Source organism: Sus scrofa, chromosome 17, assembly GCF_000003025.6.
Source record: "Sus scrofa isolate TJ Tabasco breed Duroc chromosome 17, Sscrofa11.1, whole genome shotgun sequence".
Classification (NCBI taxonomy): domain Eukaryota; kingdom Metazoa; phylum Chordata; class Mammalia; order Artiodactyla; family Suidae; genus Sus; species Sus scrofa.
The window spans coordinates 29,635,056-29,923,413 of record NC_010459.5 but is presented as its reverse complement, the minus strand read 5'-3'; the positions used below and the strand labels follow the sequence as shown (position 1 = coordinate 29,923,413).

Below are 288,358 nucleotides of genomic sequence, written 5' to 3'. Positions count from 1 at the left end.
AGGGATTTATCGCATTGATCCTGACCAAGTAGCCGCTGCCACCATGATGTCATAAGGGTGCCAGCGTGGCCCCTGGCTGGGCGCCTGTGCTGCAGGGCCCAGAGTGACCCGGCTCCTGGGAATTGGCCGTGGCACCATCCCCACTGGACAGGTGTACCAGCTCAAGCGACCTTGCCTGGTCCTGCTTGAGTCCAGGTCCCTCTAGTGGTATTATTCGTTTAAATGCATTTCTTCCTTGGGCTACATCAGACAGACTTTCTTTTTCCTGTTCAAATATTTATAGGTGTGTATTTTTGCACGCTGCTTCAACTGTTCCCCGTCACACCGGCAGCCATAAAGCACAGATTATCAGCGCCAGGTGATAAAGGCTCTTTGAGTCAACATCAGAAATGAACAGAAAATGAAATAAAGTTATAAAAGGAGGACAGCATAAATGTCTACAAAGCGTATATCAGTTTGCAGATATTCAAGCAATTAGCTACAATAGGAAAGACATTTTATCCAAACTAACAGTACCGCTGAAATGATTACCACTGTTTGAGATTTAAATATAGCGCTCTGCCGGATTCCCCGTTAAAGGAAAAAAAAAAAAAAAAAAAAAACAAACAAAACCTGTGAGATCTTTCTACTTGAATGCGGTTCCGAGTTGGTGAATGCCAGCTCAAACACAGCTGCTGCTCCGGGTGTGGGGTGTGGAGTGTGGGGTGGGGTGTGGGGTGGAGTGCAGGGTGGGGGTCTGGGGTGGGGTGGGGGTGGGGTGGAGGGTGCGTTGGAGTGGGTTGTGGGGTGCTACTTTCCACAGAAGGATCCTGAGCAGCCTCCAGTCCCCAAGGGGACGGTCCAGGCTACGGCATCTGTTGGTGGTGTTTTCAGGGCCGGGGTGGGGAGGGGGGGCTTTCTTCCTCACATGGCCCCATTGTTCCTACACTTTGATTTTTTTCAGATGGAGACGATGTGATAACAGGTCCCCACTCAGGACAAGCACCCAGTGTGGATTTCAATGTCAGCAAACAATTTTAGGGAATGATTAATTTTTTTTCAGCTGATAAATAATTGGTTTTTCCTTGCACACAGCTGATATCATTGTGGCCTGAATTACCAAGGACACAGGAACCACAGTCCTTTACAAAAACCCTTCGGGAGCCAAACCAGAAATGAATGATTATGAGGAGTTCATTGTGAAAGTGGCAGATAGAAACATCTCATGGGGGCTACATGAAAAATTGGCTGTTGGTCTATCAATTCCCAAAGGCTTTTCCTCTCTTTATTTATTTATTTATTTATTTATTTATTTTTTTATTTTTTTAAGGGACGCACCCATGGCATATGGTGGTTCCCAGGCTAGGGGTCCAATAAGAGCTGAAGCCGCTGGCCTACACCACAACCACAGCAGCGTTGGATCCCAGCTGTGTCTGTGACCTACACCACAGCTTACAGCAACGCGGGATCCTTAACCCACCGAGCAAAGCCAGGGATTGAACCCACATCCTCGAGGATGCTAGTTGGATTTGTTAACCACTGAGCCATGATGGGAACTCCTCCTCTCTTTATTTAATGATCTAAAAAATATAATTGCATTCCTTAAATTCTTTACACAAAGTTACAGATAAAGTATTCTATAGCACCCACAGATCAAGTGCAAATAATAGTTCCGTGTGTACGGAAGTTTTCAAGGTAAGTATTTTTTGCAAAATTCAATATGTAAATATGGCATATTTCAAAATGCTAAAAAGAAGCAACATGCATAAGTACAGTGATAAAAAGATGATAATACCTTTAGAAGATGCTAACTCCATGCCTAACACCGTTCTAAGCCTTTGCCATGTGTTTGTTCTCCTGATCCTTAAAATAAACCCTAAGACAGGTGCTGTCATTATCCCCAATTTACAGAGAGGTTAAGTAACTTGCCCAAGGTCACACAGCCAGTTGCAGAATGGAGACCCCAAATGCAGGTAATCTAACTGCTAAAAAAAAATAAAAGTTAATCTTCCTATCACTTCTGTGCCCCAACCCTGAGCATTCACTGGGATATTCTAGTTAATAACACACACACTTCTAATGGTGAGCAATTGTGTCTTTAAAATACCTGCAAATTTAAGATTTAAATCTGGGGATTTTCTGAGTGATTGGTGAGAACACGTCTCAGAATCATCCTTCCAAGTGTGAGAAGCAGGCTGTTGATCCACCAGATCCCTGCTGTTTGCCGGGTGGCAACTTGTGTGGTGTTTGCTCTTGCAGGCTTCCAGCCCACCCAGCTGCACCTGAAGGTAGAGAGAGAGTGAAGCCTTGTGCAAGTTTACATCCTTGGCAGGTGACCCCTGGGGTGGGCCAAGGGCACAGGGAGAGGAACTGACAGGGTGTGCTACAAATTCCTAGGCCATTTTAAACATCAGTGGAAGAAGAGTGTAGCCTTTCAAAGTGACCATTCTGAAGGAGTCTATGCACACTTAAAAAGATGTATTCCAGTTAGTATTTGTTTTCTTGTTTTTTTAAAATAAAAGATTCTCTTTTATTGTCATGCCCTATAGTCCAACAACTTCAAGCGTTTGGGACCCGAGGCTGAGGAGTAAGATGTGTATCAAGGGCAGATGTCTTTGCTCCCAGGGCCGGTTCCTGACAAGCAGGGCAGGTGGGACACTCAGGGACAGTGTGTTTCTCAAGGTAAAGATTCAGATTAATAAGAGTTCCCATCGTGGCTCAGCAGAAATAAATCTGACTAGCATCCATGAGGCTGCAGGTTCAATCGCTGGCCTCGCTCAGTGGGTTAAGGACCCAGCATTGCCGGGAGCTGTGGTGTAGGTCACAGATGCGGCTTGGATCCTGCGTTGCTGTGGCTGTGGCTGAGGTGGGCAATGTGACCCCTAGGTGGGGAACCTCTGTATGCATGGGTGCAGCCCTAAAAGACAAAAAAAAAAAAAAAAGTTCAAATTAAATCAAGTGTCTTCACATACGAGGACTTGATTGAAGCTGGCACATGATAAGTCTGGTTAGGTGAATGAGTAAGTGAACTTATGAATGAATGTAGGAAGAGTGTAGCCTTTCAAAGTGGTGAACAAATAAGCATTGATGGTCAGTATGTTCCAGGGAAGGGACACAAACCCAAGACCTGGTAGGATGACAGCTACATACTGGAGGTTTTGCCATTCTTGAGGGAGGACCATGTTTAGAAGGCCAATCTCAGGAGCATGTAATAGAAACGGCACTTTCTCTCTTGCTGCACTAATTTTATTCAAATTCATAAGTAATTATAAAATTAATTACAAAAATCATGGACATAATTTATTCTTGCAGTTAAAATGGACTCTTGATCTGCATATTCAGAGAAACCAGGCTATCAGGCAGATATGAAATCTCAGGTCACAGGTTGAAACCCACCTGAACATAATCCTTTATTTTCCTTAAAAGTTTGGCAAAAATAAAAAATTGTCAGTGTTTGCATTATAAAAGGAGAAAGATCTCAAATCAGTAACCTAAAGACTAGCAGACTAAGCCTAAAACAATCAGAAGGAAGAAAATAACTGGGATTAGAGTGAAGATAAATGCAACAGAGAATAGAGAAATCATAGAGAAAAGAAACAAAATTTAAAGTTAGTTCTATGTAAAGATCAACAAAGTTGACAAGCCTTCAGCTAGATGGACCAAGAAAAAGAGAGATACTGAGCAACACTATCAATCCATAGGCTCTCCTTGACATTTATAAATAATAGCAGAATGCACATTATTTTCAATTGCTCAGGAGACAGGTACGAATTTTGACAATATTCTATGTCATAAAACAAATCTCAAAAATTGTGAAAGAACTGATATCATACAGAGTATGGATACAGTGGAATAAAAGTAGAAATCAGTAACAGAAAGATAACAGGAAAATCTTCAAACTCTTGGAAACTAAATAGCACACTCCTAAATAATGCATAGGTCAAAGAGGGATTCTCAAGTCAGAAAAAAAAACCAACGTGAATAAAAATGAAAACACAATATATCAATATTTGTTGTACACAGCTAAAGCAGTCCTGAGAGGGAAATTGATAGCATTAAATGTACACATTCAAAAAAAGTTAGCCTCCAGTCAATAATAAGTTTTACATCAAGCATCTAGAGAAAGATGAAAAATAAGTCCAAAAGAAATTAATAAATATATTTATTATAAGTATAAGAAATAATAAATAAGAAATCAATGAAAAAATAATAAAAATATAAAATAAAAACAATAAAAATAATAAATATAAAAATAATAAAATAATTAAAACAATAAATATTATAAATATAATAAATATAAGAAATCAATGAAATTAAAAACTGGAAATAGAGAAAAAAAATCAATGAAAAAAAAAGAGTGTTTTCTCTGAAAAGATCAATTAAATTAATAAAGATAAATAAAGCTGCTAAACTCCAGCAATACTGATAAAGGTAGAAAAGAGAAGGCATGAATTACTAAAATCAGGAACAAAACAGGCAATATGACTACAAATCATGTAGCAACACCGAATGAGGAGATGCTACAAGTAACACACATAAATTTGACAAATTAAATAAAATGAACAAATTCTTGAAAAACAGAAGCTACCATAATTCACCCTCCTGATTGTTTTAGGAAGTTAATTTAATAACTTCCCCTAAAAAGAAATCTCTAGTCCCAAATGGTTTTGCTGGAGAATGCTAGCAAATATGTAAAGAAAAATTAATAGCAATTCTAGTTAATCTCTTCCAGAAAATAGAAGAGTAGAAATGCTTCCTAATTCATTTTATGAAGCTAATATTACCCTGACACCCAAACCAGGAAAAGACATTTCAGAAAGAAGACTACAGACCAATATCCTTCAAAATAGAGAAGGATATTGACAAAAAATTCTTGACAAAACATTAGCAAATGGGATTCAGTGATATATAAAAAGAACTGTAGGGAGTTCCCATCATGGCTCAGCAGAAATGAATGTGACTAGCATCCACGAGGATGCAGCTTTGATCCCTGGCCTTGCTCAGTGAGTTAAGGATCCAGCATTGCCATGAGCTGTGGTGTAGGTCGCAGATGTGGCTCAGATCTTGTGTTGCTGTGTCTGTGGTGTAGGTCGGCAGCTACAGCTCTGATTTGCCCCCTAGCCTGGGAACTTCCATATGCTGTGGGTGTGGCCCTACAAAGACAAAACATTTAAAAAGAATTTTTAAAATAAAAATAAAAAGAACTGTAGACCATGACCAAATGGGATTTATTTCAGAAATGCAAGTCTGGTTCAAGATTTGAAAATCACTTTAGCAGGCTAATGAAGAAAAATCACATAATCATAAAAAACTACACAGAAGACATATGCGACAAAATTCAACACCCATCTGTGGTAAAAACACTCAGAAAAATAGGCATAGACAAGCACATCCTCAACTTGATGGAGACAATTTCCATAAATGTACCTCTGACATTACACTTAATGGGAAATGTCTAAAAGCTTTCCCCTAAGATTGGGAATAAGATAAATATGTCCACTTTCCCTGCTCTTACTCAATCTAGTACTGGAACTTCTAGCATGTGTAATAAGTCAAGAAAAGTAAATAAAAGGCGTACAAATCAGAAAGGAACAAACAAAACTGTCTCTATTTGCAGATGACATGATTATCTATGTAGAAAATCTCAAGGAATCTACAAAAATTCTCCCAGAACTAACAAGTGAACTCAGTAAGTTTGCAGGGTAAAAGATAAACACACAAAATGAATTGGATTTTACATATTAGCAATGAATACCTGGATGCCAAAATTAAAATACAATACCATTTACCATGGCACTAAAAAACCAGAAATGCTTAGGTATAAATCAAACAAAACATATCAGGACTTCTATGCTGGCTACTGCATAATGCTGAGTAAAGAAACCAATAATATCTAAATAAATGGAGAATACATATTGCATTCATGGATTGGAAGACCCAAAATGGTAAAGATGTCCATTCTCCCCAAATCGACTTAGAGGTTTAATGAAATTCCTACCAAAATTCCAGCAAGATTTTTTGTAGATATCAGCCAGATAATTCTAAAATGTATATGGAAAGGCAAAGAAATTTAAAAACTCGAACAATCTTGCAAAAGAAGAATTAAGTGGAAGATATCATTTTGTCAGATTTTAAGACGTATTTGTAGCTAGAGTAATCCTGAAACTGTGGAACTGGCAAAAGGGTCAACACCTACATTGATAGGGCAGAATAAAGAACCTCACATAAACCCACCCCCAAAAGTTCTGACAAAGCTGCCAAGTCGTTCAACAGAGGGAAGAGCCATTTCAGCAAATGGTACTAAGGGAATTGGACATCCATAGGCAAAATATGAACCTTGACCTGAGTCCCAAACCTTAGACAAAAATTAACTCGAAATGGATTATGGGCTTAAATATACCCGTAAAACTATAAAACTTTTAGAAAAAAAGGTAAGATATAATCTTAGGGATTTAGGATGAGGCAATGACTTCTTAGACTTGATACCCATGAAAGGAAAAATTTATAAACTGGACTTGGTCAAAATTAAAACTTATGCTTTGGAAAGATCCTATCAAGTGGATGAAATTGAAGGCTGCAGACTGGGAGAAAATACTTGCAAACCACTTATCCAAAGAGGACTGGATACAGAATATGTAAAGGACTCTCAAAACTCAATAGTAGGAAAACCAAACAATCTTATTAGAAAAATGGGCATGAATAGACATTCATAGAAGAGGATATACGGATTGCAAATAAGCAGGTGAAAATTAATGAGGGATTAGGGAAATCATTAGCCATGAGAGAAATGCAAATTAAACCCACAATGTGAAATAGTGATGGTACAAAATACAGGTTAGGATGTGGAGAAAGTGAATCACTCTTAGATGTCTGGTGGGAAGGTCATATGACAGAGTTTCTCTAAAAGCTAAACATGCTACGGTCATGTTATGATTCAGCAATTGTACTCCTGGATGTTTATCTCAGAATAAAGAAGACTTATGTTCACACAAAAATCTGTGCACGGACTGACGGCAGTTTTGGGTACAACAGCCTAAACCCCAAATAATCCAGTTGTCTTGTAACAAGTGAATTGTTAAACAAAATGTGATACATCGGTAGCATGGAATACTACTCAGCAATAAAAAGGAGCAAAATATTGATACGTGCAATACCCTGCATGAATTCCAGGGAATTATGCTGAAGGGAAAAGAAATTCAGTTTCCGAAGATTGCATACTGTATGATCCCATGTGTTTAACGTTCTTAAAATGATAAAATTCTAGAAATGGGAGAACAGATTAGTGGTTGCCAGGGGTGAAGGGGAAAATGGGGTGGGAAAGATATGGGTTTGGCTATAAAAGTCCTTGTGGTGATGAAAATATTTTATATCTTGACTTTATCAATGTCAATATCCTGTTGCAGTATTTTATTTTTGATTTTTAAATTATTATTATTATTATTATTTTTTTTTTTTTTTTGCTTTTTAGGGCCGCACCATGGCATATGGAGGTCCCCAGGCTAAGGGTCGAATTGGAGCTACGTCTGTTGCAGTGTTTTATAATTTTGCAAGATATCACCTTTGGCTAAAATGTACATGGAATCTCTTTGTATTATTTCTTATAACTGCATATGAATTTACAATTATCTTAAAATTAAAGGTGGGGGAGTTCCCCTTGTGACACAATGGAAACGAAATCTGCCTAGTAACCATGACAATTTGGGTTTGATCCCTGGCCTCACTCAGTGGGTTAAAGTCCAGCATTGCCACGAGCTGTGGAGTAAGTTGCAGGTGCAGCTCGGATCTGGCATTGCTGTGGCTGTGGTGTAGGCCGGCAGTTGTAGCTCTGATGCAACCACTAGCCTGGGAAGCTCCATATGTTGCATGGGCGGCCCTAAAAAGCAGAAAAAAAAGAAAAAATATATTAAAGTTTGGAAAAAAAAATGTTTTTGCCCAGTTTTTGAAGAGGATGACTGAAGTGTTTAAGCCAGAATATATTTTCAGAAGAATGTGAAGAAATAATTTCAGCTGGTGATCCTAATGTCACCCACTGCCTGTCCTGGACTCACAGGCACAGCCCCCAAAACTGTCCTTCCGCATCAGTTCCCAGGAAGGACAAACAAATAAGGTCCTCTCCAAAACCAAATCAGCAAATGAGAAAACAAATTTAATGTCACAACAGTGTGTTTGCAAAACCGTTAGATCAGTTACTCACAGCATATAACTAACCGAGAATTGACCCCTTTAAACCAGGTTTCATAAAAAAATTACTCAAGATGCATAATCATGACTTTAAAATATAATTTAACTCACCAGTTGTACATATTCAGAAATCACATTATTTCTGAATGGTTACCAACAAAATAAAAGATTAGAGGAAGAGTTGGTGGTGAATGCCTATTTACCATTTATTTATAATTTATACCCCACCAATTCTAGATTGGAGCTAGGGCAACCTCAGATAGCAGTTTTATTTATGAACCATAGCGACTTTTTTTCCTTTTTAGGGCCACACCTTGCTGCATATGAAAGTTTTCAGGCCAGGGGTCGAATTGGAGCTGCAGCTGCTGGCCTACGCCACGGCCTCAGCAAGTTTGGGATCCAAGCTGCACCTGCAACCATCAGCTTGCAGCAACTCAGGATCCTTAACCCAATGAGCGAGGGCAGGGATGGAACCCTCATCCTCACGGATGCTAGTTGGGTTCTTAAACCACTGAGCCAAGAAGGGAAATCCCATATGACTCTTTAATATGCCTTTTGTGACTTGCAAATCAAGCCAAGGTTGTTGGTTTTTCTCTAGCCCTGACTTCCCATCACTGGCAAAAGAAGGATTAAAAAAAAAAGCAAAACTTCAAGAAATGGAAGGTTTACCTGTGTCCTGTTTCCAAGGGCATGAGTAATGTAGATGCTGGGAGAAGAGAGCAGCCTTTGGGCAGGGCTGATGCCCAGAGCCCTTAGGCAGCCCGCCATGGTCCCACATCTTACTGGGGAGTGACCCTCCTGTCCCCTGATGGGCTCCCCTGGACAGAGCTTCTGCTGATCAGACTCCAACCCTGAGGGTTGGACCCACTGCTCATCAGCAGAGTGGCCCCCACCTTCCTGCACCCCTCGGTGCCTCGTAGACACAGCAGCACTTGGGGTCTTTGGAGCCCCACTAAGGCGTGAGTTCCCCGGGGGGGAGTCTGCCCCCTTTGTGAAAGTGTAAGGAGGGAAGTGATATAGTGTTAATCAATACGCCCAGAGATCATTGTTTATCTTGAGCAGAAAGCAAATAAAGGCAGGTTAGCCAGGCCTTTATTGCCCATAGTGTGGTCAGATCCTCTGTCAGCAGCTGGAAACTTTTCCAGCTCAGGTGGCTTAAAAGTTTAAAAGCCCCCCCCCCCCGCTTTTTTTTTTTTTTTTTTTTTGGTGGAGTGATGAGGACAGGTAGGAAAAGATTTTGCAAATCTAGGGTATCTACTATTTATTTGCTCTAATATGTTCATGAATGTGACTTTATTTTTCCAAAGGCATAGCACCAGTACTGGAAAACCCGTTTGTGTAAAGGCAAGTCTCCACTCATTTGCCCATGTGGGGTGGGGTGGGGGGCAGTTAAGACCAGTGTGAGCTTCCCCAAAAAAGAAAAGTACCCCTGACAACCACCACCCACCTGCCCCTGCCCCTGCCCCTGCCCCTGTAGGTAAGTCGCAATATGTGGGGCTCTTGGGAAGAGAAGATACGGCCTTGGGTTAGGATGCCCTCTGATAAAGAATTTTTTTAATTTAAAAAAAATAAAATGATCCTGCTAAAGGGACCTGGTGCTGCTAGATTGGTTTTTCATGTGCCAAAATCTCTTCATTCAACATTATAATTAGAGTTGAGCTCAGATTTTAATTCACCCTTGAATAAGCAAGCCAAGAGCTAGAAGAATTTCCCTCTGACTTAAAGAAGAAATACAAATAGTCCTTACTGAAATTACCCATATTGACATCTTTAGAAATTACCCTAAATGCTTGTGGTGGGGCTCTTATTCCCTGACATCCATCTGTCCACTGTCACATACCCCAGTTTCTAGTAGGGCCCCTGGCCATTCTTGTAAAAGACTACTTTTCCCAGCCTCCCATGGGGCTAGGTGTTGCCTAGTGACCAGCTCAGGCCAATAAGATACAGCAGACATTGTGTGGCTGCTTCCTCCACTTCCCACCTGAAACCCTATGTGCTGTTGCCATCTTGGGCCATGAGAGCCAAGGCTAATGCTTAGACTCAGTAGATTAGTGACGCAAGGGGTTGCAAGGAATTTATAGGGCAGAATCTCATGTCCAAGAGAACTAATTTTATGTCTTTCTTGTTTCAGTCCCTGTTACTTGCACTGAAACCTCATCCTAAGTAACACAAAAACATAAATGCTTGACAGTTTTGAACATAGTCTTTGTGTTTGTTTATTTGGGGGCATGAGAATGGCTTCTCCTCAATATAACTAGGACACACCCACACACCCACACACCCACATGCACACACACATGATTGCAAGAGTCTGGTGATTTCTATTCACCACTTGGAAGAACCATTTCTTCTTTCAGACTTTTTGATGTCTATAGCAATTTTTTTTTGCTATGTCTAGAACAAAATTTGGAAACAGCAATCTATTATCATTTGTGTGTTAATTTCATCTAAATAAATGACACTTGGAACAAAGTACATCCCTTCAGTGTGTGGAAAACATATGGGTTTAGCCTATAAGGGGTTATTAACTTTGTACTTTCCATCTGGAGCCCATAAAGGATCTGTTCTGAGAGATAAAGAGTCAAGGTCACACTAAAACATCACATTTGCAGTGAATAAGAAAGCCTTCTGATCTTTGAAATTAAGAGCTACCACTCCTGGGATGACTCTGAAAAGACATAACACTGTCTCCTAGTCTCTCATCCACACAGAGGCACCCGTGTGATTACAACCTGTGCGTGTGTGGAAATTCTATGATGGGTTATGATGCCCAAAAGCCATTTGAAAAACCAAAGCGATCCAGAAAGTTGCATTGAATCTTCATCATCTTATCAGTGACATGTTAATTAGCTTTCTGTTATTAGCAAGTGTCAGAAGGAAACAAGAGCAAATTGCCGACACGCATCAGGGCTATCTATCCTACCCGTCCACTCTGCAGGCAAGCACACTTGGAGTTTTAAGATTTGTGTGACACCAGTCTTGGTGGACAGGGAGTGTTTTAGCAGAAGAAAAATTCTGGGGAAAAAAAAAAACCAACAAACATACATCTTACATTTAAGAAACTGTAAGAATGTGAAAGCAGATGCAACAGAGGAGAGGTTTAGTAACCCAGGTTTGGAACTTGCTAGATGGGTCCACCTTCCACTTTATCACTTAGGGGTACAGTGGGTACTGGTTTCTGGGGAACCTGATCTAACACAGTGGTCTGTGATGCTAGGCCTCTTAGTTCTCTTTCTGTCTTGTCCTTGCAAACTGTAGATGGTAACTGTTGCATTAGTGCAGCTGCTGTGGGGATTTACACAAGATCACCTGTGTAGCGTCTAGCTAGCATCTAGCCTGCACTTGGATTGAAGTCAGTGTTACCTCAAAGGGGTGCTGGCGGGGGCAGGTGGGCCATCGTTTTGCCCATCTCTGTTTCAGCCCCTTTTCCCTTCCCTTTAAGGCACGTACTGTCACGAGTGAAGTTGCTTTCACTGCACTTTGTTCATGGCCCTCGAGAGGCTGTAAGTCCTTTGATCAAGTGTCCCAGCCTCAGTGGCTGGAGCCCTACATCTCGGGACACCCCAGCTTGATTTCTGGACACCAAATCAGGATGGTTGTCACCCTTGCCTCTCTTTTAGGATCGGGTCTCACCATCTCAGTCCACTGACCGGCAGAGAGTAGCCGCCCCCTGATGCTCGCTGAGTGCGAACTGACCAAGCTCTGATGCCCACACTCTGCATCTTGGTCTGTTCCCTGGAGGATGGTGCTCATGGGACAGTGGTGTAATCACAAGAGTCCTGAAAAGTGGAAGAGGCGGCAGACAAGCAGTGTTCCGAGGTGGGAGTGACAGAGGAGCCCAGCACAGAGGAAGGACTCAATCCCTGCTCCTCCCTGTGGCTCTGAGCGAGGGTGGATGGAGACACCAGCAGCCAAGGGGGACAAGCAAGGAGAGCGAATCCCTGAGGAAACACCCCCAGAGCCTCAGACGAGAACAACTCCGTCCGCATCTGGGTGTCAGCCCTCTGGGACCAAGAGCGGTTGGACCCTCACTCAGAGAAACGTCCGCGGAGAAATCGTGTGTGCTAAGCGGCTAAGTTTGTGGGCAGGAGTTACAGCAGCCTTGGGAAATGATCATGTGTTAATAAAATATTCCCGGAGATGCTGAGGAATCAGGGAAGTGGGGCAGGAAGCGAGGCTGCCCAGCCTGGCTGTCACCTTGAAGATGTGCAGAAGGTACCTTCAGCTGGAAGTCCCCCCAACTCTCGAGCCTCTTGTGTGCCTCAGAATTCCCCACACTAAATAAATTTTAAAAAAAATTAAAAGAAAAAAGAATTCCTCACTCCAAGCAAGGTGGCTGTGCTTTAACACTGCTGGGTATTGCTGAGGCCACACCCACACCCCCACCCCCACCCCCACCCCCAGGGAGACTTCCAGGCCTTCGCTGTCTGAAGGGTGGGGACATGCTTCTGGCAGAACCCCAAAGGAGAGCCTTGGTGCTGCCACTCCACCCTGGAATGAGAATGCTGACCCTCTTCAATTCCATGCAACATGCGAGGACAATGTCCTGGGGCCTGCGTGAGTGCAAAGTGATAGCACCTGAGGATTAAAGTGTCTGCAGACCTCCAAGCCTCTGCTCCCCTAACTTGATTACAACACAATACAGTAAAATAAAAAGTAGGATGATGTGGTCACCTCGGCCAATCCTTCTCTTCATTATAGTGCAGAATCCTAGACTCGAAATAGTCATGCACCCCCCTCCCCAGCCCCTTGCAAACAGAAACACTGGACAATGTAGGCTGCTTCATTAGACTGCTTTGTTTCCAAGAATCCTGAGGCCAGGTGTGGATTCAGAGGGCAAGATGCGTGTGAACGTTCACTTGAATGTTGCCAAGGGAGTAGATCTGAAAAGTTCTTCCCACCAAGATATGGTCACCATGTGACAGGATGGAGGCGGTAGCTAGTATTATGGTGGGAATCATTTTGCAATTCATAAAGGAATCAATCAACACTTTGTACACTTATAATTTATACAATGTCATGTGTCAGTGAGAGCTCATGGATGCTGGGGATAAAAAAGGATATGATTGATGAGCAGTGTCTGCCAGGTGTGGATTCTGAAGGCAAGATGGATGTGATCGATTAGTGATGTCTGCCAGGTGTGGCTTCTGAAGGCAAGATGGATGTGATCGATTAGTGATGTCTGCCAGGTGTGGATTCTGAAGACAAGATGGATGTGATTGATTAGCGATGTCTGCCAGGTGTGGACTCTGAAGGCAAAATGGATGTGATTGATTAGCAAGGTCTGCCAGGTATGACTTCAGGGGGCAAGATGGGTGCACTTGGTTAGCAAGGTCTTCAAGGAGCCTGGGCATGGGGACGGTGGGACCCTTTGACCTGCTGGGTCCCATTTCCGCTCCCCTCCATGGTCAAAGCTCCTCAGGGCTAATTTACCTTTCAGTCCACATCTTTTTCTCAACTTGTTGGTCAAGAAGTCCTTTTCTTTCTTTCTTTTTTTCCAAGTCCCTCTCTCTTCCTCTTTCTCTCCCCCTCCCCTTTTTATCTCACTTGGGCGCTTATAGGTTTTTATTCTATAAACACTTTGCAGTCTTTGTGACATGGACTCATTCAGGACATGTTTACAGTACTTAATGACATCTCCTGGAGAGATAATGAGAATGCCTTTAAAGGTTGGCTTCCTCCCTGGCTGCGGAGGCCGGCTCGCCAGGCCTGCGAGATGAGCGCTGGGGGTCTGGTGGGGAGGCGGAGGTGGGGGGATTGACTTAATTTCTTTTCACCACATGAAATGGAGTGTCTGGGTGATCTGACCTAAATGCATGGCCTAAAAACCAATTAATTCTGAATTGTGAATTTGTGAGCGCATTAAGCTGTGTGCCGAATTCCCGATGAGGCAGACGTCAAAAGCGTACCTGGTTTATTTGCAGAATGTGAAGCTTTCTCCACATAAACACACCTGCCGGTCCATTATTCAAGTGCGATCCCAGGCACAAAGCCCCTGGGCTCTAGGACCTGCCCACTGGGGCTCTAACCCTGGCCTGCTCTGTCGCCTGCAGCCCCCACCCCCACCCCACCTCAGGCCCTAGGAGGCTGCCCAATAGTCCCCAGACCCACACAGACTTCCCACCGGGGCAGGGCTGCAGTTGGAGTGCAGTTGCATCCCTCGGGTGACGAGGCTTTGCCATCGTGGAACCATTGCCCAGCTCACCATCCCCGGAGCCATGGGGTCCCCCCACCGCTGCCCAGCCATGCATCTCTTCACGGTTTCTCCACCTGGTAGCTTAAGACCAGTTTTATTGTATTGAGTTGAATTCACCTAATGTTCAAGGCCGCTGTGCACGTGACATTGACTTGTTTGGGGAAGAGAGCAAACTTAACCAGGCGTGGAAACTCCTTGAGGCCCAAATAAGACAAAGTTGGAAGGGAATTAAGGCAGAGTCATGTGGGGTGACCAAAGACAGAGCTCTGGGGACCAGAGGGAGCTGGTGAGGGGGGGTGTGCGCCACACATGGTATGTGTTCGTGAGTCATGGCGTGTGTATGGTGTGTGTGTGTGGTATGGATGTGGTGTGTGCATTGTATATGTGTGTGGTACGTCCCAGAGGGTGTGTAATGGGTGTGTAGGTGGGGTAGGTGTCTTGAATGTATGTGTGATGTAGGAGGTGTGAGTGTATGTAGTGGGTGTGAAGTGAGTGTATTGCATGTGTGCTGTGTGTATGTGAGGGTATGTAAGGGGTGTGTGTGTGTATATGGTACATACATGAGGGTGTGTCATGGGTGTGTGGGGGGATATATGATTGTATGTATGTGTGAGGTAGGGGCTGTGAGATGTGTGTGGTGTGTGTATTGTGTGTGTAGTGCGTACATGAGGGTGTGTCATGGGTGTGTGGGCGTGTGTGAGGTAGGGGCTGTGAGGTGTGAGCGTGAGGTGTGCATCTGTGGGGTGGACCGGGTCGCAGAGCCTTCATGGGAGGCGGGGAGATGAAAAGCGGCAGGATTCTTGGAGCAGGAGGTGGAGGGGTGGTGGCGAGGGGCCCACAGGAGGGGCTGGGAGGGGCTCTGATGGGAAGGGGACTGGCTGACAGGCAAGAGCTGGGGGACCCCCGGGCAAGGATGGTGTGGGGGCATAGGGGGGACTAGAGGGGTGGGGAGCGGGCCCCGGCCACCCCAGAAGAGCAAACTTGAGTGGGGGCTACGGGGGTGGGGGGACACCCAGAACCTCCTCAGTCCCCAAGGCTCTATGGCTTTGTGTCCCCTGCACCTGGACCCTGGGCAGGACAGCCCCCAGCAGTGGAGCTGGGGGGCAGCTCTGAGGCACTGATCCCAGGCTTTTCCCAGGGGTCCTGGTGGCCCCCAGCAGCTGCCACCCAGTGTCACTTTATTACACTTCTCCTTCTCCGTCTGACTGTCCTCGCCCGATGCCTGGCTTCCTGAGGCACCTTCAAATAACTAAAGGTGCCCAGTCTTCAGCTCAGGCTCAGCTTGGGATGCTTCCGGTCACCCTGGAACGCATGGCTGGGAAAAGGGAGGTGATAGTCACACCGGGTGGGGAGCAGCCACGATCACCCCCCAGCCCCTGGCGCTTTCAGCCCAGCACCAGAGGGGCCCCGGGTCTGTGCCTCCAGGGCCACTGCGGATGACTCAAACTCAGGTTTTCTGACTGCAGGTTGCTCAGGACGCAGGTGAATTCGAGCCAGTGTTCTGAGCGAGCCTGGAATATACCCACTCAGTCCTTCTTTTATTCCACTGATTTAACACTCGTACAAACTTCGGTGGTTTTCTCCCGGGAGTCCATTCAGCTTTGAGGCACCATTATCCCAATTCAGCTCTTCCCACAACTGTCTCTCCAATGATAACGTTTTCAATACAATGTTCTAAATGCTTCTATATTTTTCTATGACCCTTTCCATGTAACTGAAAAAAAAGTCTTTTTTATTTTTTTGCCTTTTCTAGGGCCACGCCCATGGCATATGGAGGTTCCCAGGCTAGGGGTCCAATCGCAGCTGTAGCCGCCGGCCTACACCACAGACACAGCAACACCAGAGCCACATCTGCGACCTACACCACAGCTTGTGGCAATGCAGGCTCCTTAAACCACTGAGCAAGGCCAGGGATCGAACCTGTATCCTCGCAGATACCATGTTGGATTCTTAACCTGCTGAGACACAACAGGAACTCCTGTGGGTGTTTTTTTGTTACAGGCACATTTCCTCATTTGTCCTGGACTTCCATGGCTTTAGCACCAAAAGTTTCATCTCCTTTTGTCTGGGGAACCTTTCTCAGTCTCAGACAAACGAGGATGGCTGGTCACCCCATGTCCGTCCAATACCCCATCCACTATCACACATAAACTACATCTCAACATACACCTGCCATTGTCTGGAAGGGCTTGGGGTGTGGTGCACCCACTGACCTACCATCCTGCGCTCATGGGCTGAAGGGTTGAACTGGGTCCCCACCAGATTCACACGATGAAGTCCTAACACCCTGGACCTCAGAGTGTGATCTTATTTATGGAAATAGGGTCACTGCAGATGTATTTGGTTAAAATGAGGTCACACTGGAGCAGGGTGGGCCCCTGATCCGGCAGGAGAGAGACCACCAGGTGACCAGGAAGTGGAGATGGGGGAGGCATAGACAAGCCAAGGAGCCCAAAGGAGGGGCAGCAACCACCAGCTCTGGAACAGTTTCCTGTCCGAGCCTCAGGAGCAACCAGCCCTGCCCACACCGTGGTCTTGGACGTCTGGCCACCCGAACCATGAGACCTTACATTTCCATTGTTTAAGCTGCCTGGTCTGTGCTACTGGTTAGGAATGTGACTAGTATCCATGAGGATGCAGGTTCAATTTCTGGCCTCACTCAGTGGCCCAACAACGCTCCACCAGCCCCTTGGTCAACATCACACAGAGAGTTATTCTTTGAAAATTCCCAGGGATAAAAAATACAAATTCAGAGAGTCCCAAGCGTTGAGATTAAGACCTTTTCATGTATTACAATTTTATCCAATGAAATTCCATTCCAATTCCACCCTTCCTGTTAAAACAATCAAGCAAAACCATCACGGGTCCAGCTGCTTTCTACAGAGCTCCATTCCCTGTGAAAGCTTTTCCTGGAGCTGGAAACGCAGATGAAGGGACCGGGCTGGGAGGCATGGAAGGAGGGGAGAAAGAAAGGCACTCAGAAGCCTCAGCTTCTGCTCCTGACACATTCTCTGCATCTCCACTGACTCATAAAGCTCTTCCTGCCTCATCCTCCACAGCCCAGGGATGGGAGGGGAGCTGGCTGGAGCCCGAGTCTTGGGCTGGCCATAGGGGCTCTGCCGGCTGTGATGTAGCCTTGACCAAGTCATGGCAGAGAGGGGAAGAGGAAGAACGACCAGTGCAAGTGGGCAGAACACAGCACCGAGGCTTAACTCTGGTCTTGTGGGTTTGTTTTCCTTGTTATTGCTGCTGAAATTCCAAGAAAGAACCTTCCTTTCCAACTGGTCAGCTCCTTTATCCTGGCCTGACCTGAGGCCCTTGTCCTGGGCCCCAGAGTTCAGTGGGCTGAGGGTCAGCTGGACTCTCGCCTGCTCTCTTGTGCCAGGAAAACACTTTTTTTGGAGGGGGGAAAGGACTGGCTTGAGCCTCCCTGACCCTTCTCTGCCTCCTCCCCCTCTCCTTCTTTTCAGAGGAAAACCCATTTCAGAGCGTCACTGAATTTACCCAAGAAGACCCAGCCAATAAATTCCTAACTCAAAAGATTAAAGACATTTATGTGCAACACACAAAAGAAAAGTCTTTTTTTCCATCAGAGTCCTGATGTTTGTATAGCTTAACCAAACAGAGAGTAATGGTTGAAAGACAAGGACGGACACAGACATTTCTTGTTTTCTAAAACTGGGCTCAATTACTCAAAAAACGTCGCCGGCTTTGTTGTTTTTAAATGCTTTTATCTCTTTCTGATTTATGGCAGCTCCCTGTATAGAATACATCTCTCCTTAACCACCTTCGGCAGGTGTATCCATCTGCACACAATCCCCAGGAGCTGGATTCATAGTCACCTGCACTCAGTGGGAGCCCAAATGTCCCCCTTCGTTTTGCTCTCTGACCAAGTCAGCCAGGGGTCTCTTTCATCGTAAATATTGTATTCTACGTGACAACCAAGGATGGAAGAAAGACAAAAAATTTGGTGGAAGATGATCAGGATCGGAATTCAGAGAAAAGAGGAACTTGATATGTATTGAATATCTATCTGGGGACCAGCTCCGGGAACACATTTTCATGTGTATAGAAGCTTATATATGCATATATATACACATAGGTATATATACATATGTATACATATGAATTTCTAAAGGCAAGTCCTGCCAGGGTTTCATTTCATCATTAGTTCCTGCAGAGTAGGGCTGAGGACAGTGACTTGCATTGCGTCTGCTCCTTGGGGCGGCCCTTGTCGGAATGTGGTGTCAGAGACATCCTGAGTGAGGGGATGGGCCTCCCAGGAAGCAGGCCCTTGGGGCTTGGCCTGTGCTTGCCCTTCCCTGATGCAATCACCTAATCAGAGGAATCCCTTCCTTAAAAGAAGGGGCTGCTTAGAAGGGCTTCTAAGACGAAGCCTTTGCCCCATTGTGTGGACTTGGCTGAGGCCATGGAAGAGCTTTCAGCCAAGGGACTAAGCTTGGAACTTGACTGACAGGCTGGTATGGAAACCCTCCCAGGACTCCTCAAAAGTTCCAGCAAGATCTTCACTTTTCTGTGATTGGAACTGACACAGAGATCTTGGTAGAGCAAAGAAGGTTCCAACTCTTATTATCGTGATAAGTTGAGTGAGATATCAACTGTTCTCAAAATTTTTGATCTCGGAGCCTCTTTACATTCTTAAAAATTCCTGGGGACTCCAAAGAGCTTTTATCTATGTGGGCTGCATCTGTTTTTGTTTTTGTTTTTGTTTTCTTTTTTACGACTAAACATACCCGCAGTATGTGGAAGTTCCCAGGCTAGGGGCCAAATCAGAGCTGCAGCTGCTGACCTATGTCACAGCCACAGCAACACAGGATCTAAGCTGAATCTGTGACCTACACTGCAGCTTGTGGCAACACGGGATCCTTAACCCACTGTGCCAGGCCAGGGATCGAACCCACATCCTCATGGATACTAGTTAGGTTCTTAACCTGCTGAGCCACAGTGGGAACTCCTGGGCTGCATCTACTGATGATTACATCTAGCATATTAGAGTTTGAAAGAGAAACTGTAAAACTATGTATTAATCCATCTTGAAATAATAATAAACCCATTAAATGTTAACACAAATGATATCATTTTATGCAAAAACGACTGTATTTTCCTAACCAAAAACATGTAAGGGCAAAAGTGGCATTTTACATTTTTGCAAATCTCCTTAACTTCTGGTTTAAGAAAGACACATGGATTCTCATATTTGCTTCTGTATTCAGTTTGTTGTGTTGTGTTATGATATCTGGGTCACAGTGTGTGAAGAAAAGCTCTTATACAGACCGTCGTTGGGGAAGGAAGGGGTGTTTCTATAGCCTTTTCAGAGCATTGTGGATATTCTTTTTGATGCCATGCCAAAGCCCAGTAAAATGTAGTTTCTTAGGGGTTAGTTGCCATGTGACTTCTAGGAAGCTTGGCATACTTTTATGTTTATGACATTTCCCTACTAAATAAAGGGGGGGGGTCATTCCATTGTGATTATGTTTAAGGCGTGATGTTAATGGGTCTGGTGTTATATATCACGAAGATTTTCTCTATATCTTCTTCACTCTATCGCTCCTGTTGCTCACCAGACGTGCATTACATGAAGTGCTTTATTGACCAAAATGAGACACGGGGCCAGTTGGGAAAGCACTCAGGCTTGGTCCACTGCTCACCTCAATAGGTTAATAACTCAATAGGTTATTAACTATCAGGGCAGAGTCTTTGGAGGTTCTTCCCACTAACTGTGCTGGTTTCTCTTAATCTGAAAGCGTTTACCGAGGCTCAGTAGGGACAGAATGAAGACCCAACACGTCCTTAACTCAAATCAAATGTTCTCTGGGCAATGATGGGCATGTGAGTAACGCCCAGAGGACAAAGTATATACAACTGTACAATAAACACAGCGGGCTCCACATGAGCTCTTTCTGTCTGTGAGGCACCTGCTCTCAAGCACCTGCCCAGGATTCTCATTTACTGCCAGCCCCAGCCCTTGGCGGGACCCCGCTCCACACAATGGGAACGGTGACTGTGTTCCATTCCCTTCCTTTCTGTTCCCTCCTCTCCTGACCCTGGACTATTGTTTTCCAGCCTTTGTGACTGTGCAGACATGAGCTACAGGGCTGTAAGCTCAATGACCAATCCACCTTTGAGATTTGTCTGAAGCAGCATCACGAAGCCCAAGGAAAAGAGATTCACCAGTGGCTGTCCATCCTGCTTAGGATCCTGGGGTCACATTTTGTGCATCCTCCTGCTGCAGGGGACAGGCCAGCCTGGGCACTGGCCTCACCTCTTCATCTACCTGGGAAGCTGCAGAGTCACGGTGCACTGAAAAGATTTGCAAATGGCTGTCCAGCAGTCCTTCCAGCCCACCTAGTGTCAGAACCTCCTCCCGCATTTAGCAGAGCCCTTTTTCCAATGGTCTGGAGCAATATGGGGATCAGAGCTCCTTTTTTTCATCAAAGATCTCAAAATTCTACCTCAAATTTTCATGGCAGAATATTTTTTCTTGTTATGGTTTGTTTCCGGGAAAGAGATCTCTCGGTTCACGTGGTTTTAACTCCTGGGTAAATGGACCTCCTGGTAGACGTGCCTTCCAGAAATGACTAATGCATCCCTGAATGGCTTATCAGCTTTTTGCTACCACTGAACTAGTGCAGATTTGCAAGAGAGGCATTTTCCCTAAAATGCAATGGACACAAGTCCGTTTACTTTGGATTCAGGCCAAGAAATAAATCTGACTTATTTGCAGGTGAAATAACTTCAAGTTCAGACAATGAAGATCTATCTTAAGCACTTTTGTCTTTGAATGGTAGAGATGTGACTTAGTGCTCTTTGCTTGGATACTCTAAACTTGAGGAGGCCACCTTGCCAGCAGAAGTCCCCAAGGGGAAGGAAAACATTTCCTTGTGGATGGGGCCAGACACGAGGTCGGGGCATCTTAAAGGCTGGCGCTTACTGTCCAGTGTGTGCTTGATTCGCGTGTCCCTGTTGTTTGGGGAATGATCCCTGTTGGTAATTAACATCCCTGCCCAAAATGTATTTCCAGGAAGAACCGCTAATGTTGAGCAATGGAGGTGGCCTACATTTGAAACCTTGTTTTTGCTCTGTTTTCTGAGAAGAGCCAAATCATCGATAGTACTGCCCTTGGAGAGCCCCAATCAATGCGTCCTCCACAGGGGAGGTCCCATCAGGAGATGAGGCAGCGGGGGTGGCGGTGGAGAGGGGCCCTCAGGATGGTCCCGGGTTTCATGGTTTGGCTGGTTATCTAAAGATGCAGCTTTTAAATGGGCCACTTTGAGCATCTTCTATGAGCTTAAAGACACTATTATTTTTGGCTGTGCCTGTGGCATGTGGAAGTTCCTGGACCAGGGATCGAACCAGCACCATAGCAGTGGCAACACCAGATCCTTAACCCCCTGTGCCACCAGGGAACTCCCAAGAGAGACCATTGAAAAGACTCCTGTCCCAAACCTGCATTTTGTGGAAAGAGGTGGGGGCCCAGGAGGTCAGGAGAAGACTGTGGGAAGACAGTACCTCTAAGTTGAACCCTAAGAATGAATGTTGGTTAGTACTTTGCCTGGGCCTGGGGTTGGTTTCCCTAAAGGCAGACACTGAAACATTGAAACAAGGTCGTGAGGACCAGACCTTTGGGAGGTGCTCAAGGAGGGAGGAGGAGGGAGGTGTTTGTCTCCATCGGTTATGACAATGATGATGCTGCTGACGACAACGACAGCAACGACAGTGTGTGGCTGGGCTCCTTCCTGCCAGGGGGTCTGGGGGAGAGTGTGGAACACGCCGCAGAGCCAGCCCACCTGGGGAGATAGGGTGGATGTGTGTCCACCACCGGCCATCAGCTGCCCACGGAGCCCTTCTCTGGGGCGCTGACCTCTGGGATGCAGACCTGTCCTGTGGGTTGGCCTGAGGCCTGAGAGCCTGAGCCTTGCAGAGTGTTGGCACTGGAGGACGTCACAGGATCACAGGCAGAGTAGCCACTTACTGGGCTGGCCCAGGGCCTGGGGCATCTCCTGGAGGGACTTGGGGACCACAAGCCATCTCTGGTCAGGGAGCAGCTCTGGCCCTGCAGGGTCCTGTCCTCAGCTCTCTGAGATCCTGGGGAAACTCTGGGACTGGTCTCAGCCCAAGATTCCTCTAGCACCCACCCCTCCCACCCCCCCATCAGTGCATCTGCCTCTGCCCCAGGATTTATCTGTGTCTATCAGTCCATGGAAGAGTTGATGGGGTTTTAGGAGCACCAGGGGCTTGGGTGTTTGGTCTAGGGCAGAAGCCCACCCTGGCTCCAGGTGAAGGGTTGGCATCCTGGCTGCCAGCTGCTCCCTCGTCCTGGCTTTCCTTGGATATAACCCATATGCAGTCTGGTGCACTGGCCTGCCTGCCCCTCAAATGCACCACGTGGAGGTCCGCCACAGGGCCTTTGCACCTGCTGTTCCCTCCTCTGGAACCTCCTGCCCTGGGTCATTCTTCCAAGTCTCAGCCACAGACCTGCTGCTTGGAAAGTCTCCTCTGACCTGAAGGCGACTTCAGCCCCTTGCTGGGTTCTGCGTCCTCGTCAGCATCTCTCCTTTTCTGAGCATGTATCCATGTGTTCAGCTGCTGGGCTTCTGTCTCCTTCACACAACAGGAGCTTGGCCTTGGCCACGGTGCAGAGCAGACGGCTGGATGATGGGGCATGAACGAGGGAATGAAGTGTTCAGCATGGCACCTGCTGTCCGAAGCTCCCTGGGGTGTTGTGGGGGGAGAATTTCCTTACATTGGATTAAAAGGAGAGCCATGCCAAGTGCAGTGCAGAACCTCAGCCTGGTTGTGGGTTTAACCTTCCTGTTAGGGAGTTTCTGTTGTAGCTTAGCAGAAATGACCCCTACCAGCATCCATGAGGATGTGGGCACCTGCTTAGTGGGTTAAGGATCCGGCATTGCCATGAGTTGTGGTGTAGGTCACAGACGTGGCTCGGATCTGGCATTGCTGTGGCTGTGGCGTAGGCCGGCGGCTGCAGCTCCCATTCAACCTCTAGCCTGGGAACCTCCATATGCACGGGTGTGGCCCTGAAAAGCAAGAAAAAAAAAGAAAGAAAGAAAGAAACCAAAAAACTTCTTGTTGCAAACTGTTGCCTTCACTTCGTTTCCTCCCCACGTGGCTGGGGGAAGCTTTCCCTTCCTTTCACTCTGGGCCTTTTTTCGCGAGCGCCTAGAGCTCCCTCTGTGCAGCAAACTATCAAGACAAAAAAACGCAGGGTAGTTGATGGATGCCAAGTGAGTGGCTCGCAGTGATGTCTGCGCCGGTGTTTAGTTAGTGGGCTTAGGTTTCATTTAATCCTAAGGGAAGGTCCTGGACATGGGCTGGAGCCCCCACCCTGACAAGGGCCAGGAGGCGCAGCTTGCTCTGGAGAAGGCCTGAGACCCTGGATCGTTACTGATGTGGCCAGGCCCACCCACTGGGCCACCGCTTTCTCTTCCAGCAGATAAATCTCCAGCGTCTACAGCCTCTCTCTGCTGAAGGCTTCCTGCCCCAGTAAACCCTCCAGGCCCCTGTCAGGGCTGGGTCGCAGGGTGACATGGTCCCCATCCTAAGGAGATGGATGACCAGATGGGCACCCAACACCTTTATGACATGAACTTGGACATGGTCGGAGGCCTGGCCCCTAGGGCTTGGATCCCTGGGCCGTGTAGACAGAACTCACAGGCGTTTTCGAGGCAGGCAGACGTGTCGGCTGTGTACGCAAAATATCTTGGTGCTCTGTGCCAACGACCAGTTCAGTTTTTAACAATCACGCACAGGCTGAAAGCCAAGGCCACACAAGTTGTCAGCCCATGCCCTGGAAAGCCTGTGGGTGACCTTTCAGTGGGGGTCTCGTTTTCAATACAACTTCGTGTTTCCTTCTCTTTTGATCCAGAAACGTTCTTGTAGAAAACTGTTCTTAGAGAAAATACAGCTGGACAAAATAGGATTTGAGCTACCCCTGCACCCCCTTCTGGGGGAAAATCACTGGGAGCACTCTAGGGTCCAAGGCTGCGGTCTCACACTGAACCGTCAAGATGCGCTCGTGGCTGTGAACCCCCGCTGGACGCCAGCAGGAAGCCCTGGCGAGGCACAGAAACGTGGTCCTGTGCTGCCTTTGCAAAATCAGCTTCAGGAAGGGTGGATGGCAGAGCGGAAGGGGCACAGAGGAGGCTGGCTTCGGAAGGACAAGGGCAGGAGAGGAAGCCCCATTGGAGAAGGGGCTGGGAAGGCAACGGGTGCACCTGGGCAGAGGTGAGCTGAGGTCACCCTGTCCTGTCTGCTTGTGTGCATTCTGTCCCCATGGGCTGCACTGGACTTTCTCTGGCCATAGAGGTGCAGGAATGGGTGTCTGCAGAGCCAAGGCCCCTTGTGTAATAGCACAAAATTGCCCAACTCCAGCCCGGGGCCAGCAGGTCTTCCACAGGCACTTTTCAACTAGCAACTTCAAATTATTTTTATTTGTTTTTAATGTTATTATTTTCTTTTATTTTTTGGTCTCTTTAGGGCCACACTTGCTGCATATGGAGGTTCCCAAGCTAGGGGTCGAATTGAAACTGCAGCGGCTGGACTACACCACAGCTACATCAACGCTGGATCCCAGCTGCATTTGCAGCCTACACCACAGCTCACAGCAACACTAGATCCTTAACCCAGTGAGCAAGGCCAGGGATCAAACCTGCATCCTCATGAATACTCGTCGGGTTCGTTAAGCACTGAGCCATGATGGGAACACCTCAGATTATTTTTAAAATGTCGCTGCCTTTCCACTGCTGGTGCCTTAGTACACACAGAGTTCCCACACTGGCTAACTCCGCTTGGGGGAGTGTTTTTGAGTAAAGAGCTTTCAAAGCAGGTACGGGATGATCTGCCTCTACACCCATGTGATAGAGAAAATGACCACTTAGTCTATAGCCACCGCCTGGAGAATTCCTTGGACGAAATGCAAATGCTACCAATTCTGTTCTGCCCACTATGAGGGTGGGTGCAAATTCTGGCTGGAAAATACTGAATTTCTTTGTACAATAGATGAGGAGGATACGGACATCCAGGCCAAACTACAAGAGACAGAGTAACTAGTAAGATGACAGAGAGGGGGCCACCACGAGGGGGAAAGGACCCTGAGAATCAGTGACGCTGGCTGAGGAATGACTGAGTCTCATTGCCCTCCCCGACACCAGGAGCCCCAACCGTCCCTGAACTTGACTTCTGTCAGGTGCATTGCATCACTGGGTTTGAAAAAGAGGACACACACCAAGTGGACGTGACATCATGTCCGATGAGACTTGGAGAGATGCGATAGGAACTGGCACTGGCACAAGAGTCACCCTTGGGGACCTAAACCTTCAGGAATGTGGGGAAATATCCAGAGGACTTGGGCCTCCCGGAGCGTGGGCTGGAGCCTGGGTTTGACCTGTGTTCTGAGGTCTGGGGACTCTGCCTGACCCTCAGATGGGGGGTTGCTGCAGCTCAGGGCCTGCTCCTTTAGAGTGAGGGCATGGATTAAAATCCAACTGTCAGCTGTGGCTGTGGCTCTGGCATAGCTTGGCAGCTGCAGCTCCACTTCAACCCCTAGCCTGGGAACTTCCATATGCTGCCAGCAACAACAAAAAGTCAAACTGTGCAGCTTCTCAACCTCGAAGCCAACTCATGCCTCCCCCTGACCAGTGTTACCTGTGCAGGTAAAACAGGGGTGAGGGGGGACCCCAGGGCACGGAGTCGAGCGAAAGTAGCTCCGATCACAGCAAGCTGATGATTAAAGACTAGCTTTGTACTCTGCAGAGTAGCAGCACAGTTTGCCTCTTTCCAGATTTGAGAACCACTGAGTTTGTGCATGAGGAAGCGACAGAAATCTGTATGCAAGGAGGTCAAATGGTTTTTGGCCAGGTGTCCCTTAAGTTGTAAGAGGAATATGAACTTCAACCTGTGCAAAATACGGTGTACGTATACATGCATATTATTATATTATGAATATTATAAAACATTTAAAAATGTGATTTTTTTAAATGATGAGGTTAACGTATTTAAGAATCGATGTTTGGACATTTTCTTCCCACCCGGCCCCCCACCAGTGTCTCTGCTTGTGTGTCACCTGGGTGTGAGCACCGCCTGGACCTTCCAAGGTCCACAGGGTCCGTCTTCGAACAACCACATAGATTGTCCCAGGGGTGTTAGAGCCAGGCCAGGAGGATGCAGGCAGGGTTAAAGGGGTGGATGAGGGCCTGGGGGGTGCAGCCTCCTCTCTGGTGCTGTCCACACGTTGTCATTAAGTGTCCCAGTAGAGCATCCTGAGGCTCACGTGTCTGCCTGCTGAGAACACGAAGTGAGAATTTCCTCTGCAGAAGTAGGTCTTCCAGCTGAGAGCCCACTGCTCTGCCTGACTAGTTAGAGATGGGTGGATCTTTCTCTGGTGGGTGGGACCCAGTTTTACCAGTTTTCCAGCTCCTGGGTACCATGACTTGGTCCCCACTGAGCCCTGCCAAGCTGTTGAGAAAAGAAGCCCCCGCCCTTACCCCCAGCATGGGCTATACCGATTTTTATTTTGCTTCTAAGAAGATAAGAGGTGGCATTCCTGTCATGGCTCAGTGGAAACAAATCTGATGAGGATGCAGGTTCAATGCCTGGCCTTGCTCAGTGGGTTAATGATCTGGCGTTGCTGTGAGCTGTGGTGTAGGTTGAAGATGTGGCTCAGATCCTGTGTTGCTGTAGCTGTGGCGTAGGCCGGTGCCTACAGCTCTGATTCAACCCCTAGCCTGGGAACCTCCATATGCCTTGGGTGTAGCCCTAAAATAAGACCAAAAAAGGGAAGATAAGAGGTAACAATGGTTGTTACAGGGTTGCGCTTGGTAAAATAAATGTGTGTCTATTAAAAAAAAAAAAGAGGTTAATATTGGTGACTGTTAATCCTTGTTGCCTTAGGCCATCTTTCTGGGTGGGCTCATGGGGGCTAAGAACAGCATGCCACTCCTTCTCTTCAGCCAAAGGTTTGGGGGAAATGACAACCCATGTGGTGTGTCATCATCATATGTCCAAGATTTTCTTTCTTTTTTTTTTTTTTTTTTTTAAGGGCCACACCTGTGGCATATGGAGGTTCCCAGGCTAGGGGTTGAATCGCTCACCACAGCTCATGGCAACTCTGGATCCTTAACCCACTGAGCGAGACCAAGGGTCGAACCCATGTCCTCATGGATACTAGTCAGGTTTGTTAACTGCTGAGCCACGATGGGAACTCCCGGATGTATGTTTATTGCCTTTTTCACTTTATTTTATTTATTTATTTATTTTGCCATTTCTTGGGCCGCTCTCCCGGCATTTGGAGATTCCCAGGCTAGGGGTTGAGTCGGAGCTGTAGCTGCCAGCCTACACCAGAGCCACAGCAACGCAGGATCCGAGCCGTGTCTGCAACCTACACCACAGCTCACGGCAACGCCGGATCCTTAACCCACTGAGCAAGGGCAGGAATCGAACCCGCAACCTCATGGTTCCTAGTCGGATTCGTTAACCACTGCGCCACGACGGGAGCTCCCAAGATTTTCTGATGCTCTTAAGCACTGCCGGGTACCAAGGGATGTATAAGAAAAATGGGAATAAACACGGCCCGTGGTTCAAAGAGCCCATAGACAGGAGCAAGGCACACCCATGTGCCCAGATGCATTCAGAACCCTGGGGGTACTGCAGGTAAGTGGTTTATCCTGTCACCAGGCCACCGTCATTCCCAAGAAGGGGAAGGGAAGCACCTTGGGCACGAAGTGCTTATTTCATCTTCAGAACCGCACTGAGAGGGAGGCACGCTCAGGCTCAGGTCACAGCTGGGATGACTCAGGCTCAGGTCACAGTGGATGACTCTGCTGGGAGCCAGCTCACATGTGGTGGGGCTGAGGTACACTGCAGCAGAGTGTGTCATGGGGACACTGCAAGAGGAATATACCAGGAAGGGCTTTGCTTCCCAAGTGTGCTGGGGTCTCTAGGAGTTGAACTCGCCTTCGCAGAGTGGGTCCATGTAACGTGATGGTGAGAAGGTGGACAGAGTGTGTGCAGGGGACAGGGTGGCACCAGGAAAGCCACGGAAGAAGTAGAACTGATAGGACTGGAGAATCTATGCAGATAGAAGCAGAGGAACCCGGATGCCTCACTGGAATGACAGATACCACATCCACACCCACACCTGCATTTCTGTATTTTCACACTTCCAGGAAAGCATCTATGGAGGCTAAGCGTAACACGCAGGAATAAAGAAGTTAAATGCACGCTTAAAAACCATGCAGAATAAAGAAGTCATGAATACTCTTTATCCAAAAAACTAGGCAAGAATTCCCTGTAGTTCTCAGCCTCCTGGTGGCCAATTCGAAAAGGGAAACTGCGCAGTGGATTACGTCATTCTCATGCCATAAAGGAGAATCAGGACAGTTTTTCAAGAGTTTGACAGATACATCTGATTCAGTTCTTTAAAAATCTACTGTGCACAGCTTTATACAGAGGACAGGAAAGCATGATAATGACGGAGCCTTGGCAGAAATTCCTTTCCAGAGTGCTGCTCTCTGTGATGGAGAGGAGAGGAGGAAGGGTGTCTGTGAAGCAGACCTGGAGCCCCACTGCTCAGATTCCCTTTCCGGGAAGGGCTCCCTGCCCAGCCCCAGAAGCCCAGGTTGGCCGGCAGCCTGCAGACACTTCCTGACCTTTGAACCCTTGCAGGGCAGCCCATAGCCAGTGTGAGACCAAGCCCTGGTCCAGGAGTCTGCAGCTCCTGTTCCCCCGATTCTCCGAACGGGCCCAGGCGTCACCCACGGGCGTGGTGGTCTGACCACCCTGCTGGCTCTGCACACTTTTCTTTTTACACAATTGTCCCCAGACATGCTCTTACGCTCTCTCTCCCCTCAGCAGCTGCTTCCTGGGGAGCCTGCCCGCAAGAGCGACACTAATTCCAATGTCCTTAGAGGTGGTCCTTCCCTGGACCCTAAATGGGTTTTAGAGACTCGCCGATTTATAAACTCTATAAGCGCGGTGGTGTCTCTGGGCAGAGGGACCGTTTCTAAGTTCGGGCCTCCCTAATAGATGCCATAAAGCTCCCAGGAAAACGGCCGGGCCTTGGACCCAGTTCCTTCCCCGGACTGAGCCCTTCCTTTCAAACTTCCATCCACGGGAGAGGCATTTCGTGGCCTGTTCTCTCCCGAATGCAAGCTCTTGTGTTTGTCCCTGGACCTAGCGCTCAGTCCTCCACAGTCACTGCAGTAGCTCTCTGACTGATGCTGAGGCCTGATGAGGTAGGAAATCAGCGAGACCTGCCAGGGGACAGTCCCCAAGCCCAGGCCCGGTCCCAGTCATAGGAAGGCGGGGCTTTGAACCTATTCTTTCAACCCCAAATCCTCATCCAGGGGGGTATAGTGGATTCCGCTCTGGACTCTGTGGATTCCAGTCCAGGCTGCTGGTTACTGCATGTGGGCCCTGGTCAGAGGGCAGGGCTCGCCCTCCCAGATGCACGTGGGCCCCCGAGGGAGGCGGTTCTCATGATGGAGAAGGCATCAAGGACCACTGCTACTCCATCCTCATCCTGGAGCGTGTGCTGGACACCCCCCAGGCTGCCCCCCACCCCCTGACCCGGTTCTCCTGGGCCCCCGCTCCTCCCTGGTGGCCCTGCTCCACTCACTGCAGGGGCGCACCCTCAGCAGAACAGCTGTCCTGACCAGCTTCTGTGTCAATAAAGTACAGAAGTCAAGCCAGGCCAGCTTTGAACCGAAACGCCACAGAGACACACACGCTGACGCACAAAACCCGGACCAAAGTGCACTGGGATCCTGGCCAGACGTGTCCACTCAGGGGCAGGCTGAAACTCATGTGGCCTTCTAACTGGCACAGCTAGAGGCTGCCCTCAAAGGCAGGGGTGCTTCTGAAGCCACCAGGCCACCAGGAGGGTGCTGCTGTAGTGAAGCTGATGGCGCGGTCATCACAAGCCTCGCCTGAGCTGCTTGCCTGCGGGCTGGAGGCGAACCCCTCCTCTAGGACTTTAGGAGTCAGACAGGCACCCTCTGATCCCCGAGCTCCCCCCATCCCAAGCCAAAGGAGCAGGGAAGGGGGTCCAGTCCTGCAGGCACCAAGACTGGGTGTAAGATGGCTGGAATCAAGTGATTCTCTTTTTCCCCCAGATGACAACTCCAAACCCCTTCACTGTGCCTTCACCTAAAAAAAAAAAAAAAACAAAAACCAACAATAAAAAAAAAACACAGTATGGCTTTTAGGAGTTTTGGGCAAGTTACAGCAAACACACATCCACAAGCACATTCATGCCGCTACAGAGGCTCCATTAATTCTTTTTTTTTTTTTTTTTTGTCTTTTCTAGGGCTGCAACCAAAACATCTGGAGGTTCCCAGGCTAGGGGTCTAACGAGACCTATAGTCGCTGGCCTACGCCAGAGCCACAGCAATGCAGGATCTGAGCTGCATCTGCGACCCACACCACAGCTCACAGCAATGCCGGATCCTTAAACCATTGAGCGAGGCCAGGGATCGAACCCGCAACCTCATGGTTCCTAGTCAGATTCTTCAACCATTGAGGCTCCATTAATTCTGCATATCCCTTTCTTTCTTAACCTCTTATCAACCCCCAAGTCAGAGCCCTGCGTTAGCCGTATTACTAGAAATACTCTCCTACAAACACGTCTTGGGCCGTGTGTTTTTCTCCAAGTACCTGATTTGGCTTTAACTCAGGATTTGCAGGGCTGCACAATTTGTGGGAATAATTGCCCCGAAGCTCCAAATATTTATTACCAGGGCCAGCGGTGAGCGACAGCGGCTGACGTGGCCGGTGGCCGTCTGGCCCCATTCTTCTTGACAATGGGTGGATGGAGAGAGGCATGTTGAACTGTTTACTGCTTCACGACATTTAAAAAGTAATGAATGTACAAACAGCGCGGGGGAGAAAAAAAAAAAAAAAAAAAAGGCCCTCTGTAAGGTGGCTTAGAGTCAGGAGAGAAAATTCAAACAATTTTAGCCTCAAAAAGTCAACATCAGACAGCCTTCTACTAAGGACCTACAAATAAACAGAGTTACTCTGTACACACATTAAGAGACGCAGCGCCTGCGGCCGTGACTGTGACCTCGCAGGCTGGGCTCCCACACGTGCCAGCTCAGGACTCCACAGGTCTTGGGAACCCAGGGCCTTGCCTCCCCAGAGCTGGCAGATGCAGGACTTTCACACCTGGCTTGTCCAGGGCCTGCGAGGGCCAGAGAAACACTCCAACTCAGGCTGGGCCGGGATGTCCTGGAGCCTGAGACCAAGTCTTACTGAGCCAGTGGGCCGTTTGTCCCCCATCTTCTCACAGTTCAGCAGACAGCACTGCAGACAGATGCCTCTGTGCCCAGCCATCCCACCTAATTAAAAGGCAGAGGGTTACCCTTTAAAAAAGCAAATAATTAATAACAGGAGAGAAACCTACCGTCTCCACCTCCTATTCACACAGGCCTAGAAAAGTCAGTTATTGGCTTTCTTTTCAAGCATCAAACAATACAATCGAGGACATAAATTTTCCTGTTTTCTTTTTTTCTGTTCTGTGAGAGCTCTCGTGCGCTGCTGTTGAAAGATTGCCCTATTTTAGTCAGCCAAGTCTCTGCAGATTATAAATGAGGCTGCTGGGTTACCTGGACATCTAACTAGAAACAAGAGATTGATTTCAGCGGATACTCCGTTTGTTTTTTCTTTTTTAAGTTTTATTGAAGTAGAGTCGATTTACAAGGTTGGGATCATTTCTGCTGTGCACAAAGTTCTTTTACCTGCAATTATGCAAAGCGGGAGAATTCAGCGTGGCCATCGATAGGGCCTTGTCCTGTTATAAGACCCGGTCTTAGTGCCCATTGATTTTTTAGCTCGCTGCACAAACTTAGTTATGCACCTGACGATTTGATGCCCCCAAGAAGAGAAGGTGACATCTTTCCCGCAGGGAGCAGGGAGACAGATCAGTTATACATATACACACATTCATTCTCTTTCAGAATATTTTCCCATCTAGATGATCCCAGAATATTGGGTCGAGTTCCCTGTGCTGTACAGCAGGTCCCTATTGACCAGTCATTCCATCTCTCTCAGTGGGCTTATGCCCATCCCAAAGCCCCGTCCATCCCTCCCCCGACCTGTCCCCTTTGGTAACCATACGTTATTCTCAAAGTCTGTGAGTCTGTTTCTGTTCTGCAAATAAGTTCGTCTGTATCCTTTTTTCATTAAGATTCCACGTATAAGTGATAATATCATCTGATGTTTGCCTTTCTCTGACTGGCTTACTTCCCTTCGTACAATCATCTCTATGTCCATCCACGTTGCTGCAAATGGCATCGTTTCGTGATTTTTTTTTTTTTTAGCATATTCTGTTTTCACCCCAAAGTTAGACGGAGTCTTCCCACCAGAATGTCTGGTTTTTCTGAGCCTGCTAATTCCTCCCAATAGGTCTGGACAAGGGCTCCACTAGAAAAATGACTAAAAAGACAGACGCACCTGCAAAAAGGTGTCTCCCCCCCCCACATTCACGTGCTCCTCTCACACACCTTACAGGATCTCAAATAGTGTTAACTCTGGATTTGCACACTTTAAAGTCACTCTTTTCCAGGAGTTCCCGTCGTGGCGCAGTGGTTAACGAATCCGACTAGGAACTATGAGGTTGCAGGTTTGATCCCTGGCCTTGCTCAGTGGGTTAAGGATCTGGCATTGCTGTGAGCCCTGGTGTAGGCTGCAGACGCAGCTTGGATTCCGCGTTGCTGTGGCTGTGGTGTAGGCCAGCGGCTACAGCTCCGATTGGACCCCTAGCCTGGGAACCTCCATATGCCACAGGTGCGGCCCTAGAAAAGGCAAAAAGACAAAATAAAATAAATAAATAAATAAAGTCACTCTTTTCCAGAACACACCAAGAGGAAGTAAAACAAGAATTAGGATGGGTAGTCTCCAAGCTATCTTTTCCAAAGTCAATTGGCCACGGGGCTCCTTTCAGCCCATTCTTTTACCTGCAATTATGCAAAGCGGAAGAATTTAACGGGGTGATCGATAGGGCCTTGTCCTGTTATAAGACCCGGTCTTAGTGCCCATTGATTTTTTTAGCTCGCTGCACAAACTTAGTTATGCACCTGACGATTGATGCCCCCAAGAAGAGAAGGTGACATCCTTCCTGCAGGGAGCAAGGAGGCAGATCACTGGGAGCTCACAAGGTGGGAGGTTGTTCCCAGCCTTTAGAAATCACACAGGAGGAAGGCATCCAATGTCTTCAGAGCGTTTTAACAGATTCAAAACCAGAGACAATCTGGCAGTTCCCATTTTGGCTCAGCAGGTTAAGAAACCAATTAGTATCCATGAGGATGCAGGTTCGCTCCCTGGCCTCACTCAATAGTTGGAAGGATCCGGCGTTGTCATGCGCTGTGGTGTAGGTCGCAGAAGCGGCTTAGATCTGGCATTGCTATGGCTGTGGTGGAGGCTGGCAGCTGCAGCTCCGGTTCAACCCCCAGCCTGGGAACATCCATATGCTGCAGGTGCAGCCATATAAAGCAAAACAAACAAATAAACAAATAGAACAAAACAAAGAAACAAAACTGAAAAACCAGACATTTTATAAAACAGGGAGAGGAAGATGAGGCATCTTAGTTTTTGTGGTGACAACCTGGCAGGATCAACAGGGCCCAAAGGATGGTTTCAAAGGTATTTTTTACACATTTCCCTGGAAAATTATTTCTTGGGAAAGAAATGACTCAAAAAAAAAAAAAAAAAAAGCCTCTTAATTGTGGTTGGCTTAAGGCTTCTAAGGAGCAGGTCAATAGCTGGCCCAGAGCAGGTGGCCTCCGGCCGCTCCCTTCCCAGTGTCTGATAAAGCCAGCCTCCTTCCTGGATCAAGGTATTAAGGTTTGGGTTATTTGTATTGATTTTATGTGCTGCCACGCTGAGCCAGTCATGCTCACAAATTCCCCTTTAAAATGTCACCGCTGCTTCATTTTCTCCACCGTCCATCAATACAGCGGCAGCCAGGGGGCTGGTTGTGAACCCCGAAGGCTAATGTCTGGTCCAATGGACCCCGAGCACAGCACACCCCCAAGTTTTCACAGATGTCAACAATGGGGAGAGAGCGGGTCAGGGGAGCCGTTCGTAAGATGCTACACCCCCAAACCAGAAAGAAAAAAAAAAAAAAAAGCTTTCAAAGCTTTTGCTCTGATTTTCAGAAAGATTTTTCCTCCTTGTCCAGAAAACCCTGGCAAATGGGTAGGCCCCCTAGTGGTTCACGGGCTGCTGGGAAATAAGGGGCCATCTCAGCCGACATCCACTGACATGGTTTGAAAGCCCAGCCCTGTCCGCACACAGGTATATGCGAGGGAATTTCGATATCTGACCCAACACAGCTGTTACGGGCTACACCCACCCCTGCAATTCTGCCAGAGATAAATCTTCGAGAACCTTTGTCTTATTGGCTGAGGATTTGGGGGCAAGAAAGATGTTCCCTGGAAGTTCTGCAGTACGTCTTTCTCGGCAAAAGAGGTAAATGAAGCCCCTGGACCATTTTAAACAGATGCGCTCCTTTCTCGGAGTGGAATAAAACTGGCTTCTACTGGAAGGCAGGTAGAAATCTACACACAGGCAGTCACGTCTGTATTTATCAGCCCACGGTGATCCTTTAACAAACATGCAGTGGGGTAAAAATAAAACACATGTTTTCCCTTATTTCTCTGCAAGCGCTTACTTAAGGTTTTATTATATTTGGCCATGGGACATTCAGTAAACTTACTGATGATATCAAAGAATGATTTTACAAACAGTAAAAGTTACACTATTGACACCTCCAAATTCTAGAGTATTTACATTGTGTTAGGTGCACACTTGCTCGGGGAGATTAACAAACATTACCAGCCAGGCTGTGGCCAAATCCAGCCTGGTTGTTTATAAAACCTTTACAACTCATCAGCTTCCACTAACACACTGGCACTGTTCAATTACCATCCGTTTTAGAGAGCCTTAGCAAAACACCCAGTGCCCATGTAAATAGACAAATCTGAAAACTAGCTGGTCTGTTGGCTTACATACTGTAGGTAATGTTTTCTTTTGCTCAAATTTGTTCTGGAAACTAATCACGCTCTGATAAAGCCATCTGCAAATATGAGAAAGACTGACACCCACATGTCAAAGTTTACACAGCCTGACCAAGTGTACATATAGTAGAGATGAGGTAAGGTCTCTGCCGTGCGGAGCTTCTCGGGGCCATGTTGGAATGGGGCGCCTCGGGAGGGAGGGAGGCACCACGGTCCACGTTACAGTGATGCTTGCCCATCTCCTGGGCTGAGCTAAAACTCCTGCCAAAGGGCTGGGCACTTTCCTCGAGGCTCATCATGGGATTTGTCCCACAGTGTATCAGTCCAGCAATAGAGGGTGATTCTCCCTCAGCTAATTCCAAACACGATTACTGGTCTACCAGTCATGAAAGTGTTGCCTTTATCCCCCAAAAGATAGTAACTTATTGCCCATTGACTGGGAAGCATCACAGGAAATGATGCTTTTAAGGCACTGGTACAAAATGGCATTTGGCTAACAATTCACAGGTGAGCAATGCTTGGCTCTGCTCTCTCGAACTGGCAGGAAGGACCTGATACAGAGATGTATCATACTTAGAGAAAATCCAGAATGAAAACCCACGGCCCAAGCCAATGGAGCTCCCGCATGTGGTGATGAAACAAGACAAGGAATGCACCTTCATTTACATCAGCAGGGCACCCCTCTGATCTGAAGGTAACTGACATGATGCTGTGGTCCTGACCTCCCTCTTTATTTATGATTTATTTTTATTTTTATTTATTTATTTATTTTGCTTTTTAGCGTTGCACGGCATATGGAAGTCCTTCAGCATAAAGAAGTTCCCAGGCTAGGGGTCCAATTGGAGATACAGCTGCCAGCCTACACCAAAGCCATAGCCACAGCAACGCAGGATCTGAACTGCGTCTGTGACCTACACCACAGCTCACGGCGACGCCGGATCGAACCCTCATCCTCATGGATTCTAGTCGGATTCATTTCCATTGAGCCACAGTGGGAACTCCCTGACCTCCTTCTTTAGAAAACACAGCGAGAAAGGAAATCAACAGCCATGTAGAGGGACTTGTCTGTAGTGACCTTACTTTGGCTCTGATGCTCATGATTAAGAGCTCAGAAATTATGTTTAAATGTTCATTCTAGAATTTTGCTGTGGATCAACCACAAGTTCCCTCGTTTATCCTTCCCAGAAAGCAGGTTAATAAGTCTTCGAAAAATACAGCAACATTTGCTTCTCTCCAGCCTTCTGGCAATTCTCATGATTTTTTTATTACCAGGATATAGCTCTGTAATTTCATCTGCCAGTTCTTTCGCTCCCATTCTCAAGTCCGGATTATTTCTTGGCACTTCACCAATTCCGGATTTTGATTCTCTCGTTCACATTTCCAGTTGTAGGATCATTCTTCTGGATAGAGCATTAAATCTGCACTCTGTACTGAGCTCCTCACGGCCTCGTCTTTCTTCATCTAAACATAGCAAAATAAAGCCTTCTGGAGGCCTTGAGAACTTTTGTTTTTGAAAGCCTCATTAATACTTAGTTTTCTGGTTTCCTTGAAACTCGTTGATGGTAACATGGTCTGTGTTTGTCTCTGTGCATCTCTTGCATATTTTAAAGATAAAAGCTCAACAGAAATCTCTTTGTTCAGCCGCATTCACTTGTTGAGATGCCTTTATTGACAAACCTGCGTAGGCCAGCATTGTTCAGACTAAGTCTTATAATCAACAAGTCTTAACTAATTGCAAAATTTCCTGAACAATAGCTACAGCTAATGAACTGCCCTTGTTCATTCAAATACTTATCCTATTTACTAAAGATGGACTTAACCAAGGCGCCAAGATGTTTTTCGGGGACACATCGCATACTCATGAAGATGGACCCCCTTCCCCTTTTGCCCAGCCCTGTGTCTGGTCATATAACGTGGCTTCTAGAACACCGTGACCTCTTTGGTGCTTTACTATGTGCACGGACATAAAATGTGTAACGATTTTACGATGATTCTTGTTAAACAGAAGCCTTTTCTACGTTAGCTCATAAAAGTTAATTCCCAATTTCCTCCTCCCCAAGAATAAATGATCTTTGCCCTCCTGTGGATAATTGGATCATGCAGGTAGGTGACAGCTTAGCAGTTACCAAGTGAGCCTGCCTTCGAGGAGGTGCTTAAGGGCAGAGTGGTGACTCCTGTTTCTGAGGGGAAGTGGCAACAAGGTGTGGCAAGAACTTGCACTTGCTGAACCGAGGCTCGGCCAGAACCGGTTCAGATGCTTCACGTCCTCTTAGGGCTTCCAACCTCTTCTTGCCCCTAATTTATCCTCATGCCACCCATTCCCTTGCTTAACACCCTTTAATGGTTTCCAAAAGCTTTTTGCACAAAGACCAAACTCCTTATCACCAGTTTTGAAGCCTGGCATGATTCGTCTCCAGCCAACCCTGTCAGCTTCATTTTTTGCTTCTTCTCTTCCGTTTCTTTTCATCCCTTTTCTTTTCTGTTTCTTTTTACAGCCACACCCATGGCATGTGGAAGTTCCCAGGCTAGGGGTCTACACCACAGCCATAGCAACACCAGATCTGAGCTCATCTGTGACCTATGCCTCAGCTTGCAGCAATGCCAGATCCTTAACCCACTGAGTGAGGCCAGGGGTCGAACCTGCATCCTCATGAAGACAATGCCGGGTCCTTAGCCTGCTGAGCCACAGTGGGAACTCCCTTCTCTTTGTTTCCACTGCTTCATTGTTCCTGCCCATCCTTCCGTTGGCCACGATGGTTTGGTTCACCTGCACATCCCCAAGCTTCGCCCAGTTCTGGCACAGAACAGATGCTCAATAAATATTTCTTGGACAGCGGAACAAACAAGGGAAGGCCTTTAATCCTCTCAGCAATCCCAAGAGGAGGAAACAGAGGGTCAGATGGATTCAGTCACATGCCCGAGCTTCAGCAAATAACACGAAGCCGCCAACACCCGTCTCCGCCGCGCTCGCTGGGTTTCTCCGCGATCCCGTGTAAGAGCCATGTTAAAACCCCTTCGTGGAGGGAGAAGCTCCCTCCACACTTCTGAACAGTGCGGTCCAGTGTGATAGAGAGAAGTGGAAACAGGCCCGCCAGCTGCATCCTGAAGCAATTTTCTTTCCCCTCAGATGTCGTTTGTACCATGGTGTTCCTTTAGAGGTTTTATTTATCTGTGGATTTTCTTTGAAGGAAGGCAGCCAGAGGATGTCTTTGAGAAGCCAAGGTGAGAATTAGTAAGATGCTTTGACACGGCACCTTCTCTAACATTGAAAAATGGTCATTAGACTCCCAGGAGGAGGAGAGATTTGCATTTGGCCGGCGTTGTGCAAACAGGGCTTTTGTTGATTCATCAACAGGACTTCACTTGGGGTTTTGGAATGGATTCCAGAGGTTGGCACCTACGCTCTACAAAATCTAAACAGAAGGAGAAAATAAATCACCAACTGGCACTTTAAAGGCAAAGATTTATACCAAATGTAATGAACTTCCTGTCTTGCTGATGAGGAAAATGTCATGTTTACCCCATGCTCCCTGCTCCTGGCAGCCGGTGTGCCACGCTGGAGGGATGCAGAAGTGGGCTGGGTGCACCCAACTGCAACTCAGAAGACTCAGCTGCGAGAAAAGCACCAGGAGAGGGCTCTGGGCCCCCAGGCCTTGCCACCGGCCCTGCTCAGAGCTAATCCCAGGAGAAATGCAGGTCAGTCATGTTATCTGAGTTGGGCTCATCTAGAAGCAGGCTCACATCAAGGATTCAGGTGCAGGAAGTTTGCTGAGGGGGCGGCCCCAGGAAATAGTGGTCATGAGTGGGGGAAATGGGACAGGAAGGCAGGTGGCAAAGGGTCTGTCGTCCTGCCAATCCCCACTGTGGACCACAGAGGCTTCAACCTGTTGGTGTAGAAAACCCGCCTAGGAGTCATCCCAACAAGGTTCGGGGCCGTGGCATTGACCCACTAGCTGTCTCGGTGGCTGTCAGGGGCTTGGCCAGAGCAGTTAGGGCCCTGGAACTCCCAGCACCTTCAGGAAGAGTGGGCTCAGCAAGCCAAGTTCTCCATCATGGATGCAGGGATGGGCGACAGGGAGTCGAGGGGCATTGGCTGGACTGGGAAGGGTGCAGTTGTGGTGGCACCACTGTGCCTTCAACCTGGTCCAATCAAGTGCTGGTATATTCCTGCTTCTCCTGTGACTTCTCTCTTCAGTTCTTACATGCTTCGCAAAGCTGCCTGGAGGTACCGGCCTTTCTTTCTACTTCTCATTACACACAGCCAGCGAACTGTCTGAATGGATCATCATGTTTATCCCCAAATTGTTTTGATCCCTCCCCTGTTTCCCTCCATGGAAGCAGTTCTAAAACGATGACTAAAGTTGGGGACGGCAAGGAGTATGCGTTCCCGGACCCTCCCCAAGTCAACAAGTGAGAAGCACCAAGATTCCCATCTATAGAAATGACTACCTGCTGTTGATGTCTGGAGTCTAAAACGTACCTGGTATACATTCCAGTGGGGAATAAAGCCTTTTGCCAAAATAAATAAATAGGCGGATGCTGAAGAAAGAATGCATGGTTACATCTCCCAGTTCTTTGAAGAAATCATGGGAGGGTCTACCAGGCTGGTGGCCTTGTGGAGACTCAGGTGCCCCTCAGGACACCCACTGCCTCGTGGTACACGCTTGGCTTGCTCAGGGACCCTCCTCCTCCCCCTTCATTTCCTCTTGGCTGAATCCCATGAGCCTGAGAGTCACTCATTCCCCTCCTTGCCCTCAAGGCTGGTTGGTCAGGTTCACTGCTAGGTCTCTTTCTTTCTTTCCTTCTTTCTTTCTTTCTTTCGAGCCATACCTAAAAAGAAAGAAAGAAAACAGATTGTGTCTGTATATTGATGATCAATTGAGTGATGGTTCTTACATTTTAGAAAGCAAAATGAGTCAAATTACAACCTTTTTCTTGAGTCTGCAATGCTTGCTAAAGACTAGATCCCATTCATATCAGTAAAGTGTGCTTCCCAGGATGTGCCAGGCATTAGAGAAAAAAATACATGCTGGTCACTGAAATTCTGGGCTAAAAAAATGCTACAGCCTGTAACTCTAAATATCAGAAGAAAGCCAAACAGCAGTTTATTTTAGGAGCTGGAAAGTCCTACAGGAAACAAATGTGCGATCCCGATAATTCTGGTAAAACTAATCTTAGAATAAAACATGGGGAAATGTGGCTGTATATTCCTTGCATACCCATGGGGCGTAGAAGGCAGAATGTAAGTTCAAGAAGCAATACAACACCTTCAAACATTCCCGGGCAGAAAAGAAATCCATTCTAGCAAGGTTTAGGCATCTGGTAGACCCCATCTCTGGAACGCTATGACCCTCTGAGTGAAGTGTTCTGCCCCTAAGGATTGTAACACCCAGTTGACAGTGTACTCAGAGTACATATCAGAGTGAAACAGAGTATCATGCAATTAACGATTCTTGAGTCCAAAGAAGGAAAGAATATTCATTAGTGATAGATACGGCAACAAACGCCTCCAGCTCAGAAGTAAGAGGGAGGAGGAAATTACAGGGCAAGTTAACTGGTGCCCAAGATGTCCATGTCCCTCTGCACCATGACACAAATCACCACGGAACTGGTCACAATGCTGGGGTTTTAATCCCGGGTTGGTATTTCCTTATCTTGCTATTGAAACACCCAAAAGTTGAAGAACACAGGTCAATATTTAGACACGTTGTGAAATCACTTCAGTTCTTCTTGATTGGAAGTTTGTTTGGATTTGCTGAATTAATAATTTCTAAAGCTGGTCTTCAACATTGTGTGAGCACAACTTTTGAAAATATCTCTCAGCAATCTGTCATGAATAATCACTAGGGAGACATGACAGCCCATCTGAGTTGCATTCACCCACTTATTGGAGTAAAAGAAAATTATGCTGCTCTCCAGATAGACGTTTTGGATAAGAAATGTAAAAAAAAAAAAAAAAAAAAAGAAAAAAGAAAAAAGAAAGAAAGAAATCTGTCATTAAAAATATTATTTTAGGAATGCTAATGAAAGCATGGAAATGAATGTAAACTTGCATTCGGTTCAGCAGGTTGTTGCATACCTGCGCCCTGGAACATCCCCAGGCCACGTTCTTTAGACATGTTGGAATTATGATGTTATTGACAAATGACCGAGACTCACCTGTACCTTCTAACCAACACCAAGGACCGGCTGTCTATGGGACCCTCTGGCATGCACCTACTTCCAGATTCATCCACCCAAGCCCCTCCAAAACAGTTCTTTGCAAATCTGTCCTTGTTTTTCCATCCTTTTTTTAGGCACAGAAATAAGGCCACTCACCTCCCTGCTCACCCTCCCAGTCTCCACTTCACCCTCAGCAAATCACCGTTCTTTTTCAGTCTCTCAAGGAATGAGTAGGAATATCACGGCAAGTCAATAAAGTCTATTACCAGCAAATTATCTGGTGGTTGTAACGTTCTCGTTGTGACTGTCGCCGAAGTCATTTGTTATTTCAACTCATCTTCTGTGGGACAGGGGTCACATTCTGGCTGTCGTGGGGACCTGGGCCCCAAACTTGAGAAAGTTTCGATGAGAGAAAGACTCTGTCCTCCATTGCGTTTAACTCATGGGCTATATCTTTTCCGCAGCTTCACTCAGGTCTCAAATCTGGGCATCCTCATGGGCACCTTCTTCTCCTCCTTCCCCTCCTCATCCCACCTACGGGTCCACTCGGCCTTCTTGTCCTTTCCTGGAAACCTCTCTTCTCCATCTTCCCTTCCACCTTGGGATTGAGTCTCACCTCTGAGTCCCTTGGATGTTGCAGGAGCCCCTCCACTCACTACCAAGCCCACCCTAGGGCCACCCTGCTCCATGGCATCCTTTAGAGATTCTGGGCTGATTATTTCCTACCCACCTGCATCTTCGGAGGTTCCCAGGGGCCAGTGTCCCATCAAACCCCCTCCAAGGATCTCGGCCTCCTCTCCCTGCCCACCTGGCTCTCGGCCTCCTCTCCCTGCCCACCTGGCCCTTATTTCAGTCAATGGAACCACCAACCCACCAGAGGCTCCCCCTGAGAGCTATGCCAGTACCTCCTTTCCTCTCTGATTGGTCTTGTCCTGAGGCTCCACACCCCCAACAAGACCTGTGCCCTCCGCTCCTCCTCAGCTCCCCTCGGGATTCACTGCTTCCCTTCTTCTTCCGCTGCAGCGCCATCTCCAGACAAGCCAGGATAAACTTCAACAATCAGACCACAGGCTCCTGCCCCAAAGCCCTCTGGACTCTCAGCATGTGGAATGGAATCCAGCCTCGTCAAAGTGGTGTCTCCACCCTGACCTGAGCTTGCTCTGTCCTGCTTCTGGGACCTCCCTTCCCTGACACTGACAAATGCACTGTAAATTCCCACGTGGCTTAAAGAGGCACAGACGCCACCATCCACGATGCGCTGGACACACTGCCCTCTTACTCCTCCAAAGTGGCAAACTTGGACCTTTGCTCAGTTCTTTCCTCTAGAAAGCTCTGCCCACCTCACCCCAATACCCACCCACCTCCAGACATTCACGTGACGGTCTTTCCCTCCTCTGAGGCCTTCCTGGTATAGTTCATTTACCACCACCACCACCCCCATCTGCTAAATGATGCTGTTTGTTTGTAGAGATGTCATTATCTAAAATTACCTTGTTCCTGGAGTTCCTGTCATGGCTCAGGGGTTAATGAATCCGACTAGGAACGAGATTCGATCCCTTGGCCTTGCTCAGGGGGTTAAGGATCTGGCGTTGCCGGGAGCTGTGGTGTAGGTCACAGACATGGCTCGGATCTGGCATTGCTGTGGCTCTGGTGTAGGCTGGCAGCTGTAGTAACTCCGATTCGACCCCTAGCTGGGGAACCTCCATATGCCACGGGAGCGGCCCTAGAAAAGACAAAATAAATAAATAAAATAAAATAAACTTGTTCCTGTATTTGCTCATCTGTTTGTTAACTATTGCCTGATTTGTAAGACAAGTTTCTCAAGGACAAGACATCTATTTTTTTTTCCCCAAAATGCCAACAATTAGGGAGTTCCCGTCGTGGTGCACTGGTTAACGAATTCGACTAGGAACCATGAGGTTGCAGGTTTGATCCCTGGCCTCGCTCAGTGGGTTAAGGATCCGGTGTTGCCATAAGCTGCGGTGTAGGTCACAGATGAGGCTCAGATCCCGTGTTGCTGTGGCTCTGGCGTAGGCCAGTGGCTACAGCTCTGATTCGACCCCTAGCTTGGGAACCTCCATATGCCGCAGGAGCGGCCCTAGAAAAGGCAGGACAAAAAAAAAAAAAAAAAAAAAACCAACAATTAGGCCTGGCATTGGTTTGGAAGCAAAAATATTGCTGACTAAATAAACAAATGATTTTGTTTTCTTTTCTTTTCTTTCTTTTTTTTCTTTCTTTCTTTTTTTTTTTTTTTTTTTTTTTTTTAGGGATATACCCAAGGCTAGGAGTTGAATTGGAGTTGAATTGGAGCTGCATCTGCCGGCCTACACCACAGCCACAGCAATGTGGGATCTGAGTTTCAACTACGTCCTGCACGGCAGCTCACAGCAACACCGGATCCTTAACCCACTGAGCGAAGCCAGGGATCAGACCTGAATCTTCGTGGATACTACTCGGGTTCATTTCCACTGAGCCACAGTGGGAATTCTGAATGATTATTTTTAAACTGTTAAAATGTATCAATGTGATAAGGTAAAAGTAGTATCCTAATTTCTAATTTTTTCTCTGATTATTACTGCAATTAAGCCCTTTTCATACTTGCATTGATAATCATTTTTCCTTTTCTGTGAATATCCTGTTCATATCCTTTGCTTATTTTTCTATTAGTTGTTTATTTTTCTGTTTAGTTGCTGGTCATAACTTGAATTTCTTTCTTTCTTTGTAATTATGTTTTAATTAGTTTTTTCTATATTTTGAAAATATTTCCTTCCAGTGTGTCTTCTGTCTTGATTTTATTTAGGTACGTGTCATTACATAGTTTCAAATGTTGATGTGTTAAGACACATCTTAAAATTTGAGAATTTTCACTCTCAAAAATGCATAAGAAAAAAAGCAACAAACTCCTCCCACAATTCCAAACATCAAGTCTCACTTGAACGATCTAGTCAATATTAGAAAGTTTCACTATGTGGATACTATCTGAGTTCTGGCATGAAATAATATGAGTGCATAATGCAATATGTCATATATTCTTTTGTTTTGTTTTGTTTTTGTTTTTTAGGGCTGTACTCGCAGCACATGGAAGTCCCCAGGCTAGGGGTAGAATCAGAGCTGCCGACCTCCACCAGAGGCACAGCAACGCCAGATCTGAGCCATGTCTGTGACCTCCACCACAGCTCATGGTAATGCCGGATCCTTTAACCCACTGAGCAAGGCCAGGGATTGAACCCGCATCCCCATGGATACTCATTGGGTTCTTAACCTCTGAGCCATGGCAGGATTACCTATGTATTCTCGCAAAAAAAAAAAAAAAAAAAAAAAAAAAAAAGAAGTATCACACATTTGTTGGGGTCTTTTGCAGTCAATCTCTAGTCTGTGGACTGTGTAGAAGTGGGGTTGCAGGTTGCAGGGCACCAGAAGGGCAGACCCGGGACATCTAGAACTTGGCACTCAGCAGGCCTGGCAACTTCAACAAGGCAAGCGCTTGGGAGCAAAGGGAAAAGAGACAAGAAACGTCATAAATACATGCCATTAATAGGCTTTTAAAAATCCCTATCCCAACAAACTGTAAGGTGGTTCAGTGGGATAATTAAGGACACTTGAAAACAATCTAGATATTAGGTGTCATCAAGGAAATATTTTTATTGTATTATTATTTTTTTTTTTTTTTGTCTTTTTGCCTTTTTCTAGGGCTGCTCCCGTGGCACATGGAGGTTCCCAGGCTAGGGGTCCAATTGGAGCTGCAGCCGCCGGCCTACACCATAGCTCACGGCCACGCTGGATCCCTAATCCACTGAGCAAGGCCAGCGATAGAACCCGCAACCTCATGGTTCCTAGTCGGATTCGTTAACCACTGAGCCATGACGGGAACTCCTTATTGTGTTATTTTTAAAAATAATTTCTTTAAAAAATTTTATTAAGGGCACAGTAATTATGTCAGAACACTTCCCTTCTTTGAGATGCATATTAAGTCTCTGGGAGAGAAAACTGCCTGGGATTGTCTTTGAAATAATCCTTCTCCCCAAGTAGAAGAACAAGTGCCCTAGGGCTGGGAGCATATAAATTAAGAGCAGCAGAGAGCTGGTGGCCTTCGCTTAGGAGGGACTAGGAGGGATGGCTGGAAAGGAGAGAGGAGGGGCCGCTCTCAGGTCCCCAGGAGGAGAATTCTGTGAGGAGGCAGGTGACGCGAGTAGGGATGGGAACACCTTGACCTCACATCCTCCAGCCTGGCCTTCTCTCCAAAGCTAGGGGCCCTCAGGAGCAGATCCATCCAGAAGCCAGAGGGCGCAGGCTGGTGCCTGAAGGTCCACCTCAGAGAGTAGAGTTGCTTTGCCCGAAGGAATATCTGGGGGCGAGGAGGTGGGGTACCCAGTGGGCTGACATGTGGCTATTTTGTATATGTTTGGAGACTTTTATAATTAATCTTTTGATTAAGAAAAAATGTGCATTTCTGCTTTGGGGCAAGAAAGACTAATATATAGTTTTTAGAGCAAATGTATTTACTGCATTATTCAAATCTCCTTTATTTGTACTTATTTCTGCACACGTGGTAGGCTGAATTCCAAGAAAAATGTGTGAAAATCCCTCACATATATTTTTAGATTTATAAGTTCCTTTCTATTCTTTATAGTTGCAGTTTAATATTATTTGTGAGTTTTTGTGAATGCTTTTGGAGTTTTGTACATGCTCTTGGAGTTCCCGGCTCAGTGGAAACGAATCTGACCAGCATCCATGAGGACGCAGGTTCGATCCTTGGCCTAGCTCAGTGGGTTAAGGATCCAGTGTTGCCATGAGCAGTGATGTAAGTTGCAGACGTGGCTCGGATCTGGTGTTGCTGTGGCTGTGGTGTAGGCCAGCAGCTACAGCTCTGGATTTGACCCCCAGCCTGTGAACCTCCATATGCTGTGGATGTGGCCCTAAAAAGGCCAAAAAAAAAAAAAAAAAAAAAGCAAATGTTAGAAATTCCTCTCTAATCTTTGTGACCCCCATTTTCACTCGAAGTGTAGGTGTTTCTCCATTTTCAGGCTCATGAAACTCTGAGACATGGTCTTTTGTGTGTGTGAGGGTATGTGTCTTTTTTAAGCTCTGGAAAACCTGCACTATTTCTCTGTCCTTCCCCTGTCTTCCACAATATCCGCTCTTCAATTTGAATCTCCTCCTTAAAGGGATTTGCATCTTGGGATCAAGGTTTCACGTTTACACTTTCATTTATGTCTTCTATTGGCCCGTGTCTTCCTCCTTATTGTTGCGTGTAACTCATTGATTTGGGAGGTTCTCATTTCCAGCCCACCCACTGTATGGAAGAACTAGGTTCTCATGTCAAAGGTCCAGCTGTCCTTCTCCCTAAGAGCACATGCTTGGGTCCCAGACCTGACCTCTTGTCCTGTGAAGGTTTTCATTTTACTTCTTATAAATGAGCCAGCTTTTCATTACAGAGTCTTTCTGCTGAGCCGAGTGTCTCTCCTGTGAGACATGAGACCGAAACCACTATGATTCTCAAAACGGATGCACTTTGCACGTCATGTACCACGACATGACACAGACCCTCCTGCTGTGTGACTGGCCATTCAGGTGCACCGGATGCGCCGTTCAGGTGCACCCCCTCCTGATGAGACTCAGATGGTCTTTTCTCTCACAGAAGCTCTCGGACTCAGGTGTCATGGAAAACACCACTTACTCTTTGCAACTCACCTGCTCTGCAGTATGAACATTCTCTGCCTCGACCACCCCGTGGTTGATGCCCCTCTGAAAGTCCGCATAAGTTTCTTTCCCTGACTCCACCCTTTTAGACAGTACTGAGAAGGTTTAAAAAATTGTCCCCAGGTTTGTAGACTCAACATATCTCCCTGGAAGTCTTTTTATGGGGACTTCATATTTACTCGCAATGTTGGCTGAATCTTGGTTGTATATTTTCCTCACATTTGAAATTCCCGAAGAATGCATGTTTTAATGGCCCCTTGCTCCATCCTCGTTCACTGCTGGGAAGGGATATGGGGGCCCTTCTGGTGGCCAGATTATGGGCAGGGGCTGCCCTCAGGCTGAGGGCATTGGATTCCCGGAGCATCAGTAGCCCCTTAGGTGTCATCTGCATCCTGGAGGGGGAGGAGGGTGAGGTTCTGAGGGGGTTTGGTGCTGCCGTGCGATCCCCTCTGCCAGCTGCCTCAGAGCTTGGAACCCTAAAAATAGCTTGGTCTCTCTTTACACACACCCCTTCTTCCCTCGTTTGGGGTTTATCCCCTCCTTCACCCAGTTTTATCCTCTTCCACGTTACCAGGATTCCTCAAAATTTCAGGTCCCCTGAAATTTACCCCTTGCTTTTCAACACTGTTATGCATTTTCCCACACACTCCTTGTCCTGTCCTAGCCCTGGGGCTGGCGTTGGATGCTGGGGTGGGTGGATTCAGCCACCACCGCCCCTGCAGTTCCTATGCACTTGCTCTTCTGCTCATGCTGTTTCCTCAGCCTGAAACACCCTTCCCTCCTTCTTGACTTTGCCAGCCCATCTCAGGAAAAACTGTCTGGAAAACCTTTCTCAATTTCTCTAGCTGGATTCAAACCCTTGACTCTGCTGTCTTCACGGAACATACATATTCCATCACTTTGATTTCTTCTAGTTCATCTCATCCTACTTGCACACATTCATTTGCACATCTGTCAGATGTGTCTTCACTCTCAGACTGTGTGTTTCTTGAGTAAAATAGAATGTTCTAAGCATCTTTGTTTTCTTTTTGCTTTTTGCTTTTTAGGGCTGCACCCGTGGCATACGGAGGTTCCCAGGCTAGGGGCTGAATCAGAGCTGCAGCAGCCAGTCCACACCACAGCCACAGCAACTCAGGATCCGAACCGCATCTGCAACCTACAGTACAGCTCACGGCAATGCCGGATCATTAACCTACCTCGAGGCCAGGGATCGAACCCTCGTCCTCATGGATACTAGTCGGGTTCATGACTGCTGAGCCACGACAGGAGCTCTGCATTTTTGTTTCTTTTATGCTGGCACAGGGCAAGCTCCGAGGGGATAATCAATACAAATTTATTGGATATAAACCTGGAGAATGTGACACCCTCTCCTTCCCCATCCCCTGCTCTGTAATAGGGGGCAGCAAACATTTGCCTGGTGGCGTGAGTGGCGCATCCTGGAGTCCGCCAAATAGTCTGACATCCCGGGACTTCATCACTTGATTCTGAATGTACGATCCAGGCTTCTGCCCTCTCCCCATCACTCCATCCCATTGCTATTGCTTGAAATGAAGGGCAGGGATGTGTCCCTCCCTTTTATGAAAAGAAACCACCTTGTTCTCCTTATCTAATAGTCAGCTTCCTTTTAGGGATAAAAATATCTGCTGAAAGTTTAAATAACATCTCCCCTCACCTTTGCCTCTCCTCTCTGCTTCCCTCCTAATCATGGGGATATTAAGAAATAAGAAGGCACCTAAAGAGAAAGCTTTCTGAGTAGTATCCTGATTTGTCCTTATCTGCAATATATATGCAAGCTAGACAGAGTTGATAAACACAGACTGCCCACATGACTTCAGAAAACAAACAAATAAATATACAGGCAGACGTTGATTTCCCTGTGGAAATTTTACAGGGGAGTTAAGTTATGGAGTGTACACAGACCTGAAATTGCCATGCAAACCGGGTTGGCAGGGATTTCAGTGTCTATACGTGGACTGAGTAAACCAGCTGAAATAAGGAGACCCTGGGACTTTGGCTGGATATTTGAAAGGAAATACCTGGAAGTGAGAGCTGCGACGGTGCCCCATCACTGTTTCTGTATGCATCCACCGTTTCTGGTGGCTTTTGCTTTAAACGAGAGAAATTCACCAGCTGCTATGAAAGGGATGGCTAAGGGTGTCTGAATCTGGTTGAGGAGAGAATGTCCTGAATGAGAATTCCAGGCAAGCGGTGCATTTGGGAGGTGGTTCCAGGCAGCCCTGAGCTGAGCGGGAGAGAAGGGCGGCCAGGGCAGGCAGGGTTAGCCAGCAAATCAGTGCCCTCTGCCCCCGGAGCCTCATTTCCTTGGGGACCCCACGGATGGCACAGACGTGGCCTCTGAGTTATGCATCTCTCTGGAGTGAGGGAGCTGGGATGTTTATCTGCCTACCCCTGTCCCTCATTGGCTGAGGGCTGATCCAGGAGGTGTCAGGTCCCGGGAAATCCGGTGCGAGGTGCATTCTGGGAGAGCAACCTCATGCGATGGGGAGTCAGGCCAGCCTAAACACCCAGGACTGCGGGAATGGCAGTAACATGCACTTTCCCCTTTAGACCAACTTTTGCCATTTGGAGAATGCCAGGGGAAAAACAACCTCCCAATAACCCATCTCTTATGAAATCCGCAAGTGATGAGATTGTTATGCCCCGACAGAGTCGCCTGTGTCAACTCTTCAATTTAAATCCACTCATTCAATAAACTCTGTGACTGTCGAGAAAAGTCTCCCCAAAATACCCTTCTCCAGAAGAGGGAAGATGAAGCTGTGTGATTATGGAGACACGTGGGAGGTAGGGAAGGGTCAGCAAGAGGGCCAGGGAGCAGGTGGGGGTCGAGTGCATCCCCCACAGCCTTGGCCTCCTCACCTGAAGGCTACACTGCCTGCGTGGATGCTCTCCTGCTCCTTCCAGCTCTGATCTGTAAATTCCACACCGAGATGGTGCATTAGGAAGAGGCCGAGTGCAGAAGGCTCCCCTCTGGACAGGGGTCCAAGCCGAGCCTCTGAGTAACCCTCCTGTTTTCAAAGCCACCCCAATGCTGATACTGGGTGGGGGGTCACCCTTGTTCTTCCATGTCTACTGCTCCATTCACAAACATCTCACCAACACCCCAGCAGTGGGCTGTGTCCTCAGGGTCTAGCAGATAGCAGATACTAAGTAAATGCTTAGGTTTTAAAAAATATTTTAGAAACATGTTTAGAAAGTATTTTAGGAGTTCCTGTTGTGGCTCAGCACTAACAAACCTGACTAGTATCCATGAAAATGTGGGTTCGATCCCTGGCCTTGCTCAGTGGGTTAAGGATCCGGCATTGCCATGAGGTGCGGTGTAGGTCGAAGATGTGGCTCTGATCTGGCGTTGCTGTGGCTGTTGCAGGCCGGTGGCTACAGGTCCGATTGGACCCCTAGCCTGGGAACCTCCACATGCCACGAGTATGGACATAAAATAGCAGCAAAAAAACCAACCAACCAAACAAAAAAATCCTCTTTTTAAAATTTTGCAACTTTGCAGATTTAGAAAGGGGTTTTCCCTCTTGAATGAAAAAATTGAAACGAAACTCACCTTTATTGAGTGTTTACTCTGTCCCATGCAGTCTTGCAAATGTCATCACATTTTGCACACGGGAGAAGAACATTCTGTCCTAATTTCCTCAGTGACAGTGTTAGTACTCTTCACAGGCTGCCGTGTCCCTGGCATCCTGTGACATCGTGACCAAACAAGACATCCTATGCATGGGACACCATTCACTTCACCAAAATCTTGTCTATTTTTATCATAATATCATTGACTCCCAGGAATGATATATTCAGTATGAGAATTTTCCAGCAGATGGCAATAAGATGTCATGGTTTCATAAAATTAGAATATGACAACAATTTTGACAATGGAAGTAAAATAACCCTTCATTTTTTTTTGGCTGTGTCCGTGGCATGTGGAAGTTCCTGGGCAAGGAACTGAATCCACACCATTTTCGACCGATAGCACAGCAGCAGCAATGCCGAATCCATAACCGATGCGCCACATGGGAACTTCCAAGTTTTAACCTAAGGAATTAGAATAATCAAACAATAGTTTCAATATAGCACCTAAAATAATTTGTACTTCTAAATAAGAATTGAATGAGTAAAAAATTTTACCCTCACATGTAAAATTAAAAAAAAACACTATCATTAATGGCCTCATGCCAACATTTAATATTCTTATTGACATTCATATTATCTGCTTTCTTTCTTTTTTTTTGCTTTTTAGGGCCACACCCAAGGCACATGGAGGTTCCCAGACTAGGGGTCAAATCAGAGCTGTAGCCGCCAGTCTATGCCACAGCCACAGCAATGTGGGATCCGAGCTGCATCTACGACCTACACCACAGCTCACGGCAACGCCGGATCCTTAACCCACTGAGCGAGGCCTGGGATCAAACCTGCAACCTCATGGTTCCTAGTCAGATTCGTTTCCACTGCGCCACAGCGGGAACTCCCTCATCTGATGTTTTTTAAAGCACCGAGATGAAATTGCTGGGTCTCCAGTTTAAATTGAATTATTTTCTTTGCAACATGAATCATATAATAACTAAAATCTGTTTATTATTAATAATCCATAAAATATTACATGAATGTATGATAAAAACTTTATATGCCACTATGGAAAATTTGTTCAATAGAAAAATTATTGGTATTGACATTTAGTGAAATGCAAACTTAGAAGTTACTTCAAAATGTTAAAAATTCCAACATAAAAAGTTAAGCTGTTATAACATTTAGCCCAAGATGTGAAAAAAAAATTTAAAAATGCTTAGAGCCAGAAAAAAAATGAAAGCCACTAGAGGGAGGAAATAAAAGAAAGCAACTCAATTATTGAATCAAGTTTTGAAAAACAGAGGTCAGAAAGGAAGGGAAAGGCATCAGAGTTACTGTTTGGGCCAATTCTAGCCCAAGTTCTTTACCTGTAGAGCAAAGTGTGCATTTTCCTTCTATGTCCATACCAGGAAAGCTGATGCATTTATAGAAAAATCAGAAGGGAAAGACCCAAGAAACTGATTAAGCAAAGGCCCTTTTTACCAAATGAAGCCGTGGCTGTGGGATCCAGACACTCAGCAAAGGGGCGCCCACTCTTGTTGGTTGGATCCTACACGGGTCGGGGAGGGGGAGTCACCGGCTTTCCAAAACACAGGACCAGGAGGAGGATGTCCCCAGAAGCTTACAGCGAACTCCAGGAGGCAGGATAATGCCATCACAACTCACTTTCATCATCATCCCCGAGGGACTGAAACTTTGAAATATTTTGTCTATTTTGCAAATTGTGAAGGAAGGAAAAATAACCAAAGATTACGAAGGGGGAAAAACTGATGACACCAGGTTCAGCCCTGGAGATGGGAGGAGCTTTTCAAGGTCACCCTGAATGTCAGAGACGGTCCAGCGTGGGATCCTCACAGCCCTCGGCCACGGGATGTGGGCAGAGCCTGACCGAGGCCACTGTGGCCACCAGTGGAGTCCCAGCTTCCAGAACCACAGGTCTCACCTGCTCCCCTGTAAGCTGGTCCAGCAGCAAAGCCGATCTGATGGAGCCTGGACCAGAGCCTGAGTGGGAGCTAAGAGACAGGATTTTTACCAAGAGCCTGAGTTTTCCTTTGAGGGAACAGGGACCAGAGAGGAAAGGAAAAATGAAGACAGGGAGGGGAGTTGGCAAGCCATGAAAATCTCTGTATTTAGCCCGTTGCTTAAGTTTTCCATCAGAAACAGGAATTAAAATTTGCATTTCCATTTGGCAACACAGTTTTGTGTCTTTTTTTCTTTTTAGGGAAAAGGCAATCAACTAAGATTGGGCTATTTGATTTTAAACGTGGGAATTTCTGTCGTAGCTCAGTGGTTAACGAATCCAACTAGGAACTATAAGGTTCCGGGTTCAATCCCTGGCCTTGCTCAGTGGGTTAAGGATCTGGCGTTGCCATAAGCTGCAGTGTAGGTCACAGATGAGGCTTGGATCCCAAGGTGGTGTGGCTCTGGCACAGGCTGGCAGCTGCAGCTCGAATTAGACCCCTAGCCTGGGAACCTCCATGTGCCACGGGTGCAGCTCTAGAAAAGGCAAAAAAAAAATAATAATAATAATAAAAATAAATAATAAGATAAAATAAAATAAAAGTAAAAATAAAATAAACATTTGGATGATAGCAATAACACATCAATCGACATAAGTTGCATTTGAATGAATACGCAGCCTGGTACTCCATGAATGGGAAGCCCTGGGATGCTCAAGTGCCTTGTACAAACGCTATGTTATTTGCATATAATCATCTCTAGATTACTTACCATACTGAATACAATGTAAATAGTTGTAAATACAGTGCAAACACTACATGGTTGCTGGTGAGAGGCAAATTCAAGTTTTGTTTTTTGGAACTTCGTGGACTTTTTTTTTTGGTGGGAGAGGGGATATTTCTGATGAATCCACAGGTGTAGGCCCCTCTGCTGCGAGAGGGGAAGCCAACCACTGGCCTCGAGGATGTGGGCAGAGTGGGGGGGCGGTGCCCTGGGCAGCCTGCAATTGCACCCCCACTCTGTCCTGGCTCCCCCTTGAAACAGTCACACAGATCCTGGTGCCCTGGGAAGACTACCTTGTGGCAGTGTGACTTCATTTCACAACATCAAGTGTGTCACACCAGGATGAGGAGACAAGTGGCCACAGGGACTTTGGTTTGGCCAGGATGCCTGGACTCCCCAGGTGGAGGTTGCCAGGCGACTGAAGCCAGTTCACTCCTGCTAAGGCCTGCGGCTCCTGAGACCGTTCAGGGCAGTCAGCTGCCCAGTTACATCTGTGTGTGGTTGGAGGACACATCAGGTCAGGCTACGTGGCACTGGCCTATCCTCCCTGCACTTCTGTTCTTGCATCTACAAGGGGCTCTGATGGTCACTTTCTGCGTTGATCATTAGGAGGGTGAAGTGAGGTAGGAAGGTTGGAAGTGCCCAGAGCATAGCAGGTTGGAGGTGAGGTTGCAGATTGAAGCGTCATTGTTCTCTGGAGCCCCTGCTACCTCACCTGGGCTGACTTTCACAGCCCCACCACCGAATGTAGGATGACCTTCACCCATGCAGTTTTCCTGCTCATAACCAGGCTGCACCTGCAGGATGTTCGGGCTGGGAGTAGTTCTGCTTTGGCAGGTGTGGGACCCAGCTGCCCCAGGAACACTGGGGGGGGGGGTCAATTGCACCTTTGATTTCCGCTTTCTCGTCCTCTTGGGAACCCTGCCCTGCAGCCCTCCCTTAGACCCGGATCATTTTCTCCTTAAACACCTTCGAGCCGCGTTTCACCGGGTAGAGAGGTGGCATGAACATAGATAGCATTGGGTCCAGGGTGTGAAGCAACCTCAGAGCAGTGTTGGGTGAGGCCAGTTCTTTGCAGTGATCTAGCCCAGCACCCCTCCACCAGAAGGCACGCCTGGCCTCCGGGCCTCCAAAGCCAAGGGGAGTGGATGACACGGACAGAGTCTGGGGCCCAGACAGACCTTCTTCTGCTATCTTTCTAGAAATGACATGGGTTTCTGCCATCTCCCGCACATAATTCTGCTACTTCATAACAAAGTGCAAAACCTGGCTTCTGGGCGAGGGTCTGGAATATTCATTTCCCAGATACAAATTGCAGGGGTGACTGCTTGTCCTGACTGTCCCTCCCCTTGCTGGTGAGGCCGCTAAGCCTGTCCTGTCTCCTTTGTTTGGTATTCAAAGCACAAGAACAGTGGCTCTGAATATCCGCTAAGAGGAGGGAAGGGGCTCTCGGTGGTATAGCTTAACCCTGGTTTGTGGCCCTCTCCAGGGTGGTCATACTGCTTGTTGACTGGGCTGGGCTGGGGATGGGGGACTGGGGGCTAAAACAGCTTGGATTAGAGGGGGTAAAAATATTCCCCGGTTGGTACAAGTACACATCTCCTTGTCTGTTTGGTCAAGTGAGGTTAGAAGCAGGATATATGGAAAGATGGCTTTTCTGCGGAGATTTGGACCTACCTGCAGCCACCTGGCTGCGTGAAAGTGCACCCTGCCCCCATTCCTGCCTCTGGTAGGGCAGCTCCCTTAGCCCTCCTTCCCCTCTGGGCTTTAGTTTATTCACAAAGACAGATAGACAAAGCTAAAAATAGATAGAGATACGGAGTTCCAGGGGTGGCGCAGCAGAAACGAATCTGACTAGTATCCATGAGGACACAGGTTCGATCCCTGGCCTCGATCAGTGGGTTAAGTGTTGCCATGAGCTGTGGTGTAGGTCACTGATGCAGCTCCCATCTGGCGTTGCTCTGGCTGTGGTGCAGGCTGGCAGCTGTAGCTCCAATTCAACCCCTAGCCTGGGAACCTCCATGTGCCACAGGTGCGGCCCTAAAAAGACAACAACAACAAAAAGATATCTAGATAGATGGATAGATGAAATAAAGGTAGGTAAATAGATGATGGTTGGATAGATAGAGACAAATAAGTGAGATAGAAAAATTTTAGAAGTTTTAAGAAAATATGTCTTTATGAGAATAAGACCTCTGCTATTTCTGCAAAGTTCAGAATGGACAGAGGGTATTTCCCTCTGGGAAAACAGAGCTGGGGAACTCGTGTGCAGTAAAAAAAAACTGTTGGTAGCGACACTTACAGCTCATTTTCTAAAGCTTAGGAAGCTGACGAGGAAATTAATAAGGAAGCGTCTGGAGCGAATTTAACATTTGGAGAGTCTAGACACCAGGCAGACACTGGGCTCCAAAGAAAGTGAGTGAGCCTTGTAAACTCCCTCCTGCCAGCCTGTGCCTGGACCAAGCCAAGTGCCAACTTCTGCCACCAGAAGTGGCCAAGGTGGCAGCACAGCTCTCGTCAAAGGGCCCGTCTGGAGCTTGGAGAGAACTAAATGCACCCGAGGTGGAAAAGTGACCCTGGAGTCAGACGACTTCCACGGTATCCAGACCTCCAGGCTGGTGGGCAGCGTCCGCTTTCCCGACAGCAGTTCAACAGGGGTCAGCTTCTCGCTGTGAGAACAAAGTCCCCTAGAGCCCAGGGTCCCAGCTGCAAGGTGCTGCTGTGTAAACACAGCGCAGACAAGTAGGACGGCCAAACGGTAGGGTCCCCTCGTAAGCCTTTGTTAGGATGGAGACGTGGCCACAGACCGCTTTCAGCTGCTCCCCACACTCTCCTGTGCCAGCCTCAACAAATCCGTCTCAGGGAAAACCTTTGGTTCTTCTGCCTTTTCTGTTGTCCAAGCAGGGGTTCCCATCGCACCCCAAACAAGCCAGGTGTCTTCCATGGGCCTGGCCCTTGAGGTTACAAGACTGATATTTCCTGGTTCATCCCCACGCCTAAAACTCGCCTGATGTCAGGAGACAGGGGGGAGACTGGGGACCAGGCTGACCGCCGCACCCCCCCAATTCTTCCACCGCCAAGCCCATCTTTGACTCCTGAGGTCTCTCTACTCTGAGAGGCCTGGTTAATAGAAACTCAGAATGCAGGTGCACACCCGCTCTTAGGTGTTCAAGGGTGCTCTCGGGGATGCAGTGCCATCAATCACTGTTCGCAGCTCCTCGAGAAGTGGCCTCGATGGCCTGGCCGGCAGAGCCCTCCGCCGCCTGCCCGCCCGCTGGCCCGCCTGCTGCAATTCAATTAGTCCTAGTCAGAGGGAGGCATTAGTATTCATACATCAGCGATTGTTCCCAAAGTAAACAGACCCCATGAGGTCTCTGATCCCCGGTGCCTTTAGCCCGGGACACAAAAGGAAAGAAGCTCCGAGACACCAGGGTGGGACGTTTGGTCTGAATTCTGATCTCCATAGCAAGGTCCCCCATCAGCGCTTGCTAATTTCCTTCTTTCCTTCTTTTTTCCCTCCAAGATCTTACAGATAAGTGTCCTGGGTGGGCACCCAAACCCAGCAGCACTCTTTCAGTCCTTTAGGGCCACCGGTGCCAGGAAGCTGCTTTCCACCCTGGCCACCCCCGACCCCACCCACTTTACAATGGTTAATGCCTCGCCAAAAAAAAAAAAAAAAAAAAAGGAGAGAGGATCTTTTAAATGGTGTGACGAGAACAGACAGATCACTTCCCAGTTAGCAGTGAATAAGCCCAGCAGGAATAAAGGATGACATTTGTATTTTGTAAAGTGCTAACCAAATTAACCATGGCCTGGCCAGCCCCTGACTGTTTATCAGTTTTGCTGGGTGCAAGTGAGCCCAAGATAAATGCCAGTTTTCCTTGGATAAATTTTACAGCCTCGCCGAAACCGCCAAAACACACAGGAGAAGTCAAAGCGGGGCTGTGTTCTCCACGACAGAAAAGTCCACTTTGCAGGATGGCTTCGGCTGGAGCTCTAACTCCTCCCCCCACCGCTCCAGCTCCAGCTCCGCATATTTATAACAGGGCTGTTTTCCTGGCTGGGGAGGCAGCCAATTCCGTGAGCGGGAGAGCCTGCTGTGGCAGTGATGGCAGGGATGAGGCCGGCTGGAGCGGCCGGAGAGAGCGCCAGCTCTGCGAGGGAGCCTGGGACCCCCTCCCAGCCGTCTGCTTCTCCCGAGTGGGAGGGATATGCACCCTGGCTGGGACAATTGGCTGATGAACTGAGGGGATAGGATAGCCGAGGTGCTGATTTTCACTTTGCTGCGTGGGAATGTTCCCGCACGGACCCTGATCCTTATGCTCAGCAGGGGTTCAGATCCTGGTACCTCCACTGACCTTGAGAAGGCCTCGGAGCCAGCAGCCAGTGCCCTGGAAACCCAGCTGTGAATAAGAATCACCAGGAAGCCTTGTAGAAACAAGGACTCCCAGATTTCCACCCCCCGCCCCCGGCCCCCAGCCAGACTTACTGGATCTGAATCTGGGGGAGGGTGCTTGCCAATTGGGGTTCACCACAAACCACGGGGATTTGTTGCCAGCTCCCCCATCCAGGAGGGACTTCCAGCTCCTGGGAGTGTCATGGGCCAACAGGCTTTGCCTTAGCCCTTCCAGGGATGGGTCAGCTGCCCAGAGCCACCAAGAGCCCAGCTCACATCCCTTTCAGGCACAACATCCAGTGACCACTGATGCTTGTCTACAAAGTCCAGGCCCCTGGGCCACCCTCATGGCCAGTCTGAAAAGGCCTTCACAGCAGAAGTCCCCGTAGGGTCCACCAGGACTCCGTTCCTCAAGTCCTGGGCCCGGAGCCTCTCTTTAATAAACACCTTGCTCTCTGATCTCTGTCTCAGGGAGGGGACATGTCTACGAGGCTTAGGGCTGACAGTCCAGAGACCACTCTTCCCCAACCTTCAATCCACCCACTCACTGTCTACAACCAACGTGGTCCCCAAGTGGGTGTCCAGTCCCAGAGCAGCTGCTGGTGGGAACCCCTCAGCCCTGGACCCAGTCTCTCAGAACAGCCCAGGGATGGAACTTTGCATCACTGAGTTCTCTGCTTTCCACAGAAAACTGGTTCTACTGCTGGCTGTGCTGCTAAAGAGGGCTGGATGCCTCCAAGGACAGACGCACCTCCTTTTATTGTGCTTTGCTTTATTGCACTTTGCAGATACTGAGCTTTTCACAAATTGAATGTTTGTGGTAACACAGCATGGTCAGATCCCTGTGTTTTTTAGCAACAGCTTATTTTATTTTATTTTATTTTGCTTTTTAGGGCCACACCCATGGCTTATGGAAGTTTCCAGGCTAGGGGTCAAATCAGTGCTGCAGCTGCCAGCCTACACCACAGCCACAGCAGTGCAGGATCAGAGCCACATCTGTGACCTACACCACAGCTCACAGCAATGCCGGATCCTTAACTCACTGGGCAAGGTCAGGGATCGAACCCGAGTCCTCAGGGATACTAGTCAGGTTCATTAACCATGGAGCCACAACAGGAACTCATTAATAATTTTAAACAATGCCCATTTCAAAGGTGGTTGCGATATTTAATTTCATAATAGCTGTGAAACAGATTGCTTAGCACCATGAGGGAAATAAATCCTCCTTAAGTGTGTAAGCACAGAGGGAATGCTTTAGTCTCTTCCACATGCAGGTGGATGTGTGCACAGAAGCATATCTGGACATAAGGATGCATGTGTGCATGAGTGCACACATGTATGCACACATGTGCCTATGCGTACTTATGCACATGTGTACTTGTGGCTGCATGCAGGCGTGTGTACAAGCCTAGACAGAAGCATGGGACCTGAGGAAACCTCAGTCTGCCGGGAATTACTATTATTTTTTTTTGGCCGAGTCGGAGTTCCTGTCATGGCACAGTGGTTAACGAATCCAACTAGTAGCCATGAGGTTGCGGGTTCAATCCCTGGCCTTTCTCACTGGGTTAGGGATCCATCATTGCCATGAGCTGAGGTGTAGGTAGCAGATGCGGCTCGGATCTGGTGTGGCTCTGGCGTAGGCCGGTGGCTACAGCTCCGATTAGACTCCTAGTCTGGGAACATCCATGTGCCACAGGTGCGGCCCTAGAAAAGACCAAAAAAAAAAAAAAAAAAAAAAAAAAAAGTGACTCTTTTCTTCCCTTTCTGTATGGTTTTCTTTGGGAGGCAGTCTCTGCATGCAGCTCAGAGATAGGGAGTTGGGGCTAGGATCCACCTCCCTGAGGGCAGAGAATCTGCATGGAACTTAGGGATTTTTCAGAGTGGGAGGCTTGCCTATTCTACTCCATTTATTGACATTTACATAGATATTTTAATTTAATTTATGTATTTTGTTTATTTTTATTGAGCATAGTTGCTTTATAATATTACTTGTTTCAAGTGTATAGCGTAGTGATTCAGTATTTTTATAGATTATACTCCATTAAAAGTTACTACAAACTTGGCCTTAGCACCATCCTCTGAGGGACCTCCTTGCCATGAGAGTGAAGTAGAGGAAGAAGCGAATGCACAGGCTCAAGAGCAGAAGAAGAAAGATGAGGCAGAGGTCCAGGTAAACATGTACACCCGTGGAAGCCACAGGAGTGGAAACAAGGAAAGCCCAGCAGCCAGGGATGCTGGGAAAATTTGTTGAATTGCATGCCTTCTGTCTAGAACTTGTCTCGATGGATCTAGAACAACTTTCACCATTCTGATCGCCTCCATCACTTTGAGACCCACCTTGCTCCTATCAAAATGGTCCCTTTGGGTTTTTTGCCCTGGACCTGTGACATTCTGGACTAGTTCTGTTCTCAGTTGTGGCTGAATGTAGCACATGTACAATTAATTATCTACTGTCTTAGCTGAAGGAAAAAAAGTTATTACAAGATGATGGCTATAATTCCCTGTGCTACCCCACGTGTCCTTGTTCCTGATCTCTTTTATACACAATAGTTTGTACCTCTTAATTGTACCTCTTAATCCCATCTCCCTAAGTTCCCCCTCTCTCTCCCCTCTCCCCATTGGTAACCATTGGTTTGTTTTCTATATCTATGAGCCTGTTTCTGTTTTGCTATATACATTGGTTTCTCTTTTGTGATTCCATATAAATCTGAGGATTATGGGATCTAATTCTGAAAAATCTGTTAAAGATATTTTGTAGAAATTGCATTAAATCTGTAGGTTGCTTTGGGTAGTCTGGCCATTTTAACAATATTAATTCTTCCAAGTCCAGGACATGGGTTAGCTTTCCATGTCTTTGTTTTATCTTTATCTTTATTTTATTTTATCTTTAATTTCATCAGTTCTTTTATAGTTTTCAGAATGTAGGTCTTTAACCTCCTTGGTTAAGTTTATTATAGCTACTTTATTTGTGTGATCCAATTTCAAACAAAAGTGTTTTTTTGTTGTTGTTTTTACTTTCTCTTTCTGATAGTTCATTATCAGTGTATAGAAACACAACACATTTCTGCACACTAATCTTATATCCTTCAACCTTGCTGAATTAATTTATTCTAATAGTTTTAGGGTGGAGATTTTAAGTGTTTCTGTAAGAAGTATCATGTCACCTGCAAATAGTGACAGTTTTACTTCTTCCCTTCCAATTTGGATGTTTTTTATTTATTAAATTAATTTTGGTATCTGATTGCTGTGGCTAGGACTTCCAGGACCATGATAAATATATCTATATTAATATAGTCCCATGGAAATTTATTTTATACTTTGGGTTATGGTCCAACACTATTTCATCAAATGTTTTCACCTTTGGTAGTTTGTCCCCTTGATGCCCTTCCATCATTGCATCCCTTCTTGGAAGTGCCTCCTTTCTTACAGGCTCTTCCTGAATTTTCTGCCTCAGCTTGAGAATCAGCCATTTCTCCCAGGACACCTGTCCCATTTTTTCGACAATGGGCACTAGGTATGCTTGTTGCTCCTGGTGGATTGCTGCTTTAGAGACATTTCTTCTTTACATCTGTGTACTACGCTTGTGACCCTTTTTTACCTGTGCATCTGCTTATATTTTCCCCCAGCCATCACTTGGGAAGTCGAGGAAAGAGTGACCCAGACACTTGGTCTCTGATCATGAAGGTCTCTGCATAGGATGGGAACTGTTGAGCCAGAGGAATCTTCTGGGTCCTCCGACTCCCCAAATTTAAAAATAGCCTCTGTTGGAGTTCCCAACGTGGCTCAGTGGTTAATGAATCTGACTAGGAACCATGAGGTTCCGGGTTCAATCCCTGGCCTTGCTCAGTGGGTTAAGGATCCGGCATTGCCGTGAGCTGTGGTGTAGGTTGCAGACGCGGCTCAGATCAGGCGTTGCTGTGGCTCTGGCGTAGGCCGGTGGCTACAGCTCCGATTCGACCCCTAGCCTGGGAACCTCCATATGCCATGGGAGGGGCCCAAGAAATGGCAAAAAAAAAAAAAAAAAAAAAGAAAGAAAGAAAAGAAAATAGCCTCCGTACATTAGATGTGGAAAAACAGAAGAGTTAGCACATTTTCAGTGCTAATTCTGCGATCTGAGCAAGGCACATTAGAAGTCCAGGAGACAAGCCCATCTCTCGGTGATGGATGACTAGTCAGGACATGGTGATGTATGAGTCCGCAAACCCTACACATCAATGCCTGACGGGCATGAGGACGACGACGCAGTTACCTTCACTGAGGTTAAACTCTCTTCTGTCTGCGGAAGGTGGAACCTGGCTCCATAGTTACAGTTTGATCCCAAGACAAAGAGAGAAAGGTCAATGATTGAAGGTAATTCTTTACCATCAAATTCAGATGTGACAAATGTGTCCACTTTTCCTTGACAATATTTTGCTTCTTCTGCAAAACCAAGATTAAAGGGAAAGAAAAAAAAAGACAAAGAAAGACTAGGCTTTTAAAGATTTCCTGTTTCAATTCTCTGGTTGTTTCTGTTTGTTCACTGAGATATTCTCCAGAGTTGTTTGGAAGCTAATAAGATACTGTGTCATGAAAAACTGAAGAAAAAAAAAAGTCACAAAATTATTTTACAAAGAGAGCTAAGTCTGACCCTAGTGAAGATGTGGGTTTCAGCTATAGGAAGTGAGGCTTGAGGAGACATTATTGAAAAAAATGGATGCAATTGAGATTCCTTCCGATATTAAATTCTACTATTTCGTTTCTATCAACGTATATCTTCACTCTGGGTGTTTGAGGGTCTACTGTTCCAGAGGTTTTGAAAGCAAAGACACCCCTGGTAGTTCCCTACACACGCCGTTGTGTAACCTGGTTCTTGAGCCTGGTACTTGGCCCAGGACTCAGCTGTGATTCCAAGACACAGAGCTGGACCCTGGCACTGATGCTGGGAGCTTGTGCTCTGTGAGTTGGTTGATTAGCTGACCTGGTATGAAAATCTGGGGAAAGAGTAGTACTCCATAGTGGATTATAACTAATCCATCAATTCCCTCCTTCAGGAGAGAAGTTTCCCCTCCCCAAGTGGCTGTGGAATCACCAGAGTTTCTATAATAACCTGCCCTGTGGTTTTGTCTCCACCAGGCCTGGTTTTGTGGGGCCCAGGGCAGTATCTTGTGCTAATTTCCTGGGGAGCCCTTACCATAAACATGCTTCTCTGTGGCTACCTGAGCATGTCTTGGCTCATGCAACTGAAAAGAGTCTAACAGAATAGTGACACCTTTAAAAGACCCACGAGTGTATATTGTGGGGCTTCTTGAGGACAGGTATCAAGTCTTATCTTTATGTCTTAGGTGGGTATCCTCAGTCAACAATCCCTGTATGAAGAGTGAAAAGGTAAATGGATGAAGGCATGAAGGTCACAACAAGACCCAAAGACATTAAGAAGGTTGGTGAGGACAGATACCAAGTGGGAGTTCCCATCATGGCTCAGTGGTAATGAACCTAACTAGTATCCATGAGGACATGGGTTTGATCCCTGGCCTTGCTCAGTGGGTTAAGGATCCCATGTTGGTGTGGCTGTGGTGTAAGTCAGCAGCTACAGCTCTGATTTATCCTCTAGCCTGGAAACTTCCATATGCCCCCGGTGCAGCCCCAAAGAAACAACAACAAAAAAACCAAACAACAACAACAAAAAAAACCAGACACGAAGGTAATTTCTTGACCCTGTATGAAACAGCATTAAAACAAGTCATTCTTTTCTGCTGTCTCTATGTCAAATAACACCAACTCCAAGCCAGCATAGCTCAGGTGCTTGTTCCAGGAACACTTGTTTCTGGAAGATAAGACCATAAACCAACCAATTTGCTTATCAAGACTAAGCTTCCTTGACACAACTCTCTTCAGGATCTCGCCTTGGTATGCCCACTACTCCGAAACTGTAACATCATAAACTCTGTCCAGAGCAAGCCAGTTCTCCAGCCAGCAAGAACCGCCTGGAAATCTGCCCAGTCTGGACCCTAAAGGCTCTATTGAAAACGTACCCTACCTTTCACTAAAGTCACTGAAATCCACCAGAGTGATGGTCTCCCTTACTAAGATGCAGCAACAATGAGGATTCTTCACAGACACCATTTGGCTTCCTTTGCAAAACCAAGAGCTGTCTTTGCAAGGGGGTCTTTTTTTTTTTTTTGGTCTTTCTAGGGCTGCTCCCATGGCAAACAGAGGTTCCCAGGCTAGGGGTCCAACTGGAGCTGTAGCCACTGGCATATGCCAGAGCCACAGCAACACGGGATCCTACACCACAGCTCATGGCAACGCTGGATCCTTAACCCACTGAGCAAGACCAGGGATTGAACCTACAACTTCATGGTTCCTAGTCAGATTCGTTAACTACTGTGCCACGATGGGAGCTCCAAGGTAAACGGATTTTTTGCTTTTCTTTGGAGGAGCTGACAGTTGGTACAACGCAACCAGCTTTAGGTTCTTTTCCTTTCTTCTTTTTTAAAAAACATAATTCCAAGAGTTCTGTCATGGTGATTAGGTTAAGGACATGGTGTCGCTGCAGCAGCCTGGGTTGCTGCTGGGTCATGAGTTCAATTCTGGCCCCAGAAGTTCCACCTGCCATGGGCACAGCCAAATAATAGTAATAATCCCTCTTTCATTGAATGCACAAAAATCTACTAAGCACAGAGACGTATAGCAGCCATTGCTTTCCCTGGAGAACCTGGAGCATGCAGCCAAGAAGCCATGTCTTTGTCATTTTCCCCTTGGAATAAAATAATTGGACGAGAAGTTATTTTAAAATTCTTTCCAAATCTAGGATTTCCTTTCAGTGAGTCTATGAATGTGCTCACTAGATTATATTTTTCAGAAATGTTCTAATCATTGGCTACTGTGTGAACGCACAAGAAATCTAACACTGTCTTGATTCTGGAACACAAAGTAGCTTATGGTTCATGGCCAAATGTGTTAGAGTCTCGTGGCCCATTACACAGGGAGTTTAATTTGTCAAATACACACAGAAATGTGCAGCTCCGGACTTGCAGTAAAGTATCTGTCATGAGACTCGTTTTACCCCAAATGACTCTAAAAAATGGCTGTCAGTTCCAGACGTTTCCAACTGGAGGGGACAACAGGCACACATGTCACACAATACGCCACACACAGTGTAAACAGACCATTCACGTCCACAACTAAGATATTTATGGCATTTTCCGCGGTTGCCATGTCAACCCATGGAACCGCCAGGCCATTAAATCATGCTGTCAGCAGGCCAAGACAGTAACACTGCAAAAAAATTCCAGTTGCTGACATGAAAATTACATTTATCATTTTGAGACTTGTTTTTTTTTTTTTTTTTCCAGCTGCCGCTTGTTTTCTGCTCCTCACCGCTTTTAGGTGGCCTTTCAGGGCACAAGGAGAATGTGAACAGGCTGTTTAAGGTGCAAGAAAAATCCCAGCCCATCCTTGATTGCTTTTATTTTCATAGCACTTCTTTTCTTGAGGTGACAGTCTTAGGTCATATGCCAAGAGGAGACGAAATGTGTTGAGAACTGATGTATCATTGAGGTAATTGCTCAACTTTCTAACCTGGATTTACTAACTCATTTCTCCCCTCAGCAAATCTCTGGGATTATGAGGGAATTCACTCTGATTTCTTCTAAACCCTGTTTGAGAGCCATTCATTGAAATTCTTTTTCCGGGATCATGGGAAAGTCTAATAGAAACAGGATGGGCTCTACCATCAGTAACAACGTGCCCAAGAGTACATTTTTTTCTGGGAAATTCTGGTTCAAATGATTATATTAGTTTCAGAAAAGGTGGCTCATTAGATGTATGACTGCATATAAATTGTCTACTAGTAGGAGTTCCCTTTGTGGCTTAGCGGTTAACAGACCCGACTAGGATCCATGAGGTTGAGGGTTGGATCCCTGGCCTTGCTCAGTGGGTTAAGGATCTGGCATTGCTGTGGGCTGTGGTGTAGGTCACAGATGAGGCTCAGATCCTGCGTTGCTGTGGCTCTGGCATAGGCTGGTGGCTGTAGCTCCGATTCGACCCCTAGCCTGGAAACTTCCATGTGCCACAGGTGCAGCCCTAAGGAGCCAAAAAAAAAAAAAAAATTTCTACTAGTAGAAGACTCTTCACATAAACTCACAAGTCAGGAAAAGCTTTTTTTTTTTTTTTCTGGTCACACTACATGCTAGGAGTGTTAGATACAAATAAATAAATACATAAGCTAACTGTTATTTCAGTATAAATGGTGAAAAAATTGTTAGACCGACAATGATTGTGTAGCTGTGAAACAAGATGATTCAACGTTCTCTCTGCTTTTCCCTTATTTCCTTCTCTTTTATACAGAGCCTGCCTCACTTGCCGGTGGCCACCTGCAAGCCCATTAAACCTGCAGGATTTTGGCGTTCCCATTGTGGCGCAGCAAAAACGTGAGGATGCAGGTTTGATCCCTGGCCTGTCTCAGTGGGTCGGGGATCCAGCATTGCTGTGAGCTATGGTGTAGGTCACAGAGGCAGCTCAGATCCTGCATTGTTTTGGCTTGTGGCGTAGGCCAGCAACGGTAGCTCCAATTCAACCCCTGGCCTGGGAACTTCCTTCCATAGGCTGCAGGCATGGCCCTAAAAAGCAAAACAAACAAACAAAAACTTTCAGGATTTTGTCGGGACTCGGGGCTTCTTAGCTGCTCATGCGACACTGTTCTCTTTTCATTCTTTCGGGAGAACTATCCCGAGAAAACTCAGCCAGTGAGAGTGTTCGGAAGACAAGGCTGGATACGAATCTTCTCTAGTGGTCACCAGAATCGTGCCACCTTGTTAGATCCAAAGCTTTGAAAGATCTATGGTCCTGCAGGTTCTGTTCTGGAAAAGAGAGATGGAGGTAACCGGGAAAGTAGAAGGGAGCCAGGAGGACAGAGGTAGGACGTTCTGGCTGTTGCCAGTGAGTAGACACCTGAACAAGGTGAGAGCCTGGGGGAGGGTCAAAAAGCTCAGCCACACAGATGCTCCCATGCAGCAGAGATGGATCCTTACAGACAAGTCTGCGATATGGGCTAGACTGAAGGTGGGGCTGGTGATGAGATAAGCCTGGCCTTCAAGGATGCGTTGGCAGTTTCAGACAAGTGTGTAGGGAGAGAAAAGACTTCCAGGCTGAAGAAATCCTTGGGCAAGAGCCCAGAGGCAGGAAAATGCGGATGGCATTCCGGAAAGAAAAAGTAGGTCATCTGCTTTTAAAGAAAGGGCTGTTGCCAAGGGGGACAAGGCGGGGGCGGTGGGGGGGGAGAAGGAGTGGGATGGACGGGGAGTTTGGGGTTAGTACGTGTGAGTTATTCCATTTAGAATGGATAAGCAATGCGGTCCTGCTGTACAGCACAGGGAACTATATCCCATCTCCAGGGATAGACCGTGAAGGAAAATAATGTAAGAAAAAATGTATATGTTTATATGTCTGGGTCACTCTGCTATACAGCAGAAATTGGCACAACATTGTAAATCAACTATACTTTAAGAAAAAACGAATTTTAAAAAGTCTTACAATTAGACTAAAACAAACAAACAAAAAGAAAAGGAATAAAAAGAGCCAAGCTAGAGGGCTATAAAACCGAGCAGGGCCCTGTGGGGGTCCTGGGCACAAAACCCAGGATCCCATTTCTCGTGCTTAGGAAATGGGCCTCCTCAGCCTCAGTGACCTTCCCTGAGTCCCAAGGGACAGCTTCAGGCAGTTGCTGAGCAGGGAAGGAAGGAGATGCAAAGACGAGGGAGGAACAGTCAAGCAACAAATAGTACGGCCTCGAGGTGGGATATGCTTCTTTTAGAAATGAAGACTTTATTGATTGATTTATTGATTGCTTTTTGGGGCCACATCCGAGGCATATGGACGTTCCCAGGCTAGGGGTCGAATCAGAGCTACAGCTGCCAGCCTACACCACAGCCACAGCAATGCTAGATTGGAGCGGAGTCTTTGACCTACACCACAGCTCACGGCAACCCCGGATCCTTAACCCACTGATCGAGGCCAGGGATCCAACCCGCAACCTCATGGTTCCTAGTCGGATTCATTTCCTCTGTGCCACGACGGGCAGAAACGAATACTTTAAAAGTGAACAGCTTAGAGTCCTTCCTTGCCCTTCTCCCTGGCTTAATTGCACCCTGAATATAATCACTCATAAACTAAAGATTAAGCACCCTGAGCACAATTGCCTGTGGGTTAAAGATTATTAGAGCAAAGATGTTTTTCAGGAATTTTCCTAGTTTGTTCTCATCTCTGATCCATATGCCCTTTCGCAAGTACTATTATTCGAAGCAATAACCCCGAGGACCATCACGATCAGGCCGAGGTCTCCTGACTCCAGCTTTGATGACTAAGCTGCCCCCAAAGAAAGAAGAATGCATATCTGTCCCAATCCTGATTCCTCTCTGAAAACCTGTTTTTCTCCTTTTTATTGTAAAACGCGTTGCAATTCTTTCCAATGGGGGGGGCCACGGTTTTTAAGACATTATCTTGCTGCCCCCCCTCCCCCGCTTTTGCCTGGCAAAGCAATAAAGTTATTTTCTCCTCTACCCAAAACTCTGTCTCTGTGTTTAATTTGGCACTGGCAGACAGAGGCTGAATTTTGGCAACAGCTCTGGTGCCCAGGTGGGGAGGTGGCAGCGTGAAAGAAAGGCATTGAGTCGGGGGAGATGTCCTGAGATCTGTTGCTCCTGGGGGACGTTTGCAGCCTGAATCTGAGGGGAAGGAGGACGAAGCCACAAACTCATGAGCAGTTTATTGGAATAACTGGATTTGGGAAAAGGAAAGATAATGAAAAGAGAATTCAAAAGACCATGATGGGAAGTCTGAATGTTAGGGTTTGGTGAAAAGGCCTCCCCCAGATATTTCAAAGGTGAAAAATGGTGCCTTTAGAAAGAATGAAGGAGTTCCCATCGTGGTGCAGTAGAAACGAATCTGACTCGGAACCATGAGGTTGCAGGTTCGATCCCTGGCCTCACTCAGTGGGTTAAGGATCTGGTATTGCCATGAGCTGTGGTGTAGGTTGAAGAAACAGCTTGGATAATGCGTTGCTATTGCTGTGGGATAGGCCAGCAGCTGTAGCTCCGATTTGACCCCCAGCCTGGCAACCTCTATATCCTGCAGATTCAGGCTTAAAAAGCAAAAAAGAAAGAAAGAAAGCATGAGTAGTGCTGTATCCACACAGAGGAAGAGCACGCAGTGTGAGAAAGTAAGCAGAGGTGAGCACAAAGCCGTGGCTGGATCTTGGAAGGTTGAGGAAAAGAAGCCAAGCCCAAGAGCAGAAATTAGCACAACATTGTAAATCAACTATTCTTCAGCAAAACTTGAAAAAATATTTTCTAATCTGCCTTTTAGATACTGACTTTGTATCCTGTGTCCTTGCTAATTTCACTTATTCATTTTAATAGTTTCCAGTAGATTCCTTTAAAATCAGATTATCTCTGCATACAATTATATCATCTGTGAACAAAAGTTTTACTTCTCCTTTCCAAAAAAAAAAAAAGGAAGCTAGGTGCAAAAGAGCAATCTGAATGTGAGGCCCTAGATTTGGAGTAAAGGCTAATCTGCGCTGCCATGTAGAGCAGGGGCCCTTGGGGAGAGGGAGTCAGGGGAAACGCACAACTGGTCCCTGAGGGGCTGGTGTTCCTTGATCTGGGTGCTGGTTACAGGATGTGCTTGGTTTGTGCAAATTCACTGGCTAGGGCATTTATAACATGTTCACGTTTCGCTGTCTCTCCCTCTCTCTGTCTTTGCTTTTTAGGGCCGTGCCTTCAGCATATGGAGGTTCCCAGGCTAGCAGTCGAATCAGAGCTACAGCTGCCGGCTTACACCACAGCCACAGCAACGCCAGATCCGAGCCACATCTGGGACCTACACCACAGCTCATGGCAACGCCAGATACTTGAACTCACTGAGTAAGGCCACGTTTGAACCCACATCCTCATAGAGAACAGTCAGGTTCATAACCTGCTGAGCCACGATGGGAACTCCCATATTCACCTTTCCTTCTGTTAAATTTGATACAAGTTTTCTCAAAATTGGCACACCTTGTTCGGGAGATCTTAATTGAAGGGGGAAATTTGTCTAACATTCCTTGAATTGGAATAAAAGGGGGGCAAACAAGGTCAGGTTTCCCGGATTCCAGGAAAACGAGGAACTCTGATTCCGCAAATTCAGTCACTGTGTCAGGTAGTGAAACCTGACATCTCCCCCCCTCCCCTCCCACCCTGCTGTGGCCAAAGGCTCAGAAGGTCAGAGCAAAACCCAGAGGCCTGGAAACAGTCACCACTGGTAACCCCAAGAAGCAAACAACCCCGTCATTGTCTCATCCATTTAAAGGAAGCAGACGAATAAAAATTGATAAGGGCCCAGCCAGAGGACAGCGCGGGGGTGGAGATGTCTCTCAGCAGCTTCGGAATAAAACCTGCTTGGTTCCTGGCAAGTCCCGGGTAGAAATCCATCACCCCTTGCCCACCCTGGTGCTCAGCCCTACTGCAGGCTGATTAGCCCCAAAACCTGTAATGATTAACCGGCCTCGTACATACAATGGTGACCCGCGGACACAGACTGCTTATCCTCCAGGAGCTCAGCGTTTTAATCCTCAGTCGCACCCCACGTTCAGACAGGGAAATTCCCAGCTATTCATGTGCTTAAAATCTGGAGTCAGTGCTCATTCCTGGCATCCAGGATCACCCTTCTCGATTTCTCCCCATCCGGAGAAAAAGGAAGTTTTGAATCGAAAACCACCACCACAAAAAAGCCCCTAGTTATGCCCAGATGGATTCCTAAGCAGCATTTCTTAATGAAGAGGTTTTTTTTGTTTGTTTGTTGTTTGTTCGAATGCACTGAATAGATTGTTTGCAGATTATTAGCTCCTTGAAAAGGGAGCAGGGACAAAGAAGGATGGCAGTGTCGGGCTGACAGGACCAAATACAGATTTCCAGAAACAATGCGATTCCGAGTCCAAAAACCTCTTGCTATTAGATGGCGTCAATAACACAGAGAGGGGTCCTATAGAAATCGCGGACGGCAATCAGGATTTTTCACTTCTCATCCGACCTGGTGAAGCACACCGTGTCTTTGATGAAGGAGGTGTGGCATTTACACAGGACTCCCTGTTATTGGAAGCTGCTCCTCCTTGGATGTGGACATGCCAGGGTTCTGTCCCGCATGCCCCTGCTTTCCAGTTTAGCTGCCCCCCTCCTTTTGCAAAGTGGAGTTCCTTGGGGTCAGGTCCTAATGCCGCTGTTGGCGACACAGATGGCTGCGGGTCTGCCCCAAGCTGAATAGAACCCAGCTCTTGTGGCCATGGCCTGGGGCAGAACCTCACTCTTGACTTCATCCCCCATTGTCCCACCTCCCATCAGCCAGCCCCCAACCCTGCCAGGACCCTGACTATCGGGATGACTAGGTGACCCTTCCAGACCATATTTCATCATTTTACACCCTAACGATCTCCTTGTTGGCTTCCACCCCAGGGAGTGAGAAACCAAAACAATACAGACATGCAAATTGTCTCCCCTCCAAACAAAACAAAGAAAAGCAACCCCTTTGATCAAATAAAGGGACTATTCCTACGAAAAGCATGGGAGTCCTAACCTAACTGCAGATTTCCTCCCCAGGTCCTTCCTAGGACCTCTGTGCTTCTACGTCAAAATGGTATCTCTATCTTGCTTTGACTTAAGGTATTTCTTTCACCTGGAATGCCCTGCCCTCCGCTTCTGTCTATAAAGTTGTACCCACTCTTCAAACCTCACATTCAGATGTTAGCTTCTCCACAATGCCTGTAGGTGATGGGGCCTCTCCCTGATTTCATTCAATCCACATTCAGTGACATCACCTTGGTAGCTTGAAATCAGCATGACTAGAGGGTTGACACCAATCAGAGCTTGAGTTATCATTTTACTGACCAGATTTAGCAAGCGGCAGAGAAAATGTTAAGAGAGCAGATTAAAAAGTGTACTGTGTTTTTGGAGTTCCCATTGTGGCGCGCAGTGGGTTAAGAACCTGAAGTGTATCCACGCAGATGCTGGTTTGATCCCTGGCCCCGATCAGTGGGTTAAGGATTCGGCATTGCCATGAGCGATGGTATAGGTTGATAATGAGACTCAGATCCTGCATTGCTGTAGCTGTCGTGTAGGCTGGCAGTTGTAGCTCTGATTCGACCCCTAGCCCAGGAATATCCATATGCCCTAAAAAGCAAAATAATACAATCAAATTTAAAAAGTGTACTGTGTTTAGAGTTTTTACTGTGAAAGCACATAGATTCGAGGGCGCATTCTTCCAGCATTTGAAAATGATTCTCTCATTTGGCAAAGAAACCTCTCATTTGAGGAGCAAATGATGTCTCAACACCTGTCTTCACTGTAGCTCTCAGGTGGGCAGGTGACATCTGCGAAAATATCACCTGACAGCTCATTGATGTGTATTCATCAATGAGATGAGCAACATCTTTGCACCATCTGAGAACAAGAATTGATTCTTGGTCGCATTTTCCAAAATCATGCTTGAATCACAAGCACGGGTTGGCTATGAAGACAGAAGTTCAGTAAAAATCAACAAAAGCCTTCTGTTAGAATCAACTGGCTGTATGGCATTTAAAATAAAGAATATTTGGTATTTTAATATTGTTGGCAAATTTTACTCATTATATCAATACAATTTGTAATAAGCAAATACACACACACCCTCTTGCCCAGTGAGCCCACTGTAAGCTATGTATGCACACATCACCACCTGTGGGGAAGAGGAGGAGAGAGGGTCCAACTAGCTTACCTGCTCACCTGCTCACCTGCCTACACAGTGGTTTCTTCTAAAGAGTGAGTGGGTAACTCATGTGCCCTGCCCTGGCACACAGCAGTAGTAAGAGCAGGAAGCCTCACAACCATCAATACGGCAAATGTCCATGGCATGTTTCCGACATTCCAGGCATGTTCTCAACTCCATGTTTCCTCTTCATGGCAACCCATTTCAGCGGGCTCTCAGCTCCTCCTGTGTTACAGATGAAGACATCGAGGTATCACACAGATTAGAAACCTGTCTGCAAATACTGTATATCACTTACATGTGTGGCATCGAACAAAATACAACAAACTAGTTACTATAACACAAAAGAAGCAGACTCAAAGCTTTAGAGAACAAACTAGTGGTAACTGGAAGGGAGCGGGGCTGGGGAGGGGGAGGGGAGGAAGAGGTACAGACTCAGGTATAAAGTAAGTAAGTTACAGGGATACATGGGACGACATGGGGACTACGGCCAATATTTTATAACTATAAAGGGGATGTCATTTTTAAAAGTTGTGTCACTAGTGTACACTTGTAACTTACATCATGTATCTACACTTCAATTAAAAGAAAGGACACCTGCTGGGGCCCCACTGCTCTTGGGACTTTCAAAGGTGATCCTCTTAAAATGAGGCATATGGGAATTCCTGGGCCAGGGACTGGATCTGGTCAATGCCATATCCTTTAACCCACTGCAGAGCTGAACCCTTGCCTCCGCAGGGACCGGAGCCACTGCAGTCGGATTCTTAATCCACTGCGCCCTGGCAGGAACACCCTCACACACGATCCTTTTGCTTCTTCCTCTGTTCTTGCGTCTCCAGACTCTCTTACCTTCTCTTTGCTCTCATCAGCTTCAGCCACCACAAAGAAGAGGGAGAAGGAACTTCAAGCAAGATCCTTCTTTTGCCTCTCTCTTTGCCACTCTTTTTGAGGTTCGATTGGCTTTTTAAAGCAGTCTTTGGATTTAACCTTAAACCCACAGAAGTGTTGCTATAAGAGGACAAAGAACCAGGAAGGCCCTTTCTGCCCAATCCCCTGCGTCCATTCCACCCTGTGTGTGTTACCTCCTTCCTCTTCTCCCACCTAACTGCACGGGACATCAAGATGGACCACCACAGACACATCGGTTCCTGGGTTCCTCCCTACTGTCTGGTATGTGGGCAGTACAACATCTCCTTTTACGAATTCAACTTTTCTGTTTTGTTCCTTCCCAGCCCAGCACCAATAATGCCCCATTTTGATGGCTGCATGAGGGTCAACCTGCTTCCCACAGTATTGCATGAAGCGCACACCTCGGACACGTGTGCACGCCTCTGGCAAGTACGCACAGTGCTGCCCCAAACCCTCGGGTCCAAATATGTTTCAATACCTGCAAATACCAGATTTTTCAAAGGCAAGAAGGGGAATGTTGCCCTATTTAATAGCCACCCAGGGAGGTCTTGAGGAGCAATCCCAGAACCAAATACAAACATTTCTGCAGCAAATGCTCACAGAGGGGGCAAGGACGTGACACCGTCTCAGGAGAGGTCTCGGGAGTTTTAGTCACCAACTGAGTTTTGGGGTTAAAATATCAGTATTCAGAGCATCTTGCTTTTTGGAATTGCTCATAAGGTTTTTTTTTTTTTTTTTTTTTTTTTTTTTTTTTTTATATGGTAAGGGACAAGCTGAGTACCTGACAGATACTTTAATTAACTGTATAACATCTATGTGGCATGAAATTTTAGTAGCTAAATCAGTTTTGTTTTAATAAACAGTATGAAAAATTCTAACAATGCCAATAGTACTTAAAATAGCGGGATATTGAAAACATCCTGTTCAGTATCTCCCGCCTTCCCACTGCCGGCACCACACACACCAGAGAAGAACTTCAGTCTTAAAGATGAAGCAAAGACTAATGACTGCCTTTCTCAACAAGAAGGGCTCCCCCGAAGTCACAGAGATTCAGGCATTCAGTTTATAACGAAAGTAGTCACCCTCTAAAATAGCAGGATGCCTGACAGCCATCTGGACCCCAGATAGTAATAAAACATTGGGTTAAAGGTTAGACAGATTCTGGGAGTTCCCGTGTGGCTCAGTGGGTTCAAGATCTGGCGTTGTCACTGCTGTGGCTCTGGTTACAGCTGTGATGCGTGTTCCACCCCTTACCTGGGAACGTCCATACGCCATGGGCGTGGCAAAAAATAAAAAAAAAAAAAAAAAGGCAGGTCTGTGTACTAGACCACAGCCCTTACAACAAAATTAATTCACATAGCAGGAAATAATGTAATCTATTTTATGATAGCAGGCTGATTATCACTTCAAATTACCAGGTTTCAAAATGCATTATACGTTTCTTTTTTTCTTTTTCTTCCTCTCCTTTTTTTTTTTTTTTTTTTTTTTGTCTTTTTGCCATTTCTTGGGCCGCTCCCGCTGCATATGGAGGTTCCCAGGCTAGGGGTCGAGTCGGAGCTGTACCTGCCAGCCTACACCACAGCCACAGCAACGTGGAATCCGAGCCGCGTCTGCAACCTACACCAGAGCCACAGCAACGCGGGATCCTTAACCCACTGAGCAAGGGCAGGGATCGAACCCACAACCTCATGGTTCCTAGTCGGATTCGTTAACCACTGCGCCACAGCGGGAACTCCATTATATGTTTCTTATATTTACTAACTGGATAGGATGAATAGTCCCATTTTGCAGCCTCTACCAAGACTTCTTTCCTCTGAAACTTTACTTTTGTCGTATTATCTACCAGACTCCATCCCACGTGAAAGTGGACACCATGTTGAATCCTTCTCAAATGACCTCATGTACATTTGATACACCTGCAAGAATTTTCGTTTCTTAAGGTGGAATTGGCACCAAACAAGTATTTGAGGCCAATTGTGGCTGATTTGAAGGAAAAATTGCAAAGCCTAGTTGAGGTGGACCTTAATATTTATCCCAGGTATGGAAAAGTTTTCATGTTCAGTTTCTTGTTACATGTTATTCACATTCTTTTTTTTTTTTTTTTTTGACATCTGCACCTGCAGCATTTGGAAGTTCCTGGGCTATGGGTCGCATTGAAGCTGCAGCTGCGGGCTTATACCATAGCCATAACCATAGTAAGAGCAATAGCCACACAGGATCCAAGCCACGTCTGCAACACCGGATCCTTAACGCATTGAACAAGGCCAGAACCTGCATCTTCACAGAGACTCTGTTGGATTCTTAACCTGCTGAGCCACCATGCGAACTCCTGGTACCTGTAATTTATTCTCTGTATTCATCTATTAGGGTTGATGAACACATGGTGTCCATTTTAAGGACTGAGAAAGTGAGATTTGGAATGAGAGTTTGAAGGAATTGCCACAGTCCTGAGTCACATCACGGCTATGTCCGCCAGAGATGCTACATGGTACAGGCTCCAACTTGGGCCTCGGAGCGTACGGTCCACAGCAGGGAGTGTTTGGCATCGGACTCACTGGGCAGAGAGACCGGGCATCACAGATTTTCCAAAGTGTCATTCTTCTCCCCAAGAAGACACCAACCCTATTCTTCTGGGAAAGATGCTCCAGGTTGATGCTATTCTTAGAACAGGAGGGCGAAGCACGTCTTAGAATGGCGAGCACCCAGCAGCCCACTGCTGGCACCTGTGCAGTGAGGGAGGCGACCCGGCTGCTGCCTAATTTTCTTTTAAGGATGTGCTCCTCCCTCAGAGCACAGTGGCGCTATCCACAGCTGTCACCAGACAGCCCATCTGATGTGAATTATTCACAGAAAGTACTGTGACCTCCACGAACAATAGGAGAGGCTCCCAGATTTGCAGGCGACACCCCGGTGGGCCAGCACCCAAACCAGGTTCTGTAGAGGAGAAGAGAGAGGTGGCAAAGCTAGGTGGCCTCGGTGACCCAGGCCAAAGGGCTCAGGCCAACCAGAGCACCCCCCCCACCCCCGCCCCGGGCTCGCTCCAAGGACGAACCCAGGAGAGGCTTGGCTCAGTGCTGGCACGATGCAGCTGCAAACTAGAACCATTCCATTTGTAAGCCCGGCTTCCCAGCTCGGACATAAAATTATATTTAAATTTCCTGCTTCTGTGCAACCGAAAGGAGGCAGCTGAAAGAAACGTGCACTTCAAGGCTGTAAATCTGAAACTTCCTAATCCCCGAAAGTCCACACTAGACTTCTTGCCTCCATGGAAACAACAAAGCATTCAGCCAACTGATTGGCCTCCAATGAATTTTAGATAAGACAGCTTGGGAGGGAATGGATGTGATTTTAATGCAGAAGAAAGCTCTGGAAGGGAGGTCCACTTGGTTCATATTTGAATAAAGCAAACAAGGCAGACGAAAGGCTGACAGCTGTAAATGACATTGTCAGTACAAAAATTATCAGCCAGTTTACAATCTGTTTGCTTATGTTGAACAAACAGACTGTGTGTGGCATCCTTCGGCCCGTGAATGGCAGAAATACTTGCCGGCTTCAGAAAAGCTATCTGCTCTCCTGCAGCCCGGCCACAATTAGATCGCCATTTGACAGCCACCCTGAAAAGGAAACTGGGTCCCCCCACCGCCCCCACCCTCCCCTCACCCCTCTGCTTTCTCTCTTCCTTTCTTCCCTTTTCTTCGTCGCCTTCTTTGCCCCCTGAAGTTGGGCAGAGACACTCATCTCGGTGCATCGAGGGCCCGAATCGTGTCACTTCTGGGGCTGGATCAAGCCGTTGAACTGATGTCTCTGACATTCCAAGTGAGGGATCCTCAGTAACCTAGCAAGGCCCGGGGCTAGCAATCTTCACTTTTTATTCCTCAGGAAGCAGAATCCAGGAGCCCCCGAAAGAATGTCCCTTTTTTCTTCTTTGTGCAGCGCATCTCGGAGACCCCGTGCTTTGAACTTGCTGGCATCGCATCTGGTGCCGAAACAAAACAGGACACAGCCAGGGCTTTGCAGAGGGGCAGGCGTGGAGCCCCATCCCTCTCGGATCGAGGCCCAGGCCGGCAGGGTTTCAGGAAGGAGTGAGGACCCAGTGGGCTCGGTCTCCTCTGGGGGGCTGGGCGGTGTCTTCAAGCAGCCCCCAGCCCCCCGCGCCGTGAGTGTGTGGTCCCACTGCTTAATCCCCTCTGTGTTCTGCAAACTCATAACACAGAAATAGCTCCCTTTGTTCAGAAAGAATGGAGAGCAAACACAGGTACTAATTTTATCCCTCACGTCCTCAGAGGCTCACCCCGGTTTAACTGTGGGGAGAGATGGAAGCCTTGGGTAGCAGCATTTCATGGGTCTGGAGGCTCTGGGGCACCCTGCTTCTTACCTGTGTGATTCTGCTCACCTTGGAGGAGGGAGGAACACAGCCCCCTGCCTGGAGCAGGAGGATGGGCTTCTCCCTTCACCAGCTGCCCGCTAGAAAAAGAATCTTCCCCTAGGAAGACAACACTGGCTCACAGACCCAGGCATTTGATTTTTATGGGCCACTTTGCATATCGTATTGTGGGGGGGGGGAGTGGTTTGTTGCGTGTTTTGTTTTTTTTTGGTGTTTTGTTTTTTTTGGCCAGGGTTAGGCAGGAAGCATTCAGTTCTCAGAGAGGACCAAATCTTCTCTTACATCCTCTTTCCCTTTTTCCTTTTTTTAATATAAAGACTCTGTTTAAAGATACTTGGTTTCTTTGACCCCAGGAAAAGAAAGGAGTGGTGATAGGTGAGTGGGGTGTGTTTGGGGCAGATAACGGGGGCAGAGCAGGCCATGCGAAGCCGGAATCCGTGGTAATTACAGTTAAGCAGCGAAGCATCAAAACACCTCTTGTATGGCAAGTTCATCCAATTACCAATAACCTAGAGAGGAGGTTCTGTTGCGGTTGTGCCTTTCATTTTAATCTAAATTGCTGTTGCTTTTTCTCTGATATGGCCATCGGTCATAAAGAGTTGACCATCATTAAAACTGTTTGATTTGGAACCCTGTCGTGTTTGGCTAAGAGGGTAAATGCAAATTTGATGAAAGAATAAGGATAAATTTACATATCAGCCTCAGCTCACATGGAGAGAGTAAACATTCTGTTTATCTCAAGTGTCACTTTATGATTTCAGTAGAATATAAAACTGACCTTGGCCCAGTCATTGCAAAAGGCCCAAATGAAATTTGGGGTTGTCTAAACACGATTCGCTCAAGTAGAACTTGTGGGCAAACCCTGCCGAACTCAGCAAACAGGGCCAGAAAAGACAGAACTGAAGCATTTTGTTCTGATAAACTCCTAATGGAATTCTGGAACGAGGGGTCGGTGAATAAAAGAAGATAAAAAAAAAAAAATCCTACTCCATGAATCTTTGTCAACGACCATGAATGAAAACCTCTTATTTAGCTGGTAGGTTTAATCTGCAGTCATCTAAAAATGGAAAAGCATAAAATCTTAAAAACCAGCATTAACACTTTAATGCACAGTGAGTTTTTACCAAACCTTTGTGTTATCACTTGGGGATAAGGGTAAGATCAGCATTTGTTTGGTTTCTAGAAAATGTAATTGATTCGAGGAACTTCGACACTCTATAGGTAGTTGACTTTGTAGGGGGATAATTCCTTTTGAAAGCTGTTTGAATCAACCACGTTTGCATTTTCCACATTTTTAATTAGGTTTTTTTTTTTTTTTCCCCAGCTAAGTCAACATTCATCAGTGTGTGAGGGCACATCAGACTTTTGTTCAAAATGAAAGCTTCTGAGTGTGCAGAAAAATACTCAGGGACGATTGCAGGCAACTGTATTGATATGTCACCTCCACTTTCTCACACCCAAAAGTTTATTGTGGAAAACGAAGGAAAGAAAGCAAAGTGAGATTGGGTTCTCTTGTGGAGGGAGAGTGGTTGGCATAATAGTAAATAGTAAGGTGATGGGAGATTATCTATTTCTCTATCTATCATCTCTCTATTGATATTTTTAATTTGAGCTCCTCTGGAAATGTTGTCCCCTGTAGAGCAGAAAAAATCCTAAACAAAAGAAAAGTGAAAAGTATATTCAGAAACAAGCAGTTTTAATTAGAAAATCAGAGACTATTCTTGCAGGACATATTTATGCCCTTATTTTATAGCCACCAAATAATTAGATTTCCAAATAAACAATATATCAGAATAACACAAAGCTTTAGCAGAAGACCTCACAAGAACGTCATCTTTGAGTAGTTTGCATCTTAATGACAAATAACCAGGTATCTTTAGCAATTTCTTCAGTCAGAGCTCAGGTTGTTGAGGCTTAAAGTGGGTAGGAATTTAAGGAACTAATGTTAAGTCAGGAGAAGGTACCTCCTTACTAACAAAATTGCAGCAGGTTTTCCAAAAGGTGTTTGAAGGGAGACGGATGGGTTGTGCTAGAAAGGGTGTGCGTGGGGAGGGGGCTTGCAGGTGTTTGAGGAAATGAGAGCGTTGATGCCTGTGCAAATACCTTGCACATCTAGAGTGTTGCCTACGGCACCGACTCTAAGTGGTTGTAAAACGCCACCAAATAGGGGCCCCCAGCTGAGCATGGGGCTCCATCCTATCCCAGCCCCAAGATGTTTAAGTCTGAGCTGCAGAGCTTCCAGAAAGCGGAGCTGGCTGGCCACATGCAGAGTTCCAAGATGCGGTGATTCTAAGAAAATACCTGAGAAAGGAAGGAATATTCGCCAAAAGGCAGGGGTCTGAGCCCCCAGGTGAGCTGGGCACGGCGACAGTGCCAGGCAGCAGGCCCTCCTGGCAACCTCAGGCCATCTCTGCTCCAGATGCACCTGGAAGTATCATTTCCTTAAGCACAGAAGCCACCTGTTTCCTGGGGGCCTCATTAAGCTAGATCCACGCGGCCCTGAAGGTGACCCCTGGAAGAAGAGGAGGTTGCCCAGATGCTCACCGCAGAGGCCTGGATGAACAAACTGGCAAGTGCCTACAATTCTTTGGGGATCTTACTGGTAAGTCCATATGATTCTTAGGGATTCTTACTGGGCAGGGAAAAAAAAAAAATACTGAAACTGACACGAGATACATCAGAGGCCACGTGATGGATGGCTCCATTTCTATGCAATGTTCCGAACAGGTTCAGGGCCTTGGATGGGAGGTAGGAGTGAGAATGACCTCGAATGAGTGTGGGGTTTCTTTTCTGGGTGATTAAACTGTCCTAAAATTAGGTTTCAGTAATTCACTAGTCTGTCAAGAAACTAGAACCTCTGAACTGTGCATTTGCAATGGGTGAATGTGAAGGTATGTGAATTATATAAAAAGTTGTCTCAAGAAAGTGGTCTTTTAAAAATAAAGCAGCAATTCCCTCTTCTATTTATTTAAAAAAATAAAAATAAAGAAACCAAAGACTGACAGCCAGAGCCAAGAGCTTCCAGAGAGAACCATGTGGGCCTCAAAGCCATTTTTGCCCCCTCACTGTTTCCACCCCATGGAAGGAGTGAGCCTCAGAGGTGAAGCCGAATCAGAAGGTACATGTAGAATCATGGTGTGTCATCTGTGATGAGCCATCGGGCTGGGCCTTCAGGGGAGGACCGAGACCTCTGAGCTCACAGCCCAGGAGAGAGGCAAATACGCACAACAGGCAGGCGTCTAATGAGATCCTGGATTCCATGAATAACAGCAAGTCCTGAACGCAGATCGGGTGAGTTTACCGCCCTGAGAACATGGAGGGCGTCCAAAGGGCAGATTTCAAGTCCAGACACTTCGGTGCAGAAAGAGCTCAGCTGAAGAATGTGGTCAGGACGTGGGAGGGGCTGCCCATCACGTCAGACCCAGAGAGGTTGAAGGAGACACGGAAAGTCCACGAGGGCAGTGCAACTCGCCACTTGCTCCGGGTACCACTGCATGTCATCCTTGGAAGCCCAAAGTGTGAGTGATGTCATCGCCATGAGGATGGGGAAACCAGGGGATGGAAAAATTAGAGAATTTGCCTGAAGTCAATTAGTCGATAGCAAACCCACTCTGACCTCGTTCTGTCAATGATCCAGAGTAAGTCCTTAACCACTGTCCTAGTCTACTTCCTCATTCAGGATGGTCCCAAACTAGGTCCAGCTTACCCAGAAACAGAAGCTTCTAGAGGCGGCAAGTTCATTTTCTGTGCTCAATAAAGAACAGAGACGTGCAGGAACGGTGAGTTCTTGAGGTGTGTGGGGGGGTGTTCACTTTTAGGGGACTGTGGATGGAAACCAGACTGAGGGGTCTGGACCCAAGGCTGGTGAGAAGGTAGAGGGTGGCTTTGTAGAGGAAACATGTCGAGCCATAGTTGACAGGGAAGGTTGTGGGTTTTTTGAGGTGGGAATTAGGAAGACATATGGACACACCCAGTGATTAACCCTTTGTAGACCGGAACCGCACCTCACCAACCCCTGTGATATCTAACGCCAGGCTGGTGCAGAACAGTGCCTGTATAACCATGCCCATGACTCATTGGTACGGGCACTTAACAAAACAAGTTTTCTCTTTGGGGGGAACAAATCTCTATGTCTGGTCTTCACTGGCTTGGAAGGATGATCCTACTCTTGCAGTATTGAAAACCCACACTTCAGAATGTCTTTATAAGAAAAAGGGGGAGATGATCACACTGAATGAAATAAGTCAGAGAAAGACAAACATCTGATGTCACTGATGTGTGGAATCTATGAAAAGGATACAAGAGAACTTATTTGCGAACAGAAACAGACTCACAGACTTTGAAACACTTACGCTTACCAAAGCGGGGTTGGACTGGGGGGTTTGGGATTGGCATATGCACACTGAGGTATGGGGAATGACTGGTCAACAGGGACCTGCTGCCTAGCACAGGGAACTCTACCCAGTGTTCTGTGATAACCTATGTAGGAAAAGCATCTGAAAGAGAATGAATGTGTGTACAGAGATAACTGCATCACTTTGCTGTACAGTGGATATTGTCACAAACTTCAACCATCAACTCTACTTCGATACAACTTCAAAAAATGAAAGAAAAAAAAAGAAAGAAAAAAGGGGAGTTCCCACTGGGTGCAGCTGGTTAAGGATCTGGCCTTACTACAGCTGTGGTGTAGCTCAGTCCCTGGCCAGGGAACTTCCACGTAATACAGCCAGAAGAAAAAAAGAAAAAGAAGAAAGAAAAGAAAAGAAAATGAAAACAGGGGAAAGAGGTTTACAAGCAACTCGCAGCTGTGGGGTCAGCTGGTCTTTCATGGTGTAGCTTTCCTCTCAGAAAATCCCATTTTTACACACCCCCCTCCAATGCTCCCTGATGCAGAGACTCATGGGAAAGTCTGGGGGTGGAGGGTCCAGGAGGCTTGCAAACCGGGAGGCCAGGGCAAGCCTTCCTGCAGTCTCTGCAGACCCCAGGAAGCAAGGGTTGGAACTTCTGGTCATGCATCAAAGCTCTTAAATGATCAGGGCGATTAGGTTAAAAAAATCACCTCAAACTATTTTATCGTCTTCTTGCCTTGCTCTGAAGTTCTTCAGAGAAGAAGTTCCGCAAAATAAAAAGCCTGACATGTTATAACTTAGGGGGACAAAGCATGACATTAAAGCACACGCCCAATGAAAAGGCAACAGCATGTGAGAGCAGGACGACTTACCACTTCGTTATTCCTCTGATTTCCAAAGTTCCACGTGTTTATGGAAGTGAACAATGGGGGGATTATGACTGATATTCATTATCTTCTTTACAACACTCAGCCCTCAAAAGGAACCACTGCTATTAGCCTTATGTCTTTTCTTTACGGAGTCACATTTGTGATTGTTACCTATGTCTTTAAATCCATCACTCCAGATGTTGGATAAAGAAATGAAGCCATATCCTCCTTGGTAATTTTCCTCTTAAAAATCCATTGCAAATGATTTCCATGGTTAAATGTGTTTGTCTCCTACATGATTTTTATTATCTTTAGGTTATTCCCATCCTGTGCACAAATACCAAGATTTGGTTAGATTTTCTTTACTGTTAGATATTTAGATTGTGTCCTTTTTGTTATTCCATTGTAGCCAAAGCTATGGTGAACTTCTTTTTGCTAGTCTCTTATTATAATCCTTAGGATAGCCTGATGTGTGTGAGTGTGTGTGTGTGTGTGTGTGTGTGTGTGTCTGTGTTTGGTCTTTTTAGGGCCGCACCCACGTCCTCTGGAAATTCCCAGGAGAGGGGCTGAATCGGAGTTGTAGCCGCCGGTCTACGTCACAGCAATGCCAGATCTGAGCCACATCTGCAATTTACACCGCAGCCCACAGCAAGCTGGATCTTTTAATCCACTGAGCGTGGCCAGGGATCAAACCTGCATCCTCATGGAGACAACCTTGGGTCCTTAACCCAATCCTGATTTTTATGTTAATTCTATTACATGACAAGCTTTATCTTTTAGGAAATCAAATTCATCGAACATGTGTGGGTGTAAATATGATATTATACGGGGCTCTAATTGTGATATTTTCCCCAGAGGTTTAACCAGTTCTCTCATTCACTTTTTTTTTTTTCTTTTTTCTTTTTCTTTTTCTTTTTTTTTTTTTTTGCAGCCGCAATGGAGACACATGGAAGTTCCCAGGAGAGGGGTCGAATTTAAGCTGCAGCTGCAGATCTACACCATAGCCACAGCAATGCCAGATCCGAGCCGCATCTGTGACCTACACCACAGCTTGCAGCAACACTAGATCCTTAACCCACTGAGTGAGGCCACGGATCAAACCTGCATCCGCATGGGTACTAGTCAGTTTATTACCACTGAGCCACAAGGGAGGGCTCCATCATTCACTTTCACTCATTCCCCTTATTATTTTGAAAGCTATCATATCTTGAATTTTATACATGCTGGACTCTCTGGGTTTCTGCTCTGTTCCATTAAGCTATCTATTCTTTTCTTTTCTTTGTCTTTTTAGGGCCGCACCTGTGTCATATAGAGGTTCCCAGGCTAGGGGTCAAATCGGAGCTACAGCTGCTGGCCTACGACACCGCCACAGCCACAGCAACGCAGGATCCAAGCCTTGTCTGCAACCTACACCACAGCTTACAGCAAGCAACTCTGGATCCTTAACCCACTGAACAAGGCCAGGGATCAAACCTGCGTCCTCATGGATGCTAGTCAGATTTGTTTCCTCTGAGCCACGATGAGAACTCCAAGCTATCCATTCCTATATTGGGATTTTACTGGTATTAATAATACATCAGCTTCACACAGCAGAGAAGGCTCCAGAGGGCGGGGGACGTGGAGCTCTGGACAGGGCATCAGGGGCCTAGGGGTCTGACCGCACTTTACCATGAACTGCCCCTGTGTCTTAGTTTCAGCATCCCCCTTTGTTTTTTTTTGTTTGTTTGTTTTTTTGTTTTTTGGTTTTTTTTTTTTGTCTTTTTGCTATTTCTTGGGCCGCTCCCGCGGCATATGGAGGTTCCCAGGCTAGGGGTCGAATCGGAGCTGTAGCCACTGGCCTACGCCAGAGCCACAGCAACGTGGGATCCGAGCCGCGTCTGCAACCTACACCACAGCTCACGGCAACGCCGGATCGTTAACCCACTGAGCAAGGCCAGGGACCGAACCCACAACCTCATGGTTCCTAGTCGGATTCACTAACCACTGCGCCACAACGGGAACTCCAGCATCCCCCTTTGAAAACAAGCATGTTGGGGCCAGATTATCTCTTAGTTCCTTGTAATCCTAGCTTCCTACTACTTGGGAACAGTGCTACGTGGGAACAGTGCTCACTGCTCCTGCTGCCCCCCAGTTTGGGAATCACAGCACAAGACAAGAAAAGTGGGTGGAGTAGGAGTGGGCACCATTTATTAAGCTGTAGGAGGTGAGTGATGGCTCGACGAGGCCAGCTGGCTGTCTTTTGCCCAGGATCTAGCGCTGTTCACAAAGCACCCAGTGAAGGTGGATTGAAAGAAGGAATCTGGGCTTGAACAGGTGGGACGCACACAGGTGGTCTCCCAACGGGGGAGGAGCCTGAAAGGTGTTTATCCTTCCAAGAGGCATGAGAATCTTATTCCTTGCTCCCATAGTTTCCAGTCTTGCATCCCACCCAGGCAGAAAGGGAGCCAACTCCTCCTACATACAGACCTCCAGCTGGACCCTATCTGTCCACCTACACAAGGCTCTCCTTGTTTATTCTGCCAGCAGGGGATGCACCCAGCAGGCATCACTTCAAGGCCAACATCCCTCAGAACTGGCCTGCAGCCCCCACCCCCACCCACAACACCAGCGAGCCCTATCCCTCAACCTGGATTGGGTTCCCCACCTCAGAAACTGGAGGCCGTCTCATCTCTCTGCCTCCACCTGGTGGGATTGTCCCACTTAGACAGGTGGCCAAGCTTCCTCCCCACGGACAAAAGTCTCCTTGGCTTGGCTCCACCCTCCCTGAGGCTGAGGTCTGGCCGGGACAGGGTGGTGGGGGGTGGGATGCAGAGGGAGAGGGCCCCATTTGTTAGGGCTGTGTTTGGAAGGAATAGAACTGTTCTGCCTTTATTTGTTAGAAATGGAAGTGGGAAGACTAGGGGTAGGTGCACTGATCAAACATCCCCAAGGCCAGCCCTTGACCACCAGCCTTGGGCCCAGGAGCCCCGCCACCAGGAAAATCCAAAGCTGGCAAGATGCCTGGTAGAGTGACCACCTGTCTGGCTTCTGGCCACACTCCCAGGGCTGCCCTGACCGCCCTGTGTTCAAGAGACCCATGCTCCCACTCTCCTTCAGGTCAGCCTTGCTGGACCTACAGGGGGCCTAGGAGATGCCAGGCTCATCACAGCCTGCAACATGGTGAATTCTGCAAAGTTTAACAGCCGTAATTGGCAGATATATTGGAGCCTGCAAAGGAAGGGGCCACTTCATATAAGATATGGTTGTTCCCTTCACATCAGGACTCTGCACGGGTAGAAGTTTGGGGGGAAGACAGTATAGTTATTTCCATCCCAAACTTGGAATCATTTATCCTGGGCCCTTTACCTCTGCATGTCCTGGGATGGTGACATACCCTCAGACTTGAAAATCCCACCACAGCCAACAACGTCTCCCAAATCTTTTTTTTTTTTTTTTTGTCTGTCTTTTTTTGTCTGTATTTTTAGAGCCACACTCACGGCATATGGAGGTTCCCAGGCTAGGGGTCCAATCGGAGTTGTTGCTGCTGGCCTATGCCACAGCTCAAGGCAACGCCAGATCCTTAACCCGCTGAGCGAGGCCAGGGAGCGAACCCATAACGTCATGGTTCCTAGTTGGATTCATTTCTGCTGCACCACAATGGGAACTCCGTCTCCAAAATCTTTATAGTCCGATACCATGTAACTCAGAAGGTACCGTGGGTCCTGCCCATTCACTAATAATCCTATAATCAGAGATCCTGCCTCCTTATCTAGTCTCAGGACCAAAGTTCCTCTTCCAGGGAATTTGGGACATGTGCCCAGAAGGTTACATTAAGGCGTGGCAGCAGCAGCAGGGGTGGGGGTGGGTTGTTAGGGGCAGGGCTGGTTTGATTCAGTAGTTTAGAGGATTGCTTCTGCACCCCATCCTCCAAATTTATCCCGTTCAAGTTCGTCCCTCTGCACAATGGACCACAAATGCACGGCCACTTGTAATGGTCATGTTTGCAGATACCAGGCAAGCATGTGCTTCCATACATGGTGGGCTTCCTGCAGTGGCGGTCCCACTTCTCTTGGGGTGGAGGGAGGGTCAGGAGACCATTTTGCTGGTGGGAAGTAAAGGCACACACAAGACGCCTAGATGTGTGTGTCTGTAGGAGCTCTTGTGATGCGATCAGCGCAGGAAACACATCGCAAAGCCCGAGAGAGTTAAAGCAGGGAGGGGAATCTCATGAACCTTTTCTGCCATAAATACATTCTTATGCAAACATATTTCAAAACGTGAGCACGAGTGTACACCCATTCGAATGAGGTTTTATTCACCAAGGGGAAGGTCGCATTTTCAAACAGGGGACTCAGTGGCAGGGAAGATGAAACCGTCTTCCATAGAAATGGGGTCACGCAGGTTATGGCTCCCAGAAGACTTATTAAAAAGAAATAATTCCTACTTCTCATTCATAGGAAAACAGAGATACGCTCAAGAAAAATTTCAACTTTTCAGTAGTGCAGTATGCTTCGTTTTGTGGGTAGACAGCATTTGGGACTTTATAAATGGACACGCATTTGCACTAACAAAGCTAGTACCTTGATGTTTTTCATTGGTGAACCAGGCAGTTTCTTATTCATAAATCTTCTGAAATTTCACCTCTGCATGAATCTTGAGGAAGGACCATATTTTTAAAATATCCCAAAATGTCTAACATTTGTTTTATTCCTGTATTTTTATGCAGGTGGTCTTATCTTACATCTGGATGTGTTGAAACAAATCATTATTTCTTTTGTTAAACACAGGCTGCATTTCAATATACTTTAGTAAATCAAATATTCATAATTGGACATTGTTATTCTATGAGCCATTAAGGTCCTTTAATATAAGGAGATCTTCAGAAATTTCCAAGTCATATTTCTTTTCTTTTCTTTTCTTTCCCTCTCCCTTCCTTCCTTCTTTCCTTTCTTTTTCTTTCTTTCTTTCTTTCTTTTTCTTTCTTTCTTTCTTTCTTTCCTTCTTTCCTTCTTTCCTTCTTTCCTTCTTTCTTTCTTTCTTTCTTTCTTTCTTTCTTTCTTTCTTTCTTTCTTTCTTTCTTTCTTTCTTTTCTTTTCTTTCTTTCTCTGTACCTCTCTTTCTTTCTCTCTTTCTTTCTCTCCATTTTCATGGCTGCACCCATAGCATATGGATATTCGCAGACCAGAGATTGAATCCAAGCCTTAAGTACAGCAATCCCAGACCCTTTAACCCATGGGGCCAGGCCAGGGATTGAACCCACTCCTCCACGGTGACCTGAGCCACTGCAGTCAGACTCTTAACCAGTGTGCCACAGCAGGAACTCCCATGATTTCCTTTTTATAGCTCCTCAAAATCAAGGACCATGATTTTTCTTGATTCTTTTCTGACTATACAAGTAATATGTGATAATTTGCAAACATAGCTGAGATGTCTCACTGTTAGCATTTTGATATATAAATATGTATACATAGACATTTTTACAGATCTAAGGTCATATTGTATGTAGACTTTTTATTTCCTCCTTTGTTCTCTTAATGATACATTGCAAGCATTTTTCCACAGCATTAAGCAGTTTTTGAAAACACATCCATTAGCAATGCAAATTGTCTAGATTGCTATATATGTGATACCTTAACATGTTACAGGATGCAACCATGTCTATTCAATTTGTTGAAAAAAGGTAGATTTCATGCAATCAATTTCCCGGGGAAAATAACATATATTTAGAATGGCATTGAGTTAACAACTCTGTAATTTGATCAGAAGTTTGGCTTCTCAACCGCTATTGTCCTATGCGCTTGAAGTACAGCTGGGGGCCATCAGGAACCCTCTCTTCCGGAACCAGTGGACCCCACATGTCATTTTAAGAAAGAGTCAGAGAGCTGAGGTTTAGAGTGGGAACGATACCCTTCAGAGCTCTCTGACACCTGGATTTTCCTTGAGTTTCATGCAGGAGAAACAATTTTAGGATTTGAGAAAACGGAGACCCAAGATGAAAAGCAGATAGCTCCAACATAAGACAGGTGGATAAAGACATATTTCTGAAAAAAGCTGCTGTTTTATAATTTCTATCTAGCTAGTTTTATTTTCCTAAGTACTGTAGTTCCAACTTAGTTGTCCTGTATCAACAGCTCTGTCAACAATCAGAGCTCTAGTTGGGTTCTCCATGCCTTTTCTCCTTTGAGTTGACCAACTGCTTACTCCCACCTTTCAGATATCTTCCACCAAAATGATTCTTGACACTTCAGGATGCAAAAATGTGGAAGGTCAAATAAGGTGTAAGCATTGCTTAGTAAGGCAAATGCTAATGGGAGACCTAGCATCCTTGCTGCTTCTTACGCTAATCCTTTGCAAGGCCTTGGAGCTTTAATACGAAGCTTCATAGAAAATTATCTTCGATATTTAAGAGGAGAGTGAAGAGGACTTGGAAAACAGATTCTGAGTTTGTATTTAAACTTCAATCGCAAAATTGTATCCTTGCCAATCTCCCAAGTTATTTCCTCTTCGATATTGAACATTTTCCTTGAGTTTCACTGAAACTAGCCCATGATCACTCTTTGTCACCCACTGCCCTTTGGCTTTCTTTTGAGGACGAGTGTTACAAAGTTGCCCCCCTTTAGAAGATGCAGCCTTGCCCTTACTGTCCACTCAGAAGGCCAGTGGCGCCCATACATGGGAAAAAAAATGGAGTTGGTTTCATACGGTAACAAGAAGAAACATAAAGAGTGGGAGACCGTCCATGGAAAATGAGTGACGTGGTGGCTCTGGTGACCCTTCCTGACCTGAGAACAGACTAGCCCTTGGAGGCAGCTCTGGTGAAAGTACACCCTTGCTGAGTCAAGCCCCGCATTTCCCCTTTGCCTTCTTTCGGTCTCGGATTGGGCGGCTCAGGTGTGTGCCAGGTATCTGCTCCAGCCCAGCCCTCCTCTGTCTTCTCAGAGAAGCTTATTGTTATCCAACAGCAGCTCATGATTCAGCAGGTACTTGACGTGTGGTCTCCTAGGAAACGGCTGCCGGGCATCCGAGCCACTCACTCCCAACTGACCGCATATCCAGCCGCCAAATGCTTCCCGTAACTGAGCAGCCACCTTCCTCCCAGAGCAGTGGGGTCAGCATGCACCCCAGGGCTAATGATGGAGTAAAACCTCAACTGGGTTGACCCCACCCCCACCCCAAGAAGTCTTAAGCATTCATTCTGGAACGCAGGTTGGTTTCTGGGCATTCTCTTCAAACTAGGTTACTGTGGACCCAGGCCAAAAGTGTCAGTGGCAACCACAATGCAAACTCTCTGGCTTTTTGCCATTGATGATTTCTTCATAACCACTCAAGTGCAAAAGACCAACCAGAGAGTAAGACATTGCCAGAACCCAAGCTTGCCCCCATCCATCCAATGTTCGCCAACATTGACTTATATCCTCTAGTCTTATACCTAAGGCTTGTGTCTGGCACTTAGAACACAAAGATGAATAAGATCTGGTCCTGCCTCGACCTGGCAGGAAGGACAGCTTTCTCAGCTAAGGGTCCTACAGTAGTCAATTTCATGCAGCAGTGTGAACAAAAAGCTGTAGAGAAAGATTCAATATGAGGGAAGAATTGAATAATCTTTCCTAGAAGGAGTGGGACATGGGGAGTTGGGTCTTAAAGGATGAATAGGAGTTTGTCTAGCAAGGAAAAGGACGGAGTCCATTTTTGGCTTAGAGAACTACATGCTTTTTTTTTAATTCTTTTTTTAAATTACTCAATGAATTTATTACATTTATAGTTGTACAATGATCATCACAATCCAATTTTATAGAATTGCCTTTCCACAACCCCAGCTCATCCCCCCACCCCCCAAAACTGTCTCCTTTGGAAACCATAAGGTTTTCAGAGACTGTGAGTCAGTATCCAGAGAACGACATGCTTTTTGTCACTGCCTTTTGGGACCACCTCCACTGAGAAGTTGGGCACAATTCATTTTTTATCCTCAGGCAACTTCAGTACACAGGTAAATTCAGTTAAAAACATTGATTTGTTACGAAATCACATTGTTACCATTTTCAACAGCAGTTCTACTTTTTCATGTTGATGTTTTCAGGTGAAAACTCCCCTTCCTGCAGACACTGAAACTCTGAAACGTCAATAGGTTTCCTAGTTTCTGCTCCCACTTGCTTCATTGACTAACAGGAATTTATCCCAACTCTCCTTTAGTGATACATTTTTCTTATCTCCCCTGACTTTTATAACTGACCTGGAGCCTCACAGTGTGTTTTTCACAAATGGAAGGTTTGTGGCAATCCTGCATCAAGCAAATCTATTGACGCCATTTTCCCAAGAGCATCTGCTCACTTCCTGTCTCTGGGAGATTTTCTGGTCATTCTCACAATACTTGAAACTTTTTCATTATTATTGTATTTGTTACAGTGGTCTGTGATCCATGAACCTCGATGTCACTCTTGCAAAAAGATTGCAACTCACTGAAAGCTCACATAACAGTGAGCATTTTTTAGCAATAGAGGGTTTTTGTTGAAGTCTAGTTGATTTACAAGGTTGTGATAATTTCTGGTGTATAACAAAGTGATTCAATTGTACATGCATTTACATTCATTCTCTTTCAGATTCTTTTCCCACATAGATTATCACAGAATATTGGGTAGAGTTCCCTGTGTTAGACAACAGGTCTCTGTTGGCCAGTCATCCCATGTATCTCAGTGTACATGTATCAATCCCAAACCCCCCCTCGGACCTGCCCCCTTTGGTAACTCCAAGTTTTTCAAAGTCTTTGAATCTGTTTCTTCTCTGCAAATAAGTCCATCTGTATCCTTTTTTTTAAGATTCCACATATAAGTGATATCATATGATGCTTGTCTTTCACTGTCTAACATCACTAGGTCCATCCATGTTGCTGCAAAAGGCATTATTTCATTCTTTTTTATGGCTGAGTAATATTCCATTATAGCTGTGACAGGCCTGATCCCAACCCCAAGTCTGAGTCTCTTCTGGGAAGCACAAGGCTGTCATGTAACACACGTGGCACTCAGCAGCACCAGGGAGGCTGGGGACCAGCATGCAAGTGTCACTCCTGAGTGTGAACAGTTCACACGGGAGCCTGGAGCACTTTACTGTGAGCATGCATAGCACATAGAGCAGAGAAAGCTGAGCGATGATTAAAACCTATGATGCTACTATTTTATTTTAATTCTCAGAGTCCAGCTTTAACCTTGTTCTCCCAGAAAGTTAAAGAGAAACTTCTAAGTCATGCCGATCCTCATGATTTTAAAGGAAGGCACTTCCGTTCAGACAATAGAAAGCCAGCACTGGTTTAGGATTTTATTTGGGGTGGTTCATGTAGAAGCAGAGTGTGAAACTATACAGGTATTATACAATAGACTAGAAACCCCACTCAAACCAGATATTTTATGACCAGATATTTTTTATGACCCAAAGATGGGATGCAGGATGCATGCACAGTTTGCTACCAGGCCAGATAAAAAATTGGAATAATTGGACTGGGGGCTGCCCAGGAACATGAGGTGATTGGCCCTGGGTACCTGTCAGGTGTCCTTCCCAGACACCTGTCCTGGTCTTGGAGGGCTGGGAGCCTTAGAAGGCAAAGTCTCCACCCTGGCATTAATTCCGTGATCAAGTTTCTCCTGAAAAAGCGGGGCTAGGGAATGAAGTGATTATTTAGGTAATTCCCAAAAGAATGCACTTTGGATGAAGTCCTCAGGGACTGTCTCAGAAGTTAGCTTCGCCTGATTGGGGGAGATTTGACAAGAGACAAAAAAGAAGAAAAGTGATTGAAAGAACAATATAACACATGCATCTCTAGGAAAGCAAATCTCCAGATTCAAAGGATTACATTCCCCTCAGTTGTCTCTTGAAATATCTTTCACATTTTGCGTGTTGTTTCAAGGCCAACTGATACCTTGCGGAGATGACCCCAAACCTAGATAAAGTCCTAAATCCTTTTTGGTTACACGGAGAAAATAAAAATTCTTGGACTAGACTTGAGGTAGATCATTAGGAAGAAGATAGACCCTCTAAAAGCGAAATGTGATGTTTATTTTAAAATGTCCTAAGGTGAAGACCTGACCAGCAAGTTTTTATTACTGAGCTACAACCCAGTGTGAGAAATGGGGTTTTTTTTTTAATGGAAATGCTGGTGCACAGCCTTAATTATCAGATCGCCGCCGGGAGCCAGCATAATGAAGGAATTTTCTTATTTTTGCACAATGAATACTAATTGAAGGGGGAGAGAGGAGCGGCCATGTGGCTGCAGGGCAGTCACAGAGCGCCATCTACAGGAGGACAGCAAAGCTGCACGAGTGGCCTTGGCTCAGGAGACAAGCAGGACAGTCTCCTTTAGTCTCTGCACAGCTGGATTTCTGCACTTGGAGTTTTAACTCAAAAATCGGAATGAACTTGTATTATTAACACAGAAGGTTATTCGGTGGCCCTAGGGGTGTGCCAGATGCTACCAGACACCATTTTTGCAATTACTGTCATTATATCTGGTCACTAACATGAGCCCCAGATGAGAATGATGTCAGCCGGAGTTTCCACTGTGGGGCAGCCGGTTAAGGATCCGGCAATGCTGTAGTTGTAGTGTCAGTTGAAGCTGTGGCGTAGATCGCAGCTGCGGTTTGGAGTTGATCCCTGGCCCAGGAACTTCCATGTGCGGCAGGTGTGACTAAAGAAGAAAAAAGAAAAAGAAAAAGAAAGAAAGAATGATGTCAGCCGCCCTAGTGACTCTCCCCTCTGTGTCTGTATTTTAGGACAGTTGCAGTTCCACACTTTCCACAGCTTTTGACACACTCCTGACACACACTCAGATCTTCTCCTGTCCTTTTTAAAAACTATTTTTTCTTCTTCCTCCCAGTTTTATTGAGACAGAATTGACATACAGCATTGTATTAGTGTCAGGGGCACCATAGATAAATTTGATATTTGTATATAGTGCAAACGTTCACCACAATAAGCCTGGTTAATATCCACCACTGCATATACTTACACTTTTTTTTTTTTTTTTCTTGTGATGAGAACTGCTAAGATCTACTCTCTTGGCAACTTTCAAACATGCACAAATATGCACTATGGTGCTGTTAACTCTTGTCACCGAGCTGTACACTCCATTGCCCAGAGCCTCCTCCCTGTGATGGACAGACAGACAGATGGCAGAGACTGCAGAGACGAGGTCCCGACTCTGGCGCCAGCAGAGGGAGAAGCGGGGGCAGGGAGGGGATGGAGAGAGAAGAAAGGAAAGGGGGAGGGGCGTGTGAAGCTATTTTGTGCCAGATATTCTGCTTTCGGGTGTGCAATACAAAATGTCCTGTGCCGTCTCCACAACAGGTCATTTGTATGTATCAGGAGAATGAAACTGAGAGGTCAAATAAATTACCCCCAAGTGGTACAGCCGACAAGCGACAGAGCCAGTCTCTGTGCTTCCGGGGCTGCGGTGTCTCCACAGGCATGCACTCCGGGTAGGATTGCGTGAGCACCAGCCTTTCCCAGAAGGAGCCGTGCTTACCCGGTTTGAGTGTCTGTTCTCATAGGTAAGATCAGAACCCACTGAAGACTTCATAGCATCTTTCTCCTTCCCAATTAAACTACCTATGGAACAGCCTTGGAGAAACAAAACACCTCCCCCCCACACACACCCACACCCACACACACGAGTTCCAGACACAATTTTCACTTCACCCACTTTCCTGCCTCGAAAATGTGGTTTCCAACTGCATCAAAAATTCACGAGATGACAGCAGGGCTGAGAAACCTCTTGGGTTTTTTCACTTGAACTTGGACAAACTGTCTCAGTAGAATGAGTCTCATGAGCCAGAGAAAACGTGGACCCTGTTGCCCTGGTTCATGGAAATCTATGGAAACAAATGCCACCTGGTGACCAAGGGGATATGGCCCACACCCTGGAGGATGGGGAACAGCTCTGAATGGATGTGGGTGTCAGGCTAAATCCAGTGCCCGGGTCCCCAGGGGGGCACAGACACAGTGCAGTCCTGGAGTGGTAGGCATACTGTATGATTGGCACGAGGGCCACGATTAATTTCAGTCCCTTAACCATCAAATCGCCACACAGCAGACGCCCAGGTGGCAGGGTCCTCCTTCTTCCCAAAGATGGTCTGAAAGGCAGACTCACTTGTTCCCCAGCTGGCTTCCTGCTGTCTGGATGTGGCCAGCCCGGGTCTCACCACCAGCAGCTCCAGTGGTGACAGGTGATGGTTACGGGGCCCCATGTGCTTACACAGAGGTCAGGGCAATGGGCCCGGCTGAAATGTCTCCTGCTAGTTTAGGAAAAGGAGGTAAAGCAGGAAGATTTCCCTTCTCACAGGTCTGGGATGGAAGCGATTCAAGGCAAAAGCAAGGTGACCTCTTCTGAAAATGAATATTAGCCTGACAGACAGTGTGTGAAAATTTTCCTCCAAGGAGAAAAAGCTGTTAAGCATCTTTCCCTTTCTTTTTAAAAAAAGTTTCATTGAAATATAGTTGATTTACAATGTTCTGTTAGTTTCAGGTGTACAGCAAAGTGACTCGGTTACACACACTCATGCGCATATACTTTTAAAGATTCTTTTCCATTATGGTTTATTATAAGATACTGAGTATAGTTGCTATACAGTAGGTGCTTGTTGGTTATCTATTTTATATACAGTGGTGTGTGTCTGTTAATCCCAAACTCCTAATTTATCCTCCCCCCAGTCCCCTCTGATACATAAATTTGTTTTGTCTGAGTCTATTTCTTCTTTGTAAATAAGTTCATTTGTATCCTTTTTTAGATCCCATGTATAAGCATTATCCTTTATTTGTCTTTCTCTTTTGACTTACTTCACTTAGTATGATAACCTCTAGGTCCACCTATGCTGCTGCAAATGGCATTATTTCGTTCTTTTCATGGCTAAGTAATATTCCACTGTGTATATGTACCACATTTTTATCCACTCCTCTGTCCGTGGACTCTTAGGTTGCTTCCACCCCTTGGCTATTGTGAATAGTGCTGCTGTGAACACGGGGTGCATGTGTCTTTAAATTGCAGGCAACGAGAGTGAGAATTTCATTTCTTCCCCTGATTTTGTCAGGGGCAGATTAGTCTTTAAAGTTTGCCTCAATGGGAGTTCCCGTGGTGGCATAGAGGTAAAGAATCTGACTAGGAACCATGAGGGATGCTGGTTCAATCCCTGGCCCTGCTCAGTGAGTTAAGGATCTGGCGTTCCCGTGAGCTGTGGTGTAGATCGCAGGATGCGGCTCAGATCTGGTGTTGCTGTGGCTGTGATGTACGCCGGCAGCTACAGCTCCGATTGGACCCCTAGCCTGGAGACCTCCATGTGCCGCAGGAGCGGCCCTAAAAAGACAAAAAACAAAAAACCCAGTTTACCTCAACACTTACCACTCACGTATGATCGACTTCACTGTGCAAAGTGAATCAGGGAGGAAGCCAGGGAAGGAGTGTTGACGGATTTCGGGACTCACGTTTTATCGCGAGAGTCCGGGACCCGCTTTTTATCGCGAGAAAGCCCAGCGTCCTTGGAGTTCGCGGGCTGGTGTGAGGTCAGGAGGCGCTGTTCATCTCTTTCCAGATGCTGACGTGCTTTTGGCCAGAACTTTTCAGAACACTTAAGTGTGCTTCGAAAGAAGCGGGTAGTGCTAGGTGATTTGGGGAGATGTTGGTTTACGCAAAGCTAAACAGGTTACTTTACTGCAGGACTTTGAGCAGGCTTTCAGGAGATGAATGCCCGTGACGTTCCAGGCGGGGCTGCGGGGAGGGGCTGCCTCCGGGCTTGGCAGGCGCACTGCAGCATCTGGGCCCCAGAAGGCACTGGTGTGGCCGGACGGGGGCCTGTGGGGCTGCTGATGGGGCTCTGTTTCCCTCAATCATTAAACAACAAAATGCTTTCTGTGGAAATACTGATAGCGCAGCGGAAAGCATGGGACACGGCGACACAAATGAAGGACGAAAAGCATCTCTTCTCCCAGGTGAGAGGGAGGCCAGCGGCCACCATGCCCTGGGGGGAGGAGGACCAATGTTTACAGCTTTTTTAAGCATCACGGTCGTTCCTTCACAACTATTACAAGGTTTCAACAGTAGGGACGGTAAGACATGAAGTTGTCAACACTTGGCTTTATGGAGAAGACAGAGATCCAGGAATGGCGGGTGGCCTGGGCTTCCCTAGGGAATAGCCTGTGAAGGAGTCCTGACAGGGGCCCAGAACCCACCTGTGCTCCAAGCATCAGCCACAGCTTAGTAACTAACATGCCTCACACTGCTGTGCACCACTGGGCTGCGAACATCTATAAACGCTGCTGAGATTGCAAGATACAGTTGATGCAAACATTTTGCTGAATTTGTAAACATGGGGAACCTGGAGTTCCTGTTGTGGCTCAGTCGGTAAAGAACCGAACTAGTCTCCGTGAGGATGTAGGTTCAATCCCTGACCTCACTCAGTGGTTAATTGAGTGGTTGGGGATCCAGCATTGCCATGAGCTGTGGTGTAGGTCCCAGACCTGGCTGAAATCCTTCATTGCTGTGGCTGTGGCATAGGCCCGCAGCTGCAGCTCCAGTTTGACCACTAGCCTGGAAACTTCCCTATGCCATGGGTGCCCTAAAAAGAAAAAGAAAAAAAAAAAAAGAATTCACAGGAACACTGTCTACTTAGGTATTTTCTCCCTTGGATAAGACAAGCTAGCATTATGTGTAGATCCTCAAACTTGTAATATTTTTGAGTAAGAAAATCACATGGTTTAAAACCCAGAAAATGTCAAAAGATAGAGAATAAAAATATCACCTCGTCATCCCTGTTCTCTGGTTACCATGACCCCACACCTGAGACTGGATGGTCTTGTTCTTAGTTTCTTACATAAACTTCCAGGTTTTTCCCAGCACACACAGAAGTGCATTAAAATGTAGAGGTTTACTTTCCCTTGCTTACAAAATAGGTAGCATATTTTACATGCTGTCGTCATTTTTTTTTAAGTCCAGAGCAATTGCACTGCTATACTTCTCTCTGTTGAAAGAGACTTCTCTACCCTCACACAGACCCTGAAGAAAACCCCCCTGAACTTCACACTGTTAATAGAGTCGTGGTTTTATGTCCCAGCCCACTCGTTTCCCCTCCCCCCTCCTTCAGTGTCCACACAGCACCTCTGATGATGCACAGGACCAAGGTGCCATCATTTATTTCCTTTTTCTTTTTTGCATTTTATTTGATTTATTTTTAAAATTTTTTCTTATCATCCCGGGGAATGCCAATATATCTTATCATCTGGAATCGCAGAACCTACAGAGGCGTCCACCTCTTTAATTTTTAACTCTGCTAGGGTGAGGGGGTCACCAGTGAGGTCAGAGTTAATTCTCTAAACTGGTGCAGAGGGGTTTGACTAAAAGATGATGCTGAGAACACCTGATGAGACTCGGTCTTCACGTCTGATGCTCTGGGCATGTTGTGGCTCCTGGAAATACCATACACACAGTTCAGTATGTGCCAGGTATCCTTTAACGTATTCTAAAATACATGAATGCATTCAATTCTTATTCAACAACAACCTGCTCCCTGGTGACCTAGGTATTCTTATGATGCTTGTTTTTCAGATAAGAAAACCAATGCACAGTGCGTTCAGGTGACATGTAAGGTCACACGGCTGGAAAACGACAGAGCTGGAATTGGCACCTGGTTTCAACGTTCATCCTCCTATGTCCTGTGCTGTAGTGACCCAGGGACACCAAAGGAGCAAGATAACGATTGAGCAAGCCTGCAAAAGTGAGCGTGAGTGAGATGCTCCTGCAATGCCTTGAAGTCCTAGGGGAATCATTTTTCCTTTACCCCCACTCTTTGTTTACCATGGAAGTGTCTGCAGTGTGTGCGTATCACATCAGCAGGATGCACAACGTCGGAATTTAAACAACATGTCTGGCTCGTCTGGATGATTTAAATCTTAGAGATGGTGTTCATATACTATTACTTGCTTTATCCCCCTAAAATCTAAAAGCCTCATAACCTATCAAGCTAACAGATTTTGAGACGTCTAACCAGAATAGAGAAGAAATTAGGCAAATCTAGTGGAAACCGGAGTGAAGGAAGGACGTAAAAATGAAAGCACAAAGTTCACTATCCTCAGCAAGTCAGCCACAAATGTACCTCCAACCCTCCAGCATATGGATTATATATATATTTCCCACCTTTCATGATTTGGAATGATGTAGAAGAAGTCGCCCACACTCCATTGTGAAGTCTAGTCTCCTCAAAATCTGTCTGACCTCAGAGAAGCAAACGGTGAGTAATTCAAAATATTTTTGAATGAAAGTGTCAGTTTAAGATCCTCAGCATAAAACATACCTACAAAGCCTATTTGCAAAGTAAATTTACTCTGGATTCTTGATACCTATGAAAGTTTTTTCTATTATATTTATTTAAAATTACAACAGTTTACATTAGAAACAAGCTCAAACAATTAAGGTAAAAGATAAATAACTGCATACAGTTTAATTTTACAAAATGCAAACATACATCTTTCATTGTTCCATTATCTGAGTATTAAGCGCCACATAATTGCACGAGGCATTTTCAAATGTCTTAAAGGCTCTAAAATTACAGAATTGACTCTGGCGAAAGAGTCTTTATTTTCCTCCACTATTAATACAAATAATTGACCACACAGATTAAATTGAAATCAGAATTGGATATTCCCCTGCAGAGTTCATGTCTCTCTGACAGCTGAAGGTGGAGGCTTGTGGTGGATTGTGGAGTTTGCTCTGGTTTTTGTGGGATGCAGAATAGGGCTCAATTTTCCGTAATCTAGGATTTTTCAGCTAGGAGAGATCTATGGTCCCCTGGGAACATGGTGATACCACAGTTAGGTTCACACAAGACAATCTGGCTTCTAGCTAACCCAAGGTAATTCTAACACTTTTCATGCTTAGTAATGACTCAGTTCCGGAGATGGGCCAAAAGGGGTAGCTTCCCTCTGCCCCAGACTCTGGCAGCAGGGACCTGGCCTCTGTTCCTGGGAATTCGGAACCCTCTCCCTCACCGCCACCTCCCCTGTAGGGGCAGAAGGTGGGGCTTGGAAGGGGAGGGTCCTTGGTGACCTCACCGTAGAATGAAACTTACTCATCCCCACCATTACTCAGCAAGCCCTAGAGAAGGACTGAAGGGAGCATTTTTATATAAGCTCTTCCTCAATTAAAAGGCCACATGGGGCATTCCCATTGTGGCTCAACCGAAACGAATCTGACTGGCATCCATGAGGGTGCAGGTTCAATCCCTGGCCTCGCTCAGTGGGTTGAGGATCTGGCGTTGCCATGAGCTGTGGCGTAGGTTACAGATGCGGCTCTGATCCTGTACTGTTGTGGCCGTGGTGTAGGCCAGCAGCTACAGCTCCAATTGGACCCCGAGCCTGGGAACTGCCCTATGCTGCGGGTACAACCCCAAAAAGACAAAAAGGGTGGATGGAGAGGACAGAAAAGAATTCAAATGAAATCCTCTCCCCTAGAAACAGTTAACGGTCGCCGGCTGTGGGGTCAAACAGGAGTTGCAGGAAGTGATCCTGATTCCCGGTGGTGGAGGAATATTTTCAGGGTTTTCAACTTTTGGAAACCTGATCCAGTGACTCAGAATTCGTTCTGAAACTCTATCCCCGCAGCTCAGTTTCTTCTCATCATAACTCTGAGGCCTTTCCCTGTTCCGGTGATGGGGGAGGGGGAGGAAGGGAAGAGGAATGGATTTGCATGGTTCACCTGATGGAAGTGAAGAGGGTGGCTCTGGGTTTCCTCGGGGGGTCAGGACTGCCTGGTGACCACGGCCAGGCCGGCTGTCAGACTCCACACGGGGACGACGGGGGCCCTAGGAATGGACAGCCCAGCCCAGTTTATGAAGCCTGATCTGGGCTGCGGAGCAAGTCTCTGATTTCACAATTGTTCCCCCAGAACCTAACACGATGCCAGGCTTGTAACAGGCACTCAGTACATTTTTACTCAATGATTTAGCAAGGCTGATTTCTCATAATTTTTGTTGTGATGATGGCTGAGCTCCTCTGGTACATGTTAAACGCTAGGCCAGAGTGTTTCACGGTTGTCAGATAATTATTCTTTTCCTTCGCAAATGTGCGTGCATGTCTTAACTCCCCTGCCAGGTGTTGGGGAGACGGGGTGAATAGGAAAAGGCTGCTTCTCTTGGGGCTCCCAGAGTCACGTACAGCACCGGGCACTGAGCGGCAGCCTGGTCAACCTGACCAAGTTCAGGAGACAGACTCGAGTTCAAATCTCAGCCCTGCACTCATGAGTTCTGTGACCTTGTGCGAGTTATTATTTTCATTATTATTGTCATTAATGTGCCTTCAGCCGAGCTAGCAACAGGGTTAAGTCACAGACTGTTTGAGGATGTGGGTTCGATTCCTGGCCTCACTCAGTGGGTTAAAGGTCCGGTGTTGCAGTGAGCTATGGTGAAGACCGCAGATGTGGCTCGGGTCCAGCATTGCTGTGACTGTGTGTTAATTAATGTAACATACCTGGAAGGCTGCCTGGCACATGGCGCCCTTCAGCAAACGGGGCTGCTCCCAGTATGGTGCAGCCATGTGCACTTGGGGAGGTGAAACGCACTGTTTACCGAACTCAGAAATGGGTACAATAAAACAAGGATGCTCAGTGGCTTTTTACATTGCAAGTGATTTTTATTGTTTACATGAACCTACAAGGTATGGGTCCCCATCCTAGCCTCTCTTTAAAGACTTTAAGCTGGGCGTCCACTCAGTTGGAATCCAAGACTTGCCCTGGGGCAGAAGCCTGGGTGTGGGCGCAGAGCTCCTGGGCTGGCATCTATAGTGAACAGACCATCCTGGCACCTGGGCAGAGCCCCTTGGGTCCTTTTCACCAGCACTGGAATGTCCTTGAAGATACAGAGAGGTGACCCCCACCCCCACCCCAAATCTCTGAAATGTAATGTACAAGGCGAAGCTCCCGGGGGTCTGGGCTGGGGCTGGGTTTGACCAGAAGGCACACCTTCCTCAGCTCCCCTTCCTTCCCTGCCCCCCCCCCAACCCCACGCCAGCTTCTGCTGGGAGCACGTCCTTGATAAATCAGTCCCACCAGGATGCTTGGCCTAGGGTCTGCTGCTCAGAGAACCTGAACTAAGATACCCCTGAATAGGGGTTGGTCAAGGAAAAGACCCCAACCCAATTCCCGGTGCTTGGTTGTTCAGCAATAACTTCAAGATGCCAGATGTCTTTCCTGAGAAGTGGGGCTGACCCTTAAGGCTAGTGGATTTTACTTCTCATCCCAAAGCCGTGAGGACTTGCTATCTACTCAGTCACGTGCCTGGAGCCCTCGAAGGATGGATGGACACAGGACAAACACGCAGATGTCATTGGGGCTTCGCTGGTACTAGCTCATCATACCCCAGTGGCCACAGCCCTGCTCAGAGCCTGTCTGGTGCCCCCGGAGGATGGATGGACACAGAACAAACACACAGACGCCATCAGGGCTTCACTGGTGCTAGCTCATCATACCCTCAAAATAAACATGAGACACCTGCCTTCTGATCTTGGACCAAGGGAGTCAGAGATTCTAGTACTGGCCCAGATCTGAGCTGGGACACAAGGTCATTCTGGTCAGAAACGTAGTGTTTCAGCCGCCATTGTGTTCCTCCTTGGGAGCTTCCTGACCTGAGGCCTGTTAAACACACAGATTCCAGGGCCCCATTCCAGATGCACGAATCAGATCTCCAACAGTAACATCTCGAAAGACCAAGTGATTTTTCTGCCCACCAACTTTAAAGAATTGGGTGGAAGGAGGGGACATTAGGGAATATAGGATGACAGCCTAACTGTTGCTTTGTTGGAATAAAATGATGTGGATTTTAAATACAAAGTGCACACATTCTCTTGACTTACGACCTCTGCTGAAGCTTGGCATCCAGTGTTCACTGTACAAGACGCCTCACAAACTATGTGCAAGTCCTTATGCTGTTGTTTTTTTTGTTTTCTTTTTAGGGCCGCACCCGAGGCATATGGAGATTCCCAGGTTAGGGGTCCAGTCGGAGCTGCAGCTGCCGGCCTATGCGACAACCACAGCAACACGGGATCTGAGTGGCATCTGTGACCTACACCACAGCTCACAGCAATGCCAGATCCTTAATCCACTGAGCGAGACCAGGAATCGAACTGACATCGTCATGAATACTAGTCAGATTCATTAACCACTGAGCCATGACAGACACTCCTGCTGTTGGGTTTTTGAGGAAATGATCTATTTCCAAAGGAAGCTATAGCCAGCAGGGGGCACGGGGTGACCTCACACTTGTTACATAGTAGATTTCTCCAGAGCATCTGAACAAACTGCCATCCAAGAAAAGCTAAATTTATTCGAGGTGGCACCAGACAGATCATGATCTTGAGAGCCTTGGCAAGGTCACAGAATGGGGAAGCCACAGGTGGGGTGGGTGTCTCCGTGGTTTTAGGGCTTGCCATAAAGCTGTTACACTGTGTGTGACATAACAGCTTTGGATCCAAGGGCCCAGGAGGGCGAGGTTCTTGAAGTAAGTCTTGGTGAGTAAGTATTAGCATGAACTAATAAACTATTTTGTTGGTTCAAGCTCTTATTTTCCAGGAGCAGAAAATTCCTGAAGCAAGTTGATAGTTCTGCCTGTTCCCTGACCTGTTCAACAAAAGCACAGGAAACCGCGCCGGGGGCGGGTGGTGTATTGTTTAATAGATGTCAGGAAATCATCCAGGTTTTAGTTCTTAAAAGGGATAAATCATAGGCCCTGGGGTAAAAACATAGTCTGTGACCCCTGGCAATCCCAGGAGTATGTGATCAACAGCCCTAAACTCTGATTCACCCACCTTCACAGAGCCCCAATTACCACTTGCCGTGAACTTCCACACAACATGATGTGCAGGCGGCAGACTGCACCCCAAAGCCCAAAAGCAGCATGGGGTGGCCGCTGAGCCAGGGCACCTGAAGACGCCCAAGAATGGACCCTGGGGATCCAGGGAGCCATGGGGAGGAAGCTTCAGTAAGTGGTCAAAACAGTGGCTCAGCCAGCATCTCCCAGACCCTCCTCTGACCCAGCACTGGGGGCTCCCAAGCTACACAGCCCCCTGAGGGATCATGGGGGGAAGGCTGAGCTCACCCCAGTTTCCTTTAGACTCTGAATGGAATGGGGGTAATAGAAAACTAAAGCACATTGTATTTTCACGTATCTGCTCTTGTGCCCTGAGTTTGGTTAAAGTGTGTGTGTGTGTGTGTGTGTGTGTGTGAGAGAGAGAGAGAGAGAGAGAGAGAGAGATCGATCGATCTTAGCTGGGGCTGCCCCAGCCTTGGGCTTTCCAGGATGCTTTGGGTGCAGTAGCTCTCCTGGAGTTGAGCGTAGAAAGCAGCAGCAGGGGTGGAAGGAGGAGGCTTCAGTTAAGCCTGGGAAGAGCAGAGTCCAGAGAGGAGACTTCAGTCAAGCCTGGGAAGAGCAGAGTCCAGAACGAGTCAGATGAGCCCTTGTTCTCAGGAGGTTTGCACTCACACGCAAATTGTAGCCACAGGAAAAGTGCACTTCAAACAAAGTCACTTGAAACAAGTAGTATCTTTTGTGTTGACAAGAATCACAATCAAATACACACCTGCCTTCTCTTCTCAGCGGGGCTTTGCAAGCTGTTTGTGAAGGTTCAGCCTGTTGTTGACTTTTGAGCTCTTTACCCAGATGTCAAATCCTGGGCAAGACTTTGTACCTTCTCACATATTTAGCCCAAAGGCACTCGAGAAGCTCCAACCAGAGATTTTGCTTTTGCTCATTCAGCAAGCAAATCATGGACCCTCTGCCCATGGGGGCAGGGGGCAGGCGGGGGGAGCACACACCCAAGTGACAAGGGGCATTGAGATGGTCCCAGCCTCCCTCCCAATTTTTTCTCCCACCTGGACTTAGAAATGTGGGCAAGTGTTTGTTGTCCAGAGAGCAGGTGTTAGAAAACATGACAAACTCACACAGATCCTCACTCTGTCACCCAGAACTTGCTAATGACAAAGGGAAGGCTTTTCACACTTAGAAAAATGGTCATTTCCCTCCTCTCTGTCCTGAGGGACAAGAGTCTTCACCCAATCCAGGTGCTCTGTGCTTCTTTCCCTTAGATGCTGGCAAAATGAGGCGGGGGTGGATATAAATGGGGCTTCGTTTTGTTTTATTCTAAGATGTTCATTCCTGGGAGTTCCCATTGTGGCCCAGCAGAGGCAAATCCAATTAGTATCCATGAGGATGCGTGTTCGATCCCTGGCCTTGCTCAGTGGGTTAAGGGTATGGCGTTGTTGTGAGCTGTGGTGTAGGTCGCAGATACAGCTGGGATCCCGAGTTGTTGTGGCCATGGTGCAGGCTGGTACCTGCAGCTATGATTCAGCCCTTAGCCTGGGAACTTCATATGCTGCAGGTACAGCCCTAAAAAGCAAAAAAAAAAAAAGATGTTCATTTCTAATGGGTGAAGAATTCACCCTAACTCATCTTTTTTTGTCTGTCAGAAGAAAAACTTCCAGAGACCCTGATATTGTCCAGTATCAAAGAAAGTTGCCTTGAGGGTCAGTAAACAAAACTGCCTGGGCAGGAATGAAAACGGGCCATATAACTCAGGTTTGCATTAAAAAGTTACTTCTGGTTAGACTCCATTTAACCTGAACAATAGACCATCTGGAAGATCTTGTGTGAAGGGCGAATTTCATGTAAGAGCTGGGGGGTCTGGGCTCCTCACTCCCACATCAATGGCAGCCACGCCTACCTCAGACTCCTGGACCACGCCATCGAAGGCAGGGCTGAGGTCAGCATTTTCCTCTTGTTCTGCATCATTTCTTGCTTGCACTCAACTTCTTTTTAGCATGTCATCCCAAAGCAGCAATCCCAGGTAGCTTTGTAAGAAATGACTGTATTTTACTTTCTCAAGTCTTGAGCTTCTGGAGGGCTGTGGGGAGCAGGAGGTTGCTCAGGGTCCAGGAGGAGCAGGGAAGGGACTGCTTCTGCTGCACATGCATTGGCAGAGGCGCAGGCTCAGGATCGCAGCAAGGAGACCACAAATGCCACAACTGGGACAGATGGAAACTTCTTTCTCCTGCACTCAAGGATCCAGGGGACCCATCCTCAGCCTGTCTTCTGTCTCTGGGTGCAGGGTGGCTGCAAGAGTCCTCCTCAGCAGGTGCGTGCAAAGGAGGAAAAGGGCTGCCCTCCAGTTTCCCAGGAGAACAATGACATCCTTTCTGCTCCCCTCTCATTGGGCAGACTTTAGTTGTGTGGCCCCACAACCTGCAAGGGAGGCTGGAGGCCTTTACCTTTGACTGAGGAAGGAGTAGATGCATGTTGACAAACAGCTAGCAGCTTCTGCCATGTGGAGTCACCCCTGTTGCTGGTAATTTTAACAAACTCTGGAGAGAGTGGGTTATCAATGAGGTTTCATCTTGGAAACTCTGATCTCTTGTAGCAACTGCCCAGAGCCAATTCATTTTGAGGCCCATTCTGACTTAGTTAACAGAGAGACTTGTAATGGGTATTGGCGTCTGCAATGAATCTGGGAATGAGGACTGGAGTATTTGCGAATCTTGCTTCACAGGGGATAGGATAAATGTAGCTCACTTTCTATGTACCAATTCTACTTACATTTCTATCCCTAAATTGCTTCCCCTGGTACAATCCATCAGTTCCCAAAGAATACAAAAGTCCTTGAAGAATAAGGTTGATGGCTCTCAGAAATATGCAGTGATGTGTCAGGTAAGATAATTATTTGCAAGTCGGTAGAAATTCAGAGCAGCTTCTGAAAATATATTTCATTTGTTACATGTAACAGTGAAAACAAAGTGGCCTGACTTTCACCCACAGGATGCAGACTAATCTCAAAGATCCACAGGTGCTTGGCCATCATCCTAATGGCCCTGCCTCCTTTTCTATAGGGGCCCTTGGAGACTTTGCTACATGTGAGGAGGGGAAGGTTGTCTCAGATCAGCTTTCCAGCAGCTGCTGCATAAAACCTCTCTTTGCCACACATGCATTGTTCCCGGTATTCTTTCCAGTCAAAGAGAAACCACAGTGCGGGCTTTAGAACCTTTGTGTCTTTTTGTGTTTAAATTTAGGAACAGCTGTATCCCTCACTGGCTGTTATAAAGATGCTACAAGCTCCTACTGAGATACATAAGAAAAGTAAAAGTATTGTGTATAAAAAGCTGAGGAAATCCAGGTGGTTTTTGTTTTTGTTTTTGTTTTTGTTTTTTTCGGTCCTGCCCATGACATGTGGAAGTTCCCAGGCAAGGGACTGAACCTGCGTCATGGCAGCAATATGAGCCACTATAGTGACAATGCCAGGTCCTTAACCCCCTGTGCCACGTGGGAATTCAAGGTGGTATCTTTTTACCCATGTGAATTTCTTAATCCATCCCAAGTCCAGCAGAGATCACCTGAAGCTTTGCACCAAGTGAAAGGGTCTGGTGAAGCAGATCTGGAGCACTCATGCATGTCCTTGAGAGAAATTGAAGACACACAAATTATCTGAAGATAGACTGCACAAAGCATTTTGTTTATAATTTCATCCCTTCCCTGGCTTTCTGCCCTTTACTCTTGAGAGACTTTGATTTTCAAAGATTTTATCCTCCTTTATAAGAGTGAGTCATGCTCACTGTAGAAGAATGAGACACTGCATAAAAGTAGAACAAAGAAAAAAAAATCATCACCCTGCTTTTATCAGATGTCACTATAAACTCTTGCATACATAGTATTTCCATCTGTTAGAATAAAACATGGCAGAGTAAATGTGTCTTTTTCTTTTTTATTTCGCATTTTAGCCAAATCATGGTTTATGCTGTTATAATTCCTCTGTTAGCATCACTCAAAGTGTCACCCTAATTTCTCTGGTCTGTGTCACATCTCATCCTCCACGATGTCCCTTTTTCATTCGCATGAGCATGGCCTCCGCTCTGTCTGGCACCATCCCATACCATTCTGGGGTGCCTCCCTCCCATGCTGGAGCTGGGCTTGGCCCCTCAGCGTGATGGGAAGGACCCCTGGCCAGGTGAGGACACTCTCTCACAGAATAAGTTACACCACCAGGTGGCCTGTGACAGGACACTTTTTTTTTTACTGCTTTCTGATTCTCAGTGGCAGGTTCGAAGGAGTATTATCTTGGTTTCTGGTGATCTCTGCAGTTTGCGTCTGTCGGCACCATTTGGCCACAGGCTGGCTGACTTTCAGTGTAACAGGGATCCTCACAGGGGCCAGGACAGGAGACAGGACAGGAATGGAGGATGCAGGGAGTAAACCTTGGCCGCTGCTCCTGCTTATCCCTGGAAGCAGCACTCTCATGTTTAAAGTCCTAAAAAAGAGCCGGATCGCAAGTATCGTAAGATGGTGGCCAGTGGCCCCCTGGTAGGAGGAGGTGGGAAGATGCAGAAGACTCTGGAGGAGCCTCACTCCAGGCAAACACAGGTATCTTAGATGCCACAAGTGGGGAAGGAGTATTTCCCCGAGGCCATCTGAAGTGCCCTTGGGAAGGGAAGAGACGCTTTGTAGCCAAAAATGGCAGGTGTCCATGGGGCTCTTCCTCCCCCTCCCCATCTGTGAGGCTGAGCTCAGCCAAAGAAAACCCACAGCTTGGGCCTTGGGCTTTACTCCATCATGTTTCCTCTGTCTTTGTGTTTTGTCTGCTGTTCTGGTTTCTCCCTGCTCTCACCTGCCACAGTGAGTCTCTACCTGTAGGATGCTCACAATCCGCATTGGCTACAGATCATGTTAAGTTATGAGAATGTCTGGGATGGAACAGTTTATATTATTCACATCTTTTTCCTTCCTCCTTCCCCTGAGGCCCCATTCCTACGACGCATGGTCTGTGCTATGTGCACCACTGCCTATGGCTTTGGGCTCAGCCTTGACCCACAAGTAGTGACGCAGAGGCAGGGCTTGTGCTGTGTTCAGGTAGCAGCTTTGAGAAGAACCCACAGGTCCGTACACTTTCTTCCTCTGCCCTTTGTCCTGAGTGGGGGCGCCCTTCAGCCTGGATTCTGGAATGAGAGGGCACATGAGGCTGAGACACGGGCACAGCAAGAGAGGTGGAAAGGCCCTGGGGTTAGTGGACAACACAGGGATCTGCCCATGAAGGCTTTTCCCCTCAGAAGCAAAATCCTTACAGGCAGGGCGCCGTCACCCATGTCCCCCACCTCCTCCAGGGCCTGCGACAGTCTGAGCACGTGGTGAGCATCTAATAAGCACTGCTGGCCCAGGAATGAGATGTCCCCCTCCCTCACCCCACCTCCAGCCCCGTGTTAGCATCTAAGAAACAGGACAAAGTAGAAGGTAAAACATCTTGGTAAAGACAGGACTAAGGGAGAAGGCAACACTGCAAACCTAGTGGAAACAAATCATTATACGTATTATTTTAAATCTGTGTCTTCCCGGTATGTTCATTGTGTGGAAGAAAATGACAGGTCACAGGAGAGGTCGCAATAATCGTAATAACTCAATGCGCAGTCTGTCTGTCTTGAAAAGATGTGTCACCCTGGGAGATGGATGCCTTGCCCACAATGATAGGACACAAGTGAGGAGGGCAGAGGTCAAAAGTTATTTGTGTTGGTCAGTGTGCTTTTGGGAGCCGCACACACTGGCCTGAGACAAAACCTTAAAGGTCAGTCTCATCGGCTCTCTGGCTCCCCCCGCACCTGTCTTTATGACCCTCTGCAGACAAAGCAGGGGCCAGAGGCCTTTGGAAGAAATAAACACCAAACCAGCCGTTTCCTGCTGTAAAATGAAGCCAAGGACTCTCACGTTTGTTGAATTCATTCCAAAGAAGGAGCAGTCTTCACAGATCTGGCTCTGAAACATAATCTCCTTTTTTTTCTGGAACATTCCAGCAGGTGAATTCTCAGGAAGCCTGGATCCTAGAGACCCTGTTATTTGTGATGACACTTTGGCGATTGGAGTCCAAGGTTGTTTTTCTCTCCGTGCAGTGAGTCTCAGCAACTTCAACAGGGGATTTTGAAAGGAAAAACAAACATACACACACACAGACAAAACAAAACCCAGAGACTGAAATCAGCATGGAAACCCATGCACTTCAATTCTTAGGTTCAGTGGGGCTTTGTTGCAACAGGGGCACTGAGGGCCCGGAAAGGAGCCGTTGTAACCATTGCTTCATCTTCTCTGAGCTTCTGGCTCAGAGGACCAAAAGATACCTGTTCAACTGCAGCCTGTGCTGTGTGGTCGGTCAAAGGTGGAAAGGCAGGAGGGGGCTACTGCTGCTCGAGGAAGCCTCGTGGACATGCATGGTTCCGTGGAAAACCATGTTTCTATGGACAAGCATGGTTCCATCGCTATGTAAAGAAAGCAGGCACCTGTCAAGGTTGTGAGTCACAAGACGAGACTGAAGAGAAGAATTTAAAAGCAGAAATCCATTGGACGCTCTTCTAAGAACTTTTCCTTAGAAGAAAAGATGACCCTTCTCACAATGGCATCTAGTGTGATACTCTCAGGTCAGTGCAATACCAAATATGCAGAAATCCATTTCCTACTCCTTCTTTTCACAGAGAAATGAATTAATTATTCACCACATGCCCAGGACCCTAGGAAATGGAAGTGCTGCACATCATAAATTACATTCATGTAGACGTTGCAAACTGGAACACAAGAGCCGCATTCAACTCATGGCTAGGTTTTGTTTCACTGGCCAGTATTTAAAAAATTAAGTTTCTACATGTAAAGATACTATTATTTCACATAATTATATTGGGGGGGCTTATCTGGAAATATGATATGAGCTCAGAGTTAACCCCACCTCTTCAAGGCAACTCTCTTAAGGTGGGGTGTGCACACTGCAGGCGTCCCATCCCCACCTCACCCCATCAACCCACTGATTTAGGTACCTTGAGATTGCAAGCCCTGGTTATAATCTACCTCCACAAGCATCATTTCTGCAAACCAGGCAGCAGAGGGTCTACCTGAGCTGATGTTCTCACAAAGCCCATTCTGTATCAGAGGACAAAAGCCTCTGAACTTATGAGGTTCACTGGATGCAGAGGTCAGATGGAATGAGTCCTGTCTGCAGTGTGCTCACTCCATCGCATTAGGTTCAGAGTCTACAAGTCCTTCAAGAGAAAGCAGACATCCAACTGGATGAAGTGAATGAAAACACAAGAGACGGAGATTTCTGCTTCTCTTAGTCACGTGGAGATACACCAGCCTGGGTTTCTTCAGTTGCCCCGTCTTTGGGAAGGGAGACCGAACTTCTGAACAGTAGACTTTCCACTCACTATGTCTTTTTTTTCTCATTTTCTTACCATGGTAAAATATACGTAGCACAAAAATTTAACATTATAACCATTTTTAAGTGTGCAATTCAACAGCATTATGTACAATCACATTGGTGTGCAACCATCACCACCATTCAGCTCTGGATTTTTCTTATCTTCCCAAACCGAAACTCTGTCCCAATTACATACTCAGTCTCCATTCTGTAGCCTTGGAAACCATCATTTTTGCTGTATGTCTCTATGAATTTGACTACTGTAGGAAACATAAGTGAAATCATACATTTATGTGATATATGTCTGGCTTATTGTAATTTTTCAAGATTAATATTGTAGCATATTTCAGAATGTCTTTCCTTTTAAAGACTGAATAATATTTCACTGAATGTATAGACCACATTTTGTTTATCAATTCATCCACTGAGAGACATTTGTGTTGTTTCTACATGGTAGCTATTGTGAATAATGTTGCTGTGAACGTAGGTATGTATATATCTGTTCAAGTTCCCGCTTTCAATTAATATGAGTATATACCTGGAAGTGGAGTTTCTAGATCATGTAGCACTTCTATGTTTAATTTTGTGAGGAATATCCTCCCTGCTTGCCACAATGCCAGCACCATTTTACATTCTTATCAGCAGTGCAAAAGTGTTCTATTTTCTCACATCATTGTCAGCATTTGTTTTCTCTCTTTCTCTCTCTCTTCCTTCCTCCCTCTCTCCCTTCCTTCCTTATTTTTTTTCTTTCTATCCTAATGAGTGCAAAGTGATATCTCTATGTGCAGTTTTTATTTGCATTTCCCTAATGATTATTGACACTGAACATCTTTGCATGTGCTTTTTCATGTGAAGTGTCAGTTCAAGTCCTATGCCTATTTTAAAATTAGGTTTTATTGTTCCATTGTAAGGGTGCCTCATATTTTCTGGACATTCCTTATCAGATATGTGATTTATAAATATTTCTTCCATTCTATGGTTGCCTCTTCCCTCTGTGGATGGTGTCCTTTGATATACAAAAGTTTTTCATTGTTAATTTATCTAATTTTTCTTTTCTTGTCACTGTTTGTGGTGTCATACCAAAGAAATTATTGCCAAATCCAAAATCATGAAGCTTTTCTCCTACATTTTATTCTAAGAGTTTAATGGTTTCGGGTATTGCATTTAGATCTTTGATCCATTTCAACTTCATTTTTGTCTATGGTTTAAGGTAAGGGTTCAACTTTTTTGCATATGGATATCCAATTTTCTGAACACTATTGAAAAGACTGTCCTTTCCCAATTGAATGGTCTTGGCACCCTTGCTGAAAATCATTTGACTCTATATACAAGTGTTTATTTCTGAGGTCTCTTTTTTATTACATTGGTCTATATGCTTGCCTTAATGCCAGTACCACACTGTTTTGATTATTATAGCTTTGTAGTAAGCTTGAAATTAGAAAGTGTGAGTCCTCTAACTCTACTGTTTTTCTTTTGTCCAAAATAATGTAGGTTATTTGGGGTTTCTATGATTCCACATGAATTTTAAAGTGGATTTTTCTCTTTCTGCAAAAAAAAAAAAAATACTGGGAATTTGATAGGAATGGCATTCAATATGTAGATTACTTTGGGTATTATTGATATCTTCAGAGTATTGAGTCCTCCAGTCTATGAACATGGATGTCTTTCCATTTATTTGTGTCTTCTTTAATTTTTTTTCAGCAAATTAAATAAAGCTTCATAGTTTTCAGTGTACGAGTCTTTCACCTCCTTGGCTAAGCTTATTTTTGATGTTATTGTAAGTGTAATTGGTTTCTTAATTTCTTTCACAGATTATTGCTAGTATATAGAAATGCAATTTTTTTGTGTGTTGAGCTTGTATCTTACAATTTTGTGAATTCAGTTAATTGTTCTAACAGTTGTGTGGGGGGGAATCTTTTGGGTTTTATAGATAACGTTATGTCATTAGTTGACAGAGATGATTTTATTTCTTCCTTTCTGATATGGATAACTTTTACTTCTTAATCTTGCTTATTGCTTTGGATAGAACTTTCAATATATGTTGGAAGTGGTAAAAGCAGACATCCTTGTCTTGTTCCTAATCTTAGAGGAGATGCTTTCAGTTTTTCACTGTTGAGTACAATGTCAGCTGTCAGGTTTTCATATATGGTTTTTATATTATCAAGGTACTTTCCTGCTATTCCTAGTACGTTAAGCTTTTTTTAAAAATCATAAACGAATGTTGAATTTTGTCAAGTGGTTTTTCTGCATCAGTTGAGATAATCCTGTGTGATTCCTCCCCTTTACTTTGTAAATGTGTTATATTACATTGATGGGTTTTCATGTATTAAGCTATCCTTGAATTCTAGGAATAAATCTTACTTAGCCAAGGTGTACGCTCATTTTAATATGCTGTATAATTAAGTTTAGTAGTATTTGGGGGGATTTTTTCACCAGTAGTCATAAGAGATATTAACCTGTAGTTTTCTTTTGTTTTAGTCTTTGGCTAAATTTGGTAATGCTGGTCTCACAGAATGAATTAGAAAATGTTCTCTCTTCTTTAATTTTTTCAAGAGTCTGAGGGTCGGTGTTAAATTTTAAGACATTTGTTAGAATTAGTCAATTATAAGCCATCTCATCCAGGCCTTTTCCTTGTTGGGAGGTAAAATTCCTGACATTGTCACAAGTCACAAATCACAAGTCACTTAACCCCTGTGAGCCTCCATTGTTAAATGGAGATTAACTTGTTAGATAGTCATAATACTTACTTCACAGGATAATCTATTGCTACATACCATGAAGTCCAGTTTCTAAATTTGTAAATATATTTTGTGCAGACAACTTTCTGAGGCTTCATGTGGAGCATGGCACCTAAGTCCTCAGCTTTGGGATCACTATATGATAAAAATTAGGAATTTCTGAGAGACACCTTAGCTTTTTCAAGCCTTTTACATTTATTGCACATGCATTAGCTCACTTAATACCCCCAACATGTAAAGAAAACTTACTGCTTTTTCTACTATAGACATGAACATGAAGGTTGAGAATCAATACTATTCAGTTGTGAGTATATTCATCAATCATCCATTTTCCTTTTGCAACTTGATTTAGAAATAGGGTTTGGTTTCATATGCCATAGCTGTTCTTCTTGAAACAACCATCTGAAATGTGATGGCAGATATTTGCAGATTGCACAGATGTGCTTTGAGCAATTAGGACAGACATTCTAGTCCTGAGACATGTGACTGCTAGGGATACCGCTGCTTGGCTAAAGAGATTGGACATTCCAGAGAAACACTCCTCATGTTATAGAACACACATTCTTACCTCCAAGTCCAGAGGTAAAAAAAAACTTAGTGGGAAAAATCATCTCAAGTTACAAACTTAGCTATTGAAGTAGGTGATAGAGGAAATGAATGAGAATCATTGCTAACAAAGACAGGTTCCATCACCTCACAAAGGACTTCACGTATTCTTCTCAATTCAGTGGAACTTTAGTAGAACACTGTTCATCCAGATCCCCATTAGGAATAAGGCTTAAAATCATAGAATTTTCATTCTAGAAGTTACCAAGTTAGATGTGACAGGAGAGGAGTCTGTGCCTCAAGAAACTCGAATAAATTGTCCTGGGATACAATTTGTCAGGTACATGTGGTATCAGAATATAGGACTTCTGCCCCCCAATATAATGCTTTTCCTACTGATATGATTGGTGCTTGCTCTTGAAGTTTGGTTTACTAGTTTCTGGAAGTGTCACATTATGGAGTGGTAGGTTCTTGGCCATGAGCCCAAGCTCAGCCTTGTAGAGAAGTTCTGAGTTATCAGCTCACTCATTCTGCTTCACAAGGCTTCTTGAAATTCGTAAAGTTATTAACTCATCTGTGGGCTTGATGTTGTCATGTACAAGTAGGCATGAAGTGAACAATGAAGAGTGGATAGAATTCTGGGAATGAAGATGGACAGCAGAAAGAAGGAGAAGAGATGGGGAGATAGACTATTTTAACTTTTGTCTATTTGTCATTTTAAAAGGGGCTGGAATTCTATAAGACCAACCCAGTTTTTTGTTTTTGTTTTTCTTTTTTTTTTTTTTAAAGTGAGATGCCAAACAGCCATTACCACAGAAGCTACTCTTCCTCAAATCAGTGTTTTAGGGTCAACTTTCCTCCATGAAATACTGATTCATCGCTTTGCTCTCGAGGTTTGAAAACTGAAGCTATTGGACCTGTGGTTTCCCCACTTTGTGTGGCCATCACAGGTGGATGGTATTTTGCCTTCTAGTTTCCATTGCTCTTGGGTTCCATCTGGCCCAGATGTCTCTTCTAAGTCTTGGCGGTTAAGAGAATAAGATCAGTTCCAATAGGTGGCCACTATTTTAATAAATATTTTCCTACTCATAGAAATATTCATCAATGCTTCTCTAACATTGAAAAGAGAGATTTACATTTTTAAATGTCGCATTTTGAATTAGGTTATAGAAGAATTAATACGTTGACCAATTTTCCACTTGCCGTTAGTTATTTGACTACTAATTTGATTGTAAAACCGTTTTTATGTTGTGGTTGTTGTCTAGACTATACTAGTCATTCACGTGAGTTTTAAATTGCTGCTTTCAAATTGACTCATAGTCAAAATATACAAAAAATGCATTATACAGGTACGTATCATGTTCAGTAGTAGGTTTTTAAATCTTTTGATTCTGTTTTGAATATAAGATAATAATGGACATAGAATAAGTCAGCCTTCCTTTGAGTAAAAAACATGTGAAAGTTAAATGATATAGGAAAAATGTACTATAAAAAAGGAAATAGCTTTGCCTTTATAATTTTTTTCCTCGTAGAACACGCATCTAGTGAAACATATAGGATGATTCAAAAAAGAAATACAGTTTTATAGCATTTTATAGTAGAATTAAGAAATAACTTGTCATAAGCCATCATATTGTTGTGGGAAGCAGACATCTAAATGGAGTCAAAATCTCCAAGTTTAGATATCTTTTAATTTCTACCACCCAAAACATATTTACGCCCCAGTTAAAAATATATTGTAGAATTAACTACCTTGAAGTATAGAGGGTAACTTAGTGAAAATAAGAACTAGCTCTAAACTTTGGAAATTGAGATGACCCCCCCCCCCAACTTGAATGCAGAACTGTCTATTTATTCTTGAGAGTAAGCAGGACAATGTACGGGGTCCACCAGCTCCTACAGATTTTTACCTCTGAAATTTGTGAGGTTTCTATGCAGATTCAAGACTCTGAGCCCCCTTCTGAAGGAGCAAACCTCATGGGAAGTTTCCAGATGGGATTCATGGAGAAGGGTCTCCAATGTTGGGGAGCCAGCTGAGCCCCAAGCTCCTCTCCTTCTCTTTGGTGGTGAGTGGACTAGGACTGCTCATCTGTCACAGGACATGGGGAGCAGATATGATTGGATCCGTGATGCTCACGCATCCTTTCTACCAACATCCTTTCCACCATTTGGCCACTCTTCAAGGGGCCAGAAATATCACTGGATGGTGGAAACTACCTTTCCCATGTACAGCTCGCACCGCTGAGTGAGCAGTTGCTGTATGTGTCCCAAGCCTGATGATGATGGTGACAAAAAAAAATCACTCTCCCTTCTCGGAGCTCCCAGAAAACAATCTGTGTTCCCAGCCCACTGTTTGCTATGCCCATAGTAACCCTGGGCTCTTCTGGAAACTGCACCATTTTCTCCTCTGACCTTTAGACAGAACTTCCTCCCAGCAAATCCCTTGGAGTTCCTTATGAGAATCTCTCTGTGTGCCAAGCATCCAGTAAATTTTCCATGAGCTAGACATGGAACCATGAAATGGCTTGGGCATCTAGCTCTCCCATCCAAAGGGAAAGAAGGTCTCCTTGTGCGTGTCCTGCCTGGGAAACCCAGCTCCAGCCACTGGGCCATTGCTGCCAACCCAGGTGACCCACAGGGCCCTGCATGGTGGCCACTCCCTCCAAATATAAACCTCTCTGTTCCCTGGCAGCTTCTGGCTCCTGAGCTTTCCATTTCTCCAAACCACCACCTCTGGTTGGATAAAATAACCTTTGAACACATTCTGTTCGCAGTATATTTTCAAACCCAGAGTAAAGAAAACTTTACCCCACCCAAGAGATTTTCCTGGGAGTCATTCCTAAAATAGAAAGAGAGTTTATTTTTCATGGCAGAAATCACCTCTTCCTATAAATTTTCTTGGACGGGATTCCAGGATTTTAATAGTTTTCTTTGGATTCCTTGTATTTAGGAAGTTTCTTGATGGTGAGAGTCCAGGTTATTTTTTAAATCTATCAGTTATAGCAGGAGTTGGAAAACCATGATCCCTGGGCCAAATCCTGCCTCCTGCCTGCTCTTGTAAATAAAGTTTTATTGGGACACAGCCACGCCCACTCAATTACAGATTGTCTACGGCTTCTTTCTTGCTCTACCAGAGCAGAGGTGGGTAGTTGGGACAGAGACCATACAGCACTCAAAATATAAAACATTTACTACCTGGCCCTTTACAGGAGATGTTCATCCACCCCAGCCGCAGTGCACAAAAACCAGCAGCTCAGGATCTGCCAAACCACAGTTCTTCTTCTTGCTCTGAATTCAACACACATTTATTGTTCTTTCCAGCTCTTCCTTCCCACTCATCATCGTGCTTTAGGCCATGATATCCTTTGGGCCAGAGCACCTGCCTCTCTCAGATAGTTGCTGGCACTCTGCCTCAGGCCTCAAGTTAAACTTCTTAGTGAGTCTAAAATGAAGCGAGTAGGATGAGCTGCTAGCTTCTAATCCCAGTCCCATGCTGGCTGCATTCCTTGCTCAAGGGGTATAGAATACATTTGTGGACACAGCCATGTCTTGAAATGTCTTTTCAGATTAATAGATCTGTTCTTCTTCTTCTTCTTCTTTTTTTTTTAATGGCCACACCCATGGCATATGGAAATTCCCAGGTCAGGGATTGAATCCAAGCCACAGCTTGCGACCTACACCATAGCTGTGGCAATGCCAGATCCTTAACCTATTGAACCACAGTGGGAAACTCCCGATCCTCTCGTTTTTATCTCATAAATTTAATTTCCTTTCTTGTTATGTGCCAGATGCATGGCTGGGTACCTTGTGCTCTAAACAGTTTATCACTCTTTGCCTTCAGCAGCACTCCACACATGGTATAATTAAGGCCATTCTATAGATAAGAAATTGAGGTTCATAGAAGTTTGGTTATTGGCTCAAATTTACAAAGCTAGTAAGTGGCAGAGCCAGAATTTAAAGCCGGGTCAGCCTCACTGCCAATTGCGTCCAATACCTTGCCATGGAATAACAAAGAATAACTATTTTAACCATTCTAATGGAAATATTTCAAACACACTTTATGCATTTATCTGCCATCTCAAAGAGATCATACCAAACACAAGTTAACCATCTTTAGGATAACTCAACATCCTTACTGTTGAAATAAGTTTTGGAGTTCCCTGGCTTGGAAGTTAAAAATTCAACATTGTTCCTGCTGTGGTGGGGATTCAGTCCCTGGCCCAGGAACTTCTGCATGTCACAGGTGCAGCCAAAAAGTAAAATAAAATAAAATAAATTTTATGATGGTGTAGAAGAATTTGAATCTGTAATATGATAGCAAGCCACTGCCAACTATGTTGGAATCCTGGGACCTGCCTACTCTGATGGGGTAAAAAGAGAACCCAGGAGTTCCTGTAGTGGCACAGTGGTTAATGAATCCGACTAGGAACGATGAGATTGCGGGTTCGATCCCTGGCCTTGCTCAGTGGGTTGAGGATCCAGCGTTGCCGTGAGCTGTGGTGTAGGTTGCAGATGGGGCTTGGATCCCGAGTTGCTATGGCTCTGGCGTAGGCCGGTGGCTACAGCTCCGATTAGACCCCTAGCCTGGAAATCTCCATATGCCACTGGAGCGGCCCTAAAAAAAGGCAAAAAAAAGGCAAAAAAAAAAAAAAAAGAGAGAGAGAGAGAGAGAGAACCCATCCGTCCATCCACCCAGGTGGACGGGCTTGCTTGTAGGTTTCCATCCATGGTTTGTTGAATCCGTGGATGCGGAACCATGGATACAGAGGGCCTACCGTACTGCTACGTGTAGGCTTATGGTCTGTCCTCCAGTTGATTGTATCTTATTGGCAGTCAGCACCTATGTCCTGTGCATCTTCTGCTGTAGCTGCTTTCTCTAAATTCATCTTGTTTCATGAAGATTTATTGTTGTACCTGATCCAGACCCAAACCCTTGTCTTCAGCCCTGCCTGTCACCTTCAAAGGTGCTACTGAGCATGAATAGATAAGGACCAGTAACAGGGTCTGGCCAGCCGCAACTCTCCACCAGACTGCCCGGGAAACAAGTGGATAACATCACTGCATGATGCCCTAGTGCATCAGAAACACAGCTTCTCCTGCTGTTTCCCGAAGCTGGGCCAGCAGGGGCATGGCCCAGGGCACCCAGGGAGGGGTTCCAAACCTACCAGAGTTCTTCAGAAAGGAATGGATGTGGGGTCAAGTTCAGGAGCTGTCTTAGCATTCAGAAAGCACTTAGCACGGACAAGACTGGGCATTTTTTTCTGAATCCTTCTCTGCTGGAAGCAATGGGCCAGGAGGTGTTATTTCTAGAGACTCCTGTTCCAGCTCGCCCCAAGGAAGCCCTTTTGAAAAGCTTTCTAGGGCCCCGAGCTGGGAGCGCACAGGGGGGCCTCGAGGTGGGAGTTCCCTTCGAGGGAACTCACAAGTGCACCACACCCAGGGAAGGCTTTTCATGCCCATGTCCTCCAAATCCGAGGCTTCAGAGATGTTGGCTGGCGACCTGCTGGTGAAGTCTGGAGGCTCTGGTTCCTGTGCCCGGGGTACCGTTCTCCCAGGTGCAGCTCCCTGACGGCAGTGAAGGATCACTGGGATCACGGGGGTCTATAAGCACACAGATTTGGGCTCAGGCTCAGCCTGTGGGTTCAGGCTCAGGCGGGGGCTGAGATTCTGTTGGGTGGACAGGCTCCAGGGCGTGGGGCTGCTGGCCCAGGACCGCGCCTTGAGCAGCAAGGTCTTAAAAGGCACTTGGCTTAGGAAGAGGCCATGAGAAATCTCCTCCCTGCTCCACGCAGAGGTCAGTCCTGCCCCCATTCCCACACCTCTGCCTCCATCCCTCCTAAGCAGGCACTCTGCCTCTAAGTGAGGTTACCATATAATTTCTCATCCACTCCAGGACACTGTGGGAGTGAATGGTGCATTATGCTGGGACATAAATTAGAACTGAGATGTTTTTCATAGAAGGCCCCCTACCGAGAGGGCTTTGGTCTCCCCCCTTCCCCCAATGAAATGCGTAATCTTCCAAATTCCTTTATCTCTAAAGCAGCATTTCTTGTTTTATATTTGCTTTTGTGGGTAAAGAAAGCATTGTGGGTCATCTGCCCTAAAGGAAATGGGACAAGAAGCAGAAAGCTGTTCAAAGGCTAAATACACTATTGAGGGCTGGATGTGTAGCCATGAGTCATGGGGCAGGAAGAGGAACTTAGCTGCTCCAAGCTGGGAAACCACAAAACCTCGGAATCAATAGTACTCAGTTTGCTGTTCTAATAATGACCAGTGCCAAGGTTACCAGCGTGGGTGTGAGGGGTTCCCTCTTTTTTTTATCCCCTTATATGATGTTTGAACATAGTGTTAAGCCACCCAGAGAAGGCAGGAAGATTTCTGCTTCACTCTCTGGGGGTTGGGGAGTGGGACCTGTGCCGAAGGGATGGGGGAGTCCCCTGGTGAGTGCCATTGTCCTTCTGCTGGCCCTGAGGATGCTGCAGTGAACTCCATTGGAAACAGAAGCTAACATTACACTGGAACAAGGAGGTGTGCCAGGTCACACTAACTGCTGGTTAATCCCCGTGTGGTCCCATGGTTCAGAAGCACAGCCTGGGGATGGGGGACCTGGGCTGTCATGGGCTCAAACGTACAGCAGCAGTGCACCACATAGCTGTGTTTCTCAAAGAAGGCGAGAAATCAGGGGCCACCCGCCATTTTCAGATATCTTGCCCTTGTCTGAATAACAATTTGCGGCAGCTATTCTGTCTCTACTCAGTTGTGCCAAAATGCATTTTGTTTCTGGACTGGGTTAAATAAGACATTATTTCATTTGGTCACTTAAAGTGAAAATGGCCAGGATCTAACTATGTTTTTTTTCCCTACCTACAAAAATGGCAATTTTATGTGGTTCCACCTGAACTTTTGTTAAGTTTTAAGAGAGAGAAATGACCACTGTGGATGGGCAAACCTCATAGGAAAATAAATCTAAGAAACAGAAGGAGGAGTTCCTGTCATGGCTCTGGGGGTTAAGGACTGATGTAGTGTCCATGAGGATGGGTTTGATCCCTGGCCTCCCTCGGTGGCTTAAGGATCCGGTGTTGCCACGAGCCACAGTGTAGGTCACAGATGCAGCTCAGATCCCTCAGATCCTGCATTGCAGTGACTGTGTTGTAGGCTGGCAGCTTCAGCTCTGATTCGACCCCTAGCCTGGGAACTTCCGTATGGCGTGGGTGTGGCCCCAAAAAAAGAATTTTAAAAAAGAAATAGAAGGCATGGTTATTGTCAGTCTTCCAAAGCTCATCTCTCAAGGTCACTTTGTTCTTAGTGCCTCATGAATTCCACTTGTACAAAAGCCGTGGTAAATGGGGGAGACTTGAAACTGGGGGCTCAAAATATTAAGTCAAATCCAAACCTCTGGCAGATGACACTTGATGGGAAAGGAGGAGAGGGTGTCGGGAGACTGAAAGTCCAGCTTCCCTGGATCTGGGCTGCTTGGATGTCACAGTGTCACTTGGGCCCAGCCTTCCATCAGTGAATATATATTTTAATTTTATTTATTTATTTTTTATTACTCAATGAATTTATCATATCACATCTGCAGTTGTATAATGATCATCACTATCCAGTTTCACAGGATTTCCATCCCACAACACATGCTTGGGATGGGCATGTGAATATATATTTTTATTTTTATTTTTATTTTTGTCTTTTCTAGGGCCACACCCGCGGCATATGGAGGTTCCCAGGCTAGGGGTCTAATCGGAGCTGCAGCCGCCGGCCCACACCACAGCCTCAGCAACGCCGGATCCGAGCCACGTCTGTGACCTACACTACAGCTCACGGCAACGCTGGATCATTAACCCACTGAGCAAAGCCAGGGATCGAACCCGCATCCTCATGGTTCCTAGTCGGATTCATTAACCACTGAGCCACGACGGGAACTCCAATATATATTTTTAAATACTCCTATCAGTCCTATTGCTGCCAAACATCTAAGCCTACTCTTTTTCTCAGTATCAAGGTCTAGATCAGAGATTCTTGAACTTTGTGGTCTCTGGATCCCTTTACGTTTCTGAAAAGAGCTTTGAGTTGTGTGGGTTTGATCTATTGATAGTTCGTGTATTGGAAGTTCTAACTGAGACATTTAAAATGTTCATTGGAAATATAGTAGTAAACCCATTCCTTGTCACATAAATAGATGTGAGGGTGTTTCTGGACAAGATTAGCTCCAACCAATGGGCGAGAGTTCCTGTGGCTCCACATCCTGGCTGGCATGTGGTGTTGTCAGTGTTCGAGGTAATTTTTACAATGCACGTTTCTGAATGATGTATTAAAGTCTTATCGGCTGTTTATATTTGGGGTGATTGTGACCTGAGGGTCACTTCCCCCAGAGGCTCTGCCAGGGGAAGAGAGCAGATTGACGCGGAGGAAGACAAAGGCTCCGAAGGGAAGGCCCTGCTGTGAGGCCCCCTCCCCTCTGCCCAGCCTCTCCATGGGCCAGGCTTGAAAAGTTGCCCCTGATCCTCAGGTGTTTTGCCCTTCACCCCACCTCCAGCTCTGCTCTGGCTTTTATCCACATTTCCTCCAATTCACACTGGAAGCTCAAATTATCTGCAATGTGGATGAGCAGTCAGTCTCCAGTAGAACACGTATCAGTCAGAGAAACAAACCACTACAGTTATTGTAACGCAGAATTTAATTAAAGGATTGTTCTGGGAGTTCCTGTTGTGGCTCAGTGGTTAACGAATCCTCTGAGTAGGAACCAGGAGGTTGTGGGATTGATCCCTGGCCTCGCTCAGTGGGTTAAGGATCCGGCGTTGCCGTGAGCTGTGTTGTAGGTCGCAGATGCGGCTCGGATTCTGCATTGCTGTGGCTCTGGCGTAGGCCGGCGGCTACAGCTCCAATTAGCCCCTTAGCCTAGGAATGTCCATATGCCATGGGTGTGGCCCTAGAAAAGACAAAATTTTTAAAAACGAATTGTTCCTATTAATACAGAACTGAAAGGGCAAAAGGGGGACCTAAAGGGTCATGAGGCAGCAACTGCAGAGGCAGCTGCCCCCTTGGGCTGGGGTCCCTACAGGGAGAGGTCATGATGATCGACCAGGAGTTCAGAGGGGAAGCAGTTTGAACAGGAGGCTGTGAGGGGCTGTGATGGGGCTGCTTCTGGAGTGATGGAAAGTGTCCAACAGGGTTTAGCTGCCCCTGTGAAGGAGCAGCCACTGCTGAGGTTAAGAAGCTCTTCCCAGAGATGCTGCTGGGAGATGCTGCTGGAAGTTGCTGATGGGAGATACAGGGAGAGGGGATCTTGGGAGAGAGAGCTGCTCCTCCCCTGGCACACTCAGCAGATGCAGAACCCACAGGGAGCAGCTGGCAAAGTTGCACTGGGGTTCTGCAGGGCCTTAGGGCTGCCTCCCAAGGCAGGGGCTGAGTGATAGCACCCCCCAAACCCCTGCTGTGACAAGCCCCAGCTCATCAGTGCACTGGACCTGGCTCCACATCTCTTCTTTGATCGAATATTGCCTCTCCATTGCACTCAGAAAAGAGGCAATGAAATTGGTGACTTTGGATCTTGAGTCTCAGTTGCAGTCTCTCTTGAGTTGCCCTGAAGAGGCAGACGCTCCAGAAAGCTGGTTCCCTGGAAGAGGGGTCACTGCCATCCTGGAGCAGCCCAGCACAAGCCACAGCCCCTGCCATGTTCAGGAGATGCCCCTCCTCAGCCTCTGCCACAAACTCACTTCTGGATGGTGTGGAAGGAAGCCACCACCTGGCTGAATTCAGCACAAGGGACCTCGGAGTGCCCTTTCTAATTATCTTCTCCTCTCCTTGCCTCCCTGCAATCACATCTGACCAAACTTTCCCCTATCTTTGTTTATCCTCAATCCTTCTTATAAGGAAGCTCCTGTTTTCCCCAAAATGCGTGCTGCTGAGCAGACCACGGACCTTGCGTCAATTTGCCGGTCTAACGCGCCCCCTGGTGGCCAAAGCTCTCAAAGTGTTCTAGGCAGTCACAGCTCTGCTTTGTAGGGACTTCAACAACTACAAACTACAAAGCCAAAATGTGAAGAAACGGACTGAAAAAAGACACCATTTCTATGTATATGTTTAACGAAAAAAGAAACAATAGTCACTCCATTTTAAAAAGTTTTTTCCCACACATTTCTGCTTGTTTTTATGAATGCCTCGAATTCCAGCCTCTGTTTTCTAATATTGTTTCTACCTTTCAGTTTATGAATCAGAGAGAAGTTCATGACTGAAACTAAAGATAAAGCCCTTAGCGACATCATTTGATATAAGCCAATGTTCTTTGTTGTTCAATAAACCACATCCCCAGGGTATTTTATAACTTAAAGAGTGAAAATTCAGTGATCTATAGGTTAATCAAGCCCATCAAACTCCCAGAAGTTTAAAGAACTTGGGAGAGCAGGCAGGTAACTATTTCCCTCAGGTGACTATGACAGACTGCTTTTCTGGAATCATCTCTGAATAAGTTCCCGCCAGGCACACTTTCTTTTCTCTCCCCAGACCCTGCTCTGGGTACATCCGTGGCCTGAAGTAGAGAAGGGCCCCCAACGGAGCCCTGAGTCTCCTGAGGTCAGGAACTCAGGAGTCAAAATGCAAATTCTCGCTACAAAAGCAAACCCCCGGGGCCAGCTTTCACCCCTGTGTGAGCTGGAATCTTGTCACCTCCTCCCTGAGCCTTTGTTTTCTCAGCTGTCCAGTGAGGACAGTGGCCACCTTGCGAGAGACACAGCTCCTTGAGAGCAGCATTTTTATCTGTTTTCGGTCACCTTTCTGTCTTTAGTGCTTGAGAATTGGAACCGACGTGCCCTGTTAAAAAAATGTTGACAACAAGCAAAAGTAACTCCCTGGAAATTTCTGCTCCTGCAGAATAAGACTCTGCATTGACTAAACAGCTTACTGATCAAAACTAATACTAGCTCATCAAGGTCCATTTCGCACCCCTCACCTTTCTGCGCCCTCCGAGCCATAGCTGATAAGGGGAAAAAATCTCTGCCTGGTGCCAGTGTCTCCCCACTTGGCAAGACCTGATTTAAAATTCACTCCGGCCCTAAGATCTGGGAAATAGCCTTTCCTGATGTCCCTGTTTTGAAGCCCTGCTGTCAGGTGCCCTCCCTCCTGACCTCAGGATGTGTGATAAACTTAGTTTTGCTGGGTCAGTAGGCTTCTCATGGTGGCGTTTCTGGGCTCCCAACAGTGAACATATGTAACAGGCCCAAGCCCAAGAAGCATGGGCTGCCTGGCCTTCCTGGACATTTCTTGCACATTGGGTGTCCTTTACTTTACAGATGATGAGATGGACATCGCTGGGGACCCTACTTCCATGACCTTGGGCAGTTTTAAACTCCCCAAGGTTAGTTCTTTCTCTATGAAGTGGGGATCACTAATAGTTCCCGCCTTATGAGTTTCCTATGAGAATTAAAGGAGAAAAATCATGGAGTTCCCATGAAACAAAATAACAGTGGGTTAAGGATCTGGCAATGTCTCTGGGGCAGCGCGGGTTCATTCCCCGGCCTGGGAACTTCCATATGCCACAGGCATAGTCAAAAGAGAAAAAAAATTTTTTAAAGGAGAAAAATCACATCATCCCTAATGCACTGCTTTTGCAACCAAGTTCCAAAGATCAACTCTGAAGATACTTTGTTACAGAGAAGTATTTCTCTTCACTTGTGACCATTTACTGTGCGGTGGACTTTTTTCATTGAACTCAGGTCCCTTAAATATGTTCCTATAGTTTGCAAGAAGCTTTGAATATCATATTAACAGAAGATGATATTTTTTACTGCAAAATATTAGGAAAGTGATACCAAATTTTGTGGCTCTTCACATGTTTAATTGCTGGTTTTGAACAGGAGAAGAAAAAAAAAATAAACCAACAGAAAAATCATCAAGACAGATTTGGCTTTAAGATTTTAGTTGTTATTGTTCAAAATTAGTTTTCTGCGCTAGAGTCCGTCGACCCAGCAGGCGGCAATTGCCATTGCAGTGACCTTTGGCTTTCTTAGCTGTCCTTGAAGTTGTACTGTGAAGACACCTACAAAGACCCACACCTAACCCCAGGGGAATTTATAGCCAATTTGGGGATGAGGGGACACATCCCCCCCCCCCCCCGCATCATCCAGGGAGTGAGCAAGCATCTAGGAAGAGATGCAAAGACGTGGAAATATTCCTAGGCCTAAAGAAGAAAGAGGGCAGCTGTGAATCTGAGTTTCCCTGGAAAATGTGCTGTCGTGTATTGACTTGGCAGACAGAGACCTGGGCAATGGCCTTTGATTCTCCTGCAAAAAGGAGGTGGGAGCAACCCCTCCAGAGGGTGAAAGCATCTGGGCTCCGGAGAATCCAGGGTCCATGGAAGAGCTGGGTTTGCCTTTTCACAAAGACCGCATGGTCCTGGAAGCTGTGCTTCTTCATCGTGAACCTGGTGCTTGGGCCTCGCTGCCTGTCCGACCCTGCTCTGAAAGCACAGTGTCTGGGCAGCTGGTTGGCAAGCCCTGCCCACTCCGTGTTCCTAGTTTGAGGTTATGAGGTCTGAGTTTAATGTAAATTCTCAGAACCAATGGCCAAGTGGCAGGTTAGGGCATTCAAGCCAAACTGGCATAGCGTCTAGGGGTTTTACCAGCGGTCTCAGTGGGACCAACATGGGGGTGAAGGTCCCTCCTAGGAACCAAGAAGCCAAGCCCGGGGATGCCCTTTGCCTCTCAGACCTACTCACATCCTCCACACGGCCGAAACCAGTTCTCCACAGCCACTGGAGGCGTTTACCAGATGTCTGTTAAACAATTGGAAAATAACACCAACAGAAGAAAGAAGGAAAGGAAGGAGAGCTGGAAAGAGAGGAAAGGAGGAAGTGGGGAATCTGTGAAAGAGTCTTTTAGGCTTGCTCAATAAATGCATCTGATTTTACAGAGAGTTGGCGGCTGGAGGTCGTCGAAGGAAAGGGTGTTTTTGCGATAGAACTTCTGCTGAAAACAGATTTGCTGGTAGAAGCCAAATGCCCCCCAAAGCCTTTCTCCTAGAGCCATTTAGTGAATCCAGCATTGAGAATCTCGGATTCCCCATGAAACCCGCAAGCAATTATCTTGGATTAGTAGGAGATCAGAACAGGCTTACCCCAAGTATTGTTTTCTAAACCCAGAGGGCTGGTGAAATTACTATCGGGTAATAATTCCAAAAGCCTCGAAACTGGTAACATTTGTTCAAACTGGGGAGGAGAAATAGAAGGCCATGACAGCATGGATTCAGTGATTGTCATAGTTTAATAGCAGGATATAGTTTAAATGGAGTTGGTGATCTCTGTTTTTATTTCAGAAAATGCATGGGGACCCCGAAGAGAGGGCCCCGCCTTAGCTCTTGGGGAACCTCCCAGAACCAGGTGCATGAGGAAAGGGTTTAACAAACCTAAGGTACTAAAAATTGATGGCTCAAAACAGCTCAGATTTATCTGTTTACATCGCACGGCTATGCTTCATAGATTTCAGAAAGACTGTGTTGTTGAAAGGAGGGCGTACAGATGTTTAAAATAAACTAACTCAACCTCTGAAAGATAGTCAGGGACCAGAAAGTATTGTGCCAGATAAAAAGTTAGTCATTTAGTTTGGGGACTTGCACTTCAGTCACACATGAGCCCAAGTGTGTTTCAGGAGATAAGATGAAATATGACAGTGGAAGTCCAGACAGATGATGAAGAGCTATAGAAAATTAAAGCCATAGTCATTACTAAATATTTTCCAGGTCACAAAAAGGTCCAGAGGAGAGGGCTAGTTTTCTTATTGAAAGGATACTCTCTGCCCAGTGAAATGAGGGCCCTGGGAATGCTTTCTTCCTGCAGATCAGGCATCATTTGGTTTAGAAATTGGATTTTTGGCAGCCCCGGTAGAGTCCCACATGCCTGGTGACTGGGGCTCAAGAGACTGTTCTTTTCAGAGACAGCGAGGTGTTGACCCCCAAGTGCCCAGCTTCTCTAAGTCACATGCCCCTAGTCCCATGAGCCCCCTTACCTTCATGGGAGCACTGCTTATGTCTAACTCCTGGATTTGTTTCTCTGACGGTTAAAATCTTACCCCCAGCCCCTTCTTTCTCAATAAGGAAAACATCAGAGCATTTTTATTATTGTATTTGCAAAAATTACAAATTCAGGCAGGCGATGCAGACATGCACTACATGGAGCCCAAGCGGGCAATGGAGATACTGCTGTTTTTTATTTTTTGTCCATTTACTGAACACAGACCTGGTTCGACGGCGCCCCCACGTGGATACGCGCAGGCCTGCGGTGCCACATCCCAACGCTGGTATGGAAGTGCATGATCCAGGGAACCCGCAGACCCTGGTCTGATGGCAAGGATGGTGATGTGGGCCCTGTGCTTCCACACGAGACCCAAGGGGCTGTTCTTAATGCTGGATGAATGAAAATGAGCAGAAACGTGTCACGTGGGGCATTTTCAGCCGCGAATTCATAGGACTGGGCACTTTCCTAGGTGGCAGGTTCACTTTCCTAGTGTGGAAGATCCCACACTCCTCATGGTGCTTTTTTGTTTGTTTGTTTTCTTTTCTTTTTTTGTTTTTTTAGGGGAGCAGCACCTGCAGATCATATGGATGTTCCCCAGCTAGGAGTCAAATCAGAGCTGTGGCTGCCAGCCTACACCACAGCCACAGCAATACCAGATCCTTAACCCACTGAGAGAGGCCAGGGATTGAATCCGAGTCCTCATGGATACTAGTCGGGTTTATTACCACTGAGGCACAATGGAAACTCTTGAGCCTACTTTCTGATCTGGACAGCTTGTTCTGTCCCAAGGTGGACAGTCTTCTTGACCAGCCTCTCCTTGTGGTGTTAAGAGTGTCTCTCCTAGTCAAAGTACGTTATCCACACACCCAGCTCTCCTGTGCAGTTTTGACCTTCCGGACAGCAGTACACAGCATCCACTTGTTGGTTGGTAAGATTTTGGGAAGATAACACTTCCTCTCAGCCTGAGATGAGCGAACATTCATTCAAGAACTTGAGCATAAATATTTCAGGCTTACAGATCAAGAGGAAAAATTCAAGAATATTACCTAGGGGCTTATATAGCCATGTAAACTGTGACCATTTAAAACCATGAAACCAATTCTTAGCTCCTGAGCCACAGAAAGGCAGGTGGCTGGCCAGATTTGATCCATGGGTCATAGTTTTCTGATCCCTTCCCTCGCTTATGATTTATCTTGCAGAGTAATGAATGCATAAAGTTTTGTGACTCAGTGTTATTGCAAACATGACAGTTTTGCTTTTCAAAATGGCCCATCCTCAAAACAAATAGTCCACCCTTACACCAGGCAAAGACGCTGCTGACCTTCACCCTGGACCACATAGCTTGGCCTCCTGGACCTTGAGGAGGGGCAGGGTCTCATATCAGCTTTATCTATTTTTTGAGCACTTGGGGTTCACTAGTGAAGCCAATGTCTAAAGCCCCATCTCTGAAAGCTCTTACCGCTGAGTCAGTGAAAAGAAGGGCTCACCTGAGGAGGTGACAGGCAGGTGTTGGTCCAGACAGTGAGAAGAGGCCAAATGTGGGCTGGACAGCAACCCCAAGGGGAGATGGCCAGGGACAGAAAGTGTATCTTGTACACCGTGACCAAATAATTGCCAACACACGTTAGTTTATTGCACTGACACTGAGTGAGACCCCTGTGTTCTTGCTCTGTGCTAGGGACTGGGAAGACAGCTCTGAGCAGGACAGACGAAGTCTTGTGTTTGGAGCCTACATTTACACAGAGCAAGGCAGATAACAAGCATGTGCACGAAAAAGTCAAGATGATTTCAGATGCTGATGTGCCCTGGAAGAAGGTGAAACACGTGATGGAAGAGTCTCACCGGGTGAGGATGAGACTATAGAAGGAGCTGTTTAGGAGAAAGGGAGGAAGATGGAACCACAGCAAGTGCAAAGGCCCGGGGGCAGGAACAGACAAAGTAAAGAATACTCTAGGAATTTGGATCAGGGGCAGCTGTCCAGAGCAGGATGTTTAGGGGAGACGGTTGCCTTTTATAGGGTCACTGAAAGAGCAAGGACCGGGGAATGCTTCTGGAGAGTTAAGTTTTCTAAAACCTGAGAAATGGGGTGAGAGGGGGATCCTGGGGAAATAATTTGTAGACTGGCTTGGGGGCCCAAAGGTTTGTGAAATGTATTAGTGCACTGACCACGAAGGCCCAGAGGAGGGCAGTGGACTTTCAGCCGAGAGTCAGCACGTGGTCCTGTAGGTGATGGAGAGCCAGCAAAAAGGCAGGTTAGCAGTGAATTTCCACAAGTCACTTTGCAACACTGTTTAGGATGGGCTAGAAAAGACTGCAAATGGAGGCTTATTTTTTCTAAATGTTCAATCCCTAAGTTTAATCAAAGGCCTGGGAAGTGGAAGCAGCACTTGTTTTGCCCCTCCCCACATGGCACTGGAAAAGCCAGTCCTCCCCCAAATGGATGCTGAAGAGCCAGGCTGGGATCTTTGGTCTTGGTGGAGCTAAGCTTCCAGCTTGTGACTCAGAAAGCTCTAAGATAGAGGGTCTGCACCAGACCCAAAGGTGTCCCCAGATGTCAACAGTGGGAAAAGGGAGAGAAAGCAGCAGAGGGAGCCCACCTCAGGCAGCTGGGTGAGGGTCCTGCCTCTCAGGGGCCAGTCCTGGCTCAGGAACTAGTTAAGCTGTGTGAGGTCTGGTGAGCGACTTAACCTTTCTGGGCCTCAGTCCCCTCTTCCCTTAGCCTCTTCCCACCAGATTCTGGAAATACAAGAGCACAGGTTGGTGATGGTGTGTGTCAATTCACAGCATTTGGGATGCTTAGAATATACCAGGTCCTGGCCATGCCCCAGAGCTGCTGAATGGGGGTCTTAGGTGGGCACTGGCTTTTGCATGTTCTTCAGATGATGCTAACACCCAAACAGGGTTAGGGGGCACTGATATTGGGCCCAAGGGGGTAACCAGTACCCAGTGCCTGGGGAAGAACCAATTGCTAGACCATTTACCAAATGAACCCTCAGTACCCACTTCCGCCCCCCACCCCCCTCCCACCCAGCACGTGACCTCTTTTGAGGTAGGGGTGGGGGTAGGGTTGAAATTCATTTGATTATGACTTTAGTTAGGAAAATGCCAGCAGGTTTATCCACAGAGGTGTCTGGAAGGCCCCCCGTGTGCAGTGCTTCCCAGTCTGACCCCTCAGCCCTCTAAGCACACCTGGGTGGGGGAGGAGGGCTACACCTGGCTGTCAGGGGCCCACCCGGTGCCCAAGTGTCAGGTCAGGTCAGAACAGAGGCCACCCCTAAACCATTGTCTCCAGATATGAGAAAAGCCTTTTGCAAAGCTACAGTTTGGTTCCAGAAAATACCATTTCCTACAGATCTGCTGACATGTGATGTGTGTAGTGAGTGTGGGTTCGAATCCAATCACAGGCAGATGGGGAGGGGGTCACAGGGCACTTCTTCACCCCACCCTGCACTCTGCCACACTGTGACGGGTCCTGATGCCTCTGTGGTCCCTTGCCCCAGGGATGCGAGGTGCACCGCACCTGGCCCTGCTTCGGCTCCACGCAGGACTCCAGCTCAGTGATGTGGGCAGATGAGGCTGTGGCCTCCCAGGATGACGGAGGACAGAGGAGGACGAGCTGATGGAAGAGGATCGTCTGTGAGGTGGGCGGGAAGCGGGCCTGACACATGCACAAGAAACGCACGCCCCTTACGGGGCACATGTGGAAATGCACTCCTTTCCTCCTTGTTCGGCATCTTTATGGATAGGACAGTGACATCTATTCACGGCCCTGTCCACTCGTTAATCATCATGAGTTTGTTCCACGCACACGTCCTGAGCACCTGGGACGTGGAAGCCCGTGTCATGTAAGGAAGGCAAGGGCCAGTCACCAGGGCTTCTGAACTCACCCTGACGATCACTCACCACAGGTCTGCTGTGTCGCTGGAGATGCATAAGCCACCCCAGGGGCCAGGGACTGTGAGCCCTGGCCCCGAAAGGGACCGGGCCAGGGTGGGGCGGACTTCCTGGAGGAGGGGCCTGTGGGCAAACTGATAGTTGTACAGGGTTGGCGGGATGGAGGGTGGGTGCAGCCGTGGGGAGACAGAGGCTTCTGGGAGCTGATGGGGGGAAAAAGCGTCTATGCAGATCTCACCTCCAGTGCAGACACCCCCATCATGGGTCCAGTTAAAGTGAGGGCTGGGGCTCAGGAGTCCTGAGAGCCTGAGACTGTGCATTTCTAACAAGCTCTTGCCAGTGGAGACACAGGATGAGCAGTGAGGCCACTTTGCCTTCATGGCCAGTGTAGGACAAGAGGAGAATCCAGGTCTCTGAGGACACATCACTGGTCCAAGATCAGCAGAAGTCAGGCAGGGATGATGTTGGGACCAGGGCATTTAGCTATGCTTAGAAAAACCTCTTTCAAAGCAAAAAGCAACCTGGATGGGCCACAAGTTGATGTGGGGGACAGGCACTGAGCATTTGAGGAGGAATTCTCCCCTTTTTACTGGCAGAGAAACTGAGGCTAGGGGAGATTAAACACCTCGATGCAGGTCGTATATATTTGTAAGGAGGCAGGACTGGGAACCATAAACCCTGAGTCTAAATCCAGCATCCTCTTTTTAAGCTGCCAATCATAAGTGCCTAGAAAGGACAGGGACACAGGAGGCCGTGGTGGGGAGGAGGGTGGGGGAGGGGAGAGTGATGGGGAACAGCAGGGAGGGAAGAAGGCAAGCAAGGAAATTGCTCTGAGCCTCAGTTTCCTCCTCTGTGGAATGGAGAGAATTACTCCCACAGGCTCAGGTGGGTGATCTTCAAAGCGCTGTTAAAAAATAAAAGATAACAGAAATGAAGTGATTCTTGAACCAGAACATCTAGGACTATGAATGTGGGACAGAGTAGGAGCTTAATAAATAGCTTCCAAATTAGGTATTAATTAGAACTCTTTCAGTTGGAAGGGAAGGAAAATTTATATTTGTTGGAGCAGGAGTTCCCATCATGGCTCAATGGTTAACAAATCTGACTAGGAACCATGAGGTTGCAGGTTCAATCCCTGGCCTCGCTCGGTGGGTTGGGGATCCGGTGTTGCCGTGACCTGTGGTGTAGGTTGCAGATGTGGCTTGAGTCCTGCGTCGCTGTGGCTCTGACCTAGGCCGATGGCTATAGCTCCAATTAGACCCCTAACCTGGGAACCTCCATATGCCGCAGGTGCGGCCCTAGAAAAGACAAAAAAAAAAAAAAAAAAAAAAATTTCTAGAGCAATATTCCCACCATGGCACAGCAGAAATGAATCTACTAGGAACCATGAGGTTAAGGGTTTGATTCCTGGCCTCGCTCAGTGGGTTAAGGATCTGTGTTGCCATGAGCTGTGGTGTAAGCTGCAGATGCAGCCTGGATCTGAGGTTGCTATGGCTCTGGCATAGTCCGGCAGCTTTAGCTCCGATTGGACCCCTAGCCTGGGAACCTCCATATGCCTCAGGTGCAGCCTAAAAGACAAACAAACAACAACAACAACAAATCTGCTGGAGCAGGAAATGGAATCTACTGGCTCACCTACAGAGAAATTGCAGGCATGGAAGGACCAGCAGCCCAGTGACCCAGGCTCTCCCCACACTGTTCCATCTGCTTTCCCCGTGGAATTCATTGGGCAGTTTCTTCCAAGTTGTAGGAAAAGTGAATCCCAATAGCCTGAGCCTTGATTTTCCTGCTCAGCTACCAGGAAACAAATTCTCTCTCGGTGGAAGACCCCTGACCATGGACTGCCTGTGACCAGGCCTGGGTGGGGTGCTTACGAGCCAGCCCAGTCAAGCCACAAGCCTTGCCCTAAAGGATGAAGGGAGTTCTTTCACCAGAAGGAGGGATGCGGGTTTGGCAAGACAACAGCTATGGATTTCAATATATGAAAGCACTTAAAAAATTAAGACTGTAAGCCTTAAACTATGTTCAGTATCATAACACACACTCGATACAGTCTTGCACACTGTAGTAAGAACAAGCTCACTTTAGTCTGCAGGTGCTGGGAGGTGCTGGGGACAGGACCCCGGTCCATGTGCACCAAGAGGATACGGGACAGACAGAGGATACAGTTCAGCTCTGTGTCCCCCCAAAATCAAACCAGAGAAAGGAGAGGGGTCAGCTCTGGGGGACAGGGGGCTGGAGAAAGGGCAGTCCTTGAAAAGGGGGACAAGAACCAAAAGAAAGTGCAGGAAGGCATAAAGAGCATACTTTACTTTTTAAATGCTGTACCTTTTTAAGCAAAATGCAGGAACAACATACTTTATTTTCACTTTTTATTGAAAGATAATTGATTTAGGAGTTCCGTTCATGGCTCAGCGGAAATGAATCAGCTGTGATATATATGTATATATATATAATGGAATATTACAAAAATATAATTATTTTATAATATTATATTACTTTCAGTTGTACAACCTAGTGATGCAATATTTTTATAGACTTTACTACATTTAAAATTATGAAAATTATTGGCTGTATTTCCCTGTGCTGTACAGTATATCCTTGTTGCCTATCTATTTTATATATAGTGGTTTGTAACCTTTAATCCCCAGCCCATAACTTGCTCCTCCCCCTTCCCTATCCTCATTGGTAACCACTAGTCTGTTTTCTGTATCTGTGAGTCTTTTTCTGTTTTGCTATATACAGTTTGTTTGTATTATGTTTAGATTCCACATGCAAGTGATAACATACAGTATTTGTCTTTCTCTGCTTATTTCACTAAGCATTACATTCTCTAGATCCATCCGCAATGCTGCAAAGGGCAGAATTTCATTCTTTTTTGTGGCTGAGTAATACTCCATTATATTCCACGTATATATGCACCACATCTTCTTAAACCAATCCTCCATTAATGGCCACTGGGTTGCTTCCATATCTTGGCTATTGTAAATAGTGCTGCTGGACAGAGCACTATTTACAGAATATTGGGGTGCGTGTATCTTTTTGAATGAGTGTTTTTATTTTTTCCAGATAGATGCCTAGGAGTGAAATTGTTGGATCATATAGTAGCTCAATTTTTAGTTTTATGAGCAGTCTCCATACTGTTTTCCATAGTGCTGCACCAATTTACACTCCTACCAGCAGAGTAGGAGGGTTCCCTTTTCCCCACATCCTCACCAACATTTGTTATTCATAGACCTTTTGACGATGGCCATTTTGGCAAGTGTGAAATTATATCTCATTATGGCTTTGATTTTCATTTCTCTAGTAATTATGGATGTTGAGCATCTTTTCATGGGCCTGTTGGCCATCTGTATGTATTCTTTGGGAAAATGTCTGTTCAAATCGTCTGCTTATTTTTTAAGTTAGTTTTTAAAATATTGAGTTGTATGAGCCATTTATATATTTTGGATGTTAACCCCTTACCAGTCATATCATTTGCACATATTTTCTCCCATTCAGTAGGTTGTCTTTTCAATATGTTGATGATTTCCTTCACTGTGTAAAAACTTTTAAGTTTAATTAGGTCCCATTTGTTTATTTTTGATTTTACTTCTTTTGCCTTAGGAGATGAATCCCCCCCCCCAAAAAAAAATGTTGTTACTATTGGGAGTTCCCATTGTGGCAAAGTGGAAATGAGTCCAGCTAGTATTCATGAGGATGCAGGTTCGATCCCTAGCCTTGCTCAGTGGATCAGGGATCCAACGTTGCCATGAGCTGTGGTGAAGTTTGCACATGCAGCTCAGATCTCACGTTGCTGTGGCTGTGGCGTAGGCCGGCAGCAATAGCTCTGATTTGATTCCTAACCTGGGAACACCCATATGCCTCAGATGCGGCCCTAAAAAGCAAAAAAAAAAAAAAAAAAAAAAAAAAAAAAGGAAGGAAGGAAGGAAAGAAAGAAAGGAAAAATTTGTTGGCAATTGGAAATGTCTCTGTCCAGAGCAAAATTATTTTTGGTGTATTTAGTGTGTTCAGAGTACTTATTGGTACATATTTTTATTTTATGTGGAAAATATTAAAGGCAATGGTGGAGATGACTTGAACTATGAGAAATTCAAACTCTGCTTCTCAAGGTATCCTGGCAAAGGGATTTTTAAAAGTGGTTCCTTCCTCTGTAATTAAGGCCCTGACCTCTGATGGTCTGGGCACATTCTTCTCTCACCCTTTAATGGGTTGTTTTGGGGGTCCCTTTTGATCATGTCCCCCTAATCTTGTTGTTGTGAACCCCAAGGCAGAGGATGGTGTGACTAGTCACTCTTTTTTTTTTTTTTTGGCCGCTCTGTGGCATATGGAGTTCTGGGACCAGGGATCAGATTAGAGCCACAGCTGCAGCAATGCCAAAAACCTTAACCCATTTTGCTGAGGACTGGGGATCGAACCTACGTCCCAGTGCTCCAGAGACACCTCCGATTCCTTACACCATAGTGGGAACTCCAATCATTCATTCTTGCCACTAATATTTATAGGGCTCCTGGAGGCAATTTTCACATGAAATGCAACCCTGACATTTAAAAGGTAGTGATAACAAAGGTGTTCCCAGGTAACCCATGTTTCTACAACCATGTTGGCCACTGAGGGACAGTCCTAGGAATTCCAGGGCCTGGAAGGAAACTGATCTCCACCATGAATCTCATTTTTTACTGTTGAGAATCCTGCTTTCACGGGTAAGCACACCAGAGGACTCCCAGTTTCTTGGTTGGAAGACCTGAATTGGTTTTATGGCTGTGGTTCCTGTCTTGTTTGCTTGTGAAAGCTTAGTAGAGAGAACCACTCTCAAGTCTCTGCTCTTCCTTTCCAGCCCACCCTGAGCTGTTGTGTAGGTGTAGCACTGAATGGCGGCTTTTTGCACCTTTGGGGAGAAGGGGACAGTGTGGGTGTGAGAGTTGCCACCTGCCTGATTGATCATGGGTTATATTATCAGTCAGCTGTCAGCCTCCAGCGGTCATGATGGTTTCTGGCTCACGTGGGCATTGAGCAAATCCCTCAGGACAGCTTTGGAAAATTCAGCTGTGGACCATTGGGTTTGAGGAGACCGAGAACCTGTTGGCGTCTGTGGAATTCATCCTGCTGTGATGTTCTAGGGACTCTTCCCAAAGCCTTGTTCCTTCGGTTGCCATAAAAGTTACAGAATTGGGAGTTCCCTTGTTTTGCAGCTGGTTAAGGTTCTGGAGATGTCATTGCATCAGCCTGGGTCACTGCTATGACGCAGGTTTGATCCTTTACTTGGGCACTTCCATATGCCACGGGCACAGCCAAAAAAAAGTTACAGAATCAATAAAGCCAAATTTTGCAGGGTTTATGCTCTGCCAGCTCTTCCCATCCAGCTTCTCTGTTGGTGCGTCCCTCACGCAGTCTGTGTTTCTGTGCTTGGTTGGTGACCTCTGGGCTTTATGTGTCCCTGAGCTGGACAAATGCCAAGGCAGGAGCCAGACACTGCCTGAGGGACCCCTTCATCATCCCTAAGTTGCTCTTGCAAATCCACACCATCTGCTCAACCACGGGACCCTCTGAGTCATGCTTGGCCCATGGTAGCCCATCAAGGTGCATGGCTAATGAGAGCTCCAGCATCTCTGTTTCAAAAATGCCTCTGGTTGGTAGCTTTTCTCATTTCAAGAGAAGTCCCTGTTGCTTCACTTGGGCAGAAACATGTATTATTCGAACCTCACCCAGTTAACACACAAGTCTTCCTTTCTCATTTCTGAATCATGCATGTGATCCACACCCCATTTCTCCCGTAGGAGATCCGTGACTTTGTAGCCACGCACGACATCAGCTCGTACCAAACCCACAGCTGTCTCTCTTTGATCTTGGCAAAGCCGGGGTTGGTGTGAGGACATCGTGGGGGCGTGGCTGGTCCCCTACATTCTCTCTGTTTCTCTTTGAAGGTGGCGTCAGCCTGATGGCAACTCCCACCCTAAGATGTGAATTGGCAATGCACACGAGTCAAACTTTCATTCCCAGGCGCCAAAAAGGGAAGGGAAAAAAATGTCCAGTCTTAGTCATAAGTAACCAGCGCCTTTGCATTTTTAAAACTTGCCACATGTTAGAAAGTCTTAACATTTATTTTAGGCACAGCAATACATGAATACATTCCTAACAAAGGGAAAAAGTTCTATCATTGGGTAGCAGAGGACACAAATAAGGGTTTACTACACATCAGAGCAGTTGTGAGTCTCTGGGCTTGACGCTGGAGATGTCAGGATTAGGGAGATGTTTAGAGGAAATTTGAAATACATTGGCCACAAATTCTACTTTTATAACTCAAAAAAGATTCTGTAATATTGAAACACAAATACCGTGAAGTTGGACGTCTTAATGTCTTTTGCTACGATCCCTACTTAAATCACATGGATTTGGATAACTCTACATACTGTCATCCAAAGATACGAACACTGGAGTCACTCTGCTCTGTGTTCTCACAAATATTTTCTTTTCTAGTTTTCACTTCTAATTGTACAACCCTGTCCCTGCGCCTTAGAGACTAAATTTTTTGCCACGCATTTTTTTTTTCACTGTTACTTTCAACAGTTTGGAAATTGCTTTGAGGTTAAAATCAAAAATCTAAACCTTGTCACTGGTGTTTTGTTTTCCCTTGGGGGAAGGCAGTTGGCTGGGCTCAGTTCTGACAAGGTAATGAAAGTCGTTCTAATTTTTATTTAAGAAAAAGCAATTTTCATAAATGGTGTACCACTAATGGATCGTGATCAACTATAAGCCTCACAGCAAATTACTCTTAATCCAGTTTGCTGTGTTGCCTTACCTGAGGGAAATAATACCCACCCTTCCTCTGGGCCGGCAGACTGTTCACAGAGACTTCTTCAATATATATTAATCCCATCATTTATCTTTGTCAACTGAGAACAAAAATAATTTGCTGAAGAGTAAACAGAAGCACATAGAAGAAGGCAGCTTGGCATTATTAAACAGCGGAAAGCAGGTGCTCGCAAAGCCACGCTTATTTTTATTGCAAAACTTGAGTAATTCTCCTTCTGCATCTGTGCATAGTAAATACGAACCAGGGAAAAAAATCTCATATTTCAGAGGAAACTGAAATCACTTCAGCTGAGGAATGAGGGCAGGCAGTGGCGAGGTGGCTTGCTTTTTTAATCAATCTGAAAATGGGAGGTTAGTGGCCTCGAAAGGGCAGAAGAGGGAAAAGGAGGAGGAGGGAAACTTCTGTTTGATCTGAAAAATGCAAAACAATGAAATATGTCTCCATTCGTCACTTTTATGGACCAGGTCTAAGGCTTGAGGCATCTTCTCTCCTATTCACACTTTTTTCTTTTTTTTCTTTTGCTTTTTAAGGCTGCAGTTGCAGCATATGGAGATTCCCAGGCTCGGGATTGAATCAGAGCTTCAGCTGCCGGCCTCCACCACATGCCTGATCTGAGCTGCCTCTGGGACATACACCACAGCTCACAGCAACACCGGATCCTTAACCCACTGAGCGAGGCTAGGGATTGAACCCGCATCCTCATGGATGCTAGTCAGGTTCGTTAACCGCTGAGCCACAACAGGAACTCCTTACTCACACTTTCTTGATTATTAAAGCTAATATTATTAAAACTTTTTGCTAAAACGAGTAATCAGACTCGTATGAACAAGTATTTAATTTAATAGAAATGACGTTAATAACACTATTAGCACTAAGGTTACTAATAGTAAATTTTCCTCCAGGGTCACCAGGTGCCAGCCCCCCTTGTAAGCATTTTGAGGTTGTCCCCAGCATTGCCCAGAGGAGGAGGATGGTCAATGAGGGTCAAGAAAGTTAGATGATCCTCACGTGGTTAAACTTGCCGTGTGTCAGATCCTGGCCACTAAGCCTTTGGGGAGGTTACAACCCAACAAGTATTTGCTTCCACTTTACAGATGAGGGAGCTGAGAATTGGAAAAGTTGAGAAACATGCCAGGGCTCATGAGGTAATTTAAGTAGTTGAATTGGAAATCTATTTTTTCATTTTTATTTGTTTAATTGTAGTCTAGTTGAGTTACAGTGTTGTGTTAATCTCTGCTATACAGCAAAGTGGCTCAGTTATACATGTATACATTCTTTTTCATATTCTTTTCTTTTTTTTCTTTTGCCTTTTAGGGCCACACCTGCAGCATATGGAGGTTACCAGGCTAGGGGTCTAATCAGAGCTATAACTACTGGCCTACACCACAGCCATAGCAACCTGGGATCCTTCTGCAACGTACACCATAGCTCACAGCAATGCCAGATCCTTAGCCCGCTGAGCAAGGCCAGTATCAAACCCGCAACCTCATGGTCACTAGTTGGATTTGTTTCCACTGCACCCCAATGGGAATGCCTCATATTCTTTCCATCATGCTTTAGCACGGGATATTGAATCTAGTTCCCTAGGCTATGCAGTAGGACCTCATTTATCCATTCTGTATATAACAGTTTGCATCTATTAACCCCAAACTCCCATCCATCCCTCCCCACCCCCCGCCCCTGGGCAACCACAAGTCTATTCTCTTTGTCAGTGAGTCTGCTTCTGTTGAACCTGACTTCTAAGCGTAGATCTTGCCATCTTCCGATCACTTCGCTAGTTTGCTATGACGTTGGGAGCGATTTTCCAATTGAAATTCATGGGCTGTGAAATCCATGCTCTTCCATCTGCCCTGCAGTGTCTCACTTAAGAAAACACAAAACAAAACAAACACTCCTGGATATTTCAGAAACCCCAGTCTGAACCCAATGTAGTGCTGCAGCCAAGTAGATCTTGGGAAACTGCTATTAGGCTCCCAGTCCTGCTTCCTCCATCCTTCACCATCACCTCCTGGTTCTTGTCTGAGTTGTGGCTTGTGCCTCACATTGGCAATGGTCTCTACCAGCAGTGACTCCAAAGCAACCTTTAAGAAATTTCAGCTAAGAGATGAACCTCTAACCTACAGAGAAAGTGAGCAGGGAGCTGTTAGCTGTCGGCTAAGAGTGAGGGGGGTTATTTTGAGCCAAATAAAACTGGACTATAAGAGCAGAACCCTTTACTTCAGCGACTATCTGTAGAGTTGGGTTCTGTGATAGGGTCTCAGGCCCCTGTGGTCTTGGTGGTACATGCCTTCGTTAATTCCTTCAGTCGCCAACAGTTTCAGGAGGGTCAAACCGCTGGGGCAAACCAAGTGAAATAGAGAGGTCATTCTCTTAAGGGGCTTGGAGTTTATTTTGCCCCATGTCTAATTAACATAAACCACTGAGCCCAAACATAAAATTCCATGGACATGAACAACTGGTCTACCTCTTTTGTCCATCAAGGTAAGGTGGCAAACAAGCAGGTTTGGGAATCATGATAACTCTGTGCTTAGCAGAAGCAGACCTTTCCTAGGCTGCTGATCTTTGTGAGGGATTTAGTACTTGAGGCTCTAGTTGAAAATAACTAAGCAAAGGATACCACTCCTTTCTGTGGGAAAAGGTCTTTTCATTGGAATTATCAGATTAAGCCACACAAATGATGCTAGGGCCCATCTGTCCTTAGAATATCTGTCCATCAGGTAGCCTCCATCAGTGCATCATGTCAGTCTGTCATAGGCAACTCAGAACATCCCAGAAGGGCTCCAAATGTGTGTTAGTAACAGCACGTTTCCCTCTTAGCAGACGCCAGTCAAGGAGAGAGATTCCTGTGAGTTTGATAACGGCTGGATTGATCATTAAGGGCCACCCCATCCAGCCAAGTCCCTGGGGGGTTTCTACCCCTGAGATGTGCAGCCCAGCTGGATTTAGGATAGGGGAGGGGTCTGCCATCCATGAAGAGCCAGCCATGGGCTATTGAAAAGAGAAGGTAGATCCATCTTAGGAGATGAGGGTTCAGGAGGTAAGATCTGGACACAGAGGGTCTTACACAACCTTTGACTGCGTATCAGTGGGAAAGTGTTCACCTTCCTCCAGAAGGAAAAGGACCCTGAAGTGAAGGTCACTGCTGTGCATGCTCGGTACCATTGCTCCAGGATCTGTGCTTTGGAAAACCTGTTCCCCTCTGGGCCTTTAAGACACATGTACTCTGATGTTCATTGCAGCACTATTTTCAATAGTCAAGACATGGAAGCAACCTAAATGTCCATTGACAGAGGAGTGGATCATGAAGATATGGTACATATACACAATGGAATATTACTCAGCCATTAAAAGGAACAAAATACCGGCATTCTTAGCAACATGGATGGACCTAGAAATTATCATGCTAAGTGAAGTCAGTCAGACAATGAGACACCACCATCAAATGCTTTCTCTGACATGTGGAATCTGAAAAAAGGACAGAATGAACTTCTTTGCAGAACAGATACTGCCTCAACAGACTTTGAAAAACTTATGGTCTTCAAAGGAGACAATTTGGGGGGTGGGGGGATGCACTGGGGTTGGAAATCCTATAAAACTGGATTGTAATGATCATTGTACAACTATAAATGTAATAAATTCATTGAGTAATAAAATAATAAAAATAAATGTAAAAAAAGAGAAGGGAATGGAGATTAAATGAATTGGGAAGGGTGGGGCCCTGATCCCATAGGACTTCCAAGAGGAGCACGAGACACTAGTGTCACTGTCTCTGTCTCTCCACACACGCACAGAAGAAAGGCCAGATGTGACACAACCCATCTGCAGCCCAAGGACAGACCTCCCCAGAAACCAACCCTGGCGGCACCTTGATCTTGAACAGAACAGTGAGGAAATGGGTTGCTGTGATTTCAGCCCCCGTCTGTTAAGACGTCTGAGCTGAGGGGCACAGCACATGCCTTGTCCTTCTCCAAGTGCTTCTTCATTTTCTAGCTCATGTTCTAGGCTCCTTTTTGCCTCTCCTGGTCCCAGCCGTTTCTCTAAAGATCCTGGATCCCTTTCAGTGGGGAATAGGATTAAGTAGATGACATTTGGGTGCCACACACGGTGTTAGTACCGAGGGTCTGTTGCTTCAGGCCCCCCTCAGCCGACAGAGCTAGGGCAAATCTCTGCTCCTTTCCAATGAAGATCCTTCCTCGCCTGAATCTTTCCAAGTCCAGTTTCTCGCGATCAAGTAGGAGATGCTGATTCCTCGGTGTCAGTTCCGCTCATTACTCATGAATCAGACCATGAAGAGTTCAAACCCATCTTCAGCGTGTGTGGAAACGGTCTCTCAACACACGTACACACCATGCACTTACATATACACTCAATTTTGTCTGACACAATTACACAAATCCAGTTGGAGTGGGAGCGGGGAATGTATTTATTGATCTTTTAGTCAAATATCCCTTCTGCGTTTGGAAGTCCGCATACCACACACTGGCACGGCAGATGCTGACAGATTTAAAGGTTGTTGAAATAGGTGAAAAAACAGAGAAGGACCTTATGAAAATAAGAGCACAGGAGCCCCCAGTCTTGGCCCGGGGGTGGCAGGAAGTAGGGAAATGCTTGAGCTCTCCACACGGGAAGGCTTGGCCCGGAGAGGGACAACTCGCAGGATTTGGCCGCGTCTGGAGGAAAGATGTCACGTACAGGAAGGGCTGCCAGGAACTCGGCTGACAGCTACTGGGATCACCCACCTTCAACTGTTGGAGCACAAATTTAAGTTACCTGCTGGCCTCTGGCCAAGAGTATCTGGGGGCCGAAGCTGGGAACATTGTCACTGGATTGATACTGGCGGAAGCAAAGGGTTGGTGACTTATCTTAGTCACTCTTGTGTTAAGGGGGCGGGGGGCGGTGGCAATCAGGAAAGCTTTGCCCCTCCCTACACACCGTGCATCTGAAGACACACAGGCACACACAGCTGTTTTATCTGCTGCATTTGAAAGGGATCACTGCTCTCCCCCATACCGTGCAAAACACACACGTTGATTCTCAAAATTCCCAGACAATTTTGGATAAAACCCCCAAACCGTACCCTCTCCCCACGCAGAGCCCACATGTCCTTCCCTGACATTGAGACGTCAAGACCACCGCTCGTTTTGCTCTTTGAGGCATATGCCCGGGAGAGAAGTCCAGGAGAACAGGTGGAAGAAAGTCCACCTCCCCTTGTACAGGCATAGGAGTCAAGGCTCAAAGGAGCTGCGCCCAGCCAGGCATCCCCAGATGTAGCGGGGGGGCAGAATCGCAGATGCAGGACCCCAGGCCAGTGGGGAAGAGCTTGGCTTCAAGCACACTTACCTCCACACTTAAGGCCCTGTTGGTTCAACTGCTGTAGGTATGGCCAAGGTGTGTGTTTCCTGTGACCAGAGAGCTTTTCTTACATGACCCACTGCCTCACTGTCAAAGCAAGCAAACTCAGCATTGAGACAGTACCATTATCTAGACCAAAGCCCAACTTCAAATGTCATCATTTGTCCAAATCATGTCCTTTTTGGTGATTTTCCCCAGTCGTAGCACAGTCACACCAGGATTTCCATGTCATGCCTCTTTGGTTGCTTTTGAAGTGGACATTCCTTCTGCCTCTCCATGTGTCTCCAGACATGGATGTTTTGAAAAGCATCGATCAGTGACATTGTGGAATGGCACTTATTTTGGATTTCTCCAGTGTCTTCCATTTGGGGCAGGAAAAGCCCAGAAGTGACACTACATCCTACTGGGTGCATCTTGCAGGACCCACAGATTGTGTTTGTTCCAATTATGATGGTGTTAACTTTGAACCTCAGTTAATTTCAGGTCCATGTTGAATGAAATGACCCAGGACAGCTCCTGAATTTGGAGGGCCGATCCTGCAAAAACAGCTTTGAGGGTTAGAAATGCTATTGCCTCTGCTTCAGACCTTTCAAATATACACCAATAACTCAAGAAGAAATATAGAAATGAGCAGATCCATTTGATATTTCCTAACTATATAGATAGATGGTCTAGTAAAAAGTTATTGGGTATTTAGGATAAATAGCACATTTCAGTATTATATGAGAATCTTACCTGACTCAAGTTAAAGGATATTTGCTAAAGGAAATTTCCAATTTTTCTTTTGCTTTTTCTTAGTAAGCCACAATGTGAGATATGACCATTAGGTGGCGCACTAGTTCCAGTAGTTTTATCAGCAAGCCTCCCAGGGAGAAATGGGAATTTCACCTACTTCTAGAAAATGCTAGTTCCTCAAGAAGTCCACTCAGTCAGCTGTCTGAATCTAAAGGGAATGATTGATTTGTGAAAGTTCCTCACTGCATGTATTTTGAGCCGGCACTGGATTCTCTGCCATAAGAATACTTTCTTCTTCCTCATTTTCTGTCTCCAAATTTAGGAAACATGAATATTTAGGTACATAATTTAAAAAGAGGGGAAAATAATATTGGTTACTCAATAGGACTACTAGTCTTTAAATCTTTGAGAGATTTTTGCCTTTATCATTTCCTGGAGGAAGGAAATATACAACGTAAAGAAACCCAGAAAACTTTGAAACTCGTCATGGGTGGCTCCATGTACTCCTTCTGTGTGTGTGTGGGGGGGGGGGGTTAGAATGGAGGGAAGGGAGAACAAAGAACAGTTTACAAAATCCCTTTCCTGGTCACACTAAAGTTGCCTGTAAGTTTTAAACTTATAAATTCTAATTGGAGTTATGATAACTCACTAACAGCATGCAAGTAATAATACAAACATATTAATGTGAATCTAATAATAGGAGAGAATCTCTCTAACCAAATGTTAACACATTTAGAGGGAAACTGAACCTTCTTTTCACGTCTGTTATGGACTGCAGAACGCCCTCTTGCCTGCTGTGACCCTTATTTTTTTTTTTTCAACAGGCTGATATTCTTAAAAATTGAGTACAAATCTATTTGTGAGATTTCACTACACTTCTTAACAAGTTGGCTTTTCGGCACCATTTAGTGCTTAGTCAAAGTTCAAAAGCACTAGAAACCTCGTGTCCAGAGTTCATCTCCAGTGCAAGGTGTGGACCAAGCTAGGGCATGCTTGCTGGGTGTAGTGCCCATCCCTGATTTCTCTTAATGATGCCACATGAATCAAGTAACCGGTTCTCCAAATTTTGGTGGCATGTGCCTGCACGGCCTAGGAGAGGGGACCAGAAGCAATGGAGCAGCCACAGATTAACCTTTCTGCGGAGACTTCATGGCCTGGAAATTCCAGGCAGATTGGATGGATGGAGCAGCTTGGAGGCCAGCTCTGAAGCACTTCAGTTGGGTTTGCCTGTTCAGACACTGGAGGGCAGTGTTCGGGGTTTTGGCAAAAGCTCTGCCTTGGTTGAGAGTTGGTGCTTATCACAGACACTGAGTATCTCCCAATTAGGGGGGAAAAAAAGACTTAAAAAATTCTTTTCTTCCCCCAAGTCTCATGTAATTATAACTGAATCCAGTAACCTTTGGTTCTCCTGCTTAAATGAAACAGAAAGTTTAATAAATCTGTATAGGGATAACAAAAATCTCTGCCTACCTTTGGCAGATTGGAGGACCTGTAGGTGCAAATCAAATCAATTCTGACCCATCCCAAGCCCAAATGGCCTGACAGACTCCATCCACAGCTCTTGGCTTCTCCAGGGACATTGAGGACAAGGAGAAATAGTTTTCGCTTGAGCAATGTGAGGTCTACACTTATTATTTCAAGACACTTGAGCTGCAGAACTTGCTCTCGGTCATGGGGTAGAGCCCAGTGCAAATCTTCCTGTATATTTCCAAATTCCCTGCTCCATAGACAGCCTGGCTCTCAAAGCTGGGGTGGAAAATACAGATCCAAGGAACCCGCTAATAAGGCAGAGCCTGACAGAGCTGACCAGGTAACAGGCCAGGAGTCTGCATCCCAACAGGCATCTCCAATGTGCAGACCAGCTCCAATAAGCAGCTGTGAGAGCAGCAGCCACTTCTCATTTACTGACCATGCTCAGATCACTTTCAGGTTTACATGGCCTTTTCAAGGACACCTCAGCGCTTTAGGGGGCTCATGACTCCCCAGTGGCTTCTCGGGAGACCTGCCCTCTCGTCCTCAGGACCGTTATACATGGACAGCTCCAACTTCCTGAGTTTCCTCTGTAACCCATGTAAGAATCAGGGTCCAAGAGGCCCAGTCCCAGGAGAGGATCACAACCAAAGAAAGATAATACCATCACAAGACCACTTAACTCTTTACTTCACTTCCTCAAGCAGTGCCCTCAGGGCCCACATTTGTATCTACTTCTTCAAAAGCCATTCTTTGCATGCACCTCACTTTCATGTCTTCCTGTCCGGACAAAATCACCTTTTCTCAAAATGCCCTTGCTTGTACCTGTTCTACAAATTCTACGATCAAATAGGAGTGGATTAAAACATTTTGATCTCAAAATGTAACTAATCAAAAAAATGATTAGCTTCCTTGCAATCCTGAAACACCATTTGCCATCACCCACCTGCAGTAGGAATGCTCCTGAGGTGTTCTCCTAACTTTGTCAGGACAGCCCACAGTCAGACATTCACCGTTTGCTGGGGGAGAATCTGCTGGTGTTTCATTCCGTGTTTGGGGTGTCGGGGGGAGACATGGGTAGAACCTGACATTCCTGGTTTATATCCTGCCTTGTTTTTACATCTTTTCCACTCTCATCCCAGGGAGATGGGCCAGCCCATTTAAAGCAAGCCATGTTACACAGGCTCTGGTTTAAGGGCCATCTCGTAAAACAATGTATGACAGGATGGGGACACCTGTCTTTAAAGCACTTCCTCCCTGTCACGGGAGACTGATTTCTCCTCAGAGTATGGCTTCTCCCTGACAGCCCAACACCTTACGGGGCCTGAGCACAGGTGCAAAACAGATCTGCCCAGGTCTCCCAGCAGAGCAGGACGACGTGTCACGGACTGTGGCCGTTCTCAGGGAAGAAGTCACTGGGGAGGAGGAAGGATGGCCCGGGGTAGCCAAACGTTCAGGGCTGAGTGCAAATTTCCCTCATTTATACAACAGCAAATAAATATCTGTCTGGCCAAGAAGGTGACTGTATATACAGGTGTCTACTTGGCGAGCCCTTATTTTATTGTGCGCGTGAAGGGGAAACACAGATGTGCCTTTGGGCCCCCTGGCCAGGCTCAGTGTGAAAGATGTAAGCTGTGCATCTCAGTGGAAAAGATGACAGTGGGGGTGCGGCGGCAGGAAGGTCTCCTTGGACCCTGGTGTTTCCCCCACAGGCCCATAGCCAGGCCCCCAAGTGTAGGTCTCCAGGTTTGGAGGCTGTGGGCCTGGCCCACCTTCCTGAAACCAGTGCCTGTGCGAAAGTCCAGAGTCACAGCCGAACTGTCATTCCCATGGGGTTTCCCCAAAGTTCCCTGGGGAGCTGACTGCACCCAGCACCAACACAGGTCAGAGGGCTCTGCAGTCAGGCTCCCCCCGCCCCCACCGAGTTCCCTCCTTCCACCCATCTTGATGACTGAACATGCTGGGGAGGCCTCCGAAACTTCTTCCAGCCTCTGTCTTAGTCTTTAAAAGGCAGGCCACAGGACCCAGCCTGCTTGCTGGGAGGACTAAGTGGGATGGGATCCAGAGGCAAGAGCTGATTGTGGGGTTGTTACCTGGTAAGTAGCAGAGCCGATGGGATTGCATGTTCACGGCCAGTCTGACAAGGTAGGAACAGAGCAGGTTTGCTGCCTGAAGGCTCTCCAACCCCATCCAGGTTTGGGGGGGGGGTTCCTTTGTATCCAACAGAAGAGGTTCTGCTCTAGTTGACAGAGGCTAGAGGGAGGGGGTCCGAGTGCCTGCCTGTCTGAGGCCCCCATCCCAGCACCCGGAGACCCAAGAGATATAGCAATGTGGGGGGGGGGCTTTGAAGCCGAGAGAATGGATGAAACACAGTCGTGGCGCCTTGGGGTCCCCATTGTCTTTGGGGGAAGCACGTGGCCATGGATGTTTTAGGATAACTGATTTCAAATCCCTGATTCCACGTATCCTCTTGGCCCAAAGGGGCTGCACCTGAGGAAGTGCCTGGAGGTGAGACCATCTGTGGGTCTCCATCCCCATCTTCTGCTCACAGCGCCTCTTCTACGCCATTAATCTGCTAATCCATCAGTCATTCAGCGTCCCCTTTGGAGGACCCTCCCTGTCCCCAGCTCAGGATGCAACAACAAAACAAGCAGACAGAGGCCTCCGTGTCTGTGTGAGGACAGACAAGAAACAGGGTACAGCTCAGATCCAGCATTGCCATGGCTGGGGTGTAGGCCGGCCACTGGAGCTCTGATTCAACCCCTTGCCTGGAACTTCCATATGCCACTAGTGCGGCCCTTAAAAAGAAAATAATGAATAAATCACACATACATACATACTCCATCCTCTGCTGCGGGGTTTTCCTGTTTGAGCAGTCTCAAAGGTGTGGGTAGAACAGATCAAATTCACCCCCATCTTCACTTCTTTCCATCTTAAGAGTGGCAGGAAGAGAAGTTCATCTAAGACTGATTCACAAAGCATGGCCTACAGACTCACAGCATCGACACCACCCGGGAACGTGTGAGAAATACATATTCCCAGGCCCTGCCCCAGGCCCACTGAGTCAGAAGTCTGGGGCTGGGGCCTTGCACTCTGTGTTAACACCAAGCCCTCGGGGAACGGTGATGCGCTGAGTTGCAGAATTCCTGATCCACTGCCCAGAGCCTGGACACCGAGCGATGCTTAGCCAAGTTACCTTGTGCATTGGAAGGGCCTGGTCCTGCTGCCACAGCAACAGTTCGGCCATCCCCCTTGTCCACTGAAGAGGCCCCACTGTCACCTGGCAAGTGGCCAGAGGCCCCCGTGGCTGCTGGACTGTGGTGAGATTTTGACAGAGGGCTTCATGATGCTTTTTAAATTTTTTTCTGTCTTTTTTGGGCCACACACACAGCACATGGAAGTTCCCAAGCTAGGGGTCAAATCAGAGCTGCAGCTGCCGGCCTACGCCACAGCCACAGCCACAACCAAGCCAGGTCGAGCCGCATCTGCAACCTACTCCACAGCTCATGGCAACTCCAGATCCTTAATCCACTGAGCGAAGCCAGGGATCAAAACTACAGCCTCATGGATACTAGTCAGATTCATTTCTGCTGAGCCACAATGGAAACTCCTGCATTTTGGAAAATAAGGGGAAATGTGGAGAGAATCTTCTGACAGTTGTTTGGATCAGTAACTGGTGGCAAGGCTGCACCCCAAGCGTTCCTTTGAAGGAAGAGCACCAGCCCGGCAGGAGGACTCCAGTGTGACACGTGGCTCTGAGCCCTGCCTATTGATTTACCTGTTTTAGTAACAACATGGATGAAAACACCCAGGGTGTGTGCGTGTCTCTCATTACCTAGCAATGCAGTCGGTAACTGATGACACTGTCTAGCAAAATTAGGGTTCCAAAGGATAAACTGCTTCAAACACTTGGCAGGGAAACTGGATTTTTAAATTTGGGGCTCAAATGTCAATGACACTAAGTGAAAATGATGAAGAAGCGACCCCCCCAAACTGCATTTGTAAAGAACTCGATGTGCTCATTGCCGTGGGATCTTTAAGAAGCATCTGGAGACTTAGCAGCCACACATTTGACATTGATATTTGGTGACCTTAGGGTGACTGTCAGGTCTTGAATGAAGAAAGTCATTGGTCTGCTCTATGCAGCCTGGTCAGATCACTGGCAAAATCAGTTCGGCCGGGGCACTGTGTGTCATCTGCATGGATGTCAACAGGAGCACGTCCAGAGAAGCCCACCGGGAGACAGAAGATGCTGAAGCCCCGTCTCGGGAGATCCTGGGGAGGCTGTGGGTGTGATGCCTGGAGAAAGGATGACCCAGGACCTTGCCAGTCACCCTGAAGCCCTTGATACACTGCACTGTGGAGGCAGATCGGGTGGGTTTGCTGTGTGGCCCGGGACAGAGCCCGAGCAAGGAGGAGAAAACTGCAGGCACTGGTTTCCACTCAGCATGCCAGGGCTTTTTCCAGGAAACTTAAAGTTTTCCCCAGATTGTAGTAAACTCTTTGCCGCTCAAGTGTTAAACTCTGGAAGACCACTTAGGGGGTGAGGTGGGGGATTCAAGCAGGGTGAAAATAAACTATCCTTAAAGTCTATTAATCCCCCTCTGCTGAAATATATACAGTAAGTGTCCTGGTAACTCAAGGAGTGCATCATAAAAATAGCGAAATCTTGCCGATTGCTGACCACACTAGGCACCATTCTGAGCGCTTTGCACACACTCACTCAGTTAATCGCGGGACAGCCCTGGGAGAGACGCACTAGGATCACCCCCACTTTACAGATGAGAAATCAAGGCACAGAGGAAGTGAGCAGTGTACCTGAGACCACACAGCTGGTGCTCAGCAGAGCTGGGATTCCAGGCAGGCCACCTGGTTCCCAGGCCACGCGTGACCCCTACCCCCACCCCCCCGCCCCGCCCTCCATCCCAGGGCTGGTCCACAGTAGTACAACTAGTCAGACAGGCCAAGTCTTAGGGGAGACCTGTGCCCCTGCACCTGCACATTCATGTGCAAACATGTATGAGGCTGTAGGTATGTGAAAGCCTGAGACCCTTGGCTGAGTGTGATCCTCAACGGTTGTGATCATAATGCCCTAAACAAGAACACCATTATCAAGTCTAGAAATTGGTGCTAAACAGAGGCTAAGCCCCCAGCATTTTTCCCTCCATGCAGGTTTCACTTCTGCTGTTCCCTCTCCTAGAACACTTTTCCTTGCACTTTTCCCAAGATAAATCCCTCATCAGGGAGGTCTGACCTAATCTCCTTTTTTCTTTTTTTAGCCTCACCTGAGGCATATGGAAGGTTCCAAGCCAGGGGTCACATTGGAGCTGCAGGTAAAACCTGCACTGCAGCCACAGCAACACCAGATCTGAGCTGCATCTGTGACCTATACTGCAGCTTGCAGCAACGCTGGGTCCTTAACCCACTGAGCAAGGCCAGGGATCGAACCTGCATCCTCACAGAGATAACATCAGGTCCTTAACCCGCTGAGCCACAATAGGAACTCCAATTCCAATTTTCTAATTTAAAATTTCCCCTCATTTTCCCAGCTCCCCTCTGTGATCTTATCTTGATTTATTACTTAACAGCTCCTATCTCCATCAGATATTGCCAGATGTATTTACTTTTTATCTTCTGTCCCATCCATCTAGAATGTATCTGAATGTACAAAACCCAGATATTATCTGCTTTTGTAATTGATTGAAAGGCTACAACTCAAGGGCCCTGGTTAACACATGAGGCTCTGAAATAAATGTATAGCTGAGGGTAGGGATGCATGAATGAATGAGGGATTCTGAAAGTTCCATATGATTAAAGATGTTGCCTTTGAACCACGTTCTTTGTGCGGCCAGTATGCTCACATATGGACCAGAGGCCAGTGTCCTGGCAGCTTTGCCCTCCAGCCTCCCACCAGGTGCGCCTGAGCCTGTGCCCCGCACACGTCTTCGCCTGGCTCTCTGTGCATGGGGCGCACGGCCGCAAACAGGCCCCACCCCAGCTTTCCAGCTCTCTCCTGACTGTACCTTCTTTCCATTGTTCAGCGCCGCCTTTGCCGAGTTGCTTTCCCCGACCTCCCCGCCCCCCTGGCCCTGTCCCCACATGTCACATGCATATAGCACTTTTGTTCCTGCTGTGGTGACTTGCCATGGATGTGTCCCCAGGGCTGCAGAGCAAGGACATCTGGCACACAGCAGCTGGGCGAACATTCACCTCACTGGCATGCTCAGATCCCACTTTTACCATCCCTGTCACTCTCCACGGGGCTACCTGGTGCCTGGGTCAGAGTGTGTAAGAGTTTGGAAGGGGGCTGGGCTGTGAGGACAGTTATCTCCCTGTCAGCCCCAAACTTTTAGGCTGGACCTCCTTGTGGACACTTAGGCTGGGCCTGGCAAATGGCCCTTGTACTCCCCATCTGCAAACACCCTGGGCACGCTTGCCTTCACCAAGGAGGAGGTTATCGACAGCCCCGCAAAAGGTAGATTAACTTGCAAATAATTCTTCCTGATGTAAAAACGCCTCAGAGGGCTCCTCCCACCCTCTCCCCATTCTATGCATTCCTAGAGGAAAGTCTGGGTCATACACACTTGCTGTCCTCCCTTTGCTCCCATCTCTGCTCAAGCCTCTCATGGCTTCCCCAGGGCACACTGCCTTTGCATCTGTTTTCAGAAACAACTGGCAAGAGGTGTCCTTCTCATCCCACCTCTGCTGACTACAGAGATAGTTCAGGGCTAGTTCGCTTGATTATTCGCCATTCACAGAAACCATCCTTCTCAAACTCCTTTCGCTGTTGGCTCCCCAACAGAGAACGTTCTCTAGCTTGGGATCAGCACAATTAAGTGACCACAATGGTCCAGCTGGTTGTCAGTCACCGGGGCCATTGCCTGGACTCTGCAGAGCACACATACTTTCTCAAACTTGCACTCTCTTGCCTTTGTTGATTAAATTTGGGAAGACTCATAATTACTGTGACATAAATGTGTTCAACTGTGGAAATCCTGTCCTTAGAAGAATCTGGCACAGCCTCCTGCAGTCAATCAAGGGCTTCAAAGAAAGCAACTTGGGGCATCTAAAGTGACAACAGTTGCCTGACAAATTGCCATTTCAAATCCCTTTGAACTAGAAGAGTGAACTTAATAGCTTTCAGCCACTGATTGTTTTCCTTTAAACGGGCTTTTCTTCTTGTCTTTTGGGTCATCGGCCGAGCCCTGCTTCTGCAGCTTTGGAGACTGTTCTGGCCCCCGGTTTGGGTTAAAATTAAGACATTTCATACCGTTTAGTGGCTGCCATTTGAATTTTGTCTTCGACTGGCCAAGTCAATCATGGGGCTGGAAGAATGCCAGGAAAGGCATCGCTGCCAGCGGAGAATGCTGGCAGCCGCCACACTTACATCAAACACACTTCTGTTCAAGAGGCAGTGGTAAGTCAGCTCTGGATACAGAGACCTGGCTGGTCAGGCCGGGGTCTCAGCACCAGGCAGGGTGGATGGAGTGCTTCTGCTTTGTTTAATCCCCCAAACCACGTTCTAAAGCAGTGGTATCCAATATGGTGGCCACTGCTCACCTGTGGCCATTGAAACTTATATTAAAATGAAATAAAGTTTATAAAATCAATTTCTAGGTCCCTGTGGACAGGCATAATGTGCTCCATGGCCACAGATAGCCAGTGACCACTGTACCAGATAGCACATAGGACATCCCCATCATTCTAGAGGTTTCCACGGGACAGTACATCTGTGAAGGAGGCATTGTTTTGCTCATTGTTCAAGTGTAAGAGGGGAGGTGCCGATGAGCTAAATCACTTGACCAAGGTCACATTGTGAGCCTACATCGTTTTGGGACTTTGAGGCAAGGCCCCCAAAGTCCGGAATTCTCACCTTGGTTTCCTTCCACAACCCTCCTGCCCTGGGCCGCTCACATCGGTGAACTTTCCTCCTGGGAGGTCCGTGGCCCCTCCCCAGCCCACCTCCACCCTCCACTCTTCACCTGGCTAATGGCCACACAGCCCTCAGTGGTCAGACACCTCCGAGTGGATCAGGACATGCCCGGTCACCCTCTGTCATCCTTCTCAATGTGTATTTATGCATTGCTTTGTAGTAATTTGGGGAAATCTTACTGGCTTCTTCACTACCAGCTTGGTATGGTTCTACAGAAACACAAGTAGGTGTGCATATTGATACTGCTACGCTGTATGGAGTCAAGCTTATCCAGACGTCCTCCAAGATCTGAGTAAGGTCTTGGAAGCAGGATTGAGACATTCCCTCCTCTTCTCAGCAACAGCGGGCCACAACTAACTCCATGCACTGCATTGGAAAAAAGGCCAATATTTACTTTCAAGCATTTTGTTTTGGAGCCAGTCATTATTATAAATGTTTTTTTCTTTTTTCTCAGCCCAAAGCACCTACAGCAGATGCTCAGCCATTCCCTTCAGGCCAGACCACCTTAGGGCAGAATTTTAAGCAGCCAAAGGCTGCATCGCTCTATTGGGTCTTTCCTGGAACCTTGAAAGGTGACTGTCTGTGAGCCAAGTGCTGGTTTGGGACACCAGGAACCAAGGATGGATGGGGGTGGAGTCTAACGCCAGTGCCCCGCCCCTCAGGCTGGGAACTTAGAGATGCATGTTGTATATCTCTTCCCAGAGATGCCTAGCATTACGTTCTGATTACTCACGGTACTAACTTGCTTGATAACCTGGTACTCACCCTTACCTACTCACTCCTGCCAGGGCTTCCTGGGATCACCCTGAACTTGGATCCTTTATGCCTAAGGAGCAGGCCATACAGTTGGGAACTGTGATACACATACCCCTCCCCACAGAAAAGATGCAGCCCAACAGGAGGAAAGCAAGGACGGAGGAGGAAAACACACATAGGGGTCTCCTGTGTCAGCTTTGGAGACGGGGTTTCACATAATCACACACACATCCCTGTGACATCAGGTCAGGCAAGGGGGAGAAACAAGGGCTTGGGAATCATGGCACAGGCTGGGCACGCTCTGAACAAGTCCCCCGAAGCTCCCCCAGCCTGTGTGTCTCTTCCTTGTGATGTTAGACACCAGATGGGCAGCATGATTAACAGGTCATCTGCCGGGGAGGGAATTTGGGAGTTGGAACGACCAGGCGGTGTCCTTACACCTTGGAGAGGCAGGCGGACAGGGCGTTCTGGAAGCAAGATCAGACTCAGGGACCGGAACCCACGTTTTGGCTTCACATGTTTTCACTCACTTCTGAGCATATTTTGCCAGTGGCCTCTCGGCTCTTAAGAATTTTAAAAGAGCACATGTCAAAATACTTACCTTTTCTGCTGTTGCTGCCATGGATCTGAACCAACAAGCTTCAAAAGCGGGTGCACCCTTGTGAGTTCATGGGCCAGGTTTGAAGAAAGCATGAGAGGAGACAGCTGTTATTTTTAGAACCATAGGAAGAAAGCCAAACTAACCAGTGTCATCCCTTCCTTGCTGGCCCCTGGGCATCTTTAAAACCTGGACCTGGCCATGGAGGCAGGTCCACTCCAGCACGTTCTCCGACTAGCACCAACCCCCATGCTGCCCTCAGAAACCCACAAAGCAGGTAAAAGCAGCTTTGTGAAAGGGCAGTAGGAACGGTGTTCTCACCAGGAATACAAAACTATTTTGTTACCCTTGCAGCTCCAGTGGCCATTCTAAGAGACAGGAACTCACCTGAACTGGTGAGTTAAGGTGAGCACATGTCAAAATACTTACCTTTTCTGCTCTGGCTGCCAGGGATCTGAATGAACACACTTTAAAAGGGGGTGCACCCTTGTGAGTTCATGGGCCAGGTTTGAAGACGCCACTTTGGGCCAGGCCCGTGTGCAGGTGCATGTGTCAGAGATGTGACCAAGTCAGGGTCCCGGTTACGTAACCCAGAGCCCTCTGGCTGACAGCTTCCCTCCAGGGCAGCAGGCAGAAGTCCGGGCTGTGTCCGTCTCCCCCACGCCAGTCCCCAGCACAGCGGCCTCAGTTCTGGATTTCCACAGACTGTCCCCAGTGCCACCTGCATCCTGGGAGCAGGTGGGCACCCATCCTGCCCCCGTTAGTGGGGAGGTGAGGCAGGACCCCTCCTTCTGGCCCTTCTGCCAAATCATCTCTCAGAGTCTTGAGACCAGGAGCACCTTCAGCAGATGAGGAATAATTTCAGGATGCAGTCACCACGTCAGAGAGATGGCAGGGCCCAGCCTCAAGTCCCAGGGTGAAAGGCAGTGCTTCCTTATGAGGGAGTAGTCTTAGCTGGGCTCCTGGAAGGAGAATGGAAGTGGCGATTTGGGGCGGAGCAATTGATTGAGGAGACACGGGAAAGGGGGGTGAGGGAAGGATGGGGGGTGTGGAAAGGATGGAGGGGGGTGGGGGGGAGACTGTGGGGGAGTACACCTGAAATGTACATGTGTGTACATGTGCACATTCATACTCCATGCGTGTGTATATACGTACCTGCACACACATGGGTGGGTGGCTGTGTGTGTGTACCTGATGATATTTAAACCATGAACTCTGTCTGTTAATGTTTGCATTTTCTGATATCAAACATTCAGACCAAAAGTGGGGTATTGGATTTTTATGGCAAAGAAAGTCAAATTTGGAGATTTCTTCTCCTGGTTGTGCTTTTGGTCCAGGAAGTGCCAGAAGACAAAGACGTGTTTGTATTTGGAATCCTCCAATTCTTTCTAAGCACGCTGGATACTTGGCATCACAGGGTCCCTTAGGGTCTCATGGGGCAGGTTTTGGGGTGTGGGGGCCGACACATGACCAGGGCTACAGGGAAGCGTGCCTGCAGAGGGGGCAGGGGAGGCGGAGGGCAGAGGCCTGGCACCATGTGCATGGGGGGAAGAGGGAGGGTGAAGGGGACAGAGCATCTGCAAAGCCAAAGGGGCACCTGAGAAAGGCAGTCACCAGGACAAATACAGGCTTCAGGGACCTCACCTAGAGACTTTCAGCAGACCATCCCTCTCACAACTTTGGTGCAAGTGTGGCACCCAGTGAACAGGTGCAGGGGGCACCGTGTATGGGGAGGCTCGGCAAGGACCCTGCCTATGTGTGGGCAGGAGGGCTGGGGGCACGAAACCTGAGCCAGCCCCCCTCCCCCCTCCCCCGCCAGGAGACCTGATCCAGACCTCACTCCTCACACACCTGTCCCCCGCCACCGCCACCTCTCACCTTGGCGCTGCCTGGAGTCCCACTTGCTTGGGCAGGAATCCTGTGTAGGGGTCAGGCTCCTACACAAAGTGAAGCAGGGGCAGGGGGAGCCCAACCCCTCAGGCAACACCCCCCAGTCAGCAAGGTGCCCAAGACTGAGGGCAGGAGAACCCTGCGGTCAGGGCCAGAGTTCCCAGGAGTTTGTCTCCATCGTGGAAGGCAGTGTGTCTCACCGAGGGGCGGGGGGATGGCGGGGACACCTGAAGCCCCAGGAAAGCCTCAGAAAGTCGTCATCTCTCGGATCATTAGCTTCTGACATAGCCCAACAATGTTAAAACAATGGTTAATCTTTTTTTTTTTTTTTTTCCTGTCTTTTTTAGGCTAGGGGTCGAATCGAAGCTGCAGCTGCCGGCCTACACCCCAGTCACAGCAACGCCAGATCAGAGCCACGCTTGTGACCTACACCACAGCTTACAGTGACACTGGATCCTTGACCCACTGAGCAAGACCAGGGATCGAACTCGTGTCCTCATGGATACTAGTCAGGTTCTTAACCCACTGAGCCATGATGGGAACTCCGAGGTAATCACTTAAACTGGTAATAGAAATGTTTACAAAACACGAAAGGAAATGGAAATGGGCTACAGCACAGAATGTCATTCACAGAAATTTAAGAAACAAACATCAAAGAAACACCCTACTGGTGACAGGCTCCTGTGAGCTCAGTGCCCCAACACTCCAGGGAATATACTTCTAGTTTCCCTAAGGTTAAAAAACAAATGATTTGGCTGAAAATTCTGAAAAGCGCTTTGAAAAACACGGAGTCAAGAGCCCTGCTTCATGGTTTCCCCTGTCCCTTAGGTGAGTGGGTTACTAGTTGGTTTAATTCATGTTTTAGTCCAACTGAACTCATCAGTGTGCTTGTTACATACTGTATCTTGGGACATGGAGGTAAGTACAATGCAAACTCTGCTTCTCGGGAGACACTGTCACCCGAGAGACACTGTCACCCTTCCATCCATGCCAGGGACCCCAGGAGATGGTTCCAGAACCTGGCCAGAGACTGAGAGGGGCTAGAGATGCCTAAGGAGCAACCTTCCAAAAGGAGGGGCTGGTTGGATGTACACTTCCCTGCCTCCTTGCTCTTTGGTGGGGTGGCTCTCTGAGGCCCTTCTTCTCAGCAAAACCATCCCACCCCCACCCTCCCCAGCCTTTCCTCCCGTCTCTACCTCCCAGCGGGGTCTCCCAGGGTCGCCTCCCAAGTCACAGGTTGGCACAGAATCCTTGTCTCAGGGCTTTCCTTCTGGAGGGAGGAGGTGAGGACTAAGATAGCCTGTATGCCATGCACCCTGGGACACTGTGACAGGAGCGAGCGCTACCAGAACTGGGAAGGGCAGAGCAAGGAATGCATTCCAGGCAGGAGTGAGGGGAGGGTGGAGGAGAGAGGACCATTTCCCGAGGCGGTGCCCTTCCAGCCCTAGGGAAGCGTGGTGAGCTGAGTTCCCCAGAGCCTGTGGCCGTGGGAAGGGGACCACATGGCAGAGGAGGCTGGACCGCGAGGCGGAGGGGTGAGGACCCTCGCTCACCCTCCGGGGCCTCATTTGATTCACATGCACGATGGGGCTGTGGATCTAAACAGCCTCTAGAGCCTGCGCACCTCCCGTGTTCTGCGGTCCCCGCTTTCGCTCTCACTCTGGGGAAGGAACCAGAGGCCAGGATTACGGACGATCCACTCTGCCAAGACCCCTTGAAAGAATCCTGTGCAGCAGCACAAGGTGGGAGCCGCGGTAAAGAGGGGGAGTGGGCAGTCGGGGCCCCTCCAGGGGTCAACTTTCCATTCAGGCCACCCTGAGCGATGAGACGTGGCTGACAGGAAGGCACAAGGAGGGGTGGGCAGGGGGCTGGGATGTGTCTTTTGGGGGAAAACTGAGTCTGGAAGAGGGAGCACAGGAGAGAGAAAGAGACAACGTGTCTCCAAAGGGAAAACGTGGCTTTAAAAAGTGAGTGAGCCAAGTGGAATCAGCAGCAGAAGGAGCCAGCTGGGCTTCAGGACGCAGGCTGGGTGGGGGTGGCTTCAGGTGGCTCCTCTTGGAATGTCCTCCTCATGAAGGACATACTGCCCCGCTTGCTGGAGCTGTCACCACAGTGGGTTTAACAGCCAGGAGTTGAGGTGCAGAATGCAGACAGTATTGAAAAGGAAACCTCTCAAATTGACTCAGGTGCACACCAGATGTTGCACTGGAGTCAGCTCCACACGCAGGGACCCTTGGAAATCGACTGTAGGCCCTGGAACCTCACTCCTTCCCCTGGTTAACCCTTACAAGACCACAGCTGCCAGGCCTGAGACTGACTGTCCACGGTCAAGGGGGGCTGGTGGTCCCAGCCAGGCACCCAGCACCATCCACTCACTAGCTGCAGTCACAGGGGCTGGTGGGAAGTGGCACCAGGCATCTTTAGGTTGCAAAGAATTTACTTAGGGCAGAAGGATCCCATACAGGAGAGAGAGTTGGTGACAACCTGCATATTGAAATTCCTTTCACTATTTGCAGGGTCTTGATGGAAAAAAAAAATATATCACATGTGCTCCGTGGTATCAGAGCTTTCGTGGGTGTATGTGGGGGGATTCACTCACAGGAGGGGACAATGCTGGTGCTTAAGCTCCCTGTTCTCCTGTCCTACCCCAAGCCCTGGTGATGCAGACAGTCAGCATCGAATAGATGGTGCCGGTGGTGAAGTTCCTTAGGGACCTCAGGTCCCCTGTTTGCAGGCTGTTCATCTCCATCATGTGACATCTCTGGGCCTCGGTTTCCTCATCTGTAAAGCGAGAGACTTTTCTTGAGATGAAACCCCTCCTTTTCCCTCTGTGAAACACACATTCAACCCAAATCCGTTCCAGGAACGCAGTGGCCACGGAACCCAGACGGGAGGGAGGCCTGAACGGGGCTGTAGGGTTGGGTTTGTTACGAAGGGCACGCCCCCCGGTCAGCCTGGCTGAAGAGGTTCTTTCAGCATTTCCTCCATCCTATTTGGATATGAGTCAGGCAGCATGGCCCCCTTTCCAAGGAAGCAGGTCAAAATGGGTGTCACTGACCCCAAGAGAGGATAGGATGCTGGGACCTCAACAAAACCCCCAGACCTCAATGCTTTGGATGATGTTGTCTTTTAACTGTTCCTCTTCAGGAAGCTCCTGGGCCAGAAGAAAGCCCCAAACGTATTCAGTTACTGGCAATGACAAGGAAAATGACCATTGGAATTGGAAGACCACAAAGGATTCTAGGAGAGAAGAACAGTCTTTCCTGTGCAGCGCTGGTCAAGGCTGAGCTGGGTGAGCTGCGACATTCTGGGGTGTGTGACCATGAGCAGTGAACCTTCATGCCTTTGTCCCTCTCTTTCGGTTGAAAGGTTTATTCAGTCCTTTCAGCTATTGCTTTTGGTTAGGACTCTCGCTCCAGGTTCCCTGACACCCCAAACAGTGAGTGGCTTTTGGGATAAAAAGGAAGAACAGATGACAAGAGAGACATAGAAAATGTTCTTTGAATTGTATCAGATTAGCCATCAGCATCAGAGCTTCATGGAAAAATCATTCATAATTCTAAACAAATTTGAGCCTAAACCTGGTAGCTTCTCTGGGGGCCTGGAAGGTGCTGGGCCTGTAATATTTCTTAGAAGGTTTCAACTGACAGATGTGGGAAGGAAGAGAGAACACCAGATTATCTCCAAGAAGCCAAGGGCGGGAGGAAGCCACAGAACCTGGCTCTTGGCATTCCCCAGATCTGAATCCATACATATTTGGGGCCATGGATAGTTTTTTTTTTTTAATTTTAGTTTAATTTTATTTTTTTAAGTTTTATTGAGGTATAGTCAATTTACAAGGTTGTGGTCATTTCTGCTGTACAACAAAGGGATTCAGTTATACCCGTACACGCATCCATCCTCTTTCAGATTCTTTTCCCACATAGATTATCACAGAATACTGGGTAGAGTTCCCTGTGCTAGACAGCAGGTGCTCATTGGCCAGTCATTCCATACATCTCAATGGTGCATATGCCAATCCCAAGCCCCAGCCCACCGCCCCCCATCTATCCCTTTGGTAACCATAAGTTTTTCAAAGTCTGTAAGTCAGTTTCTTTTCTGCAAATAAGGTCATTTGTATCCTTTTTGTTAGATTCCACATATAGTCTTTCAGCCATGGCTAGTTTTCAGGGCTCTCGCTTAAGCATTTAAGGTCCAAGAAAGAGGCAAGGACACTATTCCCCTGGGACCAGAGGGCAGGAGAAGTCTTTGGAGGGCTTCCCAGGGCTTACGGGTGAACAGGTGAAGCTGCACCTCGGGGAGATCTGAAGCCTCTCACATATTTCCAGCTGCATCTCCCTTTTCCATTTTTTGACTTTTTTTTTTTTTTTTAATGGCCACTGCAGCATACGGAAGTTCCCGGGCCAGAGACTGAATCCAAGCCACAGCTGTGACCTCTGCTACAGCTGCAGCAACGCCAGATCCTTAACCCACTGCACCAGGCCAGGGATCAAACCTGCACCTGTAGGAAATGGTTGGGGCCTGGCCACGTGGTCCCAGCAGGCCTGACCCCGGAGGCTTGGGGTGGACTCCAGCCACGAGCTGCCATCCCACTCTGTGCCATGGTTTTTCTTTGGCACTGAGTTTGAGAAGCTGAGGTCTTTTAACTCTCTTTTAATTGGACACGCCTTTCAGTCCCTATTGCTGAACTAAGTAGGCGTCTCAGAGCCTCAGAGGGAAGGTGCGGCTGTGGGGAAAGATCACAGACCAGGACCTCGGGCACCATAGCCAAGTTCGTGTTTCTCGTTTGGTATGGTTCTGGGTCCTACAGGCAGAACAGAGTGTATTTTACGTTGGAGATATTGAGCATGAGGAACAGAGGAGGAAAAGAAACAGATCTTATCTTCTGCCAGACAAATCAGAGCACATGGACGCATAGGCAGCCACTTCACACCCCTGCTTAATTTTGTTTTTTTCAGATTATGCAACTGAACAAAGCGTTCAGCCGAAACCTCCCAAAGCATATTAGAAAAGGCTGCAGAGAAATCTGGGTTGGAAAGAGTCTTGAGTCGATTTAGAAATGGGAAAATGTGTCCCAGGCCACCCTGAGCCCACTCCGAATTAGTGGATTTCAAATGCATTCCCAGAAGTGAACCTTTGGGAAAGCCCTCCACCCTACGCCAGTGCTCCTGGTCCACCCAGAGTAAGCCCCACTCCAGCGTATGGGGGACGGTAGGAATGGGGAGGCGGAATCACTTCACTGAACCGCTCCAAGGGCCAGAGCAGACCAGCAAATGGGAAGAAGGAGCGTGAATGCCCTTGACCGGGGCAGGAGGTTATAACACAGGCTAAGAGCATCAGGAGCGCAGCAGAGCAAGAAGCAGAAGGTGCACGTCACGTGACGAAGGCCGTTGTGGGGATGAGTTGGGGGCGGGGCAACATCGAGAATGCGGTCTGGCTGCGTTGGTGGTACTCAGGCTGGCGAAGGACACGCGGGCCGTGGTGTAGGTGGGAGGTGGAGAGCTCTACAAGGCGGGGCGCCGGGGCGGGGGGAGGGAGGGGAGGCAGGCCTGGGAGCGGAAACCTGGATGAAGCGAGTCAGGGGGGCATCTGCGGGAGCAGCAGGTGCAAAGGCCCAGCGGGGCGTGAGCTTCATGGACTTCAGGGCGCGTGGGAAGGAGGGGGCTGGAGGAGGGGCAGGAGAGAGGGCTGAGAGGCCTGGGTCGCCTGGGTTAGGTGAGAACTGGCTGAATAGTAAGAGCGGCACATTCTCCTCTAGTGAGACAGGGTGTAGTGAAGTTTGGGCCGCTGTGTCCGCGTCCTGACTTGGGTTTTGAAAGGCGCACTTTGACCGCTGCGCAGCAACCAGAAGCACTGGCTTGGTCCAGGCGGGAGACGGCCAGGGCAGAGCTGGTAAGAAGTGGCTGGATTCAGATAAAACAGGCAGAATTGTCAGCTTGATATTGCAGGTAGGCGTGAGTGAGCCTGAAGGATGATTGTAAGGGGTCTTTCACTGAGACAAGCAAGCTGGAGGGTGTGGTGGTTTCAGATTTGGCAAAGATACCCTTACACTAACAGTTAGGCGCTGGAGTGGAACACTTCTTTCCAAGGCTTTCTTCCTGTTTTTTCCAGTGCTGGACATGGTGATGGTGGCAGATGACAGCTTCCTTCACTCTGGGACTCTGTAACTAGAGCCTGGTTTCCAAAACATTATTGCGTATTTGACTCATCCAGAGAAATGGTTGAAAACATCGATTCCAGGGAGCAGCAGAAATCCTGATTCATGGAGTTCCTACTGTGGTGCGGTGGATTAAGAATCCAACTGCAGTGGTTCAATTCGCTGTGGGAGATGCAGGTTCAATCCCTGGCCTGGCGTTGTGGGTTAAAGCACCTGGTGTTGCAGCAGCTGCAGCATAGGTTGCCTGGGAACTTACACTGTGGTGTGGCCATAATAAAAAAAGAAAAGAAAGAAAAGAAAAGAAATCCTGATTCAGTAAGAGAGCCCTTTCTATAATCCTTCTATCAACTGAGATCAAAATCTGGTCAACTCTGTGTGAGTTGTGACTGCGGGAGGGTCCTACGTGCAGCAGGTTCTTCAACGCTACCCAGGGGATGGAACCCTGCATCATTTATAGAAGTCTCCCACCAGACGCACTCTTTCTCTGGTTGCATCCTATGTTCTAGAAAATCCCACTCATTCAGTGTGGTTCCGTAGCAATGCACAAGCCACGCTGGTTAAAAACACAGATTCCTCTTATAAGTGATACCATATGGTGTTTGTCTTTCTCTTTCTAACTTACTTCACTTAGCATGAGAATCTCTAGTTGCATCTGTGTTGCTGCACATGGCATTATTTCATTCTTTTTATGGCTGAGTAGTATTCCATGGTGTGTATTTACCACATCTTTTTTATCCATTCAGATGTTGATGGACATTAAGTTGTTTCCATGTCTTGTCTATTACATTTAAATGGATAAACAACAAGGTCCTACTGTACAGCACAGGGAACTATATCCAGTCTCCTGGGATAGACCATGAAGGAAAACAATATTGTTAAAAAAGAATGTGTGTGTGTGTGTGTGTGTGTGTGTGTGTGTGTGTGTAACGGAGTCACCTTGCTGTTCTGTAGAAACTGGCACAACATTGAAAGTCACCATACTTTAATAAGAAAAAAAAATTTTAAATACAGATTCCTGGGCTCTATGCCAGATGTTCTTAAAATAGAAACTCCAGAGCCTCCATTTTTTTAAATTTTTCGTCTTTTTGCCTTTTTCTAGGGCCGCTCCCGTGGCATATGGAGGTTCCCAGGCTAGGGGTCTAATCGGAGCTGAAGCCTCTGGCCTATGCCACAGCCACAGCAACGGCCAGATCTGAGCCGTGTCTGCGACCTACACCACAGCTCATGGCAACTCTGGATCCTTAACCCACTGAGCAAGTCCAGGGATCGAACCCACAACCTCATGGTTCCTAGTCGGATTCGTTAACCACTGAGCCACCATGGGAACTTCTCCATGTTTTTAAGTAAACTCTCCCACGTGACTGTGAAAGCAGCCAGGCTTAGGTACCAATGTTGATGACGGTTTCTCCAGGAAGACCTTCCCCAGATGTTCTGCCTGATGTGTGACTTAGAAAACACAGCAGCTGGCTTTGGAAACACAGATGCAACTGTCTCGTCTTTTATAGGCAGGTGACCCACATTGGGGGAATGACTAGAAGTCACCCAGCAATGCCTGTCCAGCTAGCGGCTGGCTCTCCCTTCCACATCCAGGTAAGGCAGAGGCCATCCTGGAACGACGTGAGGCTTATTTTGCAAGTTAACCATCAGAATGAGTTATATAAGCATTGTGTCAACATGGAAGCCATTCCTGGCTGCAATGGCCCAACATAGAATCTCTCTAGGTCCAATGATGGAGGACATTGGCCTCAGCCTAGTTCTCCAGGCTTACAGTCTGGTGTGAGTCACAAACTGTAACTGTAACAGGCTAACGTCTTCGGAGAGGTGGGGTTCAAATCGCGAGTGAATGAAGGCAAAAATATCTTTAGGACATTGTAAATTTGCATATTAGCAGTAGTTTTTCAGCCAGTTTGTGCAAACTTTTTTTTTGGACCTGGTTCTAGAATAAAAGCCACTGTCACTCAAAGGCATCTGGCATTTCATAGACACGCGCAGTCACAGGATGTGAAATCACCAAGGAAAAGAATCATGGTTTATGCTCTTGGTAACCTCCTGACTCAAGCTGGGATGTACCTGCTAGAACTTCCGGAGTATGAAGGTCCCACTGTTGGGACCTCCAAAGCCTCTGAACGCCTTCTCTGGGGACATTGTAAAAACGGTTAGAAATGAGTGCTGCTTCTGCAAGGGAAAACGTGGCTTGAAGTTCTCAATTTTTGTCTGGAGGTAATCACACAGGAATTGCAAGGAATCTACCCTGGGCAGCAGAACACTCCCCCCATCCTCCCCATCCCCGGCTCCCCCTCTCCCCACCCCATGCACTCAGCATCTGATGCTGGGTTCCTTGAGTCTCAAGTCCTTACTCCCTTGATCCACCACAGACATGGTGCAGGGGCCAACATGTTAGAGGGTTTTGAATTGTTGTCTTTGTACCTGGATTAAACCACCACCTTGAACTCTAAATGTTGGAAAGCTTTGCCTCACAGTCCTGGGCCACCTTCTCTCTTCCTGTTTCTCTTTCTAGTTGGCTCATCCCTGGGACTCAGGGCTTCAATTACCAGAGACATGAATCTTTCCCAAATTCTATTCTAACTGCCAACCTAGCACTTTCCCCTTGTCCAGGCTTCTTAAATGTAATGTGTCCCTTTCCAGGGCAGCTGCAGATCTCTCAGCAGAGAAGTTGTGGTTTGTGGCCACAGCAGATGTCCCAGGGGCAGCCCTGAGTAGTCTTGGTCCTAATGATGGGTAGCAGGATCTTGGGAGAAAAAATGGCATGAAAACGCTCCTGGTGTTGGATGCTTTGATGACAAATATGGCACCAGGTGTGTTAGGCAGCCTTCGGTCCAGCTGGGGGTTGGTGCCACCGCCACTCAACATTTCCACCCTTCCTTCTATCTCTTCCCACAGTCCACAGAAATGGCAATAAACGTGAGAATACAGATGCATAAAGAGGAAAAAATTCTGGCCAGTGACCCAGGTAGCTTGTGTGGAAACAGCTGAGTAAGCAGAGCCTCAGCATCCACCCAGCCCCCTTGCACAGCCCTGAGGGTCTTGAAAGAATTCAGCCTTTGCACTCAGAGTGAAGCCAAATCCAACGCTGGGTGGAGAGCATGGTCTAGGGCAGCCTTGTGAAGGGGTTCCTTGCCCAGGTGTCCACATCGGACCCAGACCTCCTCCACTCTTTCTTCACTGACATCAACTTGTCTAATATGACTGGAAAAGCATCACTTTGTTCTGGAAAAAAACCTTCCCTTCCAGAGAGCTGGAAGGCATCATGGAAGCATACCTTCCAGATTCAGAGGTCCTGATCCCGTTCTGTGGAGAGAGTTACCATCTGCTCGTTCATGTCATTGATGCTTTCTTCAGCACACCCCCTGGGGCCTGGACCCCTCACCCAGAGTTCGTCCTAAAGGGTCCTGTAGTCAGGAGTTGGTCTGGAAACACAAAGCTGCGGGTTTGCTTCGGTGCTGCCCTGGGAAGGAGCCGGTGCATCTCGGGGGGAGGGAATGAGGGCGGGCACCGTGGTGGCAGGGCCAGGATGGCACCGAGCAGAGGTTTCTTTGGAGCAGAGTGCAGCCAAATGACAGGACTCTGAACTACTTGAAGATCATTTTTTCCTTCATCCTTCATTCACATTGAACAAACAAAATTTTTCTGTCCCTCTGTCTCTTTTACACTTTCTGTATACAGCCAAGCTGTGCGTGGTGCCTCTGATGGTAAATGATTTCACCCCAAATAGGAATATGCGCATTTTTTCCCCTGCCACAAGTGAGCTGTTTCCATACGACCTAGGAAACAGGGTGTAACTTTGGGACGCAAAAGCACGCAAAGGTCTGTTACTCATTCCTTTCTCCTCCTTTTCTGGAACAGGACAGGCCTTCCCATCTTGATCCCACCTGATCCAGATCCTGCCCCCCAAGCCACACCTTTCCCAGGAGCCAACCCCTTCAGAACCCCAGAACACACAGGTAAAGGTGAACGTGGACACATGTTACATGCTTTACAGAGGGCCAGGCATTGCCCAGTTATCACACTCAGTGCTCACTGTGACCTGTGAGGCAGGTACCACAATATCATCACTTTTCAGAGGTGTAAACCGAAGCCTGGAGGTTCTAGAAGGTGCCCGTGGTGTCAAGGCCTTAGTCAGTCAGTGACAACCAGGGTCCAAAGTCCCTGACCAGGGGTCAGCCCTGAACTCTCTCTGGAGCCTCGTTCTGAGGTCACCTCGCCCATTATTCCTTTAATGCTTATTCTTTTATCTCCAGCTAGACCATGTAGCCCTTGTCTTGGGTTTTCTTAACCTCTAGATGCCATATCACAAAAGGAGATGTGTGGGAATATTCCAGAAATGCCAGCTGACTGAGATTGAAGGTCATTTGGGGATAGAGAAAAGACTTAAAAAATAGGAAAGTATGGAGTTCCCATCGGGGTTCATTGGAAATGAATCTGACTAGTATCCATGAGGACTCAGGTTCGATCCCTGGCTTCGTTCAGTGGGTTAAGGATCCGGTGTTGCCATGAGCTGTGGTGTAGGTCGAAGGCGAATCTCAGATCTGGGGTTGCTGTAGCTGTGGTGTACACTGGCAGCTACAGCTGCAATTTGACCTCTAGCCTGGGAACCTCCATATGCCTCAGGTGCACCCCTAAAGGGACCAAAACAAAAAAAGGTAGGAAAGTACATTTTAAGATAAAGGGAATGGGTTTTCTTTCTTGTTAATACTAGTTTGTGCTAATGGCTGTGAAAGTTAAGTGGCTCCCAAGCAAAGTGATCATAATAAGAAAAGAAAACAGCCCAGCAGCACACAGGAGCTTTGATGAATGAATGTATGGGCACAGTTTATTTTTTAATGACCACACTGTAGCAGGACACGGGAGGGGGGACTTGCTCGGACCCTACACTCAGTCATGTGAAAACTCAGCCAGGCCTCCATCCAGCAAGGACTATGGATGTCCCAGCCACTGAGGAGGCGTGATGCTCTTTTCCCAGAACCTTTGGTCTCCCACAGTTTCCAGTCTGGACCCTCGCAAGGCCTGGTCCTCTCCCAGGATAGGCAGTGTGGGCTTAAAGATGGGGAGAGAACCTCAGCCACTGTTCGTTAAGTGGGGAGTGGGCCACTGTCCATCTGGGGACATTCTGGAAAGATTTGAAAGAGGGTCTGACTCTTACCTCCTAGTCATACAGGCAGACTGGCCTCAGGTTAGCTCCCTGGGTCAACCAAGTGTCACAAAGAAAGGCTCAGAGGAGACAGCACATGAGGCAGTGGGCTTTGTCTGGGCCTGGGGAGAGTGGACAGTGATGGGAAGTGGGGGTGGGAGTCTAGGGGGGAGGTGGCGGCAGGTGGAGCGAGAAAGGGCTGGGCCCGGGAGGAGAGATGAGGCTGGGCTAAACCCCACTGCCCATCCGGACCCTGCCTGGGGCACGGCCAGCGGGAGCTGCAGGCGGAGGAGCCCGAGTCTCGGTTGTAGGCGCGCAGCCTCGACAGGTAGGGAGTGTCAGCTTTCTGTAGAGTACACTCTGGTCGCCACTTGTCCAAACAGTCGTAAATCACTAGTAAATTCCTGGTGCTGTTGGGGAGGTTTGGACTTCAAAGCCTACAATTCACAAACAGGAACCTTTCATTAACTCTGGAAAAAGAATTTCACTTTATTTCAATTTGTGTATTTTGGTTATTTAGTGGAAGCAGGTATTGCTGACCAACATGACATACTGTTTTGAATCAAACGCCTTTCATTATATAACCACTGGACTCTGAAATTATTTGCCTAAATGCTGGACCCACCTTCATCCGTACCAAATGTTTGAACTTGCTTTCTTAAAAGATGAGACAAGTTTGCATGTTAGTTAAAAAGAAAAAAGAAAAAAGCTGGTTTTATTCACAAGATACCGTGAGACTAAAAATAAAATAAAAACCTCAAATCTGTAACATTTTGATTTTCCTGGAGTTCAAAGTACTACTTTTCTCAATGTAAAGCATCTCTCTCTCTCTCTCTCTCTCTCTCTCTCTCTCTCTCTTTTTTTTTTTTTTTTTTTTTTTTTTGCCTTGTAGGGCTGCACCCACAGCGTATAGACGTTCCCAGGCTAGGGTCCAATCGGAGCTACAGCTGCCAGCCTACGCCACAGCCACAGCAAGATCCGAGCCGCATCTGTGACCTACACCACAGCTCATGGCAACACCAGATCCTTAACCCACTGAGCGAGGCCAGGGTCCCAACCCACAATGGTTCCTAGCTGGATTCATTTCCACTGCACCATGACAGAAACTCTTAAAGCATCTTCCGTGAGAGGAGGGAATAAGAGCACGAAAGACTCAAGTGGGAAATGCCTGCTGGTGTGCTGTTCCTCTGGGCGGCACCGCCCCCTTAGCCCTTCATCCCCGTCTTCCTCCATCTCCTCATCTCGCTGCTTGGATGTGCAACATCAGAGTCATTTCTTTTATCAGACACATGCAGATGAAATAATATTCTCTCCACAGAACATCGCTGCTGCCTGGACTTCTTCAAATTCAGATCAGACACCTCTTTTTGTTTTTATTAAGAGGCACTGCATCACGTTAGGCATAGATCTTGCGTGAGAACATTAAAAAGCAAGTTGGGATCGAGGCTGCGTTCAGCTGGGACAACCATTTCCTTCAGGCTTGACCTGAGTGTCAGATGGTTGACTCTTCCAGGAATCAAGGTGAAGAAGGATAAACATGCAAGTTTGAAAAAAGAAAAAAAAAAAAAAAAGGCAATCTGACTTGCATTTTCTGGAAGCCAGAGGCAGGACATTTAATGGCCCGCCACTGACAGGGTTTGGAAAATTCATCAGAGGGAAAGCAGCCAAAACACAGCTCAAGCACAGTGGCCACTGACAGTAGGGGAGGAGGGGGACAGAATGAAAGGAAAGAAAACCTTCACACAAAGGCTTTCCCACGGGGGCCTTGCTATCTGCATCTCTCCATGGCCAAGACAGCGGGACTGTCACCTTCTGCCGCAGCTCCCATTAAAATTGGGCAAGGAGCAAGCATTTCCTATAACACAAGTAAAACCCAGATGACACTGTCATCCACGCAGACCGAGTGGGCTGGGGCCCCAGGCCTCCCCATTCCAAGGACAAAACGGCACATGGCATCATATCCTGTGCCCCCAAAACTCACCGCCACGTTTAAGTATCAACCTGGGGTAAAAGTCCTTCCCATATAAGGCTACTGTCAGCCTGGCTATGCCCTGACACCAAGAAGCAGCACACATGTCACCCAGATGCAAGGTCAGAACGGCTCAGCCCAACATTCTTTAGAAGCCCCCCCACACAGAGCAGTCTGAAAAGTTTGTGAGAAAAAAGGACTTTCTTTAGATAAGAGTTAGTCATGAAGATAGCATTTATATTCATCAGGTCTTTGAAATTTTTTTTTTAGACTAAGTTGCTTCCAAATACTTCCCTCTTTAATGAGTCAGTTATTTTATTTTATTTTATTTATTTTTTGGCTGTGCCCATGGCATATAGAGGTTTCTAGGCCAGGGACCAAATCCTCACCACAGTAGAGACTGGATTTACTGCAGTGACAGCACCAATTCTTAATCCACTGCACCACCAGGGAACTCCATCCAGTTATTTTATTAGTGAGATGTACATTCATCAAAAAAATATGTGTCGGTGCTGTTTACTTTCCTGGGGAGACCACCTGATGGCCTGACTGCATGACGGGGCAGCCGACTTTGACAGCAGAAGCCCATTCTGTGTTGCAGTGAGAGCATCAGAAATAAAGCTTGAAAGCCACGTCTCCCAATTTGCATTTGTAGTAAAGAAAAAAAAAGTCTGCTTTTTTTTATGAAGCACTTGACCACCTTTGCCTCTAGGACCAGCATCCAGGATTCTCTGATGAGCCCCCTGCTTGTAACATTTCTGTCTATCCTTTGATGAATGTGTGACTCAGTGACCCAGCCCCCTCCCCCCGCTGGGCTGCATCTGACTGTTCATAAGGGAGCAGCCGGGACGCTGCTTCTTGAGCATGGGGCTAACACAAAGCTTCACACCAAGGGCAGCTGGGCATCCTCACTTGGGAAAGTTGTCCAAGGTCAGGTCCTGGGCAGGTGCAGACAGGTACCCTGGAGATGCTCTTTCTCTATCTGCACAAACATAATATGCCAACTTGGAAAGTGGCACAAAGATTGTGGTTCCTGGCGTGGTGGAGAAAAAAGGAAAAGATTACAAGCATGGATGTTGTCAGTGAACCCTGGATTTGGGTTTTAGCTTTGGAACTCGTAACCTGGATTACCTGGGAAACGTTACCTAGACTATCTTAACCAATTACTTTAAGGATTGAATGGGCTATTCCATGTGAACATTTAGCCCCGCGTAACAGTGAAAACATCAAAATAAGTAGCTAATGTTAAGAAGTGTTACCTAATTATCTGGTTGTTATGAACAGAGGTCTAGTTCCTGTACTTGGAATGTGCACTTTTCCAAATGTACTGAAAAACCGTATCTCAGTGCAACCTTCTTTTGGGGGCCACCAGTTAGGGATTCTTGAGAAAGCATTAGGCGGAAAATACCTTGCTTCGTGGCCGTTTTTATGCAGCATAAAAATATGAGTAAAAATCAACTAAAGTTCTTCTCAACACATTCTCTCCAAAAGATTCAAATTACTCAAATATATTGACAATCTTTAAATGGACGCAGACTGCCACCCTTGTCCAACAAAGAGGGCAGTGTGTCACAGGAAAGTGCCCTGTTTAAAAACCAGAAAAAAAGTTCCCATCCCTGTCGTGGCTCAGCAGTAATGAACCAGCCTAATGTCCACGGGGATGCAGGTTTGATCCTTGGCCTCCCTCAGTGGATTAAGGATCTGGCATCGCCTTGAGCTGTGGTGTAGGTTGCCGATGTGGCTCGAATCTGGCGTGGTTGTGGCTGTGGCGTAGGCTGGCAGCTGCAGCTCTGATTCAACCCCTAGCCTAGGAACTTCCATATGCTGTGGCTGTGGCCCTACACAGACAAAAAAAGAAGAAGAAGAAGAACTGAGGGCAAGCCTTTGTTTTGCCCTCAAAGAGCTGTGGTATTTGAGGCAAATTAATTCTCCAAATCACTTTTCCTTTATCTGCAAAATAAGAGAAAACGTACCCATATCCTGGAATTGCTATGAGGGCTGACATAGGGTTGCACAACTGCCCCTCCCATGATAAGGAGAAAAAGAATTGTTGACATTGAAGGTAATTTCAGACCATTTATTCCAAAAATGTTTTTGTGATGGCCTCATTTTTGGAATAACATTCCCCCCCCCCCGCCACACACACACACACACACACACACACACACACACACACACACACACACACACACACACACACACACACACACTGATGACATGGAATGGCTATCGGGTGGCTGGACTGGAGCTGAAATGATTCAAGGGAAAACTTCTCCTGACTTTATTACTTTCATAACCTCACCCCTCAAAGCCCAGGCCAGCTGTTAATAATTATTAAACCTTACCCGTTCTTCTTATCTCTTTGGATTTCGAAAAATACCAGAAATTTTAATATTGTGATTTGTAGCCAGGGCTTTTGGTTTACAAACAGCAGAAGCTCCTGAGGGGAGCTTCAGGAATAAAAGGAGGAGGCATTGGCTATCAGGAGATGGAGACTTTTGGAATCCGTGGACGGAGGTGCCCTTGCTCTCTGGACTGTCATAAACCACAGTCCAGAGGTTTGACAGGAGCTTTGGACATTCTCTGTGTGTCTCTGCCACACTGCCCTCTGTTGCAGATAAACCTTTGACTGCCCACTTCTCAAAGAGCAAGTTCCTGGCAGCCTCTAGATTACACAGACCTCCAATCAGGATGCAACCAGTTCAGGGCTGTGGTCTCCAAGTCTGGGTTTTTGTTAGTTTCAAATGGAAGACCCTCATTGGCCCAGCTTGGATCACCTGATTCTGTCCAGTCCAATCAGTGAGGCCAGAAAGGGGGGCGTGTCTCATTTGATAAACAAGGTGCTCTTCTTGTACCCACGTGGTTGAGGATCTGGGGTTTGGATTTGACTTTGGCACTTAACATTCCCACCTGGAGTAGAGGTATGTCATGTACACCACGGCCATGAATGTCCCAGGACAGACAAACAGAATCCTCCTGTGACTCTTTCATTTTGTAGTTGTAGAGCAGAGTCCCACATTAGGTTTCACAGATCACCACCACTTGGATTGGAGTTAATTATTTTTCATATCTAAGTTTATTCACTGTCCTAAAGTAATGCACTGGGGTTACTACTGTCAAATGACGAAAAGCAAGATTTGATTCTTCTAAGAAAAAAAAATTCTGTTGTTAACTCGCAAATTTAAAGGGATTGTACATATGTACAAAAAGCTCAGCTTTGCTATGTAGGTTTTTTTTTTTTGAAAAGACTAAAATTTCTTTTCATCATTGAGGAAAAAGACATGCTTGTGTTTATATCTATACAATAGAGTGAATGCTAGAAGTCAGTGGAAAACTATAATTTTGGTAAGGAGAAATAGTACAAATTTTGGATAACAGAAATGAAAAACATAAAATATAAAATCATATGGTTAAAAATTACATGTATATCAGTGAAACAGGTACCTAGTAAGCAGGAAATTAAACTCCATAGCATGCTTGCAGTGTTGGAAAAGCAAGCAAACCCTAATATACAGTAAAATTGAATAATTATTTTCTGAACGTAATATATATATGTATCACATATATGATGTGAGATATATATATATATATCACTTTCCTCAATTTGTAGTGATTAAGTCACCTATATAGTATTTTAATTAAATTCTGATGAATATTTTCTAGCTATTTGTTCAAACCAGAGGAAAAATGAATCCTCTGACCCAGGTGTCAATGTGTACAGGTATTTATTCCGGCCTTTTTAATCCCACATAGACGATGAAATGACTGTCTATAAACCTGGTACCTCATTCTCAGAGCTGATTCAAGAAAAACACAATTGACCTGCTGTAGCACAGGGAACTCTACCCAATATTCTGTGATGATCTATATGGGAAAACAATCTGAAAAAGAATGGATGTGTGTACATGTATAACCGAATCACTTTGTTGTACAGCAATGATCACATCACTGTAAATCAGCTACCCTTCAATGAAAATCTTAAAAATGGGGATAAAAAAGAGAAGGAAAACACAGTTGACTCTACCCACTCCCCCCACTGCTATGGAAATTCTGTACAAGACTGTTATCAGAAATAGAACAGAAAATTACTTGTGAAGATGAGTTTTGCTGTTAACTGCTGCTGATTCACTTTTTTCAATGATGACATTGGCCATCATTGGACTTATTTTCTGACAGAATGTTATTCATGTATGTATTCATCTTCATTTCCACTCAAAAAACACATCATAGTGTTTGACGGCTTCAGTTCCGAATGTGGCTTAATCTTGAAGAACTTCTGGCATCATGAAAGGAGCCCTTGGGTCATCCCATTGCCGGGGAAATGGGAGATGCGTCCAGGCAGGTCTGCGCTTGAACCAATGGCCACAAAGTGACAGCTTGATTCTTTGGAGGAGATGTTATTTCCCACTGAGCCTGACCGGGTGAGGAATGAAACACTGCATCAGCATCCAGAATGTGCAAGGACCAGGGCTGGAGAAATGGTGCTCAAGAGTTGGAGGATTGTCAGGAAACCCTGAAGCTGACCACTGTTGCTCCAAAGCCCCTGGGATCACCTGAGCTCCACATCACCGTCCATCCTACTCTGGATTAGCCCTGTGGGTGTTCTCAACCCTACCAGGGAAGACCAGAGTGGGTTCAACTCCAAATTCCTGCAGCTCAGTGAGAGAAAATGCAAGCTGTCTCTTCTCAGTCATAGCATACTAACTCTCAAGTTATCAAGAGTAACGATGGTAATAATTACACACGACTTACTGTGGAATACAGTCCACACACCTTACCAATTACTTTTACAACAGCCTACAAAGTAGGTACTATTATTTCCATATTGCAGAATAAGAAACTGAAGCCCACGGACTTAAGAGAGTCGCCAATGGTTCTAGCTAGTAAATGGTAGGATTGAACCCCAATCCATCTAAATTCAGAGTTTATGTTTTTCTCACTACAATATATAATATATATATTTCTAATGAAATAAATCTTGGGTTTCAGAGACTTAACTCTGGGTTGCAGTTCAGAAAAGATTTACTGACAGTATTTATTGACAATAAAAAGCATATGGCTGAGTATCACAGGCCATAAAAAGAAGGAATAAAAATGCTCCTTAACCCCCAATACATCCCGCCCTCTAGAATGTCGTGGTTTTGGGAGGCAGGCATGTATGTGCATGTATGGACTTCTTCTTTTTCCCTAATTGAGAAAAAAACCTGAAATACAGAGACAAGTCTGCAACTGCCTTATCAACAATGATTGGAAGTTGCCAAATTGTGATGCAAGTGTGACACTATTTTGTCAAAGTGGTTTCTATCACCGACTGCTCGGGTCTCTCATCATGATAAAGAGCATTTTCATCCCAAACGATCAATAGAAAAGTTAAATTGTCCTAGGAGGTTGAAAATTCAAGCTTATTGTGTGTTTGGTGGTAATTCATTGAAAAGTCCATGCAGGCATCCATTCCCCAGTGTAAGAGCTCGCCATGGTGCAGATGCTGGAGGTGCAGCCCTGGAAAGGGAGCCCCTACCCTTACTTCTCTCAGAGCGTGGAGCCTCCATATCTCCCCCTCCACCCCTCCCCCTCCACCCCTCCACCCCTTCCTCTCCTTCTCCCCCGGCATTCTTCTCCACCATCTCTGCCCTTCTTCCTCCATCCCTCCCCTCCCCCTCCTCCCATCCTTTTCTCCCTCCCTTCTCTTCCAACCTGCCCCTCCTTCTCCATCTCTCCCCCTCCTCCTGTCCCCCTCCCCCTTCACCCATGCCCCCTCCTTCCAAAGGCTCTGACCCCAGGGAAGCTGCATAAGCAATCTACACCTAGACCCCACCTCTGCTCTGCTCTCGGAACCCTTTCATTGCCCCTGGTCTTCAGAATCCCTATCCATCACATAAACAACTAACCGCACCTTCCTTCACGCTGTGAGGGTGTCTGAATTGTGCAAAGACCTTTCGACCTTAACCTTAACGTGGGCCCCTCCCTTTCCCCCGGGCCTTCTTCGAAACCTCAGATGAACCCGACCCTCTCAGCTTTAGGACCATCAGGAACACAGGACCTTGTCCAGGAGCAGACACAGGGGCCTTTACCACTTCCCTATGGCTTATCTCATTGACCACGTTGGAAATGATTTTTTTTTTTAATCTAAATTTTTTTTTGCCATGCCCATGGCATGCAGAAGTTCCCAGGCCAGGGATCCAACCTTCGCCACAGCAGTGACAACACCAGATCCTTAACCCATTCAGGGAGCTCCCTGAAATGATTTTTTGGAAACACTTATTGGCTTGTTCTAAGTACCTTCAGGAAGTCACCCATCACCTGTGAACCTAAACATCTCCTTCCCTTGACTATGGACCAGGGAGCCCTTTCATCTTTGCTTATTCAATGATTCTGAACCATTAGCAAATTGTAAATCATACAAGTAAACAAAGGAAATCTTGCTGGATGTTTGTTACAGCAGTATTTTCAGAAATAAAACAATAAATGACAGGCAAAGTGTGCTAGAAACGTGATGACCTATTGTTCACCCCTTCAAGTCCTAGTTCATAAGAATACGTAGTAAACATTTCTACCATTTTTAACCAAACTAAACCAATTTTACAAAACACTACAGATGATTTGACTCCCAACTTAGTAGATAGAGATATGGATTAAGAAACAGAGATGTGTAAATAAATATAAATTATTTTTAAAAGAACTGTAAGACTGCATATTAAAATACTGGATCTTCTCATTGCTGTGTACTAGAACTCAGTGGTTCAATTATTCCTTCATATTATTATGTATTCCCTGAATTTTCCACAGTGAACATATAAGCCAGCACACATATAGGTCATTTAAAAATCTTAGAAGAAATGGCAATCGTAGGCAGTGAATGCTTTATCTTGTTCATTCTCTCTCTTTCTTTTTTTTTTTTTTGTTTTTTTTTGTCTTTTTAGGGCCATCCCTACAGCAAATGGAAGTTTCCAGGCTAGGGGTCAAATCGGAGCTGAATCACAGCCACAGCAATGCTGGATCCAAGCCACGTCTACTGCCTACACCACAGGGCACGGCAACGCTAGATCCTTAACCCACTGAGCGAGGCTGGGGATTGAACCCATGTCCTCATGGATACTAGTTGGATTATTATCGATGAGCCACAACAGGAACTCTTGTCTTGTTCATTTTCAAACATTGGCCTTAATTACTTGGTTACACAGCAGCCAGGCCCTCTTTGTCCTGGGGAGGAAAAAAGATGCTGAGGGGTTAAGGAACTCATTGAAGTCAGAGGAAGAAATGGTGTCATCCTCAGCGCCTGGACCAGCCACAGAAAGTGGGGCTTATTCAACACCCTCTTCTGGAGCTAAATGAAATGCATTGCAGCTGAAGAAGTGAAATCCATCCGCTTCCCTCTCTGATGATCATTAAAAAAAAAAAAATTACAGAAACTCAGAACAGTCATTCAGGTGGTCTCACCCTGAAGTTTTGGAGCAGAAAACGTAAATAAATTCTCACATCACTAAAATGTCATCACATTTCATGAAAAGGTACTGTCGTTGGTTGCTTTTTCCCACCTACTCAGTTTCTCTTGGCCACATTTCAGAGCTGCCTCGTCTTATTTCTCCATCTTTCCTCAGTGCCTCTGCACACCTCCCAGCACCGAGGACCAGGCAGTTCCAAGCTGTGCCCACCTCCCCTGGCCCCACGTCTCTAGACAAGTGTGCGAGTCCCAACCAGACAAACAGCCTGCACCACCATTGATGCAAAATAGAAACAACCCAAAGATGAGCATTTGGTTGTTTTCTGGGACTCACTCCCCCCCCACAAAAAAAAAGGGTCATCAGAGGACTTTGCAGATATTCTGCCCCAGTGAAGCTGGGTGCTGACTTTGTAGCCATTTGGCATTGTTGCGGGCTTCTTTTCAAGTGGATGGACTCTATTTGAACAGAATGAAGGTTTCTTGGGCTTTTGAACCTGGAAAAGGGCAGCCAGGATACCTGACCAGGATACTTGACCTGTTCGGCATTTACTAGAGGCTAAAGCCCTCTGCCAGCCTTTCCCACCAGAATGAAAATAGGCAGCAATGACTGGTCATAGGCTTTCCTGAACCTCAGCTGGGAATCCCTAGAAAACACATCAGGGAGCATTAAAGCTATAGGATGAAGATGACCTCTGATATATAACTGGGGTGATGATCTCACGTGAACTTTGAACGTTGTGAGTCAATGCTACATACAACATTATAGATCTATGAAAATGGTCATTATTTGCTCCAGCCTAAAATCAGCAGGGCAATTTGAGGACAATTTACTGGATCTCTGCCAAGTCATTCTGCAAAGCTCCTCTAACCATGAGAGGATTAGCACCTTTTCAAAGACCCCGGGTTTTCACAACTACAGTGGAATCAACCACAAATAACACCACCAGTTTCCTGGGTTCCAGTCTTTTGGTGCAGTACCTGAAGCTGTCATTAGAGGTCAGCAGTCGCCAACTCCCTGAGAGGTGGCTCCCACCTGGCCAACTTCCAAGGTCTAGAACATTCTTCAGGAAAGTGTTTCTCTGGTTTTAGTGTCTTCGCCGACAGCACTAGTAGGGCTAGCCGTACCTTGAGCTTTCCTGGTGTTTACATTCCAGATTTGCTTCTAAAACAATATATTTAGGAATTCAACAATGGATGTACTAAGGTGCACAGTTTTCATGAAGACATGCAGGTGCTGATCAAGGTGAGGTACCTAAGAGAAAACCTGTGTCCCTCGGGGTGGACTTGACAGGGCAGGGGCAGAGCATGGCCAGAAAGCCCATAACAATGTTGACCCGAAATAAGGGTGTGGGCAGTAGCTTAAATACCTCACAGACCACCCCACTGCCAGGAAAACTGTTCTAGAAAGAGGTCATACATGTGCTGACATGAGAAGGGGCCCGTGTCATCTTGTGGGGTGACAGAACCAGGTTAATGAACAGCCCGTGAGGTGTGATCTCACTGTGCCCGTACATACATGTACCTTTTTACTGTGAATCTTCAGAGTCCAGAACATAGCAGTGATTATGTCAGGGGCATGAGGTAATGATGGGTTTCTAAGATTGCTCTAGGTTTCTGGGTGGCTTGGGTAACAGTGTATTCCTTTCGCATGTAACTGTGTCTTCCTTTCATAATTAAAGAAGTTTCTCCTTTCGATAACAGAGAAGACGTCACCTTTCTGGTGACTTCCTTATGGGCTTCAGGAGGTCCTGACTTCTTCCTTATTGCTCTGCTCTCCCATTTTGTCTCTCCAGCTGGAGTGTAAGGAACCCAAGCCTGGGACTTGGTCTCATATGGGACTGTGGCCGCAGCACCCAAAACAGTTGGCCACATAGGTGGGGTTCTCGCAATGTCCTCTGAGTGGAGGAGTGGAAGACAGGTATGTGACACCCACCTGCCTGAGCCACGTCTGCAGTGTGAGTCACCCTGGACACTCCCAGTGGGGACGGCTCTCCTGCCCCATGTGGCACTCCCCCAAGCCTCACTATGGAGATTCATGTACGGGCAACTCCCCACAGGACCCACAAGAGTGGCCAGCTGACCCTCTCTGGGCATGGTAGGTCCAGAAACTGCAGAGGCGACAGCCCAGGTGGGCAGGGTGGGATGCAGGGCAAGGTGGGGTCTTGGCTGGGTTGGCTCCCCAGCTGTCAACCGGCACCCTCACCTCCAGCTGTTTCTCAGTAGATATCTATGACCCCATCGTCCAGCCACTCCACTTGCAGGAATTTGTCCAAAGAAAACAGTGTGTGAAGTTGCTTTGCATTGATTCAGATGTCATTGTGGAGAACAAAATCAGAACTCGCCTAAGTGTCCACCAGCAGGGCACTAAGTAAGCCAGGCTCTGGTGTGTATATCGTTGGAATACCCGGGTGTGACAAAGATGATGGCTGTCAACATGAAGTGCAGATAACAATCACTCCAGAAGTTTGTTAAAAACCAATTCTCACCTTCCATACCTTTGATTCAGTAGAATGAAAAACCCAGGAATCTGCATTTTCAAATGCACCTGAGATAATTCATTGCACACCTCAGGGGGCACCCATCTTGGAGAAACGCTTAAGCAGCTGTGTATTAACTGGCACAGAAAGGCAGGCACGCCAAAAGCAAAGATCCACAGAATGAAAACACATGGAAAACTGTCTGAAGGATTACAGATCCAAATTCTTATTGTGCTGGGTATTCGTGGATAATTTTGACAATGAATCTATTTGCAATTCTTTTTTTGTTTACCAGTATTTTCTAAATTTCTAACAAGGTTCGAGTGGTATAAAAAGCAAAAATCTGAGTTCCTGTTGTGGCGTAGCAGAAACGAATCTGACTAGTATCCGTGAGGACACGGGTTCGATCCCTGGCCTTGCTCAGTGGGTGAAGGATCCAGAGTTGCCGAGAGCTGTGGTGTAGGTTGAAGACGTGGCTCAGATCTGGCGTTGCTGTGACTGTGGTGTAGGCCAGTGGCTACAGCTCCAATTTGACCCATAGCTTGGGAAACTCCATATGCTGCAGGTGTGGCCCTAAGAAGACCAAAAAAAAAAAAAAAAAGAAGAAGAAAATCATGGTCTTGCTTTTCTGGTGGGCATTTGTAATATGGCTAGCAACACCTGATGTGTGACATAGGGGGCAGCGGGGGCTGGGAACTTCTGTCTTGTCTTTCTGAGAACTTTGGGTCCCACATGGGAATGGGGCTGTGTGCAATTTCAGAGGTGACCTTTTTTCCTGGGTCACATAAAAATCAATTGATTTTTCTCCCTGTTCTTTTTCTCCTGTAAATTTTTTAAAAAATCATTTAAAAAATGATTTGCTAAATGGAATCTCTGTTAGGTGGGACTGAACCTGATGTCATGTGGAGATATATACATATAGCTATATATATATAGCTCTTATAGGTTTGATGCATCAGAATTTCCAAGTGACCCACATGGCGTTGGAAAAGTACACACACCTGAACGTGAGGCACCATCCAGGTAGAAGGAGAACGGACTTTGGAGACTAAAATCAAGGGTCAGCCCCAACCTCCGCTTGTATGAGAGACCTGGGGACAAAGTGAATGGACCCCTTCTGGTCCCAATGTCACTCGGTGCTCCAGGATAATTACCATGAAAGGAAAGGGTGTTTCACTCATAAACTGGCACAACCACAATGGAGAACAGTATGGAGCTTCCTCAGAACATAAATATAGAACTACCATATGATCCAGCCATCCCACCCCTGGGCATCTACCTGGAGAAAACTACAATTTGAAAAGATCCATGCACCCCAATGCTCATAGCAACACTCTTCACAATAGCCAAGACACAGAAGAAACCTAAATGTCCATCAACAGATGAATGGATTAAGAAGATGTGGTACATATATACAATGGAACACTACTCAGCCATAAAAAGAATAAAATAATGCCCTTTGCAGCACATGGATGCAGCTAGAGATTATCGTACTGTGCAAAGTAAGTCAGAAAGAGAAAGACAAATGCCATATGATAGCATTTTTATGTGGAACCTAAAAAAATGATGCAAATGAACTTATATATAAAAAACAGAAATAAACCCACAGACATAGAAAACATGTATGGTTACCATAGGGGAGGGTGGGGAGGGATAAATGAGGAGGTTAGGATTGACGTATATACACTATTATATATAAAATAGATGACTAACAAGGACCTGCTGTCTAGCACAGGGAACTCTACTCAATATTCTGGATTAACCTATGTGGGGAAATAATCTAAAAATGAATGGATATACATGTTTGTATCACTGAATCCCTTTGTCATATGTCTGAAACTAACACAACTTTGTAATTGTTGTGGTCCATGCTCGTGGGTCAGAATTTCTGGACTCATATCTAGGCGAAAAGAAAGAGCTTCTTGGAGTTCCCGTCGTGGCGCAGTGGTTAACGAATCCGACTAGGAACCATGAGGTTGCGGGTTCGGTCCCTGCCTTGCTCAGTGGTTAACGATCCGGCGTTGCCGTGAGCTGTGGTGTAGGTTGCAGACACGGCTCGGATCTGCGTTGCTGTGGCTCTGGTGTAGGCCGGTGGCTACAGCTCCGATTCGACCCTAGCCTGGGAACTCCATATGCCGCAGGAGCGGCCAAGAAATAGCAACAACAACAAAAAAAAAAAAAAAAAAAAAAAAAAAAAAAAAAAAAAAAAAGAAAGAGCTTCTTGAGATATGAAAAGAACACTGCAAGCACAGCAGGCTGATTTCCTGATGAACAGGGAGAGCCAACCCCAGGTATGTGGTCGCGTCTGTTTTTATAGCCCAGGGAGCCAGGAGAGGTCTCTGGATACACCTGTTGACCTGCTGATTGGCTGGGGAAAGAGGGGTCTTACATACACTTGCTGGTTGGTTGGGGAGCATATAAGACCCTATGGGGCGGGGTGAGGAGTGGGCCACATACCTTTCCTTGTAGGGGGCAGGAAGGAGTAGGCCAGGTTGCTCAAGGTGGGAGAAGGGGGCATGACAATGAGATGGGTGGGACGATGATAAGGGTCTGGTGATTTCCTGTCTTGGCCAGTGGCTTTGAGTTCTATCTCCTTGAAGGGGCCTTGAAGCCCAGCAGTAATCATTTATTGTACTTCAATTTACAAAACAGGGAGTTCCTGTCGTGGCTCAGTGGTTAACAAACCCGACTAGGAACCATGAGGTTGTGGGTTCAATCCCTGGCTTTGCTCAGTGGGTTGGGGATCTGGCGTGGCCGTGAGCTGTGGTGTTAGATCTCAGAGGCGGCTCAGATCCCGCGTGGCTGTGGCTGTGGTGTAGGCCGGTGGCTACAGCTCCAATTGGATCCCTAGCCTGGGAACCTCCATGTGCCATGGGTGCGGCCCTCAAAAGACAAAAAAGACAAAAATGAATAAATAAACAAATAAATGGGTATTTACCAGCATACAATGGGATGATGGGAAGCTCTGGGCACCGTGTCTGGTCCGGGGATGGGGGAAATGGGGTGGACTATTAACCATCCATTCCTTGTCTGAGCAGGACCCTACAGGGGTCTTCCCGGGGCAAGACCCCTCTCTGCTTTAGCTCCTTCTCAAGTTCCTAGATAACAGTATCTGAGGGCATTTCAGGATTTGTTTTACAAATTGAAAGCGCCCCCACCACCACCAAAAGGAAGATGTAACTACTTGATGACCAAGAGCACTGGCCCCCAGGCCTCCTGGAGCCTAAGAATTGACCTTAACCTCTAGGACCCCACCCTGTGACCTCACCATCAACCAATCAGAGACTGGTGCACTAGCTGATCACTCACCGAGAGGTCTCCCCTCCCTCACCTGGCTTCTAAAAGTGCTTTACAATTTTGTTCTGGAAGTTCAGGCTTTTGGGGGGTGTGAGCCACCCATGATAAACTTTTCTTGGCTCCAAACCCAAGAACCCAGTTTGTTTGGCCTCGCTGTGCATGGGGCATACGAACTGGCACCAACAGGCAGGACCGAGCCCTCCCCATAAGGACAAGACTCAGCTGTGTCAAGCCTGCCTTGGGGGCACATATACAGGGCCCATGCTCAGCCCGTGTCACTGCCACACGCTTCTCACCAGCCAGTGGCTGTGCCCTCACATCGTCCTCACCTGTTTGGTTTATCCATCCCAGGGGGTTCTGCAGTCAGGGGTTCAGCTGTCTGCACCTCCTCTTTGGAAGCCTCAGAATCTTATTTATTGAACAGGGAAAGAAAAGGAAGTGCCTCCACATCATCTGACTTCCATAGTAACTCCTTCCTACATTCTTTCAAACTTGAAATATTATTTAAGTCTCTTCTAGGTTGTAAGTCCCTTCCCCATCTTTTTTTTTTTTTTTAATTTCAGTTTATCCATTAAAGACCCAGACTGTCTGGCCCATAGTTTCCATGTGGTAGGGGGGCCTCCCAGAATGAAGAGGAGCCAACATGCGCAACCAGCATCTGTGTGCACGTGCAATGAGCATCTGTGCGCGCAAGCGCAACTCTGTGGCAGAATGACATAATCAGTACTCCTGTGCGCAGGCGCGGCTATGTAACATGAACTATCCGTGTTACATATCAGAATTTACAAAATGTATGCTACCTGATGAGGGGGACAAAGGGACCAAGATGTAGGGGGAAAACTAGCAGAGGTATATAAGGCAACACCCCACTGCGTTCAGGGCTCAGCCTCTGGATTCAAATCCCCTGAGCCAGTGCTGGCAGGAATAAATGCTGCTTCCTGGCAAAAGGCCTCCGTGTCCTGTCTCCCTGTACAAGAATCCTGCACCATCCATGGTCTGGGTTTTGCAGGCTGCACGCTTGTGGCACATGCAGTGGATTCCTCCTTATTTCCTGAAAATTGGCGGCAGCTCAGACTTGTGCCGGATCGCTTGGCAAGATTCGTGGTGGTGTTGTAAGGAGATTTTTTTTCTTTTTCTTTTTTTTTTTTTTTTGGCTTTTTAGGGCCACATTCGTGGCATATGGAGGTTACCAGGCTAGGGGTTGAATCAGAGCTACAGCTGCCGGCCTACACCACAGCCACAGCAACGGGGGATCCGAGCCACATCTGCAACCTACACCACAGCTCACAGCGATGCCAAATCCCCAACCCACTGAGCGAGGCCAGGGATTGAACTTGCATTCTCATGGATACTAGCCAGATTCGTTTCCACTGCACCATGACTGCAATTCCAAGATTTTTTGTTCAGGTTATTACCAAGACTGTATTCTGACTCATTGAACAATAATTGTGTTTTTAGATAAATCCACAAGAGGTTCTGGTGTAGGTCACGGTATAGAGTCACCATAAACATGCTCCAAAAGTCTGTGTCTTTCCTCCTAAAACAATGTCCAGGAGTTCCCGTTGTGGCTCAGCAGGTTAAGAACCCAACATAGTATCTGTGAGGATGTGGATTTGATCCTTGGCTTCACTCAGTGGGTTAAGGATTGGGTATTGCCGCAAGCTGCGTTTAGGTCACAGATGTGGCTCATAGCCAGTGTTGCTGTGACTGTGGTGTAGGCCCGCAACTGGACCTCTGATCCCACCCCTGGCCCAGGAATTCCCATATGCTGCAGGTGCAGCTGTAAAAAGAAAGAAAGGAAAAAAAGCAATGTCCAAAAGGGACATTTCTGGGGAAGAAAATGCCCTTTACTCCCTGCACTCCCTTCCCTGGGAATCCTGCTGCACCAGGAAGAATTTTAGCATCGATACACTTTTCCTCCTAATGTTTTTCCCCCCAAGATAGTTTTGGACTTTCTTGTCGTATTTCATATTGGGGCTTTTGAATCCAATGAAAAATTAGTATAATAAAACAGCTCTATAAAAGAACTCTATAAAGAAAGCAGCTGCTGGAGCTCAAGGCCACAGTCTCTGAGATGCACGGAGCATGTGGAGAAGAGCTGGTCCAGGGTCCGGAGGTCTGAGTTCAAGTCCAGCTCTGCCATTTTAATCTCCAGCTCTCTTTTCCTTATTAGTGGATGTGGGGGCTAGACTCTGGAGTCTCTTCCAGTTCAAACTGTAAATCCAGAGTTCTGTTTCTTTTTAACACAGAACAGTTAACACAGTGCCAGCAGGGGCTCCGTCCATAAACGGAGCAAGAGAGAAACTCACCAGGCCCCCAGGGCCTCCTCACCCCAGCACTGTGTCTGTCACCATCCATGTTCAATAAATAACAATTGAATGGGGTTACCCCCCATCAGTACTCAGTACAGATGCATGTTGTTTCTCAGCTGGAAATTGCAAGATCGTTTGTGTTTGTTTGCGTCCAGATATTTTAGATACCAGGGCTGCCTGATAGGTGTTTGATTAACCTTCTCCAGAGCTGGCCTCCTCAAATGGTTTTGAACAATAATACAAGGCACCCCAAATATTTTGTTTCCCTGGAGTTTGTAATTCCCTTCTTTGTTAGATTGCTTAGTTTTCTATATTCCTGTGGTCAGCTCATCTCCCAGATTCCCATGGTTGAAAAAGTAAGACGATCAACTTGCCTAACTTAAGAAAGAAAGTGCGGAGTTCCCATCATTTCCATCAGCGGAAAAGAATCTGACTAGGATCCATGGGGATGCAGGTTCGATCCCTGTCCTTACTCAGTGGGTTAAGAATTCAGTGCTGTCATGAGCTGTGGGGTAGGTCGCAGATGTGGCTCAGATCTGGCATTGCTGTGGCTGTGGTGTAGGCCAGCAGCTACAGCTCCGTTTAGACCTCTAGCCTGGGAACCTCCATATGCTGCAGATGCAGCCCTAAAAATAGCAAAAAAAAAATAAATAAATAAATAGAAAAGAAAGAAAGTGAGATTTCCCCATGGCAGGTATGGGAGGGCTAGTAAGTTAGTTTTCTATTGCTTCATAACAAAGCACCACAAACTTAGTGGCTTAGGGAAACCTGCTTTTATTAACCCACAGTGTCCCTGAGTCAGGCATTTAGCTGTGACCCTGCTCAGGGCCCCACCAGGCAGAAGTCAGGTATCAGCCAGGGCTTCAGCCTCATCTCGAGTTTGAGCCACTTCAGGCTTATTCAGGTTATAGGCAAAATCCAGTTCCACACAGCTGTGAGACAGAGGTCTGTGCTTACTTGATGGCCGTATGCCAGGACCATTTTCAGCCACTTGAGGTTATGATGGGGTGTCCTCCACAGCACAGCCGTCTGTTTCTTGAAGGCTAACACATGGCTGCTCATGCTCCGCTGAGATGGAGTCTTGTATAAGGTGGCGTCATCGCAGATGTGACCATCCCGCCCCCTTTGGATGTAACGTAATCTAATCACAGGGGAGTCATGTCCACGACCCCACCCATTCTCAGGGCCAGGAGATGATGCAGGGTCTATACACAAAAGGGTGGGAGTCCTGGGTCATCTGAGAATTCCCCTGGTTTGCAGACCCATGGAGGCTGCCTGGGAGCCAGGCGGGCACCCGGCCTGCACCTGCCCTCCCCTAACCCCCTGTTCGCCATTTATTCTCCCACTCACATACCTGGCCCTGCAGGTCTGGGGCTTCCACCAGCAGCTTCAGGTCCAGAGGCATCAAGCTCTTCTTCCCCAGCCAAGACATCCCGCGAAGAGATTCTGAGTAGCCCAGATTCCAGATCGGGGCCAGGGACCAGGACTGTCCCAATCTGTGACCACAGGGCTGTACTGTTGCAAGAAGCGGGTAAAACCAGTCATCCCTACATTAGGGGACACTGAATCATGCAGATGCTTTCGGTCTTTTAGAGGCAAGCTCAACATGTCTGAGACCAAACATATCAAGTACCCTCAAAGATTAAGGAGATTTTAAGAAATGGAGGCATAAAGCCCTCATTGGTCAGGTGGCTGGGTCAGGGGTCTCCTGAATGATATCTGAGCCAAAACCTAACTCCATTACAGGTTGAGAAAATTGAGGTTTAAAGAGTGTCTTGTTCAAGGTCATCTAGGAACTGTGATGGTTGGATTTGGCTGCCGGGCCCTCATCAAAACCCCAACGTTCCCAAAACTGTCCTGAGCCCTTGGTAGGGGTGAGAGGGTGGACAGGGACAGGCCCGTGGAGGTTCAGGTTATCATTTCTGCTGAAGGAAACAGAGATATTTCTCTGCACTTTGTCTTCTGGAAATCACACCTCTTAAGAATTTACTGAACAGGGTCAAAATGCATTTGCAATCTCCAAATGATTAAAGAACTAACCATCTCTCCTTGAAACCACCTGCGTGTACAATGTACGAGTAAGAAGGGGAAGGGCCAGGTCAGTCCACGTGGGGGACGTCAGGCTCGTGGAAGGAGCATTTCCCTTGGACCAGATGCCACTTGCAGAATTCCTCCCCCCGCCCCTGCCCTGCACTCGCCCTACTCCCACGTTCAGGGCCTCAAGTAGAGCGCAGGAGAAGGCCCGTAAATTTCTGGGCTTCCTGATTATATGATATTGATTACTTTTTTTTATATGTTATGCTCTGTAATTGCATTTTCAGCTCATAAACTACATAGGACCAAACACAGGCTCTTTCAAATATAATGAGACTTTTCCAAACCTTAAAAATGCTTCTGGTTTTCTTCAGTTTCATTTTACACTAGCTGACTACCTCATACTCAGACTCCCCCCTTTTTTGGTCTTTTTAGGGCTGCACCTGCAGCTTATGGAAGTTCCCAGGCTAGGGGTCAAATTGGAGCTATAGCTGCCGGCCCACGCCATAGCCACAGCAATGCCAGATCCCAGCCATATCTGTGACCTGCACCACAGCTCACAATGCCAGACCCTTAACCCACTGAGTGAGGTCAGGGATCAAACCCACATCCTCATGGATACAGTTGGGTTCATTGCCTCTGAGCTATGAGGGGAACTCCTTAGACCCTCTTTAGGGTGGTTCAGTTGAGGGATCTCCTGTGAGGACGTGGAGTGTGCATTTCCGGCTGCAGCTCAGCCAGTGACCCACTGACAAGTCCGGCCGGGCAGGCCTGGCTTTGCCGCTTACAGAGAGGAGATTATGTGCAACGAGATAGATTGTGTGCAGTGAGATAAACTCATGAGCCTGTGCTGTGCTTTATCTTAATGTCCCTGACATCAGCTGTGTCATGTGAATGTCCCACCAGGTAGCACCATCCCTGAAAGAGGTGAGGGAGAGAGAGAGAAGAGAACTGGGCTCCACCTGCAGATCAAAGGCTCTGCTCTTTGGAGGGGCATTTGCCAATCCCAGGGGTTCCGCCTTAGGCCCCTTTGGAGGGGGGAACCTGTGGGCAAGGTACCAGAAGAGTTGGTTGAAGTTATTCATTTCCCGCCTGTGCTTTTCTTTGTTGTCAGCCTGTGTCCACACCGATCAGGCTAATTCTCCGGTTTCTCCCATGTTGGCTGTCAGTGGGGACCCCTCAAGATCCAGCCTTGAGCCTCGAGGGGCCCAGGTGATATTACCCAAAGTGGAGGTTGGCTGATGGCTGCTTGAAAGCCAAGACTCAAGGGGCAAGGTTGGCAGAGAGGAAAGTTTGCTTTATTTCAGAGGCTGGCAAAAAGGGGAGAAGCCAGACTCGTGTCCAAAGGCTGGCTCCCCACTGCAGATCAGGAGGCAAGAGCTTTTAAGGGAGAATTTCAGGGGAGTTTAAAGGGGACAGGTGGAAGGAGGGGATACGTGTAGAAACAGCAGAGTCAGCTCTGACAGTCATCCTAAAATTGATCATGTGATGATCTGTCCAGTATCACCTTGACTATTTTTTGTTGTTGTTGTTGTTTGTCTTTTTGCCTTTTCCTGAGCTGCTCCCACAGCATATGGAGGTTCCCAGGCTAGGGGTCTAATCGGAGCTGCAGCCGCCAGCCTATGCCAGAGCCATAGCAATGCCAAATCCGAGCTGTGTCTGCGACCTACACCACAGCTCATGGCAATGCCAGATCCTTAACCCACTGAGCAAGGCCAGGGATCGAACCCGCAACTTCATGGTTCCTAGTCAGATTTGTTAACCACTGCACCACTACGGGAACTCCCTTGACTGTTTTAAGCACAGTTAGTCCTCAGTTCCAGGGTGGTTTGTTCCCATTTCTTTGAGGCCAGTTATCGGAGGCTAATTCTCCGGTAAGTGAGGTCGTCATGTAGTTAACTTCTTTCACTTTGTGAGGGTTTCAATATCTATAAAACAGCTCTCAGGACATGGCTCCAAACGTTCTCTACAGCCCTTGAGGAGGAACTAAAGGTCCTTAACTTTTCTTGATGACTAAACTATTATTATTTTGTCCTGTTTGCTTTCCTTTTCTTCTGCATTAAACTCTGATTAAACTTATTCTTCTCTGATTAAGCTTATTCTTTGGCTAAAGTTCTATAGATGAAAGGCAGGTGGAGAACACAGGGTGTGGGGATGACCCACAAGGTCATGCTCTGTTTCAGTCACAGCCATCACTGGGTGTGCAGACGCCTGTGTCACACATGCCCAGAGGGAGAGGGGCCATGGGCCCAGATGCTCGGCCACTGAGCAGGGACCATAGGAAAGGTCTGTCTATGCAGCAGGTTCCCTCCCCAAAGCCCAGAGACCTTCGCCTCCTAGACTCCCCCGAATGAAGGAGGTTCCAGCCCCCAGGGAGGGCAACAGAAGCAGCCACTGGCAGGCACAGGGGCCCCGGCCCGGCTCTGCTCATCACACATGAGGTGCTGACAGTCTGGCCAATGTCTGAATTATGGTTTATGTGCTGACTCATTGGACGAGGAGAGGATTTCAGAGTCAGGATGTAAACGTTCTTTTTCTTCCCACATCGGAGGTCATTGCAAGAGAGTCCCGTTCCCACGGCCTGGCGAGCAGGGCTGTTTATTGCTGCTCAGGTGAGCTTCCTGCTGACAGCCCTGCATCCTTTGTGGATGCTGCTAAATCAATTAGGCAGCAAGACAGGAATCACACCTACAGCTCCTGCTGAAGGTCCAGCGGGAGTCCTGATGCCCATCCTTCCAAAGCCTCCCTGTTCACACCAGCCTGAGTTTGAGGGAACACCTCCTGTTCCCCCACCTGGGGGACCTCGCACTGGCTCCACTGTCACCATCACTCTGTCCTACCCTGATCTCGGGACTGGATACCGGACTGGCCTCCTGCCTAGTCTGTCTGTGTTCACTGGACACCCCCTGCCCACCTGCCACTCCCCCCAACCACCTGCCTCCTCCGGCACCTTGGCCTCGCTGCCTCAGGCCCCTGCACCTGCCTGTGCTCTGGACCATGGTTTATTCATCGCAGCTAAATGTCCGGGCAGCTGGGAAGCTTAAAAACATGGATACCTCAGAGCAGCCTGCTTTCTCTGATGTGATAGGTCTCGGGTGCAGACTGGACAGGAATATGTTTAGTTTTGTTATTTTTAGGGCCTAGCCTGGGAACATATGGAAGTTCCCAGGCTAGGCCTACACCACAGCCACAGCAATGCCAAATCTGAGCCGCATCTGCAACCTACACCACAGCTCACGGCAATGCTGCATCCTTAACCCACTGAGCGAGGCCAGGAATGAAACCCACATCCTCACAGAGACAATGTTGGTTCTTAACCCGCTGAACCACAACAGGAGCTCCTCCTTCATCTCTCTCTCTCTCTTTTTTTTTTTTTTTTTAAGGGCTGTACCTGCAGCATATGGAAGTTCCCAGGCTAAGGGTCAAATCAGAGCTGCAGCTGCTGGCTTACATCACAGCCACAGCGAGGCCAGGTCCAAGTCACGTCTGTGACCTAGACCATAGCTCAGGGCAACATCAGATCCTTAGCCCACTGAGGAAGGCCAAGGATCGAACCTGCATCCTCACGGCTGCTAGTCAGGTTCCTTACCACTGAGCCACACTGGGAACTCCAACGTCGCCTTTTTAATCCAGCCCTCTGTATTTATGATCCCACCAGATATGGGACTCTGGTTTTATAGCCAAAAGAAAACAAGGCATAGTTGAACATTACATGGAGGAAGGGCCTTGCACGTGCTGATTCCTATCACATTTGTGTGTATTAGTTTCTGAAACCGTGACCTCCAAACCAAGGTCCTTGTGAAGAAACATCAGGGGGGTGTAGGGAGGAGACAGGAAGGATACCTGCCCCAGGGCACTGATGGCTTCTGCATGGGGCTGGCTGCCCATGACCCCCTGGCAGCCACACTCAGAACCTGGGCTGGCCCAGCTGTCACAAGACCCTGCCGCTTCCACCCCTACTTGCTACCTTTTAATCTGCACTTTCCAGGTTAGTAATCCAGGTAGCTTTCCTTAACTCCCTGCAACAGTTTTTGGGAAAAAACAATGTTTATTTTTCTTATATTTTTCTAGTACAAGAGGAAGATTTAGTATCTTTTCTATTGGCGTTCCCTTTGTGACTCAGTGGAAATGAATCTGACTGGCATCTGTGAGGACGTGGGTTCGGTCCCTGCCCTTGCTCAGTGGGTTAAGGATCTGGCGTGGCTGTGAGCTGTGGTGTAGGTCACAGACGCGGCTCAGATCCCACGTTGCTGTGGCTCTGGTGTAGGCCGGCGGCTACAGCTCCGATTCAACCCCTAGCCTGGGAACCTCCATATGCCGTGGGTGTGGCCCTAAAAAGACAGAATAAATAAATAATATCTTTGCTTTTTAAATTAACATATAGGAAAATAGACCTTTTCCTTGGAGGACCATACCACGGGTGTTCACATGTGTAGTCAGTATGTCACACATAAAAATAAGTGGGTTAAAAAAATGAAGACATGAAGGAGAAGCATTAATCAGATGTGGCGAGTGTTAAGGGGTTGGAGAGACGGGACAGAGCCCTTGGAAATCTTCTCTCCACCTTGTCTAACAATAGAACCCCTGGGCTGGGGGTGGTCGGGGCTGTAGGATGTGGGGAGAAGGGGTGTGGCCGTCCCGGTTGCTGGGAAGTTGACCTCTGAGCCAGACTGCTTATCAAGCTGGGCACTCAGCGCATCAGCCTCGGTTCCTGGGGAAGCCTGGAAAGTTCAGGACATAATGTGCTGCCGAATCAGGCCCAGACACGGACAATAACTGCTTCACCAGAGGTTTTTAGGTAACTTGAAAAGCATGACACCAACGGAAAGCATCATTCATCTTGCGAGTTATGGTTGGCTATGAAATAGAATGAAGATTTCTTTCCCTGTGAGCCACAAAATGTTTTCCTTCTAGTTCCTTTGTACTCTTTCTTTGGGTCTTTTAAATTTGAATCCCCGGCTTTACTTAGGCTTTATCTTTAAGATTCTGATTTAAAAGAATCTTCTCATTGCCTTTGGCCAAAATGGGCACAAAGCCACTCTCCTTCGGGCTGTGATATGTTTGAAAACTCAGCTAGTCAAAGGCCAGTGGTGGTTGCTCCATGACTTGGAGAAAATCTCTCCAAAGTATGTTGAGGAAGCTTTGGATCCAGAGCCAGTAGGCTGTGCTCCACCCAGCTTTGCCACCAAACCCTGCCTCCACTCCTAGGAGCAACTGCCTGCCTGTGTCAGAATGTAACTCTTCTTGTTTGCAGAACAAGGGTTTAGGGCTAGATTATCAGGTCAGGTCTTTCAATCCCTAAAAGTGCATAATGTGAGCATTCCCGCTGTGGCACAGGGGGCTAAGGATCTGACTGCAGCAGCTCTGGTTGCTGGGGGAGGCAAGGGTTGGATTCCTGGCTTGGGCAGTGGGCTAAAGGATCCAGCATTGCTGCAGTTGTGATGTAGGTGGCAGCTGTGACTCAGATTCAGTCCCTGATCCGGGAACCTCCACATGCTGAGGTGTGAGTGAAAAAAACCTGCATAATGCAGTACTGTCCCCAGCCTACCCTTTCCTTCCTGCCGAAAACCAGCAGCGGGAACTATTCTTGGTGAGCTCTCCATGTAGAGAAGGTGCCTAACCCACAGGATCTCATATTATCTTCAGGCTCAGTCTGTAGAAAACAGGCTATTTCCCAGGGTTCCAAGTGGGGAGACTGAGACTCTTACAAATTGACTCTTGAGCTCTACCGAAATCATCGAGGGCATAAAAATGGGAAGGGCAGACAGAATCGAAGCCCGGGCATGTTCACACCCACTCTGCTTTCCTGCCACCTCTTGCCTTTGGAAAACAAATATCAGAAAGGAAATTACATTCCAAGGCAACCAGCCCCAGGATCATTTATTTTCCTAAGATACCTCGGGCAGCTAATGTACTTGGGGTAAAGAAGGGACTCCCAGGGGGTAGCTCCCACCTGCGGGAATGCTTGCAGCAAGTTTATAAGCCCCCCAGTGCAAACCTCACATCCACAGCCCTTTCCCAAGGGAGCGGCTCTGCCCAAGACAAAGCCAGTGGGGGCGGCTGGTCATGGGGGCTTCTGTCTGGGAAGCAGGCTGGGGAAGCAATGCTCTAGGGTCACTTCACAGATGGAGAGCACTCAGCTGGGGCAGAATATTCATTCCTCAGGTCACCCTCTTAGGGACTAACAGATAACAGGATTGTACCTGGCATCAGTTGTCAGTTTTCCCCTGACTTGCTGACAGATTTCCAGGCATCTGTACAGAAGTGAAGAATCAGGACATGAAGTGTCCTGGAGGCCTTCTGGCGAGTGGATCTAGCCAGAAACCCTGTGCTGTTGTTTTAACACCTGTTGTTAATCTGATTCCATTCAAAAGGTACTTGTTTAGTATTTTTAAAAAGCCTGTTGTCAGAAATATAACTCCAGTTTTACGAATAAGAATGTGGATGCGCCTTAGTTTATTCACTATAAAATGTCATCACTTATTAAAAGCTTCATAATCTTATGTGTCACCAAAGGAAACATCTTAGAAACAATCAAATTTGACACAATTATTTCTTATCTCTCAGGATTTTATTTTATAATTAACAAGATTTTAAAGACCTTCGCACATAGATTTTATCATATATGACCCTTTTAGGTATGGAAGAGAGACAAGATAAGTTAAATAAATGAGTTAACGTTTTTCTCGTCTTCTGTTCATGTTCTGATTTTGCCTCCTCTGGATTACTTTTTTAACTCAGAGGCATTGGTGTTCTTGTGGGGTTGGTTGGTTTTCCCACACAGTGTTATCCCATGTGCCACTGAGAATTTTGATGATGTAGCGTTTTCTTTCTTTTCTTTTCTTTTCTCCTTCCTTCCTTCCTTCGTTATACCCTCAGCACACGGAAGTTCCTAGTCCAGGGATAGAATCCAAGCTGCAGCTCTGACCTACACCACAGCGGCAGCAGTGCCAGATCTTTAACCTGCTGTGCCACAGCAGCAACTCCCAATACGGTACTTCTTAAAAAAAGGTATTCTGGGAGTTCCCATTGTGGCTTAGTGGGTTAAGAATCCAACTAGTATCCATGAGAATGCAGGTTTGATCCCTGGGCTCTCTCAGTGGATTAAAGGATCTGGTGTTGCCACAAGCTGCAGTGTAGGTTGAAGACTCAGCTCAGATCTGGCATTGCTGTGGCTGTGGTGTGGGCCAGCAACTGCAGCTCCAATTCAGCCCCTATCCTGGGAACTTCCATATGCCACAGGTGTGGCCCTAAGAAAGGACAAAAAAAAAAAAAAAATAGGTGTTCTGCTAGTGTAGTCAATATTTTCCTCCAAGCTGATGAACTTCGTTCTACAAATTTTGAGACGTGTGTACAGGAAATGATAATTATATCATTACTTTGCCTGGCCAACCAGAGTTGTAAAATACACTCCAATATCAGTATAGTAAATTGTTAAAAAAAAAAAGAAAGAAAGAAAGAAAGAAAAGGGGGTAAGACACACAGCAGTTAAGAGCATAAGTTAATGGGCAGAGCTTTTCTAAATAGCAACCTAGCATCATACAGTGCCCTCAAATGTCCAGAGCGCCTTCTTTCCTCTAAAATCCTGTCCTTCAGCCTCATCCTTCATGCTTTAAGCCTAACCACCCTCATCTCTCTGCCCTTTCAGCCATCTGTTTCTTTCTGTCTCTGTACCTTTTCGCATTCTCTCTCGGGCTGGGATGGCATCCCTCTCTGCCTCCCACTCCCTGGCCACCCATTCGTAACTAACCTTATCATCCCCCAGGGCCCAGGGAAGGTGCCTCCCTAGTGCTCCCATCCCCCACCCCACGATGGCACTGATGGCTCAGTATTTGCCTACATCCACCCATTATGCAGGCTCCCTGGGAGAATCTTCTCGCAGCTCACCCACCATCACATGACTTGTCTACTTGATGGTACATATGTAGTGGGCTATGAAAATACTTATAAAAGACTTTTAATAGTCTTTAATATTTTAAAAAAATATTTGTTTTAAATACACATTACAAATAAGCATATGCGATAATAAAGATAAGAAACTTTATATAGAACCCCTACTAGCCCCTCCCTACCCCAGACGTACTCCCCAGAGGCTACCTGTCTCTTGACCAACACTGTTTGTAGTTTTCAACACCACTCCTTCCTAATCTATAGCTTTTGCTCCTTCTGGTGATAGAAATATTTCCACCCTGGCTGTTGTTGCGTATTTGGGGGGCTTCAGCTTGAAATCTGTTATGGGCTGAGTCGTGTCCCCCACAATTTCATATATTAAAGCCTGAACCCCCAGAACCTCAAGATATGACTATATTTTGAGATTTGATCTTTAAGGAGGTGATTAAGGTAAAACAAGATCATTAGCATGGGCCCTAACCCAATATGACGGACTTCTTTTTTTTGCCTTTGTTTTTTTTTTTAGGGCCGCACCTGCAGCACAGAAAAGTTCCCAAGCTAGGGGTCAAATCAGAGCTGCAGCTGCCAGCCTACACCGCAACCAGAGCAATGCTGCGTCTTCGACTTACACCATAGCTCACAGCAACGCTGGATCCTTAAGCCACTGAGCGAGCCAGGGATTGAACCTGAGTCTTCATGGATACTGGTCAGATTTGTTATTGCTGAGCCACAACGGGAACTTCCTGACTGACTTCTTTATAAGAGGAGGAGTTCCCACTGTGGAGCAACAGGATCCGCAGTGATCTCTGCATCGATAGGATGCAGGTTTGATTCCCCAGCCTGGCGAAGTGGGTTAAAAGATCTGGCGTTGCCACAGCTGCAGTGTAGAATGCAATGGCAGCTGCAGCTCCAATCTGATCCCTGGCCCAGGAACTCCATATGCTGCGGGGCAGCCAAAAAAGGAAAAAAAAAAAAAAAAAGAGAGAGAGAGAGAGAAAGTCCCAGACACACACAGAGGGACAACCATGTGAAAAACATAAGGAAGCTGGTCATCTACTAGCCAAGAAGAGAGCTCTCCGAAAATACTGATCCTGCTAACACCTTGCTCTTGGATGTCTAGCCTCCAGAATTGTGACAAAATACATTTCTATTGTTCAAGTAACTCTGTCTCTGGTGCTTTGTTATGGCAACACTAGCAAACTGCTATAGAATTGTTACAAATAGTGTAGCAGTGAACATTTTGTTCAGGTCTTTTGGTGGCTGTCTGTACAAACTCCCTCTAGAAAAGCCCTCGGGAGTGGAATTGCTACCTCCTGAGGTAGCTGTGTTGTGTGTAAGTAGGTACCGTCAAAGCAGTATCTGGGCAGGAGGACAGGGAGTCCTCTCATATCAGGCACATTTTTGTGCTCCTCAAAGTCAAGGTCGATAGCACCTGACTGTCCTGTGCATGAGGTCACTTCTGGGCCTGGAAGGCAAGCTCATGGGTTTTTCACTTCTTCTAGCCCTGTATTTTCTGTTCAAACAATGGGCACATTTGTTTACTGTGCTTCATGCCAAGGTTTATTCAGACGTCCAAGAGGCTTTAGATGGAGGGTAAGGCCACTAACGTCATTGAAAGAAAAAGCCCTAGCTGCAGCAGGACTGTGTTGCTCATCTTCCCTACAAATCAAGGTGATGTTGATCACGAGTGTGAGTTGGTCCCTGGGATGAATGGACGGATGCAGGGAAGAGGCAGCTCCCCTTAAAGCCTGTTGCCTCTGGGAGCAGTTTTTACTCTTTGGATGACTCAAGAGCAACAAAGCAGGAGTCTACTGTGTGCAGAGCTCAGACAACGCAGCCGGGAGAGCCAGCAGATGTCTGGGGCAAGAGATGGTGCGACATCGCCTGACCTGCAGGTGAAGTGACAGCAATGTGTCTTACAGGTGCCATCCTCTCTCCCACACCCATGGGTGCCCTCGCCTCACTCAGGAGGAGTAGCTTGACCACTGTTGCACCTCCCTAAGCTGTTGCGCTTTCCAGGCATGTCTCGCTCTGGCATCAGTGTTTTTTCACTTCTAAACTTTCTCTGATATTTAAAAGACTTGAGGAAAGCGCCACTGAAATAAATGCGATACTGTTCAAAGGAAACAAATGTAAAACCCTTTATTTTGGTTTTAAAAAACACAATTGTGTAAGTGTGGGATGGGGAAGATTTGGAGTAGCCAACGTCTTTTCTTTTTTATTGAAGTATAATTAATTTATGACATTGTGTTAATTTCTGCTGTACTGCACAGTGACTCAGTGATATGTATTTGTATGCTCTTTTTTACATTATTTCCCATTATGGCTTATACTGAATATAGTTCTCTGGGCCACAAAGTAGGACCTTGTTGCTTATCCCCTCCATGTACAATAGCTCACATTTGCCAACCCCAACCTCCCACTCCATCCCTCCTCCAACCTCCTCCCCCTTGGCAACCACAAGCCAGTTCTCCATATCTGTTTCTGTTTTGCAGATAGCTTTCTTTGTGCCACATTTGAGATTCCACATGATGATGATATTTGTCTTTCTCTAACTTACTTCACTTGGTATGATAATCTCTAGGTCCATCCATGTTGCTACAAATGTCATTATTTTGTTATTTTTGATGGTTGAGTAATATTCCATTGTATATACATACCACATCTTCTTTATCCACTCTTCTATCGATGGATATTTAGTTTATTTTCATGTCTTGTGGAATAGCCAATGTTCTTAATATTAGCCTGAAAGGTGTCACAACCACCAAGTAAAATTTAATCTTGCCATCCTAGATACTTTTCTGGAGCTTGTTCATCAAAGGGTACTCTCTCCTAAAGGGCATACAGAAGTAGGTGAGCCTGCAAGATCTGCTGCCCAAACACTTGTTTCCGATGCATATTAGTTAGGTGAGCTTGGGTGAGTACTTTTCCCTTCTGGGCCCCAGGTTATCAATCTATAGAATGGGAGTAAGTATAGCTCCTATCATCTGTATGGATTTAAGGACTACAGAGCTCAGTGACTAGCAGGATGTGTGGCACATGACACTCAGGGTGTGTTTGCTGGTGCTCGTAGCCCGTCTGGAGTTTCTCTCCTGGCTCCAAGGTCCTCGGGTTGAGTTACAAAAGGCTCTGAATTGCCTCCAGAAGAAAGTCAGTGGAGGCTGTCACCTGGATTCCATCTCAGTGGCTCGAAAGAGCAAAACTGTTAAAGGACAGGAAAGAAGAAAGCTTATTTTCTTTGATTTCTCATCATTTAACCCATATTTCTTGAGCACTCAATGCCAGCCAGTATGTTTAAGACACTGTGAATAAAACAGCAAACATCTTATTCCCTGCCCTCAAGGGACTTCCAATCTGATGGAGGAGAGAGGCCCAGAGCAGCTAAATAGACAAAAGGCAACAGAGGGTTGCAGGTGTTAAGTGTTATGAAGGACAGCCTGGGACAGAGGGTGTTGAAGGGCCAGGCCCCAGAGTCTCCTGAAGAAATGACAATCCGAGAGCAGATGGCTGAAACTCTGGGCGAGAGCATGCCTGGGGGAAGCAGCAAGATGGGCAAAGCCTCCAGGGGAAAGACCAAGAGAAGACCACAAGCCGGGAGAGAGGTCAGAGGGTGGGTCACAAGGGGTTGAGAAGATCCAGTGGTGCATGTGGCTGGTGAGGAGCTTGGACTTGGGTTCCGGTACCACGGAAAGTCACTGAAGGGTCTGAAGTGGAGGCCGGTGTAAGGCAGGCCCTCGGCTCGTGAAGAGACTGGGTTTGGACGGAGATGATGTGGACGCTTGTGTAATTTGCTCTGGAGACACGGTGGCCTGGGTAGGTGATGGTAGAAATGGAAATGGGGGGAGGCGTGGATTTCAGACATGTTTGGGGAAAGAAACTGACAGAGGGGATCCTGGCCAATCGTGAATAGGTCTGTTTAAAATCCAAAGCTCTCTGCATTTATTTTTAATTTTTTTGTTGATGTAGACTCAATTTCCAATATTGTGTTAATTTCTGCTGTACAGCAAAGCGATCTCTCTGCCTGTTTCTTTTTTTTCTTTTTAGGGCCGCACCGGTAACATATAGAGGTTCTCAGGCCAGGGGTTGAATCAGAGCTGTAGCCACTGGCCTCCACCACAGCCATAGCAATGTCAGATCCAAGCCGTGTCTGCGACCTACACCACAGCTCATGGCAATGCCAGATCCTTAACCCACTGAGCGAGGCCAGGGATCGAACCTGCGTCCTCATGGATGCTAGTCAGATTCGTGTCTGCTGAGCCATGATGGGAACTCCTCTCTGCCCATTTAAAAGATATGAGAACGTTGTCCCCAAAAGAGTTACACACAGGGAGGTCCTTAGAATTTTTCCAGGGTCAGTCCAGACTTATTGAATACCTACAGTTCTCTATTAATTACTGGTTAAGGATAGATATAAAAGGTCTCTTATCAGAGCTCCCATCGTGGCTCAGTGGTTAATGAATCTGACCAGGAACCATGAGGTTGCGGGTTTGATCCCTGGCCTTGCTCAGTGGGTTGAGGATCTGGCGTTGCCATGAGCTATGGTGTAGGTCGCAGACACGGCTCGGATCTGGTGTTGCTGTGGCTCTGGCGTAGGCTGGCGCTACAGTTCTGATTAGACCCCTAGCCTGGGAACCCTAGCCATGGGAGCGGCCCTAGAAAAGGCAAAAAGCCAAAGGCAAAAAGGCAAAAAGACAAAAAAATAAATAATAAATAAAAATTATCTTATGTTGTTGATGGTGGAAAAGATACATATTAAATAATCATATAGAGAAAAGTTCTCTATATGATAACATGAGATAATGATTATATGAGAAATAATTAGGCATCTCAAGCTCTCTGTAGATGTTGTCAAGTTCCGGGGAGTTGACAAATGTTACTTATTTTCAAAACTTCCATGAAAGGCCACTTTCGACCATTCTCTAATTCTTGGATCAGAACCAGGAGTCGACCTTAGGCCAGTGGTTTGTGACCTGAGCTGCACATTTCAATCACTTGAGGATCTTAAAAAAAAAAAGAAAAAATCCAAGCAGCCCTGGGGGGACGTTTTAATATTTTAAAATATTTCCAGGTGATTCTAAGGCAGTCAAGGTTAAGAAAAGTAATGCAAACCTTTTGACACTGTCTCAAATATTGTTGTATTTTGAGACCTTTCTCTTCCCCAGACGGCAGATATTCTACTTGAAAAAAATGCAAATATATGAAGAGCACGATAAGTTTCACGAAATGAAGGAAGTGTGTGAACGGAGCGGCTGGGCGGTGGGGAGGGGAGGTGGTGTCGCCAGCTGGTGTCTGCAACTTTCTCCCTCCATCGGAGGGAGCAAACCACCCCGCAGCTGGCCCCGGCCAGGCGGGCGGGGTACAGATACCCCATTCACTGTACTCCCAGCTGGCTCTGCCCTGCCTTTGCGTCTGGCCTTGATGTGTCATCTAAAAAATTTCCATTTCAACTTTTGGTCAACAGATTCTTCAACTTCACCTCTTCTCAGATGAGCACGGTGATGAGGAAGAAAAATACCTGACCCTTGCCAACATGTTCCGCAACCCCCCCCCCCAACACACACACACACACAGGGTGCGTACAGTCTGGGGCGCACGGCTAAGCGCGCGTCAATAGGAGGCTTCGTTCCAGGGGCGCATGGCTTGGCCCGCGGTCAGGATGGCTTCATCTTATTAGAAATCGCCAAGCCTCACCGAGTCAAAACTTGGACGTTTACTGTACACATTAACAGGGCTTATTCCACAGGCTCATAATAAATCTTTATAACCGCATATGGCCGAGTTATAAATATCAGCTGGGAAGAGCAGTAAAAGCATAGCGTACCCAAAGGCGTCTGCCCAGACTGGAAGCGCTTTAGATTTTATTAATTTACTTATTTTATCGAACTGTAACATTTCAGATGCCCGAGTGAAGTGAAACCACTGGTGATGTGAAGTAGAAAAACTAATAAAACACTAAAATCACTGCAAGAAAAATGATGTGGCAATTAGCTCACTTCGTACGTTCATGGGGTGGGAGTTCAGTCTTCAGACAAAATAAAACGAAATGAAACATGGGAAATTCTCCAGGAGTTACTTCTTCGTGTCAGGCGGTGGGGGGAGGTAGGGGGGAGCTCTTTCTGTTTGTTGCAGTTCTGACACCTCCCTCTGGAAACGAATGAGAGCTTGAGTGGGATCTTCACTTGGCCTTGCCGAAATGTAATAAAGAATAAAAGGACACCTGTGCCCCTAGCTCCCCAGGCATTGCCCAAGCACCTTTCCGTTGTCCTGAATCCTGCATCCATGGGCGGTTCTGGGATGCAGACCTGAGGTGGCCAAAGAGGGTCCAGGCCCTGAAGTGAACCTGCAGGTCTATTTACACATGACAAGCAGAGGCTCGGGGCGGCACAGTCCCAGATTTACATAAGGTCCCAAACTCAAGAGGTCACTTTCGTTTTTAAAATATTGGGGATTTTTTGGTTTTTGGGGTTTTTTTTTTTTTTTTTTTTTTTGTCTTTTTAGAACCGTACCCAGGACATATGGAGGTTCCATTGGTTAGGAGTTCCCGCTGTGGCACAGTGGGGTAAGGATCTGGCATTGCAGCAGCTGTGGTTTAGGTCAAACTGGCAGCTCATAGTCAAGCCCTGGCCTGGAACTTCCATATGCCGCAGGTGTGGCCCCAAAATAATTGTAATAAAATAAGATTAAAAAATTAAAAAATAAAATCAGTGTTTTGAAACACTGTGGTTGCTAAAAGTGTAGGCGTCACTGGTGCTCTCTTTTGAGAGGAAAGAGTTGCCTTTTCTATCTGCCTCTTTCTGCAGCTTGTTACCCTCTCCGGCCTCACACTCCACAACCACAGGGACAGGCATGGCCAGGAGGCAAATAGTCTTCAAGTTGGACATCTTGTAGCGACTCAGGAGGAAAGCATTCTCAAACGAAGAGATGGCAACTTGAAATCAGTGGAACCTGTTAGTTCAGAATCACGGCTGCACTTTCACTTTCTACCATCCTCCCGCAGGAGAACCACACACGCGCATGCTTCTTGTGTTTGATTATTTTCCTGATTCCTGGATATTCTAAAGAACTTTCCTTTGGCTCTTCCACTTTCGCTCTCAGATGGTCAGTGTCTTATTTCCCTGCGGCGTGTTTGAAGCCAGACGTCAAAGGTAGGACTTTGGGATTTGGGGAAAAGCAGAATCTAAAACATGGCAAGGGGAACCAAACCTGCAGATTTGCTTGGTTACAAAAATTACATTCACCTGAGATATTTTATATCTTTGTGTTCTGTTTACGCTGAAAAGTTCATTTCTTAACTAGATAACAATAAGATAAATGTTTAAAGTATTTCCCACATAATACGTGTGCGTTTCCCAAAATTATGTTGCCCATGCATTGAGCTCAGAACCGTAGAGAGGAAATATAAATACGAGTATATATTCAGGCTTAGCATATTTTGGTAGCATATACATGTTTATCTTGGTTTAAAAATCTAGAAGGAAATGGTTTCTCAAAAATATAAATTACTAGAGAAACGTGTACGCATTTAAGGACAAGATTGCTTTGCTTTTCTCAGACAAATGAAAACGTTTTCTTCGAAAGTTGGGGGTCGTATGGTGTTTTTAAGCTATATTTGACTAAGTAGTTAAAATCTCATAAATAAATATGAAATATGTGCTCTCTTTTTTTTTGGGGGGGGGTCTGCTTTAACAGTTTAGGTGTTTGCCAGAGGACTGTCTGTTTCCTATGCAGAAACTGTCTGTTTCTTGATGCTGGAATAAAGGAGTTTGCAGAAAGAGAGCATCAGTTAGATTAGTATCAGGTTAATTATCCAAATATTTTCCCGTGACTCCTCTTTCACCGCAGTGGTTCTGTTACCCCGGTGTCTCGCCAAGAAAACTGACTCACTTTTCTTTCCCCTGTGGGTACAGCTTCCATTCCAGGAAATAAAAGAGAGCACTGAAACAAAAGTAAAATACAATACCATATATTATTTAAAATTATGGCTCATGAGCATTGTTACAAACCACACATTTAAAAATCACTATGCCTAAACTTAGAGATAGACTATTGGGAGCTTAAGGGAAATTATTATTAGATAATTATTATAAGCTAAAATTATAAAGGCACTTCCGATGTTCTTTGAATCGCCTGCACTTGTGGGTACTTGTTACACAGTCCACGCCCTTATTCAGAGGGTCCTGCACAGTTGGTCAGACAAGCAGCAAGCATTCTGGAGTTTTTCCATGTAAAATTTGCAGAAATCACAACTATTATGAACTGTAATGACTCATATTATAAATCATACACAGCTTGGGTCGACACGTCAAAATGTCAACACTGCTCATCTAATCGTCAAGTTATATCATTGTTTTTGAAATGATCTAACTATTATTTCAATTGGTAACTTTTCTTCGATGTTAATTGTCTATTACCTCCCACCTTATCACATCTTGGGACATTCCCCAGTGCTTTGACCCCACACTTGGAATTTCATAGATAGACTGCTTTCAGATAAGCTCTAAGGTCTGTGATCCTATGAGGTGACTTTCCTCTCACTGTGGGGGACAAGAAGGAATTCAACTCAAGCCTTTGCTGACCCGATTCAACTTCCTGCATCTCAGGTTGGTGCCATTTAGTGTGTTGGAAATCACCGTTGGCAGGGAGGTCAGGTCATAAACAAGATTCAAGGATTTCCGCCCCAGGCATTCCTTCAACGCTGCGGTTGGGCAAATCTTGGACTTTCATCTGGTTCCATGGAGCAAATCTGGATCAAGACCTTTCAGAAATTCTCCCTCAAATCAGAATCTCACTATTGCCAATGAAAGCACCTGCAGAGATGTGGCAAGGTTCTGTTAAGAAGGGACAAAGCCTGAAGTTCCCGTCGTGGCTCAGCAGTTAACAAACCTGACTGGCATCCATGAGGACGCAGGTTCGATTCCTGGCCTCGCTCAGTGGGTTAAGGATCTGGTGTTGCCATGAGCTGTGGCGTAGGTCGCAGACGTGGCTCGGATCTGGCATCGCTGTGGGTCTGGCTCTGGCTCTGATTGGACCCCTAGCCTGGGGACCTCCATATGCTGCGGGTGTGGCCCTAAAAAGAGAGAAAGACAAAAAAAAAAAAAAAAAGAAGAAGAAGAAGAAGAAAAGACAAAGCCTGTATCCTGTGGGGGGAGAAGAGTGCCGTGCTACCCTGGGAAGGAACCAGAGCTTCTGCACGTGGTGATCGAACCCAGGCATCCACTGTGTAGATTTCACATTTTTCTTTCTCTTTCTTTCTTTCTTTCTTTCTTTCTTTCTTTCTTTCTTTCTTTCTTTCTTTCTTTCTTTCTCTAGAGAAATAAAACCTAAGTATACTGTACTGGGCCTTGATGAAGGGCACAGAAGTAGTTGTTGGCTGACTGGTTTAGAGCAAACTTTGAACATGCGTTCCATCCAATCTCCCAATTAATGGGATGATGATTCTATGAGTTCAGATTGGAGCAGCCAGTTTTATAGGCAATCTGAGACCAGGTTTTTGCCTTTGGTGTCAGCTCATCTTGAGGGGAGGGGACCAGGAATGTTTCTATTAAATTCTATTCCTCTCTGAGTCAGCTCTCCTCTCTCAAACGACAGTCCAGCTGGAGAGACTCCTGAAGGGAGAAACGGAGTAGAACGCATGTGCTGAAACAAGCTCCTTTTAGTGGCCACTCGCACAGGATTGTCCTTTGCAGACTTTTCTTCCCTGTATCCAAAGTCCTCATTGGAGGAGTGAGTCAGAGGCAACACCAGTATGCATGATACAGACTAAACAGCGAACAGGAAAGTAACAAGCCCCTCATAGGACAGGTGAGGAGGCCACGGAGGGGTCCTCGGGAAAACCGTGGGGCCATTGATTTGTAGGGCCTCTCCCTTGGTTAGAAAGACAGCCTCAGAGCCTGGTCCATAGGAGGCACTTAATAAATATTTAAAAAAATTTTTAGAGTCCCCGTCATGGCACAGCGGAAACAAATCCAACTAGAAATCTTGGGGTTGCGGGTTCGATCCCTGGCCTCGCTCAGTGGGTTAGGGATCTGGTGTTGCCGTGAGGTGTGGTGTGGGTCGTAGAAGCGGCTCGGATCTGGAGTTGCTGTGGCTCTGGCATAGGCCGGCAGCAACAGTTCCGATTGGACCCCTAGCCTGGGAACCTCCATATGCCGTGGGAGCGGCCCTAGAAAAGGCAAAAAGACCAAAAAAAAAAAAATTTTTTTTTCTTTTTTACAGCTGCACCTGCAGTAGATGGAAGTTCCCACACTAGGGCTCAAATCCAGGCTGTAGCTGCTGGCCTATATCACAGCCACAGCAATGCTGGATCCGAGTCATGTCTATGATCTACACCAAAGCTCACGGCAAAGTCAGATCCTTAACCCACTGAGCGAGGCCAGAGATCGAACTCTCATCCTCACTATGTCCAGTTTTTAACCTGCTGAGCCACAATGAGAACTCCCAACTTTAATAAATATTTGCAGAGTTGAAATAAATTGCTAAATAGCCGGGTGAATATTTATATTGGTTTATCAATTCATTCACCCACTCCCTTAAAAATATTTAGTGGAGCCTAATACTTATCTAATCCAGGAGATAGAGAGGAATGCCAGACATAAAAGACAAGCCTTTCTCTCCAAGCAGATCTGGTGGGGGTACATGAATGAGAGAGAAGGGCTTCAACACAGGGTGTGCTCAAGGGTGCCCAGAACAGTCTAGAGCCTTCCCCGGAGGTGATGTGAGCAGAGTCATGGGGGGGCCCTGAAGGTGGTGTGCAGATATTCTGGAGTCACTGAGCACAGGAGGGCTGTACAAAACGGAGCCCCTCCCCCCAGCATCCCACCACCCCCCAGCCTCGGGTCAGACCAGCTTTTTTCCCTGACTTCTCCCAACCCCTCGCCTTGGAGAGAGATGGGCTCCCCTGAAAAGTTAACAGATTGTGATGTCACTGGCCTCGGGTGTGGGCCTGGGCCTGGCGATATTTAAAAGCCCCCCCCCCCCCATGCACAGGAAAGCCAGCAAATCCACCCTCAGCAGAGAGAGCTATTTATTGTCAGCTGTGCCAAAGTCAGTAGTGTTTATTTTCCTCCCCTTTTAATTTTGCTACATTTTCCACGGAAAACAAGACAGCTTATCCTTTCTGCCCTTCTTGCAGGCATGCAGAAGGGATGGATCAAGGATGAAAGGGCTTAAAATACTTGTGTATGGGGGTGAAATGCTGCTGAAATCACTTACTGTTTGATCTTTTTTTGTTCATTTTTATTTTTATTTTTCTCTTTTTTAAATTAAAAATTTTTTTTTCCGCTGTACAGCATGGGGACCAAGTTACACATACATGTATACATTCTTTTTCCTCCCATTGTTCTGATGTGATATAAGTATCTAGACATAGTTCTCAAGGCTACACAGCAGGATCTCATTGTAAATCCATCCCAAGACTAATCGTTTGCAGCCGATAACCCCAAGCTCCCGATACCTCCCACTCTCTCCCTCTCCGCCCCGGGAGCCACAAGTCTATTCTCCAAGTCCATGATTTTCTTTTCTGTGGAAATGTTCATTAGTGCTGTATATTAGATTCCAGTTATAAGTGATAGCATATGGTATTTATCTTTCTCTTTCTGACTTAGTTCACTCAGTATGAGAGTCTCTAGTTCCATCCATGTTGCTGCAAATGACGTTATGTTGTTCTTTTTTATGGCTGAGTAGTATTCCATTGTGTGTATTTACCACATCTTCCTAATCCAATTGTCTGTCGATGGACATTTGGGCTATTAGAGAAATGCAAATCAAAACTACCATGAGATACCACCTCACACCAGTCAGAATGGTCATCATTAATAATTCCACAAATAAGAGCTGGAGGGGTTGTGGAGAAAAGGGAACCCTCCTGCACTGTTGGTGGGAAAAATAAGCTGATACAGGCACTATGGAGAACAGTGTGGAGATACCTTAGAAATCTATACATAGAACTACCATATGACCCAGCAATCCCACTCTTGGGCTTATATCCAGACAAAACTTTCCTTAAAAAAGACACATGCACCTGCATGCTCATTGCAGCACTATTCACAATAGCCAAGACATGTTTGATCTTTTTTATCTCCGCACATTGACCTCCAGGCTTCTGTTTGCTGGAGGCTGGGGTTTTAAAGGACTCTTTTGAGCCCTCTTCAAATCCTTTATAAAAGAAGATGCAAGTGTCATGTAAGTGGATAATACAAACCCGTAGCTTGGAATTGCTACCAACTCAGTCTAGAAGACAAAACAGAATACTTATTGTGTCCACTCGGGGGCAAGTCCCCAACGAAGGCTCTGTCCCATGGAGTTCAAGAGGCCACAGAACTTCAGCCAGATTCTGAGCTGGGAGCCTGCAGGGCTGCGGGTGTGTAGCAGCTGAGGTCTGGAGAGACGGCAGGTGATACCTCAGTGTAGACAGAATAGAGCTGATCTGCTCAATGGAAAGTCGCCTTTGGAAAGACCCTGCCCTGTCTGGACGGCAGGCCTCGGGACCAGGCTCAGCTGGTCGCGGGTGTGGGAGGTGCCAGCTCCTGGAGCCCAGGGGACGTTGGCTGCCTGGCCTGCTTGGGTGAACGACGCGTCTGTGGGTTCAACCAACAGCTGAGGTCGGACGCTCTGCATCCTTCCATCTGGAAGCTTCTGTATCTGGCGCTGAAAGAGCCCGTCATGATGGGTGTCGACGGAACACTTACTCTCCTTGCAGTGTTTGGGGCACCACTCCATGACCCCCTACTGACTCTGAGGTGTGACAGCCACACGGCTGGATAGGAAAAGGCACGCCAGGCACGCATGAGCCTGGTGTGAAAAGAAAAGTCAGGCAAAGTCCTGGGTGTGAGGAGGTGGGAAACGTCCTGCAGGGAAGGGAGTCTGATCTGCTGAGCGGTGGGCAGGGGGCAGGCCCACATCCCCGGCTTCTTCTAGGCCCTGCTGCTTGCAGAATCCCACAGGCCTCTCCTACCTCCCGGGGGCCACTGGCAGCTGAGAGGAAGGGAACTGACAGCAGTCAGAGGCGACACCTTATATTTCCAAGCGTGAACATCCGTGTGAAAATTTTCAGCAAATCACTTCCCATCCCTGTGACGCTCCAATCCATCTCACCTTCACATCTGAAGGCTGCCAGCCATGCTCCCTGCAACCCTAATGCAGGACCCAGAAACATGTTACAGCTCTCCTTCCAGAAGCTTCTCCTGGGGTCATGGATTCCAATATCCGTCCGGCTCCAGACATCCTTCTGGGGATATCTGTCTGAGCCAGGATTGGCCCTGGCAGCTCTGCCAGCCATAGTCTGTTTCTAGATCCTTCCACCACAGCTTCAGGATGTGAGGGGGGGCAAAGTTCCTCTCCTCCTCTTTACGCTGCTCCCACATCCACCTGGAAACGTAAATGAGATGCTTAAAACAGAAGCAGGATGGTTTCTGCAGAATTTAAACCAGAGACACAAGTACATGAAATGGCTCATCCCCACGTGCAGTGAAATAACACAGTATTTATCTGCTTGAGGGGGCCAGGAGGCAGAACTCCTTTGTATTTACATAAAAGCACTTTTAAAAATTGTTTTCTTATTAGAAAAATGAGATAAAATATTTCAGATTTTGAAAAGCATAAAAATTGGTAAACAGGACATAGAGAATTGCCTCAACACTTTTCTTTGTATAACTGCTATCACTTTTTGAATATGTTTATTTCTATGTATGGATAGGTTAGCAAAAATTATAATCATGGCCTCACACTCAATATGTAATTTTTTTTTGGTCTTTTTTCTTTTTAGGGCCACACCCACAGCATATGGAAGTTCCCAGGTTAAGGGTCAAATCAGAGCTGCAGCTGCTCTGACAATTATTTTTCTCTTTTCCACATGTAGAGTTTTAAACTTTTGTCCCGAGAGCTCCCCATGTCATCGCGTTGTTCATAGAGATAAGACGCATAAGATTTAGTTACTTCTTTCTCCTGACGAATTTGTTCATCCGTTAGATTTTTCCACACCTTTTGCTGTGACAAAGTTTGCTTCCAGGGAGAACCTTTAAACTTTGGCCTCATTGCTGATGGCTTTCCTTAGAATAAAGTCTTTGAATAAGAATTAGGAAGCTACAGGACAGAGACCTCTGATCAGCTTGAGATATATTCTAAGCTCCCTTCACAAAATACTTTCTACATTGAGCACAGGCATTTTATTGTCATGTTAGCCGATTTAAGATGCTCTCATTAAGTTAGGATATTTTTGACATTTCAGGTAGTTAAATCTTCCCGTTCCTTTTCCCCTTTGACCGCTGTCATATACAGAAAGCCCTCCTCCAACGTAGGAACATCTAGATTTTCCCATATTTTTCTAAATTGTAAAAAAATAATAATTAAAATTTTCCATTTAGTTTCTCAATCCAGGTGGAATTGACTTTAGTAGGTCACATAATGTGAGATGGTTTTGTTTTCTTTTCCCCAAATAGCTAAGAGTTCAGCACCAGCCTTTGAATATTGTATTCGGTGATAAGCAGTGTTTCCCAGGCACACACTCAGTCCAGGGCACCCATCTCTAGTCCATTGAACCTGTCATTGATTTGCCCCATTGCTGCCTGGTTTGACCTTTTGTAGCTCATAGCATGGCAGCTAAGCAGGTGGGTACTAAAAAACGTGCATGCAAATTGCATGTAAAAACCTGCCATTGATTGTGTGACTTTGTGAAGAGGCACTAACACCGGGTCGGCCTCCGCTGAAAGGAAGAACTGTGGTCCCTTCTGCACAAGGTTGTGGGAGGAAGGGAACTGTGACCGTTCAGTAAGGACAGGGCATGGTGTCCCCAGAGGTTAGTTACAGGAGCTAGTTACAGGAGTTAGTTACACTAGTTACAAAGGTTATTTACAGGGCTATTTAGAGTGGCTGGTTACACGAATTAGTATCAGGAGTTATTTACATGGGTTATTTACAGAGGTTAGTTACATACCTTAGAGTTACAAGAGTTATTTACAGGGGTTAGTCACAAGCTGTAGCTACTGTTACAATCTCTGCTCCCCTCTAGCAGAAGCCTTGGGGTGGTCCTCTTCCTCTGCTTTTGTAAACATCCTGGCTATTTTTCCTGGTTATCTTTCCAGACAAATCTGTTTGACCTTTTCAAAAGAAGTGCCACCAAGATTTCGATGAAGGGTATGAAGCTGATGCAGTCATCTGGGAAAACTGACATCGTACCAGGTCAGTACCACATGTTTCCATTTCGAAGACTGTTATGTATGATCTTCGGGTAAATCTGGTGATGCTCGTGGGATGCTTTTGCAGATTTCTTATTTTTAATCCTTCTTTTTCTTTTTGCTCATCTGATATATCTTTTCTCATGCTTTCCAATAATGTATGGCTTGTGCTTGGAAAGCTGTAATGTTGGTGTATTTGTTATATATTTAACAACATTACCTGATTTGCGTATTTGTTCTAAAATTTTAGCTGGTTTCTCAGGCTTTCTAAAAATTGGGTGATGTCATCTTCAAATAATGAGCAGTTCTTTCTCCCCATCTATGTCCCTCCTCTGTGTTATCATCCAGGGGGAGTCAGCTACAACACCCAGACACACCAGATACGTCATGTGGGGCGTCATCTGGGTGTGAAGTGTCCCATAGCCCTTCTTCACCTTCTGTCTCTGCCACCTGCTGTGTAACCGTCCCTCTGTGCCCCCATTTCTTCATCAGTTCAAGGCAAATAGTAATTACCTGGGAGGTAACACTTTGTGACGTGGCTGATTAATCATCATCTAATTCACTGCTGCCTCTGTCTACACCTGCTCTCCTTCCTTCTCACCTGCGCCCACTGGACATCTTCCTTCCACCCAGACTTCTCTCTGTCTTTTTTTTACAGCTGGTTCCTCAGGTGGCTTTTATTCCTGGAGCCAGTTCTACCATTTCTCAGAAACTGCTCACTTTTGCCCTCTCTCAACCAAGGACAGGTGTTGTCTGTCACACAGTTGAGCAGGGAACCTGCCTGAGACTCCGTTGGAGGTCGGGGGTTGAGGGGAAGATTGAAATCCCTCTGTGGTCTGAGAGATTCAGAATGGTGGCATCTTGTAAAGATCTTCAGTCCAGGAAATTCTGGGAAAACATGATCTGGCTTTGGACCCAGTGATTTTAGGGAACCTTAACTATAAGCTCTGATGAATTAGCAGAAGATTTTCAGTCATAATACTCCCACATAGGAATATTCCAGATCCTGACTGAAGGCTGGGATTCTTGCATTAGTCACAAATGTTTCCTTTTTGCCTCGTTTTGCTTATTTCTCTCTGGAAACAAGACAAGTCGGAATTTCTTTGAGCATCTTGGCTTTGGTCTGTGGCCACATCTGGCCATCTTCATGGTTTATCTTTGCAATTCTCAACTCACGGGAAGCCAGAGATATGTAACAATCCACGGCAAGATTAATCCGACCCTGATCTCATTTCCCTTCAATTCAGCAATTCCTTGATGGTGTGTCCAGCCATCAATCAAGAATATGAGAAAGAGGGATGACAGGAAGTTGGATGAAGTTGAGAGATAGATATAATAATATTCTTATTACCAGGTTTTCTATTTGAGCCTAAAACTACCTTCTTAGATAAAAAGGCTCAAAAGTTACAGTAATTCCCCCCAATGACCTGCTTTCAACCTGGCGTTGAGTGGCAGGTGCTGAGACTGGGAAGCAGAAGGACCTGGACCCAGAGGCCTCGGAGCCAAGCAATCCCAAACGTAGCTTGCAGCCCCCGTGAAAAATTCATGGAACCGGGTGTTCCTGCTCCCCCCCCACCACCACCCCTGCCATCTACCAGCTCTGTGCCCCCAGGCAGTTTGCTTACTTTCTCTGTGCCTCAGTTTCCACATCTTTAAAATGGGGGTGCTAATAGAATGCCAGTGGTTGTTACAAGATGAGTTACTGTGTATAAAATGCTGAGGACAGGGAGTTCCCTTTGTGGTGCAGTGGTTAACGAATCTGACTAGGAACCATGAGGTTGAGGGTTCCTGGCCTTGCTCAGTGGGTTAAGGATCCCACGTTGCCGTGAGCTGGGGTGTAGGCCGGAAGGTATAGCTCCAACTAGACCCCTGGCCTGGGAACCTCCATATGCCGCAGGAAGCAGCCCTAGAAAAGGCAGAAAGACCAAAAAAAAAAAAAAAAAAAATGCTGAGGACAGCACCCTTGCATGGGAGGTGCTGCATTCATATGGGTGTCAAAGTGCCAGGGGGTTGCTGATGCTGCAGGGAGTGCCCAGGCTGGGCAGAGCCGGGGCAGGGGCTGTGTTTTCCACTGTGGGGAGGGTGGAACTGGGTTGGACCCAGGGTTCCAGGCATTTGCAGTGGCTGCCGAGTGAGCCCTGGGGACGCCCCCATGCAGCCCTGAGAGGTGACGTCAGATAAGCTCTGCATGTGAGGAAAGAGAGGATGCTTGTCCAGGGTCCACGGGAGCAAGTGCTCAGCCCAGAGTCCGGCGGTAGAATCCAGCCAGGCGGGGGAAGGAGCCTGTGTGGTTTATGTCTGTCACACCCAGGCCAGGCTGGCAGGTGCGCTTCCGGAACACACACAGAAGATCCTGTCGCTGGTAACACTGCTGTGCAAGAAGATATGCACAAATGGAAGGCAGGAAAGAGAGAAAGGCGCTGGAAAAGACTTCTTGACTTCATTCTCTGATTGTGGGAGCCCATAAGAAGCACCCGTGGAAGGCAGGAAGTCCACTACATACTAAAGTACACAATTCATATAGACTAGGTTATGTGAAAACTAAATCTCCCTTCACTGACTGAAAATGTATTATATTCAACAGCCATTTCAACAATGCAGTAAAATATGACTCATTACAGTATTTCTGTGTTTTATTTTTACAGTTTTTGAGGTGACAAATTAAAATGCATCATAACTAAGCTCTACATCTCAATGTTCCTAATTCAACAACAAAAACAGACAAACGACTCAATAAACAAATGGATAAAGGACACTTGAAGAGCTAGATCTGCAAAAAAGACCCAGAGTTCCCGTTGTGGCTCAGTGGTTAATGATCCCGACGAGTATCCTTGAGGACACAGGTTTAATCCCTGGCCTCTCTCAGTGGGTTAAGGATCTGGGATTGCCATGAGCTGTGGTGTAGGTCGCAGACATGGCTTGTATCCCGAGTTGCTGTGGCTGTGATGTAGGCTGGCAGCTGTAGCTCCGATTCGACCCCTAGCTGGGGAACTTCCATATGCCGAGGGGAGGCCCTAAAAAGACCAAAATAAATTAATAAATAAATAAATAAGATAGACCCCCTGACCAATAAGCACATAAAGAGATGCTTAGTATCATTAGTAATTAGGGAAATGCAAATTAACTTCACAATGAGATACCACTTCATAGCTATTAGGATGATTATTATTTTAAAAAAATAAGGCGACATCACATGTTGGTGGGATATGGTGAAATTGGACCCCTCCTGCACTGCTGGTAGGAATGTAAAATGGTGCCTTTACTATGGAAAAGAGCATGCTGGTTCTTAAACAAAATTAAACAGAATTACCATAAGATCCAGCAATTCCAATTCTTGGTATAGACACAAAGAATTGAAAGCAGGACTCATAGATATTTTTGTACACCAATATTCATAGAAACATTATTCCCCATAGCCAAAATGTGGAAGCAACCTAAGCATCCAATAGCCTATGAATGGATGAAGAAAATGTGGTGTATATTTTCATTGTAATATTCCAATATATACAATGGGATATTATTCTGCCTTAAAAAGGAAGGAAATTTGTATACATGCTACAACATGAACGAACTTTGAAAATGTATGTGACGTGAAATAAGCCAGACACAAAAAGACACATGAATCGTATAAGATATTTGCACCACTTATTTGAGGTACCTCGAAAAATTAAGTTCACAGACACAGAAGTGTGCTGGTGAGTTTCAGGGGCTGAAGGAGCTGGGAAGGGGGGTTGTTTATTGGATATCCACTTTCAGTTTGCTTTGGTGAAGAAGTTCTGGAGGTGGTGGTGGTGATAGCACAGCAGCCATGTGGGGTGTACTTGTATCCCTGCATTACATACTTAAAATGGTTAAAGTGGTTAATTTTAGGTTGTGTGTTTTTTCACCACACACAAGAATTTTCTATACTCTGCTTTTTTTGTTTGTTTGTTTGTTTGGGCCACACCAGTGGCACATGGAGTGTCCCAGGCTAAGGGTCCAATCGGAGCTACAGCTGCCAGCCTGTGCCAGAGCAACAGCAACGGAGGATCTGAGCTGCGTCTGTGACCTACATCGCAGCTCACGGCAACGCCAGATCCTTAACCCACTGAGCGAGACCCGGGATCAAACCCACAACCTCATGGTTCCTAGGCAGATTCGTTTCCCCTGCGCCATGATGGGAACTCCGAATTTTCCATACTCCGACACGTCCCAGCTGCCACCACCCAACCTTCTTGCAAATGTTCCTCTTTCCTCTTGAGGACCTGGAGATTCTGAATTTCCCTCCAGTGAGAAAGTATCGAGGAGAGGTCGATGGAGGATCTTGAGAAACATAACCGATCAGGTCCTCAGACAGCAACTGAGGATCTTGAGAAATGTAACAGATCAGGTCCTCCCAAGAGTTGAAGTTATGTCGGTTCTTACTGCTCATTCTCTTAAATGACTAGCTGGTTAATAGATCTGCCTTCAGAATTGTCTGCTTTTGCAACTTCTGAAGACTATGTATAAAATGTATCAAATTTCCAGTGCCGTTTGCTCACATTTTGCCTTTAGAGGTCTTGCCAATAGTCTGCCCACTAATGCCAAATAGAAAAGCGGAGACAGGGTTTAGGGGAAGGACAAAAAAAAAAAAAAAATAGCTTAATTGTTTTGCCAGGCAAAGGAGGCCACAGCAGGCTATAATAATGACTTAAAGGCTGTGCCCCCCGTGGGAGAGATGAGGAGGGGGTTTATAGTTTAGGAGTGAAAATTAGGGCCACAGATAAGGATCGGGGTAGACATAGGCTTTCACTCTTCTTCAGAGTTGGTGTTTAATGGCCCCAGGACTGGTTCTGTCGGTCCTCCACACTGGCCTTCAGGTGTGGAGGGTTTTAGTTCTGCTGAAGAACTCAAGGTTATCGTTATGTGTATTCCTTGACAAAGAACCGGGACACTGCTCCAAGACTACACTATTGTTTCTGGACAGCTCCTCCCCTGTCTCTGCATCCCCTCCCTTCCCTGATGAGCAACTGTTTGAACTGCCTTTGGAACTCAGGGAAGGCCAGGGCGGCTGAAAGAGTCCCATTTCCTACAGACAAGAAATGCGGGACACAGAGGCTTTTGTGACCGTTTCAGCAGGTGTTTTTTGGAGAGTGGGATTAAAATGATGCCAAAATTCAGGCACATCCCAGAAATATCGCCAGTTCCATCCAGACCAGCACGATAAGGCAAATAGTGCACAAAATCAAGTCATATGGATTCTTTTGGTTTCCCAGCGCATATAAAAATGGTATTTACACTATACAGTAGACTATCAAGTGTGCATTGTCTAGAAAAATAATATGCATACTTTAATTTAAAAATATTTTTGCTGGAGTTCTCATCGTGGCTCAGCAAAAGCGAATACGACTGGTATCCATGAGGCTGTGGGTTCACTTCCTGGCCTCGCTCTGTGGGTCAGGGATCCAGCTTTGCTGTGAGCCATGATGTAGGTCACAGATGCAGCTCGGAACCTGCGCTGCTGTGGCTGTGGCGTGGGCTGGCAGCTATAGCTCCAATTTGACCCCTAGCCCGGGAACTTCCATATGCCATGGGTGCAGCCCTAAAAAGCAATAAATAAATAAATAAAAAATTTAAATATATAAAAATAAAAATATTTTATTGCTAAAAAATGCTCATCATCTAAGAGTTCCGCAAACTGCAATCTTTTTGCAAGGGTAACATTAAAGCTTACTGATCTCAGATCACCATCACAAATATAATAATAACGAAAAAGTTTGAAATATTGCGAGAATTAGCAAAATGTGTCACAGAGACAGGAAGTGACCAGGTGCTGTTGGAAAAATGGCACCAGTAGCTTTGCACAATGCAGCGTTGCCACAGAGTTTCAATTTTTTAAAAATGCAGTATTCACAAAGTGTATTAAGTCAAAGCACAGTAAAACGGGGTCTGCCTATATGAGAAAGAATAACGGTAAATTATGGAGAATTTTAATGTATGGTTAGTTAGAAAAGTTTAATAGATCTAAAAATGGATAGCTTTGCTTAGCTACATTTAGAAATATCAGCCTCCTCTTAACTCATTTTGAAAGTTCTCAAAGCATGTTTATGGATCTTTCTATAGGAAAAGCAGCATTTTTGCAAGCAAATTTTTCTCCTTAAAAGATTCAGAATGTTGTGCTTAAATTGAGCTTGAAATCTAGCCTTGACTTAAATATGACCCCAATGAGCAATTGTAAGTACATTTCATTCCCTGGCACAATAAGCAAATCTTGGAAAGTTAGGGAGCTAACCAGAGCTCTTCAGGAAAGTGCCTCGAAAATCCCCAGGAATGGCCAGAACAGACTTAGCCCTTTTTGCTTTACCCCCCTTTTAAAAGCTCATTTCCTTTCCAGCACTTACAGCAAAGTAGTCATTACAGGCGTCAGAGAAGCTCTATTTCATACTTCGAAATGGTGAACCTTCCCATGTGGTTCTAGATCCTAGCCATCCTGTGGATTTTAATAGGAACAGAAATTGCTCATTTGGGCTGAACAGGTGGTGGCTGTAACACAAAGTCCTGGGAAACAGCTGGGGCAGCAAAGACAGGCTGGCTCCTTCTGTTCAAGTGGATAAAGTGCAGACAGATTGTCCGTTGCCACTGTCTTTCAGCTTCTATTTGGAGTGAGGGTATTGGGGCTGCTGTTGGTGGAAAGAGTGGAATTAAGACACTTTGAAGTTAGTAATAAGAAAAAGGGATTGGGAAACCAGGCAGACGAACACACTAAAAAAAGACAAAGCCATACAGAGGGTATTGTCCCCTAAATAATCTGTTCTTTGATGAAAATAACCCATTTGGTATTCTTTAACCCTAAACTCTTACAACAGGCTATAAGGTGGCTGCTAGTATAATGCCAAGTTCACCAATAAGAACCTTAAGTCCCAGAGAATGTACACAATTTTCCCAAAGTCCCTGAGCTCCTCAGTGTCAGAGCTGGGACTTAAATGCGAGGCTCCTGATATTTCAAAGCCACTGCACTTGACCACTAAATTACATCATAGTCTATATCAATGAATGTTACTGTGCAGCAGAGCCCTAGCTCTTATTGAGTGCTGCGAAGATGGGATGTTTGTAAGCTTAGTCTTTCCCGCTTTAGGAAGGACAAAGTGGTATTTCCGGAGGATAAAAAAAAAAAGCCACACAAGCAAAAATAGGATTTTGATACAGTGCTTCCTTTGAAGTCCTAAGTCCAGGGCCAATTAATTTTGGGGTTCACAGAGATCACTAAGATACAAAATGCCCTGAGAAGGCTTGCAGTAAAAAGGTGTTTAATGCAGGAAAATATTGCATCACAACCCCCTCCAAATCACAGTGGCTTACAACCATTGCATCTTTCTTACAAGTTTGCAGTTCGGTTGTGTTGACCAGAAACTGCAGGTCACATACAGATCTGGTGCATAGATTCATACTTTGGGGACCCCCACTGAAAGAGCAGAGCTTACCTGGAGAAAGGTTTTGTTATGATGTGGTCAGAGATGCAAGAAGCCAAGCCAAACTGCACTTCTGACTCCGATTTAAATTCTCTGCCTGGAAAGGGCGTGTCTCACGTTGACTCCCATCCTATTGGTCCATGCCCATCACATCCCCAAGCCCAACCACAATGGGGTGGAACCACATCTCCCTCAGAGAGGAGAGAGATATAAGATGTGTTTACTCAGCATCAGCACATTCTACCCTGAGCCCCGATGCTCAGGTGCGGCACAAACTCAGCTGACCACACAACCCTTCTTTGTTTTCGCCCGATCTCAAGATGCTATTGTTTCCCGAGTATGATTGTAGATCGTTTGAGGAAATTCATGTCATGAAGTCTCCTATTTTAAAATAGCAAGAATATGCTTTAATCAATAGAAATGTGAGAAGTTCCCATCGTGGCTCAGCGGTTAACGAATCCGACTAGGAACCATGAGGTTGTGGGTTCGATCCCTGGCCCTGCTCAGTGGGTTAAGGATCCGGCGTTGCCGTGAGCTGTGGTGTAGGTTGCAGACGCGGCTCGGATCCCGAGTTGCTGTGGCTCTGGTGTAGGCCAGTGGCTACAGCTCCAATTAGACCCCTAGCCTGGGAACCTCCATATGCCATGGGAGCGGCCCTAGAAAAGGCAAAAATCAAAAAAAAAAAAAAAAAAAAAAAAAAGGAAAAAAAGAAAGAAAAGAAAAGAAAAAGAAATGTCAAATAGCCTCTGGTGTAATGCTTTTTTCCAAAGAAAATAACCAAAATACCAATGACACTTTGAATTTCAAAAGGTTCTTCGTGTTGAAGCAAGCAAAAATCTCAAAGTAATTGTCTTATAATAAAATGTCAAATTAAAACTAGTAGAAAAGAATTTCTTATGTAGTGTAGAAAAACACAGGGAAGACTTGTTTCTATAAACCTTTAAAATAATGGAAAAATAAGAGTCAATGAGGGTTACAGAGAGATAACAAAAAGAAAAAAATATACTAACACATATTACATGTATAGAGTTCGTGTTCAGAATATATGTAGCACCTCTATAAATCAACAGAAAATCAGTTAAAAAATAAAATAAATCCGGATATAATTAGGGCCATACAAACTAAAACTATCAACTATTTCTTTTAGATCCTTCATACCTATTTCATAAAAAAGATAATAAATTCTTTGGTTGTTGGAAATGAGGGCAGGGTCTTTCTGAATCAAAATTTAGCAGCAGTGGAGTTCTCATTGTGGCTCTGGGCTAACGAACCCGACTTGTGTCCGTGAGGACACGGCCTCCATCCCAGGCCTTGCTCAGTGGGTTAAGGATCTGATGATGCAGTGAGCTGCAGTGTAGATCATCTACATGCAGTGTAGGTCACTCGGCTCAGATCTGGCGTTGCTGTGGCTGTGGTGTAGGCCAGCAGCTACAGCTCAGATTCAACCTCTAGCCTAGAACTTCCATATGCTGTGGGTGCAGCCCTAAAAAGACAAAAAGGAAGATAAAAATAAATTAGCAGCTTCTACTAAAATGTAATATACATTCCCCTAGGCTCAGCATTTCACTTTAAGGTATATCCATCAGAGATACTGCCACATATACACAAAGACATGCAAGAATATTTGTTGCAAATTTATAGTAATAAAAAACTGGAATCAACCTAAATATCCATGGATGCAGAAATGGCAAAATAAATTAGCATACATCTATGCTATGGAATACTAGTTTGTAATTTAAAAAGATGAGTTATGTCTAAATGTAAGGACATGGGGAAATATCCAAGGATATATCATTAAGTGAAAAAAAAATGTGACAAAGTGGTCCACTGAGTTTGATCTTATTTTCAGCGTAGTAGAGCCTGGAGATTAAAGTGTGGCCCCTGGATCCAGGCTCCCTGTGCTCCTGTGGTCCAGGCGTCAGTCACTGCCCTGGGGACATCATTTAACCTCCCTTATTTTAGGGCCACTCCTGTGGCATATGGAGATTTCCCAGGCTAGGGGTCAAATTGGGGCTACAGCTGCTGGCCTACACCACAGCCACAGCAACTAGGGGTCTAAGCCGCATCTGCGACCTACACCACAGCTCATGGCAATGCCAGATCCTTAACCCACTGAGTGAGGTCAGGGATCGAACCCTCATCCTATGGATCCTAGTCTGGTTCATGAACCTCTGAGCCATGAAGGGAACTCCCAACCTCCTTGGCCTTGGTCTTCACCGTCGTAATACTGGTGCCTAGGATTTTTCTGAACAACAAATGGGTAAACCATGCTAAGTGCTTAGAAAAATCTCAGGTACACTACAGGTGTTAGCTACTTATGTAGTTAAAAATAAAAACATACAAACTGAGATAGAATGACCTACCTACATATACTGTACAGTATACACATATACTGTAAATAAAAAGTATAAAGTATAAGAGATTATTTTTTTAATTTTGAACTTTGGTAACTTCAAACCAGAAAGTGGGCAGAGGAAGAAGCAGAGAAGTTGGCTTTTCCTTTGTGTGAACAGTTAGAAGCACATACGGATATTATTTGACTATAAAATGGAAGCGATAGTTAACATTTTATAAGTTTAATCCATCGAATTGGTCTCCTCCCTATAGTTATGGCTTCTCTGAAATCATTTTATAATGATGTGTATGTTATAGACCTTTCGTTGACTCCATGATCTACCAGTATCTTGATTTCTATCATGTAGTCGATTAAAGCAGCAATTTTCTTTCCCGTATTCAATTTTCAACTCATTTTTATTGAATGAATCCTATGTTCTGGGCACTGAAGTACATAATGTCATTTTAAAAGTTAATATGCTCAAGTTGGGTTCCCAGGAAAAGAGAAACACTGGAACAACCAACCGCTTGACAGAGTAAGTGCTTGGGCCAGAGATGCAATAAGGAGCTCCGGGGAAGCCTAGAGAGTCAACTATGCCATGGAGACAGAGCCCTGCACAAAAGCTGGAGTCCATGCAGCCCCAGCTCCAGACACGGTTGAGGCAGTGAAGAGGCTGGGAGGAGGGGAGCTCTGGAAGAGGAAGGAAAGCGAGGTGCAGGCAGGTGCAGGTGTGTAGGAAGGCTGGGAGCAGGGCTGGATGATGCCTCCATGAGGCAGCCAATCGCTGCCTCCTTACCTCTCCCAGGGCTGGTGGGGTCCAGCTATGACTCTTTCGCAGGCAACTGACCTAAACGGATAAAGTTCACCACAGCCCTTCCAAACAGTACATAATAAAAAGAAGCACCTGATACCTAAACTGATGTCCAGTGACATTGCAAATGAGCCTGTTCCTATATCGACAGTCTGAGCTCTGAACAGAAATGAAAACTGGGGCCAAGAGAAAGTCTGTAAGGTCAGATGTTGCCTTTCCTCATTTCATCGGCTTTCAGCTGACTCTGCTTAGTGTCCTCTGAGGAAGCGACACCCACGTGACCGAGCAATGAGATGGTGGCAGCTCTTGCCCCAAATGGAAAGGGCGTCGTCCCCAGCCCTCAGCTGTGGGAAGTGAGCATGAAAAAAATATATCCATGGGTTCTTTCCGTAGTTAAAAAGGAGCTTATGGGTAAGCAGCCCACAGCCTTATGAAAACGCTCATCTGACGTGCTAGGTTAATTTTTTTCTAGATGCCCATTAAAATTATCAGTCACTTCAAATTTTCCCTTCCCAGAGTAAAGGTACAAAGGTTGAAGTGTCAAATGAGGTTAAATACTGCTGTCTTCATAGCACCATGTGAAGTTGTAAATATCCTGCTGATTGCACCAACACCGATAGACTTGTGCCGGTTAAGCCTCAGCACTAGCCATTAGATGGGTTAAAATGTAATGTTAAAACGGAATAAAAGAAAGAAAGCAATATTTTGAATGTTGTAAAACAACATGTCTTTTGACTTTTATTGTCAACGTGCTGATTTAGTAAAGAATAAAACAGCCCTGAACCATATCGGGATTTTATATATTTAGGGAGCAGCAAGCTACATTTCCACTTTTCAAAATGAAGTGGATTTCAATACAACTTTATCTTCTGAACTGAAATGCTCAGTTTTAATACTGAAATGTGATAAAATGAAGTTAATAATAATGTAATAATTGAACATGATCGTCAATAACAAAATATATGTAACTTATTAACACTATATTTTTAACAGGTTACAAATGCCAGTTCAACTAAAATACACTAGGGATTTACTTTGTTACCATAGGTCTCAACTCTTTCTTTCTTCTAAAAGAGATGCTATTAACTTTGGTGAAGTCAGTTAATAATAATAAAAAAATATGCTTAATACGTTGCGCATCAACAAGGTAACTTTACTTGATAACCCATTTATTGTCTAAAAATGCAAAATGACTTGTAAAGTAGAAATTCATTGCTGTAAAACACGTTTCTCTCCAAAATACATGCTTGTCCCCAACCGGAGGCATTTCCTCTGAAACCCCCAACTGATGGTTCTCAATCAATCACGCTCTTAAAACAAATTTGTCAATTGAAATAAAAACATCCAACACTGCCTCTATACGGTACTGCCTGCCTGGTTAATCATGCAGCTATTATGCAAATCTTAGAAAAGTGTCTTTTCATTTAAAAAGAAAGAAAAGGAAGAGAAGAACCCTCCGCTTGCAGAAGGCCCAGAACCACTGCTGAAATACCGAGGTTAGACGTGTTCCCCCAATTTCCCTTTCACCGACTGACTCAGGAAGGAAAGGAGCAGTGCAGCGCGCTCTGCAGTCTGGCGACCAGCGTAGACCTCACCCAGCGAGATTGGACGCATATGGACGCCATTTGTAACCAGGGGAAGGAGCCCAGGGGTCAGCCTAACCTTTGGTGTCTGCCTATCCATCTGTTTTCACATTAGTTGCAAATTATAGAATCCTCCAGACCCAAATGACCATAAATCAGGACTATGAGCATGTACACTTTTCCCATCTGTCATAAAACAATGAATTAAATTCATGCCTGTCAAAATAGGCTGCAGCAAAATGGCCTTCTCCTGCAGCCCAAGGAGTACAAAGCTGCGCCTCACCGCTGTAATTTATGACCTCCGTGGGGCTTTGGGGTGATTAGGCCTTGGCCCACCAACACGCAGAAAAACAGTAGGAACTCCAATAACTCCAAATGGAAATCTTGGGTCAAATGTATCAAACAAATCAGAGAGAAATCTATTTCTGTTTGGAAAAGGAGGAGATATATTACATGTTTAGCGTTCATGCACCACGTTGGAACTTTTGGCTATTCGGTATTTGTGAGTTTTGGAATTTCTCGCTCAAAGAGTATCACCAAAGGACATGTAATGTATTAGACATGAGCCATTTTTAGCCAAATAAAATATACAACGGCAAGCAAAGAGGTTTTTCGATGTTAACATCAACATATTTGTGCAAATGATGTAACTGAAAATTTTCTAGGTAGACCTAAAAAAAGCAGAACTTTAGTGCTGGAAAAATACACTGGAAGCAAATGAAATATGTTAGCCATAGGAACCCAACAAAGGTAATAAAAAGGTGGGGGAAGCCACCGCGATAAGCTGGACAGACTTTAACTGTGCCGTGCCCGCTGCATTTTCTATCAAGGCCGCCACACAATAAAGGTTCCTTTCAAACTTCCCTTCTGTAAAACTGCCTTCAAGTCAAAGACAGCTTGGCATCTGACAGCAAAGGGACGGAGGAAAATCAGCACAAAATGCAAAGCAGGCAAAAACACTGACGCTCGCAGACCAAAAATATTGGTCACAGTCAGACGTGATGAAAAATTAACGCACGGAGAGGATCTGGTCCGGGGGAGGCGTGGGGAGGGGTTGCAGACAGAGGCGTGTGCGCCGCAAACTCATCTGGCGGTTCTGGCCCTTGTCCCCGCTTAGAAGCGGCTGAGCGCCTGAGCTGGTGTTGATCAGAGGCCCGCGGGCGTTCGTTCACTCAATCTGAAAGTCGTATTTCGCCCAACACCCCTGCTGTATTAGAAATGTTCGGCAGGGTGAGAGCCAGGGAAATGAGAAGATGGCGAGGCAGCTCTGAGGTCCTAGATCTGGTTAGTGTCCAGCCGAGAATTATTGCGGCTTTAAGAGAAATTCCCCGGGCGCCCCGTATCCCTTGCAGGGAACGGCACCCGCAGCCAACAGCCGTTCGCAGGTCGGCGGCAAAATATTGTTCCTGCCAGGGGTAATGATGCTCCGTCTTCATCTCTGATCACCCGGTGGGTTCCCACAGAGCAAGGGGAACCTACAGCGATGGGGCGCGGCCTCGACGCCCAGCGCTCAGCGACACTTTATGGGTGAAATGCCTTTGCTTTCTTTATTGCCTCTGCACATGGAGGGGCCGTCGAAGGATATTGTGTTTCATGCTGGTGGCAAGGTGCACCGCCGCTTGGGGAGTTTTGGAAACTCTGCACTAGTGCGGCGGTGTACTTGCCTTAAAAAGATCAGCGAGGTTAGAAACACAGATTTGATAAGGGTATTCCGAGGGGTAAATTTTGGAGTTTGACAGAAGCTCAAAGTGGTAGGTTCTCAATAGCTCAGACCCTTCTTCCTTGAGATCTTCTTTCTCTTCTTTTCTCCTTTCTTTTTTTCTTTTGTGTCTTTCTTGGTCTCTGCCTCTCTTTCTCTCGTCCCCCCCCTCCCGTTTGCTTTTCTTTCTTTATCTTTTCCTGTCTTCATTCCTGCTTTCTTTCCATTCTGTTTGCCTTGCTCCTAAAATGAAGGCTAATCACTCACGCTTGGATACAGTAATTCAGCCGCTGAAACGGAATAGTGCCTGCCCATAGGTAGAGTTTTATGAAAGATTGAGATATTAAACAAGACGTGATGCACTTAATTACAGCCAAGATCATTGGTGAGAGTGAAACCTTCTGGTTGCTCTAGGAACACAGAGTGGCGAGGTGGAATCAGATTGCATATTGCTTTTTCTGTACCACTAAACTCAAAGTCCCACCCCAAACCAGACGGAGCAATCAAGGTCGTTTTCCTGTAAGGCACATCATAGGAGTTATCATTATAACCACTGCTTTATTACTTCGTACCCAATAAAGGGGCTCAGGGTTTGTTTTATTGCAACCCTGTATTTTTAAAATGGGAAACCATAGTAGCTCTTATTATGTGAAACTGACCACCAATAACTACAGGCTCATTTTATTTGAGGGAGAATTTATTAAATAAGAACATATGTTTGAAAGAGAAGAGAAAGTGCCACTGAGTTTCTGTTCTCCCATTTACTTTTCAAACCCAAGGTTACAGAAGCCACTGGCAACTGATTAAACCTGGGTCCCGCCATCTGAATCCATTGCCAACAGCACTCATCAAAATCAAGTGGCAAAATTAAAAAAATAATTAAACCTCCTGAAGATAAAGTTGCAGATGGAAATGGTTTCAGGAGGGCCGAACAAAAAAAATCTTACAGAATGGAGAGAAGTCATTTCATTGTGTTTACTTTAAAAGTGGTATACAATTTTTGTCAGTTCGATAAATACGCACACACATCCACATACGCTCCTGCCAAAACTTAGATCACAGACATCAAACAAATACATATTAGCAGATTTTTAGAATTTGAAGAAAATTACCTAATGTATCTAGATAAAAATTTACATCTAGTTCACAATAAGCCTATTTTCCTTTCTAATCTCTCTCTTCATGCATCTGGGTGTTGATAAAGCATTGTTATTATTATTATTATTGGTTTTTAAAGTGTGATTTATTTTTCTTTTTAAAAATTAGAGTTGATTTACAGTGTTGTGTCAATTTCTGCTGTCCAGCAGAGTGACCCAGTCATACATCCATATATATATACACACACACACACACACATTCTTTTTCTCATATTATCTTCCATCGTGTTCTATCCCAAGAGACTGGACAAAATAATGCCATTTGCAGCAACATGGATGCAACTAGAGATTGTCAGATTAAGTGAAAACATGTTTTTTTTAACTCAATGTAAGAAACCATTTTTTTAAACTCTCCGTTTTCACATGCTGTTGGTTCTCTGTTTGGGTTTGGTTTATTCTCACACCACAGTTGCAAATCTGGCTGCATCCCTGGTAGATTCTTGAAACTTTGAAGGGAAGGAGGAAAACCACGTTTATTGTTTCAGTCTAGAAGGTGATGGGTGAGCACACCTGAGCAAAGAATTCATGAAAATGCGGGGGTGGGGGGTGGGGGTCCTGCACTTTCACTGCTCGTTTAGCAAAGGGGTGCCTGCGGGAGGGAATCAGAGCTTGTGGGGTCAGGATTTCAACCAAAAATCTCCCAGAAAAGTCTTCTTCACTCTGAGAGGCACAGAAAGGCCTGACCCAAGCAAAGCCACACACTCCACAGACCCCGAGGCAAATACCCAGCTGTCCACGGGCTGCGTCACAGGCGGACTCGGCCATAGGATCTTCATTGCCCGTTATTGGAAATTATTTATTTGCCTCTTTTTGGATCCATAATATTTTAAATGTGAAGTTTGGCTATTAAATTGTGGCCAGTGAGCGAACCCTGGGCAGCAGCGCGGGGCAGGAAACCCTGCCAGAAAACCGTATAAATCCCGGCTGACACGGGGCAGACAGGAAAGCCAGGCTCGGAGCCACCCCCATGGGGACAGCAAATTGGGGAGCCATCCTGGCTGATGGCTGGGGCAGGGGGAGGCTGCAGGGCACAGCGGGACCCAGGAAGGTGCATAAACAGGAAATTGACTCCCCGAGTTAGTGCTAATACAAGGTATATGCAAATAAAACAAAATAATCCGTGGGACTTAGGAGCCATGAATCTGCAAAAGACCTAGCCATCCTCCCTAGGAGTATTTTCACACCCATGTGTGCTGATGAAGCTGCAGCGTGTGTTGTTTTTGTGATGTGTTCCTCTTCCTATCTGTTTTTGATCCTCGGGTAAACCTGGATGAGAACGGCCGCGCCAGCGGACAGGCGGGGAGAGCGTTAGTCCCTCAGCATCTCAGGGGACAAAGCTGCCGTATGTGTTTATTTCTGGAATTAACTGAGTTGGAACAATAAAAATGTGTGCGTGCCATTTACCGAGGGCCTCTTATAGGTGAACTTGAAACGCCGGACATTTCTACCATCACATAAAAAGAAAAATAAATATAAACCTTCCCCAGCCGTTGACACGGAACTTCTCACATTCGATCTGATCTTCACAACCAGTGGGAGGAGGAATTCGTGGGAAGCTGGTTTTTACCAACGATGCTGCCGCCTTGATGAAGGCATTTGCCCGAGTTCCCAGACATCGCTCCTGAGTCACAGGCCGTCCTTGCACCATCCTGCAGCAGGAGGAAACCGCTGGAAAATGCCCTTTCTGTCGCACAGATTACCTTGCCATCTGCTGTAAGCCTACTCCCTTCTTTCTCTCTGCTGCTGATCCTCTGCTGTTCTTTCCACATCGACGGGCGTTTCTTCCTGGAGTTTCTATGTCCCAATTGTCTGAGGCTATGGGATCATTTTAAAAGCCCTTTCGTGCACATGATCTATGACTTTTGACCTAATCTTTCTTTTTTCTTTTAATTTTATGATCGTACCCGCACCATATGAACGTTCCTGGACAAGGGATCAGGTCTGAGCCACAGCCACAGCAACACTGGATCCTTTAACCTGCTGCACCAGGCCGAGGATAAACTTGTGCCTCCGCAGCAACCCAAGCTGCTGCGGTTGGATTCTTTTTTTTTTTTTTTTTTTTTTTTTTGTCTTTTTTTGCCATTTCTTGGGCTGCTCTCATGGCATATGGAGGTTCCCAGGCTAGGGGTTGAATCGGAGCTGTAGCCACCAGCCTACACCAGAGCCACAGCAACACGGGATCCGAGCCACGTCTGCAACCTACACCACAGCTCACAGCAACGCCGAATCCTTAACCCACTGAACAAGGCCAGGGATCGAACCCACAACCTCATGGTTCCTAGTCAGATTCCTTAACCACTGTGCCACCACGGGAACTCCCTGCAGTTGGATTCTTAACCCACCATGCCATAGCAGGAGCTCCTTGACTGCATCTTCTGTACTTACAAAGCACCCTGTCCACTCCAGCCTAGCACCCTGCCCTGTGTGTGATGGAAACAGCTGGTTTCCCATCCCTTCGTCTGGCGCTGTGGGCAGTTGGATTTGATCTCAGGGTAACACGCTTAGGGCTGTTGAGACAGTAGAGGAGAGGAAGCAGCTTGCGCTATGGTCCCCATGCGAAGGGCATTCTTGCAGGACCCAAGCCCATTACTCACTCCCTGCCATCTATGCTTGCAGAATAATGCTGTGTCCCAAAGAGAGAGACAGGGCAGCTCCGGGAGAGGCCATAGCATAGGGCCCCCGGGGACTTGGGAGTGGGGATGTCTATAGGGTCACCTGGGATGTTGATCCAGGCTACGGCCCTAAAGCCCAGTCCTCCTGTATATCAGGTGCTGGTGTCTTTATGGCTGACTTTCCCTTTTCATCCAGACTGCACGTGCCACATGTCTGCTGTCACTAGGCTTCTGCCTCCTGCAGAGTACAGCATCACCGTTCCTTCAAAGCCCCCATTTGACATATAGAAGTCAAGTGAATTAGAAATCCATGCTCATTATCAGACAAAACTGTAATAGTTTATTTCTCCATTAAGGACAAGTGGAAGCTGTGGGGGTCTTTAATAATAGTTTAATTGTTGTGCAGTTTCGAATGATGTACAGGGGCCATGTTTAGTATCTTTAGTTGAGTGAACAAACACGTTTATCCACAGTGACTGTAAGAAAGTGGATTATTGAGGAGGTAACCACAGGAAGGTCCAGGAGGCCTCACTCTCGCCAGCCACGTGAGCACTGGGAGACAGAGAGGCTGGGAGGGGAAGCCAGGTTTTGAACACGTGAGCCGTTCTAATAATGGTCTAAAGATATTGTAAAGCAAAGGGGCCATTGTCTCCAAGTCTCTAGCAGTGTAGTATGACGTTTTGCTCATTCTAAATAAATATTCCTTTCGTTCTTTGTTTTATATTTGCAATTTTCTGTTCTCCCTCCCTCTCAAATTGTATAAGCTTCAGACCCCCAGAAACCCCATCAGTCTGTGGCTGATGGGGAATTTCGAGAAGCTACACCACGCTTAAAACCTCACCAAGTAAAAAGTACATGACTGGGGCAAGTTCAAGTCCTCATTAAAAATTGAGGTGGCGGGGGTGGGGGGGAGGAACTAGCATATTTTATGTGGAAGATTTATACACATTCTTTGCTTAAATTTTTTCTGAAAGGATCGTATTTTATTTTTCTTATCGTAATTGTATAACATAAAGAACAGGCAATGAAAATCTCAGCAATCGCTCTAAGAATACCCCTAAGTCTCCTGGTTGCTCGGCAGCACACACATGTGCTGTGATGCAGAAACGGGGGTGAAGGTTGCTCTGTTCTGTGCGCTGCCCCTGGGACGCTCTGCTCTGATTCTGGCGCCAGATACCCGGGGACCCCGGGTCCTACAGGCCATGAAGAGATGCACTGCCAGGCACATGGGCTGCAAGGCTCAGCCTGTCCTTCCCACTGCAGGCTAACCGTTTACACTTGACGGTTGCAACGCCTGTCAAAGCTGTCTGCGCCATCCCGCGTGGGGCCAAGTGTGGATGTGTTTGTGGAAGTGCCCATTGAGTTTCTTAAGAATGAGGGAGGGTCTGCTTGCCTGGGAGCCCATCCAGGGGGTAAGTCATTTAGCTGGATCTCCAGCTACACAAACAATTCAGACTGACCGAGCTGCCCAGCTGTGTGTTCAGAACAATTGCCCCTCTGGTTTCTGTTGAGGTTGGTATCTGCCTGTTTTGGTCCTGGGGACCTTGGTGCTTTGGAAGAAGCCTGTCCAGCTGTGCGCTGCGACGCCTCTCACTCTGGGTTGGCTTGAGGTTTCCTCAGGACTAGAGGCAGTTTGTGCATTTCCGAGAGGAACATCTGGGAAGTGAAGTCTGTCTCTCTTAGGATGTCATATCAGAAGCTCTGTGGTTTATTCATCCTAGTGTGAGTGAGGTTGAGCCCAGCAGCAAAAACAGAATAAGGGCTGCAGATTAGATAACAATATTGTATTGGTACTAATTTCCTGAGTTGGATATTGTGCTAAGGTTACTTATGAGAACTTTTTCTTTTTTTCTGGCTGTGCCCATGGCCTGTGGAAGTTCCCAGGCAAGGGATTGAACCTGTGTCACAGAAGTGACCCGGGGCCGCTGCAGTGACAAAAGCCAGATCCTTAACCCACTGAGCCCCCAGAGAGCTCCTGAGAACTTTCTTTATGTGTAGAAAGTACACACTAAAGAGAACCGTGTGTACTCCAGGACAATAAAGGAAATAAGTGAAAATGCTGACATTGAGAGAACATGGGTAAAGGTATAGAGACGGTCTTTGTACTATCTTGAAACTTTTACTTAAGCCTGAGATTATTTCAAAATAGGAAGTTAAAAGAGTACAGAGAAAACCCATTGGATACCACAGCAGACCTAAAGGAGCGCTTCTGTTTCCACCCACTGGGTGTTGTATAGGTGCTGTTTTATAACCCGAAGGATGTCTTATCTAAGCCACATTTTGGACCCTGTTTTCCATGGGGAATCAATCCATCAGTCTACAAAGCAGTTTCTGTACAAAAAGTGAAGGATGAAAAATTACAATCACCTGCTCAACCTCTTTCCGAACACATGGCTTTGAATCAGTTTTCAACTTTGCAAAGACCGACTCAAATATGTCGAAAGACCAGGTGCCAAAATATGCAGTGGAAAGGACGGGTTAAAAGGACATAAAATACACACGTGAACCCTTTGGTCCCCATTTCACTGTCAATCTGCCTGCCTTTGGGTCAAAGCTGCTTTCCAAATTTTGAAAGGGGAACGATGACCAGGCTGGGACAAAATTCCAGAACATGCTGGTGGGACATCAAAGCCAACAGTGATCCCTGAGGTGACTGGCTTACAGTTGTTCCCCTCACATATTATAAATGTTTAGGTCATGTTCAAGATGTTTGTTTTTAACAATTTGCCCAGTTGAACTGGAGGAGGGGGACATTTTCCCAAGAATCTCAAAGACCGCAGCAATTTTTTTTTTTTAATCACAGTCCATAACTTAAGACTTTTTAAATCACAAAGTGTGGGTAAATTAGAAAGCCGGATAATACATGCAATTGCCTTCATGGAATGCTTAGATCATCCCATGGTGACTGCTTTCTCAAATCTGAAGTGTATTCTCCCATGAATCCCACATAGAAAGAGCGCTAGAAACCCTCTTGACCTGTTCAGGAAGGCGTTTTGAAGCAGCTAAAGGAGCAGCAGAGTTGGAGTTGACCACATTTGGATCTGCTGACCAGTCCTGTCATTTACTTTGGGTCAAAAGTCACATGTGGCATGACAGCTCCGTAAGGTTGACCAGGTTGTCTACTGCAACAAATGCACATGGCCAAGAAGGTGGGCGCACAAACCTGGCCCACACTCTGCCCACCTCATTGTGCATCTGACACAGCTGCACCAGCCCTAGAAAAGGGGCCTTGTTGTCTAATTGATCCTCTCAGAGGAGGCGTATCCACCCGGAGAGGCACCTCTTGGCAGTTTTCTGGGGAACACATGCAAGTGGACAGCAGCATGGAGAGGCCCCTGTGCACATCCTGGTTCAAGGTCCTCATCCCCGAGGTGGGACGGAGCTAGTAGAGGTTCAAAGACTCCACCTGGGGGTGTTGATGGCCATGTATCTGAGAGAGTGAAAAACCAGGAGACAGCCCCGTAGAGCCAATGCAAGGGAAATGGCTCATTGTATGATGATGCACGAAAGGGGCCAGGCCATTAGAATTACATTTTCAAATAATACTTAATGATTTTTAGGGGAAAATGCAATTAACAGTAATTCATGTTAATAAAAGAATCAGAAATGTATGTTCACAAAACTATATGGAATTATGGATGTCACAATACTGACGGTATTTTCTCTAAGTTACAGGAATATTTACGATTTTTATATGTTATTCGTTTTCTGGTTTTTTTTTTCCATATTTTAAGATAAGAGTATATCATTTTAAGAGAAAGGGGTTGTAATGAGTAAATGCTAACCAAAACATGCATGTTCTTTGATCTAGGGATTTGACTTCATACTGTTTATTCTAAGGAAAAAAAATGAGAAATATAGCCAGACATTAGCCACCAAAACCAAACCAAACCAAACCAAGACAAAAAAAAAAAAAAAAAAAAAAAGCAACAGCAAAAAACAAAACAAAATAAAACAAAAAAACTGTGAAAAGGGGGAAACGACAGAGAGAGAGAGAAGTGGTTAAGAAAGTCATAGTTCCTGCTGACGCCTGCATGAATGATGTTTTTATCCCTATTTATTCTTAGCCTTCTTTCATGCTCACGGGGTTCTCTGGGACCATGTGTGCCTGGCTGAGGGAAGAGAGAGGAGAGAAGTTTGCTTGTCCAATTCTGGGTGTCATCTATGAGACTGGCATCCGCACTTCATTTTTAAGCGTATTTCCTGAGAAAGAGACATGACAATCCAAAATTATGGAAAGAAAAACAGGACACGATCTGCGCGTATTCTAATACTTCAGCTATGTAAATACAGAAATACTGGACACAGAGCCAGCATTCGAGGCAAAATTGGAAGGAAAGCCTAAAATATCACAAAGGTTATCCCTGTGAGGGAATTTCAGACAATGTTAATCTTATTCTTCAGGGCACTTTCTGTATTTTCAAATTATTCGGCAATCGGCACATACTAATTTAATTACGGGGATTGGGGGGGACGTATTTTCAAGATAAACCCCCCCATATGGGTTATCTGACTTAGTTTAGTGATATTATTTCAATCTTTGTTTCAAAATGTGTCTCACCAGGTGACAGTTTAGAGATGTAACTGCGACTGTGTTTTGAGGACTGTATACAATTCCTTTGACAACTGGGGAAGCTTCTGGAATACTGCGAAGGTGGGTTAAAAAAAAAATCACGCTTATTCCACATAGTTTTTCTTCCTTAAGGCTTTTTCTCTCCTTCCTTGTTATCGCAATTCTGCCGAACATCTAAAGTTTTACATGCTCATAATGCAGATATCTGTAGGATTTTTATTTGTTATTTGTTTTCCAGGTCTGTTTCATCTGTAAGAGGGTATGACAAACTTGTAGAGGGAGGTCCCGTTGTGGCTCTGAGGTTAATGAATCTGACTAGCATCCATGAAGATGCAGATTCGATCCCTGGCCTTCCTCAGTGGGTTAAGGATCCAGAGTTGTGGTGTAGGTCGCAGATGCTGCTCAGATCCTGTGTTGCTGTGGCCAATGGCTTCAGCTCTGATTGGACCCCCAGCCTGGGAACCACCATATGCCCTGGCTGCAGCCCTAAAAAAAAAAAAAAAAAAAAAGCTTGTTCATAGCCTGTGTTTGTGTTGCTGCTAGGGTCTTACCTGGAGTGAAATGCACCTGTCTCCTACCTTTGAGGAAGGTGAGTCTTGGGGGCTGTCCAGTGTGGAGGGAGCCGGGGGCTGTAATGGCCAGAGACTGCAGGGGCTGCTCCCTGGGAAGCTGTGGCTGCAGAGAAGGGCAGCTTCTCCCCAGACCAGCAACTCGACATGGCCACGTGGGCCCTGGTGGCATAGTACCAAGTGCCAGGCCCTGGCAGTAAAGGGCTCAGCGGGTGGCCATGGTTTCAGGGAGCTGGCCAGGCTTGAATGGACCAGGGGCCTGAGCTAGGAGCAGTGGCAATGACCACCAGCCCCCCACACATGGAGAAGGGACTTTTCCATTTGCCCTGAGTTACCCCTCATACTCTCTGGAACTGGGGGGAGGGATGGAGGTCGAGTCCCCCCTGAAACCCACAGATCCTACACTGGTGAGTGAGAGCACAAGCTGTATTTAATTTGAAACTTTAAAAAAATAAAAATAGAGAAACTTGGCATTTTTATACCCTGAATATCATGGGAAATTTATGCTGGTCTTAATAAATAAAAAGCACTTAGTAACATAAAATGATTCTACGCCATAATGAATAACCATAAAGTATAGCAAGACCTCCTAGGCCAGCTGGTCACTCCATCTCTCGGGCCCTGCCCTCCACCCACACTGGCCCCAGTGCTCCCGTTTGCACCTGCCAAGTTCTGTCCTGCCTCAGGGACTGGCACTTGCTGTTCCCTCAGGGGGACTTCTCTTTTCCATCCCTTCTCAGCTCAGGTGGCATTCCCTTAGCACAGCAGAAATTAGCACATTTTAAGACAACCATACTTTAATAAAAAAAGAAAAGAGGAGTTCCCACTGTGGGTCAGTGGGTTAAGAACTTGACAAAGGATGCAGGTTCAAACCCCTGGCCTCACTCAGTGGGTGAAGAATCTGATGTTGCCACAAGCTGCAGCAGAGGTCGCAAATGCAGCTCTAGCCTGGGAAATTCCATATGTCATAAATTCGGCCCTTAAGAAGAAAAGAAAGAAAAAAAAAAAGAAAGCGTTTCTCGAAGATACTCTGAGGCAGCCCCACACCCATCTCCACTGCTCCCTTTCACGTGACCTTGTTCCCGTCTGCCTCAGCACCGGTCCCCGGGTATTACTGCTCATCTCTGCAGAGTTCAGCAAAGGCCTGGCCGTGGAGGTGAGGAACTGAAAGAAACCCCAAAACAAAACAAATGAATGATATGGAGATTGAAGGTAATTCATTGCAAATACTCCCAGTGCCCTGCACACAGCAAATACTCAGGTGGGAATTAAGGTCGTTACTGTGTCCAATTATTGAGGCGTCGCCCTCGCCATCATCAGGAAGTCAGGCCCTTAGGTGTGTGGGGTCCACAAGGGCACTGATGGGTGGGGACAGGGAGGGCTTTCTGCTCTGTGTCACCCACTTCAAAATGCCAGGTAGAGCTGAGCCCCTTGGCTTCGACTCCCCTTCCCGTACAGAGCAACCATGAGAAGTGTGATCTATGGGTCCTGAGGCTTCTTTCAAGAACTCTGGGGACTTCTAAGTGGGTAATTAAATCTTGAGAGATTGGTCTCGGGCATTTCATTCAGCTCAGAAAATATTATACTCATTGATACTCACCATACGGACCTCGGAAGAGGAATTCATTGCTTAACGATTAAACTTCACATATGTTACAGATTAAAGCCCATATATCCCGTGACATATTTAGATAACACATTTCCCAATTCTTCTGCTGTGCAAGCCCACGTTTCTTTTCTATCAAATCAGATTAGTTATCATCTTGACCTCCTGTATGTTGCCTATTCATCAATTTTTTAAAATTCCATCCAGTGGAAAAGGAAGAAAAAGTCCTGTCCCTAAACTCACAACGGTTTCTTTGTTTTATTTAAGGTGGACGAGAATGATTTCAGATTTTAAACGTTTTATCTGAAAAGGAATTAAATGAATTGACTGTGCTTGTAGGAAGAAAAAAAACTTTGCATTGGCTTCAACAAGGAAAAGATACATTGCTGGAGAATGTTATTATATGCGGTAATTTAAAACACATATCAAATCTACTTTCCTCTAATAGAAAGGACACAGCCTTTCTGAAAATGAAAGGGACATGAAAGATATGTTTCTCGTGCCGTTTGATGAAATGTTTGACAGAACATAAAACCCCTGAGAGTCTTTGGGTCTGATGCTCTCGGAGGCCATTCGCCGTGATTTCTGGTCTTGCGGTTGCTTCAGGATAAAGTATGAGCACTCACCTAACGTGAAAAGTCAGATCTGACCATCTGGCTCGATTTCAGCACCATCTTCAAAATTTCCTCTCAGAATTAAAAAAAAGAAGGAAAGAAAAACCACTGATTGAGTAGATTTATTAATACAACGGAGAGCGGGGTCATGGAACTAACTGGGTTTAATGCAGAAATGTTTGAGAAACATACTTTTCATCACAGTTGTGTAGCCAGTCCTACAGTAAATATTTAAATGCATGTAGGGATCCTCTTAAAGATTCTCAGAACCCCCTGTTCCTGTTATGAAATGAATGAGGCACAGTTTGTAACAATTATTACTTGACTGGGCTAGAGCTATAGTTTCGCTTCTAAAGAATAGTTTTAAGAAACAAAATGGGAGTTCCCATCGTGGCGCAGCGGTTAACGAATCTGATTAGGAACCGTGAGGTTGTGGGCTCGATCCCTGACCTTGCTCAGTGGGTTAAGGATCTAGCGTTGCCATGAGCTGTGGGGTAGGTTGCAGACATGGCTCAGATCCCGCGTTGCTGTGGCTCTGGTGTAGGCTGGTGGCTACAGCTCCAGTTAGACCCCTGAGAACTCCATATGCCGCGGGAGCGGCCCTAGAAAAGGCAAAAAGACACACACACACACACACACACACACACACAAAACCAAAGGAACAAAATGGTTACTGTAAATAAGGCTTCAAGTAATTTTCCAACATTTCATCTACATTTTTGGCATTTTATTCCCCATCATCCTCACTCCCATGTTTGAGTCATTGGCTCAAATCTCCCACTGAGCATTTACGTCCTCCCAGAATCCTCCCAGCCAGGTCCCAGGGCCACCATTTTTATACATGAGAAAATGAGACTCAGAGAGGTTTATTAACTTGTCCATGCTCACACAGCTAGAAAGAGGTAGGATTTTTATTCCAGGCCTTTTATTTGCAACCCACCTCGGAAAAACATGCTGGTTACTAGCTTGTGTACCAACATGCAAATTTTAGCAGTTAAGCCGCATTTTCTTTTTTCTGTCTTTTTGTCTTTTTAAGAGCGGAACCCGAAGCATATGGAGGTTCCCAGGCTAGGGGTTGAATGTGAGCTCTAGCCACTGGCCTACACCACAGCTCACAGCAACACCGGATCCTTAACCCACTGAGCGAGGCCAGGGATTGAACCGGCAACCTCATGGTTCCTAATCGGATTTGTTTCCACTGCGCCACAACAGGAACTCCTAAACTACATTTCAATGTCTGTAACATAGACCACCGTTCCTCAGTTCAAAAATGGCTCTCCCTGAACAAAAGGGGATTTGCGTGGTTGAGGGTCTCCTCTCTCCGTGTAGGTCTCCAGTTTCCTCACTGTACTTTCATAAATATCATATCATATATGCCTCACTGTCTCTTCGTTTTGAACCTGTTTTAGAAGACAATGTGGTTTTCCCGGTGCTAAAAAGACTGTCAAGAGCCAGAACAACTCTCTCAGAATCATCAACACTCTGCAGAAAACTGCAGAGTCAAGCACATCAACAATTTTGCCCTTGGATTTAGTATTCGATCCATCATAACAAGCTGATACACGGACTTTGAATTCCCAGAAGAGGCTGCTGCCATTATTTAAAGAAGTGGTTACTAATGACTGTGTTTAAAAGTGGACTCTCGGGAGTTCCTGTCATGGCTCAGTGGTTAACAAATCCGACTAGGAACCATGAGGTTGTAGGTTTGATCCCTGGCCTTGCTCAGTGGGTTAAGGATCCAGCATTGCCGTGAGCTGTGGTGTAGGTCGCAGACGTGGCTCGGATCCTGAGTTGCTATGGCTCTGGTATAGGCTGGCAGCTATAGCTCGGATTAGACCCCTAGCTGGGAACCCCCATATGCTGTGGGAGCGGCCCTAGAAAAGGCAAAAAGACCAAAAAAAAAAAAAGTGGACCCTCTTGAGCCCTGTGGACACTTTTTTCCACTGAGAGGGGCTGCAATGGAGCAAAGGTAAGGAATGAACCATCCATGGCTCCTCTTCCGTAGTGGGCAGGTGGCTGCTACCACTTCCAACAGGTTAAGTTTTTTTTTTTTCCCTAGGGCCGCACCTGTGGCATCTGGAGGTTCCCAGGCTAGGGGTCTAATTGGAGCAGTTTCTGCCAGCCTACTCCAGAGTCACAACAGTGCCAGATCCGAGCCATATCTGCAACCTACATCACAGCTCATGGCAACGCCAGATCCTTGACCCACTGAGTGAGGCCAGGGATTGAACCCGCAACCTCATGGTTCCTAGTCAGATAACGTTTCCCCTGTGCCACGATGGGAACTCCCCGACAGGTTTAAAGACAGCAAAAACATTCACAAATAGGAGTTCCCGTTGTGGCTCAGTGGGTTAAGGACCTGACTAGTATCCATGAGGATGTAGCTTCGATCCCTGGCCTCATTCAGTGGGTTAAGAATCTGGCATTGCCACAAACTGCGGCATAGGTCACAGATGAGGCTCAGATCCAGTGTGCCTGTGCCTGTACCTGTGGCATTAGGCCGGCAGCTGCAGCTCCAATTTGACTCCTAGTCTGGGAGCTTCCATATGTTGCAGCTTCAGTATAAGTTGTAGCTGTGGCTTGAATCTGATCCCTGGCCTGGGAATTGCATATGCTGCGGGGTGGCCAGAAAACAAAAAAGCAGACACTGTGGGGAGGGAACACACCAGGGCCTTTGTCTCCCTTTCTGCTCCTGGATGACTCATCCGGTATCTACAAGCCTCCGGCCACGTCGGAGACCGGCTCCTCCAGGAGGAATCAGCTGCCCTACGGCTTTGCCAAGGAAAGGTCTTCGGATCATTTGGGTCCCAAACGTCTTCATGTTGAGAGGCACCCCCACTCCACCAAGTGCATGTTTTGCGAGATCCTACCTAGTTGATTTCTTTTTCATTTTCTTTTCTTATTTTTTTTCTTATTATGGCCATATCCATGGCATATGGAAGTTCCCAGACCAGAGGTTGAATCAGAGCTGCAGCTGCCTGCCTATGCCACAGCCACAGCAACGCGAGCTGTGTCTATGACCCACACTGCCGCTCACCACAACTCTGGATCCTTAACCCACAGATCAAGGCCAGGGATCTAACCGGCATCCTCATGGACACTATTCAGGTTCTTAAACCACTGAGCCACAATGGGAACTCCTGACTTATTTCTCAAAGATATCAATTGTGACTCCCAGTGTCATGCAAAGACACAAACAATTTTTCAGAACAAGTTTCAAAATAGCAGAAGAGAGAAAACCAAATTCATATACACCTTGCACGTTCCCCTACAACACAGATAGAATCTGATAAAATATCAGCGTGGAGATGTATTAGTCTGCTGGGGCTGCCATGACAAAGTACTGCAGACAGGGCAGCTTAAACAAAAGAACTTTTTTTTTTTTAATCCTTTTAGAGGTTAGAAGTTCAAGATCAAATCATTGCGAGGGTTGCTATCTGTCTGATGAGGTCTCTCCTCCTGGCTTAAAGAAGGCCACCTTCTTACTGTTTCTTCACGAAGTCTTCAATCTGCATGCAAAAAAAAAAAAAAAAAAAAAAAGAGAGAGAGAGAGAGATTTCCTGGTGTCTTTTCCTTTTTTTAATAAGAACACTGACGTCATCAGATTTGTGGCCCACACTTCGGACCTCATTTAAGCTTAATTATCTCTACAAAGGTCCATCTCCAAATACGATTGAGTCCATCACAGGGGTGCAGACAAGTACTGTTAAACATGGAAAGTCAAAATATCTGCAATCTATTCATCATATGGCAAACACATTGGCGAATCACAGATAAGGTCAGGAATTAAAACCAATAACGTTTCCTCAACTTTAGAGCTATGTCTATCCTCACTGTCATGGTCAACCCCCGAGAAGGGCATCAATCAAATTCAGCCCGGGCTCCCTTATTAAGACAGTAAATCCATCTCTATTTTTCTGTCCCTGATGTGGAGCACATGGACCATGTGTTTGACAGGAAGATGGGGCTGGGTCTCCATCACTCATTCAGCAAGTTGGTAGACCTCATGGTGCTGGCACATGGAGGTTAAGATTCAGATCTCACACGCCTTGTCTAGACACAAAGAGGCTTAATCATCAGGATAATGTGTCAAGGTGCTTTGGCAGCTTTTGGGGTCTTAGACACACTGGAAGGCAAGGACAAGGGTTCTTTTTTCTGCAGCTGCTAAGACTTTTGATTTGAATGACAGATAATTTATTTGATGCTCTTCTGTGGTCTTCAGTGGCATCTAGTGAGCAAAAAAAAAAAAAGTGGCCTGGAGCCTCTATTGGTTCTAATCTTGAGTAAGAACTGGGGTTGACAGGCAGAGGAGGGGGTTGGGGATGCAGATATAAGATGGGGCAGTGTCCCTTGCTAGGGCCCAAATGTCCCTGCCCATCATGACTGGCCATTCCTTATTGATTAAAGGGGCCAGTGCACTGAGTTAGGGGCGAGAGGGCTGAAAAGGGATAAAGATGGGACCATCTACTCAGGCAAGAGTGCTTAAGATCTCAGTTGTCTGCCGGCACAAGAAGTTCATACACCTTTAAGAATAGAAAAGGGAGTTCCCATCGTGGCTTAATGGTTAAGGAATCTGACTAGGAACTATGAGGTTGCGGGTTCGATCCCTGGTCTCGCTTGGTGGGTTAAGGATCCAGCGTTGCTATGAGCTGTGGTATAGGTTACAGACGCAGCTCGGATCTTCACCTTTCTCCATAGTTATTCCACTATTTCCAACCCTCATAAATGTTCTCTCTTTTTCTCATGAGTCTTTGTAAATTCAGATTCCATTCAGCGAGATGGACCGTGATAATCACCTGTTTGCAAAGAGGTTGGGGTGTAATTTCTGAGACATCTACTCCCGTGCCAGGATGCCAGGCAATTTGAAAGAGGCTGTTCAAACTCTCTGAGCCAGAGGCTATGGGTTGCTCTTGGGGAAGATACCTTTTCATCTTGTCATTGACTTTTTATGGGGATTATCGAGGAGAAAAACATTTCATGTCTGTCCTGCTTTACTTTTCCATTTGGCGCCTTTAGATATCATTGTCAACCTTTTCTAGAACGAATTTTTCTTTGCCATTTGAAAAATCACAGGATAAATGAGAGTGCATGTGACCTCTTGGATTCCCCTGCAGAGTTTCCGTCTCCAAACACCTTAGAATGCCTCAAACACGTCTCCGTATAATTAAGCACAACCGAAAGCACACATGCACCTCCATGTTGGGCACTTTCCTTTATAAGGTTCCGTCATACAAATAAACCCCAAGATTTGGAAGCAATTCAGACTTTGCATCTCATTTCTGGTTCGTTTATGCTAGCTCAGCCTCCATCAAAATGATGTCCAGATTCATTCTGAAAAATGGGCATTTGCCTTAATCTATCAATGACTTCATTTCTCCGTGGACATGTATCTAATGCACTGTATTTTCTCCTATTGATAATTACTTTTGGAACTTCATTTTGAACATTCACTTTGTTATATTCTAAAAATGATGGGATTAGCAGGGGCAAACTCTTATATCCAGGATGGATAAACAACAAGGCCCTACTGTAGAGCACAGAGAACTATATTCAATATCCCATGATAAACCATCATGGAAAAGAATATGAAAAATATGAATATATATCTGAGTCACTTTGCTGAACAGCAGAAAGTAACACAACATTGTAAATCAACTATACTTCAATAAAATTTATTAAATTAAATTAAAATTTAAAAACACATCCTAATGGAATTCCCCAGTGGCTATAAACCACTTTCCACTTTGAAGCTCACCCTTGATAACAGGCTGGTTTTCCCTGAAGGGAGACACTGGAGAAAACCAATGTCAAGGAGCCCCACCATCAACTTGACCTTCCCCAGGCCATCCCCTCCTATTCTGGAGAGTGGTGAGTTTCTGCCCCAGTGAGTCTGTATTCCATGCCTCTCCAAGCTCCCTGCCCCCCAAATAAGGAACAGAGGCCGTTAAAATGTGGAAAATTAAGAAAATGCAGAACACAACATTAACTCATATAGTCAGGAAGCTGTGGCAATCTTTACTTCTCCTCACATAAGGCCCACTATAAATGAAATATATATTTTAATTATTTCCAGTTTAGATATTCGCAGTGCACGATACACAAGCTCAGCGGCTCGCTGTAGCATGAAGAAAAGTTGGGCGGTGAGAGAGCAAGAAGAAAGTGGCAGTTAATGCAGACCAGTTGCAAGGCATCGTCACATCGCCCTGAGCAAAACTCTTCCTTTTATTTTGTAGAAAAAGCAATCGATTCCCCCTACGTGGCGCGTCTATATTCAGATTCTGTTTACTCATGAGCTGTGACAGGTTTACCCAAAGCAGCTTTGCCCACCAGCTGCTCCTGCGCAGCCTCTGCGGTTATCATTCTTTTAAGTTGCAGGAATCGCTTAAAACGTCCGCGGGTCTGTCTCTGGGACGCGAAGCAAGGCAGCAGGCACTGTTGACATAGTTGATTTTTTACGTAGCATTTTCAATTACAGAGAATGGCACAGCCATGAACTTTCATTCAGTGCCTTTGTTGCTTGGCAGTTGTCAGGGCACATGAAGCATCAAAGTCCCATCCACCCGGCCTCTCTCCAGAAAACTCCGCAGCCTGGCCAGGGTGCTGCTCCGGACTCCGTGGAAACCAAGCCGAAGCCCTTCGAGTGCACCGGCTCTTCCAGCTAAGCCATGGGAGGGGCTCAGCCAGCTTCCACCCGTCCTGAAACAAAATTCTGAGTTCTTCAAAATCTCTTCAACTTGCTCTCGTCTTTCAAGCTTAATAACTCCCCACTTTAAAATTTTATCGCACAATCGCTTAGGTTCGAGACTCCCCACATCTGCTTTAGCAGGAGCCTCGCTGGGATGCGTTTAAAATCGGTCTCGGGCAAGACATTTATTTCTTTAAAGAATTATGGGAAGGTTCTCCTTATTTTATAAAGGTGTTTACAAGCTTGGCTTTGGTCTGCAGCCAACATGTGATTATTAAATAAATTTATACCGGTATTCTACCTAAATATGCACTCGGGGAACAGCAGAAAGGGAAGCCGTCAGCGAGCAGAAATGGCCCCAAAGCATCACAAAATACTCTGGGAGAAGATGGTTTTTAAGACTGATCGAGGCTGAGTACAGCTCTCCCCCTCCCTCTGGAGCAGCACTCTTGGCCAGTGGGAGCCCCCTCTTGATTCCAGAAGTCCCATTTCCCTTCACGTGGCTGAGCGTCTGAGTCTTTGCACAGGCGGTTCCAGGAACCCAGGGTGTTCACAGTCTCTTCCCAGCTAGGCATTCATCCTCCAAGACCTGAGTCAAGCCCGCCTGCCAGCCTGGCCCAGCTCCCCCGGGAGCGGCAGCACCTGCACAGCTGCAGTGCAGCAGAAGCATCACGTGACTCGCATCCCCTGGTTCCCTATGCGGTTCCTGCACACCCTCGGCACGTGGGCCCGTCTGCAACTGACTCTCTGTGGTACCTCAAGCCCTCTGCAAGGGGCTAGATGAAGAAAGAGGTGTTTGGGGATTGGCGTATGCACACTGAGTTATATGGAATGACTGGCCAATGGGGACCTGCCGAAGAGCACAGGATACTCTATCCAAAATTCTGTGATCATCTATGCGGGAAGGGAATCTGAAAGAAGGGACATGTGTACATATATAAGTGAATCACTTTGTTCTTATAAAGCAGAAGGTATCACGACCTTGAAATCAACTACACTTCAATAAAACTTTAAAAAAGAAAAAACTGTTCAATGACTAAAGTAATGGTGGAAATACATGCATACCTATCTAGCTATATGTATCTACTACTTTTATTATGTAAAAGATTTCATATCTTTGCAAGAAGAGACTCTTCCAGTCTACAGCTGTCAAGTCACCATGACAAGCAATTCGCATTTTTCGTCTCTTTGGACAGAAGAATGATGTTTCTCAGAAAAATAGCCACTTCAGAAATAAACCAGGAGTTCTCATTGTGGCGCCGCGGAAGCAAACCTGACTAGTATCCATGAGGATGCAGGTTCAGTCCCTGGCCTTGCTCAGTGGTTAAAGATCCAATGTGTTGCTGCAAGCTGGTGTAGGCCACAGACAAGGCTAGGATCCTGCATTGCTGTGGCTGTGGTGTGGACCAGCAGCTGTAGCTCTGATTCAATGCCTAGCCTGGGAATTTCCATGTGCCATGGGTGTGGCCCTGAAAAGAAAAAAAAAGAAAGAAAGAAAAAAAGAGAGAAATGACCATTAGAGTGTCAAAGTTATTTTTAAAATACATGTGTTTTCTCATCAAATTTTAGGTATCATTTGGTAGCTTGAATATACCTTTTTTTCTTTGGCTTACAGACTCTCTGTTGGAAAAAATGTCCATTCAATTGTGTGTGTGTGTGTGTGTGTGTGTGTGTAAAATCAGTAACCCTTCCCAAACAACCTGGTCCAGGACAAGATGGAGCCAATTTCCTAGAATAAATAAAAACACAATGAAGGGAGGCTCATGCTCAAGTCTGTCATTGAAAAAAAGAAAAAAGGGGAGTTCCCATCGTGGCTCCGTGGTTAACAAATCCAACTAGGAACATGAGATTGAGGTTCGATCCCTGGCCTCACTCAGTGGGTTAAGGATCTGGTGTTGCTGTGGCTGTCATATAGGTCAGTGGCTACAACTGCGATTAGCCCCCTAGCCTGGAAGCCTCCATATGCTGTGGGTGCCCTAGAAAAAAGGCAAAAAAAAAGAAAAAGGAGGAGAAGGTGGAGGAATAAGGGGGGGGGAGGAAGGGAGAGGAGGGGAGGGGAGGGGGAAGGAAGGGGAGGGAGAAGGAGGAGGGGAGAGGGGAGGAGAGGGAGGAGAGGAGGGGAGGGGGGAAGGGAGGGGAGGGGGGAGGAGAGGGGAGGGAAGGGGAAGAGCAATTCTTCTCTATTTTCCTCCTTCTCCCCTGTAGCTCCCGCTCTCTCTCTCTCTGGATCCCCTGCTAATGTTTTCTTCTTAACAAGTCCATTTAAAAGTTGCTGTTCCTGAGGTGTGGTCCCAGGGGCTCCTTTATTTTTCCCTCTGATGCCATGTTCTCACCTTAGAATCTAAGACAAAATCATCTCGCCTAATTCCCAGTGTCAATTATCACCTACAGGTAAACAGTGCGCAAACGTGGAGTTCCAACCCGGACCTCAGTCCTGCTTCCTGAGTTCCACCCCGTACCTGTCCAAAGGCTCACCTAATATCGCCTCTTGGATGCGGGAAACGTACTTCAAACTTGCCCGTCAACCTTCTTACATTCTCTAAGTTTTATATGTTCTATATATGTATATATTATATAAAAGATTCTATCAGACAAGTATTAGATTGCTGAACCCCCAGAACCTGCACCAATGCCTGACACGCAGTCAGGTCAGTGCAGTGTTGTTGAAATAAATGGATCAAACTCAAATACCCGAAACCAAACTGTTCCCCCAAAACCCACTCCCTTCCTGTGTTCTTGCCTCCTGAATGGAAGACAAAAATCTGCATTTGGTGTCCACAAAGCAATAAAATGAGAAATAAATTTTTAAAATGTAAAAATCTATTTGGAAATCTAAAAAATTATCTCGTATACACACTGGGTGAAAGAAAAAAATCGGTATTTCAGAGAGAAATTTCTGGAAAATAATGATACAAATTTTTTAAAATCTTGTGGACAAAGTCAATCTTATACTCAGATAAAAGCCACATTAAGTTCTTTTTCAGAACTAGTTAAGATATAATGGAAAATATCTTGAATTGTTGCCCATAGTTGCTAGAAAAACCACCTGGGCCTGAATCTTTGGGGATGAGCCACCCCAATTTTTATTATCACTGTTAATAATTATTACTACTTGGTAATCTCCCATGGGTAAGACCCATCTTGACAATAATGGTTTCCTAGAATATTGTCTATTTCATGAGTTTTTAATTTATTGGGTTAAAGTTGTTCATATTGACCCTGTTTTAAAAATACTTCTGCTTATCTTTGTATTATTATTATTATCTGTTCCTAATATTATTATATGCTTACTTTCTCTGTGTCCCTTTTATTATTTTAATAAGTAGTAATCACTGCATTTGATTTTATCAACTAACTCTGTCTTTTGGTTGTTATTCAATTAATTTCTTTTTGGTTTCTTCTAGCTACCCAGCTATTTGATTTAGATCTTTGGGGTGTTGTTCCTTTTTCCACTTTTTGGGTTTGAAGTACTAGTTCATTTATTATAAATTTATCCCTCAAATACAACTTGGGGTGCACACCACTGGTTTCTATATAAGATGTTTTTACTTGCAATATTTTGAATTATTTCCTTAGTTTTCCTCTTTAATTTTTTTTTTTTTTTTTAGATGTATACCTTAGAATCCCTCCAAGGTGCTTTTGCTATTATTTGTTGTATTCTAATTTTATGCATGTTGTGATCGCTCCCCCAAATCTTGGTCTAATGCTGAGGAAGGACCCCGATCTAGTCAGGAGTAAATAGCAGGCAAGAAAACCTCAGGCAAACCCAGACTGAAGGATATCCTACACAATTCTGCCCTTGGAACTGCCAAGGTCATCCAAAACGAGGAAAGTCTGATAAACTGTGACTGTCAGAGGAACTACAGAGCTGGTGACAAATCAATACAATGTGACATCTAGGATGGACTCCAGGGGTAGAAAAAGGACAATGGGGGGGAAATGTGAAATTCAAAGGGTGGCATTTAGTGAGTGGTAACACTCCCAGGCTGGTTCCTAGTGTGACAAACATGCCCGGGGAATGGGAGGCACTGAGGAAGGGAAACCGGTGAAGAGTCTGTGAGGCTCTCTGCATGGTCTTCACAACACTTCTGCGAATCAAAACCATTCTAAAATTTAAAACTTTAATTTCAAGACAGTTAAAGAGAACACCAACAGAAAACCCGCAGTGGCTTGTCTCTCACTCAGTCCATCATAGGCTCCTGTTGTCCTGTGACCTTGAAGGCCTTGGTCCCTGATGGCCTTGACTTCCTGGCACTCACCTGGCTGCTCTGCCCACCTATGTGCCCACCTTGGTGTCTGTTCTGCCTCCGGCTCCCACACGCCTCACCTACTTTCCAGCTTACGCCACTGTCTTCTCCAAGTGATGTCTTTCTGACCACTTATTTAATTAAAAAGTACTACTTTCTCACGCTTCCTCTTTATCCCTTTTCTTTATATTTTCTCTATGGCATTAATTGCCTCCATACAACACACACACATAAATTTTTTTTTTTTTTTGGTCTTTTTAAGCCTGTACCCCTGGCATATGGAGGTTCCCAGGCTAGGGGTCTAATCAGAGCTGTAGCCACCGGCCTACACCACAGCCACAGCAACTCGGGATGGGAGCCGCGTCTGCAACCTACACCACCACAGCTCACGGCAACACCGGACCCTTAACGCACTGAGCAAGGCCAGGGAGCGAACCCGCAACCTCATGGTTCCTAGTCAGATTCGTTTCAGCTGCACCATGACGGGAACTCCACCTTTTTTTTTTTTTTTTTTTTTAAATGGTCTGTCTCCATTCGTTAGCATGTAAGCTGCATTGGGACACAGATCTTTTGTGTTTCATCCACCGATGTGTCCTGAAGACCTATCAAATATCCAACACAGTAAGAACTCAGTGAGTATGAATTGAGTAAATTAATCAGATGGGACCCGTTAGCAGTAGTTCAACAAGAAATGGTGATGGAGTGGGCTTGATTTATGGCGGTGGAGGTGGACAGGTGGTCAGCTTTGGGCTGTACTTCGGGTTTTGAGCAAACAGGATATGGATAAATTAGATGTCAGTTTTTGAGGAATGAGAAGAGGGAAGAAAGGCTCTGAGGGAGGTTGATGGTGACACCACTGAATGAGATGGGAGAAACTTCAGGGCACCTTTGGGCGGCCAGAACTCAGCTATGTTTGATCTAGATGCGTCTGAGCCATCCACATGGAGAGGCTCCTTATGAGTTAGAGAGAAAACAGGATTCGACAACGACGCATTAGAAATTTAATGACAGAGTTCAAATGATCAGTTTAGACAAGAGGCCAAAATGGGTTAAATACCTCTGTGAATACAAACGTTTCTCAGGTTGGACTGAAAAACTTGCTGCCTATAAAAGCAACGCTTTGCACAAAATGACTTGGAAGGGCAGCAAACAAAATAGTAGATACAAGATGTTATACAAATGCCAACTCAGAAACATGGAATGTCAGCATGACCTTGGGATAGAAATTTTACCTCTTGGTTGGGGGTTGAGGCCCAGGATAACCCAAGGGAAAGCATTAGCTTTGTTGGGCCCCAACCCCCCGGGGGCAGCGGAAGCCACCTGAGGCCCGCGGGGGAGGGGGGGCATGGGGGGGCATGGCAATTTTAGCTCTTGCCAGTGGCAGACCTATTTGATTTGGGGTTTCTGAGAACCCCAAACCTGGGCACACAGGACATTCCCTGCTGTGGTGGTGTGTTCTGGGCTTAAAAGATGTGTAGGAAGTGGAGCTGGGATGTGTTGGGGAACGTAAAATTTCTAGGAAATATGCATTTATGGGCTATATATTTATAATTGCAAACTCAGTACAAACTTTTATTTTCCATGTCCACAGAACATTTATGAAAATATAAACATACAGGATTTCTGTGACACATCTTCATGAATTCCTAAAAGGAGACAGTTCACAATCACATGTTTCTAACTGCAACCAGCACAGACGTTGGTACAGATATTAAAAACAACAATAAAATCTAACCCCTGGACGCTGAAATATTAAATATCCAAATTAATGCAAGGGTCAAAAAAGAAATGAAACATTCCATTTGGTATCCTCAGAAATAATAATGGTTGGAAAACAAGAAATCCCAAGTCATGCCATGTGGTAAATATTGTCCTCAAAATAAAATTTATAGCCTTATTTTTTTTATTAATGAAAACGAAGTAAGTTAAATGACACAAAAATGTAACCTAAGAAGCTGGAGGGAATAAACACCCTAATGGAAGGGAAAGGAAGGAATGAATAAAGATAGATGCTGACTCTGGTAAATTAAAGGACAATAAAGTTGGTAAATGAGTTCAAGCGGGAGGTCTTTGAGAATTTCAGGGAATTAGAAGACCCACTGGCACCAGCTTGAAGGGCACATGGGGACAGATGTGCAGCACCAGCTAGGACCACAGCCACACAGCGAACCTGCGGGGACCAGGGTCTTCCCCCCCCCCCCCCGCCATGGAGGCAGTGGCAAGATGCGCTAGATCGTGGCAAAGCTCAGCTCAGCCCCAGGATGGGCCCCGAACCCACAGCCTCCTGCCCTAGGCAGTCCTCAGGTCACGATGCATCTAACCTCCCGAAATCCTGGGTACCAGCCGGAGGGGGAAGAGGAGGGGCTGAGCCCCATGTAGAGGGGATCTTGAACAAAATGGATCAGGTTTGCATTACTGAATTAGACTAAGACATCAGACCGATGCCTGAAAATGAATAGACTAAATTCTTCCATTGGGCAAGTGGGAGCAGAAAACTAAAGTGCATAAGTTTATGTACACACACACAACACACACACACGTGTATATACACACACACATATATATATAAGGTTGGTTTTCAGGTAAAAAAAAAGTGTATATGTATATACACACACACACACACACACACACACCTATATAAAGTTGGTTTTCCTACCTGAGTTAAGAGGCCTTTGGGTTTCACACCCACCATAGATATGAGTCTAAATGTTCAACTTCCACAATAATAAAGGAAGCACCTCTTACTGTCCCTGACAGTGACACTTACTTGATCAATGGCTGTCTTGCGCACTTTCTCAGAAGCTTCCCAGGGGTTGAGCCATATCTGTTTGCTCAACCTAGTGGGTGAGGGGCCTGGGACCTGGTGCTCAGTGAGCATGTGCTGGAAGCAAGAAAAAAAATGGGAGAGAAAGAAGAAATGGAGGGGAGAAGGCAGAGGGAGGAAGAGGAAGGAAAGAAGGAGAGAAGGAGGGAGGGAAGGGGAGGGGAAGGAGGGTGAAGGGGGTTGGTTGCCTCTGTGGAACACCATTTGGGACACATGCGTTTTCTGAGGTCCTTTGTCCTGTAAATATTTATGCTGGAAGCCTCACCCATGTGGGACGCCCACGGGAATTTGGGTGGGGCTACAGAGCTGCACGCAGAGTGTTAGAATTCTCACAGCAGCACGCGGGGAATGGCCAGAGCTTTAAGCTTTGACCACGTGGATGGATGACACTTCCAGCGGCAGGGCTGTCACGGGCCGTGTCTGCTTCCCTCACCCTCCACACCCTCATCCCCTCTCATGAAGCCCTCTGCTCCTTCTAAGCAGGTTCGTCTCCATTCCTGGATGAAAACGTCTCTAAATCATAACCACATGTCGTCACTCTGCGTGGTTGGCTTCTTCCCTTCCTCTTCTCCTTCTGTTTCTCCCCCTTTGCTCTTTGAACACATACTTCCTGGGACTCAGCTCACTGGCCATTCCCGCTTGGCTCCCCCTGACCTGCACGTTTGTTTCACTCTCTCTCTCTGTCCTTCCTAAATCCGGGGACTCACAAGGGGATCCTGCTCCAGATGTGGTCAGCCAGCCCATACAGCAGGCAATGGGCAGTCATAGTTTTGGACCTGAAGAGCCATTTTTTTTTCTTTCTTTTTAGGGCTGCACCCCCGTGGCATATGGAAGTTCCCAGGCTAGGGGTCTCATCGGAGCGGTAGCCACCGGCCGACGCCACAGCCACAGCAACGAGGGATCCGAGCCTCATCTGCAACCCACACCACAGCTCACGGCAACGCCGGATCCTTAAACCACTGAGCAAGGCCAGGGACTGAACCTGCGTCCTCATGGACCTGCGTCCTCATGGATGCTAGTCAGGTTTGTTAACCGCTGAGCCACAACGGGAACTCCTGAATAGCAGGTCTTTATTAATCCAGGCTACAAGTACTCTCAGGTTGGGACAGCTCATCACAATCAGCTGAGCCCTCTGGGGTGCCCTCCGGGGGCCAGACTGTCCCCATCCTGGGCATGCAGGACCCATTGCTCTTGTGATTCTGTTCAGGCCTATTAGCCCTGTTACAGCTCACTCTCTAGATTTTCCACCATTCTTTGAAATCAGTGAAACCCTTTGCCATCTCACAGTTTATTTGCCAAGCAACAGAATGAGGTGAAAACTGAATTTCGTAGCCTGATAAAAGCAGGACATAAAGGGCTGAGATATTTCACCCAGGCTATTCCATCATGGATTCTATTCGTTTTCTCATGCATTCGTGCAAACTCCAGGTTCTGGAAGGTAAAACTGGAGCCACTCCGAGGCAGGAAGGGCTGACAATGGGCCTTACCCCCATTTCAACAAGACTCTCCCTGAGCTCATATTTTTTGTATTTCAGCACTCTGCATGAGCAGAAAAAGACAAAGCACTGCATTATTTTTAAAAAAATATTTGAAAACCAGTAACTTTTACAATGCAATGCCTCCGATTTCTTTTCTTTCTTTTTCTTCTTCTTTTTTTTTCTTTTTTCTTTTTTTCTTTTTTTGGCTTTGCTGGAGTCATGCGGAAATTCTCAGGCCAGGGATCGGACCTGTGCCAGAGCAGCCACCCCAGCTGCTGCAGTGACAACACCGGATCCTTAACCTGCTGAGCCACATGGGAACTCCTCGATTTACTTTTCTAGAGCCGAACCTGAGGCATATGGAGGTTCCCAGGTTAGTGGTCCAATCGGAGCTACAGCGGCCAGCCTACACCACAGCTACAGCAAACGCAGGATCCAAGCCTCATCTGTGACCTACACCTCAGCTCACGACAACGCCAGATCCTTAACCCACTGAGAGGCCAAGGATTGAATCTGCAACCTCATGGTTCCTAGTCGGATTCTTTTCCACTGTGCCAAAACTCCTCGATTTACTTTTGAATGTCAAAGTCATCTTGCCCATTCTAGTCTCTCCATTCATTCAGGGAGGGAAAATCTTTTTCTCCTCTATCCAGGGTGAATCTCCTATTGATTTCCCCCAGCTCCTTGGCCTCACCCTCTGCTGCACCTGCAGGGTCTCCTGCTCTCCCAGCGTGCAGACTGAACACCGTTCTGTCCTGACACCACTGCAGGCTGCCCTGCTCCCCCTCGCTCTCTGTGGCCTTCAAGCTGTACCCGGTGTTCATGCCACCAATCTGCCTTCACCCAAGAGCACCCCATCTATTTCCCAATGCTTATATTTCCCCTTGCTCTGCATCATTTCTTAAAATCCAGCCATGAACCACGCTCTCCTGCCACAAGTCTCCCTTGAAACCTCTCCTCTCCCACAACCCCAACCCACATGCATCACCACAGTAACAGCCGAGATTGCAGTGTCGCCAAAGTTATTTGAATGCTTCATAAATGAGGGATGTGCCCACATAGCCTAATCCAGTCAAACTGGTGGCTTGGGGCTTCCATCTATAATATGTTAGGTCGAATCCCATAAAATCGCCATTTTGCAGATCAAAAATATACTATAGTTTTGCAAGATGTTACCACTGGGAGAAACTGGGTAAAGGGCACATAGGAGCTTACCGTATTATTTCTTACAAGTGCATGGGAATCTATACGTTTTAAACTAAACCGTTTCATTTCAAAGGGTCAAATAACAATGCCATAAGATACAACCTAATAGCAGGCAAAAATGTTCAAAAACAAATGAGTTATTTATTTTCTCTTTTTGGGATTTTTCCATGGGCTACAAAGTGCCAATGGAGAGAGCCCAATTTTATGACCTCCAAATAATTTACGATGTAGAAATGTTTTCTAGGAATAATTAAACTCGGTCATACCGTAATTAAGTTTAAGCATTTAATAGGAATGCAGCATCTACTCAGCGCCAAATGGTCCTTACAAAGAGCTGCCCTTAGAAGATCATCTTGTTGACAAATACGTCTTTCTCATGTGTTACACAATTTTTAAGACAAATGAGTCTAATGTCGATTGCATGACCTTAGGCGTGGGATGAAAGAATCTAAGCAATTTATTTTTATTCACTAATTTTTTTAATTTCAAGACTGAAAAGTCAACCATGGGTTGGGTCAAGCCATGGATTAGATGCTAACGGATATTTAAGTTGCAGAATCTCAGTGTAGATGGGACATTAAAGTCATGTGACCTGATCACACATCCCTTTCCTGCCCTCTTCTCCTAAAACATCCCAAACCATCCCTGGTCACTCTCACCTGCTGGGGGTTTGTTTTACTTTTCACAATAAGGTGGCACCTCACCTCTGAAATGTCACTATTGTTAGTTCAACACCTGAGTCAAACAGAGTTAAGTCTGGAACTCTCTTCATGTAGGGCTGTAAATAATTTTCCACGGCCATCCAGTCCCCCTTTATCTTGACCCTTTGCCAAGCCCAGAGCTTCCCAGCTCGCAGGCCTTCTTGAATGTCATGGGCACGATGTCTGCTCTTCTGTGATGGGTTCCTGTGTGCATTTGTCCTCATACATGTGGTACCTGGGAGTTCCCATCATAACTCAGCAGAAAAAAAATCTGACTAGTATCCATGAGGATGCAGGTTCCATCCCTGGCCTCACTCAGTGGGTTAAGGATCCAGTGTTGCTGTGAGCTGTGGTGTAGGTTGCAGACGAGGCTCAGACCTGGCGTTGCTGTGGCTGTGGTGTAGGCCGGCAGCTGTAGCTCTGATTCTATCCCTAGCCTGGGAACCTCCATATGCCATGGGTGAGGCCATAAAAAAAAAAAAAAAAAAGAAGAAATGCGGTGCCTGGGATCCTGACTGTGGTCTAAGCATCACCTCCACCTAGACATCCGGTGTAATTAATGATGACCTTATCAGATATCCTTGGTTTAGCATCCAAACTGCCCTGTTATCTCTCCCAGCTCTTAACTACACAACCTAAATCCTCTACCCCCTTCTCCCTACTTTCAGACCAATTTTGAGTTCTTAGGAGCAAGGAATGGCCAATAAGAAGAGAAAAAAACGACGTGGTGCCAACGTGAATACGCTCGGTGGCTCCCATGTCCTTCCTCCCTTGAAGGACGGAGGCAGAAACAGGTGCCGAAACAAAACACGTCAGACCTGGGCCATCCTGCTAATCTGGTATGATTTTCAGGTTCAAACTTCTGATTAGCCGAGAGAAGATCAAAAACCTCTTTGAAGAAAACAGTGAGTTGGTCACCAGCACGATGGGAAGATGACAGGGATCACTCTGGAGCGTTTTCCATGGTGCGAGGGGAAAGCCAGGCTTTCTCTCAAATTATAGAGCGAAACAAACACTTCTTATTATTTCCAGACAAACAATGAGGCAAATGCTGGAACAAGTTAAAGTTTATAAGGAACTATGTTATAAAGATGAAAGGAGAATCAGCGGGGAGGTTTGGGGCCGGGTGGTTCCAGCAGGACCGGGGAGGGCTGGGGGCCATCCATCAGACGTTACCTGGGGACGGGGGCCAACCACAGCTCTGGAGGCTTCCATGCTGAATTCGGACGGTGCCAGGTGCTCTGAGGGGCTGGGATGTTGGGTCAGCCCTGAGAGACGCCGGCCCTGCTCTTTAAAAACTTCCTCCCCCTCAGCATGTCCCTACAACCCGCAGCTCAGGTCTTCACCGGGAGCTCCTGGAGCTCCACTCTAGAATTCTATGAAAACCCTCCCCTTTTTCAGTAGGTGGCGCTGTTGCACGAGGCTGCTGAAGTCAGTGCGCAGGAACCAGCGGATCTTAGCAGATAGATGGTGTGTTTAACTCATGGATCAGATTTGAAAAAAACAAACAAACAAACCTAAAAACCAAACCTAGCTTAACTGAGTGACGCAATGACCCCCATCATGGGACAAACCAACTCCAAGGGTCTTCTGCTCTGATGCGTGTTACCTTGTGTGGTATTTTTGCCCCAAATGCATAACCTGAACCTAAGCCTGCGCAAACACCAGACAGACGGAAACGAGGGTCATCTACTCAACGCCTGGCCAGGGTTCTTCAAATATATCACCATCAGGACACAGCAAGTGGGTTCCGGATTCACTGAAACGAAAGAGACAGAAGAACGAAATAAATGTCCCGCGGGGCCTCTGATCGAGTCCCGGACCAGGAGAGTAAAAGCGCAGTGCCGGACACTGGCAATTATTGGGACCGCGGGAAGATTTGAATGCGGGTTATAGATCAGGTCACAGTATGGTATCCGTGCTCGATTTCCCAATTTGGATCATGGTTTTGTGGCTAGAAGGGAATGTCCCTTGTTCTTTGGAAATGTATCCTGAAGCGCCTGGGGGAAAAGGCATCCTGAAGTTATGCCTTTAACGTACACTCAACCATTCAGGGGAAAAATATGGTTTGTATACTTTGCATCGATTGAATTTATATCAATATTACAGTCACCCAACAAGTTATAGTTTTCATCCTCTCTTCCCAATTAAGCAACAGGCAAAGCCAGAGACAACCCCACAGAGAGCAGTTTTGCAGTCTTTCCACGAGTTCATGGGGTGTTTTATGTGACTTACTCCCTCCCTTTGGGGTCCCCAGCTTGTCAGTGTCTTCAGGAGGCCCTGGTGGTGGTGGTGGGGGGAGGTTGCCTGGTGATATCACTCCTCTGAGACCCCTTACTCTTAAATACATTTTGTAGTTTCATTTCCAGAAATCAGTTTATGAGGACCTATTTAGAAAGTCTGAGCAGAATATCTAAAATGATTCTTGTGGGAGTTCCCATTGTGGCTCAGTGGTAATGAAGCCGACGAGGATCCATAAGGACGCAGGTTCAACCCCTGCCCTTGCTCAGTGGGTTAAGGATCCAGCATTGCCATGAGCTGTGGTGTAGGTCACAGACATGGTTTGGATCCTGCATTACTGTGGCTGTGGTATAGGCCGGCAGCTACAGCTCCGATTTGACCCCTAGCCCAGGAACTTCCATATGCTATGTGTGTGGCCCTAAAAAGCAGAAAGAAAAAAAGACTCTTAGAATTAATCTTTGAATGTAAGAACCACAGAAACTTGAGAAGTTATCATTCAAATACTGTCCCATGTCACCCTCCATGAACCTCTGGGCAATGAAGAAAAGGAAAACAATAGGGCCGCAAGGGATGTGTCAAGTTTACAAGGTCACTTACTGGAAGAACCAGGTAAAATGGCCCAGTTCCTGTCCAGGCTCCAGGACACCATCCCATCCTTTGCTCTTATGTTGGGGAAACACAGAAGAAGCAAGGTCCTGAAGTTATGCCTTTAACTTACTCTCAAATGTTCAGGGAAAAAATATGGTTTGTATACTTTGCATCGATTGCCAAGGATAGGAAGCCACAGAACCACCCAAAGCCCCTCCCATCACATAACAAGAAATTCTAAATATTGCCTTACACTAAAATAAACAAACATATGCAAAATCTACCGTTTTCAAAATTAAAAACCTACCAATTCCACTGCTGGGTATGCATCTGGAAAAAAAAAAAAAAACCAACAATACTAATTCAAAAAGAAATCTGTGGTGTTCCTATTGTGGCTCAGTGGTAACAAACCCAACTAGTATCCTCCATCCCTGGCCTCGTTCAGTGGGTTAAGGATCCGGTATTGCTGTGAGCTATGGTGTAGGTTGAAGACAAGGCTCAGATCTGGCGTTACTGTGGTTGAGGCGTAGACAGGCAGCTCCAATTCGACCCCTAGCCTGGGAACTTCCATATGCCGCAGGTATGGCCCTAAAAAGCCAAAAAAAAAAAGATGTATGCACTCCAATATTCATAACACCATTATTTACCATTGCCAAGGTATGGAAGCAACCAAAATGTCCACTGACAGATGAATTGATTAAGAAGATGTGGTGCCTACATACAATGGAATACTACTCAGCCATAAAAAAGAATAAATAATACCATTTGTAGCAGTATGGACAGACTTGGAGGGCATTATGCTAAGTGAAATGTCAGACAGAGAAATATAAATACTATATGATATCGCTTATACATGGAATCTAAAAATATACCAAACTAGTGAGTAAAACCAAAAAGAAGCAGACTCACAGATAGAGAACAAACTAGTGGTTACCAGTGGGGAGGGGCAATACGGGGTTAGGGAATTGAAAAAAAAAAAAGTTATTTTGGGATTACATGAAATCGTGTGTGTGTGTGACTTTTGAAAATTTTTAAGCACTCTAGAACTTAAAGCATCTTTTGTTCAAAAAAAAGTTTACAAATGTTTAAATGAAATACATAGGGAAAAAAAAAGGAGTTCCCATCATTGGTCAGCAGAAATGAATCTGAGTAGTATCCATGAGGACACAGGTTCGATACCTGGCCTTGCTCAGTGGGTTAAGGATCTGCATTGCCGCGAGCTGTGGTGTAGGTTGCAGACATGGCTCAGATCTGGCGTTGCTGTGGCTGTATTGTAGGCCAGCAGGTGCAGCTCCGATTTGACCCCTAGCCTGGGAACCTCCATATGCTGTGGGTGTGGCCCTAAAAAAATAAATAAAAATAAAAATAAAATAAAATATATAGAAGAAAAAAAAGACAGTAGGCTTAAAAGAGACTTTGCACTTGTCAGGGATGTTTGGAACTGTCCTCTCACTCCTGCCCCACACCCCTGTGGGAGATTGATGCCCTTCCCTGGGTAGCCGTTCTCACTTAGAAACACCCAGATTCCCAGGACAACAGAACCAGCCAAGGCCTTGGTGGCCAGAGCTCAGCCTGGCGGGGGCAGAGGTGGCTCCTAAAGGCCCCAGTGAGTTTTCACGCAGCAGCAGGAGTCCATCAAAACTGCTGACAAACCAGGCATCCAGAGGCACCGCCTGTGTGGCTCCTCCAGGTGCTGGTATGACCAGGGACAGAACACACACACACACACACACACACACACACACACACACACACAGGCCCCAGCCGTGGTCCCCCCCTCCGGCCTGAGGTGTTTAAAGCCTAAAGCTCGTCAGGCCCTGCACGTTGGAAATCCAGAGGGGCTCCCCTGCTAATCTTTAGGCAAATATTTTCTCTGCTCTGCTGACTTCACAGCGAGTTAGCGGCCTTGTGACTCGGAGGAAATTGATGGAGCTGAGCTGTTGACTTGGTGGCAAGGGGACCAACCACCAGGGCTCACCACCGGTGTTCGCCTGGTGGGATCTCCTCCCCACCCCTCCAGCCTCCCAGACAGGAAGGAGGAAGTGCTCCTGCTGTCCCCAAGGGAGGCGGCCCCGGACCCAGGGGGGCGAGTGGGCAGCCCAGGACCCACGGCGGGGGGAGGGGATGCTCTGGACTCTGCGGGGGCAGGGTGGGAGGGGCGGCCCTGAGGGTGATGGGGCCAATTCAAGGGTCCAAGAGGCCTGGTGCTATGGGCACCCATGCTGGCCCCTCCCTGCCTGGGGCCTGGGTTTGCAGCACCAGAAGCAGGAAGCTGTTACTCTCCCTGCAGTCACTCCTGGTCTGGGTGGCCTGGCCGGTTCACAATTGGAGGCCTACCAAACAGGCTTCTGAACTGGAGCACCTCCCTCTTGGGCTTATTGTGTGTTTTGATTTCCCTCAGAGGCTGAAATGTCCTTTTACCTTTCCACTGTAGATGCCCTTGCGCGCGCGCGTGCACACACACACACACACTCAGCTCCACGCCATTACCTGATGCTCTCAGTCAAAGATACTCAGGCATCCCCTGGCTATTGTTCTACATCCCAGCCTCAAGGCTGACCTCACCTGCCCCCTCCTTGCAGATGTGGTCCCAGACTCTTAGCCTCCAGACTTCAGGGGATGCCTCTTTTGGATGCTCCCATGGGTCCTCTGCATCCCTTCAAAGAATTTTCATGACTCTGTTTGGACAGTGGTCCCGAGGAGGACAGAAGCCATGAGCTTTCATCTTGATACCCCAGCCTCCAGCAGGGCACTCGGCCCCGGGGGCGGGGGGTGTCCCCCGCAATGTTGATGAAAGATGGAAAAATGAACAGTGAACGAAGCCTGATGGTGTCAGGCAGGGACAGGTGTAGCGTGACAATGGGCAACCTTCACGTGCTTTCCCTCTTTCCTCTTCCCAGTGTGTCTTCTAGAACCTGCTCAGAGCAGCCAAGCCCCATAGCCGCCCCAGGCCCCCACAGACTCCCCCACACCAGCTCTGGGAGCGAGAAGGGAGTGGAATGCTGACCGTGCCTCGACTGGGGGAGACTTTACAAGTTCCAGAAAATTGATTTTTCCAGGCCTGCATGGCTTGGCGTAAAAGCCAGACAGATTTTTATTGAATCTGGCCCTAGGTGGTTAGATTTCTGACCCTAACAATGTAGCCAATAGACTCCACCATGAAGACTTTGTTTTCTCATTTTCGCCACACGGGCAAACGCCCACAAGTTGGCCAGCGGCTTCAGACAGCGCCGGTCCTTCCCCGGGGTCTGTGATTGGAAGGCAGTTGTGGATGCGCTTCTGAGGACCAGCGCGATGGCCGGAACTGGCGCTCTGTGCCTGTTTGTGTTTGTCAGTGGCCCCTGTAATTGGAAGGCTGTCTTGCCTTCCAATTATGCAAAGGGTAATAAAAAGAAAATTAGGGAAAACATATGAGTATAACAGCAGATCTAGACCGCTGATATTTTGTAATTTTACACAAATACAATACAGATTTCCCCCTCAGTCCACCCAACTGTAGTGAATACTGAACAGAGAAAACTCAGAACGCTCCACTTGAAAAACCAAGCACAAACAAATATCCAACCTCCCCGTCTTAGAACATGAGCCAGTCCACCGTGAGCACCGGTTCAATTGGGACCAGAATTCAAGGTTTCATTCCTTCTCACTGAAAAGCATTAATTAGGAGACAGGAATCCAGCCTGCCACAAGGAACGGGGCACCTTTTACGGTCTCAGCGAGCCTGTGGCATCTTTTGGAGTCTGTCTCTGCAGTAGGCCCTGTCCACTGATTCAGACACTACTCTACCTGATGAAAAAAAAAAAAACAAAAAGGGGAGTTCCCATCATGGCTCAGTGGTTAACGAATCCGACTAGGAACGATGAGGTTGTGGGTTCCATCCCTGGCCTCGCTCAGTGGGTTAAGGATCTGGTGTTGCCGTAAGCTGCAGTGTAGGTCGCAGATGTGGCTCAGATCTGGTGTTGCTGTGGCTGTGGTGTAGGCCGGCAGCTGCAGCTCCGATTAGACCCCTAGCCTGGGAACCTCCATATGCTGCGGGTGTGGCCCCAGTAAAAGACAAAAAGACAAAAAAAAAAAAAAAAAGGAGTCGAAAAGGAAAGAAAACAAACATTCTCCTTCTGAGAAGGTGTAAAGTTTCATTTGCCAGAAGGGCAAAAATAATCTGAACATCCAACTTATCAAAATGAAAACGAAAAACGAAGGTTTCTATTGATGACAGTCTACTTTCCGTAGATTCAGCAAAATTATATCGTTAAAGGGGTTATTTCTTGGGAATGAACTCAACCTGTGTAGCCTAGTATATCTTAGAGTAGGCATATATGGTGAGATTTAACCTTTTTCTTTAACTTAGTGCTCCTTTACCTTATATTTTCTGTGAAATACCCTTGAAAAAAACAGATATAAATATAACCATTCGCACAGTTCAGACCTTTCTTTGAAAGACAGCCTCTCATCACCTGCTCACATGCTTTCCTGACATGCTTCCAGGGTCTTTCAGCGTTTTCTTTTGTTTTTTTTCCTTTTCCTTTGTGACTGCACCTGTGGCATGTGGCAGATCCTGGGCCGGGGGATCAATCTGAGCCAAAGCTTCGACCTACACCACAGCATCGGCAATGCTGGATCCTTAACCCCCTGCACCAGGCTGGGGATCGAACCTACACCTACGAAGTGACCCGAGCCACTGCAGTTGGATTCTTAACCCCCTGCGCTATAGCAGAAACTCCATAGTTACTGTTTTTCTTACTGGAGGATCATAGGACATGCAGTGCAGTTACAGAACTGAGCACAGAAAACAATGCTTACATATTATGGCGCTTTGTCAGTGGTACTGGCCAGGGTCTTAATACCTAATTCATCTACCGTGTTGATAGGCAAGAAATACCTCTGTTACTTGTTTTTTGTTTTTTGGTTTTTTTTGTCGTTTTTGTCTTTTTCTAGGGTCACACCTGAGGCATAGGGAGGTCCTCAGGCCAGGGGTCTAATCAGAGCTGTAGCCACCAGCCTACACCACAGCCACAGCAACAAGGGATCCGAGCCGAGTCTGTGACCTACACCACAGCTCATGGCAACGCCAGATCCTTAACCCTCTGAGCGAGGCCAGGGATCGAACCTGCAACCTCATGGTTCCCAGTTAACCATTGAGCTGCCACAGGAACTCCTTTTTTTTTTTTTTTTGGTCTTTTTAGGGCTGCAGTATATGGAGGTTCCCAGGCTAGGGGTCAAATCAGAGCTGTAATCACTGGTCTACACCATAGCCACAGCAATGCCAGATCCAAGCTGCACCTGAGACCTACGCCATGGCTCACAGCAACGCCAGATCCTTAACTCACTAAGTGAGTTCAGGGATTGAACCTGTGTCCTCATGGATACTAGTCGGGTTCGTTTCTACTGAGCCCCAACGGGAACTCCCCCTCTGTTATTGTTTATGCATTTGTTTGTATTTGAGGTCTTTACTTTCACTAAAGTAGGGAACTCACTTGCAGTGATGTATTTCCTCTTTGGTTTTGTCTCCTCTCAGCACCATCTTCCAGGGAAGCTCATGGAGCCCTGAAGATCGGCTGTGTCCCAGGACCGTGGGCCGCTTCCTCCAGGTATAACACTCTCCTTACTGGAGGAGGCACTCTGGACCTCTCTCTCTCTCTCTTTTTTTTTTTTTTTTTTTTTTTTTTGCCATTTCTTGGGCTGCTCCTGCGGCATATGGAGTTTCCCAGGCTAGGGATCCAATCGGAGCTATAGCTGCCAGCCTACGCCAGAGCCACAGCAACGCGGGGATCTGAGCCGTGTCTGCGACCTACACCACAGCTCACCCACTGAGCAAGGCCAGGGATTGAACCTGCAACCTCATGGTTCCTAGTCGGATTCGTTAACCACTGCGCCACGACGGGAACTCCAAGCACTCTGGACCTCTTTGACTCCCACCCGTACCTCTTCCAGAATGTTCCTTGTGCAAACAAGAGTAAGGAGAAAGGAGCAGCCAGCCTCCCAGGGCCCAAGCTCAGTCCTTGATCTTCACAAGCAAGTTTGTTGCTGCTCAGGGAACCAACTGGGAACGGCTGAGATGAAGTACTATCCTAACATTTTTTTGGCAGGCTGCAAGGTTTCCGAGCGTCCTTCCTTAACTTGCTTAGCATCTGGACCAGCTTAACTTTCCCGCAGTGATGTTTTGGAGACTTTAATGCATAGGAAGTGCCTTCTCATTTTCTCTCCTTTGGGGGAACCAGACTCAGGCACAGATTTCCCCCTCAGGTTTGAGTGAGAAGCCTCATGTAAAAGCCAGGACTTTTTCCTCCCCTGACCATGCCCTATGCCCACAGCCCAGGAGCGGGACTCTGGGGGCACACCTAGGGCACCCCCCGCCTCAGCCCCTCACAGGTGACAGGTGGAGACAGGGGCCCAAGATTAGACTTCCTGCTTTGTTATAATTATTTTTAAATTTATGATTCTTGTCCCTTTCAGTTTCGAAGGAGGCTTCTTAAAAGTATTTTTCTTGGCTACCAGCTAAGGTTTGTTGAAAACTAAAGCCAGAGTTAGGGGAAAATTTAGAGGATGGGGAAGCACAGGGCCCCCTGGGGTCAGTAAGGCTCATTTCCCGTCCTTGTGCAGACGCTGAAGGCTGAGGACGTTGCCGAGTCCGGAGCCCGCAGCCAGCAGAGGGACGGCCAGTGCGGGCAGATGGGCTGCAAGATCTCACCATGAAGTCAACGGCAATCAAATGCAAAGAGGACTTTCCTTCCTCTTTTACTTGGAAACAACCCGGGGTGAGGCGTAAAGGCTACTCGAAAGGAACATGAAATCTAGTTTCTCAAAGAAAAACAAAATCCTTAATAAGCCGTGAAGCCCCGATTTGAGGGCCAGCACCCTGATGTGGAGAGCGGACCCACCATGGAGACCCCTGCCCCGGGTGGCTCAGCCTCCTGGAGCTTCCGACAGCTCTTTGCAAACACGCTTCTCTTTCACACTTCTTTGCACAGCAGCTCACCAACCCAAGGGGACTCTGCGGGATCCACCAGAGAGAGAGAGCTTTTTTCTTAATTTCTCTGTCTTCAATGTCAGTATGGGCACCAAAGAGTCCAACGTGTGTGGAGGCCAGTGGAGCCTTCTCCCCCAGCATTAACCTGCTCCCAGCCCAGAGGGCAAAGGACAAAGGACATCTCCGCTTTGGAGGGTGGAGTGCTTAAGAACTCCTAAATACTCAGGGATGAGCTGGATGGATGGTGAGAAATTCATTTCCAGCATAAGGAGAATCGAATGACAAGACTTTCAAGAGAAAATGAAACCTTCCTAGTATCACAGAACAAACAGAGGCTTGCTTGCCAGACACTTTTTATTGGACTCATTGCAATAATTAGTGACCTCATACAAATTTAGTCAGACAACTCATATTAATTCCTGCTTCTGTTATTTTAAAGAGATAGTCTCAGTCACAGCCATCTCATTTTGTTTTTATTTCTGTTTCTTTTCACGGCTGCACCTGAGGCATATGCAAGTTCCTGGGCTAGGGGTCAAATCCAAGCTGCGGCTGTTGGCCTACTGCACAGCCACAGCAACACCAGATCTGAGCCACATCTGACACCTACACTGCAGCTCATGGCAATGCCGGATCCTTAACCCACTGAGTGAGGCCAGGGGTCAAACCTTCACTCTACGGACACTCTGTTGAGCTCTTAACCCACTGAGCCACAATAGGAACTCCACATGCATTAAATTTTTAAACAAACATTTTTCTTTGAAAAATCAATGCATCGAGTTTCATAGTTGTATTTTTAGATAAATTATAGGGCCAATACATTTGCATATCATGAGAAACCTCTCTGCATGGTTGTGATGTTTTATATTTACTTTTATACAAAAAAAGTTCTCTAATTTTTAAAATTTTATTGAAGTATAGTTGATTTACAATGCCGTATTCATTTCTGCTGCATAGCAAAGTGACTCCGTTATACATATATATTCTTTTTCATATTCTTTTCCGCGATGGTTTATCACAGGACACTGAATAGAGTTGCCTGTGCTATACAGTAGGACCCTGTTCTTTATCCATGCTATATATGCTAGTCTGTATAATTTTTAAAAATTAAAAAGCCAGGCGTTCCCATCATAGCTCAGCAGAAACAAATTAGACTAGTATCCATGAGGACTAAAGTTCGATCCCTGGCCTCACTCAGTGGGTTAAGGATCAGGCATTGCCGTGAGCTGTGGTGTAGGTATTTGCCACATTTGCATCTTTTCTCAGGGAACCTTTATGGTATTAAATGATTCACAGCACTTTTAATTACATCTGCATTAAAACATACCTGCCTGAACTGTATTTATATAAAATGCTTGTAAAATGGGAGTTCCCATCATGGTGCGTTGGAAACGAATTCGACGAGGAACCATGAGGTTGTGGGTTCGATCCCTGGCCCTGCTCAGTGGGTTAAGGATCTGGGGTTGCCGTGAGCTGTGGTGTAGGTCCCAGACGTGGCTCAGATCTGATGTTGCTGTGGCTGTGGCGTAGGCCGGCAGCTACAGCTCTGATTTGGTTCCATCTAGCCTGGGAATCTCCATATGCTGCAGATGCGGCCCTAAAAAGCAAATAAATAAATAAATAAATAAAGCTTGTAAAATGAACTTAGGTATGTACATTTTATACAAGTAAATGTCTATACATGTGTATATGTGCCTGGGTAGGTACAGAAATAATGTGTTAGTCTTACACATTTAAGAACTACATGAACATTAAATGTATTTATTCCAAGAATTGAAAGTAATACAGGCAGGTTGGGCAAAACATGCATACCCGCCCTGCTCCTGTGCTGAACGTGGTCCTGTGAACTTTATCTTTTACAACAGAGTAGCCTATGAATCCCCTATTTCTGGATGTTGTCTCCACGTTTTGCTTTTGTCACCAGGGTTGAGATAAATAGCATTACCATCCAAGCTTTGCAAACAGGCGTGGGGTAATTCTCTAGAATTTACTTGTTGAGTTAAAGGGAATTGAAATTTTTAACATGGATGATGTTACTTTACAGTGATTCATAAGCGATTCGTACAGCGATTATGTTAGTTTAATCAGTGTTCAAGTATTAGGGTCTTATTGCTAAAAACTCTGTGGATAACAATTGTCTTTGTCAGTTTTTTTCACATGCATTAACCACATTTACTTAATCTCAGGAAAAATCATGTATGGCAGACAGATTATATCTCAGAAAATGCCGACAGCTTTAGTTGCTCTGAAGTGGGCGATCTGGAGTTCCTGTTGTGGCGCAGTGGTTAACGAATCCCGCCAGGAACCATGAGGTTTCGAGTTCAGTTCTTGGCCTTGCTCAGTGGGTTAAGGATCCAGCGTTGCTGTGAGCTGCAGTGTTGGTCGCAGACGTGGCTCGGATTCCCTATTGCTGTGGCTCTGGCGTAGGCCAGTGGCTACAGCTCCGATTAGACCCCTAGACTGGCAACCTCCATATGCCTCGGGAGCAGCCCTAGAAAAGGCAAAAAGACAAAAAATAAAAATAAAAAAATAAAAGTGGGCGATCTTAGTAAAAGTGGAATATTTTATTTGTTTATTTATGTATTTATTTATTTGAGCCACACCTGCAACATATGGAGGTTCCCTGGCTAGGGTTCAAATCAGAGCTCCAGCTGCTGGCCTCTGCCACAGCCACAGCAATGCCAGATCCAAGCCACGTCAGTGACCTACACTACAGCTCACAGCAACCCCAGATCCTTAACCCACTGAGCTGGACCAGGGATCAAACCTGCATCCTCATGGATACTAGTTGGGTTCATGACCACTGAGCCTCGACAGGAACTCCCCAAATTGTAATCTTTTAAAAGAGACATCTCACGTCCTTGCAATAAGCATACATGTATCAATGCGTATGCATTTGTATGTGACATTTTATTTACTTAAATATGTATTTATTAATGATTATTACAATACATATGTTTCATAGTGACATTTGAGTGAACAACCATACCACAGAAATATGCTGTGACTTGGAGCATTTTTTTTTCCATTTGAAGCCTCTGTAGTTCAAAGGGAAATTTTATGCTTTGGGTAAATACTTACTGACAAAAGAAAACTAACAGGAACAAAATTTCTTACCATCTCTTTTTAAAGTCAAGTTTACTTTAAGTGAAAACACAATAAATATTTGTTAATAGGGAACAGAACCCAAGTTACTGAGTAAAAACTCCTTAATACCAGATAACAAGAGAGTCACTCAAAGGGAAGCTCATCTTAAAGTACTTACAGCATATCCATCTTCCCTCGTACGAAGCCTTTCATGTGCTATTTGGTTCTCCGGGTTATTCCTACCGACATAAAAAAAGCAGAAAAGCATGAAGACAAGTTCCTGGAATAACAAAGCAGCATTTATAATAATCCTCTGGTGTTATTTTAAAAGGAACTACACCACCAAAGGAATACAGTATCCAATTCATCTATTCAGCTTTAAAGTTCATTGGGACAAAAATGTATTTGCTAAATTGGCCAAATTCTAAGCTATAGTATGGATTACTACTATGTATTTGTAATACTTTTTTTTACAAGAAAAAAAAATTTTTTTTAAATTTTATAGCCACACCCATGGCATATGGAAATTCCCGGGACAGGGATTGAATCTGAGCCACAGTTATAACTCACACCACAGGGGCAGCCATACTGGATCCTTTAACCTACTGGACCCGGCCGGGGATCAAACCTGCACCTCCTCAGTGACGGGAGCTGCTGCAGTTGGATTCTTAACCCACGGCACCATGGCGGGAACTCCCACACTTCTCAAAATTTGCAGAAGGAATGTCAGCAAGAACCCTCTAAGAAAATATTAATACAGATCTTCCTTGACATACAATGGGGTTATATCCCCATAAACACCTCCTAAGTTGAAAATATCATCCACTGAAAATGTATTTAATACACCTAGCCTATCAAACATCGGCACGCAGCCTGACCTGCCTCAAACGTGGTCAGAATCCTCATACTGCCCTGTAGGTGGGCAAAATCATCTAATGCAAACTCATTTTGTGATGAGGTGTGGAAGAGCTCGTGCAACGTTTTGAATAAGGCACTGAAAGGGAAGAGCAGGTGGGTGTCTGGGTCCAGGATGGTTGTCAGGGTACCAGCTGTTCACCCTGGTGATTGCGAGGCTGACTGGGAGCTGAGGCTGCTCCGCCGCCCAGCACCACAAGAGAGGACTGGACCCAGGTATCGCTAGTCTGGGAGATCTGAACTCAAACTCCAAATTCAGTTTCTACTGAAAGCCTATCACTTGCACACCCTCGTAAGGTCAAAAAACTCTGAGTTGGAGTTCCCGATGTTACTCAGAAGTTTAAGGACCCGACGTAGTCTCTATGAGGATGTGGGTTGATCCCTGACCTCACTCAGTGGGTTAAGGATCTGGTGTTGCCGCAAGCTGTTGTGTGGTTCACAGATCTGGCTCAGATCTGGTGTTCCTGTGGCTGTGGTGTAAGCCTCAGCTACAGCTCCATTCGACCCCTAGCCTCGAAACTTCCACAGACTGTAGGTGTGGCCCTAAAAAGAAAAAAAAACTTTGTAATTAAAAAAAAAAAAAAAGCTATAAGTTGAACCATTTTGTACCCTTCTGTACTTAAGCTTTGAGTAACACCACACTAAGTAAGAGTAATGGCCCCTCACCAGGAGTCATGCACAGAGGGCTGAACAGCATTAAACAGAATTCTTGCAAAAATATGCTGACTCACAGCTCAGGTCGCTTAAATATTTTCATGCTGCCTTGACACTCATCACTCTGACTTAAGCACCATAAATATGCAGAGATGACACGCATTTCCTCTACATGAAAGTGTCATTTCCCCGCATGCCCCCACATGCCCCTCTGTTTTAGCTTCTCAAAAATCTCCCTGGCTGTATGGTTTCTTACGTTGAAACCCTAAGCCCAGCATTACGGTAAATGGAGGCGGGGTCTTCGAAAGGTACTTAAGCCGTGAGGGTGGGGCTTTCAGGAATGGGGTAGGGGCCCTTGTCAAAGACACGTCCTCTTCATCATCCGAGGATGCAGCCAGAAGGGTCCTCACCAGAGCCTGACCCTACCGGTGTCATGACTTTGAATCTCTCAGCCTCCAGAACTATAAGAAATCAATCTCTGTTGTTGATCAGCCCCCAGGCTGTGGTACTTTGTTAGAGAAACCTAAGCAGACCAAGACCCCAACTATGTGATTCACTGAGAAATCCTGTGGCTGAATGCAGTTCTGCTAGGTCTTTGGGAGAACTCTTCTGTTTGACAGGCTGGATTGTAACATTGGGCTTCTTGGTGGCCTCTTCCCCAAAGATGCCAGTGGAGAATCTCATCCAAGTTCAGCTTTGCCCGAGGCCATGAGTTGAGGATAGTCGGGTGTTGGTAGAAACCCCATGGCTTAGCACTTCAGTCAGGGACTCCCCCCCACTCCCGGCCCCCAAGAGCAGCGCTAAGGCAGGTGCCCTGGGTAGCTCTTGGAATGAGAGCAAGGGTGTGACCACGTGGGGCTTTTAATTTCGATAACAAAAGCTGTCTGTGAATATTCTGTTCTCAAGTGATTCCAGGTGTTCTCTGAAGCCTAAGACATTTCTCTGCAAAAGACTCTTGGGTTCTCAGGACAAGTCAAGAAAACACAAGTTGCTCCCAACGACTGTCCTGAAAATTGGGACCTCTTTTGCCCTGGCTCTACTGTGGCCAGAGTTGTTAAGCTGTCCTTGACTCTCTTTAAAATGCTTTTTCCGGAGTTCCCGTTGTGGCTCAGTGGTTAACAAATCTGACTAGGAACCATGAAGCTGTGGGTTCAATCCCTGGCCTTGCTCAGTGGGTTAGGGATCCGGCGTTGCCATGAGCTGTGGTGTAGGTCTCAGATGCAGCTCAGATTCCGTGTTGCTGTGGCTCTGGCGTAGGCCGGCAGCTACAGCTCCGATTAGGCCCCTAGCCTGGGCACCTCCATATGCTGCGGGTGCAGCCCTAGAAAAGGAAAAAAAAAAAAAAAAAAAAAAGACAAAAAAAGTAAATAAAATAAAATGCTTTTTCCCCCAAATTAATTTTTGATTATACTAAAACCAGAGAAGCACACTGACTCCACGTGCCTCCTACCCAATGAGTGGAAGCTGGACAGAAATGTCACCACCTTGAAGAAATGGCTCTGCCAGGGCATCTAGCAAGGTTTCATATATTGTTCTCATTAGGCCCAAACTATATAAAAAGTCTTTTTTTAAAAAAGGCAGGGCACTAATAGAAAAAGTAATTTGTCAGGAAGTATAATTATTTTTTGATTAACTGCATATTGTTGCATTTGACGGAAAATGGTCCAATAATTGCATCTCTAGACATTTCCAATCTGTAGTTTCGTAAAGCACACAAAGGTTTATGAAATCATACTGCAAAGAAGACAGATCAGAAAAAAACCAACAAAACCCACCGGGAGTGGGGGGATGGGCTGGGGGTTTGGGATGGAAATGCTATCAAATTGGGTTGTGATGATCATTGCACAATGGAAAATGTAATAAAATTCATTGAGTTTAAAAAAACACCAGATGGACATGTTCATTTTTAACCTGTAACAAACTGAAAGCATTCGAAGCATCATAAAAATGTGCCTTAGAAAGCAAAGGTTGTTATGTCCCTCCTGACCTGCTCTGCGTTTTCTCCTTGGCTGTGACCCTCCCAAAGCTAAGAGAAGAAAACGTGTTTGGAACTCTAGCCAGTCTTCTGGGATGGAACACGATGGAAGATAGTATGAGGCAAAGAATGTATATACATGTATGACTGGGTCCCGCTGCTCTATAGCAGAAATGGATACAACACTGTAAAGCAACTGTATTCTAATACAAATAAAATAAAATTGTTTTTTAAAAAAGAATTAAAACTGCCCTTTATCTCTTGTGACTCCTCCATGCCGTCTAGCTTCTCAGGAAGGACCCAGATGGCTTGGAAGCGACAGGGCTGACCTGGTCTCCTTGTCAACTCGACCCTGTTCCTTTGCTGGGCGTGGACCCCACAGCATGGAAGGCACCACCCGTGTGACTGTAGATGGACAGGGAAGGGGCCCCCGTCTCTTTCTCAGGGAGACGAAGACGTGGAACCTGAGATCCGTCCTCAGCCCACCATGAACCCAGCAGCTGGCTGGGTGTGGCCACTGCGAGGAGCTGGACCAAGTCACATTTTGGTGGTTGACCTTCAGGGTCTTCTCCAGCCGGATCATTCTAGAGTGTTTGTGAACCAGCCTCTGAGATGGTCCCTGGAGATCTCTGTCTCTTGAGTCCTTTGGGGATCTCCTTCCACCCCATCCCTGGATTGGTCAGTGTCATCAGTGTTTATGGCTGAAACGGCATACGTCACTTCTGAGATGCGAAGGATTATGAAGGCTCTCTCTCCCTCCCCCTCTCTCTCCTCCTCCCTCTCTCCCCCCTCCTCCTCATTCTCCCCCCATCTCCCTCTCTCTCCCTTTCCCTTTCAATCCCTCCCCCTCCCCCACCTCCCTCTCTCTCCCTCTCAATTTCCTTCCCCCCCACCCCCCCTCTCCATCCACCCCCCACCACCTCCCTCTCTCTCCTTCTCGCGTCTCTTGCTCTGGGTGAAGGGAGCGGCCACATTGTGAGCGTGGCCATAGGGAAACCTATAATTCCCTGTACCGGCCACAATGGACAAGTTCTGAAGCCTCTGGCTAACAGCCAGCAAGTGCATGAAATCAACCAAAACACACGCACATGAACTTAGAGGTGGATTCTCCAGCCCCAGCTGAGCCCTGCCATGGTTGGTCAACAGCTTGAACACAGTCTGAGACGCTGAGTCAGAACTGCCCAGCCAAGCCGCACCCACATTTCTCATTCTCAGAAACTGTGAGGTAACAAATCCTTTCAAGATGCTCAGTGTGGGTTCTGCGTCAAGAAGCGGTAGAGACAGAACACAACAGCCTCACGCTGGGCTTCTGCAGTTCACATGAAATCGCAGCAGTGAGGATTTCCAATGACTGCGTCCTCCTTTCTGACACAACGAAGGACAGTGATTTAAATTTTTTGAAAAATTTTCACAATCCGTAACACGAGAGTTTTGTTTGTTTTTTTGGTTTTTTTTTTTTTTTTTTTTTTTGGCATTTTAGGTGGGGCTATACCAATGGCATTCGGAAGTTCCCAGGCTAGGGGTTGAATTGGAGCTGCAGCTGCTGGCCTACACCACAGGAACACAGGATCCAAGCTGCGTCTGCAACTTATATCCATAGCTCACAGCAACACCGGATCCTTAACCCACTGAGCGAGGCCAGGGATTGAACTCGTATCCTCATGGATCCTAGTCAGGTTCGTTACCGCTGAGCCAGGACGGGAACTCCCCATAATATGAGGGATTATATCTCTTCTTTAAAAATGTTATTGGAGTATCATTGATGTACAATGTTGTGTTAGTTTCAGGTGCACAGCGAAGCGAATCAGTTCTAAGTGAACACCTTATGAGAAACTGGGCCCTGACCGCTTATAAACAAGAAGAAATTATTATAACTGCAAAAATAAAGATTTAATCTTTAAAAAACTTGAGAGAATGGCCTGGGGCAAAAGAAACAGACTGAAACATAACAAAACTAAAGGTGAGCCTAGAAAGAAGGGTGTGGGACAGTGCTGCTGCCAGGCTTACCAGCTCCCAGGAGATGACTGTTAGGTTTTCTGGAACTTTATGACCTGGTAGTTAAACACAGTCATTAGTAAAAGTTAAATTATTAAAATTTCCATTGTGGCTCAGCAGGTTAAGGACGTGACATTGTCTCTGTGACATTGTCTCTCGCTCAGGGTGTTTAGGATCCGGGGTTGCTGTGGCTGTGGGGTCGGCCGGCAGCTGCAGCTCTTATTTAGCCCCTAGCCTGGCACCTTCCAAATGCCATAGTTGCAGCCATTAAAAAAATTAAATTATGGGAGTTCCCATCATGGAATCCAACTAGGAACGATGAGGTTGCAGATTGGATCCCTGGCCTCACTTAGTGGGTTAAGGATCTGGCGTTGCTGTGAGCTGTGGTGTAGGTTGCAGACGTGGCTCAGATCTGGTGTTGCTGTGGCTGTGGCATAGGCCGGCAGTTGTAGCTCCGATTGGACCCCTAGCCTGGGAACCTCCATATGCCACGCACCCTAAAAAGACAAAAGACAAAACAAAACACAAACAAATCAAACAAGCAAAAAAAATATTAAACTATGTAAAATTACAATTAAATACATTAATTTTAAAGCAAAGGTAATAAATACTCAAAACTCATCAGTTCCTAACGATTTTATTAACGTTTGCTATTACCTCTGCTTTTCAGCTTATTTATGCCGATTTTATCTTTATGGTGGGCAGATGCTGGAATGGACGCCACTGTCTCTCTCATCCCAATTTTGCCTCACACGGGTAGCTTGAAACCAGCAGTAGTGGGAGTGTTTACAGCAAGAAAATTGGCAAATGCAAAAATCAGGGCTTCCCCACCTTTCTCCAGGGCAAGCGAGTGAGCTAGCGTTGGAGTCAGTGGAGACGAAAGAGGACACGGGGTCTACCTGACTGGACAGGGTGCAGTGAGAACCAAGCGCAGAGCTGGCAGAGCTGGCGGGAGAGGAGGGAGAACAGAGGCCAGCCGAGCTCTGTAACCCAGGAGCATCCCGCTCACCAAAGAGAGAGCGCAGTCAGATGCTGTCCTTGTGGGTGTCTCCTGTTTCCCATGAAACCCTGTTTCCCAAGAGGGCCAAGAAGAAGCCCTGCAAGAAGAAAACGACCAATTAGAGAACTCGCTAGTGGCGCATCAGCTGGAAAGGGAACTGATGAGCTGGAAGCAGTTCCCGGGAAACATCACAAAGGGGACAGAGGGGGATAAATTAGGGGTTGGCATTAAACTGTGCTACTATATTCAGATAGATAACCAACAAGGACCTATTGTACTGTCCAGGGAACGACGCTCTCACTATCTCGTAATAACCTGTGATGGAAAAAAAATTGAAAAGACTCTATCTATTGATATATGTGTGTGTATAACTGAGTCACTTTGCTGTACACCTGAGGCTAAGACAACATTGTAAATCCACCATATTTCAATACAATCTTCTTTAAGGGGATTATACTGCGGAAACGTGGAAGCCTCCCTCCCCGAGGATGACTTGGAATAACAAACCAAGAGTGAGAAAACATAAACTAGGCTTTAGGACTTTTTTTTTTTTAATCTGCACTTACCCAGCTGCCAGTCAATGTTTAACAAGTGGCTCTCGGCAAGGGGTGGCGGGGGGGGGGGGAGCTTCCATTTCCAGTTTTTTTCTGGTTTCCGTGGTATTGAGATAAACGGACTGAACAGGAAGCCTCCTGCATGTTTCAGTAAATCTCACCCACCTGCGTCCACCTCCATAGTCTGTCTCCTGGATCTGGTAGCTTCTTTTTTTTTTTTTTTTGTCTTTTCTGGGGCTGCTTCTCACAGCATATGGAGGTTCCCAGCCTAGGGGTCTAATTGGAGCTATAGCCGCCAGCCTACACTACAGCCACGGCAACTCGGGATCCGAGCCTCGTCTGTGACCTACACCACAGCTCACGGCCACACTGGATCCTTAAGCCACTGAGCAAGCTCAGGGACTGAACCCGCAACCTCATGGTTCCTAGTGGGATTCGTTAACCACTGCGCCATGACGGGAACTCCTAGTTCTGGTGGCTTCTACAGCAGGATGCCTACACCCCTGGTACTTGTCTGGGCCTGACAAGGTATTGCAGTATGTTTCTAGAAGGACTTCTCCCCAAAACAATCACCTAAGGAAAGGATCATGTGTAAGGCTATTCCAATATCACTATTACTCAGGTGAATCGTCTTGAAGATATTCTTGTCTTATCTGGGTTTTCATTTATTCAGATGATGACTTGTCTCACACCATTGGGATAGAAAAGAAATATATTCTTCACTCCCAGGAACAATCCTATTCTGGTGGAATAAAATGGACAAAGAGTCAGCTGGATCTGGGTTCAAATCCTAGTTTGCAAGACAATTAAATTAAAACAAAACAAAAACAGGAACTCCCGTCGTGTCGTCGTGGTGCAGTGGAAGCAAATCTGACTAGGAACCATGAGGCTCCAGGTTTGATCCCTGGCCTCGCTCAGTGGGTTAAGGATCTGGTGTTGCTGTGAGCTGTGGTATAGATCACAGACATGGCTCAGATCTGGCATTGCTGTGGCTGTGGCGTAGACCAGCAGCTATAGCTCCAATTCGACTCCTATCCTGGGACCCTCCATGTGCTGTGGGTGCGGCCCTAAAAAAAAAAACAAACCAAACCCCATAACAAATCCTAGTTCGGTCACTTCCTACCATGGGACCTTGGGCAAATCACCAACCCCTCTGTGCATCTGCTGTTCCACTTATAAAAAGGGGATGATAATTGTACCTACTGGGTATTTCAGGGATCCAACGAGGAGATGCCTATACGCCTATATGGTTCCTAATAGATGCTCAATAAATGTTGCCTTGTACTTTTTGTTTGTTCTTTGGGGGGGGGGGGTTGTTTTGCTCTGTTTTGTTTTCTTTTTATGGCCACACCTGCAGTATATGGAAGTTCCTGGGATAGGGGTTGAATCAGAGCTGCAGCTGCCAGCCTAGGCCACAGCCACAGCAACACCCAATCCAAGCTGGATCCTTAACCCACTGAGCAAGGCCAGGAATCAAACTCACATCCTCACGGAGACTACATTGGGTCCTTAACCTGCTGAGCCACAACAGGAACTCCCACTGTGGCTCAGTGTTTAAGGAATCCAACTGGGAACCACGAGGTTGCAGGTTCCACCCCTGGCCTTGCTCAGTGGGTTAAGGATCCAGCATTGCCGTGTGCTGTGCTATGGGTTGCAGACATGGCTCGGATCTGGCGTTGCTATGGCTGTGGTGTAGGCCGGCAGCAACAGCTCCGATTGGACCCCTAGCCTGGGAACCTCCATATGCCATGGATGCAGCCTTAAAAAAGACAAAAACAAACAAACAAACAAAAAAACCATCCAAATGTTGCCATTAATTCTCACCCCTTTTCTCTCTGTGCTTCACCTGGTGTTTATCTAACATGGCATCAATGCCAACACTCTTGATGCGCAGGACTGTTGCTCAAGGCACTACTAAAAATGCGTGTTTCTGGGCCTCAGCCTGACCTGCTATCCTGGGATCTTCAGGATCTTCGGGGTGGGTGGCCTCAGGGGTTTTAGATCAGCATCCCAGGAGACCCTCAGGTGCTCTGAAACTTGAGAGCTGCAGGACTCCCTTTGCCTTTTACTTCGAGCAAATATGCATCCAGAAACCTTTCCCACCATAGGGCGGCACACTTTTTCTGTAAAGGGCCTGATAATTATGTTAGACTTTGTGGACCGTCTGGTCCCCATCACCGCTCCCCAGCCCTGCCAGAGTAGCGAGAAAGCAACCAGAGACAACACATAAACAAACACTGTGACCACGTCCAACGAAACGTTGTTTACAAAACAGGTGGGGTTGTGGGCCATCTGGGCACAGGTACCCTTGGTGGACGCCTGGTCTAGACAGTAAATTACTCAACAGCCACAGTGTTGAGTGGGGTTTGACATTCTCTTCAGGCGAGAACAAGAGAGGACCTTCTGAGGTTCGGACGCAGTACAGTGGCTCGTGGCTAAGTCACCAACACACAGCTCTGAAGAATTCTGGACCCTGCTCTCATCTAATGGGTCAGAATCTCAGGGACCTGGGCTGCAGACACACTTAGGCTCCCTGATGACACAGATGCACAGCCCAGGGTGGCATTTCAGGATGAACGTGGGTTCACTGGGGCCCCATGAAGCTGTCTACACTTCCTTCTAGCCAGCACCTGCTTCCACTGCAGGGGGAGCTCCTAGTTTCATATTTGTGGGATGAAATCCAGGGCTGACCTGGACCCCTCGGGGCAACAGAGGCTGAAGAACTTCCCCAGAAATTCTGATGGTCCTGGATGCCAGACACAGGACACAGAGTCCACACAACCTGTCCCCAACCATCCCTTCCTGCTTGCCCCAACTTCTGCCCCACCTCCAAGCCCACAGTTCAGAGGACCCAAGAGGGGAACTGAGATAAATGTCTGCTTTAGGGGCAGATGAGCAAGGTTCAAATTACGGCTCTGCCACCATTGAGCCAGGGGATTTCAATCAACATACAAGAAATTGTTCTCTCTGAACCTCGGACGCATGCGTCACAGTCAGGTCCATAGTTTTCTCATTCAGAGCTGTGAGGTGGGAAGCATGACAAATATCTCAGGGTTGTTCTAAGGGTTTAAGGAGATGATGGAGGTAAAGCCAGACACAACCCGGACACTCACTGGATAGCAGCTTTTCAAACTACGGTTTCATTGTGGCTGAACAGACAGACTACCTAAGTATCATTTTTGATACATTTTTTATTTCAGCGTAGTTTCAGGTTTATAGAAAAGCGGCGAAGAGAGGAAAAAAGGTCACCTACCTCCCACGCCCATGTCCCCCCACCGTCGCCACCTTACCATGAACGCGGCACCATCATCCAGCTTGCAGGTCAGTGCTGCTGTATCATCAGGAACAAAAGCCCACACTTTATGCAGGTTCCCTTGGCTTTCTGGCTGGGGACCCCGTCCAGGGCGCCGCGTGGCCTCAGCTGTCATGTCTGCTTCGCCTCCTCTAGACTGTGACCATTTCTCAGACTCTGCTTGTTTTGCAGGAGCCAGCAGTCGTGAGGCGTGCCCGCCAGGAATGCAGCAGGAATGCCCTCCAGTTGGGGTTTGTGAGATGGTGCTCAGGATCAGAAGGGGTGGTGGGTAGCGCTTTCGTTGTCCTCTCTCTGTAGTTTCCATCCCCCTGTCGCCCAGGCCTGGGGATGGGCCATGCATCAGATATGCCTTGGCTGCCTTAGGTCTAACCCTGACTCAGAAGAACAGGGCTGGAGCGGAAGGTGCCAGTATTTATCAAAGCAGAGGAGCGACAAGAAGGAGAAGAGTATATTGTCACCACCAGAGCTGGGATGTGCACTCAAATGTGGTTCTCACTTGTCACCCATGTGCCCACAGTAAAGCTCATTTGGGAATTTTTGTCCCAAGAGTTCTGATGAATCCCTTAACTCCAGGCAATCAATACTAATGAAAAGTCCTCAGTCCTTGTTCCTCACTGCTCTGTTGCCTAATTTGCAGGCAGTTTACGTCTCTGTGTCACAAAATTTAAACAACAAGCTACTCCTTCAAGGTCAGTTAGCACAAACTTGAAAGATCTGAGTCAGGCCATCAATAAAATGTGGCGAAATGAAATCCAGGTGGACAATCTGTTGCGTTCTAAAGTCTGAAATGAAATATGATCACCAAATGATACAGAAAATTTCAGCAGCTAAAATCCAGCTACACAACTTAGAAAAAGTTGCCCGCACCAGGGTAACATCTGTTACAAATGCCAGAGAGGCAGTCGCTCTTAAACTGTAGAAAATGTCCTTTAAGTAAAAACATCACACTTCTTTTCCAACTATTGTCAGGAGCCAAGGCATTTGCATATTATTGCAAACTGCGTGCCCCTGCAGAGGGTGGATACAACAGGCTCTGAGCAAGTGAAAGCCAAGACCAAGGGTCACTACATAGGAAGGATCTGCTCTTGGCATTTTCTACCCACACTCGGAACTCCCTACCTGGAAACAGCAAGAGCGTGCGCACAGGCATATCAAAAGCCGGGCATTTGCTCAAGTTCTTAAGAACGAAAAATACAATTTCCTCATTTGTAAAGTGAGCAGAAAGCACTAAATGATCTCCAGGGTCCCTTCAGGATGGGAAATCCTAACGTCCTGTAATTCTATTATCCCAGCCTTTGATATGGAATCCTCAATGAGAAGTCAGCGCAAATCCGGCCTGACAGCCAGAATATCATGCAAGGAATCAGGTCTTCCTACTTTCATGCACTAACTGAGTTAATGGTGTAGGAGGAACACGCGATGCGCCCTGACAAATTCCATCCTGAATCTGGTATCAATACTGGCCGGGGGGCCAGGGGGTTGGGGGGGGGGGCAGAGGGAGGAGTTCCCTGGGTGACAGAGCAACCAGCATCCACAATGGTAATGCCTCTGGTGAGCACAGTTCGGAGAGTGCTAAGATGAAAGTCGGCCTGGAGTTTTAAAGAAAAAGACGCATCAGGAGATTTTCCAGGAGACGAGTTGGCTTTTTCCACACTGGAACTTTGGGAATGTGGAATCCAGCCCAAGAGCTCAGGATGCTCCAATGAGAGGCAGGAGGGAGCTGAGGGTGAGGTGTTGGGAGGGGAGGGGGCTTGGAGAGCCATTCCCTCCCTCTTTTGGGGGCTTTCCCAATATCCAACACAAATCAGGGACCCCCGAGTCAACGCACCCTGGGAAACCTACCAGCCTGGCTGCTGCACTCATTCCATGAAGATGCTGTTCTCTGGCCCCGCCCGCCTGCTCAGTGCTGAGCTTTGCATTCCTCATCCTGGGCCCAGGAGATGCAGGGGGATGGTCCCTCAGCTTGCCTGCCCCTTGCCCCTGAAGATGGAGCCAAGCATCGGCAGCCTCGGCCTCACCTGGGGACATGTTAGAAATGCAGACTTCTGGGCTCCACCCAGGCCTGCCAACAGGATTGGCCGATTGACACGGGCTCCCCAGGTGATTCTGGGATTTAATTCCGTGATTTAATGGGATTCGGTGCACATTAAAATTTAAGAAGCACAGACCCAGACGTCCCCTTTTCTTGCCTGTTTGGGAGAGAAAGCACTAAGCCAACTTTAACAGTCAAGGTCTCTGGCTTTCTAGAAGGAGCCAGGGTTCTAAGCATCCCGAGAAGCAGCTAAAAAAGGAGAGTGGAAAATTGTTGCTGGCTCCTCCTCCATGTAGACAGGCTAGTTCAAGGCAGCCCTCTCCATTTTTTTTTTTTTTTTTTTTTTTATCTTTTTAGGGCTGCCCTTGCAGCATATGGAGGTTCCCAAATTAGGGGTTGAATTGGAGCTACAGCTGCTGGCCTACTCCCCAGCCACAGCAACACGGGATTTGAGCTGTATCTGCAACTTATACCACAGCTCTTGGCAATGCCAGATCCTTAACCCAGTGAGCAAGGCCAGGGATCAAACCTGCATCCTAATGGATTCTAGCTGGGTTCATTACCACTGAGCCACAACGGGAACTCCAAGGCGGCCCTTTCTTGTTCCTTTCTCCTCTATCCACAAGCAGGGTCATCATTTGGGGCCTGTGGAGGTCTGGGAGGCCCCTTCCCCAGGAGAGCAGGGCTTCCCGCCTGCACCTGTGCATTGCGTGCTCCAGGGAAGATTCTGTGTCACAGGTCCAGGTGGTGGAACACACACGCTCTTCACTGCAGCGTCCAAACTACAGGGTCCTGACCCTGCACAGAGGGAAAGTCCAGCAGGCCCAAGGGAGGGCCTGGAGTGGCCAGATTCAAGGTCAGGGGAAGCCCTGGGGAGGAGCCTGGGCTGCTTGGTCCTGGGGTAGCGGCTTACACCTTCAGCCACCTCATCCAGGACCCTCCTCATCTCGTGACTGATTTTTATTTCTCGCCCATCCCAGCCTTTGCCTTCGCGCTGCCCCTTCTAACATGGTTCCACCGTGTTCTAAACTCATTGAGTGTGGTCCTGATGGAGGCATCGCTGAGGGCTGGTCGGCCACCCAGAAGCTCAAGACCACCTGGACCCACTGAAAGTGCACGGGGACTTCACAGTTCCCAGATGATTCACGTTCACAGTAAAGTGTGAGAACCACTGGGGTCCACGACTGCCACTCACCCAAGGAAGCCCACAGAGATGCTCTCAGAGGAGCCCTCGTCCTGCCCACAGCTTCTGCCACAGAGCTGGTCTTGGGAGCTCAGCTGACAGGCGTCTGAGCTCTCCCTCTCTGACGGTGGCTTGTTTCTCGAATCTCTGTTCCTCTGAAATTATGTGGAGGGGTATTTATCACTTGGGCTTCTCTTTAATCACAGGGCCACGAGTTAAGCCGATGTCCATACAGTAGCCTGTGCTCAGCTTCACTCCAGAACACTTTTTAAAAAACATCAGCCTCAATAACATGCAGGACATTATACGTAACTTGATTGTCTCTAGAAATCTATCAAAATTGGGTCCAAATCGGCTTTTTCCTTTGAAAGCTCCAGCGCTGAAAGCCAAATGCTACAGAGGTAAAGCAGAAACTTCATTTCTCTGGTTGGTCACACTCAGACAGCAACGTATTCAATGCCTGCCGGACTCTGAAAGCTGAAAAAGTACTGAACGCTGGGTGCCGGAGCCTTGGAAGCCATTCATTAAAGAGGGCAGGATGACTGGCCAAGAGCTACCTTTTATTATTACGAATCTTTGTACGTGGAAATCTGCCCTCCAATATACCTGTCTCTTGAGGGCAGGAATCATGAAGCAAAGTTACTGGCCTTCCCAGGGCCAAGTGGTACCCAGTTCTCAGCAGCAGAGTGATGGATTTGTTGGAAATGATGGTGGATGAAGGTTTTGCTATTTCCCAGACTGGTTAAACTCTTTCAGGGTATAGACATATCCTTGCAGTAATTCTGCTTTCCAGAAAGAATTAAGTTTAGTCACAACTATGAAGACAGAGAATGGACCCTAAAGGCTTCTGGGTCCTTCGGAAATTCTTCTTCTGGGAGTTCCCATTGTGGCTTAGTGGAAATAAATCGGACTAGGAACCATGAAGCTGCAGGTTCGATCCCTGGCCTCACTCGGTGGGTTAAGGATCAGGTATTGCCATGAGCTGTGGTGTAGCTCGCAGGCACGGCCCAGATCCAGCATTGCTGTGGCTGTGGTGTAGGCTGGCAGCTGTAGCTCCAATTCGACCCTTACCCTGGGAACTTACATATGCTGAAGGCACAGCCCTAAAAAGAAAAAAGAAAAGAGAAGAAAAGAAAAGGAAAGGAAAGGAAAGAAAAGGTTCTTCTACTGACAAAACATTCTTCCTTTTAGGGAGGAGAAATTCCAAGAACCAAAACTTATTGTCCTAATATGACTTCATCAACCATCCTTTGAGAAGATCCATGTCCTCCAAAATAGAAAAGTCATTTCCAACTTGTAGCAACTCCGGAGCTTCCCTTCTCCTCCTTTAAACATCTCGTTTTTCTACAGACATCTGCCATGCTGTTGTAAAAGTGAATTTACACCTGGAGGAAGCAGGCCGCCCAGCGTGAGCTTCAAAGTAAAGCCGGAAGAGAGGGAGTTAGGGACGGAGGTGATGAGGTGTCTGTGCCTGGGAAGTGGGGCAAAGCATCAGGAAAGAACATGGGCAAGGGGAGGAGAGAGATACAGGGATACGTGACAAGAAGAGGAAGGACCTCGAGCACCTCCTGTACCTTAGCTGCCAATGATGTTAATGCCGTGACTCCCACACCCCATCTCACCAATAAAAATCAAGCCTTTGAGGAGTTGGTTCTGAACCAGTGTGTCCACCTACATGCCGCAGGTGCCTCTGCTTTCCCTTCCAGCTTCCATCCTCGCCGCCCGTCTACTAACACATTGAAGCTTCGTGCACTTGCCTCCAAAGGCAGACACGGTTCATGCTGATCCAGAACAGCGATTTCAGAAACAGCAGGGTCCTGCATCCATTCATGTTTGGGTTCCATCACCTATGGTTCTAAACCTTGAGATGATGTTAGAAGGAGTATTATTATCATTCCCATTTTTCCAGGATGAAAGCTAACACTCAGAGGGCTCCCAAGAATGTGAGTAGTCACAGAGAGGCACCAGCCCCCAGGGCCCCAGACCCTAGTTCAATGCCCTTTCAACCATGATCATGTTGCTTTTAAAAAAGGAAAAAGAGAGCTACTCAGGCTACCGAGGGCTGACCATTCTGAATGCACGTAAGCATTCTGATGCCCACAGAAGCAGGAGAGGAAGATGGTCACAGGTAGGAACCTGCTCATCCCTGTGATGAAGGATGGGCATGTGTCACATGCCACACTTTCTTCCTTCCAGTGAATTTCCAGTAAGCATTCGTGCATGGGTCAGTGGGGGGTGGACGCCCTAAAATATGGAACTTTTATGGATCTGTTGGTCTGCCTTACTGTGTATCGCGTTCTTAACTATTCTCACAATTTTAGATCTGATTTATGATGACTTAGGAAATTGCATCGAGATCTATCACCGCTGAAATATGTGACCACGTGAAAACGAAGGTAGGGAAAGAACCTGAATTCACTCAAGGAGGTCATTTACAATTCGAGGAGGTAAAATAGATAAAACATGGAGGAGGCCAGCAGCCAAATGAAACCCAGTGATGTGGGTCCGGAGTGGGAAAGCGGGGGGCAGAGAAGCAGCAGCTGTGCACAGTCGGAAAATTCAGTGAGTGCTCATTTCAGTGGCCAGTTTTTGAACATGTCAGTTTAATTATGATGCATCACAGTTGACAGCAATGCATATGGAACCAATTACCGCACATGTTAAAATCAATTATTGCATATTTCAGCTCTCCTAAACACTGTAGCAAGCAGTCTGTGCCTTGCTGCAGATTTCAACTCCACTAATCATTTTTACTATCATGGTTCAACAAGAAGTTGAGAAATATATACTGAGAAATACATATATGTGTATTCACACACCCTGAGAAAAGCACATTTTATAACCAGCATCGAATGGAAAGCCCAGAAGCCAGAGCAACAGAGAACGAAGCTTCAATGGTTTGCTCTGACAAAAGTGTAACTTTATGGTATACCTTTTTCTGAAGAGAAATGACGAAAACAAAATACTTTGATATCTCCAAACCCCATTTTGATCAATTTAATCCACTTTAGCCTCCTTACCAGTAGTGACATCCTTATCCCAGCTGAAGTAGACTGGCGATATAGGTCTCAAATATTTCCCTTGGAGTTCCTGCTGTGGCACAGCAGGTTAAGGTTCCAGCATTGCCTCTGCCGCAGCTTGGTCGCTGCTGAGGTGTGGGTTTGATCCCCAGCCCAGGGCAGCGAGTTAAGGATCCTGCGGTGCAGGTCCCAGCTGCGGTGCAGATTTGATCCTTGGCCAGGGAACTTCCATCTGCCACAGGTGCAGCCAAATAAATAAAATAAAATAAAATATTTGCCTTAAGTGTTGACCCTGTTTTTGTGGCCTTTCATCCTTCTTTGGATTTCTGGCCTAAAAAATTCTCCTTCAAAACAGCTTATTCATCTTCTGTTTACTATGCACCAGAAAATAACTGGTTTATTGAGGAGAAGAAGCAGCAGAAGAAGGAGAAGCAGCAGAAGGGGGAGGAAAGGGGAGGGGTGGGGGAGGGGAGGAGGAGAAGCCTTAAGAGTGGGTGTGGGCAGCTTTGCTCCAAGTCCTTGTCCTTGGAGATGTGCACGTTTTCGGGTTGTATTGAATCATCGGTGGCCTGTGTGCCTTGGTTCACTCTAAAACAGGTTTACTGTAAAGAAGGGTTATATTCTATAAACTTGGATTCCTCCTTCCTGTCAACTGTGCACAGCATAAGGCAGTTGCAGAAAACCCGCCGTCTCTGGCCAGCTCGGGGCCTCGGAGAGTCACACAGGGGGGAATGTGTGGACGCAAATGCTCCTGCCTGGGCTGAGGTGCCAGAGCTCCGAGGTGACTGAGCCTTCCAAGAAAAGCCACACGCCTAGCACAACTTGGCTCTGGGGAGCAGGTGGGTGTGTCTCCTGGGAAAAGGATCAGTGGTGTCTGAGTCAAGAAAGGCCGAGTGGTCCAAGGCAGGGCGGAGGAAAACAGCCCGTGTGGTTTCGTTAAGAGAGGGCTGTGCTGGATGTCGGGAACTGGCCTTCTCTGCTCAGCTGCGTGCCTGGCTGGGGCGAGGCGCTCAATGCCTCATTGTCCTGCAAACGGGGCCCAGAGAGAAACAGACCAGAGAGAGGATGTGGCCTCTGCAGGGATGGCCGGGGGACCACAGGAAAGAGAGCTGGCCCCGCCCTGGAGCCTCTTTAACTTTGTTTTGTGGATACGCAATGGACCCCAGTCCTTGTCAGATGTCTGCCATGCGTGCACTCGTTTATCCAAGAAGCATTTATTGTGAACCAACCTTAAAGGCAGCCATTCCCCCCTTATGAAGCTTATCTAGTTCCAGGAGAACAAATGTACCAACATTCACCAACTATGAATGTCATAAATTCATGGAGTAATAAAAAATAATAATAATAAAATAAGATGGAAAGGTCAAAATAAAAAAAAAAAAAAAACCCAACCAAACAAAAACATTCACTAGATGTTAAAGTAAGAAGAAAAAAACCAAGGATCCCTGGGTTGTGTTCTGGCTAAAGGAAGGAGGTACCTTGTATGGTAACTTGTACCTGTGACCCAGCACTCTGACGGTGTGGTGGGGGAGGGCAGAGAAGGAACCCAATACCATCTGCTAACAAGAACCCACTGGGCCTTGAGTCTTCATTGGAATTCCAGTGCTTTCAAAGGTGTCTTCTGCTCCTGTAAGTGGGATGAGGGCCATGTGTGTCGTGACCATTTGTGAGCTGGAAGACAAGGCCCAGATATAGTTGGGGAGGAAGGCATGGCATGAGTTAGGGTCCCAGCAGCAGACAGGATGCACCCCAGGGTTCAACTATGGAGATTTTGATGATGGAGCAACAGACGGCGCTGTGGGCCAAGCCACCCCCCCAGGGCTGGGAGGCCCCCCGGGAGAGCTGGAGCTGGAGAGGGAGGGAAGGACACAGTTCCTGCTCTTACCGAGACCTAGTTGGTTCTGCTCACCACGTAACAGAGCGGTTAATCGGGAGAAGAGTTGTTGGGGCAAGGAATAAGAGCTTTTAATCAGAAAGCCAGCAGACGGAGAAGACAGCAGACCAGTGTCTCAACCAGCCATCTCCCCTTAGTCAGAATTCAGGCTTCTTTTATACTAGAAAGGGGAGGAGGAGGGGTTTGTCCTTGCAAACTTCTTGGTGCAGAAATCCTTTGTTCTTGTAGCTGTCCCACAGGTCAGGTCACCATGTTCCTGTAAACCTCCAACAGAGTAAATGCTACTCGCTGTTCTGCAGCGGAAACCAATCCGAACCACGAGGTTGTGGGTTCGATCCCTGGCCTCACTCAGTGGGTTAAGGATCCAGCATTGCCGTGAGCTGTGGTGCAGGTTGCAGACGAGGCTTGGATCTGGCGTTGCTGTGGCTGTGGTGTAGGCCAGCGGCTATAGCTCGGTTTAGACCCCTAGCCTGGGAACCTCCATATGCCATGGATGTGGCCCTAAAAAGCAAAATAAATAAATAAGTAAAATTGTAAAACTCTTAAAGTTCACAGCCTTGAGGAGAGGCTGTCCTGTATATTTCAGGCTATAGGCAGCATCCTTTTGCAAACGTTGCAGAGGCAGGATGACTAAAGGCAAGGAACAGCGAACAGGTTAATGTTAAAGAACAAGGAGCAGATCTAATATGGAGTCAGATTTGTTCTTCCCTAGCAATGGCCACAACTGAGGCCCCACGTCAGGGAGGGGGTTGGGGGAGAAATACTTCCACCTCTTGCCCTGTTCCTGATCTCCCTCAAGGGAGCCTAGGTATGGACGTCCACATAGATCAGCTTTCTGACCACAGAGCGGCTCCGAGGAAGGCAAAGGACAAAGTAATATTTCTATGGCACATCGAGATAAACAGGTAGGGCCCTGGACCATGCCCAAGAGCCCCAAGGGTTCAGGAACCATTATCTCCACTTAGCAGCAGCCAAACAAGAAAGCTCTAGAAGAGATGTGTCCAAGTTTAAAGGCAAGCAAACAGGGTGCCGGAAGGAAGGCTCTTCCAGGACGAAGCAATGTTACAAGCAAAGGTACAGGGTGTGGATGCCCCTGGCATGCTTCGTGCAGCCTATGTGGCTGGGAGGGAGGCCTGGGAGGTCACTAGGAAGGCCATGCTAATGAGCCTGGACTTGGTTCCAAAGCAATGGAGAGCAGTGAGTCCTTTTAGAAGGACCCACTTCACCCCTCCTCCAGAAACACATGTGCTTTTGATTCCAGTGGGTTCACTAACAAGCTTGCAAGTGGCTTCTGTCAATCAAATCTCATCAGCAAAACCATCAGTAGTTTCATGCAGTAAAGAGCCCAGGGTCTGATATTTGAATCCTTAGCTTCTGGCCCTGGCTACATCACTCACTAGCTGTGGGACCCTGGGCCCATTACAGATGATGTCTCTGTTTCTCCATCTGTAAAATGGGCATAGAAATGGCACTGCCTTCATTACATTGGTTTGAGAGTAAATGAGTTAACGTTTGGAAAGTTCTCAGAGTAATAATTAGTATTCTTCTTCATAAGGGTTTTGTATAATGAATAATAGATACATAGTCAAAAGGATGTGATTGTAGCACTTAGCAACCTCCTTCAAACAACATGGAAAAGATGCCCTAGAAAGCACTTTAAAGAGCTCTGAGCTAAAAAAAAAAAAAACAAAAAAACAAAAAAAACCCAAACATGATCAGTAAATACATCCTTCAAATTCTTGAAGAAAATACAAGCAAAATTTGCCGAGCCTGGGCAGCAGTTTCATTGAATTATCCAGCCATGCTCTATGGCCCACAGCTCCCAAGGACTTCCTATTTACCTCTTCTTCAGATTCAATGACATATCCTAAAATCTTAGTGTTGATCTTTTTTTTAAAACATTATTTCTTCTTGTTTTCTGTTATCCGCAACCCAAACGAATGATGTGTTGTGAGTTTTTTTTATTTGCATTTTGATCAGAGTTCATGTTTTGTACATAGATATCCAATTAGTTGAAAACACTGTCCAACCCTTTTGATAGAACTGTGTTCTGTGTTGAACATCAGTGAACTCCATGTGCATGAGTTTATTTCTAGACTCTATTTTTATCCACTGATCTATTTGTCTCTATTACCGCTACTATAATGTTCTGAGATTATTATAACTTTAGAATAAGTCTGAAAGTCAGATAGTGTAATTTGTCCAACATTTTTTTTGTCAAATTAGTTTTGGGGATTGTAAGTATTTTATATTTCCATATAAAATTTAGAATAAATGTGTCAATTTAAACACACACACCAAAAAAAAAATCATCCAGCCCTGACAACAGAGCAGAACAGAGCCAAGAAGTCCATTATGAGAAAGGGAAGGGCCACCGGCTGTCTGGTGAGTGGTGAGTGGACACATATATTGTGACTGTTTGCAGACCTACGAGGCTTCCAGGTGGCACGTCCCAGTAATCTAGGGGCAAGCTCTGGGTGTCATGATATGGCAGTTGTCCTATAGGCATTCAGGCCCGGGAGAGTCAGGCAGCTGAGACCAGCCCCAACCTAACCCCCACTGTCATGAGTCACCAACAGCATCTTTCGGTACCACTGACACATCCATTCCAACAAACTATCCTCTCCATCCAATCTGACTCACTTGGCGCAAAGAGCGAGTATAAACGCCATGTGATCTGACCCCTCGCATAAAATACATAAAACATGTCATAGTGTTTTCATGACCCTC

At 46.5% G+C, this 288,358-nt stretch overlaps 1 long non-coding RNA gene across 1 annotated transcript; it reads left to right on the top strand.

Moving 5' to 3' along the window:
* LOC102158149 lies at positions 203,888 to 214,905 on the top strand. Its single transcript, XR_002340031.1, has 3 exons — positions 203,888 to 204,061; positions 211,994 to 212,090; positions 214,398 to 214,905. It is a non-coding gene; the product is annotated as an uncharacterized LOC102158149 (long non-coding RNA).